This window comes from Camarhynchus parvulus, chromosome 1, assembly GCF_901933205.1.
Source record: "Camarhynchus parvulus chromosome 1, STF_HiC, whole genome shotgun sequence".
NCBI lineage: Eukaryota > Metazoa > Chordata > Aves > Passeriformes > Thraupidae > Camarhynchus > Camarhynchus parvulus.
This window is the reverse complement of record NC_044571.1, coordinates 90044426-90275655: the sequence shown is the minus strand read 5'-3', so window position 1 is coordinate 90275655 and position 231230 is coordinate 90044426. Positions and strand designations below refer to the sequence as shown.

Genomic DNA, 231230 nt, shown 5'->3' with positions numbered 1-231230 from the left:
TATAATTGAATTTCCATGCCTTTGAACGGCGTGATGCTAATGAAGGAGGCAGGGGTGACAGAGAGGAGGCTGAGCAGCAGCATGGGCCGCATGGGCAGCAGCTCCACTGCAGTGTGTGCGCTTGGCCCCGGCTGTCACAGCCACCCAGGGCTGGCCAGGCAGCAGGAGGAAACCTTGGGCTGCTCAGCCAGAGAAACGGGCAGGGATCCAGCCAGGAAATGAAGGCTGATCAAGTGCTGTTCCACGAGCATTAATGTCTGTGTACAAAAAAAGGTACATCTGGCAGGGAGGAAAAATCACATCTCATAGAGATGTGATTAAAGCCCTGACATACTGCTTGTGCTTATTTTTCACCTGGAATCTGTATTGCCAGCCTCTGCCATCCCGTTACTCACTGGAAGAAGGAGGGTGAGCAGTGGTAATTTTGCAGTGAGCTAAAATTGTGCACAAAGCTGAGAAGCCTGGCTCAGTTCCTCCTGGTAAAGAGATCCTCCTAGTCTTAAGCATTTATTTTCTGCACTTCTGACAATGGAAGTCTGCCTGAGCCAATTTCAAATTTGCCATGCTCCGATAGCACAGTTCCTGCTTTTGCTATTTTCTCATGACATGCATTGTGGGGGAGCAAGTCTGTCAGACACCAGTAATGTTTGTGACTGGCTGACCTGGGTGTGCTTTAGGTTGTAGTGTCTGAACCAGCCCTAGCCCACATGAGGCAACGATTCCTCGGGTCATTTTGGTTGGATTATCAATACCTGCCCTTTACAAAGGTGCTGGTTGTTGTTCTCCCATCAGTCAGTGCTGATGGGCTGTCATAAATTCAATCTGTCTGCAGTCACACACAGATGTCAATTTAAAGTTAAGCTTCAAGCCCTTTACAACCACCTCCACCAAGCAGCTCATGCCATGTCCACTCCTGGGACATGTGGCTCTCATTCCAGGTGCACCATGCAGGTCCTGGCCATGTCTGCCTCAGCCTGTACCACACCCAGCAGAGAGGTTAATGAATGGCAGGTTTATGTTTTCTCCAGAAGTGAGCTCTGGCTGAGCTCAGGCCCCTGAAATTCCTGCAGTGTATAGGAAACAGGCATCAGCCCCAGGCTGGTCACACATTCTTTGCTGCTTGAACTAGATGTGATTTGGTAGGAGTGGGTTTGATTTTTTTTTTTAACCCTTTTTGTTCCTTGGGAATATTTTGAGTTTCTGAATTTCTCATGTTTCCCTGCTGCTTCTAACAAGAAAAAAATTTTAAAGTAAATGAGGCTGTAAAATCTTGGTAGAGAGACATATCTGCTCTCCCCACCCTGTCACCACAATTATTCTTCCCTTGCCACACAGTCTTTTCTTCCCAGAAGATGTATGCTTTCAGCATCTCTCAGCCCTTCTGGTGATATCAGGAGATGAAAACTATTCCCAGTACAACACAGAAGAGTAGAGGGAAATGGAGTTAGAGGGAAATTGGGCCTTAAGAAAATGGTGCATCATGAGAGAAATTTCACTCTGGCATACTCTCCCAGGCCACATGGGTGCTGTATCCAAGCATAGAAAAATACAATGTGATGAAGAAGGACTTGGCTTATGGTGCATTTACCCTGGTGTATTCCCTTGCCTCTGAGCCCATTAGGAAGGGTAATATTTTCCAAGTGTGCCAACCTCTTGGAAGTTATATAAAGGCATCAGGAAGGTCCCAAGCTAGCAACCAACTTCAGCAGGAGCTTGCAGGTCTGTTTGAATGATCTGACTCCTTTTGCCATGCTGAAAGGTTTGGTGCAAAAATACCTCACAGCAATTAGTTGTGAAACTGAGCTCAGTTGTGATATTAGAAAATATCTTTTTCCTCAAATATTTCACCAGAATTTGTGTTCTTATGTCTCTGTGTGAGAAACAAACATAAAGGCCTGTAGGGGGCTGCCCAGCCCTCCTCAGACATGTCCCCCTTTGGGAATGTTAACAGATAAGGACTTCTGTGTGGTTTAGGTAGAAGCTACTGCCAAGAGCAGCAAATGACAACTGGAGTTTTTGTTAACTAGACAGTCACATCATTGCAGCTGTCTGAAGTGTGCACTGAAAGTGCTGATGTCCACAGACAGCAGACATGGGTTCTTACAGCTGAACATATGTCAAAATGCCAGATTTTCAGCTCTTCCAGTGTTGGGTTTGTTTTTCTTTAATTCTTTGCAGTTCTTGCTTCTCATGCAGCAGGCTTGAGCACCTTTTTGGTGCATGCAGGTGCTGCCACAAACTAAAGACCTCCTTGAGGCATTGCTAATGCACATGCTGATGGTATCTGCCCCAGGAAAGGTGTGAGTCAAGCCATTGGAAACATGGAAGACAAGGCAGATGAATATTGTGGGCAGCAGTGCATTTGTTCAGGTGGTCAAAGCCAGTGAGCAGGAGTTGAACGGCTCCCTATTTGCAGAAAGTGTGTAGGGCACTCCAAGTCTGCAGTGAACATAAAAACTGCTTTATGCCTAAGTCAGTAATAAAAAGAGCATCAAGACTGGAAGCCTGTGTTGGGAAGGAAATAAAATGTGCATTACTGAGGGATTATTTATCTTTGTTGAGTAGAAAGGGGCAGTAAACCAGAACCTTTCTCTGTCCCATATGCAAGACCCTTTGGCACCTGGGGATGTACCAGTGAAGCAGAAATGGGAACCATTCTGACCTCACAGCTGCCAATGGATTGATCTGCACAGGAAATCCAGCACTTTTTAGCACTAGAAGAAGCCAAGTGTGCAGTGAGACCAGTGACAGCTGCAGAAGCACAGAGAGAGCTGCTGTGATTCAATACTCATCCTTGTCCTCTCTGGTTTCTACAGGAGTCATGGCCATGCTGCAGGATTCATGGAGCATATTACCAGAAAGAACTCAACGTAGAACGTGGTCTACTGGAGATGGTTACTCTCCTTCCTTCCTGGCCTGGTCACTTCCTGCTGCCTTCCTCTTCTATTTTGAAAAGGAAAAATATGAACAATAATGAATTTTCCCTTTAAACTGAGATAACAAAACAAATGATACTCAAGCTTGCAGCTTAATGGCAAGGAGTCAAGGAGAAAAAGTGGTTGCAGATGACTCTCAGTCCATTTTGCTGATAACTTTTGCTCACACCAAGGGCTGTAACTCCATAAAATCACAGAATCTCAGAGGGCCTCACAGGAGAGCAGGAGCTGTATTGCTGGAGTGTGGGTGAACTCTCCCAACCCATCCCAAGGGGACAGAGCAGAGGGTTCCCATGCACATTTCCAAGGCACTGCATGACTGTAGGATGAAAACTGTGAAAGTGTAGAGGAAAGTGAAGAAGTATCAGGAGAGCAATAAACAGGGCACTTATCTCCTCCTTAATCACAGCCCAGCCTTCAGGAGGTCTGCAGGGAGAACTAATGGATTAAATACAGGTATTAAATGAAATCTTGGAAACATTTCCCTCACCTGGCAGGACTGAGAAGCTGATGGTTATGAGGGAGTGCTCCCAGTGCATTTGAGCTGTGAGAGGTGACCAGAGGAGCTGGGGCCATGGCTGACACTGTACAGCCACAGGACTGAATAACCTGGGCTTTTGTTGTTGCCAGGGACAATCTTGAAATTTCCTGAATACATCCTTCAGCAATTCCCAGGTGGACTAAATGAGGTGCTCCTTCTCAAATTGCTTTCTGCCTGAGGAGGTCAGTCTGTGTTTTATTTCACTTGCTGCAGTGCTTGACTATCTCCAGATTATGGGGCATGCAAGCAAAGAGCTGCAGCTCTCCTGCGGCCAAAGACTTACAGCAGCATCCCGAGAGATGCCTTGATCACTCACTGATACAACCTGCACAAAATCTTGCATGGGTGTCCTCAAAATGCTTGTTTGGGTCCCCAGGTCAGAAGGAAGGCTCCAGAATGTGTGGCTGAAGATGAGGGGGGATTTCTGTCCCTGTGCCATGGAAGGCTGAGTGCAGAGAGGAGCTCACCAGGAAGGTTTCAGTGAGTACAAGCGCTGCTCACCACTGGGAAGTGGAGGTGGAACAATGTATTGTTAATTATATACCTTGGTGTAGTGGGGTTTAATGATGGCTGCATTCCCAGGCCATAAGATCTCACCTTGCTTTCAGGAAGGATTCAGTAATCTTTCCTTCTCCTTCCTCTCCTAGGAGCTCCTTTGCCTTAATAATATTAGAAAAAGCAGTGCTTTTCATAACTCCAGGGGTTTATCTGGAATGTGTGAAATAGAGCAGTGTGAACTGTCCCTCAGGTGACTGTAGCTCAGCAGGGTATGAGGGGTTATCTGCTGTAACCTCTACTAAGTGGATGGGATGACCGGAGTCCCTGCATGACCAGGTGGTTTGTGAGCAAGTGCTCACAGGGAGGGCAGCTCTGCCCACAGCTGGAACCAGCACTGTGAACTCCACTCCAAAAATTAAGCTTCTAGTGCTGGGCAAAGCTAACACATCTGTTGGGAGAAAGAAAATCAACTTTAATAAATGGTATCATAATTCAAAGTAATTTTTTTATACAAGGCTAAATTAAAGTAATAAATTTCTTAGGGACAAATCAACACTAATCAGGCTAATCAAACTGTCATCTAAAACAATCCAACACAAGTAGAAAATCTTCTTTTGCTCAGTGATGATGCTAGTCATTTTATTCAGTCACTTTCAGAGTATAAAGAGAATCATTCATCTTTGAAATCAGCGACATTGGTTTCTCCAGCTCCTCCTCTCCTAGCACACTTCCCTTTGCTTTTGGAGGGTCACTGGCTGGGATGCCACATGTCCCAGTGTCTCCCACAGTCCTCATGCCAGCACTGCCTGAGTAAAACCTCAGCAGAAGTGATGTTTCACCAACACACACCATTCAGGTGCTGAATTGTCATTAGGGGTTGCTACTGGCAGTAGAGATTGCCCTTTACATTTTAGACAAAGCTTGCTGCTGGCACTGTATTGGCAGTGGAAAAAGGGCAGGTCAGTGAGGTGTAGCCAAGATCAGGGTCAAGGAGCTGGGCTGGGTGGCTGTTGTGGGACCATGGCTGACAGTGACAACACAGCAGTGACCCTGCCACTCAGAGCTAATGTCATAATTCAAGCAACAGTAATTAAAACAAAGCAGAGGGTATTATTTGCATAATAAGCCCCACCTTTAAATGAGTGTCTGTCCTCAGACCCCTGAGTTAACTCAGCCCACTGGTCCCGCTGACAAAGCTGTATCAGAGCCATGACTCCCTGAGAGGCAGCCCCAGGTGAAAACAGGATGGGAGGAGATGGGCATTAAGAATTAACAGCTAGTTCGTTCATCAGGTACACACAGACTCTGCCATCTCCTCACCAGCCTGTAACACACACACAGTCCCACCATTGAACTCACTCACTGTGCAATTTTACATCCTTGGCTTCTTTTGAATGCAAGTAACTTTTAAGTCTCTATTTATTTCCCTCCTTTCATAATTTTATTTCTGAAGTAAAGAATTGATGTTTCCTCTATTTGTGCTCCTGAGAGGCAGTTACACCTTTGTACAGCTATGATCTACCTGCTATGACTTCTGGAACCATTTTCTTTCTACCCAGGAATCTCCAGACTCCAGAAGTGGTTTTAAACCATTTCTCCTGCTCCAACACCTCCATTCCCCTGATGTCAAGGAGAAGTCCATACACAGGAAGCTTCTTCAGAAACTCTCCAATGACCTGAGTTGCTTTTCTCCAGCTCTGGAGAGCAATGACAATGATGTCCCTCATCTGTTATGTGATCTGTCATCTGGAGAGACTGTCCCTCACACAGAGGGGAGTTAACATGAGCTGAGGGATTTCAGCACATCTCAAAACTTTTATCATAAGTCAACCTTCGAAAAGGATTAGATGCAGAAAATATCACTGTGCCTTTCCAGCATCAGAGGCACTGGAGATGTAAATTTAAGGATGCAGTCAATATAACTACCTGAGATATGGCTTCCCAGGGGCACCATGTCTTCTCTCCTTTCCACAGTCTGGACACTGAAAGTTCATCCAAGGGCTCAGCTATTCAGGTAAGCAGAAAAATCTCAGTAACATGGAACATAACAGAGAACAGAGAGCAGAGCTGCTGCAGGGGCTCTGCAGAGTGAGAGCATGGACCTGGAAACGTTCTTCCCTGTTTCTCTTGTTGCCACCAGCTCCTGTACAGCCCAGTTCCCAGTTAGCAGAGGCCTGTTCCAGTGCCACCACACAGCACTGCTCCCAGGCCTGAGGCAGGGTGGCACAGAGGTACATGGGTTACATGGAGTAGCAGGAGTGCCATCAAACCAGATGCCTTTGGACTTCATCTGGCTCTACACAGGGAATTGTTCCCAAAGCACCCTCATGTGCAACCTGCACAGAGCTCACTGGCCCCATGGTTTAATTGCTGTGGCTCTGTGCTGTCCCAAAGCTGCCAAAGTGCTTCTGGAGCACAGCTGGCAACAGCAGGGATGGCTGAGCTTGCAGCATAGGGCATCCAAGCCATAACCAGTCTGGATGTGAAGTGGCACTACAGGAGCCAGCTCCCATGTCTCCATCTGCAGAGCAGCACACTCACAGCCTGGAAAAACAACTTGTGAGAAGCTGCAATTTTATTATGTATTCAAGTAAGTGTGTCTTTGTGACACCTGCTGTCCCACTTGGGTGACAGGCTTGGTCACCATCAGGGTGGCACTGTCAGGCCCAGACAGGGTTGCTGCAGGCTGCTCCGTGGGGACATCAATCCTGTGAGCTCAGGGGAGGAGCAGTTCTTAGGGAAATACGGGAAATCACCACTCAGAGGTGTGACCTCTGGAGCCACGCGCTCAAGCACGACAAAAACCCTTCTTGCATGGCCGACTTTCTTCTTCATGCAGCTGCCAAGAAGTCTGAGCTGTGATTTTTTTTCCATCTGTGCTGGTGGCAGATGCCTATGGGTGGATTTTGAACTGGAGGGTTTAGCTGCACCAGTAAAAAAATCCCTGCTGTAAACAAGGCTGACATCTGTATCTGCCTTTCATTCCTGCAGCAGCCCTTTCCTCTCTCCCCCTTCTCCTCTCTAATAAAGACATCCTGGCAAGCTTCCTGTTTTTCAAGAAGGCTCAGAGCTGCCAGTTGCCCTGGCTTTGGCTTCATGCAGGCCTCTTCCTCTGCCCCTATTAATTCCCCTGTAAATCGGATCATGATGAAAGGGAAACGGCAGTGTAATTTAATTGTCCTCCGAGCACAGTGAGCTGCAGAGGGATGCTGCTGAGGATAAGTCCTACTCATGAGATGCCTTTTTTATCCCTATATTTTACTTTGCAGGGGAAGGGGGACACTCAGCATTAGCTTCTTCTCACCATGTGCCCTCTCATAATGCCCAGGAATGAATTGTGGAAGTTTGCTGTGCTGCAGCTTCCCCTCATTGGGAGAATAAGAAAATTGAGATGTCCCCACTTTTACTGGATGTTGGAGTGGGGGACGGGAATTAATTAGGCAGTTGTTGGACAGAGCTCTAAAATATAATGTACTCCCTCATTGTGGCTGTCAGGCAGCCCCATAACTTGGCAGAGCACCATTGGATCCCATCCTGTCTCCAGCAAGTCAGAACTGGGGCTGGAAAAGGGATGGGGAGCAGAGAGATCAGTGTCAGAGATGTTTCTGCAGAGAGACAGTCTCAGAATCTCTGCTGGTCAGAGTGACCCTGAGATACGTACAAGCCTCTTTTTCCCAGCCTGATAGCTGAATATGGAGTCAGGATTTTTCTGTTCTTGTTCTCAAGGTAGTTTATTGTTTCTTATCTATTACATTCTTTCTCCAACTCACCGAGGTCTGTCTGGCAGGTCAGGTTGAGGCACTCTGCCTGCTCCCGGGGTGGTGTTGTCTTTTTACACTAAAAACTACATGTACACTATTTACAATAACTTCCCAGTACCTATCCCCTATGTTAGACAGTGAGTTTCTACCTTAAACCAATCTAAAAGTGCCAGCATCACCCAGAACATGGAAGCTAGGAAGAAGAAGAAGGACAGGGTATGCCCAAATTCCTCCATCTTGGGACCCCAAGCCCCCATTCTAAAAACTTCAAAAATCTATTTTTCGCCCCATGAAAAACTAACTTATTCTACTTAAACTGTCTTGACTTGTAATTCTTCATATAAAGGTGGTAATTTGCTCCATGGGTCAAAAATCAAAGGCACAGGGGTCTTGGGCTCTGTGCCAAGGTCTCTGAGCCCCCCTGGCAGGGGGGCTTGAGCCATCCAAGACAGCCAGAGAGATGTCTTGGCTTCCAACAAGACAAGTCCCTTAACACAGAGAGCAGGGGCAGCAGCAGGAGTCCCACAGCTGCTGTGGGTTGTGAAATGGCTCTGGAACTTAATTTAAAAGCAGCAAAGGCTCAGACACACAAACAAACCACGCTGGGCCGGAAGGCACAGCACATGAACCGAGCCCCAATGCTTCTGTGTCACTGAGCTCTTTCCCCCAAGCAACATGGTAACACATGAATTGGTAACACAGATTATGGTATAGTTTTTCCATCAGGGCTTGCTGGGATGCCTGCTTTCCTAGGCAGGGTGCTAGCAGGGAGATGGACAGCTCCTTGCTCTGGCTGAGGCACAGTGACATGTTGGCAATCTCGTCTTTTCTTGAGCTTTTCCTTGGGGACAGTGTTGGCTCTTTTCTTCCTCTTAGCTTCTTAGCATTCCACTAAAACTTTCACCAGTTTCTAGTCTTTTAGGGAACAATCTCTAGCAATTAGGAAGCTGCATTAAAGTGATGTTTTACTGGGGATCTGAGAGCTGATGTAGTGGGAAAGCGCAAGAAAGGTGTTGAGCTGGAGTCAAGGGGCACTGGGGCTTTGCTCTGAGATTAATTTATTCCCAGAGACTCTGGTACTCTGACATGTGAGCTCATGTATGATGGAAAGATCAGCAGCAGGTGCCTCCTGCATGGAGGTGGAGGACCCTACGCATCTTTCCTTGCCCAAATGGCAGGAAAAAAAAAGGGGAAGGAGAGTGGGGCAACCTTGAGCCTCTTCACAGGAGCTGAAAACAGTCACCTGTACAATGTGCAGCACCAGTGCAACCTCTCAGCAGCTCAACTGCTGCTGGACACCAGAGACCACCAGCTGCATGAGGTGGTAGCTGCTGTTACAAGCACTTAAATTTTCATGATTTGGGTTCTTCTGCCTTTCTGCCCTGAAATTCCCAAGCTGGTCTTCAGTTCCTCCCCATCATCAAAACCAAAAGGACTTGCTGGTAAAATATTCCTTTTTCCACTCTTTAAAATGTCTGGTGTAGAAAATGTACATGCTTCTGACTTGCCCTCCAGGTGTCTTGAGATTTAATTAATCCCAAGTCACATTTGAATATCTTCTGAGACAGAGGCATAATACGAATCCACTTGCATAGGAAAAGGCCTGCAGATAATTGCTTCTATGTCTCTTAGTATGGGGAGGATGTCTGTCAGATGGAGAGTCACTTCCTCACATATTTCTGATTAATTACTGTTTTCATTTAAATCCCATAAAAAATTATGTAAGTGGGTGTGCTCTTGAGAATGCTGGCCCCAGAGTTATTGCTGGATCAGATACTTATTGCTGAACAGTGTTCAGCCTTCACAGGCTGCCTGTCTCTGCAGCTGAAAGAGGCCAGGTTTTGATCAGATATTAGGAAGAGATTCTTCACTGTCATGGTGGTGAGGTACTGGCACAGGTTGCCCAGAGAAGCTCTGGAGCAGCCTGGTGTAGTGGAAGGTGTCCCTGCCCATGGCAGGGGGGTTGGAACCAGATGACCCAAACCATTTTGTTAACATCAGGGTGAGATGGACTGGTAAAGATCTCCCATGTGAAGACTGATCCTCACCTGCCTGGATTTGGTTCTTCTGACCAAAAGTGATAGGAAATGCTTTGCTGGACACAGCCCATTCTGAAATCCAGAATCAGATATGGAGCAAGGATGGACCAGGTTCATCCATCAAGAGACTTCACCTGCTCTGAGACTGAGCCTCTGTTCCCTGTGACTTCTCAACAGCTGTGTGCTCATGGCCACCACTTCCCTGGCTCTTCACCAGACCTTCTGGAGTAACTTTTTCTCATTTGGAGTTGAATGTCCACCTGCCAGGCAGCTCTAACAGGTTAAACCCAAACCTGTGTCTAAATCAGACTGCAGGTTCAAACATAGTCATCACCAAGGACACAGCTGCTGAACAGGCAGAGTAAGAAAGAGATACGAACCAGAATGGTAGGCAGATGCACTCAGACATTGACACCTGAGATGTTTATAACCCAGACTATTTTCAGTGAGATGTCAAACATAATTTGAAGATTAACAAGTAGTCTCGCAACGAAACAAGCAGGAGAAAAAAACAGCAGCAAACCCAGGTGTGAGATGCCTCTGAGCCCATTCACCTGAAGGATCGTTTAGAAAGGATGACACATGGAACTGCAACATCAGACAAACTAAAAATACAATTTGGTTTCTGGTGCCTGTAAGATTAAATCCATTGGTCTGCCCCATTTTAAATCCATTTGGCTTGCAGGATGTTTCAGTCTGCCACAGCTTCTGTTTTTCTTGTAAGTAAACCGTGTAGAGAACTTGCCCCACAGAAGTCCCTGCTGGGAAATCCAAGATACTGACAGCAAGCACCACAACCTTGAAAGCTTAATGAGTAACTCTTTCTGTATATCATACACAAAGAGGATATATTTGAGTAGGCCAAATTGAAAATACCATATCTCATTTTGTTTGAGCTCACAGCACTATTCTGTAGTGCTGTGTGAATGACAAATCCCTGGAAAAACACCCTCAAGGTGAGGATGTAATACATGTTCCTGTGTTTGCATGAATACACATTTATTTAGAGAGACTATTGAAGTACCAGAAAGAAATATGTGACTTCTCTCTAAGATGTTCTCCTCTGCACAAGAGGCAAGGTGTGGAATACAGTGCCCTTAGGTGAGGTTGTCTTATCTCATGTATTTGTGTACAATTAAGTTAACTCAAGGCTTATCTGATTTTAGATCTTGCACAAAGCTGTTTGGCCCAGTGTTCCAGCTTTGTGCCTGTGCCTTGATGGCGCTGGAATCTGTGTGACATCTTGAGTATAAGTGATTTTACTGGGATTTGGTGATACAGTGCATGGGGTTTCTTGTACTTGCTGGCCAAAGGGGTTCACTTATTCTGCATAGAAATATACACATTTTAATTTCTTGTCCTCATTGCTTGATGAATAGGCATCTTCAGAAGGCAGTCAGAGCATCTCTGTTTGTGCCACTCCTGGCCTGCAAAGTCTGGAGTTGGAGTAGGGAGCAGAAGTGAGCCTGTGATCATGCTCTTGGCAGTATAGCACAGACTCACTGCCCAGGTACCAGAGCAGCAGCAGGAAACAAGTGTGTCCAATTTCTGTACAGGATGTGATTTCCATGCTCATCAGATAGTGGGAACTGGAATAAATAGAATTAATGAATCTCTTGGGAGCATTGCAGACAGTGTGAGTGGAAGTTCTTCAGCAGAGAGCTGCACTTTCCCCACTCTAAGTGCCCTGAAATGCCCTCACCAGATATACAAAGAAGGAAAATCCTCCTGTTATCCCACACTTTCTCCAACCATCTTCCACATCAAATGCTCACAAATGAATGAAGGATGAGATTGGAAGCAAAGGTGGGAAGAAAAGTTCAGCACTCCCACTGGAGAGAGAATGCTCCAGAGGAATCACTGCTGAGCCTGGTGCTGCTCCTGAAGACTGATCAATATTCAGAGCAGTAAAGGAGTCCAGAAATCTGCCAATTACCTAGAGAGGAGCAAGGTGCACAGCAGAACCCTGTAATAGCTTGAAATGACCAATTCTTGGAATACATGCTGCTGTGCTCCAAGTTACAGCATCCTTGAAGGGATATATTAGCACGATAGGGTGACAAACTCCACAAGAGTCCTGTCACTTCAGTGTCCTGTTTCCCCGATTGTCCATTTTTAGTCTCCAAACTCAGGGCAGTCTGGGGCAGTAGTATGTGCTGAGGTCATCCCTCTCCCTTGCTGAGGAGCAGTGATTGGAGTTGGGAGGACTCGGACCTGGGAGCCCAGCAGCACTGCCAGGTCCTGGAATTAGGGAGATATGGAACAGTCCCTCTAGGAGGACAGACTAAATACATTAAGGCTCTGTCCTTTTCAGTCTTGCCTTCCTGGGAGCTGGGCAGATCCTTTGAGAGGTGGCTTTGAGTGCTGGAGTGCTCCTGCGACTATGGATCATGACTTACAGCAAGGTCTGGTTTTCTTTGCTGATTGCAGAGCCTTTGTAATTCTGACACCACCATGCCCCTCTCCTCAAGATCCCACATGTGTATCTCCTCCACAAATTCCAGCCCTGATTCTGAAAGGACCCACTGCTGAGGTGGCAGCTACTTATTAAAGGTCCAGTGTTCACAGTAGAAAAGGAACTGGAAAAGAAATGAAAATTTTAATTAATGCTACTGATGGTTTATAGAAGAAAAGCAGTAAGAAACACCTCTGGTGTGAGACTGATATTAAACTATTTTTTAAATTACTTTTCCTCCTTTGAAAGCAAAAAATAATTAACTGTGAAGTGCTGGCAATGTAATACCAGCTCTGAATGGTGGTGCATATATTTAGTACTTTAGTTGTCCAGTTCAGAGAGATCCCAGGGGACAGAGTTTATAACAAGTATAATATCTTCTCATCAAAGAGGTGTTTTTTCATTTTAGAGGAAAAGCATAGCTCAATAAACAATGTTCACCAAATCCCAAACTAATTGAAGTCAGGAAGGTGCTCCAGAGGCCATCCAGCCAAAGGCCCCTCTACAGCAGGCCCAATTAAAGCAGGTTATTTATGGCTTTGTCCAGCAGAGTCATGAATAGCTCCAAGAAGAGAAATTTCCTAATTTTTCTGGACTCTATTTCAATCTTTGACAACCCTTATAAGGATAAAGGAGCTTTTCCCATAGCACAAATTTCCAAATTGCTCCCATCCCACCTCACGCCTGTTATCTCTGCTACAGTGCATCTCCAAGAAGAATCTGGCTCAGTCTTCTCTGTGCCTTCCCATTGCAGACAGCATTAAGATCTCTCTATACCATCTTTTCCATCTGAACAAACCCAGTTCACCCAGCTTCTCCCTGCACATCACACACTGCCCTTCCCTAACCATCTTGGAGACCTGCTGCTGAACTCTATGTTAATGTGTTTCCTCACCGGGGAACCCCAAAATGGAGAAGATTCTCCAGGTACATTGTTAGGTTGGGTGAAACAAATTGATTCTGCAGCTGGAAGTCCCAAATTTAATGTTAGCAATAAGCCCCTGGCCTCAGGATAAGAAGTTTCCATCTCTTCTGTTGGCAATACATGCCCATAACCAGACTGGGGATTTTGCAGTGTGGCAGAAATGCTTTATGAAAAAAAAATAGAGTTTCAGCAGATAATTAAAAATAAAAATAGGTGTAGGTGTCAGATCAGCCATGAGTCCAAACTGTCACAGGTCCAAGCTCTAAATACCCTTTGAAATGCACACCCCAGCAAAGGAGGCAGCTGGACACACAGTTTGGATGCATCCTGATGCGAGCAGTGCTGGCAGTGTGGGAGCACAGCCCTCTCCCATTCTGCAGGGTGAGCAAGGCAGCAGCAGCTCATGGGGCGAGAGGAGCAGCAGGTCTGGGGGATGTCGAGGTAAGGATGCTGTGGAAATCACATCAGTAAGAGCTGCAGGACTACAGGTGCACAGCCCCTGTGTTCCACACCTCTTGCAGGTAGAAGAGAAAGCCATGGGGATGGATGCACCCAGGCTGCTGGGAGCCATTGGGGATCCTTCTTCTCCAGGCTGGCCTTTTTCCCAGCACTGATGAGAGTTCAGCAGATCCTTCTCTGGCACCGAGTGTGGGGACAGGGAGGCAGTAACAGAGCCAGCACAGGGGGTTTTAAGGAGCATCTGAGCACATTGACTTGGAGGTAGAAAGAAGTGCCAAAGGAAAATGAGGGATAGTGGAGTGCTCCCTCCCTGCCACCATGCTGTTGTGCTGCTGCTGCTGGCTGGTAGCAGGGTTAAGTCTTTGTGTGGCTTGAGACAGCTTGTAAAATATTGTTAAATGGCTTGAGATTCTCAAGGTGATTTGGATCAAAGTGCAGACTTCCAGTACTTTTATTATTTATATTTGTGAGTTGATGGGGTTTTTTTCCCTTCTTTTAATCAGGCTGTGATTTCCCATGTATTTCTGTGATAAATCACTCAGTTTAATTATTGTGTCATTTAGAAATAATCAAAGGGTTGGCAGCAAGAGAAGATTTTGCTATATTATGCATGTATATATACATATTCCATTTTATTCTAATGGACAAGAAAGGCCCAGGACACTGAGAGGCAGATGCCAACATAGAGAATGTGTTTTTACAGCAAAACCTGTTGTTAAAACCATGTTGCCATGTTCAGAAGACTAAATTATCAGGAGCAATTTCCATCCCATTGCTCATGTGCATGGAGGATGCTGCTCTTCATAGCCATCTCTCATCCTCCAGTATTCACTCACTCAGAGTTATAGCTCTGCCATTTTACAACATCAGAAATCCTCCTGAGAAGCTATTTGCAATGCATATGAGTGGTTTTTAATTTACCATTTGTTTTCAGGAGCAAATAGGCGATTGCCTTGAAAGAGGAGAACTAACAAACCCCACAAAACTCACATTGGCCTCACATAACTCATCAATGTAAGAAGACGCCCCGCATGGTGCTGACAATATTGTTAAAATGTCACCTGTTATTTATGCCACTGCAGCCAAACGTGACATTTATGGCTGTAAATGAGCAGCAGGTTTAACAAACAAGTGCAGGGGCTGAGTCCCCCGTGCCTGTCGCTGCCCTTGGGCTGCACTGCCGGCTGCAGCCCGGCCCAGGGACGCCCGGCACCTTCCACGCTGCTGCCGCAGTCTCACGTCTCATAAAGTTGGTGGCTGATTGAAAAGTGCTTACTCCTCTTCCACTCCAGCACTTAGTGCTGCCTCTGTGGTTTTCTGGAGGGAGGAGCAGCCAACGACCCTGCTGCTAATGAAGTGTTGAAGTTGGAACATAAAGAGGCAATTCACCGTAGGTCATGTATGGAAAATGCCTCTGCTTGCTGGAGCTGTTGTGTTTCTTCAGTGCACAGGGCTTTTTTTTCCGGCACTCCTGAAGCTAAGCTGCCAGCAAGGTATAAACTGAAAGGGATTCAATTACAGCCTGTGTACTCTTCATCAGGGGTGCCCAGGTTTCCTTGCCCTGCAAGCCACACATGAACCCCCCAAACAGGCCTGTGCTGCTCTGCACAGAACTGCTGACATCCCTGGGTGCTGTCCCCAGGTGAGAAATGACCCATCTACATGCCCTGCCTCATCTCCCAGCCCTTCACCGGCAACTCCAGACTTGGAAGTGGATGTTGGGTCCCCAGCTCCTCAGGACTGCCAGACCTGGCAGCCCGCCCTGGTAGCTGGGGCTTGGCTGAACACCCAAGTCCCAGCAAAGGAGTTGGATCCTACAGGTTTGGAGCCAGCACTATGGAAACAATCTTATACTTACAGGGAATAATGGATATATTTTCTTTCAGGATGGGTAAAAACAAGTCCCTCAGAGAGCTGGTTCCCTCTATGGAAGCACCTGACAAACTCCTCTAGGTGCAGACAGACCACTTCTGAGCCTGCAGGAGTCTATTGGGTTCTTTCCAAGGACAATTTCTAGAGGTCAACTGCAGTCAAATAATTGTTTCCAGGAAAAATTTTAGCATAGAAATAAGAACATTGTGTTTGAAAAATACAATTAGGTTCCTCCCAAACCTACAACCTGTCATTTTGTGAGAGGCTTTCTGGTCTCAAATCCATCTTAGTAAAGACAAGCAGTGAAAGTGACAAGCAACAGTGATTATTGCACACCTTATTATATGTAATGAATGAGAACAACAGAAAGTCTGGTGGCTGTGCAAACAAGTCACCAGCTAGGAAAGAGACAGCTGATGGAAGAAGATAAAACATTAATGAAAAAATCCTGGGTTTAAAGATTAAGGGCAAGAAGGCATTATTTAAGTATACTAAGACCTAACAAAATCCTTGCAATCATACAGGAGGATAGGATTCATAGGGACCTTTTGGACCATCAAATCCTCATGCTATCTGTATTGCCATATCAAACAATCTTCTGCATGGAAATAGTAGTATTAAAGTAGTTCTTTTTGTCCCCAGATCCCAAGGGATGGAGGAGAGTGTGGAAAGCATTTTAGAACCTGGTATTTTGATTGATTATAACCTTCTTGTGATTTCATACTTTAACTTTTTTGTCAGCATTTCACACCCATTCTCTCTCTGACAAAAATGCCACTCATCAGGTTCAGTAACATCTCTTCCCTTTGTTAGCCCCTTTAGCTACAATGTTAAAGGTGGCAGAATTGCCAATTGTGATAATACAAAAAGAAGAAACATGCATTGAATATTTATGTTGTGTATTTGGAAAGAAATGGGATGTGCTTATTTCACAGGAAGGAAGAAATACTTTCTATCTCAGCATCAATGGACAGATTGTTGCAGCCATCACAGCACAGAAGTACTACCAGAAAACTGTGACCAAGAATGTGGGGGGATAGAATGTAAGAAAATATAGTGCAGAAGGTAATCTGGCCCCTGAGGATTTGCAGCTGTACTACTTACCAAAGAATAGGAACAGGCCTGCCCTTAACAGGCCACAGCTGTGTCCAATGAGGATGAGTGCTATAAAAGAGTGGGTTAGGTGGTAGAAAAGAGAGCTGGTGTTTGTTGGGTGGGCTGTGAAGAAGAAGGAGTCAGTGCTGTGAGGAGATGCCCATGAGAAATCACCAAGAAGGTGTGGAACTTTTGCAATAAGACAATAACACAAGAATATTGAAAGAAGTGTCTGAGGAGCTTCCTGAAACACTGAGTATTTGTAGAATATATTGAAAGACAGGAGAAGCTACAAAAGGCCAGAGAAGTGACTGTTAGTTAAACAGCAGGACCCAAAGTTGTTCCCAGAAATGGGGGGGATATACTGGGCAGTGCTCCCCTGCATGTGTGCAAGATTTGTTTGCAAACCTGTCTGGTCCCCCTGCAGGCAGCGTGGGCACCTGTGCAGTGGTACTGCATGCCTGGTGTCATGCTGATCATGTGCCAGCCCCATCAAGCTGTGAGTCCATACCTGGATTTTCCAAGTCCAATCAGTCTGTCACTAGTCCCAGGCAAAATTATTGCTAAGCACATATGGGAGGTGAATAAAGCATTAATGAATGGGAGCATACTCAATGCCAGCAAATGCTGAAACCTATTTTCTTAAAAGCAATCAATGAAACCTATTATAAAAATGAGATTTTTTTATTTCTCTGATTAAAGTTATTTTTATAGATTGCTGGAAGTAAGAGACATCTATTTGACAGTTGCATGTGTCCTTCTCATTAAAAAAAGACAATTAAAAAATCAGTGTAGCCAGTACTGCATTGGTGAAATTAAAGACTGGCTCATAGATGTCCAAGTAATTGTCAAAAAAAAGAGCTCAGTCAGTATTTTTCATGACATCTTCAAGTTTGTTCTGGCCAAAGAACTGACTTTGGTTGTGATCTATAAATACTCACAAGGGCAGCACTTTCTGGCAGTAAGTAGATAGATCTGTCATCATCTAGCTAAGCTAGATTTGTAAAATAGCGCAGCTAAGAACTATCATACACAAGTTCCAGGTGTGAAGACGAAAATATTTGAACAGGGAACAGTTATTAGCCCAGCTTATTAGGCAAGTAGTGGATTTATACCTGTTTGAAACCTTGTATTTGCCCAGACAAACTGTGCAGGCAGCCCTGGTAAGTGCTGGTGGCCACCAGGTCTCATTCAGGGCAGCTCCCTGTCTCTTGCCATGTTGGATGGCAGTGTTGGAGAGTGCCTGGCACTGCATCAAGCTTTGTCTCTCTCTTCTTGGGGGGGTGCAGGGGAGCCACCAAACCCAGAGTTGAGACAGCAGCAGCCATGGGTGACACCTCTTGCCAGAGCAGCCATCTGATTGTTTCCAAACAGCCTCCTGGGCTGCTTCAGGCAGCTGCTTGCACACACTGCAGACAGACACTTGAATTTCATTATCCCCTGTTGCACAGGAATCACTCAGCTAGATATCTGAGGTCATATCACATTACTTCTGGCACTGCAATGGCTGGGAAGTTACCTTGGGAAGATACTGCATAATCACCTCCCTAAGCATCAGATCTTAGTAAAAAAAGCACTACTGAGGCAACTTGAAAAGCACAAAGCGATGGGTCAGGGATTAATTAACTAAGACAGACTTGCCTGACCAGTAATGCCCATAGGACTCCCAAATGAGAACAAATTCTTTCCTGGTAGGAAGATCATCTTTGCCCTGGTGGAGAAGTCAATGCCATGTGGGACCTTGCTGTGCCTCATGGTTGCTGCTCAGTGGATAAGCAGATCTCTGCTGTTAAAACAGAAAGATGAACAAAGGGCTAACTAACTTGGAATAGTTGTGGTAATAGTATCTCAGGCATTTTCATAAGCAAGAGGTGAAGGTGCATTGGAGCAGACCTGTGCAGTGAGACCACTTGAGGTGTGGGGCTGGTTCAGAACAGCTCTGGTTTGGACCTGTGCACTGAATCACCATTAGCAGCTTTAAAGCTGCTCCACTCTGCAAGCCAAAGCAGGAGATGGGGCTCAACCAGGAAAGTCTCATCAAAAGCACTCAGGTAATCCAAATTAAAATGCTGAGTCTGACATACCAGGTGCTCACAGTGCAATATGCAGGGGAATAATGGAGATGGATATTGGCACATCTTTTACTTACGAAGAAGTTGCTTAACAGGGAAAGCTTTTTTTCCCTTCAAGCCATCACAGAGGGTCATCCAGCTCTGTGAGGGTGCCAGACTCTCATGTCTGCTGTTCAAGTAATGGCACTTCTGTTCCTAATCACACCATGGCTGATAATGACATGGGAAGGACAATTTTGTTTATTCTCTTTTTTCCCCTCCTTTAAGCAGGTAGCTTGAACAAAATGCATATAGGTACTACACAGCATCTTCATGTCATTGGAAGGAAATCTAAATGCCAGGAGTATCTTTCTTGTATAGCTGACCCTCTCTGAAAAGATGAATCTCAGCATATAGAAGTGATAGCTTTTTGCAAAATCAGTGTTGAGCATATTCTGCAGAATCTGATCCAGAAAAGCCTGAGGAAGTCTATGGAACCTTTTTTTTATCTATGACAGGGCTCTGAACAGACTCACAGAGCAATTTCCCACAGTGTCAAGCAGACTGGCTTAGAGGTACCATGATTGTAGGCTCCTCTACAATGTCCATGAAATGAAGGCATTCGGAGTGAGTCACACAGCCTGTAGGAGAGATCTGCCTACTTGTCCTAAAGATCTCAGCAAAACAAATCAAAACATCTTGTGTTACAACACAAGATTGAGTCTACAGAGCTCTAAACACTCTTTGAGGTGATGTTCTTGCCATTGAGCTTTTGGAGAATGAAGAAAAGTGTCAAATCCCAACGTTTAGTGAGGCAGGAAGTCCTTTTCTCTACTTTTTTCCTCTGGACATCACTGGCTTTCTTGTGCTTCCCCCTATTCTCACTTCCTGAGCAGGCAGGGAAGCCAAATGACCAAAGAATGTATGCCCAGACATTTTCAGTTGGTTTATGACATGGCATGAATTTGCTGTAATGACAGGAGTTTGTATTCATCATCAGAGTTTCATTTCTATTCTTGTTCTTTATCTGCCTCTCTTTCTTGATACTCACAAGATACAGGGAAATGGCATTGCCATAGCCAATTATATTTTAGGTTGGGGATAGCTACTGATGATCAAAGGCTAACACACTTCTCTTCACATGTATGGAAAAACATTTTAGTTATTCAGAAGCAGCACTGAAGAATCTACATCCCAATTAAGGTGTAAACTGTGCTTGCAAGGGACAGAGAAATGGTTGCAAGTCCCCTCTGTGGAGATTGCTTGAGAAATTGCAGGAATGGGCATTGTAAGAGCAAAAGAGGGAGAAAACATCACAAGCAGGAATGGAATGGGACTAAGTGATACCTCTCCACCCGTCTGTGGCTGTAGGGGTGACAGTAGTTAACCCCCCTAGAATTTTGCTGCCTGTGAGCAGGGATTACTGCTAACCACCCAGTGCTGGTGGTGTAGGTACCTCAGGAAGCATGACTATGGCCCCTTGCTGTAGCTAGCTCCCCACATGTTGGGGGGTACAAGAAATTATCCCTTCTTGTCCAGTGGTCAGTCCCAAGTGCCCATCTGCCCCTCCATCTTTTTCTAATGTCAGCTGAAAACATCACTGGTGTTCCTTTCCTGCAGTCTCTCAACACCTTCGTTTGTACACTACTATTTATTATTTAAAGCAGTGCCTGTATTATTTAACCCACTGAGCATTTCCGGGATATGGTTTCCATGAAAGAGGCTGTGCAGCACCATTCTGTTGAACGGTGAAGTAGCAACAGCCTTCTCTGCTGGAACAAACACTACCCATAGTTATTCTCAGGTGGTTTTGAAGTCCATAAACATACACAAACATGAATAGCATGCACACATTTGTGTCTATGCACATACTTCCATGTGTGTATGGTATGTGTCAGAAGAATGTGATAACCTGCCAGATATTCTGGAAAGCCTTTGCTCAGCTGCAGCCTTCTGCACTCTGTGCTGTTTATCCTGCATCTTTGGCTACTCCATCACCACACCAGACTGTTTTCCAAAGAGCTTTTGTTTGTGGTTGTGTGTCTCAGATCCCAGCCATGGATTTTCTCCCCTCCGCATCCAAACTGGCCACTTTCTCCTAAGCTGCAGGTTTTTGATAGCAGACATGCCCAAAGGATGAAACAAACTGGCCAACCAATTCACAAACACAGTTTCTCTTCTTCAGCCCCAAAGACATTTGGTTTTCATTGTATTATTTTTATATACAAAAATACCAATACTTCTAGTTTGGGCTAAGACTGAGTCTGTTTTTTGCCTACTATTCTTTCTGCTGATCCACCCCAAGACACATTCCAGCTGAATCTTCAGTCTCAGGGATCACAGGCTACTGTGTGGTTTATTTATTTTTTGGCTGTGATTTGTCAGTCTCTCTCTGACTTCTCCCCACACCACTCCTCTTCCTCTCATTGAGCCATAGGCTTGCAGAGCCCTGGGCTATGCATGCTGTGTGGATCTGTTTTAGTTCCCTGTCAATTATCCCTCCCTGTTTATGGCAACAGCTCAGATCACATTTTATTACTGTGGCTCATGTGCCTTTCACATCATTGCTTTTGAAACACTGAATTTATTCTGAAATGTGTCTGGTTTTCAGTCTAGCTCCTCACTGTTTCCTAATCCCAGGAGGATTTTGTTGTTGGTTTTGCATCTTTTTTGCCAGCTGCAGCTGCATCCATGTTCCAGGATTATTGCTCAGGTTGCTCTGAGAAACATGGAAATGTTTTTCCTTCTCTTCTCTGACCTTCCAAGCCCTTTAGCTACTGCTGCCCCTATCTGCTCTCCTTTCTGAGCCTTAAGTGCTGTGCTCCCTTCCCAGCCATTGTGTCAGACACAAAGATGAAATGGCCAGGGCGTGTGAAAGCGCTTGACAACGCTTCAATATTATCTTCTCCTGCAGGATATCACAGTTAACCCTGGGTCTCCACTTCTCTTTACAACTGCCTTATTTTCATTTTGAGGGAACTCAGGCTCGCCGCAGCATGGAATTAATATCTCAGCTGCTGCCATGCTCAGGCAGAGAGCCAGCTTCCTCTCCCAGCGTGTCACCCAAGTGTCTCGCACTTGAGCACCTGCATCCCTGCATGAGTAAGGGCAGCCTGGAGCTGTTCATCCCTCTTGCTGTTCCTCCACGTCACTGTGCCCTTCTGTCAGGGCCTCATTCCACCTGTGAAGCTGAATTTTCTAGAGGGCAAACACGATCACTTTAGAGAAGATCTTGCTACCCCCAAAGGAGGGGAGCTGATGTTTCTGATAGGCACTTTTTAAAAACTGAGTATAGCTGATCTGGAGTGGGGAATGGGAGCAATGTACTCTGTTTATAATGTAAACAGGTTTTAAAACTTCCCCAGACACTTGTACTTTTGCCAGCTCCAAATGATAAAAAAGCACACGTCAGGTCTCAAAACACAAGATTGTCGTTAAAATTCATTACATTTAAGAATATAAATTTTGAATGTTTATTCACTCTTCCCCCTCCAGGCCTGGAATTGTATTTGATAGAACATTCCTTCTTTGAGAAAGGAAGCTTTTACCTCAGATACTGGAGCATGGAAAATGGGAAATGCACAGAGAGGTTATAGCTCAGGAACAGTTCAATGCTTCCGTGACTTTGGCAAAACTTAATTTTACTACTCCAGGGTTTAGGGTTTTGGGAAAGGAGGGAGAAAAAAAGATAGGCCTGGATGGAAGAAGTAGGAGAAACCCCTGGAGAGCGTGATGCTGAGAAAAGAGGTTAGCTACTTCTACCTCCAAGACTTGCTGTCCCCATCAATTCCAAAAACTCAGGCTTCCTCTTTCATTAGCACAATGTAACTTGTCTTGCCACAGCTTGCAAAGTAGGCTGAAAAAGTATCATTTTTCTACCCCTAAGAGCATAATGTCCTGGTTGACAAGATCTTCCATACCTCTAGAACCCCCTCCTCCTTATATCCTGGCAGAAGTCTCTCGAGGAAAGGATTTTAGGGTGATCAGGATACAAGCTGCATCCAGAAGGTGGGGGACCAGACCCACATGTTTTTTCCTGTGGGTGGTGAAAACAACCAGGAGAAATTTGGAGAGCATTTCACCCAAAGTGTGCATCTGGCTATTGCAGGAAGAGAGAGCATGCAGGAAAGTGCGGGCTCCATGAATTTATCAGTCTTACAGAGCTGAGGAAGCTGGTTCTGAGCAGCTTTTGTACTACACTTGCTGCAGTGTAGCTATTCCAGGCAGGCGTTAGAGATTTCAATCACAGCTTGTGATTGAAATGAACTTGGAGCAATCCACACCTTTTCTGAACCCCAGTTTGCCTTTTCTAAGAGATAGCAAGAGTGATATCTTTCTACCTCAGAGGAGCCATTGAGAACATATTAGTTCATGTTAATAAAGCAGATGGATATCAATCAGTTACTACAGGAAAGACATGCAGACCATTTTGGTTTATTGTGGTTGTATGAAGACTGAAACTCTTGCCTATTTTCTACCAAAAAGCATAATAGCTTAGTCAGCCTTTTCTGATAGCAGGAAGGAAGCAACAAGCCAAATCACAAAACAAATCTATGAAGTTCAACATGAAGACACAGAAAACTTAAATACAGGCTATTACTCAGTGTAGCACCACTAAATGTAAACTGGGTAACTAGCTATATAGCTGTATAATCACTACTGCTGATGGTTACTTATGAGCACTCCTGAAAGCAAAGTGTGACCCTAAATGTTATCTGCTGGGAAAGAATATAAGCCAAATTTTCCTTCCAAGAAATGAGACAGCTTCCAATCTGTATAGGTAGTAGAAGACAGGGAACTAGAACACAAAGAACACTACATCAATTGCTAAAGAATAGGCAAGGAATTAATAACATAGTTGTTGTGTGAGCAGCTATAGCAAAATAAGGTGATAAATAGCAGACAACTGGGGCTTGTAGTGCATCTGAGAAGCCAATTAATTATATTCTTTGACAGGATAACAAGCCTAGTGGACAAAAAATACTCCACACTAGCTATGTCTATTGTTCCCTGAGATGAGCTTGTATGTGGATTACTGAAATCTGAATGGTTCTTCTCAAAGCCCAGCTCTTCCAGCGTGTGCCAAATGCAGGGAAGCGTGTCCCACCACGCAGTGTCTTGCAGCCAACACACTCATTTTAAACTCCATGGCTGTTCTAAGCGTGTTTTCTCACCCTCCACATCTATGAAAGCCACTGAATGAAAAGTGGATTACATCACATCATTTTTTTAATGAAGGATCTGAATCCTCAACTTCAAACTACAAGAGGAGCTCAGGAGCACAGCTATGCAGATGTTTTGCTGTCAGAGCAAGCAGCAGAGGCAATGCACACAATTTAGGTTTATTTTGCCATCAGATGGTAGTCAGCAGTTTGCTGGAGGTGGAAAAATCATTGGAGCTGTGAACAAACACCCTCATCCAAATACATCCCAAAGGCTGCTGCTCAAAGGTGCATTCTTCCCTCCTCCTTGTCACCCACTCTCCTGCCTGGTCTCCCATGCTGGGAGGTGGCATTGTTCAAGCATCCTGACTTGTTTCAGCCAGCATGGGAGGAGCTCATTCCTTGGCTCTCTGTCAGGCAACTAGAAAGGGCTCCAGGAGAGGGATAGAAGGGTGTCAATTTAAGAGAGATGCTCTCTGAAGAGGAGCTCCATTTGGAACACCAGCCATGGTCAGTTTATTGGCATTACTGCAATGAAAGGTGTTTGTTCCCTGGGTCCTGGGTTTGGACCTACAAACACCATGGGCTCCAGTGGTTAAGAACAGCATAGTTAGCACAAGGACTTTGTTAGTATCAATGCTAGGAGCCTAAAACATGATCCAAGTGTGGAAGGGGTGACATGGATCAAATCTGCTAACAGGCAGGTATTAGAAAATTCCTGAACCTCACTGTGGTCTTGCTACTGGAGGAGGACAGAAGTCCATCTTCTTGGGAGAGGTCACACAAGAACACAGTTTGGTCCATTTCTCCTGAGATCTGGAGCAAGTATTTGACTTCTCTATCCCCTCCTGGTTTTTGCTGTCAGTTGCATTCTACATGACTTTGTGCTCTGTCAGCCAGGCGGGTGGCATCTGTGCTCTGGGGGGGGTGATAATGGGCGCCCTGGAAAATGTTAAAAATAGACTCTGAAAATGTTAGGCTTTGTGTTTTGCCAGATCATTGCACCTGCGTAAGCAGTACGATAAATGATATAATTGTTAGATGTGATGATTGTTTAATAATTCAATATAATTATTGTATAACCATAAGAAGAATCATGAGAAACTATGTTAGAAATTTAAGGGGAACCACGAGAGGCCATGCTTGATTGAAATCTATGTATACAATAGAACAATATAAGTTTAATAATTAACATGAGAGTTATATAACGATAGAATATAAAAGCATGTTAATCTCAAATGTATGGCAGAGTCAGATTTGGGTTCATACATATCCCTGACACCCAGAGCTCTTAATAAAAGCACCGACATGTAATCCATTTCGTGGTTATATGTGTCCAAACGCTAACAGGGGAGCTGGAACTAGATGACCTTCAAGGTCCCTTCCAACCAAAACCATTCTGTGATTCTATGATGAGTCCTCTCTTATCTTTGTGTTGAATGACAAGGAAACAAGAGAAGCTATTTCTTTGCAGAATTGCAAACAAGTCTCTGCTGCAGGAGTGTCAACTGATGATGCATACCTCTGCCTTGTACAAAAAAGCCTGATGAAAAAAAGTCAAATACCCAGGATAAGTGTTAGTGGTGGAGAGTTAATCAAGGAGGTCTCCTATCATGCCCAAGCAACTCCTCTCAGCTTGAGAGCCTGCTCACACCTGCAGAATAGAAAGAGGGAAGCATGTACGTAGTTCTGGAAGGTGAGAATAGACAAAGTGCAAGCTAGAAGAATGAGCTGAAATCAATTAATTGAAGTTCAAGCCCAACAAATAAAGGAAAGGATGAATAAACATGAGTACAGAGAAATGAACAGATCACAGAAAAGAGTCCTAGGGTTAATGAGAACATAGTCAAGGGGGAATTGCTAGATGAGGCTGGCACAAATGCAAAAATGTATTATCAGATGGATATTGGGATTAATAGGTGTCATGACTTTAAACAAGCAATGTAGCTGGAGAGTATTGAAGCATGTTTTGATCAGCACAATTCAAAACATACATAAGCCAAATGGATCGAAATGAGATGAAAGAATGAAAGAATCAGCAACTCTGGGCCTATTTTGTTTGTTTAAAAAACACCAAGACTCAGTGTACAGCTTTCTTAATGCTGATACGAGTAAGTCTCCTGACTATAGAGCTTAGAAGAACAGGACTTTGGTTCCCCCTTTCATGAGGGAAAATGGAATTGGCCATTTCTAATTAGCCACATTTTCAGGAATTACAGTTTTGTTCACTCGTGCTGGGGTTTCATGTGCTGTGTTTTTCTGCTCTATCCCCAAGCAGAAGAACTCCTATCTAATGACATGTTACTGCTGTGGCAGTGCCCATTGCAGGGCACAGGGAACACACACAGGCTTTAGAGGGGGTGAAGCTCAGCTATGCAGAAACTTTTTGGACTGGGGACAGGGATGCAAAAGTATTAAAAAAGAGAAGAGAGCTCTGCTTACCAGCCTCTAAATCACTGTCAGGAAGCCCCCATTCCCTAGACTCAGACCAGGCCCTGGATGATCCTTGTGCCTCCCAGGGCTGGCCTGGTGACTGTAAGGTGACTTCACTGCAAAGAGCAAGTCAGACCCTTTGCAAAGGGGCACAGGTGATGTGTGATACCTGACTGAAGCAACACCAGTGATGCCAGATTTTAGACAGGTGTTGCCAAACTCAGAAGGAGGACAAAGCCAAAAGTGATGAGCCACACCAGAAGGCACAGATTTAATTGAATTGGAGAAGCAAAGTCTGTGTCCCCCTGATACCTGTGAGTAAGTGGCAACAACTGTTTGTTCTTTCACTTACATGGTAGCAGCTGCTACACAATCTCAAGATGTCCACTTCAGTTTCAGTTTAGGATGGAGGTGAGCATGGACTACCACCCTGCAAAGGAACAGAGTGCAATGGAAGAGGGAAAAAATATCCAAAGGGAAAAATGACTTAAATAAATTTAAAGATAAAACACAACCAGGATATCTTACAGGTCAGGATAGGCACTGTAAACATGACTGAAAATTTTTCATCTTTATTTTAAAATTAGCTTGTTACATTGGTCACTGCAGAAAAAGTGAACACAAACCACCAGTTTCTCATTTTCAATCAAATATAACAGCAACAGCCCAAAGCAAAGTTGACTGTGGAAACAAATTACTGCTGGGCTTTGGTACCTCAGCTCTTGGGAACTTGTTAACTCTTTTATTGATGATGCTTAGTGGAAAATACCCAGTTACCACAGCTACACCTACACTGCTAAAGGCCATCCACTTTAAGAGATGCTTACTCTCTTTTCCAAGCCAAGTCTTGTGGTGGAGCAGTCCCCTGGTTGGTGCTAGGTCCCCCTAGAGAATGTCTACATGCTCACCCTGGGCATCCTCTCAACTCCCCATGGAGCTCCCAGGGCCTAGGGACAAAACCCTTTCCTTCTTTCCTTTTCTTTCCTTCTTTCTCAGTTCTGTGTGTGTTAAAACAAAAGCCCTGCGCTGCAGACCCAGCTGTTTTTAAGTTGCCACATGCCATGAAGGCTGGTGGAGGCATTAAATTCTCCAGTCCCAGCTCTGTTTGCCTAGATAGTGACTCACCTCACATGTTTCAGATCAGCTCCTTTTGAGGAGAGGAGGTGTGATACAGGTCCCACAGCCATGCAGAAGATGAGATTCTGTTATACTTGCAAGACAGGTCTTAATTACAAAGTGAAAATTGTTATTTCATGTTGAAGTGGTGGGAGAAGATATATGAAAGCAGAGGAAATATTCAGTAACTGCTGAAAAGGACACACAATACCCAGACACAAGGAGATGTCTCATTAATTACTTGCTTTAGTCCCCTTTGGGCTCAGAACACAGCAGCAATAGAATTACTTTTGTTAGCAGCTGTGGGCTTTGTTTTGACTAAGATATGTGTTTTCTATTTATACGTTAATGGTTTTTGACATGTTTCCTTTTGGTGTGGGAATTAATTACCTACAATTTATCTAGAGACTGTACTTAATCCACATGTCAATCATTCATGTTTCCTGGTGTTTCACAGACAGCAGAAATAAGGACTACTGAGAATGGAACAATCCTGCCAGCATATGTGGAGTCATTCAGGGCTACACTGTTAGTTACCAGCCCAAGTAGGTTTGTGATATTCAACAACTGAATTTCACACCAAAAAGAAAGGACAATGAAGCAGTAGCTGGCACTTTTCCAGAGAAAACCTCTCTTCCTAGAGACCAGCTTTGTAATTTTATTTTACTTGTCCAGTATTTTCTATTGCAAGTCTTGAAGAAATCTCAGAGAAAAATAATAGGAGTTAGTGAGGGACTAAGTAACTAAGAAAACTTGGGAACTGATGTCTTTCCCACAGATAAAGCATAGCTCACAGCATAACTTCAGATTGGTAAGAGGCCTTAAGTTGTGGTGTCCTAACCTCCTAACCCCAGTCAAAATGTATGACCAGAGCTGTCAAGTGCTGCCTTATGAGCAGGAAAGCACTGAAGTTTGAACTGAGGTCTGAGTTTCCTGGAATTTAAAAGCTACTGTGGTCCAAGGGACTTGTTTCAGAACTGCTCCTTGTTAAATGGAGTTTGTCACTCTCCTGAAAACAGCTTAGCCCTAAGAATCAGGGAGGGAGGGTCAGGAGGGAGCATCAGTAATTGCAGCTGCTCTGGAGCTATAGGCTAGAATGCAGGTCTGCCTGTGTTATCCACTTGCTCCTTCCCACCTCATTCCCAAAAATAATGGAACACGAGACAGAGTAATTTGGTCACCTCTCCATCGTGCTCTGTCAGCGCTACCCATGATCTTGGCAGTTTATATTTATCCAGGGAGAGAGGAGGCGAAACAAAAAAAACAAAGGAAAGATGGAGGAGTGGATGAGAAACTAACAACTTCTAAGACTGTAAAACCTGGCAGGCTTTGGTTTTATGGCATCGTGGTGGATGGCTGCACAATGAAGAGCCGGCTTCTGTTGATAGCAACACTATCAGCAATTTCCCATCCAGCTGGGAAAGTTTTTTTTCTTAATACACATCATGATTTTAATAGCATGTGTGTAGGTGGTGAAGAATTGGATTTTTTTTAACTTTATAATCAAGGTGAGAGGAGGCAAGCACAGTATGTGAAAGAGAAACATGCAGTGTCAAAATACTCTTATCCATTATCCCCCAGGTCACAGGGTAGATCTGACCCACCTCCCACCTACTGACTGGTCTTAAATTTGAGAAATGTACCCTGCTCAGAGCACTTGGATTTTTTTATTTATTGTAAAAACTCAGCTAAAGGTGGTGACAAAATACCACTGAGTATATCTGTTCATCTCAGAGGTTAAAAAGGATTGCTCACACTTTGTATCCAAAAGAGTGTCTACATGCAGACCTCAATGTAAAGCCTGCCTATGGAAAGGAATCAGAGCAGTGTTTGTTTAGTACAAGATGAAGAGGAACATGCAAAAAGCCAAAACCCAGCAAGACAAGGCAATTAGTAGTTTTACTGTTAATACATATAAATGCAATAGAAAACTTGAGCTTTGCATTCTGGTGACTCTGGGTTTAGAGCACATCCTGCTTCATTTTCACAAGGACATTTTCTCTCTACCCTAATGACAGGGACACCAGCTTCAGTGATGCTTTTTGGTGTGCCTTGCCCAGGGCCTGCAGAAAGGGGGTGCCTTCCTGGCCCCAGCCATGCAACTCCCCTGCATTAGTTTTAAGCTGTAGAAGTTCTGCAACAGCAGGGTGGGTGGAGTGAACAAGCTGATCTGGCAGAAAACTGACATTGCCGAAAAGCAAATAGTTTCAGCACGTTGATCTGACCTACACATGTGGTCTCACAAGTTTTGGTACAAGGGGTGGAGCACAAGGCAAGGGAGAGATGGCTGGTGTAAGGGCAGAGGAAGTCAGGCCAAGACTGAGCTGTCATCACCAACACAGAGCCCAACTGAGTGGTCACCCATGACAGCTCTGAGACACTCAGAGCAGGAGTCTGGTTGTTTGGGGTTCTTTTCCTCTTTATAAAGAAACGGGAAGATTGATTGAAAGGCTGTGTAGTGGGCCTGGTGCCACTCCCATAAATAATGTCAAACCAGCCCTATACTAAGCTTGCTGCCCCACAGAGATGGACATAGATGTGCTAAGGCCTCCTCTGCACTCACCCCTGGGAAGGACAGAGAGCCTTATCCTGCTGACAATCCACTGTACACCTCCAAGTACATTTCAGTGTGTGCTGTCTCCAAGGGTGGCACAATATCATGGTTTCTGTGCCACATTTGGCAGGATCAGCCACATTTGGTTAGCATGCCATAAACTTTCCGACCCTTCAAAATGGCTTTCATGTCTGAAATGTTTTGTGGTGATTCCATATCCTCGGCCCTAAAACTCTTTTTCCCTCTGCACTTTTCCCTGAGGGTAATTTCATCCACACAGATTCAACAAGCATCACAATCCTGACAAACACAGTAGTGACTGGTGTCACTCTCCTGTCCAAACTAACATCTCAGCTTTCATCTGACATAATTTTAGGGCTAAATAGCTGTCAACTTCAATTCAGTATGACCAAAACAGAAAGCTGATTTTGATTTTTCCCATTCTTCCCCACCTTATGTTTTTTTCCCCTCCTTCTCTGTTAGTCCCTTTTCCCAAAACTGTTGAAAACCTATGGCCTTGTCCTAACACCAATGTCTAGTCCAAATCAGCTTGTTCCCATTTCTCTCATCCTGTATTTTTTAAGTCTTGCTGCCTTACATTGCTTATTCTAAAATCCACCCTGTCCTTTTCATTGACTCAACTACATCTGTCAAATGCAATCAGTTTGTCAGCTTCTGTCTCTACTACGCCAGTGAGAGCAGAGATTTTACTACATTATTACCTTTCTACTTACAAGCCAGAGCAGGTTGTGTGGCAGAAGAAAACATGGCCCAAACAAGACATTTCCAAAAACATTTGTGATGCAGCCAGAAAAAAAAGCACAAGAGTTTCTTGCTTAATGAATTCTGTATCTGTGAGGTTACACCAGGCAAAAACTGAGATTCAGTACGTTTTTATACTTGACATTGTCAAAGCTTACTTAAAATTAATGCAAGTCTTCATCTCAGCATGATAGCAAGGGGTTGAAAATATGGTGTTTCGTATTCAGAGGTGATTTTAATGTACTACTAGAAAGATGGTTTTAGAGGGCCTTCCCTACCTCCAGGTGTAATTGTGTAATTCCTAGAAGCTGGAAAAACTTCAAAATCAAGTTGAGGTCAGCTAAATTTGGCTACCTTTCCTGAGGTAAAAGAGCATCTAAATAAAATATAATGACCCCTTTCTTCTAGGAATGATTTTGTGAAGTAGGATTCTCCCAGAGTTCAAGGAAGAGCCTTTGGGGATTTCCTTGCTGGATAACTCTAGTGTGGAGGCTGTGTGAGCAAATGCCTTAGAGAAAGTGAGAACAGAATAGCTGTTAAGAAGATTAATGAGTGGATTCCTTAAGCTACTTATGGGAAAGGTGATCTCTTATGTGTGAGCCAAAGACAATTAATTAAAATAGGTCAATTAGCCTGTCAAATACAACATGTATCCAGAGTTCAAGCTTTTATGTATTCACACCAGAACCAAAATCAAGGCAGAGGGAAGACCTTCTGAAACTCTACAGGGCAGAAGATGAATATGAGTTGGTGAAGAGAGAGAATACTTCCTGCAGCATTTACCTGCTCACAAGTCTCAGAAGCTCGAGACTTGTGGGCAGGTAAATGCTGATGTGCTAAATCCTATCCGTGGTGTACAGGACAGTGTCTGCATCTGCAGCGTCCTCCAGTGTAACAGAGCCAGAACAAACTACAGAGACAGAAAAATGTGCAATTTAACATTTGTGGTGTTTTGACCCTGACTAGATGCCAGTGCCCACAAAAGCTGCTCCCCTCCCCAACTGGAGAGAGCAGGGGAGAGCAAATATAATGAAAGCTCATGAGTTAAGGATGAGGAGAAATCACTCACTGATTACTGTCATGGGCAAAACAGGCTCAATTTGGAGAAAATAACTGAATTTATTACAAATCAATCCAGAGCAGGATAATGAGAAGTAAAACAAACCTTAAAAACACTTTCTCCCCACCCCTTCCTCCTTCCTAGGCTTAACTTTATTCCCAAATCTCTACCTCCTTCCTCCCTAGCAGCACAGGGAGAAGGGAAAGGGTTATTTTTGCTGCTGCTTTCTCCTTAGGGAGAGGAGTGCTTCCCCTTCTCCAGCACTGGGCCCCTCCCACAGGAGATAATTCTCCATAAATTTCTCCAGCAGGACTCCTTCCCATGGATTACTGTTCTTCACAAACTGCTCCAGTGTGAGTCCCCTGCAGGGTCACAACTTCCACCAGCAAACGAGTTGCAGTGTGGGCTCCTCTTCCCACAGGGCCACAGGTCCTGCCAGGACTCTGCCCCAGTGTGGGCTTCCCATGGGGTCACAGCCTCCATCAGGCATCCACCTGCTTCAGTGTGAGGTTCTCCATGGGCTGCAGGTGCATCTCTGCTCCCCCGTGGACCTCCATGGGCTGCAGGAGAGTGTCCTGCCTCACCATGGTCTGCACCAGGGGGCTGTAGGGGAATCTGTGCTCTGGCACCTGGAGCACCTCCTGCCCTTCCTCCTGCACTAACCTTAGCATCTGCAGAATTGTTCCTCTCACATATTCTCATGCTCACTTGTCTCTCCTCTGCCCACAATTACTTCTGCCCAATAATTTTTTTCCCTTCTTAAATAAGTTATGTGGCCTCAGCCTTGGTCAGTGGCAGGTTCATCTTGAAGCCAGCTGGCTTTGGCTCTGTCAGATATGGGGGAAGTTTCTCACAGCTTCTCAAAGAAGCTGCACCTGTAGTTCCCACCCTGTTACCAAAATCTTGTCACAGAAACCCCAATGCAACACTAAAACAAAACAATTTCTTACGTGGAGGAGTCAAATCCCAGCTGTGTGAGCAAAGAGGATGTGAGGAACTATACGCCTTTTTAATTCCTTTGTAAAAAACTAAAGTCTTTTTTCCTTCTAAAAACACAGTGGCATCAGTAGAATCAAAATAGAAAAACCTTATAACATTGAGAATGCAGAATGGATTAGATTTTAGCACAAATCTTTGGAAAAACAAACCCACCTTGACAGAATGAGTTTTGGTGAGCCTAAACTAAATGCAGTGATCAAAATACTAAGTCAGTGATATATTTTAAAGAGTAGTCTGATGAGAAGTAGAAACATTCTCTGTTCATCAATCACTCAAAACATATTTCATTCCAAATGTGTTTAGAATCTGTCCAAGCATCAGTGTATGTAAATTCAGAGATGAAAGCAGTAATTCATAGTGGTAGGAAAGCACAGGGCATTTCTAGTATGAAAGCCAGTCATCCTCCATAGGCTATGTTGCTGAGTGAGGAACAGGATGTGAACGTGCACCTGATCAAAACTGAGCATTTCAGAAGGCCCACAATCCATAAAATGTCTGGGGATCTTAATACTCAAAATGAGTGAGAAGTTTGGTTTTACAGCTTGTCTGTAAGCAAAGCAAGGCCTGGGATGTTGTGTTCATGTTAACCAAGAATGGAAAGCTTAGACACTCCTCCTGGTTTTTCAAAAAATGCTGGGCTTGTAATGAAACAGAGTCTGTGCTGTCTGGAGGACAAGAGCCTTTGATGAATCACCCAAACTCCTACAGCCCAGGCACCACTAAGCAAACTTAAATACCAAATAAATTACTGTTTGTATCCGTTATACCTACTCACCTTCAAACCTGCCATCAGGTGAAACAAATGACTTAAATATGTGACAGATGAGTTAGAGGTACAATACTTCGTTTTGGCTGCTTGTTATTTAATAACTGCCAGATTCCCGGTGTTATCCTTTAGACCAGGATTTATAGTCTTATTTATTTTACAGAGATGAGAAAATAATTCTCAAAAATAGAGAAAACTGAATTCTATTAGGAAGAAACTATCAAAATGTTCCATAAGATTTATCACTCTGAACACTTCCCTCATGCTGGAGTCAAAGATTAAAAGTGATTTTCCTTGTGGATAGAGATGAGCATGATGTGACGTACATGAGTGGGCTATGCAATTATTTGCTAATCACTTAGTAGAACAATAGAGGGAATGTTTTTTTAAATTCTTTGCCTGGATTTGGGTAATAAAACATGGCTTGATGACACAGATGGGATAAGCAAGCCCATCAGTCTGGTGTATTCCACCTAGGAGATGGTGGGTCTGCCTGAGAGAGATCTGAATTTGCAATGGGGACCATGGTCTCTACCAAGTATTTCAGAAAACTGCTCCTGCATTTTTTTGGGAAATTGCTTTGATTCAATGGTCATCACACAGAACTTGAGATGTAGGACAGCTGTGCCTAATTCTCCACTGACAAATGCATCAAACCTCTATAAAGGATAGAAGTGGAAGTCAGTAACAGCTATTTTGGACTAGGTTGAGTCAATAGGAAGACTGAATGAGTATGTCAGGTTTAGAAGATGATTCTAGTAGACATAAAATGCAAGCAAGATTTGGAAAAAATAATTCTGACCTTTTCAAAACAAACATTTCCTTTTTAAATTTACATTTGGATATTTACTTCAATATATTTTAAATATATAAACATCATTTTGAGGTTCTGAATTGGAAAACAAACAATTCCTGTCATTTTAAATACTGATTATACACTGAAGAATTAAACTCAGATCTGTCCTGAGGTGGATTCTTATTTCCTCCAAGTTTGAAGAAATGGCCATTAATAGGATTGCACACAGACAGAGGGACAGACTTTGTGTTCAGCATTGTGTTGCAGATCAGCACTGCACTAAACTTCTTAGGTGGAAAAGCCCTCTGCTAATATCCTCTACCTGAAGGATACAGATGGGATAGCAAGGATGCCAAGCCCCTGAGACAACTCAATCCAATCCAATCCAATCCAGGCACTACACACCAAATTCCTATTTGATATATCACACTGGCACAAAGAAAATCCCTGACTGTGAGAGAGAACAAGAGCTGAGGAATAATACAGCTGTCATTTCTGGCATGAAGAAACATTTTTTAAACTTTTAGGACTGATTGGATTTTCACTGCTAACATTTCTGCCAGACTTCCTTTCAACAAAGTATCAGGACTAGGATGGAGTATTTCATAGAATACTTGCATAGGAGATAGAATGGTCAAATCTGCCTTCACTTTGCTCTTAAATTAAGATTAAAGGGGGGGAAAGGAAGGCATAAGAGCCATTTCAGTGATTAGATTCACCCATGGAATAGCTCAACATGACATTAATTCTTAGACAGCTGATTAGGTGGTTTGCAGTCCTGTGCTGAAGGACCTGGCTTGTGGTCAGGATGTGGTCCAGGTTTGGGGGATGGTTTGGGACACGGGGGTGATTCTATAGAGTTGCAGCAAGGATTTTTTTCATAAACTTCAAAAGAAGGTTGGAAGTCAGACTGCAGGTAGCATTTGTTCCCTGGAGTCTTCCGCTCAGGCTGTTTATTATGAAGAATTGTTTAGTCAAAAAGAGACAAGGGTGTTGGTCTTGCAGGTCAACAGCAATTTGCAGAGTATAGCAATTGTTAAAAATGAAAGGTGCAGACATAAAACGGAGAGCTCTTAATAACAAAAGATTGAAATGCTGGAATGTGGGCTCCATTTTACCTCTGTTTTTCTTTTCTCTCTCTACTTTGATCTTTCCAACTATTTTTTTTAATGCAAATATCTACACTATTAAGGACCATCCCTACGAAATGCAGTCACTGGCTCTTGGAAGATTTTTCTATAAAGGTTTTTCACAAATAGACCAGAAATGTGATAACTGATGTTTTGTGAACTGACACATTATATTTTTGGTTCCTATGATTCATCAAACTAGTTTGAGTGAATGGACATTTTTACCCTACAATTTAAACTGAAGGATATTGAAAGGCAGCTGAAATTTTCCCCAACTAATAAGAGATCTCTTTTCAGTGAACATTGGAAGAAACCTGCCCAAAAAATGCAAACTGTGCTGGTGGCTTTTCTATAGAGCAAGTGCAGACTCATTAAACATATTTTTTTCTTTTCAAACTCCTTATGCTTTTAAATGAATTCAAAGATTATGTTTCAAACTTGCAAGACTGTGTGGGTTTGAAAGCAACCAAGACAAGTAGCCCAGTCCTAACTGAGACCTTTGTTAGGGCAGAATCTAGTAAAGTGAGCTAACAATTTGCAATACATTGGCTGTCACTTCAAATGTCAGTGATAATTTGCAAAACACTCAGAGCAATAATGGAAAAAGGCATAAAATGTCAAATTTGTAGCAAAGCTGACAACAAAAAGAATATTCACTGTGAATTACAGTCTTCCTGACTTGCTAAAGCTCTTACTGATTTTGCTTTAATAAAGGATATTCTCCTCTCTAGGGATTTAAATACAGTAGATTATCTAACATGCTTAACTGATGCTTGAAGTTCCCTATCTGAAAGATTATCCTTGATGACTGGGAAATCTGTTATCTCTTGCAAACATTTTTGGGAGGGTGACTGGTCAGTTTGGTGGATCCATTACCTAGATAGGTACACATTTGGTCAAGGACCCTAACATTCCCTTGTATTGAAAAGCTAGTGGCTATTCCATTTTTGTAGATGTCTTTTTTTGGAAAGCTGTTCAGTGAACTATTAACAACTGACTTTGAAAAGGCATCAGCTCCTGCTGTTTTGCAGCTCCTAGAGAAGATGAAATTGTACAGAATGGAAAACATCCACCAAAAAAACTCAGATATATATATATATTGATCAAAAGTTAGACATATGCTTGATGGAAATGAAAACTTCAGAGTATGAAAATAACAACTCTGTTTTCCAAAAACCTGCTCCAGTTACTAAAAATATTTTAATGAACCAGTATGCCTTCAGATACATGGGATGTGCACAGGCTGGATTGCAAGCCCAGGTCATTAGGGGTTCAAATAGCCTGGCTCACAGCAGGACCTGGGAAAGCCAGACCATTTTATCTAATACTTATTGAAGGGGTAAGAGGGGAAACAGGGAGCTAAACTACGTGACAGACAGGGATCTACAAAATGAAGTGTTAGGCAAAAGGATTAAGAGGAAGCACTAGAAAACTGTGCATGGAATACAATGCAAGGTGGATGCAGAGAGAATACCAAAAAGTGAGTCTGAGAGCTACAATAAAGGTGGATACTGGCAACATGGTACATGGCATATATTAACTACCCTAGAATTTATCAAGCCTCTCAGACCAGTTGTGTCTCCCAGGCAAGGTCCACATTGTCTTGACTAGAACTCAAGTTATCTCAATTTGACATCCCAGATATTTGCAGACTTGCTATAGTAAAAAAAGCAAGTTACGGCTGTGCAGTCACGGAGGCTTCAGCTCTTCTGTGGCTTCTGTAACACCTTGGACCCCACAACCTGTTAGTAAAGGGCCCCTGCTTCAGAGCAACCACATCTAGGTTGAGTCCCAGAGCCTCAGGAGAGCCCTCTGCAAAAAGCCCCATTGCTCTGTCACAACAGGGCAGTTTCTTTGCCCCCAGCTGCTGTTCAGGTGGCTTGGGACAGCTCTTCACCGAGATATGCAGCCCTTCCTGAGCAGGGCAGGTATTTGGAATGCAGCTCAATAGGCCATCATCACAATGAATTTTTAGTGTACATCAGAGCTGAACTACATGTAACAAAAGTGGGGCTACCCTCATCTTTCTGTCCAGGTCTGTGGCTCTGCTTTCCTTTGCACTGGCTCTAGGGCTTGTCTGACTCTGTGCACAGCTAATCCAGCTCATTAACCCAAAATAAAACTATTGACTTTCCTAGCAAACGAATGAATTGCTGAAGGGACAAAACCCTCCCAAGAGTTCAAATGGATGCAGGACCTTCCTTTTCAACAGCAATGAGAACAGATCACCTCAAGCTGAGGTGATTTATCCATGGGGAACTTTACCCAGGGGCTAATTTACACCTGTACTTTGCCTACTGCACAAAATGGAGTCCTTATTACAAAATTACATTGTCAGTTTTGTACAGACACATTCCACAGCTTCTTCATTAAGAAATCTGGTTTCAGAGCATGCATAAAAGATCTCATTTTTATGGTAAATATTTCCATCCTGTTCTTGTGAAAAGAAAGAAAAATGATAATGTATTAATATTACATGAGGATGATGAATTATCTTTCTATCCATTGACACCTCTGTAGGATGAGAATGGCACTGCTGTTTTTCAATCAGCAGTCTCTATGGCACCTGAGTATCCAAAGATCCTTAAAGAGTAGGAGACTTCCAGCCTTCTTATGTTAATTTTTAACAGCTCTCTTTACAGCTAATATTCAAAGAGCAAAAGGAAAGCTCATGTTATTCCAAGAATCAAGCAGAATGACCAAGGTAATAACAGACCTGGCATCCTTGGTAATCCTAGACAAAACAGTGATGTTATGTGAATTAAAGCAGTCATGCTATGTGTGATTCAATCAATAAAGAGTTAAAGGTAGGAATGTAATGAAACAAGTCCACATGGCTTTATGGAAACAAGACTTGACAAGCAGGCCTGACTTCAATTTTTGATGCGATTACAGGTTTGTTTGATCAAGGTAACCACATGGATGTGATAGACTTGGACCTTCCTAATGAATCTGATTTAGTACTGCTTGACATTTTGATTAAAACATTAGCATTATATAGCCTTAATAAAACACATTAAATAGATTAAGATCTGGCTAATTGATAGAGTTCAGCAAGCTGTTCTAACCAGATATTCAGCACTGACTGGGATATTTTTAGTGGAGCTCTGCAGGCAGGAACACTATGCTTGCTGCCATTCGATGTTCTGGAATTGCACGGAAACATGGATAACACTGGCAAATGTCCCACAGTGCAATGAGGAATAGGTAGCTGTGCAAAGTCACAGCTTTGCCTGCTTTAGCACAGATGTGTTTGTGGTATTTGATGACATCTTTTTCCTTAGTTTCTCTAGAGGCACAGAAGTTCTTTGTCAGGGTAGTTGCAAGGCTGTTGTCCAGTCTGCTGCTGGTGGGCATACAGTGATTTCTCTCAGGGGTCATTGCTTTTAGCTGCTGACACATGGATTATCAAAGGGACTCACATGAATCACTTAAAAAGTGTCAACTGGGAAACCAACACTTATTGCACACTTCTGCCTGTGTTTTTTTTTTTAACTACCAAAAATATAACCTGAGATTAAAATATGTTTGCAGCTTTGAAGTCAGGAAACTCTAGTCCACAGTCTAAAGCAGGATTTGCTATTAAAATAATTAATCAAGAAATCCAGAGAACTGGCCAGAACATTAATGATCAGTTATACACAAAACATATCCAATCTCTAATATTATCACTTTCTGGTCAGCTGATCTAGCACATCTTTCTTGATTCTTCATTTTCTTGGTCAGTTCTTGAATCAGATAGAGAGAACACGGAATTAATATCACTCTCCTTTGCCAGGTTTTATTCTGACCAATCTTTTTATATTACTGCACATAATCACAAGCTTCCTTAAGCAAAAATCAGAATGGAAGTTCATATGAATTTTGATGGTGTGGACTGTTAACAATCCTCTTTCTCAGCAAAATCTTTGTAGTAAACTGTTATCCTTTTAACATTTGGTTTCTGTTTGACCTTGCAGAACAAGATGACTACTACATGTAAAAGATACTATTCAGAAAAAAGACACTGAAAAGAATATGCTTTCATTACTATCTAAAATACAGATTCAGATACCTATTTTCCCCAATGCGTTGGCATGTATTATTTAACTTCATTTATGTATCAATTTAATATCTAAAATCTTGCCATATTTTTCTAATTTTATCAACTTTTATTAAAACTCATGGTGGCAATCTCACAAGTATCCTATGAAACACCAATACCATCTAAACCACAACAAGCCAGCAACAGAATGCCTCGTGTCTACTTCTTGTTTCTCCACTGAAAAAAAAAGAAGCAATAGGTTTTTACTGTGTCAAAACCAAATTGTTCCCCTTTTTTTTGTTGTTGTTGTTATACAACAAAACTTCTCAGCAATGGTCATTCAATGGAGCTCCTTTCTGTTCCTGTCAAAACTGTTACTGAGTTTGCCTATGTCCTGCACTGTCCTCTCTCCCTCTGCACCAGCCCACAACTCTCATTTCCATCACTCCCTCTCTGCTTCTGGATTTGTGTCCAGCTTAGAGAAAAACTTTCAAAACGGACATACATGCCTTACATGCGCCAGTAGTGAGACCAAGTTTTTTTCTCGGTTGGTGTTTATAAACAGGACTGATTGTATTTTATTGGTCTGTTTGTTTTGGTTTGGTTTTTTTTTCCTACAAGTCAGTTTTCCTAACAGCACACTGGCAGTGTAAGCATCCTTGCTTGCCCTTTTGGATACTCTGAGGTAGTATCTAATCATCAATACCCAGCTCTCCATAGCTATTCTCTGGAATAGAAATGTTGTTGATATTCAAAAAATGTCTGCACCTTATCCCAACTCCAAAGTTATCATTCATTCTTCTAATTTTCACCCTTTTCTTGACTTAAAACAAACTGTCTTATCTCTGTCCTCCCTAGAACTGTAAAACTATTATGTTATCAGATTTTCTTCCTCTAGTACCCTCTGACTCCCAGACAGACTTTTTGCAAGTCTCTCTGATATTTTCTTCATCTTAATTATTTCATTTTTAACCTTATCTTTCCCTTTCCTATTTACAATTCATGTAGTTATCTTTCTTTTCGGTTTTGTTAGCCTTTCTTTGTTTTTAAACTTGCATTGCCTCTGGTGAACATAGTATTAGTAGGACATGACATTCTTCAAATAGCTTCAGCTGGGTTTTGACTTTTCCTCATTCTTCAAAACTCTGTACTTTTATCTTTACAGATTTGCTTACTCAGTTCCATTCCCTTTTTCATTTCTGTCTCCTTGCCATGGTCCTCATATATTTTGTTTCCCATACAAAGTTTTGTCCCTTTTTCCTGGCTACAGAAACCTACCAACCTTTCCCGTTTCATCAGCAATGTACCCTTTATTTTTCATGAGGGCATTAAGTGAAACTACACTTATTCTTTGAACTTTACTGCAATCTTTTTATCATGCAGATGGGGAGTACCTGTGAACACAAAGGGATGAGCTAAAGTGATAAAACAAAAAAGCATAAATCTCAGTGTAAGATGCTGAAATAAAAACTAGGATTCATAGAACCGTAGGATTCATAAAAACCAAATTTGGGGTTAGAGTGCGTATCAGAACTACACTAAGCACCCCTAAAACATGTGAAAAATGAGGTGACCAGTATGCATTCACTGGTCACCTCAAGTGTGAGGAAAGAGCAACACTTTGCTGAGGTGTTACAGATTAATTCCTGTACAAGAGAGGTGCTATGTGCTTATTCCTTACACCATTTTATTCAGTTCTCAGCTTCCAACCACGTTGACAGCGCTGTGCCATGAGTCACTTTTAATCGCTGCCTCATTTGTTCCTGACCTGAATAACCTTTTTATAGAGGCTTGTGTGCAGTGTAACACCTCCTGTGCCGGATCGCGCTTCAGAGGCCACAGAGCTGTCCCCACCGATTTGCACGGCTTCGGAGCGAGCCTCAGGAAGGGCAGCCCTGGGTCCTTTGTATTCCCCCTGGGAAGGAAAAGGGGATTTGCCCCCGAGGAGGCAATGTCAGTGTGCAGGCTGAGCACCGACCGGCACAGACCCCTCCGTGCCAGGAGAGAAATGGGAGCTCCTCACTCAGGGCCTCTCCTGCCACCGCCGAGAGCGTCACCTCCCGTGGCATTCGCACAGAACCACAGAATATCCTGGGCTGGCAGCGACCCGCAAGGATCACTGAGTCCATCTCTTGTCCTGCACAGGACCATCCCCAAGAGTCACCCCATGTGCCTAAGGGAATTGTCCAGACACTTCTTGAACTCTGTCAGGCTGGGTGCTGTAATCACTTCCCTGGGGAGCCCGTTCCAGCGCCCAACCACCCTCTGGGTGAAAGAACTAATATCCAATTTTCCTAATATCCAACCCAAATCTCCCCTGACACAACTTTATAGCGAATTTTGGATCTATTCGACGTCCCGCACACAGCTAAGGCTGCGACACCACCTTTCAGTCCCCCCCATCACCATAAACCCCGTTCCCTTCCAGCCCCACTGCCCCGGGGCTGCTCCCCCTCAGCAGCTCCGCGGCCGCTGCCGCTCTCGCCGCAGTGGGGCGGGGGCTCCCCTAGCCCCGCCCATCCCACCGGGCTGGGGGCGGGGCGTCGCGGAACTGCGTTCCTATTGGTGAGAGCGGGTGCCCATCCACGCAGCACTCCAATCAGAGGCTGCGGATCGGGGGCCCGTCAGACATCGCTTGTTCCCTATCTGGATCCGCCCCTTCTGCCCTGTCCGCCAGTCACGTCCCCGCGGCCGGCCCGCAGCAAGGGATACGAACGCGCGCGTGCCTGTCAATCGCTAACGTCTCCCCGCCCTCCCCCCCGCCCACAGCCGAGCCGGCACCGGGGGCGGGGCGCGGGCTGCGCGCTGCTGCGGCAGGCGGGGCCTGGCCGGCGGGGGCGGGAGGCGGGGAAAGAGAGGAGGAGGAGGAAGGCGAGGAGGAGGAGCTGCGGCTGACGCCGGCGGAGCTTTCAGTACCTCGGAGAACGGCTGCGAGCGCGCCGGGCGGGCAGGAGCCGCCGCCGCCACCCTCCTCTGCCCGTTCGCCTGCCCCGCTCCGCTCCTCACCCGCCCCTCCCCGCCCCGCGTCCCCTCGGCGCCGGAGGGAGCCCGGTCCTGCCGGAGCGGTTCTGGGGGGAGAGCACGGCAGCGGCACAGGCTCGGTGATCGGGACGGGCTGGGGTCCCTCAGCGCAGGGACGGGACGGGTGGTCAGCCCGGGACGGCCGGACCCGCTTAGGGGGTCGCTCGCTGCCGTCGCTCCTCACGGAGCGGCGGCCGGGGCGGCGAGGAGAGCGAGGGGGCTCGCAGCCCGCACCTCGCAGCCCGCCGTGGAGCCCGAGGGGCGAGACAGGAGCACCGAGTGCGGCAGCGGCTGCCGGCATTTGCTGGGGTGGGCAGGGAACCAGGGACAGGAGTCGCGCCCGCGGCTGGGAGCGGGCAGTTCGCTCCGCGGAAACCTCGGGGGCAGAGATACCCCTGGCTCCAAGAGGTTCTGAGGGGAAGGGGAAATTGAATGTAGACGCATTTTGGTAGTTTTGCCGAAATAATCAAGTGCCGAAGGCAGACCTTAGGCAGATAAGGTAGAGGGATGGATCCCACTGTTTTGGATGCCGGCTTGAATTTTTTATTTACTTTTCTGTTTTGACCACTGCTAAATGTGGATTTTGCGAGCGAACCCGATGGCGGTTGTTCCATTGTTCCTTGTTTGAACGTAAATCTTAGTCCTGCTGCTTGTGGATTTTTATTTATTTATTTATTTATTTATTTATTTATTTTTGGAAAAGACCATTCCAGGTAGCTTTTGCGTCTGACAAAATGAAGCCTTTGTATTTTTCGATCAATTATACCTAATATTGACATTCTGTTTGGTACAAGAGACTTAAAGTGCTGCCTCACTCAGAGGACCATTAAAGACTTTCTCGGTCGCTACATGTAGCTGAATGTGTTACGACACATCCTTGCTCCCCCCTCAAATCTTCCTAAAGATTTTTCCAAAATGAAGAAATTTAATTTTCGCAAAGTTTTGGATGGTTTAACTGCCGCATCCCCTGTTGGAAGCAGTGGCGGTGGCAGTGGAAGTGGGGCTGGTGGCTCCGTGCACCCAGGAGGGACTGCGGGAGCTGCAGGGACACCCAGAGAGGAGATCCAGGAGACGCTCACTTCAGATTATTTTCAGATCTGTAAGGTAAAGGCTGTATTTTTATTTTCTATGGAAATAATAAAATCTACCCTGGGTGGGGGGTGTGTGTGTGGGGTGGGGTAGTAATATGATACCAATAAGCGTTTACTTGAGAACTGCAGTGGTTGTATAAGGACTTTGGAATGAAAAGACAGAGATCCAGTGGATGCTTTTTTCTTCCTGCTGCAGAGTTGGGGTGGTCAGTAAATTCGTAGAAATCTTGATTTCAGCACTCAGGGCTGAATTCCAAGTTCACACTTGGACCCCAAACGGCTGATAGGATTGTGGACAGGAAAGCAAATCAATTGGTGCTAGTACGGATAACATTTACAAGTCATTAGAAATTGAGGATTGTATGCATCTACTTCCCCTCCTCTCTCTTCTCATCCTCCCTGCTTTTCCTTCTCTATTTTAAGAAAAAGGCACAAGCTAGAAATAAAATCAGCGCAGTGACTACTGAATCCAGGACTTCAGTTATTTGTGAGGAGCTGGATGTAGATTCAGGGTGGCTGTTTACCATTAGTACTGAAGTTTCTGATTGCATGATAGCAAACTTAGTGGGACAGCATAAATACCAAAAGTTGCCAAATCTGTTCTGGTTTTTAATGTGTTGATCACTTCCCTAACTGTGAATTTTCTGTGAGTAGAAAGTACAAGATATCCCTGTATGTATTTTGGTTTGTATCTGTTTTCTGCAACAAAGCTTTTAGTGGTGGTTTTAAATACTTGCACCTGTAAAACAGAACAAACTATTTGGTACTTCGGATCAGCTCTGGAATATGAAAATCCTACTTTTTTTGTAATGAAGACTAAATATGAAAAGAAATTATGGTCTTCTACTATTACCTGTCAGTTTTATGTGAATTCTGGTGGCTTTGCTAGAAATTTTGTTTGCTTATTTGTTTTGATTAGAAGCTTCAAAACCAGAATTTTTAATTAGTGCAATTTGCATTACTAGGAGTAAATGGACTTCACCTATTAAGTATACTTTGCTTTTATTAATCAGATACAAATTGATCTGAAATTTAGATGGCAGTCAACTCCAGCACATCATTATTTCTTTTTTGTGTTTGGAAAGAGAAAAGAAATATAAATAACCAAGATAAACCTATGAGACATTTTGTGTGCAGACCTGGTCCTTGTGAAACATACGGCTTCCCTGATCTCAGATACCATGTTTCTAATTCTGTTTGGCTTGCAGCTGCAGCTGGTGTCAAAACTCTTGCAGAGTTCAAGGGGGACGGAATGAGCCCCTATGCCTTAAAGACTCAGAGACCCTTAGATAGGTTCTACAAAATCCTATTTCTTTTTTTCTTATAGTTCTTTGTCATCCTGAACCACAACAGGTTCCAGCCTTTTGACTCAAATGATTCTGTAGTTTAATAGAGTGTCAGTGATGAGTGCATTAGAATCATACCTGCTTGCTAGGCTTGGATTTCACTACTTCTGCTTAGGTACACAGTAATTTAGCATTTTGTGAAGCTCCAGGTATTCAGTACAGTGATTTTCCTTTTTTGCCACGTCAGTAAAAAGATAACACAAACAATCAAGGTACGTTATTCAGAGATTTCTAGGTAAGGCTAAAGCTCAGCATGGTTTTTTTCATGTTTAAGTCATGTGATAAGGACAAAGATCTGTATTTAGTGAGATATATATTCTTATTTTGTATGGCATATTTGTGAAAGTAAGCAATATAAGATGAAATATTTTTTTTCCTATTCTCCATTATTTCTCTTGTTTGCTTTGATATTACTTGAAGACAGTTAGTGTTATGTCCTGACAGATCTAGTTGGAATATGTGTAAAGGAATATGTCATTTGAAGAAGATTTCAGTAGCTAATATTTGCCTGTCTTAGCTCTCAGGTTAAAATGTTCTCAACAAAGTAAATATTTGTGTAGGAAACCTTTTGGTTGCTCGCAGCAGCACTTGCTTCTGAACGTATGTCACTGCAGAACTCTGTGGTACACAAAATACCAGATTGCTTTTTCCAAGATACAAAGGTATGCTGAAAGCAAACTTCCAAACCACTCGGTGCTCATGTGCTCCTGCCACTCCGCAGTGTTTATTCCATGGGCTCCACCTCAGCAGCTCTGCTGCACTTCAGGAGCACCTGGAGCGTGGTTGAAGGAAGCCCCAGGAGCTGGGAGGGCCCTGTGCTGCTGCAAGGGAACCGGGGCAGCGGGGCCTGGCGCAGGCACAGCTTCCCCCTGCCTGCTCCAGGGGCCAGAGCCCTGCCAGAATTTGTGCCTTGGTCAGTCTGCATCGGATTAAAAGTACACCACACACACATAACCCAAATTCCATCCTCCCTGAGCTTTTGTTGTGCAGCACTTCTGGTATTTCGGTTGGGTATTTGCATGTTCAGTTACATAAGTTACACGGGCTGCATATTCAAGGATCTGTGATCCTGCTGCACGCAGAACTGGGTAAAGCTAATGGCAGTTTTGGTTTGTTACCTGCAGGGTCGAGGCATCTGGGCTAACAGCCTAAGTAGCACTTCAGACTGGTTTTCCTTTCTTTGCTGGTTATAAAAATCCTCATTTAGAAGGGAAACATAAAAGCTGACTCATACTTAAGAATTAAAGGGCCTTTCCCTGCAGTTTTTTATGTAAATAAGTTGCCTTTCTGAAGTTAGTGGGAGGTCTGCTTGACTGAAAACACAGATCCAATCCTCTAGCAGAACGCTGTTTTGGACGGCAACACTCCTGATTTCATTTGTAACGCACCTGAAAGCCAGCTCTCCATTTTGTGGCATTTTTAGATTGGTTATGACCACAGTGTCTTTTTGAGATACAGATTAGGGTTTAACAGAAGTAAGCTGAATATTTTACACCGAGATGCTCTCAATGAGTTACTTTTGGCCTTTATATTTAAATCATTAATGTGATCTTCCGTATTGAAAGAATGAAATATTCTTGAAACTATTATGTATGAAATGGCTATGTCCTATTTTAAGCATGATAAATTTATGTGGTGGTGGCTGTAATAATGAATCAGTGGCACCATTTTCAAAGTACTCAAGCAATGTGAGATATTGTCTTACCTGTTTTGTGATAGCAGGAAGCTGAGGTACAGTTTAGGCTGCATCTAGGGGCTGCTCTTGGGATTTGGTATCCAAGTGCAAATCATGAAAATATTGATTATATTTCACATTAGTTGAATTGAATGTGTGAGATAGCAGCATCATCCTAAAACTAGGCATGATCCAGTAGAATATGCTACTAAAGTCTGTGTTAATTTTAATTAGGATAGACTTAATTTCCTTGGATTTGCTTCTTTTTATTTTCCCTCTGTATATGTGTTGTTTCTTTTTTCTGGCAAGCATTTTTAGGCTCACCTGTGTTTGTCCAGACCATCCAGAAACTAAAATATGGCACTGGGGAAAGATCTGCTATTAATAAAGAAAGCGAGAAACACACAGTTAGGAGGTTTTAAATCATTTAAGTAGAACTTTGAGCAGATGGAACATAAAAGGAGAAAGCAGTGGTTTTATTACTTTTTCAGAAGGTTGCTTATTAGGGGATGACACAGTTGGGGAGAACTGAATAAGAATGAAGATGTACATTTTTTTGGTATGTGAAGTACTTGTTCCTCATGAAAATAGGTCTCCCATGTAGAACTACTCAGGGTTTTCTTGGAGAACAATCATAGAGTTGAATTGAATGTGTAGAGCATGAGGTTAATAACTTGGAAATCAAGACCTCAGTTAAGAGCACAGTAACAGTTGTACTTTACCAGGTATACAATTAATCTACTCTAACACATTTTCTTTTGCTGTGGGCAGCAACTGAATACCCTTGAAAAGGTCCAAGAACTGGCAATTTAATCTTCTCAAAGAATTGCTTCCTAGATGGTTATGGACTACTTTTAAACCCCAAAGCATGAGATTTCTGTTCTTTTCCAAACTGGTCTTCAGTGTTATTACTGGGTAGTCTTGCAACACAATAAACATCCTTCAACCCTTGCTGTATTTATATTGATAGTACAGTCATAGTTTCAGTAGGTTCATTGCCCAGTCTTTATGCAAAACCCATGGAGGCCAGACCAGTTTTAGGCTTTTGTTAAAACTGATATGGAATCCCATGGCCAATTGCAATTGTGCCTTCCTAATCCTGCTTATGTTTGGCAAAAACAGGCCTTCAAGATACAGTCAATGAGTTAAATACCGTAATTATCTGGATTTCCTATCAGGTGGTCTTAAATTTTAACTCTGATAGTGTATAGATTATAATACTTTATTTTGTCAACCTATGAAGACAAACATGTAATCCTTCTGACAACAGCCAAGTAGGTATTTTAGCTGCAAATGAAAGAGAGAAGATGAATTTTGGAATGGCAATTTAAGCACAATGCTGCAGGAGCACATTTTTGGTTATGAAGTATTAAAAACAAAAAAATCCTTGTTATAAGCTATTTACAGTGTTTTAGTCAGTTTGAGCTGTTTGGTTAATCTGTCTTGTTTCCGTGCTAAGGTCATACAGAGAGCGAAAAATAAAATGTTTGTAAAGTGGTACATTTTAGTGAAAACCCATTTTAAAATTAGTATGAGCTTTTACTTGTAAGTTCTCAGAGTTCATTTAGTACTTAAGTGGTAAATAAAATAATGTGGGGAATTATTTTTTTTCCTCTATACCAGAGTTTGGATCTAAAGTTAGGTGCAGAACCCTATTCTGTTTAAAACTACAGAGTCATAAATGACACTTCTAAATTAGATTATGGTAATTTCATGAAATTTGTAATGAGCATAATCTATTCTTCTTTTTTAAGTGTTTGTATTAATTAGAAATAGGACTTACCCATGGGAAAGAGCATAGCACATAAAAAACTTCTTTTGAAAGAATTTTGAAGATTTTAAGGTACCTGTAGTAGTATAACTGGATTTACTTGTTTGGGGTTTTTTGTGCAAATATCTGTATTTTTGTATTATTAATCCTAAATAAAGTAATGCACACCCTTCATGGCCAACACATGCAATTACATCTTCAAAATTATTTCCAGACCTTTAAGGTTGCTGAATAAAACACTCAAAAAGTTCCACATTTCTTAAATACCTTTGTTTGCACAGACAACTTTTAATTACATGATCCCATATTTCTTCTATAAGTTTAATTTAGCAGAACAAATAGTGTTTGCTCATAGGAAAGTACTTCAATATTTCTTTGCATACTTAAAACTCAGAGCATGCCTGAATATTAAGTTCCCCATGGACTTTTCCAACAGACGTGCTCACCACTGTAGTTCTGAAAGCTTTATAAACATTAATGAATTGACCTTCATAATATTTCTGTGAGATGGAAATGATATTGTCCCTGCAGTATAGATGCCACAGAAAATCCAAAATGTTCAGGATCCCCTGTTTTGTGTGTCCAGCTTGACCTGCTTTGCATCTGTTTTTCTTTTTAGCATATTTAACTTATCTCACGTCTTCCCATTGGACCTCCCATTGTTTTCACATTCTCTATTGCATATTCTGCCCAGTTAGAGTCATCTTTAGGTTAGTTGCTCTATTTATATGCTCACCTTAGATAGCCAGAATGACTCTGAATTTCCTTTCTGTCTCGAATGACTGCAGATGGATTTCTGTCTCCACTGTACAATGGCAGAAGAATATAATTTAATTAATCCCTACAAGAGGAGAACAAATTCATACTGCATAGGTTAACTTATTTCATGTATTTATTTGTTTTGCTTTTTATTGTTGACCTTGCATTTTTAACAATATAAGAATCAAAGAATTACCTGAGTTGCAAGGGATCCTTGAGGATCACTGAGTTCAACTCTTGATTTCACAAAGAGAAACCTAAAGGTTAAGGTATTTGCTCTAATTTTGTGTCCCATTTCAAGTGGGGTTTTTTTGTTTGGTTGTTGGTTTGGTAGGTTTTTTAGGGTTTTTTTTTTTCTTAATCCATGGGATCATAGATGTTGGAAGATCATCCAGTCCCAACCCCACTGCCATGGGCACAGACACTTTCCACCAGACCAGGCTGCTCAAGGCACCATCCAACCTGTCCTTGAACACTGTTAAAAATGGGGCATTCACAGTTTCTCTGGGCAACCTGAGCCAGTGCCTCACCACCCTCACAGTAAAGAATTTTTTTCCCAATATCTAATCTGAATCTACTCTCTTTTAGGACCATGGGACAAGGGGAAACAAATTGAAGTTGTTTCCCCTTGTCCTATCACTACATGCCTTGGTAAAAAGTTCCTCTCCAGCTTTATTTTAGCCCCGTTTAGGTACTGGAAGGTGCTCTAAGGTGTCCCTGTACTCTTTTCCAGGCTGAACAACTCCAACTCTAGTGGGTACACTGGCTATATTATTCCTCACCTGAGGGTCACCAGGTAGTTAATGAGAATTTTTCTCACTATTGCAGTGGGAAAAGCAATTTTTAATCTCTTGTAGGAGGGATGGAGGAAATTCAGACTGGTTGGCTCACAGTGTTCTGATTGAGGAGCTGTCACATAAAAACCTGGTTGCATAAGCCACTTTGCCCCCAACTTACTTCTGGAAGAAAAACACACTTAATTTTTAAAAGAAATTACCAAGAAATTACTTAGAGGGTTTTGGCTAAAAATATAAAGATTTTTTTTTCCAGATAGAAATGCATATTCTGTGTAAAACATGCAGCTGTTCTCAGTGGAGCTGGACTAAATCCAATGCAGACCCCATTCTCACTTTGTTTAGATGAATATCCACTCATATCTGCTTCCTATTCTGAGACATCTGATACTCCCTGGTGTATGATTTATGCCCAAAACACTTTTTGAAGTCTCTGTGAAAATACTATGAAAAGTTAGTGCATTCACTTTATAAACTGAGAAAAGGAAGCAGTAGAGAGTAAATTAATACACCTTCCTAAACTACATGAATATATGGTCTGTTGGCTATTCTAAGAAAAAGTGCTTATGAAAGTAGCTTGTGGAGTATATTAATTTGTCACAATGTGTGTTAGAGTCATTATAGGGGAAAATTAGAGGACTGTAGGATTTGAAATACAACTAATGTGCATCTGTGGAGAGGAGAGAAAGCAATATTATTAGGTACAGATGGCTGGCAAGTGTGCTCAAATGTAATAAGATGTTATCTTTGTGCAGTGCTGTGTCCATTCCTAACAGATCACCAGCAAAGACTAAGAATAATAAAGAGTACTAGACACAATCTGTCACCTGTAGCTAGGGTCAAAGTCTGAGGAGGTGCACTCTTTATGGCTCCTTTGAAGTTAAGTTGTATATAGTACTGAAAAAAACCCCAACCTCAATATTCAAGGCTTTGAGTTGGTGAATGCATGGACTCAGAAGAAGCCTTACTGAATTCTGTGGTGTGTATAAGTAAATGCATGTGTGTATGGTAGCATGTCTTTTTGCAGAATTTGAATCCAACAAATTAAAAATTGCTTCTGTTTCATTTAAAAGTCTGTTATGTAAGAATGCTGTGAGGTCAGACACTCAGAAGTCAGGTCCCTTATTCAGCTAGTATCCAGTTATCTCTATATGTGAGGCAATCTAGTCTTTATTGCATATTTTTATTTTCTTGAAGTGTTTGCTTATATTTTGTTCCTGTCCTCCCTCACATTTGTTTTGAACAGTATACAACATGTGAGGAGGATGAATGCTATTCTGTTTGTGTTGTTTACAACAATTCCTGTGAGAAGGTCTCTGTGTTATCCACTGGACATCACAAAAATAGTAAATAATAAATTAATGAATGCTCATCTCTGCCTCGTTCATCCTGTTCCATCTATTGTATCCCTTCAGGGTGGAGATGTGCTCTCAGTTACAGCTGCCCATCATCACTTGTGTTACAGATACATTCCATGCAGCTGTGGATGAAACTTGATTTTACTGAGTCCATAGATCCCTGCTTTATTCGTGTTTGTCCCTACATCTATTTTGAAATGCTCCCTGAATGAGGCAAGGGCAGGAGAAGTGGCCTGTGGTTATGTAAACAGAGATCTGCTTCTTACGATCCTTATTGGTGTCTGAGCTGTGTCCTTGGTAGCTCCATAGGCAATGCAGAGGGGGACACTGATGTGCAGGATCTGCTGGATTTCACTGCTGTGAGAGGGTACAAACCTGATACAAAATACCTGAATTTCATTTGGAATATACCTTCACCCTGTGTGAGGTGAGATGCTGGCTGTGATTTTTAGATTAAGTTCTCAATTCAACATCAGAAAAAAAATAATTTCAAATTGCATACAGCATGTATAAGGAAGAAGGTGGGAGAAGATTAATTATGAATTAGTATTAAATAGTAAACAACATTGTAAATGCTAGTAATGAAATCTGGTAATAGCATTTGTATATAAGAATGCCAAATTACATTGCAAAACAGATTTTCACAGGAATAGACCAATAATACAGATTATCTTTGTATCAAAGTGGTTTTAACACACTGTTTCTCCAGCTTCCTTCCCTGCCATTCCCCAGACCAAACCCCCCACCCCTCAAGAACTTTATCACAGCAGCAACATTTTTTCAATCCCCCAGTATGGCTGTTTTTTTTTTTAAACAAAAATATTTTGAAAGCAGCAACCGAAGCATTTGTTTCAGAGCAGAAACCACAATCAGCCATAACAGAACATAATTAGTCTAAAGTAGTGAAGTTTCAGAAAATCCAAAAATGGGAAGTCATGCAAAATTAATTAGCGTTATTGTTATATTGGTCTGATGTAAACTTAATAAAAACAGTTTTCTTTTTGTTTAATATCTCATTAATGTTATGGAATTATCTTAGGGCATCCACAATCACAGTGAAAACAAAATATTTTCCTTTCTGGGCCATCAGATAAGTTGAATGATTTTGCAATTGTTGTACACTCCCCTGAAGCAGATCTCCATCAGGCAGATGATATTCTGAACCAGCCTGTCTCAGGTTCTAGAGTAATACAGTTTAATGATGCAATGACAAAATCAATGGAGCTGCTGCAAAGTTTGAATTACTTTGACTATAAAGGTTTTCCATTTGGTGGACTGAAGTCTTGCTTAAGTAGGTAGGCTAAAATGAACTTTGCAATCAGTAGTTTAGGGTTGGGGTTTTTTTACAATTCTCCATTAAAGACAAAGGTAGATATAGTTTTATGAGCAATCAAGACATTTCTCCATATGCTGATGCCCTGTTTCTTCTTGCCAGTTTACATGGCAGTAGTGGGAAGTACATGATACCATATTTACTGTACAGTGGGTGCAATTCCTTCATTGTGGTTCCATTTTTTCTTCCCTTTTTGTATATTTGCCTGGGGTTTATTGTAGGTTTTTTTTTGTTTTTGTTTGTTTGTTTGTTTGATTGTTTGTTTGATTTTTGGACTTGGGAGAGTTCTTTTAGAAAGAATAAGGGAAGAGGTGAAAGAATTTTGCATACATCATTCTCCTTGGACTTGGGATTTCTCCAAAGGGCATAATGCCTCTCTTGGGATGGTTATATTCATGTATTACCCTGTAACTTATTATGCTGTAACTCAGTGCTGTGGTGGATGTAGCAGGATGGTGCAGCTGCCAAGCAGTTTCTTGACCATAGCTGCACTGATTTAAATAGATCCAGAAAGTGATATTAAAATTCAACCCCTTTAGCTTTGGGCAGGAGGGGTTGGACCAGACAGTCTACAGAGTTCCCTTTCAACCTCACCTGAGCTGGGAATGATGAAGCTTATGGATCGATGTCATTTTCTTTTTTGTGGATTTTCCTGTCTAAATTTTATTAATTTTGTGTTTTTGATGCACTACAGTGTATTTCAAAGGACGAGCATGAGGAGAATGCTTTTTGAAATTCAGAAGGCCTTATTTTTCCCCTGCGGTTTGCTTAGCTTGGCTGTTTGTATCTATATGAATCACATCTAAATAGGACCATCCTTATTTAATAGTCTAATATCTAGCTTGCAGAACTGAAAATGGCAGTGGAAAAACACATCTCTGAAGTATCTGCAGAGATCCTTTTTACAGAAAAAAATTTTGTACATTCATTGTACAAAAAATATATAATATTTAAGTCAGTTAATTTCAAATACTCTAAAATCTCTCTTAGTTTTCATATAATTATCAGTGTGTAATATTTGTGAAACTAAACTTTTAAAATTCAAGCTGTATTTGAAGTCTGCTTTATGTCCAGGACAGCTACTTTCTCAAAATTCTACCATAGCTAGTTAAGTGATATTTTATAACAAAGTAAGTTCCATATTTTAAAAATTAAGCAACAAACCAAATTTGCCTATTACTAAAAGTATTATTCTTCTATACCAGAAGTTTTTGTAGGGGAATATTATGAAATTCTGCTTGTTTCTTAAACATATCTTTTCTTCCTGCCCCAGTATTCCTATTTCAGTAACACTTCTCTTTTGTGCCTGCATTTTCCATGTTTTTTTCTTTACTGTATTTTTCTCCAGCAATACTGATCTCCTTTTTCTATCTCTCTGTTTCATTGCTACTGGTGAGGATAATAAGCTCATAAGAAATGGCCTGCTGAGACAAACCCATGGTCCATATCTCCCAGCAGTCAGTCTCTGACAGTGGCAGCGGAATTGTCACTTAGGGAGGGTAATAAATGACATCACTTTGTGCAGTCCATTCCCTTTCCAATCTCCCATCATTCACCATCACTGGATTTGATATGTTGGAGGGAGTATCTTGAGCTAGTCCTTTTAAAATCCATTTATCAATCATGTCAATGAATTTGTCCCATTTTCCCCCCCATTTTAAACTAATCTTTAATTTCTTTTGAATGCCTCCATGGCTTTGCCAAATATGTTTAGCTTACCCCCTCGCTTGTTCATGAAAGTCTTAGTACAAACACAAACAGCTCTCAAGCAATGGGCTCACACAGATTTTCTGTAGCAGCAGAATGATGCCCTCTGTGTTATTGCTTATGCTCTTCCTCATGATATCCAATATTACTTGGCTTTTTGGGGTTGCTGTTGAACATTAAACCAAATATTTCAGAGGAATGAAAACCATGCCCAAAAATTACTTTGCTGAGTTGTAAATTCTAGTTCCAATTTCAGCATTGTGCAGATCTAGTTAAGATTTTTTTGTTCTTCTAGATATCTTACATCTATCCACACTGAAGCTCATTTATCAACTTCTTGCCCACTTAAGTCACTCTAATGAAGTCTTTCAGGAGCTGGTCACTGGTGGTTCTGAATTTCACTATCCAAGGGAGCTTACTATTCACTATGATCTCGGAGACTTCAGGGTTCATTACCTTTTATAGGTCATTAAAGACAATTAATAAAATTGGTCCAAGCACGGAGAACTCTACTTGTGAATTTTCTTCATGGTAAGAATCCATAAAACTCTGTCCTTTGTTTTCTGTGTTCTAACCAGCTTTCAGTCCACAAAGAAATTTCTTCAGTCTCATGACACTTCTGTTTCTCTAATAACATTGCAGTGGAATATTATTGGAAGTCCTTTGGAAAACTTATGTATATTCATATTCCCTTTATTTACTTGCATGCTGACAGCTTCACAGAATTAGAGAGAACTAGTCAGACATGATTTCCTATTGAAGAAACTCTGCTGACTTCTGCAACAATCTTTATCTGTGTGCTCTGTTAGTCTTTATTTTATCATCTTGTCAGGGACAGCAATCAGCTTTCCCAGTCTACAGGTCCAGAGTCCCTTTTGTAAATGGCTTTTTCCAGATGACTGTTTCTAGCTTTACACCAAGGAAAAGAAATATCTGTGGGTATATTTATCTAAGAAAAAAAAAAAACCAAACCTGTAGTTTTTTAGAATATTCAGTGAATATTCTCAGAAGCTCTGGTTCCTATTAGAGGTTGAGAGCTAGATGGAATCAATAACTTGGGTTTGAAAATTGTACCTAAGCTGTGATTTTTACAAAAAGCATTACTTCAAAAAATGAAAATTTAACTAATAAAAAATTTATCTCTCCTGTGTTGTTTACTTTGGTTGGAAGCCTGCTGATACCTTGTCCTCTTTCCATTTTTAATGAGAAGTGATCAGTCTTACCAATCAGAGATTACAGACACAGTGATCCATAAATGGGGGATGTCATGGTCTGTTATAATACATGGCAGCTCATTTGTGTAAGCACTCATTTTTATCACTACAGTCTTGGAGCACCACAGTACTAAAAATAGTATTGAAGTGGGGAAAATGCTGTAATCATTGTCATTTTTAAATTTCCGACATAGAGGCTGGAGAGATTTCAGTCAACACTTCATCCTCTATTCTATAAACCAAGCAATTATTCTGCAATGACACTTTTATATGTGGCATGTTGGTGACAATTTGGAAGTAGACTCTACATAGTGAGGCACACGTTTAGACTATGTAGTTAAATTTTAGCAAATGTACATATTCTCAAAAATTATTTACCTAAGTAAATCACTTTTGCTGTCAGATGTTAAATGAAACAGAGTATCTATAAAATATTAGTAGAAAAGTTACAAATTTTAAGTTTGTGCAAAGGTTCAGAAACACTTTTGGCTATAAACTCTATTAGTTGATACAGTTGAAAATTTTATCTAGTTCTGTGTTTTCTGGAGCAAGAGAATGTTATAATTACTTTTATTAGAAAGGTGTCTTTGAAATCTGTTATAAACTACCATAGAGTAAACATTAAGAAAACTCTTATATTGAAGAATTGCGTTTTGCACCCTGTGAACAATTACACTGGATATTGCATATTAGTACTAGTGCAATTTTTTTTCAGCTAATGAAATCTATCATGGTATTTTAGACTGAAAAAGACCATTATGTTCTGTACAGGATATGAAAATGTTCATTAGTAGATTACTAGCAAGCCCAAATAATCAATTTCCTATATTAATTTAGGTAAATTGTTTGTGTAAAGATTATTTTAATGATATATACATGCAATTCACTGCTTAAAATTATTTAGAAGAGAATTTAGGAGAAAATAACTAAGCAGAACAGAGATTTATGCTGAAATTGTATCTGCATTTGTAATTGTTCTGTTTCAAGTAAATTGTTCTGCGTATTGCACGGAAACTGTATGTCCTAGGGAGCACAGACTACCTCTAGAGACAGCATGCCCAAAAAGGAGACATCAAAGAAAGCTGGATAACATGGAGAAAAGCAGTCCTGGCTCCATCTGCTGTCTGGTTTTTCTCTCCCTTTTATTTTCTTGGCAGCTTCTTTCTTGGGGTATTTGGGGTAGTTAGGCCCCCCTATATTTCTTTGATCACAGACTGATTTTTAACCATACTTCTGCTTTTGCCTGCTATTGACCCCAACTACTTCATTTTGTGTTTCTGAGCACCATTGATAGTTTTGTTCTCTGTTTTTCCTACTGGACATAACATAAAGTAGGAATATACTTTTTTTTTTTTTTTGTCACCCTAGGATCAAGTTAATTTTGTGGCCTTCTCTTCTTTTTCATATGTATTAGTAAATGCTGTAAGGAAGCTCAGCCACAGTTCTGGAAGTGTTACTCATCCTTACACTCAGTTTCACTCGAGCTGTATCAAAGCACAGCTGAAAAGTCTACTCCAAGTGCTGGCTTTTCATGTCAATCTTTCTCACAGTCCTTTGAAAAAGAAAGGACCAAAAAGCTTTTGTTGGACCAAAGCTGAGGACCAGTACCTGGGAGTTTGGGGTGTTAAAGATTTTCCATGTTCTTTTGTAATAGGTTTAATCTTCAGAATAATTTCTGAGGCTGCACAAATTTGGGCCAAACCCTCAGTTATAGAGACATCTTTTTCTGCCCTAACTCTGTACTGTATAACTTGGCTTTCCTTCCAAAATGGTTTTGTTCTTTTGGAATCTTAATAAATATAAATATTTTACTTGAAAGGTGTAATTTACCTGGATGTTCAGTGGATTTCAACAAATTTTTTAAAATATTTTACAAATGGCAGAATTTTGCAGTCACAAAAACCTCCTAATTTGGATTAGTCTAAATACTCAAAATTGGCAAATGGCTGCAAAATAGAAAGAGCACTTTTGAGTCAATCCTAGAGTTCAAAAATTGTACTATGATCCTGAAAAGATGTACATCACTGTTCTTTTAAAACATAGTTCTATCTCAAATACAGGACCCAATCAAATTTTCCAAATGGGAAACCTGACTCTAGATTGCAGAAATACTGAAAATACAATGCAGATCCTAAATATGTAGGCAAGGATGCAAATAGTTCTTTAAAAATATTTTTCTTTGCATTCTTAGATCTTAAAAATAGTACTGAAAACTCCAGTCATGGCTAAACATCAGAGAAGCTTACTGTGACTGGAACTGATAGGAATTCCAACTTTATTATAGAGAGCCTTTCTAAAATCAATAACTGAAAAAGGATAATTGGTGCAAATAAGGGTTTTTCAGATAAGGAAGAACATTTATTCACCAGAATAAAGAAATTTCAAATATAACAGCAGATTAGTAATGCTACATGTTCAACACTCTAGAAAATACTACAATCCATGATTGCATCTATTTTTATGACATGAGAGGTAAAACCACTTCTAGGGGTCTAAGTCTGGTCCCAGCTTAGATATCAGAATAAAAAAACCCGTTATATTTGAGTAATCCTGATACTTAAGAAGATAAGAAAGTTAAAAAACTCCAAAACACAAAGCAAAGCAAACCAGATACAGAATTGAGGTCTTTGATAAATGCCTGCTTTAACATAAAAAGTGAGTTACTTTTCTACAGCTTACTGAAGTAGCATATGCTTCTGGGTTTTTTCAGCCTGGAAACTAATAATTAGACATTCTTTAAACAACTTCCCTTATCAGCAGTAATTAATATACGAGACAAGTAAGATCTCTTTTAAGGAAGTGGTTCTTTGCTGAAAAACATACATTTGGTTGTTCCCAAACTGCTTGTGAATATCAGTTCAAGTGTTTCCAGCTGTAATGGGGGAGCTGGAGTGATACAGCTGTGGAATCATCAGCTGCCTTTTACTCAACAGGTCTGCAATTAAGGAGTCCCTTTTGTTGACATTGTTCCCTAGGGACTGCTGAATGCTCGAGCAGACATAGTTCTTGAACTAGAAAATTTCAAGGAAGAGGAAGACAGCTTAAAAAGTTAAAATTCATTCAGTTCAAAGTACTTCCTCTCCAATCCCAACCACTTACTAAAAAAAGAGTCGGTCCTAGAGTTCAAGGTTTTAATTTGTTAAATAATATAAACCATTATTATTATACTGAAAAATAGCATTGTGTCCATTTTTAGGAAAGCAACCCCCCACAAAAATTTAATTACTGTTCATTTTATGTGTATTTTGTAATGTGTCTTGGGGTTTTTTATGTGTCTTATTATTTTCACTTTTGTTCTTATGTTAGTGTTCTTCCTCATAAGAATTGGGCAAGTCATGTTTATCATAACCTCCAGGTTAAGGTAACTTAAAATACTGAGACAGTGTTCAAGGATGTGTTGTATCATGCGCAGTTTATTTATTCCCCAAAGTATCTCTGCAGAAATTAGAATTAAAAGCACGGTATTGTAAATAAAGATTAAGAAAGGGTGAGTGGTTCAGCTGCTCATTTTGAGAACATCTTCTCTGGCGTCTTTGTTTTTCAAATTGATATTAAGGGTTTTTACCTCATAGACTCGATTCAGTTTATTGGTTTATTGGATCTTTTCCCCTGGACATATTCCATTTCTTTCTGCTGGAGCTGTTCTGTTGAGGCTGAGTGTTTTGAAAGCATATTATGTGTCTTTTTTTTCGGTTTACAGTTCAGCTGCCCTGCATATTAAGGTTATCTTTCAGTATACCGCTTCAGCAATATATACCAGTTGTATAATAGCATACACTTTGCAATCTACTTTGTTGCAATAAAACTATTTAAAATATTCCTGAGTGAAAAGCATAACTAGAAATTCATATGAACAAAATTCACCTCTGTATTTGAAATACTGTATCTTTTTAAATACTTCTCTTGAAAGGTATTGAAAATGCTAGAACATACAGAAAAACATAAGCATGAAGCATTCATGCTGTTCTCAGTGGTTGCAGTTCAATCACTTTGCTCCTTTGCTCTGTTTCAGACGGTTCGCCATGGCTTTCCTTACCTACCCACTGCCTTAGCGTTTGACCCAGTTCAGAAAATTCTGGCCATTGGAACAAGAACAGGAGCCATACGAATGTATCCTTTCTCATCCAGAATTTGCAGCATTTCTGTGTGTTTGTAATACAGGGATGGGAATTACCTTCCTCAAGCACTCAGGTAAGGCTACAGTTGTTATGTTCTACTTCATTTTGCTTTATGAGACAGACTGGAAAGATGTGCTGTTGAGGAATCAGCTAGGTCCCTAAGGGGTTCAAAGAACAATTTCTGATTGCATTTTTAGCATATGGTTTTGGCATATATTGGTTAAGATAAAACAGAATTGATCTTTTTCAGCATGAAAATAAAAATGGATAGCAAAGTGGTAATGAGCAAGTTGTGAATGTTGTGCTAGCAATAAATAAATTCATTGCTGCAATGCAGTTAGCCAATGTTAGATTGCAGTTAGATGGCTGTGTATGAAATTATTTAGACACTTTCGAGTAAATGGTGGGAAATAAGTGATTTTAGGACAGAATTCATATCTTCCCAGAGGAGAAGGTGAAGCACTATAAAAGTGCTTATTTCCTTTTGTTAATTATAAAGGTACTTCAGTGTCAGCAATTTATATCTTGTTTTTAATACAGTAGGATTACTATATAACTATATAACTAATGCAGTTAGAAGCCTATACAGAATAAATTTAATTACAAAGTAATTAAAATTTGAAGACTTAAATTAAAGAAAAAATTAAGAATATTTAAATGTGATGTATTTCAAAATGTTTCTTTACATAATTTTCTTAGTTTGGCATAGTTCCAATGTTTTCCACTTCAGTGAAAATACATATAAAGCAAGGAAAAAAGGAGAAAGACAAGAAGGTTTAAAAGTTACAGAATACAGAACTAATAAACCAATGTTTTTTATAGACTTTTTGTAGCCAAATAAATTATGGGTTTCAAGTGGCGGACAATGCTGTATGAAACAGCAATATAATATTTTCTGATTCTTTTGCTATCCCTGTTCCCAAGGTAACTGTAAATGTAATGAACCCAAGGGGGTTACAAAGTAAAGAAAAATCTTGTGGAAAACAAGCCTATGCCTCATGTAACATTACTGAAACTTTGGTTCTTCCATTTTTGGGTACTCTTGGTCTGAACAGTTGCATTTTCATAAACCTTAATTTCTGTCTGATCCAGAATTTCTCACCAGACTCAACTAAACCTTAAGTTATGTGACAAGCTTTGCTTTGATAGTTCTACTCTTTATTTCTTACCTATGTGAAGTAGATTGAATATATTATGTTCAAATGCAAAGAAGAAAGTGTCCATGAATTTGTGTACTTCTGGGAAGTGCAAATCTAGTAGTCATGGTTTCTTATTCTTTTTAGAGATATGCAGGGTTAAAAATCTGGGCTTTTGTCCCTGGAAGCTTCACTGATATCTTCAGAGTGAGGGTATTGGGAATTTCATGGTAGAAGTAGGAAGAAGACCTTGCAGAAGATTGGCTCCTGAGCCCACCTCTTCTTTCCATCTCAGCAATGTGGCTTTTCTAGGAGCAGTGCTGTCACTGGCTAGGCATCCTTTATCTCTACAAATACCTCCTTTGAGGAAAATTCAGGTACAGAGCCTGAATTAATACAGGTTCAGGTAGAATTAATTTAAACCTGCATGTCTCCTGACACAGGAAATGGAACATGAAGTGGAAAAATAGCTATATCCCTAAGCTTACATAAAATTCTCTATATCTTTTCTATAAAAGTAGATTATAAAGAGTTAGCAGAAGGGAAAAGAATGTTTTTCAAAGTGTCCTTCCTTTTAACATTTCTTCTCCTGTTTGCTAGCGAACTCCTACCTCATTCATGGAAAAATTTCTACCAGTTCTAGTATCTTAATCAAGCAAGAGCAGCAGGATTACCAGGGAATTTGATTTTTTTTTTTTGGAAGATATGTCATAACATAAATGCTTCTCAGCTTAGTCACATACAGCCTGGTTTGCTTAATTGAGCCCTGAGTTAATGGAAACTGTGCTTTGAAGACAGAGGGTGCCATAAAAAGAATTACTTATTTATTCATTTTAACTGAGGTTTCTTCACTTGGCTGTAAGTTCTGCAGAGCATATTACATAAAAAACCTACTTGTGGACTAATAAATTTGCAGAGAAACAGGCCCTAAGACTACCCCCAGAACACCACTCATTTAAGCCAGTCTTGTTGCAGATGTTTGTAGTTGTTGAAATCGGGTAATAAAATTCAAGCCAAGATGTAACTGATTAAGTATTACATCTGAAAATACAATTCATAATGTGGGGGTTTTTTAGCAAACTAAGGAAAATACAGGTTTTAGTGGCTCTGAGTTTTCCACGGTATGCTGTAAAATACTATTTAACAGAACTGCACAATTTCATTCTGCTATGAGTATATCATGTAAGAAAAAGGGAATTCTTTCGATACATACATTGTGTTTGACTGGTGTTTCTAAACAGTACTGTTGATGGAGTGAAAGGACATACTACTTGGCTGCCATTCAAAGAAATTCACCCAATTATTTATTTGTTTGTTTACTGGTGGTGCCAAAGGTCGGAGTCTCTCCTTTAGGGAACACAAAAGGATGGGAAGACTGAATTTATGTTTAATATTCATGCAATGATGTAGAACAAGTTTTCTTGTGATGAGTCCAAGTCACATGATGATATTGTTCCTTCCTTGACTTTCTAAAAGGTTCACAAGGTATTGTTCACAAGGTATATATTTCTACTGGTCACAAGATAACAGGTCTCAATATTAATGTCTAACATCAGGCCTTCAGGTGATTATTCTGAGTGATCCAGCAGCAGTACTGAAGTTGACTGTGTTAAATTGTCCTGAAATAGAGCATGTTATTCATAAGCTGCCATTAGAATGCGGAGATGGAAGTCCATTTTGGTATGGCAGTCAATTTTTTTTCTCCTAGATTTCTTTTCAAGGTGCTTAGAGATGCAACTGCTCTCTCTAGCTTCCATAGCACTGGGAATTGTTGTTGCTATGCTCTACTGATCCTCACAGTCTCTGTGGGTTTCCCAAGGAAGTTCAAACAACTGCAGGCTACCTCCAGCACTGCAAACCATCGATGGAGGAGTATCCCTACTACCAACACAAGCTAACAAAGTCTGCAAAAAAAGGGCCAAAACCCTGTTCCTGAAACAGTTGCTCTGGCATCTGGTCATTCTTTACCTTTGTCCTAAAGATAGCAAATTTCATTTTTCCTTTGAGGTCTTTTCTTGCTCTCAGAAGCCTGTTCCCAGCTCCCATACTTGTGATCATTGTTCACATCATTGCTTGATACCACTCTAACTGGAATATCCTTGCTTCAGGAAAATACATTCTGTTGAAGAGGGGCTATGAAATTGAATTCCTTTTCTTATTGTCTCCATATCCATCTTCTCTAGTCCCAGTGTGAAGAACTTTCTGACACAATAAAACCAACTGTGCAGTCTCTGGTTGCTGTCAGAGAAGGTTCTGTATCACCATGTAAGGAGGTGAGAAATTAAGATACTTGGTCAGACTTAAGTCTCTTCTTGATTTCAGAGGAAAAGGAGAAGTCTGGGGGTTTTTCACATTCTCAGTCTGAATAAATAGATTAAAATCAGTATTGTTGACAGTGATTATTCCAGTAACAGATCTGAAGAAGTGGCATGCTGTGCTCAGATTTTATGATGCATGTTTCTATATTGTCATTTATTCAGCTGACAAATGCTTGTTAAAATTCATTCTAAGTATTTCCTGGAGTCACTGAGTCCTTTCCTTTGGAGTTCTTTTATTGCATCAGAGCTGTGCTTATCCATTACAGCTCTCTACTTCAAACATACAGAATACAGCATCTACTCATTTTTTTTTTAATCAAACTGCTGCTTATTCAGTGGTCAATTGCAGTGAGAAATTCTTCTCTAGCTATTACCATTTTTGCTTATCATGAAATGAGAGGAAGTTTGTCTTGAATCCAGTGCAAAGAAAACAACCTACTGGGTCCAGAGTGGCCTCTAGACCATTGAAAAATTCACTGTCAAACAGGCTTACATTAGTAAAATGGTTTTGTATGTGTTTTAGTGTGATCTGGTGCTGTTATTAATACATATTCTTTAGACTTTCAGGCTCCATATTATCATGGAAGCAGATTGTGGGGCATGCAGATCTTCACTTTCACTGTTAGTTGCTTGAGCAAAGCTGTAAGGCATCTGCAACCCATGCAAGGCTTTTCCAGTAGGCATAGCTCTTTGTTATCCATGTTATCAGAAAATACAGTGGCCATCTTATACCTAGGCAAACAAAACATTATTCTGACTTGCTAACACATGCCAGCGGAAGCATTGCTCTATCCCCACCTTTAGCTTAGCTGCCCAGTCTGACCCTTCCTTTGCTCCAATTCTGTTGCTTGTCAGATCTATTACTGTGAGCCGTCCAATGCACTAACCTGGCAAAATACCAGTTCTTCTGCTCTGCTACTTTTTTTGCCAGATTAACAAACTGATTTATCTGGTGCTTACCTCCAATGGTAGTCAGAATAATGCATAAAGAAAGTGGAAGGAGTGCAGTTGGGACTGTATAGAGAAGGAAATGGGGGAGTAAGAAAATTTTGGCACTAAGGAGCAGGTCATTAAATTGACATGTCTTAGTGTATGAAATTGCATCTGATAAATTCAGGGATGGGAGATTGCAGCTATCTATGAAAATTGCTACAAAATATAGAAATAGTCTTTCGATTTTGAGTAATATAGAAGATACCATCTCTTTTACTTATGTTTAAAAAATCTTCGTGTAAAGCCATTTGTAAATCACAAAAATTCTACAGGTTTTGCTCAAGGGAGATTCTGCTTTAGAATCATATTTGGAATAACTTTTTCTGGCCTGTTTTATGTACTTCTTCCAATGCTTTAATAGGAAGAGTGATTTTTGAATGTCAAATAAGGTGCAGCAACACTTATTTTAACAGGTGTGTTTTCTGAAGAAACAAACATGCCTTCAAAAAGGCCAGTGGCATCCTGGTCTGTGTCAGCAATAGTGTGGCCAGCAGGACCAGGGCACTGATTGTCCCCTGGTACTCAGCACTGGTGAGGCCAGACCTCAAATCCTGTGTCCAATTCTAGGCCCCTTTCTAAAAGAAAGATATTGAGGTGCTGTTGTGTGTCCAGAGGAGGGAAACAGAGCTGGGGAAGGGTCTGGAGCACAAGTCCTACAAGGAACAGCTGAGGGAGCTGGGGGTGTTTAGCCTTGTGAAAAGGAGGCTGCGGGGGGGACGACACCTTATCACTCTCTCAAGTACTTGAAAGGGCAAAAGAAAATGGCCTTAGATTGTGCGGGGGAAGTTTAGATTGGATCTTAGGAAAAATTACTTCACTGAAAGGGTTGTCAAACCCTAGAACAGGCTGCTCTGGGAAGTCACCAGCCCTGGCAGTGTTCAAAAGTCATGCAAAGGTGGCACTGAGGGACATGGTTTAGTCGTGGACTTTTTAGTGCTGGGTTAGTGGTTAGACTTGATGGTCTTGGAATTCTTTTCCAAGCTGAGTGATTTTATAAAATCATCTTCTTGCTGTGAAACAGCCAGTAATCATATCTTCATTCCAGAGTAACTGTGCCAAGAAATGGGGAAGGTGAAATCTAAACCCAAGATAGCTCTGTTGAACGTCATGGATCCTCAGCAGCTGATATACACAGAGAGAATGTATTCCTGGGAGGTAGAACTGAGGCTGTTTGTGCACTCTAGAAAAAAGAAAATCTGGCAAAGAAGATAAATAGCGCTAATTAAATCATTGCTGGCAGAGTTCTGAGTAGGCATGGAATTTTACAGTAGCTGAAGGAAATGTGGTAAAGAATGTCTGACATCAGGTTGGATGTACTTTAAAAGAAAAGGGGAGAATGTAACTTGGGGTTTTGGTCTGTGAGAAGGGTGGCATAAAAGCTAAATATAAATTGTGACAGATTTACTCTCCCTGGAACTGATGCCTTTTAATCTAAACAAGGTTTCAGTAGTTCTTTATCCTTAAAATAAGCCAACTGTGTTCTCTGTGTTTACTCTGTGTGATTTATTGGGCAGATGGAATGGGGGTAGCACAGACAAGATCATAAACCCAAAGTTCTGTTGTTTGACTTGGAGGAATCATTGATACATTTCATCTTTTATCTCACTGTACAATGTATTTGAGATTTTTCTAGAGAACTTGAGCTATTCAGGAATGCAAACTTCACTGAGAGTCAGTACTCCTAATATAAGTTCTTTTAAAAATTCCCCTGGAAATCAACATACAAATGTCTTTTTTTTGTGTGTATAGATAGCTAAATAGGTTATTACAGAAATTAATTTATTGTCAATCTACAAGAATAAAAAAATATTGTAAAAAAACCCAAAATTATCAAATTTACCTTTATTACTAAATCTAACAGAACCAGAGTTTGGAGATTTTTTTCTATGCTAAGACTACTATGCATCTGGTTATGTGTGCATTCACATATGTATACACACATAAACATATACAGATAGATACATATAGATCTAGATATTTATTAGGTTTCTGCACACATGCATAAATTTGGGTCCATTTGTTTCCCAAGCCTCTTCCATGCTTTTTAAGTAAGGAGACTGAATATGTTACAGTTAAATGTACTGGACTTCCCTCACTTTCAGTTGCTGTTTATCTAAGAGATAAAAATGGAATCTGACATCTGCAAACAAATCTACTGAGAAAATGTAGATTTTAATATATTTGGAGATGCATGTAAAACTGGCATACAGGTGGATGACTCTGGCAGCATTTAAAGTGGAGCTGATGACTGCATTTATGAACAGTGTCTGAAAAAAATGCTTTCTGGATGTCTGTTACAAAGTGGTTTTTTGAGTATAATAACAAACCCCCTCAGCTTACTCTGATAGTGAAATTATGACTACTGGTGATAGTCAACTATTTCAAATAAGTGATGTGTCTTAATTAGACCTTGTGTCAGCTTTAGAGCTTTCCCTACCTTCTTTGTTCCAAACTTTGTCATCAACAGAAATGTTGATGTGCATAGGAAATAAAGTACATCAATTTGCCCTCTTTTCCAGTCTGCTAATTATCTTTTTTAGACAAATATCCATGACCTAAATTTGGCAGACATCCTTAAACCACAGAAATTTGTAGTCATACTACACACTTCGTTATTTTGACTTTTTTCTTCTTTTGCTTTTATCTGGCAGATACTCTTGATGGTAGAGGGAATTGATACTTCTCCAAATAACTTAGGAAAGCTAATATCTAGTGAAAGACAAACCAAAGTACACAGACACATACAGTGGCAGCATTTTAGTGTTGTGAAAGGAGACCTATTGTTTTCTAGCTACAGGCACTCATTCAATTTTAATTCTTGATGACTTCTTGAAGTTAGGTGCCTTTCTTGCACATGTGTTGCTAATGGAGGGAGACCAGGGATGAAAGGGTGCTGTGGAGGATTGAATGCCCATTATGAGGTAGAAAGGCTGCAGTGACTCTGAATAATTGTCTCTGCATTGGGAATACCTAAGGAGAAGTTTCTGAAACCAGAGTTCCCCCATGAGTATCTTGCACAGCAAGGAACATGAACTATGTGATGAGTGGTTCAGTAGGAAGTGGGACAGACACTGTCGCACACTATTTCAGCCTAAACCTCAGGGAAAGGTGTAGGATAAAAGCACAGTTTTTCCTGAGGTTCAAGAAATGGGAAGATGAGCAAAACAGAGACTATGATCTCATTCAGGAGAGGGGGAGGGAAAGATTTTCTTGAAGAAGTTCTCTTCCCTCATCCAACCCAAGAGGGTCAGCCCTCTTTCCCTAAGTGACCTAGTTTCACTCCAGTTCTTACAGTTCTTAGATTTCTATTCTTCACCCCGATCTGTCTTTTCTCAGTGGCATTAAGCAAGCAATATTCTTTCAATCTCCATCTTGCACCTGACCTGTGCAAAGCAGTCTCTGAATTACATCTTTTTCTAAGGAAACTGTTCAAGTCAAGAACCAAGATGTTTCCCAGGTGCTTCAGATACCACATTCAAAGCCGCACTTGAGTACAAAAAGAAGAATTAAAAAAGACCATCATGGGAGAAGCCAAGTTTGTCCAAAAGAGATAATGGATCAAGAGCCATCAGAAAATGAATAACTGAAGTAGCCAAGTCTTAGAGGACGTTAAAGAATATAAGTGTGGCATCAATGTCTTTGTCCAGAGAGAGCACAGGGAGGGGAAGTGACCCAGAAATTTTGTGAGTCTGCTCCTCTTTAGTGCTTTTATGGAGATATTCTGGTGTTTTATCAACACTGTTTTAGTCTTGTACTCAAAACACACCGCCCTGCAGGCCTCCATGAAGAAAATCAGCTCCATTTCAGCCAGACAAAGCACACTTCTCAAAGACTCTGCAGTACTGATTGTTTGAACAGTTGTTGTTTACAGACAATGGTGAGTGGAAATTCAGCACTCTTAACATGCTTTAATTGTAAAACTGATAATTTGAGCAGAAAAAGGATAGATCTTCTCTCTAATTACTGGCAATAACTATGCTTTCCAGTAATCAGATTTTGGGGTTTTCTCATTTTATGAATAAATAGTAGCATATATTTATATGGTATAAAATAGATATGCCATATATAGTATATTTATATGTTGATATTCGACATTAACCCTAAAAAAATGCTCACAGATCGCATAAGAAAGAAATATTGGAATATGTACTATTCTTTAGTACTATAGTTGATTTCTGGTTGGGTTTTTTCTGTGGCCGCTCCAAAAAAGCCCCAGTCACTAAATACACTACCTTTTAAACAGCTACAAGAAGTGCATTTTAAATGCTGTGACTTTTAGAGGAGTTTGACTTTCTGTTTTGTTATTTGGCTGTATTTTCTGCAATGCAGAATTGATAGCTCTGTGACATATTTATGTATTTCAGTTGCTTCAGTAAATAAATAAGGATTGACTGAATTATGTGGTCTGATCTGACACACACTGATTTCAAAAGCACCATGTTTTTATTATGAGATGAATCAATATAAGATGTGTGGTAGAAGAATACATTTGAGTACATTCATGTAGTAGGCAAGCGAGTGGCTTTAGTCAATATTCTCTTGGAAAACTATGATCAGAACATACCAACTTAGGCTTTTAAAATATTTATCTTAGTATTTTTTCCCTAATTACTTGCAATACATAAGTTCACATTTGCAAATAATTTCTCCATTTCAGGTGTGGATAGATGTGTGCCCCAGTTCCCATTAGATTATAACAACAGGTCTTCCTTTTTCACAGCAGTTTTATTAATCTTAATTTTGAGGAATTCCACTTTAAGTTAAACACTTAGAACTAAGGCGAGGCTAATATAATGCATCAATATTTTATCTGTTGAAGAACTCGATTTAAAATTTGTGATTTTGTTAGAGAAGTGTTTTGTATTCCTTCTGCAAACATCCTACATTCTATTTAGTAGATTATTTGCATAGTTTTTTATACCAATATATTTTATCTAACGGGCAAAATTCATGAGAGTGGCATAATTTTGAAACCCAAGAATACAGTCTCTTATATATAAAAATGAAGTTAAAAGTTATTTTTGTCTTAGAACACTAAAATGATTATCAGTCTTCTCCAGCAACCTCTGTTACAGGATTAGGATCTGGCCGACCATCTCAGAGCAAGTGTAGCAGGTCAGACCAAATGTAAAATGCAGTAGTGGGTGCTTCTTCTAAGGGTTTGTGCTCATCCACTGACTTGTATTGTGGATGTACAGAGTCGAGATGGGGGACTGTCAGTTCAATTTTCATAGCAGAATGTTTAAACCTACACATCCTGTTGGACACAACATTTTTCCTACCAGACCATATATACCTCTGAGGTATTTTTCGCCTTAAAGTGTTGCACTTTCCAGGAAAAGCAAGTGCAACCCAGTGTTTATAGAATAAAAATTTAGTCACATAATTTAAAGGGGGAATCTTGCATTCCAGTCTGTGCTCAAGGACAGATTATAAATTTTACTTGTAACAGTGACTAGATGCAATAATTATAACATGTGAAGTTCTTCTCGTTTTTGTAGATCATGTTATCTTAGCAAGACAGATGGAATATCTATTTCATAATGGCTTCATATGTTTGTTTTACAGAAGTTGTTCATAAAATATTGGTTTGTAGTAGAAGATCAAATGGTACCCAGTAGATTTGGTGATTTCAAAGTAGCACTTAAATTCAGAAGTGCCTGTCTGTACCCATTGCTCTTGTCTTTGGTAAATTCATTTATTTTATATAAACAGATCATTGGATAGCATACACAGGTTATAATAGGGGTGGAACCTAAGACCTCCCCATCCTAGGTGAAAACCTGCTAGCCATGATTTCTTGTTCCATCTCTTAATTGAGTATTCCCTCCTGTCTCAAACTCCCACATTATGCCCTCCTGAGCTGAGCAAGTCAAGACTTGCTGTAGTTCCAGGTAGGGTGTGGTCAGGACACGGTGCTTATAGCACTTTTATTTTAAGCAGAATAACTGTTCCTTTTATGTTCCTCATTATTTTGAGACACAAAAAATGTTGCACTATTAATGGGGAAACCTTTTCATCCTTTATCAGGACACCTTTTCATTCATACAAGAAGGTGTCTGGTAGATAGAGACACCTGCAAATTTAGAACTGGTCACATGGGTTTTTTGAGAGAAAAGTTCTAATCTTCAGCAAGAGCCAAGACTTGCCTTTTCAAGTCCTTTGGCCTTTAATAAAAAGAGCTTTCAACTTGATTCTTGCTGTTTGTAGCTGTAAAATAGTGAAATATCAACCAGTGTCAAGAAGTCATTACATTTAATAAATGTAATGCATGGTTTTAAAAGGCTTTTAAGATGAAAAATACCACATTTATGTTTTCCAGAACAACAGACAGAGGAAATCCATAAATACATTGACATCAGAGTGATGAGTTCTGTTAAAAGCATCTGTGAGTTACCAGGTGTGCTTTAATTATGCCTCCACAGTGTGTACTTTGAATAATGTGAATGAATAACCATTCTTGAGTGTGTATTTCTCAATAAAAATAAAAATTTTCTATAAAATGGACCTTAAATTAAAGATAACTTACCCAAATTAACATAATCATCATCCAGACCATAAGCTTTTCAAGCTGTCACCTTCCTCAAGTAGGATGTCCCAGCTAATAAGAAAACAATATGAGAAATCCCAGTCTTTTCTGAAACAAGAGTAGAAGCAAACTCTCCTGTGAAAATCACCCCTAAGGATGTCTTATCCTATGCTCCTGAGTTTTGTACCTTAGGATCTCTCTAGCATTGCAACTCTCAAATCAAAGGAAATACTAATTAAAAACTGGCTCATTTTATAGGTTCCCTCAGTTTTAATTGATAGATCACTATTTTGGACTTGAAGTTACATGAATCGCTTCATTAGGCTGGCAGTTTTGCTACAGCAAAGAAGCTTTCCATTTTTAAAGCGTAAATTAAATCACTGGGAGATCAATAAATGCAATAAGAAAACAGTGTTGTTTTCATGGCTTCTGAGCAACTTAAAGACAAGATATTTTCCAGTTGTTAAAGAAAAAAAGAAAGTTTAACTCTTTTTAAAGAAATTTATATAGTGCTGCCTGCTACATTTTCCTAAAGTAGAAGAAATCGTCTGCTGTAAGAGATGACAGAAGAACACTGAGTCCTTACTTTTTTCTTTAGAGGAATGATTCTTTTCTGACTTGAAATTCGTTAATTAGTGTAATTCTGAACAAGCAGGTAGAATGTTGTACCTTACTTGTCTATTTTAGCTAACCACTGCCAGGGCTTCCCTATTCTAGCTAGCCATAACCCTTTTTAGGGCTTCACAGAAAAACCCTAAAGAGAGATTATATTAAGAGTGAATTCTTTTACTTCTGCATTCATACCCTAACCAAAGGAACTCAAACATAGAGTCCTTAGAAATATGGTACAATTAGGTCTGCATGTTCAGTTCATTTTTCTTTAGTCCTTCATCACTTCTGTCCTCACACTTCTTCAGCTTTGCTAATGTCAGGATTCTTCACCAACCTTTTGCTTTGGGGCCTGACAAGGAAGAGCTGTGTCAGGGTCCTTGTCTGCTTTGCCATACTGTGAGCTGTAGAGAAAGGAAGAAGCACAGACATTACACTTAGAGGAAATGAGGATGAAAGAATGAAATACTGCTTTTTTGAACTACTGCATTTCTCTGTTGTTGCTTTCCTGTCTCATCTCCTGTGAGACTGATGTTATGTCATGAGGAGAAAAATGAGAAAATTTTGGTGGTTTCATGAAACAGTCTGGTTGGTTGACTGCTCCCAAAGTTCAGCAATCAAAGTGTCTGCTCTGTTTTCCCTGGCATGTTTCAAATTGGCTACAGGGACTGAAAGTTCTTCTGTTCTCCCAAGAGGGGCATCAGGAACAGCTAAATTTATTCACCTGGGCAAAAGCCACCAAAACTGCTGCCACTGAATAGTTAAAGAAATCTACTTCCCTAGAAGAAATCTACTTCCCTAGTTTAGAACAGGATCCTGAATGTTGGCAACCAAAAAATCCAACAATTTCTGCTAACGTGGTGCAGTTTCTCATAGAACAGGTGGAACTTGTGAATGGTGGAGATGATCAGAAAGAATGTTCACAATCTGTGTGCTCAGTGTTATCTTTGCTATCCAGAAACAAAACTTCCACTGGGGCCTAATGGTTGTCTGGCTACTGATTTGTCTCTAAGCACCACTAGATGAGGCTCCTGCTATCAACCTGTATAAACAGATCTCTGAGTTTGCAAAGACAAGGAACCAGTAGTTAAGTAGGGTTATGTTATTTGCCCTTGCTTCTGATATTTCCCATATTTAGAACATCAGCTGTGTGATCATCAGCTCCTAGTTTTACAAGGTCTGTGCATCGACAAAAAAACAGTCAATGGCAGATTGTTACCTTTTGTTCTGGGGCTTCATCTCAGGATAAATATGTTGCACTTCTGGTCTCTGATGTGATGTTGGCGTCAGGATTTTAATTAAGACAGAATGGAATACAAATCAAGGATTCACATGCAACTTTAACCCGTACAGGTGATCATATTTCTGAATTATTGGCTTTAATTTACATTCTTTAGCATTCTTTTATCACTTCATTGTGATCATATAGTAAGCAATTATTCAAGATTTGGGTCAGTTTTGCGCTAGTGTTGGAATCACAACTTATTTTCTTGTAAATGTATTGAAATGTATTTTGAAACATCAATGCTAATACTGAGTTTATAATTACATAAATCAGTTGAATCTGAGAAAAAAAACCCCAGATTTTATAAACTATTTCAAAATCTGAATTAGAAATAGCTAAATATATTAAAACCATCAGTTTATTTGCCTTTTAATAAGCATCTTTATGTTCCTAATTAAAACTATCATCCTGCTTGCTAGACTTACCTTTAGAATCCAAGTTTCAATTCAGTATTTCTCATTTTTGCTTTGTCTTCTTCCTTAGCAGAGATTGAAAAGAACTAATACTGTCTATAGTTCCAACAATGACTATAGGGGAAGTCTGTCAGTATTCTGTGAGGCTGTGAGTGGCTTTTATGAATGAAGTTAAGCCTTCAGAGACATAGAAGGTATGAGAGACATAGAAATCAAGTTAAATCTGTCTGTATTGCTGCTTATGACATGGTTAAGCATCTTGGACGAGAGCAAAAGAAGCTCCCCCAGACTAGATAGTTTGAGAATTTCATAGGAAGTATTTTCAAACTGCCTGAGAAATCAGCATAAGCTTTTGGGAGGAGCAGACTTGTGCAAGCATTTAGAAAAAGGAAAACCAATTTCTCATCAACTTTCTTAAATGCATATTTAGCTTCTTGTTTATCAACCAACTACAAGACCAATGACAAAATTAGGAAATGTTATTTAAGTGAGAATTTTATACTGTCCATGAAACAGTGCCTTTTTTTTTTTTTTTAGTCCGTTTATGGTTATATAATCATAGTATGTCTGCCCTGGAGCCTTGTTGTCACTGCTCATTGCAGTCATTCTTTAGACATGATTCTGGAAATTTAGGAGGGTATTTTTATCAACAGAATCTTGTAAAGTTATCTTTTAAAGAGAAATTGAGCTGTGGATCTTCCATGTCAGCTTGAAGCTTGTAATCATATAGGATCTTTCATGGGGCTTTTTTTATTGCAACAATTCTATTCATCAACACTGCATAAGAGCTGGTTGTAGAGAATCACACATCTCTTCCAAGAATCCCTGCTGTAAGTTTAGATTCTCCTGATGTGCATAAGCAACTAAACTGATTTTTTCTTCTAGTGGAAATTATACTGAATTTGTCAATTTTGCACATAGCCATCATTTTGCTCTTTCATCATGTTATTTTTGCTCTTTCATCAAGTTATTTTGGTCTGTTTAAAGATTCTTGCTAAACCCAATGGATTTCTCATAAGTTTAACTCTTTAGATCTTTAACTGATTAAAAAATATAGCAAGCTTTATCACATGTATACTGTGATACTGTGGCTTTACCAAAATGCCATTGCTTTTGGTGACTATCTTCAGAATGTCAAAATCACTACTGAAAGTGGACTGTGCTCCCTCATCTCCCATTCATTTTTTAAATGCTCTTCAATTACTGGAAGATCCTACTGGAAATTTTTGAAGCCCATTAGAATTCAGGTTTTTATTGGCAGTAAGTCATACCCTTTTTTTCTACCATTACTTTTAATCAATGGAGTTATTTTGTCTTGTTTTTTGTCTTCAGTAAGTTTATTTTCTGTTTAAGGAGACTTTCTGCAGCCTTTTGATAATGGAGTAAGTTTTTTTCCAATTTCATGACTTTTCAGAGGGCCAAGATGTATCAAGAGATCGGTATCATATTTTGGGAGGAATTGTTGTTAGTTTTTAGAAAATAATGTTTAGATTAAATTTTTTTATTTTTATATTCCTATTTTTATTTAAAGGTGTTTGCAATATTCCAGTCTAAGATTTACTCTCTTGTAATTTTCTGGATAATCTCAAGTCTCTTTTAGAAGTATTATCTATGCAGTTTGGGAGTGGGCATTCCTAGCATCCATTCTGCCTCATTCCTATGCTCCTTTCAGAGCATAACATAAATATTATTAAGACTTACTAGTAGTTTACTTGGGACTTCAGCTGCTGGTTTCTGAACCTACATTTCTGATACTTGCATCTTTCATGATCTTACTTAACTGACACACAAACACATACACAAATAAGGAGTGTGCAGCAGCATAAAGGAACCTTTGCCAATATTCTTTGTTAAAAGCTGAATCAAACAAATTATTAATTTTTTTTGAAATATTTTTGTTTGATTGCTTCCTGTAGTCCTGGGGAACCCAAGGGATTCATCAGGTTTTGTTGTAGTTATTATTGTTTTCTAAGTTTCCCATTTCCAATGTGATCCAAACATATCACATTTGAGGTTCTTTTACCTTTATCTCTCTTAATACTCTGTACAACAGTGTAAATCTAGAGCAACCCTTCTGAGCTGAATGTGGTTATTCCAGATGGATGTTGTACTTTCCACCTCCACATAGCCTGGCAGCACTTTCCCTCAGGTTTTAGTCTCCTTATTAAAATAAAATAAAATAAAATAAAATGTATGAGCAAGAACATATATTTGCTCATTATGATAATGGGCAAGGAGTTGTACTAAAAACTGGTTTTACATAAAGAAGTTTGAACTGTTAGCCCAGCTACTGTTCTTACAAAATTTCCATTGTAAAAACTTTCTTCTGCCTTTCTCAGGAAAAATTACATCCATTTTGGTTCCATCATATTTAATAAGTAACATAGTCTTTACTTGAAGTGCATTTAGGCTTTGGGGTTTAGTTTCTTAGTTTTTCAAGAAAATCCCTCTTATCAGCCAATGCCTATGGGTGTAACACCAAGCAAACTGCAGGGAATGATATAGTTCTGATGAATCTCAATCAGTTTCTTAAAAAAGGAAGTTTAAACACTCTTGAGAAACATTTAATATGAAGGAAGATAGAATTCATTCAGTTTTAATACTTCCATTTTACATTTGCATGTTTGAACTGATCTGCAAATAGAACAGTTCTAGATCAGTATTTTAAAAGCTATACCCATATGAATTAAAACTACAAAAAGCAACACTATAGAATGGGGGAAAAGCAGTATTTCTTAGGGAGAACTTTAACCACCAAGTATCAAAATTATTAAAATGGATATTGACAGAGCTGTCCCAGTTTTACTGATGTGAGGAAACTGAAGCACTAAAATGGTTTAACCCAGTCTTTAATATGAGATGCTTGAAGAGCATAGGCCCTTTGATTTTCAGGCTGGCACGTCAACCACAAGCTGTTCAATTCAATGGCATTTAGCCTGAACGTTTGAGTGCATGTTTCTGATGGTGCTCTTATTTGTTGTCTTTTAGGTCATAAGGAATTAGAATTTGATTCCCTTACCCTTTTGCATTGTGGTGCTGTAATAGCAACCAAATAATGTAATGTATTAAGGATAAGTTAACTATATCCTTTATCTTATTTTCCCCATTTACTTTACTGTTGCTGTTTATCAATAGGTTTTAGATTGCCTTTTACAATCATTGAATTGCATATATATCATACATGGAAATTGTTCTCACAGTCAGGTTTTGAGCACTGTGATGTATACACAGGCATTTGTTTAATGTATTGCCACATACAGAAATGCCACGTAGAATCATGGAATAAATAGATTCAGTGTACACGTTCCTCAAATGTAAAAAGAAGTAAAAATTTCATCACCCAAATGTGTGTGTCCATGTGTTATTTTAGTCCCTATCTGAAGTAAGGAAAAATGAAACAGTATACACAAAAAAGAAGAGAAAAGAAGATGCTTTTGGCAACTGCGTACTTCCAGATTGCATTTGTATTTTATGGGAGGGAGCTGGGAAAATGCTGTGTAGTGCAGCCACCTGTCAGGAAAATTACCACCTGTCTCCAATCATGATTTTAGTTGTTCATAAAATTAGCAGAACAGATAAATAGTGATACCCCTATAAGTGAAAACAGTTGATGGATTGATCTATTTAACAGGGTTACAAACTATTTATTACCCAGATAATAAAAGGCCAAATAAATTCTTTGTACTGTGTATCAGAGTATCAAAGTCTCAGGCAGACTCTTGAAATCTATGTATGTGTTAGTTTTTAGGTTCTGTAAGGCTGCATATTAAAAGTCTCTGTTTACATTTCTCTTCCATCTCACTAACACTGCTTTAATTTCAGTTACAGTGGCAAAATGATAATCAGTCTTGCTTAGGAATTCAAACAACCACCAGCTATATCATCCATATATATATATGTTATATATGAATATAAATTCATATAGAATTCTGTTGTTGGTTTCTCTTACCACCTTTCTCACAAAGAGGGGTTGGGAAACTTCCAGATCCTCCTTTGTCCCTTCTTCCCTGTCTTTTCTCTCTGAATGATGAGGCAGGGTTAACTATTGAACTGAAACTATGAGTGCATACATGAAGATTTCACATTGCCTCTATTACCATAGCCAGTCCTCAAGCTACTTGATCTGAGTCACATCTTAAAGGAAAAACTTCAACAGGAAAGTACTATTCCTTTCCTTGTCTCCAACTGTGTTTTGTTACTAATTTCAATCACTTGGGCAGCCTCCCTTGCCACTAAATTATAAAGCTACAAGGTACTCCACGTCTTGCACCCAGAAATACTTTTGTTCTGCTGCAGTCCTGTGTTCTGGAAAACTTTGGGGAGCCTGGTCTTCACCTGTGTTTGTCATAGATCCTGAACTGGAAGCCTAGTGTCATCCATCTGACTGTTTCACTGAGATAGTAACAGAGATGATGAACAGGAGAGAGGGAAACGGAAATCATATCTCAGGGAGAGGACACAGTCTTTTCAAAATCATCTGCTGTAGAATACTGTCCTGCTATTGCAGAAAACTCCAGTATTCAGTTCCAGCATCTTCAGACTACTTAGTCTTCATATAATATGGTATTTCTGCTGTTTCAGAAATCTGCAGCCACCTTTCTGCATTCTCTCAGTATCAGCAGATGCCCACATTAAAGCTGTCTTAGCAAACCCAGGAGTCCTTCACTCCAGCCTGCCTAGCACTCCTCTGCATGTTTCTCAGGTCTGGCACTTGCCCTTCACTCTACAGTGTCTCACAGCCTCTCAGCACACCCAGCATGTCTTACCCCTTTTGTTCATCTGTAAGAGCCTCCAGGTTTTGCAGAGCTCTGGTCTTCTGTTGCTGTTGTTTGCTGCAGGATATATTGACCATATATACTAATATTTGTAGCTGAACAGAAAGAACTTACAAGTATCTTCTCCTGCTTGCAGTTCAAGACTGTTCTAGTGACAGCTAAAGCAATTGCTAAAAATGTAACATACAAAAAAAACCCCAAAACCCAAAAAAACTTAAAAAACCACCAAAGAAACAACCAAAGAAACAAAAACCAAACCAAACCAGTACTGTTTTTAACTTCTTTCAATGCAATTGGGTCAGTTGAAAGGAGAAGGAGAATAAATATCATCTAACTTGAACAGTTCTCTGAATTCATCAGCAAGTCTCCAGAGATTGTTCAAATATTCTTGCATTTTGAAGAATGGTTTTTTCCAATCTTTAATAAAGCTTAAAGGTTCTAGGGGTGTCGCACCATTGCAGGCTTTGCCAGCTGTGGGCATGCCTAAACTGAGTGACTGGATTACACTTGTGGTAGGAAAGAACTCAGCTGCTGAGCTCACATTGTGCCTGGGAATGTGCATAAATGCTGGGAGGTCAGCCTACAATGACTTTTTTGCTGCTGCACATTATTACAATACTGGGGCTTTGTGAGCTCATTGGGAATTACCTTCCTGAACTGTAGTCACATCTTTGCTGGCTGTATGGTTGTCTTTTTGTAACTAGAGGCTGTACTCTTTTCATATTTTACAGTAACTCATAAATGTTTAAGACAGCTTTTGAGCAATTAGTGATGTTTCTGCTCTAGAAGTTATGAATTTGTTATGTGCAATGATTTTCATAATGTGTCACCTTAATTTATTTCAGTCAGTTTGGCAAAGAAAAGCAGTAAAACTGAAAACATGTAAGATTGCAGTTTTCTAGTTGCATGAATAATGTGCAATATGAATTCCAATCTATTTTCATGAAAAAAATAACGAATGACTTATTCTACTCTATTCTTAGTCTGGAAATATGCTGACACATCTAATGCATCATAAAAAGTACTTTACACGTGAGTTACCTTGGTTAGCGGCTCACTGGGTCCCCACACTAGTGCTTCCTATTTATGAAGAGACTTTACACTTGAATGCCATTTGTTTTGTAATGCTTAAAGACAAATTCCTCTCTACAGCTATAAAAATGTGAAAAAATCTGGTGGACTAAAAACCTCTTTTTTAAAAAGCAGTTTAGGGGCTTTTCCCTCTCAGAGATGTGGCCATTGTGTGTTTCTTATTCTTCTTTTGTGTCTGACCTATCAGATTGAAGTGGTTTGTGGAGAGGAAAAGCATTCCCAAGATAAAATACTAGGAGCAACACTAGAAGGATTTTGATGCAGTTTTATTTTTAGAAATCCACATCAGAAAGCCATTTAAGGCAATGATTTTTTGGCTTGTGATCATGGACAAATGTCACATTTTTTCAAATCAAGCTGGAAAATACATCTACGTTTATGTGTGATCATTCCCCTCTCAGAATGGGATCATATGGGCTTGATATACTTCCTAGAAATCTTGAGGGTTCATGCCTTTATGAATTCTTGGGTTGCAGCTGAGGCTGATTATTTGACTTTTCTTGAGGATGTCTCCTGCCCAGGCTAGGAACAACCTGGGTATCTGGAAGTGGTGGATCCATGGTGTGCCCTTGAACTGGTTAAGGAAGAGCAGTGCTGCAACTCCTGGAACTTTTCACTGCCACTTTATCTCATTAGTTTTCTCCATTTGCTTCTTCTTATCCCTTTTTTTTTACCCCTTTGTTTTGAGGGGATGGTTAGAAATGGTGTCTTTCTAGCAGCTCTACAGGGAAGGCCAGAAAAAAGTATAAAAATCATGAAATTGTTTCACTTTAGTAGGTTCCTAAGTAGGCAGAACCACTTCTTTTGTCCTGTAATTGGATCCCCCTTACAATGCCTATTCTGTAATCCAGGATCAAAATAACTTGAGCAATTTTGGAATGTAATCCAGCACATGCTATGCTACAGAGGGTTATTAAAATTCTAAAATATTCTTCTAGATATTTATTTGATAAACCTGATACAAATTTGGAATTCCGGTTGTTTGTGTTTACTTAAATTGAAGCTTGTGGAAGAAACCAAAACCTTGCAGCAAAAAAATGTGTTCTCTTTGCTGTTTTAATGTGTTCAGAGCCAACTGGCATATTAAATAAAATTGGGTTTGAACTAAACACTTCAAGATATGTTTTACTTTTAAGGTTATTCAGCCATTAAAACTTGTACAAGTGGGTATATATTTTCCTAGAGCTTCAGATTTCTCCCCATCTTCCGTTGAGTGCAGTGAAAGTTTTGCTTAAACTTTTATTTTGTTAGTGGGGTGAATGACTAGAAGCCTCTTTGTTGAAATACCAAAAACCCTTTCTTTCTGTGCTGATGCAAACAGTGCAATAAATAAGAAAAAAATAAAAGGCTATTTTTCCTGCCTGCATACACTTCATTTAGACAAGGTATTAATTTACAATATTTTCCTTTGTAAAATGCCACTAGAAATAGAAAATAAGATAGAATAATTTTCTGGTTGCTTTTACTTGCTGACATTTTGGTTTTAGTATGCACTGATATTTGCATGGCAGTTTCACTTCCCATTGTCAGAAGGTAATTTAATCTTACTGTAGTTTCAAGATCTCCAGAAACAAAGTTAAATTAGAAACACAAGTGCCAAAGGGATGTTAAATATACAAAAGAAAGTAGTGGGGTAAACCACTGAAATATTGTAGACTCTAGCAATATTTTAGAGGCTGGATACTTTGTTAAGTTTCTGATCTATTTAGGCAGATAAGAACGGGTTGGTATGTTTTTCTGAATTAACAAACTCAAGGTAATCTCACTTTTTTTTTTTTAATAATGAACACCCAGAGAAAATTAGCCATTTTCTCTTTCTCTCTTTTCTCTTAAATCCATTCCTCTATTTGAGGAGTTAAGGACTAAAAATTGTAAACAGTTGGAATATTTATTTAAGGTTGTCTCAAGAGGTGCAGGTGCTCAGCTGATTTAAACTAATCTGTGTGGTCCTGCTCTGAGGACTGCTTCCATTCAGTACTATCCACCACCAGCCAGCACTGCCATCGCTCCCTCTTCCTGCCTGGTGAGCCAGAGCTGGGAGCTGGGAAATTCAGCCTAGGGCGAAGGAGTTGTTTTTTCTTTTGCTGTGTAGCTGCTCTTCAGCACAAATGCCTCCCTGTTGTGCTTGTGTGGCAGTGGAATGACCCACGCTGTCAGCACAAGGAAGATCAGACTGCTCAGCCAAAGGCAGCAGTGAGAAAGGCCAGAGATCACTTTGGTCAGTGCCATGGGCTTAAATTTGTTTAGACCAATCATGGAACCACACCACAGCATTTCCCCCTTTGCTGTTTAACAGTTGATGTTATGGGTGATCTGCAGGTGTTAACTAGATTGATTTTCAATTTGTCAGTCCTCTTTGCAAACATCAAAAAGATGAGGCAGAGCAGAAAGATCAGACAAACAAACTGGTCTGAGTCAGGTCACAGAGCTCCAGGTACAATAAGATGTTTCAAAAGTTATTATATAGTGCAATTACATAACTAACAGTCTAGATTTTATCAACGTTTGTTCATCACTGAAAACTGCAGATTTCAATGAGGAGTGTCTCTGTTTTCAGCAGCTTCTCCTTCGATGTAGAATCACTATTTTTAATCAAAATTTCCACATATAGGGCTTTGTCTCAACAATTTTTTTTTCTTGTTTCAGAAGGCTATCTATACAAGTAGCACAGAATTCCAAATGGCTTTTTGCCATCATCGTCAAAAGGGCTATGTCTGCACAAGTTAATGAGTTGATTAGTTTTAAATGATACTGTAGTTGTAAGATTTCACTTCCCCATTCACATGTTATGGGAAAATGTGACTGTGCATTTCCTAACTTTGAAAGTTATTTATATATATACTTATAATCCTATTTTTACTTTATAATACTGTCAGGCAATACAGGTAGTCCAAAAATTCCCAAATAACTTTTAATCCATAATTTTATTATTTGCCCAATCTTCTGATTTGCATTCTTTACCTCTTTACCCCTTCATTTCCCAGTTCTTTGAGGAGTTGGTGTTGAACATCAAAGTTTTGCAGTCTGCTAGCAGAAGTGGTGTTGACATCATTTCTGAATCCATTAAAAGCAGGTTCCCACAGGGCAAATATTGCATGTGTACAAATTGTTTACAGCTTCTGTGTGGTCAGTGATGATAATAATCATAGGAAAAAATGGTCCTGGGAATTAAGCCATGCAGAGATTTGCTGTTTAATTTTGACAGTGCATTGGTTTTTGGCTGCTGCGTGATCTTTATGCTTGCTGGAAATATAAAGGGCAGATATTCTAAAAAATGGCCATGAGTGGCTGAGACAGATGCTCTTTAGAATGAAATATAATGATATATAGCATTCAAGCAGTCAAACTGTTTTTTCACATGTCAACCTTTTCCTTATTCTGTTTAGCTAATTTTGTCAGATCTTACTGTATTACTGATAGCTTGTCATGGAAGAGCTCAGTTTTATGACTCTGGCTTTACTCTGTTTCCCTTTTCTTTCACTCTACTCCATCTCTAAGTGAACTCCTTCCTTTTCCTTCTCTGAGCATTCGTAACAGTTGCTGAGTGGATGAGTTTAGAAATGTTTTAGAACATGTCCTTTGATTGTGTGTTCCTTTCTTTTCCATGTTGCAGTCATTATTGGTGATGGAAATATTTTACATATATATATGTCTATATTTCAAAGTGCTTTTTTGAATTTATATAAAAGCATGTTTGATCAATCAGACCTAATTTTAGTTTAACAAGGATTAGAAATAAATTTACATCTAACAGCTGTACAATATACAGGTACATTAAGCAAAATAATATAAATGGGAAAATAGACATGGAATGGAGCAAGTTCTATGAGACTTCAGAATTGGCCTAAATTCAAAAATGCTGTAGGTTGAAGCTATGGTCAAGTCTTGTTTCATAAGCACTAAAAGATTCCTGAACTCAAATAGTCAAAAGGGATTAAATTACCTAAGTTATGCATATGTTTTATGCTTCAAGTGACAGTGCCAGGGAACTCACTGAGTACATGCCCTTGTATCCTCAGAATATGGGATATTTGTTGCTAAGGGAGCACTTTTATGTTGCACAAGCAGGAAGGACCTCAGCCCATTTGTTTGCTGTATGTGCCCTCTGGTCTGTAAAGATAAAAGAGATATATGAGGATGAATCAGGACTTGTTCAGGATGGACATCTGTCATACTTCAGAATTTTCCTGGAGCCAGTGCAAATTTTGACAGTCTGTACTTCTCTTTAAAAGCTTGAGCAAGCTACATAGTTCCCCCACTAACCTTTTGCAGACAGAAGAGTATTCCACATCCTCAGGTTTTTAAACAATTCTTTTTAACATTCATAGAAGCAAATCCTTCAGATTTTTTTTCTAACCTCTAGAGGCAGAGCATTCTTATCTTGCCATTTTTTACTATAGTTCATCTTGCTTTTCATCATTCTACAGGACTTAAGTAAAGCAAAGATTTTAGTTAGCTGAACTAACTAAAAATCGAATTAAATTCTGGCTTAGGATTTTATGAACAAGATCGTATTTTGCACCTGATTATTTCTTGTTTTTTTTTTTCCCCTGATTGCTACTTATTACAGAGTCTCTTCACCTGTTTAAATTTTCCTTAACTAATTTTTTTCACCTTTAAGTGTGAGTAGAGTAACTCAGAGGATGTATGGGCAAATGAAAATGGTGTCTCTGAGGAAATGCTTGTTGAACTCCCTGGGATGGCATATCTTGCTTCAAAAGTACTCATGTCTCTGTTTTCTGAGATCTCACCCAGCATAGCACTTGATTGGGGTCCACTAAGGGACTCTGATCTTTTTCTTTCCTTTTCTCTTTTTGCTTCAAAACCTCTTAAATATGTAAGATCTGTGTCTCAGCCCTACAGCACAGTATTTTTGTAACACATGACAAAGGATTTGTCTTTCAAGCTCCAGTGTGTGGTAGGGATGTGTGCAGTGATATTTGAGGATGAAAAAACTTCAGGGATAGAGCTGGAAGACTGTATAGGGAAGAAGAACCCAAACCAGGCACAACATTTTCACATTGTATGTGGAGAGTGCTGCATGGAATATTCTTCCTTCTGCACAGCTCCCTGGTTAGGTCTCAGAGTGAGCTAAATGCATCTCTTCAAAACAGCCTGGAAGCTGAGTAACAATTACATCATATGGATAATCATGGAATCTGCTCCTTGCTTTGCTCCTGGGGATTATTTTACTTAGCAAAGTAGATGCAGTAGTCTGCCTTCCAACTGCTCCTTACAGTCTGGACTAGTTCCACATTCATCTATTGCATTTCTATTCCCTTGGATTTAAACACCAGACAGAAATGTATTTGATGACAGTTGTCAAATCAGGCAGTCTGGCTACTTAAAAGTACCTACTGAATTAACCAGGAGCTGTGGCAACTGTGGCAAAGCCACTGAGGTCTTTTTCTGGAGCCAGGCACCTTAGTTAAAAACTGTGTTCATGGCTTTTCAGCTGGCTGCTGTTGTCCAGAATGAATGTTTTATTTTTCAAGCATTAAATCACTAAAGACACCAATACAGTAACATGAAATATTATGCAAGATATCTGTTATGCATATATTTAATGATCTTTGCTACTCTTCCTGTCTTCCCATATTGTCAGCGAAGTATCATAGTAATAAATGAATATGTGATATTTATTAATTTCTTATTACCTTGTAAGTAAGACATAAATATTTATGTAGAGACATAGGATGCACAATTCACCCTTTTTCACTTACTTCTTAAATCTGTAAAAAAAATTGCTTATTTTTTTGAGTTCAACTTTTAGGAATTGCCTATTATTATGGCTTTCTCAGATTACAGAGCTTTTTGGTAGGCTTTTTTGTTTGTTTGGGCTCTTTTTTATTTGGTCTTGGGTTGTTTTGTTGTTGTTGTTGTTGTTTGTTTTTGTTTTTGTTTTTTTTAAGTTTTATAGACAATAGGCAAATCATGCCCTCCATGTCAGTGTTTTGTGTGACCATGGAATCTGTGGTTTGGGGACTGGAATGAAGCAGTGGGAAGCCTCATAGGAATGTTTTTCTCTGAACCAAGGAAGGGCATCCATCATCATGGTTCCATCACCATGCAAGGCTCTTGTGTGAATGTAGCATCATAAGCGTTCTGTGGCTCAGTGGATGAAGGGAGGATGTACAGTCTGCACTGTTGAACAGTGCTTAGTGTTGACATCTTTAAAGCAGCATTCATCCCTTTCTAACTTACAAATGCCTGTTGGAACAGAAACACAATAATGCAAGAACCACATAACAAAAACCTGTGACCTGCGTTATGTGAAACATAAAATTATCCCCTTTTGCCTTAATAGCTTGATATGGATCAGTTTCTTCTTAATGTAATCATTAACAAATCATCACACACAAAATTAGGAAGGCTATTGCATTTTCCAGTAATTTGTTCATATGGCTTTTGAAGATGCTCCAGCGGTCCAACTAGCAAGTAATTTAATTAGGTGAAACTATTTCCTTTGCTGTTTCCGAGCAAGATATTATCAAATTTCATAGCACCAAAAATATGCTCCATAACTTGATATATAAAAATTACCATGCTTCAAACTGAAGCTGAATTTTTTTTGCTCCTGGTTTCAGAATGCCTTCTGTTTAGACCTTTTGTTTTTCTGTAGCTCAGTTTAAAACTAGTATCATTCTTTCAGGTTCTTAAATTCTAAGAGTGAAAGCTATCACACAATTGCTGAGTGCAAGCTTGTAGGCAAGCTGCAAAAAATCAGGGCATTGCTTAGAATTATCCTGACTCAAGGGAACATTTAAAGGTTCTCTGAATGAGTTTATGCACTATGAATTGACCATTGTTCATATACCTGTTTACCTAATGGCAATATTATATCCAGTAAAGGATTTAAGTTAGAGAGACTGGCAGGATAGTTTTTATTCTTATAGGAAGAACAGAACATAATTCAGGAAGCAATGTATTTAAAATAAAACATTGTCATGCTTGTCTCTGCCCCTGTAATTTTAACTCTTTCATTTGGAAATACTCTAGAGGTGGCCTTTAATTGCCTGAATGCACAGTATTTTTTCTGCAGGATCCTTAATGCCATTAAACTTAGCTAATGGATTTGTTTGGGATAAGCTATCCATTCAGTGGTTCTACAAACATCATTTGTGTTCTTGCCTCAATAATAGTTACTGTCCTGTGTTCAGTTGTGAAGAATACACTCGTAGGGGTTTTTTTTACATTTCTTTTTAAACAATTTGTTGCTGTCAGAACAAGCTTACTGCTACTGTAGTGCTGCCAAATGGATTCCAAGGTATGGATCCAGCATGCATATTGTCCTGTAGCCCAAAATATCTTGGAGGAGTTACTGCTGTTTTCTGTTTGAATAGTCTTAACTAACAATAGGTTCTGGAGGAGCTTTGAACATATTAAAAGAGGAGATAAGAGGGGCATTGCTGATATCTGTTGAAGAATAAAGAGTGCAGCAATCAGCTGTGTTCAAACCAGTGTGTTCTGGCCAGTAGCCTCCTACCCACCAAGGAGCAAGGGAAGCTTCTAACTTCACTTGCATACCATTCATGACCCAGTTTGATCTCCCAAGCAATTATACTCCACGGTGCCAGCAGAGGGAATGAGGAGAGGGTTTATGCAGGGAAGCACAGCAGCAGTAATTTAGACTGGTAGCCAAGCACAGCTATAAAAGAAACCCTGTCCCAGGCTTTTGAGAGCATTATTTTGGGAGAGTGGTAATCTTAATTACTCAGGTATCCCTGAGTTCTTGTCCTGTTCTATTTGTCTTTTTTAATTCAATAGATTTTGTTTGCTTAAATATCTTGATTTTGTTTGCTTAAATATCTTTGATTGCCACTTCCCCACCCTTGCACCTTCAGTGAGTGGTGAACATTGCTCCCATTCATAAGAAGTTTCTGGCCAGGACATTACACTAATGTTCTAATGTAAAAAGATAGAAGGGAAAAAAAAAAGTCAATCACTGTGTATTTGTTTGAGGCATATTCTTAGAAGCACTGGTAGCATAGCTTCTGCATCACTGCCTTGTCCAGGAGCTAAGAGGAAGGCACTATCAAGATTTGTACATTAATGAACATTCTTGACTCAAGCATCCTCAAAGATCAGTGTTTGTAAGGACATGTGGCATCATGTGCTGTATATCCTCCAATCTGTTCCATGCAGAAACACCATAAATTCAAACTTCTGCAATTTGAATTTCAAAGTGTACAGTTACATGGGCAACCTGGTATAATATTGTGTAAGGGTGACATTAACATTTAGATACTCATTTATTGAAAGTGATATCCTAAAAGAATGAGAAGGAAAAAAAACTTATTAACGTGGAAAGAGTGGCAGAATAGGACTAGCAAAGCTATTTAGAAATATTTTCACCTTGCTGGAATGTGAGGATAAATCATCATTTTGGAAAGGTATATGGATGAAATTTAAAATGGATATTTACAATTATAGCATTTCATGTTTCTTTTCAAACCAGGAAATTGTTATCTCTGATCCTTCTCCTCAAAGAACTGAAATAAGAAAGGACAATGATGGTTCCAAAGATAAGCAGCATGATTAAAACCCACTGACTTATGCTTCATATAAATGCAGAAATGGCAAATGGGCATTTTTTGACTGCAATAAACTGCCTGAATTATTAAATAGATGAGGAATGAAAATGAGCAGAATTTTGGCAGGCATCTTAAAAATCTCATGCAGAGTTTGCCTTTTCCTGAATTGCTGCTCTTTCTGAGGAAAAAAATGCATAGATTGTAATAATTTTTTTCATCTTTTTAGGTTATGTCATTGTTATTATTAAAATGAGCTCTCAAAACACAACATTCCAAAAATCCAAAAATCTGTAGATTGGTCTGCCCTTTTCTGCTTTCATAAATAAACTAGAAATCAAGGAGGCACAAATTCTCATCTCTCTTCTTCCTTTGATTTGTTATTACCATTTTCTTACACTCTACAGTCAGTCCTAGGCTTTGCTGATCATATTTAATTACCCTCTCTCAAAGGTAGAATTGTTGTGGCTTAAAATGTCCGCCTACAGTTGTGTTGGAATGTTGAATCCTTTGCATACCAGCAACAGAGATGGGTTCACAAATGATGTTTCACCTTATGTTCACCTCACCATGGTGAGTAGAAAGCAGTACACAGGAGTGCACATCTCCCCAACACAAGTGGGATGCGGCAGTGACAGTAGGACAGAACAGGTATTTGGTAATGTTGGAGAAAAACATGGAAAAGGAGCTTTGAAAGTCTAGAAAATTAAGATGCCACTTTTGAATAGTTTTATTTCTTTACTGCTTCAAAATGAGAGAAAATGAAATGTGAACAGATCTTCTCTCCTATGTGCATGGCATATGCAATTAGACATTATAGATTTATGTCTAGCATCAGTATAGTCAGCTTTGTTCATGATATCTTTGCTTTCCAACTTAAAACAAACCCAACAACATTCTATTTGCTAACCTGTGGACATTTTACCTTAATAAGAATTTTATGCACTTTTTCTGTGTACATCAGTAAACTTACCAATAAGAAATATGGATTAGTGTTGAATTCAGGGAACTTGGATTCCTCTTACCATACATACTTTTTGCAAACTGAGTTATATCAGTATGTCATTTAGAGGTATTTGGTCTGTAAACCATTATTGCTGCAAAAACTGAGTTCACACTGTTTCTGACTACAGAAATTCTTAGATCAGTATACAAAGAAAACTGAACTTGCTTAACTCTAAAAAATCAGCTTGCTTTTTAAATTGTCTAGGAACATAACCATTTTAGGCTTATAATCTGAGAGTTGGGCCAATTCTTGCTCCTTCTGGTTTAACAAAGGACAAAAAAAGAAATAAATGCTTCCACAAGGATTAGTTTGTGCTGTTGCTATTGATCTGGTTCCTCTTGTGACCAAAGGTCATGCTGACTGCTAAAAAGAGAAAGTGGCTGAGCAAAAGACCACTGACTTAGAGGGAGGTTGTTGGTAAAGGTGGTTCAGTAAATATTGTCCTTTTAGCTGCAAGCTGAGCTGCCATTTTTGCAGAAATTGTTGTTTCTGTTTTATTTCACTGAGTTCAAAAGGCCAATTCTGGGTGCTGAACCAAACATGGGAATAATGTAAGGTTTAGGAGAAGCCCAGATTTCCAGTATAGAAAGCATATTCTGTCATTTGTAGGGGTACCATCCCAGAGGCCCTGGGCAAGCTTGAGAAGTGGGCCCATGAGAACCCTGTGAAGTTCTAAAAGGTCCAAGTGGAACGTGCTGCACCTCAGTGAGGGCAAGCCTAGACCTGAGCACAGACTGGGACATGAACTCATTGAGAGCAGCACAGCTGAGAAGTGCCTGGGGGCTCTGATGGATGTTAAAATGGGTACAGAGGAGGCCACAAAGATGATCAGGTGACTGGAGTATCTCTCATATCTGGAGAGGCTGAGACAGCTGGGGTTGTTCAACCTAGAGGAGAGAAGGCTCTGGGAGCCTTCCTTATAGCAACCTTCCAGTACCTAAAGGGGGCTTATAAAATAGAGGGAGAGTGAGTTTGTACACAGACAGACTGTGGTAGAATAAGGAAGAATATTTTTAAACTAAACCAGAGGAGATTTAGATTAGATATTAGGAAGAAATCATTTACTGTGAGGCAATGGAACAGGTTGCCCAGAGAAGTTGTGGATGCCCCATTCCTGGAAGTGTTCAAGGCTAGGTTGGACATGGCTTTGAGCAACTTTTCTAGTGAAAGGTGTCCCTACCCATGTCAGGGGGCTTGAAACTAGGTAACTTTCAAGGTCTCTTCCAACCCAAGGCATTCTAGGATTGACTCTGTGGTTTATGTAAGTGTAAGTGCAAGTGTGTAGATATAGGTGTATATATATCTACATACACATGTATATATATGTAATCCAAAGGCTGGCTTTTAATTCTAAGTATTTGGCAGCATTTGAAAAGGAATTAAGAAGGTATAAAGTGAGATAAGCTTCATTCAAACCTTGTTAGTTTATGGGGTGGGATCTGAAAACCAGAACAAGGACAGTAGAACTGACTTTGTCAGTTTTCTTGAGGCTATCTACACAGTTCAGTTTTTCATTATTTTCTACATCCATATGTTGCAAGAGGAAAAAAAAAGGACTGGACAATTCTTGCTATCTTTTGATAAATAAATTACTGTGCATTCCTGGATTTCTTAGAAGTCTTTTAACTTTCTTTGTCATCCTTTAGGATTTTCTGATGTCTTGTCTTTATAACTCCATGTTGTTTCTAAGGTCTCAAGCATGTAAATGGAAGGGTTTTCACTGTAAAATTTTTCTTTATGCTAGCAACGTATATGCAAATATCAGTCTGACATAGAGAGTCAGTAGTTCAGAAACAGAATTTCATAACCAGGTATTGTTTATTCCTTACTGTTTTTTTTTTTTTTTTTTGATCAGCATTCTGGTCACTGTGCTTTTAACTGGTTCAGGAGAACACACATCACTGACTATATAGTTATTTACTTTCATGTTACCCCCATCCTTTCAGATTTTTGGCTTGCCTTTTTTTTTAAAAAAGTTTCTTGTATTCTTTCAGTATTTTCTGAGGTCCAGCTTTTACCAGAATTTGTATTATTGATTTCCCCATACATTTATGAGATCTTTCTTTGTAGTGGGTGGGAGGTGACCATACGAGCACTGTAGAGCTGGTTTCATAGTATCAGTTCTGGTAAAAGCTGAGTCTCCAGAGCTGTGAAAGTGGTCTCTGAAAAATCCAATGACTGCTGCATCTGCAGAGAAGCAGCACTGAAAACTTACTGCAGGGTGAGTCAGATGAAACACAATGAAAGAACATTTTAGCAATTTCCAGAGTTTTGCAATTATTGAGAGTGACATTGACATTTTTTGAAGTAAGCATCGTGTCTCTGGAGATTGCCTATACAAGCATTATGCATTGTGCAGCCTCACTTAAGCTATCTGGAAGCTTTAAGTGTTCCATGGTCTTCATTTGTCCTCTGTAAAAGAATAAATGTGACTGAGGCTGTGTCTTCACTCGCTGAACAGACATTGACTGTGTGCCAAATGCCACAGTGAACAAGTTTGCTTACCTGGAGACTTTTTTCCAAGCTGCGTGGCATTTAATTTTATTTTCTAGAACTTTATAGGAAACATCTTCCTAACAGCAATCCATAAGAAACTGAAATGAGGAGATGGAGGGTCTAGGGTTCGCTACCTGTTTTGGAGGAGCAAGTTCTGTGAGATCTCAGCAGCTCTGCTTACACTTGACTCCTAGAGAGAGTCACAGTGCATGACTGACAAAAGAGGATGAGAAAGCGGGGAGTGTGCAGGAAGGACTCTGATTCTGGCAGAAGTGCATGAGCTTATGGCTGAAGGATGGAGCATGCAGGTGCTGAGGCTCATAAATTGGCTTGGAAAAAGGAAGGCCTGTCAGCATGGGATACCTTTCACCGTTAAATGGAGAATTTTGGTATGTGCCTCATAAAGAATAGATGAATTGCATATTTATGTTATCAATGCAGCATTCTTCAGATTGGAGACAGGTGTACAGACCCTAATGGACATGAATGGCCTTAAATATGGTAAAGTGAAAGACATTTTTCATTAACAGCTCAGAGATGTGTGTAGTTTGTTGACTTAAATATATTCAAAAATCAGTTTATGTTTATATAAATAGTACTGTTCTAGCACTACTGAAAAGATAACTCCCCTCACAAACATTAGTACATGACTTTTAGATCTGGGTTAGGTAAGGATCACGATCAGCAATATTCCCTAAGACTTCAGACTAGAGCTGCAGAAAAATGCTACAGGTTGACATTTGCATAGTTAGTCAGGCTTATGTTTTTAGGGAGGCCAGGCCTAAAGTGAAAATAGTCTATTTTCTGTAGCTTCTCAGTATGTTACCTTGCTTTGCCCTACAGAGCGCAAATGTCAGAATATTCTTGTTTTCCTCTTCTCTCTCCTCCATTATTCCCACTTGCCTTTTAGGAATCCATGGAAGTTTTCACATAGTGTCAGAATAGCTTCTTTTTAATGATCTCTTTTTCATTCTGAAGAAGTAAGCACAGTGAGCCGTTTTACCAAAACTGAAATAAAGAGAAACTTCCTGTTGATAGTGAAAGATAAATTGCACCCTTTGCTATTTTAATAAGTATTTATTCAGTTACAGAACACATTAAGATTTTCTGATTATATAAATTACAACATATTCCACATTTTAAAGTACAAATAGCAATAGTAGCAACTATTTAAAATTTACAACTAATTAACTAATAAATTATTACTGTAGACCGAACTATAAAAGATCACAGCTCTTATGCAGCAATAAACAATCACTGTATTTTCCTTTTACAGATTTACATATCTTTTATTAAAATGGTCTTGAATTTTCAAAATATTGCTGGTTTTACTGCCTTATTTATGTAGCATATTGTGTATGCTAGGTATATTGTGTATGATTTTCATATGTCAGACATTGTTCTTCTGGTGTGGGTACCTCCCAGATACCTCAAAGAGAATATGCCTTTCATAGGAATCTGGCCACAAAACAATTGTCCCTGAAAGCTGGAGTTTCTAACATATATATTTGGTACATATACATAAGTGTGTAATTGTATTTTGTTTATATGCGTGCATTTATATTTGTGTATGTAGATATATATATAGATATATATATATATATATACATACATATACACACACACACATGTATGTAAGCTGTAATGACCAAGAGTGTTCTGCATATTGAGTAAGGCAGATGGCTTGATAGATTGCAAGCTATATGTATATAAGGACAATTCAAAATATTAGTTATCTGTAGAATCTGATGAAATCTCTTGGTTTACCTCCAGATAAATAATCTGTGAAGAATGGAAGATAATTTTCTGTAAAAAAATCAGCCAGTTGAAAAAAAACCTTAAAGCATGGAGGTCAGGAAGAAAATTCCTAGTTTTTAGTAATATAAAATAAGTATCTAAGGTGCTTTTTGAGGATAAGTATATTTAGTTAAACTGAGTCTTTCTGAGTCTAGGAAATAAAGATATCAAAATAGTATAGTAATTATGTGTAGCATGCTTTAAAGCATATTTATGCATGCCAGATATGGTAGTTTTATAATTATATCAAGCTGTCTGCAGAGCTTTACTTCATCACTTTTTGTTAAAGCCAAGGAAAATAATAAATCACTATATATCAGTACATTTTTAAAAACAGCTTATTAATCATGGGAATAATGCCATAAAAGTATCATGTGACAACAAAAATAACTGTTGGAAAGACTTATTGCATGACATAAGTGAAAATATAAAAAATATCCCATATGCTTCCCCAAGTTCTTTTCAGATGCCAAAATTATGAATTATCTGGGTCAGTTGAAAGAGAGGTCTTCCATTTGCCTTATGGTGGCTCCATCTACACTCCTTACTGGCTGGCTGCATCTCTAGGGCAAAGCTGATGTCCCTAGTTTGCTGTCATATCCTCTCAGCCATGGGAAATTTCCACTTGTGGAGGAGGGAAGAGTAAGGAGTAGAAAACAACATTCCTGGGAGCTTGGTGTGCAGGCAACTCTGGTGGAAGACAAAACTGAGACCTTTTGTAGGTGCCCAAGAGGAGCCATCCAGGGGTGATGTGCCCCTTTGCAGGTGTGCAGTGTGGAGGTTTCTTCTTGTTAAGTCGTTTTTGGAGCAACCTCACTCCCAGCGTGCCTGAGTTTTTATCCTTCCCCATGTTTTATGCCCTGATAAGAGCTCATGTCAGTGATCCTGAGCCCTCGGGGAACTCTGGAGGTTGCCCACTTGGGGGTAAAGAAGGAGATAGCTCTTCTGAAATGTGTGATCATGGCGGGGCCAAGGGGCAATGTTTCTTCTGTGATCAGGATGGGAAATGTGCGGGAAGCTCGGGGGCAAGGCTGTGTTGTGTTCTCTCCCTCCACTCTGGGGAAATGTCTGAAGCAGTGCTTTGTGCTTTCCACAAATGTGAGCCTCTCTTTACTGCTGTCTTAGGGTAGCTTTGCATAATTCAATAGATCTTCTCTTCCCACTCAGTGGCCACCTCCTTTTGCTCCCTTATCTTTTTGCTTTAGGCAAATGTGGCCCAAAGGGTTGGAAGAACTCCTGCTCTTCCTTATCTTTTATGATTACAGAGTTCTCTGCAGGCTTGGCCTGAGTTGCCTACAGTTTCAGGCTTTTAAACAAATTAGTCTTAGTCTCACAGTCTTTGTCACCAAGCAGAGTCTTCACAGATTGTGTCAATTTTTGCTTCAGTGACCTTTTTATTATGCTCTTGTGGAACAGATTCTGGATCAGACTCTGTATCAGACATCAGAACTTGGGAGACTAATTTAAGTATGAGATGACAAGCTTTCCTATCTGTGTCATTTCAGATGTACTTTTTCATAAGTTATTTAAAAGGCTAGTTATTGGGTTAAGAGTGTTTTAGTCTGAAAAGGTGATTTTTCCTCATTACACAGTCTTTTCTGCTTAAAAAAACAAACACAACAGCCAATGTTGTGGAATGTATGCTCTGAAAAATGTTATTCAGTCTCTTCTGACTTCTGTATTTGTGTTGGTCAGCAACCAAATGACATTAACCTGCAGAATACTAGTATCCTTTCATGCTGTATGAGAGGTGATGATAATTCAGATTTAAAAAAATACCAGGAAATCTTGCATGCTGTTGCCTACCTGACATGGTCTGTGTGGGGTTTTGTCCTTTTGTCCACCTGAAATCTTCCTCCTTTTTTTTTTTTTAGTGCAGTTTATGTAGTTAGAGTTCTAGTTTAGATATAGTTTGTATAGTTAGATTTTTATGTAGTTAGAGAATCAAAAGCATTTTGTCTAAAGCACAAGAAATTATTTCTCTATTATTTTATAAGTTATCTTAAATTGTTAGTGAAAGCCAGGGAATTAGCAGCACTATGTGAAAACTCCATATTGAATGAAAAATTGATTACAGTTGTTACTGGTAACTAATGCTTCACTTCTTGAAAAATTACACTGTTGTGCTTGGGTGATTTTTTTTTTTTAGTGTATAGTCAAAATGTTTATTTTTAAAATTTTTAGCTGCTTTATTTGAAAAAAAAAAATTAGACAATTTTGTAATGATAAAATAATAGTTGTGTGTTTCATCGATTTATTTCTCAGTAATCAGGAAAAATAAAGGAATTACTAAACTACAATCACATTCTTATTTCCATTCAGTTAAATCCTCCAAATAAGAAGTTCTATTAGAGTTGAGAAAAACATTCCTCAACTTCTTAATGCTTGACCTTATATCAATGTTAAACATGTTGTTTTAGAAACCAGGGCTGGGGAGAGGTGGAGGAGACTGCAAAATAATTAACATTGAAAAATCCATTGCTTGGACAGATTTTTGTCCCCAAAATCTCCTAAAATATTATCTGTCAGTCTCTCTCTCCCTGCTGCACAATAACAAAGACTTTGACCATACCAACTGGCTACAGATCCCTGTTGTTCTGGCAGCCTTCCTAGTTAGGAAGTGCGCAAGTGTGGAGGTAGGTGGCAGCCCAAATCATCCCAGAAGCTCCATTATTTCTGTGAGTAGCATCAGCTAGACTTCATTGCTGCCATACAGCTCCATGGCTCAGACTAATCTTTACCAGGAAAGAAGGTGCAAAGAATATTTACTTTTGTGTTTACTTTTTCCTATGTGAGGCACATTCCCTGCCCCAGGACTTAATGGTGTTAATATTTGGGAGACAGGGAAACTGCTTTGTCTTCAGAGACAAAGTATCTTCTCATGAAGCAGGTAGCAGTTTAGATAAAGAGAAAATTAATGAAATTATCTCCAATGAAGAATCAGAATGCATTTTACAGTCTCATTTTCTGGAGGGGTGATTACATGTTATGCTTCTCTATTTATGATTCTGTACCTTAATGTGAGGATTGTTAAGAGAATTGGTTAATTGCCTTACAAACGGGAGTGTGTGTTAATGGTACTGAAGTTTAACAGTTGACTGCTACATTACTAGTTTAATTCTGCACTGGTGGTTGAGTTATTTTATAGCAGAGATATAAATTACCAGTGTGTGAAATTTAGATAAGGGCTGAATAACCAGAATGCAGTGCTTTTTAGGGAAGCTTTCACTTTTTTCTCTCTTTTTTGCTTGCCTTGTCTTTTTGTTTTTGTGAATGTAAAAGACAACTGTAGAAATCTTGATAGATTTACAGGAGAAAAACAAAAATTACTTGGCTGGAAGAAGTGTGTTATAGTGAGAGACTTGAGGATCTCAGTCTGACTTAGTTTATGAAAAAGGAGAGGGAATGATGATTTAGCTGCTTTCTACGTGCCCTTCCACAGGAATAAAATGCCTATTGAAAAGATTTTCTAAGGTAACAGAGAAATACATTAGTGGCTTGAAATTAAAGTCTGACAAATTGCCTTAATATTTTTAGCAATATATGTTTTAGTCTTTGAAATTAATTACCAAGGAAAGTCATAGGGTCTTCATTTCTTGACATTTTAAACTTTATTGTCTTTCTGGAAGACAGGCTTTTATTAAAGAGTATTGTGTTCATTGAGGTAATACAAGAGGTTGGGGTAGACATTTTCATGCTCAACAACCAAGAAAATTTGCTTTTTTCCATTAACTATCATAGAATTGTAATTCTAAAAATTTAATGTCAGACAGAGGAATCTTCTTTTATAGGATTTTTATTCTTATTATTTGTTTTAATGCTAATCCAGCAATTCTGGCATATTTGTAAAATTGGAGCTGGTAATAGAAGAGGACTAATTCTGAAAGGATGTTCTAGTAAGAGTTTTGGTTAGACCATCAATAATTGACTTCTTGTACATTGAGGATACCATGATATGCTACACAGTGATCTGAAATAGATTCAGCATCAGAAAAAATGAGAGAGTCTTGGAAAATTAAGAATGAATCTGGTTCAGGTTTCATAATCTGTCATGCAAAGATGTCAAAACATACTTAAATTAATGCAGGACACTTTGATATGCAAAGTGCCTTAGTGCAGAGCTTGGAATTTGTGGTATTTGACTCAAATAAGGCTTAAAACAAAGAAGGAGCTGCCCTAATTTATGCTTTTCCTCTTGCTTTTCTACCAGGCCTTTGCTAAGTAAACAATTGCAGTCACTTTGCTCTTCACTATTTCCTTCATTTGAAGAATTTCCACTCTTCAGCAGAACATTAAAACCAGGATTCAGCTGTGGCATTGGCATTGTTCTCAAGGAACAGTATTCCTGGGGATATCACTGGAAAAGTAATATGGCCAGAATCTGAGTATTCTGTATCAAAAGATTGTGTTTGTCACAGGAATGAGGGTTTTAAAAACATTGGAATAGAGTGCATTAAAGCTGTTGTCATTGGTCTGAATTCTGTTAGGTAAAGCAGGATGCATAATGCTATGGTGATCCACAAGTATGAATGGCTTGAAGTTCAAAGAAATTTAGGGTATTACTTGTATTACTTAAAAACAATCTCGTCCCAAACCCACAAAACATACCAACAACAAAAAAACCCGCTTTCCCCTGAATCTCTATGTATCAAAAAAGCTATTTTGCTCTTTCAGCCAGAGACTATGGTAATATTGGGGCAGAGTAGCCAGAACAGAGGAAATATGAAATTTAGAATTTTAAATTAATTTCTTATCACATTTTATTTCTGGATTAACAAATACAGCAGGGAAATGTTGTGTAATGTGTATATTCAGTGAACAAAAGAAGATCTTGTACTTTCCAGATGAAATAAAATCAGTGCAGTAGCTGGAGCAACAGATAGATAGTCTGTACCCTCGTTGCAGAGATGTAATTCAGAAGAAATGATGGAAAATAACAAGAATTTACTGTCATGAGGTAGTAAAGGAAAAGAATATTTTCCCTTGTAACCCTTGATTTTAATACGGTGTGGGATCATCAGTGCAAAAGTTAATCTTCCTTATACTGGGACTCAACCTTTTTTTATTGTTTTTAATGTATTGACTTAGATGTGTTACTGATTTTTAAAGCAAAAATGTATGAAATCTAAAGTATATCCTTGAGTTATTAGGTAGATAAAAAATTCAGATACTTTAATTGCTTTTTGATAAATATGATTGAATCTATTCTTTTTTTAATGTCAGGGGGACCACTTAAATTTGACACTATCACTATCATTTTATAGTACCATTAATAATAAATCTGACCAATGATTAGTGTGCAATGAATATGAATGCTAAATATTCGACTAGGCTGTGGGAAATATAAATGCCTGGGTGATTTGGATTTAAAATTGCTTAATTTAAAAAAAGCCAACAAAAAAATTTGTTATGGGATCATAGAAATCATACTGAGCAACCAATGCCATCTTAGTAGTCAGGAAAATAGAGGTCTTAGTTCCTGAAAAAGCTTAGGTGTGTTGAATTTGCAGTTCTCTTATTTGTGGCAAGATCAGTATGGGAAATGTTTGTTGATAAGGTAGAGCTAGAGCTCCCTCTCAAAAGTGAATGCTTGAAACCAGACAAAACTGAAAGTAAGCCACAAGAAAAAGGGGACACCAAATTGGGTAGCAAAAGTCAGTTTAGGAATTAACCTCTTGATTATATAGAGCTGAACTTCTTGGCAAAGCCAAACCTGGCAAGAAAGCTTCGCTGTGGGCTGCAACAGCAGAGGACTTCTAGTGAGATTTTCATGTTCTTGTGGAAAAATATGTATAGATATTCAATATCATGTTCTACATAATGTTAGCTTAGGTTGCACACAAGCAGCTGTTGTAGGTACCTATCAGTTTCAAGTTCTGATGTCTGTCTTTGGCAGAGAGGAGCTGGACACTCAGCAAGAATAAATATTTGCCTCTAAACATGATTAATTTGACATCATCCCTTTCACAGGCATTTCTTCTCTTTCAATTTACTTACTAATCAGTTCAGTTTTCAAGTTACAAATGAGTGCTAAGATGTAAAACATGTAAACTGTGTAACTTTACCCAAGCTATGGCCTTACATTTTTATCACATATTAGGATGCAAGTATATCTCATATTTAAGAGAAATCCATCAGCAAATTTGGACAAGAAAGCCTCTAAGCATTGTGAGTAGCTGTGAGTATATCTTGTCAATGCTTGTTCTAATAAATCAGTATTCTCAAAAGACCTTGTACAGCTCCTGCTTTATCTGTATAGATACTGGCATTTCCTTGGGCAAACCTAAATTCTAAATCTGTTTACCTACTCTTTGAAAATTCTGAATCCTTCCAAAGTATTAAAATTACAACATCAGAAGTCTCTGTTGAGGAAAACTGGGAGGTTGTTTAAGGTTTTTTGGTGTCCCCCCTCCCCCTCACTTTGTCTGGAGAATGTCAGAAAGTAAACTTTCTGTTTCTCTGCCATTCCTTATGACTTTCTGATAGGAATGATCTCATTTTTCTGCTTTTTGCAAGCACTAATCAATTACATCCTTCTTGCCTTTTTATCTTCACATTTCCCCCTTCTTTTAGACATATCTCTCCATCCCAGTGTTTTTGTGTGTGTGCATGCACTTGTCTTTTCCACTCTGATTTTTTTGGGCTTATTTAGCAAATAGATTGTGGTAGCACAAAGCATCCCTTAATAAATATATATTCTTTTGGAAAGTTGATAGACTCTTGACCCTTCAAGCTTGGAAAACTCCCACTCGTTCTGGTAAATTAAGTCAAAAGGAAATCTGCAACAACAGAAAATAGGCAGTCCAGTTTCCAAATTCAGAATGACTCTACTTTTTTCCTAGACAGACATCCCAAGAAATGTGATGTTTATGTGCACTGAAGTCAAATGGAGATAAATTACACTCTTCTCCAGTTGCTCCATATCAAACTTTTGTGTTTATATTCTTTTACTATCTTAAAATAATTCTGGGTGATAGTTTCTATGCTGAACTTGGAAGAACAGTGCTTGGAAAAAGAAAACTTTTTTCCCCTCCATTTAGATTAGTAAATTTTCTTCAGTAAAAAGGCAAATCAGGAATATAGAAGTGCAGGAACAGTGACCATGCAAAGGCGATCTTTATATATCAAGTCTTGCAGACAACATAAGATAACTGAAATGTGACTTTTGTCATTATTGTTTGTGGAATGAAAATAGTAGATAAAGCTTTTATGTTACAGAATAGTCAGTAATGTTTGTTAGAGTTTCACAAAATCAAAGCTAACTACATCTCCATGTTTAGCTTCCCAAATATTTCTGGTTTTACCTTCACATTAGCGAGAGTCAAAGGCTTTAACTTATTGGTGGTCTCCCTTTCTTATCCCACCTACAGTTTAAATACTTAAACTTCAATATGGCCATATGAGTAATATCTCCAACTGCTGGAAATCAATGTGGGGAGAAGCTCATGCAATTGATGTGTGTGTATACTGTGAAGCTGGATTTCTCTCTGTTTTGCTGCAGGTTTCTCCTCTCTTTTGCTCATCCTACATGTATGATAGGTTGCTCTGCAAGAGCTGTCTGTCCCTAGATGAAGCCTATCTTAATAATTAAAATTATAATGGGGACTTCTCCAGGAGGCAGAATGGATTGCCTATGCTGTATCTTGCTTCCTCTGCCCAGTTTGTTTCCCTGCAGGCTTCCTGCCTCACATCACACTGCAGAAACACAAATTAGATGGAGCTTAAGGCATTTTTCTCATTGTCTTGAGCAGAGAGCAGGGCCCTGGTGGTGTGTCCTGTCGTGCTGGGCTGGATCTGCAGCTGTTACTGCAGGCTTGCTTCCTGACGGGAGATAACAAACCCAGAGGATCTTGCCAAAGATCATGGCAGTGGGAAAACTGAGCTGAGAACCATCCAGCCTCTACAGTCTCTGCCAGATCTCCTTATTCTGTAGAGAGGGATTTGGGTTTTTTGGGAGCCAGCATCCCCAGCAGCACCATCATGCTGTCAGTTACCTGGGGGAGCCAGATCTGCTTCAGCTGCAGCAGTGCTTCAGTTCTCTCCAAATCTGCAAAGAATAATCCCTCCAAGGGAGGCAGAGCTTTCAGTCTTTTTAATTAGAATTGCCAATGAAATGTGGAAGTAGTTTTGATCCTTCTTGATTCTTGTCCAACAAGAATTGGGTTATTCTGAAATAATGCCGTATTAGTATGGTAAGTTCTGAAACAGTGTCCTGCTTCACTGAAACATGCAGATTTTCCGTAATTGGCATGAAAAAACTGGGATCCTGGGAGATTTGTGGTATGTCCTTTTTTATTCCCAGAACTAGTCAGTCTATTCTTAAAATGCAAATGCTCTTTGGAACTTATTCAGTATTCACTATGTTTTTAAGCCTTTACTCATGTGTTAACCCATATCAACTAATGTGATTATAAATTTTAATTCAAATAAAACATAAATGCTTTGTACAGCTATGTTCATCAAACATGAACATAGTTTGTATAACACAATCTGCAAGTGTCTGTTTAAAGTGGAAAAATGGTCGTTCATACTCATTTACACCAAAAAGACTTCCTGAAATACATTTTAGCCAGCTGCTGGTTACTTGTTTCATGTCTATTGAATGGAAAGGCTGATTAACTATGGTCTATATTGTACTTTATTTCAAAATCAGATGGAATCATTATGTGGCTCAGGAGGGTTATAAAAGTGATTGAATGTAGATATCATTTAACCTGTATCTTGGACTAGAAAAAAGAGCACCTCTTCCATGTAGCTCATTGCTGAAATATTTTCTTTAAAATTACATGAGTTTTATGATAGTAGAAAATAAAACTATTTAAGGTTGACTGATACTTGAAATGCCTTTCAACATAGGCATATTTATAGTGTCAATTATATGGAGCTAAACCTAAGAATAAAACTTGCCAGATGATTCATTGAAATTTTGTCAAATGCTAAATTTACTTCAATTAAATTCTTACATTTTTCTAATTTTAGTAATTCAAATTTGAATAGCTTCATTGTCAGTTTTGGCTTTTATTGATAGCACGTGTTCCTGTGTGCTTTACATGACCATTCTTGCTTAACAAATGAAGTTCTAGATTAACATCTTCCTTTATTAAGAGCCAAAATAAATATATTGAGTGTCAAAAGAGCTGAATGTTAATATAGCCTAAATGAAATTTATAGCAATATCATTTGTCTGTTTTTCTGGGACAGGAATGAAATTATTGCCTAGTAACATATTGAACTTCCTTTTAATAAGTTTTTGAATCTGAAGTACTTATCTGTGTTGTACCAGAGACCTCCTGGAATCATCCAATACTAAACAGATGATAATAGAGCTGAAGCAGTGGATGAATTTAAGGAATTGCTCATCAGCTGACTAACAAGCTGTGAGCAGTTTCCTGTGGAGTAATGGAATTATTTAATATTTTAGGCAGCACTGCTCTGCCTAAAAAGAACATGGTGTATGACCTCAGCATCTGTATTATCTTGTGGTTGGATAAACACTGAAATTAAATTATTTCTATAGGCATATTGATGTTAAAGGGCACATTCCTTGGAAGAGTGGAAATGTTCAAACACTCAAACAAATCTCTCTACCACTTACCACTTCCAAAGCCTGAGTCACGATCAGGTGCTGTCTTTCCCAATGTCTTTCCCAATTAGTACATGTGTGTTGGTGCACTTTTTTTTTGACCGAAATTCCCTTGCATAATATATCTCTCTAAGTATACTTAGATCTCTCAGTTTACAAAAGTGATCTGTGATGTTATGCATGGAAATTTTCTGACATATTACTGAATAAGACAAAAAAATGTATCCTCAAACCATGCACTTTTACTTTAGAGCCTCAGATTTATATTTGCACAGTATTCCTTACTGCATATTCCAGTATAATCAGAAAATTTAACAGAATGGTTATTTAATTTTATTTGAAAAGTTGAGTTCAGACAAGAAATATGTCAATCAGTATACAAGCTCTGCTCATCATCTATTATTGGACAATCAGGTCACTTTCATAACCCATTTACTGTCTTGATAGCTAGTAGTCTGGAGATTTTCAGGGAATAAATTTCTTAAAAGTAATTCTGGGATTATTTTGTTGTTATTTTAGCAGATAATTGTAAATTTAACTTTGAAGAAAGTAAGTTGCCTATAGAAAGCATTTATTTTGTTTTGACTTTTTTTAATACCTTTTAAAGATGCTTTAAAGTAATTTTTCAGCGAAGTATGGAATTCTCTCACCTTTTCAGTAGAAACTTTTCACTATTTCAGTTCAGTGTTGATTGGTTGATAAAAGCAGTTTTGGCAGGGTCTTAGCACCTGATAAGAGTAAACTGTCGGACATTCTTATTGCAAGACAGAGTACAAAATTTCCCATGAAAACCAGTCATACATGTGCTCCTGATTGCTTCTGCTTTGCCTTTGCAGCAACACAACAGGGTGCAAGGCAGTGTGAGTCTTAAAATTCCTTAATTGCTCATGAAGCACAGAACTAGAGTTGTGTGGGACTCATTGCTGTGATGTACCTGGCACGGAGAATTAGCCAGAAGTAATTGCAACAACTGTTAATTATTCCATCACCTTTGAACAATGAAGTTCTTCTTTCCTCTGTGTGTACCAGCCAAAACAGTGGAACAATTTCATGTAAGAGGGAACATTATCTCATCATTTGCTCCCATCTCCTGTAGACTACATAATTTGCCATAGGACCTTCATCACCTTGTTCCTAGTCTGGTTGTTGGGGCTGGAAGTAGCATTTGGGAAAACAAGCAGTCTTGCTTTTAAGGTTTCCAGTAATGGCTAAGTGCTGTCTCTGTTTAACAGAGAAAGTATAATGTGTATCTCAAACTCTGTCATTATATGGATGAAGGCTGAATGTATTCTTTTACTTGTCTAACTTTTCCATAGCAACTCTGAGAGGAATTAATATTTGGGAAAATGTATTTTTATTTTCAGTTACATTTACTTCAACGGATCTTTTGACCTTTTTACCAAAGACTGGTTTGAGATCACTTTTCATTCTATCCTCTGTTGTCACAAGTTGTTCTTCATAACTGGCAGCTATGAAGAAAATCTGTGCCTTGTAATCACTGTTACTAATCACTGAAAGTTCAACAAACATTAGGAAAAAATCTGTGTTGAAGAACAATATGAAAAATACTAAGTTTTGACCTTATGTAGAGTTTATATAGTCTTTCATTTCTGCTTGAAGAGCACATAAAAAAAATCCTTAAACTTTCTCTAAATCTGTTATCAGCAAATCCAGTGTCAGAGTGTACAAAACCAGAGAAAACAAATACACGGCATTGGTGCTTAAGTTTTAAAAGCAGCTGGGTTTAGTATGAAACCATTGTAGATGGATGCATTTGTCATCAGTGACTGCACATGTGATAACCTGCATCTGTAATGTGTGTTCTGGGTGTGAGACCCACACGGAGCAAATACTGTGTTAAATATTAATGCCTGAAGGCTGAGAAGGAAAGCAAATCAAAATGGCTGAGTTAAGGCTACCTGCTTGGTGTCTTTGGTAAGACAGAGTGTGTTAGACTACCATCTGTGCCCACTGCAAACAGATGGGCAGCAAATGGTATGATTTGCATAGTCCTCTTAAAAGGCAGTAAATTGAATCAAATGCTGTGATCTTATCAATTTTTTTTTTGTCTATATCTCTGCAGGTTGTTGCTCAGGATCTTGGTTATGTTCAAGTAACTTTCTGGCTTTGGAACACACAGCCCTCTCATTTATGTCTGTTTAGTTTTCCATAACCTCCAGCGTGCATTAGGGCAAGAGTGTTATTCTGTCCCAGCTTATTCTCTCTGCAGCTTTTTACCAGATGGGTTTGTAAACAGATACATTCCTGCTATCCCCATATTTGTCATGCTTTTGACTGAACTGGTCTCTGCACTGGCTCTGAAACACTGGCACCTGTGAATATAATTAATTATACTCTTCAGTTACTTCCATGGATTCCAGTTTTCATTCATTTTTGCCTTTATTGGTGTTATCTGTATGTGTCAGTTAACTTGCTGGGGTTTATGACTACCTGGGAAAAAAGAGGAAGCCCACTGTGAATGCAACCTTTTAATTTATTTTTTTTTACTACTGCATGAATTACAGCCCCAAATACAGATCCTTCAGTGTAGATGTCTGGCAATGTGGAGCTTTTACAGATTAATAACTAAATTGCTTCTTTTTGGAGGTGAATTTAATGCTAGGTAGTTTCTGTTAATCACTCGTGTGTGTGTGTGTGTGTGTGTGTATGCATAGGCAAAAGAACATTTAAAATTATTCATATTTCACAAATTAAATATAAAATTCTTCCCCTACATGTGAACTAGATAATCTTGAAGGTCCCATCCAACCCAAGCCATTCTATGATTTTGTGTTATTTGTGAAACGCTGCTAGAGTCAGTGCTTCTGAGTAACTGCTTTTCACAAGGTACTGCTTCAGGTTTAGGGTTAGTTGAGTTCAGTCACATGTTGACTGTATTTGTATTCTGTTTCTGGAACAGATAATTCTCAAAATGACAAAGACCTTGAAAGGCAGTCTTATCCAGTAGAGATCAAAATATGTAACCTTATGAGTTTTGCTTATTCTCATGGTGTCTGCATATACTTTGGGAAATAAAATGGCTTCTAGTCTATAGAGTTGCCATTAAATACAAACTATCTATAAGCTTTAACATGGAAGAAATCAAAGATTTGCCAAAAGCAAAATTTTCAGCCAGTAAAGATAATAATGAATATTTAACTGTTCCTTAGATTAACTCTTACATAATTTGTATGCATGAACAGAGAAATCTATGTCAAGAAAAATAAACAAGGTAAAGGTCATTGTAGACCAAAATCTCATGTATATTGGTGCCAAAAACGTTGGCATTTATGAAAGATTGCACATGTAGCATCCTAAGATAGCAGCCAAGTGCAGCAGAATTTCACTTTTTCATAGTGGAGAAGAAAAAAAAAGAGCTATTTATTTAACCAGCTGAATGAACTCCAGACATAATGAAGCTCATTGTAAAACTGAATCCTTCTGTGTTCAAAACAAAACCCAGAAAGATATTGTTTAATGAAGCAGTGCCCAGTGAATCTACAGCAAATAGAAGGCCGTGAAGGTAGGAAGGGGTTGTGTGTCCTTTGTAAGGAATTCAGTGAGCTCAGCTACAAGCAGTTGACAGAATGGAACTTCATAGGGAGTGCTTATTTTTTGAAGAGCAATGGAGAAGTCTCAAAAACCAAAACCAATATGATTTCTCAATTTGTTATTGTAATAAATAGGTGGTACACACATGCATTAAAAATTATATTGAATATAAGAAATTACAAAATGCAGTCTATGTTTTTACATTATATTAAAGAAACCATTACCAAGATGATGTGTGTGGCTTTGGTTTTGAGACTTGGAAGAGGTTGAGTGCACATTCTAGACTATGTATGAAAACAGACAGGAACTATTCAAAGCTAAGAAAATTGCTGGTGACATGAAAGTAAAGGAGCTCAGAGTTTTTTCTTTTCTTTATGAAGAAGATAGATAAGATAAAGCTTTCAAAGCAGGAAATTCCTGCTAATATGAAGGTATTTAATTTAGCATAAAAAGATGTAATGATATGCAAAAGCTTGAAACTAAAGCTAAATGTATTGATTCCACATATAGCGTGGCATTCTTAATAGTGAGGATGACAAAACACTGGGGCAATACACTTCAGAAATCAAAATATAGAATGTTTCATGTAAAGAGAAAAAATCAGTTTGAACCGCAGTTTTTTACTCAGGACTTAGGCATTTATTTAGGACTTAGGAATGTGGCATTTATTTGTACCAGAATATACACTGTCCTTAGTAGAAAATTAATGTGTATGAGACATGGAGAAACTTCATGAGGGAACTGTAAAAATATGTATTCCAAGAACTGCAAGTAGCTATGTTCAGAACTGCAAATCTAGGTGCTAAAGGTGCTGTTTCCATAATTATCTTTTTACAAGATCTGCCCCACGACACAAATACAACTGAGAAACCTTCTGGTTGGTTTCGGTGGTCAGAGATGTGGTTGAATTCTTTGATCATTCTTGTACTTGACTATTTAGATAAATCCATTGGTGCTTTTTAAACTGATAAATCACTCAATTCAGTGGGATAAGTCTTCTGCAAGAAAAAGATGTCCTATATTCAAGTTACACCCCAAGTCAGTTCTGCAGTTGGTTTATGTAATGGAGTAACACCAGCCCACAAGCATCTGCTCTTAGGGTGCTGCATAGTCCTACTCAAACATGTACCAGTCAGTGCAGATCAGATGACTGAGGACTCAGAGCAGCAACACTACTTTTGCAGCACCCCACAATTCCCAAATGTTTTAAGGAGAAGCTTTAAATGGAGATTTCCCATTTCTGTATGCATCATTTAAATAAAATAGTGGATGTGGGATCATGGTTTCTGCTCTAATGTTCATTTCTGTACATAGATTGTTCTTAGTCATGGAAAAAGTTGGTTAAGTACCCAAAAAAAAAGTTAGAGCTGCTTATTTACATAGCTTGGTGTCATTTTCTTCTGTGAAAGACTTTTGGTTTTGAAAAAGGTGCCGTATGTGATTTAGGAGTTTTTACTTGAGATATCCGCTATCTGCCTTGGAAGGAGGTTCTTTATGACACCGTATTTTCACTTCCTTGCCCCTGCAAAGAGGAATGAATCATACTGCAGGCCTTGTTATTGCTAAAAGATTTAATCTCATACTACTGAAGAGTCACTGTCTTAATGAAGGAAAACACGTCCTACCTCATCCCCTTCTGATCCTAAGTTAAATACCTGCTACAAGTAACACTGGCCTCAACTTCATGAGTCAGTTCTGAGGTATCTGCACTTTTGGTTCTCAGTGAACACCAAGGACTTGCAAGTCCTTGGATTCCATTAGTACTAACCTCTGAGAAGAATGAGACACATCAGATCTGTGTGTATCACATAGTAAAAATGAGTCATGGAATAAAAAAGCTGTGGGGTACTGTGGAAAGTGGTCATAGATCATGCTATGAAAAGATTTGGTCATTGTTACCTCTCATCATGAATGTAATCATTCACTGACAACTTTAATTTCCAGGATGTGAGAGTGTAAATTCTTGGTTACTAATGCATTATGCTGTCATGGAAGTCTGCATATTGGAAGATGAATCCAAGTATTTAAAATTAGTCATCTTAGCAACTGATTTTTTTCCCAAGTAATTATAAGTTTTGGAATATCGGGATGTTGAAATACTCAGTGAAAAAGTGTTGCATACAAGTGAATGAAGAGCAAAAAATCCTGTTTCACTCTCACAGATATTAAAGCCAGGATTAAGTGTAGTTTTCAGAAAGAACACTTTTCTTTTAGAATGTTATTGCTGTCACACTTTCACTGCTTGATGCACATAATTCTAATTCTACTTGTTTCGCTCTAGATCCCAGAAGACATCCAGACTTAGTTTTCATCTTTTTCCGTTTTATGTATAAATTAGGATAATCTGGCATGGCTTTGAAAGCCCCTGGGAGATCCAACATACTGATAAGAGAGAAGATAGTGACTAGCTTTTTTTCTTGAAACCCATGGTGTCTACTTTGCAGTATTTAGATGTATTGGTCCCCCCTTTTAATATCCTCAGAGATACTCCATTCTCCCTGATAGCAGAGTCATCATTTAATGAAAAGGCAAAAGTAAAAAGAATAAAGTCAGTCCAAAGCCTGAACTATAGGTACTTCTGCTGTATGTCCTGTTGTAATACGCTGCTATGAAAAGATTTGATGAGGTAAGGTTGTACTTGTCCATGCTTGGCAGCAAAACTCACAATTTGCAGAAGATGGCCTCAAGTGCCAAGAACATGTGCCAAGTCATCATATCTCTTCAGCTCCTTCTGCTGGAAGGACCTCACTGCAGCTCCCAGAATGTTTGAAAACCACCAGCAGTCAGTGCTAATGCTGCTATTTAAGCATCAGTTCTCACTTCAGGGCAACTGGCCAAAATGAAGCAGACAGCACAATTTCTCTCTTATTTTAGTAATTTGTGAGTACTTTAGTAATTTGTTTTTCAGGGTGAACACTGATGCATATAAATGTGAATTTTTGGAGAGTGCTTTGTTTGTTTGGGATATGCTGAGTGAAATCATCTACTTTGTTAGGATGTTTCCTAGAAAACTGACCTAGCATGATACTGAACTGATGCTGAAGGGTGACAGATGCTTAATCAGGGCAATGCAAGCTGTAATTTTCATTAAGGACAATCATTAAGTAGTGCCATGTATTTGTACTGAGTATTAAACTCAGGTTAAAAGTAAACCACTTATCTCTTAAAAGTTCCAGTTAGCTTGAAATCCCAGGTGGGTTGGTGACTTGTTTGGTTGGTTTTGGTGCTTTCTCTCATGTTACAAGAAGTGGTTTTTAAATGTTAAAAAAGTGTGCCACAGAAGAGTCATTCAGAATGGACCAGAAGATTCCCATCAAGACTTAGAAAGTGCCTTAGACTACATTACATCTTTGTTGTCCGTTTTGAATAGGTTGTTTAAAAGATGCAGGTTTTTATTATTTTATCAGTTATGATTGTATCCATGACTACAGCTTGGGAGCAAGCAGCAAACAGAGTTACTTCTTTTTCTCTGCCTTGGTGTTCTGTAATGTAGTTATGGTGTTTTATACACAGCTTTTCATCTATAAACACCAGTTTTGTAAAACTCTATCTCCATCTTACAAAAAGAGAAATGAAGGCTCAGGTAAGAAAAAATCCTTCTTTCCCCCAAAGGTTATCCACTAGACCAGGTGACAAAATCAAGAGTAGATTTCAGGTCACAAGGTAAGCGATATCCATTAAGCTGCTTGTTTAACAGCTGGAAGAGCAATTACTTCATACTTGGAGCATCTAAACCTCAAATTTGCTAATTAATGGATTGTACTTTCTGGAGGCCAGTATTAGAATGGTTTACTGTACATCTTTCTCCTATGAAAAGGGAAGTAAAGATTCTGACATTTACCTGCAGCTAAAATAAGTGGACAGTTGGCTTTTTTTGGTCAGGGTTTTACAATATGCTAATATGATTGTATATTACAAGTGGATCAAGCTCTGTGTTGTAAAATATTGTTTCTAATCATAATCCTGATATTTTTAAAATGTGGTATTTCATATGTTTCGCACAATATGGTTGCTAATAATGTTTCATATTTCTCCTTTTGCCTTACTTTTGATCTTCAGTAATTTTCAGGAGCAACAGTTTCTTGCTGAAGTCTCTGACTCAGATGAGAAAGACCATCATCCTCTAAGTTAGGGAGATGACAATTTAGCATGCGCAGAAAAAAACCTGAAGAGAACAGATAAAAACCTACATTCATTATAATTCTAGTCTTGATAAGTACAAAAATCTGGTACATTCATGTGCTATATAGACCAATAATGTATAAAAATAAATTTAAGATGCATCCTGCTGAATTTATCTGTTAATTCATGTACTTTGTCTCACAGGAAAAAAAATAAGCTAGAACAGATCACTCACAATTGCACATGTTTCAGGCTGCTGATGTTGGTACTTTAATTAGAATAGTGGAATGTCATCATGAATTCTTTTGTTTTACAGAAAACAAGAAGAATTGAGGTTAATTAAAGGTTAATTAGAGTTTGATTGGTAGTTCTTTCTTTCTTTCCCTCTTTACTTCTGGTGATAACAGGAATGTTAGAATCCTTGACTTTGATGACAACAGATTGGGCAGGCCTGGTGTTGATTGCTACTGCCAACATGAAAGTGGTGCTGCAGTTCTGCAGCTCCAGTTCCTAATCAATGAGGTAAGGACATATTTACTCAGATTCTTCTGTATAAATTTAGTTGAATAAATTAATGTTATTGTAATTGACTGATATAACTTCTTCCATTGACAAATTGTGCCAACAAATAAGTGGTGTACATCCAGGGAACATTCAACATACAGCCTTTTAGAAGAATATTTATGGGACTGCACTCAGGGAAAAGTATTGCCTTCCTACACATCAGTTTAAAGTACTGAACAAAAGGCAGTCAATATGTGAATGTGTGTAAAATGATGTAAAATCCATTAAGTTACTAAATTTGCTGCACAGTTCTGGTTCAAATAGAAATTAATAAATGAGGTAAATCTTTCTATCAAAATATATTGATGGTTATTGGCTGAAAACTCAATAGTTGGGCATATGCTATTACGTGAAGCAATGAAAAGCAATTGCAGGGATCATCAATTAAACCATCATGCTTAGTCTTTGTAAATGGTTTGTCAAAATCAAATTTAGACAACATGAAGAAACGGTGCCACATTATAGCTTGCTCTTTGCCGAAGGTTCTGAAGATGGAAATAGGCAAGAAGACTTTCTAGTGAATACAAATCAGAGGGGTTTTTTTTGAGGACCTTAGAAGTTGGCCAAATCTTAGTTCAGTTTTGATTAATTTTCTCCCATGACATAAGGAAACACTTTGACACTTGCAAGTCCTCTTTGTAAATTGGGAGATCTTAGAACTTCTCAGGGGAAGAGTTTTAGTTTTATGGGTTTTTTAAACCTGAAAAATATTTAATTTTTTCCTACATCTATTTGGAGAAAGTAACTGAACCATGGACACTGAGGAGGGAATCCGGTGAAACACTCCAGTGAAATTCTTAAGAGTAATGCAGGTATGAGAACAGGAAAGACAAAGTTTGAATTAATATTCTTTCTTTTCAATGGGTGACCAGCAAACCCCCTAATACATAGGATTATTTTGATTTCAGTGGTGGACAGTCTTTCTCACTCTTTGGGAGATGAGAATTAAAGCATGGATTACACTGTATTAGGGAGATCTCACCTCCATATATTTTATTTTCATAGGTCAACATTGAAAAGAACAATTGCTAGGAATAGAGAAGTTTATCAGCCAGTTATAGATTGTAGGAACTGATCTTTCCAGTTACATGCTTGCCCTTCCTCAGTATAAAGAATCACCTTGTTTTTGGGCAGTCTGTTCCCCTCTGTGATGGTAATACACAAGGGTAGATCTGTGCCTGATGAGAGGTGTAAGTGCTGCAAACCACTGCAGGAGCAGTAGGGAGCTTCCCCTGCAGGTAAGTTTCACATGCAGTCAATATTCTGTGGTGAGGAGAAAGGCAGTTAAAAACAGGTAGAACAAGTTCACTCCAAGTTTCTCAGTCAGATAGAGGCCTGGGCTTTGAAAGATGGCCATTTTTGGGACACCACAAGCAGAACCAGTCTTCATAGTATTTCTGATCTGTGATAAAGACTTTGTCCTTCTGTCTACATCTCTTAGTTCTTCCTACATCCTGTCCTCTTGCTACCTGTCCCTACTTTCTTATCTGCATCCTCTTTTCACAGTTCCAGTTTCGAATTTTCATCTTACCTTGATATGACTCCTAAGCTGTGCTTGGCACTGTCATATGTGTGCCCATGCATGCACTAATCCCTTTATTCTTCAGTTATATTTTTCACACACCTTTTTAAGTAAATGTTGTCTCTTTTCCATTTTGTTAGTCTTTCTGCTTATGTGGAAACAGGTGAGAGTTGGCTTGTGTAACCTTGGTACAAAGCTTTGAGTTTTAAATTGATGGAGTTTTAATTTAATTTTGGCTGATCTTGTACTAATTTAAAATGTTTACATTTACCAGATCGATTTAATTGTGTATTATTTGTGGTAGAGTATTTTTGTTCTAGAAGAAAGGAATAATTTTTCATAAACTGTAGTTTGGCAGGTAGATCTTTAGCATTGAGGATCATGTAAGAATACAAAGCCTGCAGAAAAAATAATATGTTGCTGTATTTTGTGTCTGCTCTAGGGTGCTTTGGTCAGTGCATGTGCAGATGATGCACTTCATTTGTGGAACCTCCGGCAGAAACGACCAGCTATTCTACATTCTCTGAAATTCAACAGAGAAAGGTAAGGCTATATGACACAAAATAGAGATCTCATTACAAAAAAAACCACTTCCTGAATTTCTTGTAATATATTTTGCCTTTCTACAGATGGATATAGTTTTGCCTTGAATATTTTTCTTTCAGGCTTGTATCTATGGAACAAAAATTTCACTTTCTCTTTCTGCAGCTTTCTCAGAACTAGAAAAACTTGGTCTTCTTTATGCCAAAATATTCTTCATTTTACTTCTATTTGCATGAACTGCTGTGAACAGTAATTCCTTTTTTCTTCAGACTGGACACAAGCACTCACTTTTGGCTGAACGGTTGTTCAGTAATAGACAGAGTACTTCAGCTGGCTGTAGGAGGGTAATAATTATTTTCTTTACCTTGAAATAATTTTTTTTTTTAAATACTGGAAGTTTAGTAGAAATAGATTGTGAATTTGGGAAACTCTGGTAAGTGTAAAGTGAATCAGAGTGTTTTTCTTAATTTTACTTTATCAGTACCTAATTGTAGGAAACCCTACTGAAAATAGATTAAATGAGTGGTTGTAATTTTCAAACTCAAACAGGAGCCGAGCACTTCAATCTGTATTTAGTCACCCAAGTAAAACCTGATAAGATGTTAGGGAACTTCAGTGCTGCACATCTATTAAGAATGAGAAAAAGTTCCAAGTTTTTCTTAAGGAATTAAGGCAGTAGACAAGAAACCAAGATGCAGTGCATAAATGCAGCAGCTGTTTTTAACTGGAAATTTAACTCGTATTTTCATTCTCTTAGTACGTGCATTCAGTGTTTAGTAAGGTGCAACAACTTTTTTTGATAGTTAAATATTTGCTTGTGCAGTGGGAAGAGATCCCAGTACTTCACCAGAGCAACAGACTCATCAAATCTTTAGCTGCAGCAAGTCTGAAAATTATTATGGAAATACATTTTTCTTTGTTGTTTATTATCCAGATACAAATCATATTTGCACTAAAATGTCACTGAGGTGCATGATTTGTAGTGGGATGTACTGTGTAATAATTTAGGAAATATACAGCCTGATTCCAACAAGTTTATAACCTATAGCAGAAGTGTGTCAAGTGGTTTGGGACTGCATGAGAGAAGATGAAAATGAAAAATTAGGTGTGCATTTCTAGCTGCTTCTGGGCAGTAAGTTATCATTTTACACATGGTGAAATGTTTGAATCTTGGTATTCTCATCAGGTAGGTGCATTATTCACAATTTGTCATTGATAAATCTAAATATCAGAGAAGTTATTCCAGTACATCTTGGTTGAGCTCTCCCAGCCAGCAATCTGACACACAACCTAACCAACCACTGCTTATAAGAATGCAGCCTCTGTTTATCTCTGCCTTCTCTTTAGAGATATTAACCTGTTATCTCGGTCAATATTTTATCAGCATTTCTTGCTAAGAGAAACTCACACACACATTTGTGCTTTGCTAAGAGCAAAACATTTGTCATCACACTTGCCTAATTTTCTTTTTTGTCTGACACCCTAAAACATTGAGCAAAATATTTGCAAGCAAGTTCTTTAGAATACTGGAAAATTTGCTTAAAAGCAAATTTTCTCTAGTGACATTTTTAATTGAGGTGCAAGTAGGATCTGAGAATGTAAGTTATTTGTAACAAATGCATAGCTAACTGTATTGCCTTGCATAGCTAACTGTACGGCCTTCTATCAAAATCTAGTAAGTTGTGAACAAAAAAATACTCTTAGTTCTTTTATATATATTTTTGTAACAATTGTAACAATTTGTAACAATTTTGTTCAATTGATGCCATTTAAATAATTTTTATTAGGACATCAGAGACTGTGTGGCAAATATCCTGCAATATAATATTGTCAAAGAAGTAAGTCCAGTCTTAAATTTAAAAAGAGCTTTCCATAAATATGAAGAAATAACATTTTAGGCAGTTCATTCCTTCTCAGGGTTCTCTAGCACTGCTCTAAGCTTCTGGTTGTTTGGTTTTTTTTTTAATTATTCAAGCACTTGCCTTCAGAATGAAATATCTTAATTTTTATTATGTTTTCTTTTTACATGCATATAAATTTCTTTTAAATCATCTAACTTTCAATTTTCTAAGCTCAATTACATATTTAGTATGTAAAATTAAACATAATGCTGTGGGCAAGTAGCAAAAAAGTCAGACCAAAGCTCTAATTAACCCTCTCAGTTTGGAACATTTATGTGCCTAATAGAGCTAAGTCTAAAAGAGAACTTTCTTTTTTTTTTCTGAATATATTTTTGGCATTAGAGAACAGAAGCTCTAAATTATGGGATGGTCAGAGAAATAGTGAATGAAATAATGGTTGCTGTAGCTATGTGAAATCTATGACTAAATGGATGTAAGGGGAACTTGAGAAGCTGATAAAGTCATAAGATCAGAGTTGTTTTTCTTCAAGAAATTCAAAGGTCTGTCTTTCAAAAAGTAATGTTTTCCTCACTGTAGGAACAGTTAAAAATACTTTATTTTTATCCTCCCCTCTCCTCTTGTGGGAGGGGGGTTAAGAGAAAGCAAGATTCATATTGAATAGAGATTCTTTTGTCTTAAGTTTGTGAACCAGTGAACAAGCTGGTTTTTAAATGCTTCTTAAATGGGGAGAAATGGTTGTTGATAGAAAATAGGTTTAAAATATTGATGCATGTCTTCAAAAATATTAAGGTATTGAAAAGTGTCATATAGGGAAGTGTTTAGGAAGTCAAAGGCTAGCTCTTGTAAGATTATTTATAACTTAATTTTAGATTTAGGTAGCTTTCACAGAGCCAAACACATAATTGTTCAGGTGCATTTTATCTATCAAAATGGAATATGTGAATCCTTCAAATTTTTCCATTTGCATGTCTCTCTTCAGGATTTAAAAATATTAATTTTATTTATTCAACATGTTTCTCTCCTTGTTACATTGTTTGGTTTAGTTGGTTTTTTGGTTTTTTTTTTAACTAATGGGAGATTTACTTCATTAAGTGATGCAATATAATGCATTTAAATGCTAATATTTTATCTGCTTGTGATAATGAAGATGATTTTACTATTCCAAATGCTTGTTTTATTTGACTTTGATTAATTAACTTTCTTGTAGAATCAGTTTTTTCTGAGGTTTTATGGTATGTGGTGCATGAACCATAGAGCTGGTAGTTTCTGTTAGACAGATGAATGTTACTTAAGGCTTTGGCTATTACTCACAATCCACTAGTCATCATGTAGTTGAATTGTTTAATTTGCAGTTTGCTTCTGCTTCTTGACATTTAAGATTTCATGGTAATGGACTAAAAGCTGCTCTTTAGCAGTGTTTGTGTATAGGTTTCTGTAATTACTTGAGTCAAGTTTCCCCAAGTGCATACATACATATATCCCCTCTCTCTCTCCCACAAAAGTAAAAATGTTCTTTTCTTTGGATGTTGGTAAAAACATAGTTGTAAAGAGCAAAGAACACTGAAAAGCCGTAGTCTTTGACTTAATAGGTAAGATTCAGTATTAAGACACTGAATGGTTTATAAATAATAATTCACTAACAAAATGCACCTTTTTAGCCGTTAAATCAGAGTTTGCAGCTTCTCCAGATTTAGTTTTTTCTTCTTCTGACCTACTGTTAAACTAATGATGATGCAGCACTAGCAATAATAATTCATAATTCACTGTTCTCTTTGGAGCAAGTGTCTCTTTGGAGCAAGTGTAGAAGGAGCACTAAAGAGACTTAATGGCAAACATATTTTCTGGTTTATGGTGTAATGCTCTGGACTTTTTTGGATTTAAGAAAATTATACATTTTTGCCAAAAAGTATATATTTATTTTATATGAAGTAATCATCTCAGGTTTCTATTGCTGTAATTGGAATGTAATACAGTGCATTAAGAACTTTCAAGAAAATACAACTGTAAGCAATGTGTCTCAGTGCTTGGCTCCATACCAAGAGCTGTACTGATAAGACAGTTACTCAAAGACATGTTTGACAGTAGCATATGGTTGGTAATACATGATTTATGGTTTCTTTTACAAATAGGGTAGACAGGTAAAACATTTTAAACTCTGTAAACATTCTATAAGAATTGCCTCGGTGTTTTTGAAGGTCAAAATTGTGGACACCTCCCATATGTTAGTACCTCTTTTTCCTTCCTTGATGTCATAGGAGATGCCAGATTGATCTTCAGTAGGCATTTTAGGCAAAGTAAATAACTCAGCTGATTCCTCAGGTTTTAGCTTTTATATTTTTCAAGTTCTAATCTGCTTTATTGTGTAAGTCTAGGCTTCATCTTAGGGGATAGTAAGCTCTCTCCACAGATTAGGTAGACAAAACAATTCCTTGTCTAGCTGGGGGCCAAGGACAGGTGATCCAGATCTCAGGCCCAAGAGCTAAAGCTGCAATTGGACAATTGGTTCCAGTATGCTAATGGACCAAAACTTATAAAAGTGTGAGACCCTGGGACCTGTCATCCATTTTTTGGCCATCCATTTTTTGGCCATTTTGGCCATTTTGGTTGTGCTGCCCAAGGTGGATCTATTGAGGCCTCTTAATAAATACCTACTTTATTCTTTAGCTCTGTCTAGTCTCTGTTCTAGGTCAGCCTTCACAAGGCATCAGTTTTTGGCATCAAACTACTGGGACTAGACACTGTCTCTATCTGCTGCAAAGAATATTAGGATTAAGCAAAACCACTGGAAACTATTATAGGTCTTCATTATTTTTAATATAATCAAAGCAGACTTTAGCAAGTACAGCTTTAAATATACAACAGCTTACAGATTCTCATTTAATATAAGAGCAGCTGGGATAGGAAAACCAGCAAGGATTGCAGGGTGAAATCCAGGTCCTATAAGCCAGCAGGCGCTTGTTTCACTTATGAACACAATTCATCTCCTGTCATTCCAAAGCTGAACTGGTTCAGTTGTGTTGGCTGACACAGGGGACAGCCCTCCTCTCTTTCTTCTTTCAGCCATTGCTGACTGGTATGTGACAAAGGAGCCAACTGTGCTGCAACAGCTTAGTCAGTGACTTAGAGCAGCACACCTGAGCACAGTGTGACACAGTGTTGGGTTTTTAAATCCACCTGCATGCACTCCATACCAAGGCCCTTCTGAGGGGGAGCCACCAGGTGACACAATCTCTCTAACTGGCTTTGAGACTCTTAGCACTTTCTTCAGTGTTAAGGTATGCTGGCACAAAGCAAGAGGAGCCTCTTAAGTGGGCGACTTTTAGAGCAGTTCTGTTAACTGTAACTCGCTATTAATTAGAAATTTGACTCCTGCTGTTGAGATCTTACAGTATTTGAACAAGATGATTGAGAGTATTACTCCAAATGCTTGGAACAAATTAAAACAAACCAAACTCAAAACAAACAAACAAAAAAAAGGGTGTTTTAAAATAACTTCTTGAGTCTATATTCTTTCCTGACAGTAGGAATCTTATTTGCCGTACTGTATCTTTGCAGGGTTTTGTGTCCTGTGTTAAGAGCATTTTAAATACTTTCTCTCTCCTTTTCAGATAAACCTCATCAAAATGACAGCAAGAGGCTATTGAGTGAATACTGGTGACTGGCTGTGCAATCACAGCAGTACCTGTGTCTGTTCATTTGTATTAGGGAACTTGTGGGCTAGTTAAAGTAGATTCTCTGTCTCACTGCCTGTTCAAGGAACTGGATTCCTGTGATAGCTTGCCTGCTCATAAATGAACCTCCTGGTTAATAGTGTGTAGCTGTGAACTCTATTTATGTACTTTCAAATTAGTCAGAGGCTGTCATCAAGCAAGGTTCTGTACAGTTGCATGGTCATGCTATACAACAAAACAGATTCTGATTACATGGTGTGGTCTAGCATTCAGCTATTGGAAAGAACCATAGAACCCAAATATAAAGCAATATTTCACCAAAAAACATGCCAATTTCTGGAAAGGATGTAAATTTTCTCAGACTGATGATGGAAAAAAGTGAGGAAACCAAAAGAAGCCATGCAATTGGCATTTGCTTCCACATCTTGATGAAGATTTTACAAAACATTCTTCTGGGGGTTTTTGTTTGGGTTTTTTTTGTTGTTGTGGTAGGTTTTGGTAGCGGGTGGGTGGTTGGTTGGTTGGTTGGTTTGATACGTGTAGTGTGGTTTTGCATCAGCATTTGTCACTTTTGAAAGAATAGTGCTCAAGGGTTTAAAACCCAATGTTTTCATGCAATTCTTGAGCTTGAAAAGATTCCTGAAAGACAAAAGATTCTTCAGTGAGACTGACCCAAATCTTGTTAATGCATTTATTTACCACATGCCTCTGCTCCTCTGTTAAAAAAAACCAAACCACCAAACAAACAAATGAAAAAACCAAAACAAACAAAAAACCAACCAACCAACCAAAAAAAAAACCCAAAAAAAGAAAAAACCCCAGCAATAACAACAAAAAACAACAAATTGAACAAAAAAAATTCTTTTTTCACATCTTATATCATGTTATAGAAAATTTCATAGTGCACTTGACCTGTAGAATCAATGAGAGCCATAAGCTCGTCCTGGAAAGTGTCATGCAACCCAGATGAAAAGGAGACTGTCTTGGTTATAAAAAGAAATCAAGCAAAAGCATTTTGGAATTTTTTGTCTTCAACACAGGTTAGCTAAACAACCAGCAAAGGGCAAAAATGCAAAAATTAGATTTGCTCATTGATACCAGGAATCAACAGGTTTGAGTTGATAGATTTTTGAGACTGTGCAATCTACTGAAATAGAATGAAAATTCAGTTGATCCTTAAAATTTTCTTTTTGATAGACATGTGAGCCTTCTAATGGAATGGAGCTGAAGGGACCTCCTCAGTCTGGTTTTCTCAGTTGCACACCAGAGAACTCATATACCTCCCTTTCTTGAATGAGCAAGCTGATGATGTTTTACATTAATGTTTTGCTGGTCCCTTATCATCCCAGGAAGAAAGGCACTCAAGGCCCTAGAAGTTAGCATTCAAAATGCTATTTATTAGAACTAGCACTACAAAGAATGGCAGAAGAGCGCAGGGAATCTTGCATCCCTGTAGATGCTGGGAGTCCTGAGTTAGACATCATCATACAGGCCTTCAGTCAGCAGGTATCCTGTCCATAGGAAGGGTCACCCCATTTTTGTCATACAAGTTATTGCAGGATTTTCTTGTAAGGAGGCAGCTGTGTGCATTATTCCTACTATCAAACAGAAAGGACACTAACACTAAAACTTCCTTCTGCACTGTTGGTGCAACACCGAGTGGGAGCTGCCTGCAGGCTTCTCAGTGACAGCAAGCTGGCTGTGTCTGTGCAGCTTGGAGGGGTGTGTGCAGCCCCACACAGGCTGGACACCGCGCTGCTCATGCGGCCCCTGGCGCCTTCCTGGGGTCACTCATGTGTGCATCACCAGCTCCTCCACATGCAACAGTCTCCCAACCAGGGCCTTGCACTGTTATGTAACTACTCAAGCTGAAATCCACTGTTTGCTCTGCAGGAAAATTGTTCCATGTCGGTTTGGTTTTGGGGGGATTTTTTTCACTACAAAAATCAAGATTCTGTGTTTTCCTTTATAATTTTTTTGTCTTCATTACCTTTTCTTTTCTTTGGGCCTTTTTCCTTATGTCAATTCTCTCTGAGCTGATGATTCATCAAGGAAGCACATTCTAGATAGGGTCCCATCTGTGCTGTGGCCATTGACAATACCATTTTCATTTGTAATCTCTGCAGGAATATGTTTACTGATGCATGCAAAAATGGCATCTTCCTTTCACGTGGCTTCATCTTACCAGTGTTTGTGGTCTTGCTGTGATTGACTAATACACCCATTACACTTCTTCCCTGATGTATATCTAGCTGGCAGGGAATGTGCTGCTTTTCAATGCAAGTCTTTAATAGTGGAAGCAAAGCAAGACAAGCAAAATTGAAATTATCTTTTTCCATCAATTCCGTATCATGAGCTCTAACCCTAAAGTGGAAGTTCTTTGAAGTTTGAGGCTGTGCCCTTTACATTTCAAATTTAATTCAATTTCTTGTACTTTGCTCATGCAGATTGTCCTTCCTCTCTAATATGGTGTCCCTCAGAGGTTTCATTAGTATTAGTACCAAGATCACTTGTGAAATTACAACAGCTGTAAAACTAATTCTTGAGAATCTCTCAAATATCCAATAAAAAAATTTCCTTTTGCAGTAAAACCAAGTGTAAATTAGACATTAAAAATAGAATTTTATAGTGATTTTTTTACAAGTGCTATATTGAAATTTTTCCTTTTGAAGGGTAAACATTTTGAAGGACTCCAAACCTTGGTTAGTGTGTATTTTTAAGTATAGGTGAGCAAGTAGGAATAACATTATGGTCAGAACATCAGAGATAACGTCATGGCTTAATTTTATCAGGTTTAGTTTTTTATGCTTACCATATTGGGTGGGATATGTAATGCAATCTGAATGTTGGTGCCACTGCAGAAAAAGTGCTGCAAGAGCTTAAGATGGCTATTCTAGAACCACTTTGGTTTCTTTATGCTTAAATTACACAAGGGTAAATGTTACTGTAAATGAAGATCATGGAAGTCCTGGTCATATTTTTCATTCTAGAATATTAGAAGGGTCTCTGTTTATATCAAAATCCAAAATTGATTTTAAGAATCTCTTTTCTTTCTAAATGGTGGCTTTTACAATCTTTCCCCAAAGTAACTTTTAGTCCATCAGGATTCTGCCAATATTATTATAGTCAGTTTCATTTCAATTTAAAAAGTCCTTAAATGCATTATGCCACAGTATCTGCTTTTATATGTGTTTATTAAAGAACTTCTCTGAGGGCAAAATGCCTAATATGCTACATCTGAATAACTCTTAGAGCTAGCAGCTGTCTTTGGTAGCAGAAGGGCAGAAAAACCCTGAAAGATGACTTACAACCAATCATTTAACACGTGCGCACATGAAACCATCATGGCCCATTAAGCTGCTGGAGAGAAATGTGTAGCTGGCACAATTACCTGAGGACTTAACAACAGCACAGGGCCCTCTGACCTGAAAAACCCCACTCTTCCAATCTGCATCTTTCTTTGGGTCTCTCTGGCTGTAGTTCCTTCGGTTATTTCTCTGACAAAAAAACCAATCTCTTCAAAATTCCATTAAAAAAAATCTTTGTGAAGTTTTACTTTTCCTTCAATAGGGAAGAAAAACATGTCCTGGTTTATTTAAATTTTATGTCACCTGGCCATGTGTGATTGTTTGCCTGGGTTTCTTCCTTCTGGAAAAGATTTCTTAGCAGGAGACATAATGTTGCTATATGATGTCAAACCTTACATCATATGCTGTGGAGCATGCTAGTTGTTTCTAATGCTTTGTAAAAAATAAAGCATTTTTGTCAGTGGATTTATGCTTTTTTGTGAAAACATAGAGTAACATGTTCTGTTGTTTTCACATAGCAGCTATGTTGCCAAATTGCTCTGAGGCCAGGTTTGGATAGCAAACTTTAAAATATATACTCACAGCTATGCATTGAACAGCTGTTTCATGGTTTCAGTCATAACAAATGAGAGGCCCAGTACTGTAATACAAAAATGCATCATATTAGACAACAGGAAAAAAAAGTCTTTTAAAATGTATGCAAGTTCAGTCAGCATAAACAGTCTACACTATCAATTGGAATTTTCTTGTTACAGTTATAATGTAGATCTGGGAATTACATGGTTTTCTCTTTTAAGTTTCCAAATTAGAGTTTTGAGACATCTTTCAGAGTTCTGTTCAGATCTTTCCTTTGACCTTTGTTATATTAGATTTCCAGTCATTTCTTAGAGCAGTGAAGAGCAGTCACCCATTCAGTTGCAGTAAGTAATTTGGTTCTTGGAAACCACACCACCTCTTTCCTGCCCAGACACGTCAGCTTCGAGCAAGAACCCAATGCAATGATTTAGGATACTTTTCCTTCTGTCACAATAAACTCTGGGCATTATTCCAGTAAATCAGAAATAGAGCTAGTAATGTCAGTGTTGAGATTATATCATTAAACAGTACATGAGCAGGAAGAGAAGAGAGACTGCAGATTGCAGAAAAACAAGGACCATTAATCACAGAGTCCCTGTCTACTGAAGCGCAACAAATGAGAACAGCTGGTCTCCAATAAGTCTACATGATTTTAATTGATGGAAGCTGTTAAGGAAAAAAGCATGCATACAAAGAAAAAGCATACACATGTAAAATTATTTTCTCTTTGAAGTCAATTTCAGTATTTCAGTCTTATCCTGATTTTAGCATGTCATTCAAAATAACTTGATTGATATTGATATAAAATTGGGTTTAAACTTATTTTAGTAAGAATGTATGATAAACACAGATTTGTGTATGCTGCAACTAGCAGAGGGCGAAATACTAACACATCTTTAGTTTACTTTTCTAACAGCTCTGTGAAAGTCAAGCTGTTGAACAAAAGACAAGTTTCAACCTTTCATGTTTAAGATAGGTCCCAGTTTACTTTTTTGAACTATGAGATTAGAAACCAAAAACTGCATTTTTGATTTATGTATTCAATTTGGATGAAGGGATGAGAGAAACTCTACCCTTAGGTGTTTGGGGTTTTTTAATGCAGATGCTACAAAATCAATGAAATAAATACATCAAAAACTTTCTCTTTTGAGAACATCATCCTCCTGTTCCAGCCTTTGTTATTTGGCTTTTTTTCATTGCTAAGAAACTTAGTGGCGCTTGCTGTGCTCTGTATTGCCCATCACTGTCACCATGTTTGGTATTACAGCCCCATTTTTACTTAACCTTCAAAGAAATTTATGAAGGACAAGTGAAGTATTACAAATATGAAATAGTGATTTCACAAGCCAATAGACAAGAGAAAAATAATGTACATTGTCTTTCCCCTGAAGATGAGAGCAAGAGTCTGTTTTTCAACCTTGTTTCATTAATTTGCTCACCTCACTGATTTCGTGGAACTTTTATTCTCATTTTTGTTGTGTGATGACCTTGAGTCAGCATCAGAAACAAATTAGAAGTCAATGAAAAGTATGCTGGTTTCTTCCAGCCTCTTTTTCTATTTAAGGAAGTGTGTTTCTATGTAATTTCCTTATCTCTTTCTCTTGGGACCAAGTGTTCATGTTTCACCTGTTTGATCCACGGCATTACTGTTGTGTAATACTAAAGATCTAGGCAGGGAGAAAGTGTCACTGTCAGTGATCCTGCTCCTACAGGTAAGACCCTCCAATAAATTTGCAGTCAAAACCGTAAAAGGGAGTTGACAAAAGAGCATGTCTCTTTGCTGTGCATTTGCCCAAGAGGAAGGAAGGTAATTTTCTGTCATTCTGAAAATGAAACCAATTATCCATAGCACAGGCTACCAAAGCTGTACATCCCCTTGTACACCGGGATTTCAAGAGTGACTTCTGAGTTGTTCTTGAGCTCCAAAAATGCCCATAACTTGCTGCAGTGCTACTGCAGATAGCCTTGGAGTTAGAGGGTGGGAATTTCAGTGCCTGTATCCCATAGGAAGTTATAGTGCAGCTGTCTTTCTGTATGTGTTACGGCATGCTGGACAGGCCAGGGTGACATTCTGTGGAGTTGTAAATAAAAGAAAGAAATAAAAGAAATAAAACTGGGAAAAACCAAAGGTCCTGAGGCATGCTGTAGACTTTGACTGTCCTTGTAAAGAGTTCATAATAACCTGATAAGATTTGATCTAAATACATAAATTGACTCTTCATTCAGGGGAAATCTCTGGGTTTACTAATTTAATCAAATGGAATGCATCTAATGTATTTCTGAACATGCTTTTTCTGATTTGTTCGAGGTTCTTTTGAGTTAACTGCTTGTAAATAATTTATGTTGACACCCATTGCAAATGTTCATATAGTTGTTACACTGATGTCCTTTGTGGTTGACATAAGCATTTCTTAAAACAAGTATTTTTAAATGCTGTAAGCTATTAACTGCAGTTGTGGTTGCAAAGTCATTTTAAATACTAAGCTCACAAGTCAAGAATGTGCCTAACTTCAAGCTTTTAGGGTTATTTCTCCTGTCCAGAAAGTTTACACAGAAAGTTCTGGCTTTTGAAGAAACACAGGAACAGCTTACTTTTATTCTCAATTTTTTAACAGAAAAGAAGGGGAAAAAAGAAACAGAATGTACTATTAATAGTGCTTTACCTTGAACTTTGTATTTTCGTTTTTAACACTTTAAAGGATTAATGATCAGTCCCAATTTCTAAAAAACAGAATGCTTCAGAATGTGCCAATAGATCCAATGGAAAAAAGGGACAAAAACTAAATATGTGCTTCTTGTATTCCTGTTTCTTATTTTGTAAGTTTCTTATGTATAATATTTCAGGTAAGAAACACAATGAAAAAAGCTTGTATCTTAAACACATTGAAAGCAGCAGTGGACCACCAGCCATATGACATATCTAAATAATTTAATGGAAAATAGCTGCATAAGCTTTTATGCTTTGTCAAAATAAATAACTGTGTTAGAAATCTCGGCACCATTTAAGCCTATTGGCCTTAAATGAAACTCTAAAGTGAAAATGTTTTCTTAACATTTCTTCTGCATACAATTTGCAGCAATTGAAATGGGGGCGGAGGAGAGGAGGATGTCTTAATTATATGTAGGATGTTCACAAATAGCTAGAAGTATACTTTGCTTAGGATAATTTATATTGAAATTATAGTTTAGAGGTGGAATCCTGATTTGTTGTACCTCAGCATTTGTAGAGAATCTCCCATCATTGAAATTCTTTAAATCAAGAGGTATCTTACAGTAATTTGTTCTAGCTCAAGTGGTAGTTAATTTGAAGAAATCAGATTAAATCAGTATTAAACAGAAGAGAGGAATCTCAGAGGTTCATTTCTTACATTCCAATCCACAAATTAAAATTTTGCTGTTGTACAGGCAGCAGTGACTGTGATGAATACTTGTATCTAAACCAGTATAAAACAAAGACAAATAAAACTGCTCTCTGGACCGATTGGGTAAGAGGAATAGTCTGAGATACCAAACTTGAAAGGAACATTGGGAAGCAGAAGTCTAGAAAGTAACTGTTACCACTGCCTTGACTCCATTTTTCATTCATGTTTCTTTGTAAGGAACATGTATTAGATTGCCTCATGTAAAGCAATTCTTTTTACTGTCTTACTTTAAAACATTGATTTCTACAGATATGAGGTGTAAGCTCAAGTAATGTCTTCAGGTGATCCTACTGTCTGCATGTATTGGTTGTTCGGTCAGGAAATAGGCACAGTGGTATGTGAGCTAAATGATGACTTGTTTCACAGTTTTTAATTGTAATAGTGTGTGACTTTCATTATTAACTTAGAATTTATTGGTAGAGATAATTCACAGAGTATTTATAAACAGAATAGTCACATTCAGCTCTGAATTTGGTGGAAAAATACAATAAAGTTTTAGTTCTTACATTTCTCATTAGATAGATACTCTCCATCTATCCCGTCCTGTCATCACCTTTATTTGCAGTGGATGCACTATTGCCTTAAAACAACAAATATTTGAGCAGTCTGTATAACATTCTGGAAAAAATCCAGAAACAGAATTGTTAATGCAGTGTTTTGAGAATATAATTTACCTTAATATTCCTCTTGTGTCCAGATATTCCTAAATAACAATGGGGTTTATCCCAAGTTATGCTGTCACCAGGATGCAATGCATTTTATGTTTAGGGTGTTTTTATCTCTACTTCACGTTCTTCTATGTAAGTAATTAAAACATAAAATAAGACAGATCAACTTATTTTAATTCAAAATAAAAGTTGACTGTTGCTAGCAGAAAATATATGTGAAAGAGAAGATTTTTCTTATTTTAAATTAAAACTAAACCACATTATTAAAAAAACAGGTTGACTACAAGTATCAATCTCAAAGGCATGTTTGGTTCATTCCCTTTCCACTAGGATCTGTGTGTGCAGGGTTGCTAGAAATTTTTGAAATTATCTTATATGGTATTTGGGGAATCTAGTGTGAATAGGAGAAATGCTCATGTTGTGATTAGTATCACCAAGACCCTGAAAGGAAGGAACTCTCCAGATGTGTTGAACTGCTCTCTATTTCATTTGGCTCTTAGTCAGCCATTTAGTAATTTAAAGTATTTCCTCTGCTCTTACACTGGCCCTACAGACTTTGCATACTCTGCAAGTAAGTTAAAATGAGAGTTGAAGTTAAGCATTGGAACTCATAAAAATGGAATTCATCTTGGGTTTTGGCCTTCCTAGGGCTTCCTGGTATATAACACCCCCTTGTAGCAGAGGAAATGTTATTACTATGCACAGACCCAGCTCACATCTATCTGGGGAACTGCACAGCCATCTGCTGAAAACACATCACATCATGTGGATGGCAGACTGCATGAATTGCTGCTATTGTTTATTGTTACACGTCTTACAGTGCTGACGAGCTCCAAATTTATATATAGACCAGGAAAAAGATTAAATACCTCCAGAGGCCAAATAGCTCATCATTTACTTTCTTTGCTAGATCTGCTGGAAACGACTCCTTTCTTTCATTATCAGCAGCTTTAACCTGTGCCTCTGTTTAGGCACTTTAGGTCAGCTACAAATTACTTTGCCTGAATATCTGTCCAAATCTTCCTGTGTCCATTTTGTGACTTAAAGCAATAATCTCAGCTTGAATATCCACTACTAAACTGATGGAAAAGTAACCTTACACTTTCTGAGTGTAGGGGGTAGCCAGAAGCTACCTCAGTCCACTTTCAACCACTGGAGCAGGAGGAGGCACTAGATGAGTCTGGTGTGCTTTGTTTTGTATTACTTTTGTTAAAAATTACCAAAAGATTAAGGGAGTATGAGGGAAGAAAATAAATCATGTGGAAATAATTTGTGCTTGCTGCTGGAGGGAGAAGAGAACTGATACAAAGTCATGGAGTCCCTTCAGCAGCTTTAGTTTTTTTGTTGGAGTGAAGAAATCCTGCAGAAGTTAATAAGGAAGGGAAGGGCTTATGCAGTAGTTTTCCCCTGTTGTGAATATCCATTGAAGGCTACACAGGCCACAGATTCCTCTCTAGAGGAATCCTTTCAAAGAGCTGCTTTGAAAGAAGACCTGACATAACATTGGCAAGTACCAGGGATGCTGCCCAGTCTATCAGGTGGCAGTGCCAAGAGAACAGCTCTTGAGAATGACCAGGTGAAGGAAATAGCATAAATCAGTGGAAAGTACTGAAAGCACCAGAGGATGCTGCAGAAAATCCCCAGAGTCAGGAAAAAACCCATAATCACTGCAGCGAAAAGGTAGACTTCTGATAGCCATAACCTTCTTAAGAAGGTGATCAACTTTCTCAGCAGCTGAATTTGTCCATGCTGGGGCAATTCACTGTAAATTGGGTGTAAGACAGTGGCAGTCCCTTAGGAGTCACTGAGAGCAGAAGGCAGGGCCAGGACTGTGACTGGCGTGTCCTGCAGCTACTGGACTTGCTTCCCGTCAGCTACTCATGTTCCTAAGTTAATGCTCCTTCATGTTTTATCTCCCTCTTTTCCTGTAAATTTGTGACATTTCCATATTTCCTGAGAACCTGGACTCTGTAGATTATTTTGGTAGGATTCTGAAAGGGAGCTCAAGCTAATGAGTTTCTGTAGGAACTTCTAGAAACAGAACTCTGACAGTCAGTGCTGGGCATAAGGAATACACAGTTTCTATGCTTGTTCTTATTCAAGATTATCTGTATAAAGGGAAAAGCCATAGTGTAAATTTAATTGCAGTTTTGATGTCTATGAATGCACAACTAAATAATTAAATTGGAATAACTGTTTCTCATTTTGACAAAAATGCAATTTACTTTCCACCCTTCTGCAGGTCTTCCCACTCACCACCAGCAATAGTGTTCCAGGAAACTTTTCATGCTAAAAACAGAAAAAACAAAAATAACAAAGCAGAGGCAGAAAAAGTGTTCTCAAAATTATATTTTATTTTTCCTAGAGGAATACAATTAACATAATAAATATGATTTTAAGTAATCTTAGAGTTTTTACTAATACTTTAGAGGTTATAGCATTCTAAATTATTTTAACATTGTAGTGTTCTACTAATATGCAGTGAGGTTTTGGCCATGGTTATTAGACTTTAGAGTGCTGGGATTTTCTGAAAAATATACCTTTTCAGATTTGCTAGTCAGAATATATTCCTTTCTAAAATAAAGTTCAATGTTTTGACAATGCCTCTTTCAGTTATTCTATTATATCTTTTTTTTACCTACATAATTTATGTAAATAATATGGGTTTTTTAGGACCTTAGCAAAATAGTTTTCCTTACAAAATTCTCATTTAACCATTTTAGTTAGTACCTCTGATTTTTTTAAAATTACTATATCCTACAGAATATTCTATATCCTGGTTTGTCATTTGGAACAAATTATAAAATGTTTCAGACTGTTCTGGCAGAGCAGAAACACCTTTTTTTGTATCAATTCATCAATTTTTTTGCTATTTCTTATAATGATCAATAAGATTTATGTTGTGGTTTGCTGCTAAGAAAGTACAATATCCACATTTCTGGCTGACTTTCTGTTAAGTGATCAACAATGAGAAAATCCTCAAGTTTTCATTTAATTTGGTTGCATGTTATCTGAATCAGATTGACAATCTGATTAAACTTTGTCAGAAGCACTTCATACTGACATAACTCAGTACAACCATAACTTCTTAAAAAGAAAACTAGCGTTTCTTTCTTTCTGGCTTATTGACTCGTTTTTGTAATGGCATCAAAAGACATCTTAATTTGCTTGTGGGATATATGACTAATAGAGTCATATAATGGAATACCTTTCATCCCCAATGAAAACTACAGTATGAGACTTCATTGTTTTCTCTTGAAGAAATCGTTATGTAATTTCAGTACTTACTGAGATGGAAGATGTTCATTAAAAATCTGAGTCTTGCTTCAAAGCTTCCAAGCCTCAAAGTCAAGTTAATATTTTCTGTAGAAGTGAAAAGACTATAATATATAAAGCAGTTTGAATTTAATTTACATAATGTAAAATAAAACTACTTCAGAGAAGTGCAGAGTTTTAGGAGAATATGAAAATTATATGGCTTTGTTTGGTGAAGCCTAACAATATATTGTATTAAAATGCCTAGTAATCCCCGTGCTCTAATAGGTTTGTTACATACCTGGGTTGTCTTTAAGGGAGTGCTATTTTCTTGTAAGATCACATATTGTAAAAGGTTTCATAATGACATTTATGCATTTCCTAATGTTTAATAACAGTTTGGGTAAACAATAAAGATTCGTAGAGTAGTTTTCAATGTGAAAGAAAGAACATGCAGGATACTTTCTTACCTGGCTGTCCCATAAATTTGGCAGAACAAAATGAAATTATTTAAGAGGAAGTAGCTGGGCTTAAGAAAACAGGCATGGCTGTGGTGGGTTTTCTTTATCCTTTAGCAATACATAATTCTCTTTTGGTCCTTCATATTGTGCATCCAGGCTTAGTAGTGGCTGCTGTCTGGGATTTCAGATAGGCCAGCAAGATACTAAGTCTAGTAGCTTTTGGCCTAACTACTTATTAGTAGTTACTACATTGGTCTGATTTTTCTCTTGCTGTAGGATCTTGTTTTTAAAGCATTAAGTTCTTGAAATTTTAAACCTAAGGCGGGCAAATGGAGGGCATGCAATATCTGGGAATGCAGACACCTACTTTTTCTGTTGGTTGTTGTGGCAGTGTGTCCTAGAGATTATGACATGGAAGCAAATCTCAAAAAGGATGAAAAGCAGCCCAAAGCAGCCTCAAGCAGTGTGTGAGGTGATGTTGAAACTTTATTCATAATCAAGACGTAGAATTCATTCTTGCACATGGGAGATCAAGTTTTCTGCAGTACCCTGTAGTGGGTTGTGCTTGGGTTTAACAGAGGACTGAAAAATAGCTTTGTCCTAGGTGGACTGAACCTGCTTAGTCTGATGACACTACTGCAAGAATTTGGAGTAGCAGCATTCAAGTCAAGTAGGGCTCACTTTGGAACTTAGGACTTTTTGTCAGTGACTAGACAGCCATGTTTTCAACACTTTCAAGTCAAAATTATCTACTCTTCCTGTAATTTAACAGTTTACTGCAAACAGGTGTTGGGTGATCTTCAACATGAAGTGATTAAGAGGGTTTATTAGCTAGAGAAGTTTTTTTATGGGCTGGGACCTAACAAAACACCCATATGCTTTGCAGTGCAAGAAAGAAGAGTAGAGGAAGTACAGAAATGCAAGAAATGAAACAACAATCAAAAAAAAAAGAGACTAAATATGAATTTAACCAAAAGTGAAGGAAATGGTGCACCAGAAGAAAAAGCAAAATTAATAGAGTTGTTTAGTTTAAAGGAAAAAGATCAGAAAATATGGGAAAAAAACTTCCCATTTGAAACTATAAAGCCAAAAGGGCAAATGGTGCCTTGCACCTGTTTTGAGCAGAAGAATAAAGCTCATAGCTTGAGCTCCATCAAGGATTATGTCGGTGGCATATACTTTCTGCAGTTGTTTCTGTTGGATCTTTGTTGGTCTAACTGCACCCACAATATCAGTATTATGTTGCTGCTTAAAGGCATTTTCATTTATGCCTTCTAAAATACAGCTCCCATTCTCAAAGCAATTCTCTTGAAAAAGCTAGTTCTCTTTCCACTGAAAGCTCTGGAATTATTGCCAAAATTAGATAACTAATGGTAAAATTTAGCCCTGTACAGCAAAGGCTGTCTCACATTTAGGTCTCACTTTAATCAACAAAACAAGATTTCTTTGAAGGGTAAGCCTTATTCCATGATTCCACAATAAATTACAAATGTGAAGACTCCATATTTCAACTGTATTCAATCCAGTGTGATGCATTAAGTACAAAAAAAGTAATTTTCCTCACTTGAAGAAATCTAGCATTCAATGTACTGACAGTTTATTAGATACTTGGAAAACTCCAGAACTATGCAAATACTGAGTATAATCTGGTTGGAACCTTTTTGTTTGCTGAGAGTACTTTAGAGGGAATCATTACATAAAGTATATTTAATTTGTATAATTATTGATCAATTCCTTAAAGAGTGATAAATACTCTACTCAGGGGTCTTTACTTGACTGGAGAGCCAAATTACTGAAAGATTGCCAACATCCCTCTCAATCCTTTATAATAAATTCAGAAAAATTGCTGTACCATAAGAATGAAATTTTTTAATATGCATGGTTTTAAATACTGTATGTACTTTTGTGGTGGTTGAAGATGCTAAAGAAAAAAAATCGAGTTTGTATATAAAAGCCAGAAATAGCCTGTTTGTGGAACTGAGTGATAAATATAATAACATGTGACATACCAAGCAAAATACCTGGGTTTTTGTCAACATTTACAATTGTGTACCATAAGGTTGGATTAAGTTTCAATCTCTGTAGGTAGCATGCATTCACTTACATTTTAATAGCAAATGTTTTCTCATCTCATAGATTTAATTTTGTTTTAGTGTATGTAATATCTATATAATATAAAAGTAACCTGAACCTACTCATTTGTCATCTGTGAAAACTTTTATGTATTATCATGAGAAATTGTCATGGCATCTTTCCAAGCTAATGTAGCACTTTTTCATCACCTTGTAATGAGTGTAGGGTTCAGTGTGTCTGTAGTAGTTCAGTTTTGATAAATGCTGTTATCTAAGGCCCTGCTCTTCCAGATGGCAAATAAATGAATGTTTTCTTGTGTGAATTATGGTATTATTCTTCTGTTGTGCAAAGCATGAATCCCACTGATGTCCACAAAATTCTGTTTGACTGGATAATCTGCTTATTCTGAGAAAGGATATAAGAAAGCCTTCCTTGAGAGTCTTGAATACTATTAAAGTGCAATTTACATACTCATGGAGATAGATAGACTTAATTCAGTGCTCAGGTGATGCTTTTCTTCTGTCCTGGCCTTAATGTCCGCAGGCAGGATGGCCTTGTTTTGTTTCATGTTCTCTTTTATCATGTTCCTGGAGATGACCCCCAGAGCCTGCACATTCTTCAGAATGCCTTCTGGGTAGGTTTTTCTCAAGTTATAAAATGGAAAGAATAATTCTTTCAGCTGCAAAAGTGTTAAAAAAATATTGTTAATGTGGTATTCAGTCACTTTTATTTTGTTGTTTTGTGGTTTTTTTTCTTTTCCAGGATTACTTACTGCCATCTACCTTTCCAGAGTAAATGGCTTTATGTTGGAACAGAGAGAGGAAATACACACATTGTAAATATTGAGTCCTTCATTCTTTCTGGATATGTTATCATGTGGAACAAGGCAATAGAACTGTAAGTGCAGATTTTTTTTTTCATTTGTATGTGTGGCCACTTTCATAGCTGTTTTAAATTTAATCTTTAAGAATTATTTGGTTTTTCAAATATGACCAGATCTTTTGAAGCCTTTAATTTCAGTGAATGCATTTGCAGTATTAAGTGGTTTTTTACAGGACATTAGGAATCAGATTTATGTTGGAGACCATAATTATATTTCATATAAAAGAAAAGAAATAATGGTGTACTGTTTAACTATGACGTTCCATGAAATATAGGAAGTCTTTAATCGCTAAAATTCAGATTTTCCTATTTTTATGAGGAAAGCTTGATCACCATGTCCTCCATCCTGTGAAGAGAATAATGGAGGATATTTGCCCTAAGATTGTACAGAGAACTTTTCTTCATTGAACTGTGGAATCATTTAGATGAGAAGGGACAGGAGGAGGTCTCTAGACCAAGCCTCCTGCTCAACACAGTGAGAATTTGAAGGTTAATTCGAACAGATCAAAACCTGATTAAGTGATAGGAAATATAATGAGTGCCTTTTAAATGATAGTTCTCTAACAAGCTAAGCAAGGTGCCTGTGTTGTGGGTATGAAATGGAAAGAGACATACAAAAATCTGGGATACATCTATGCTTCCTGCAAAGTAAAAGCCTTGACAGAAATGAAAAACTCTTTCTCTGCTGGTCCCTCTGTGAAGTTCCAGCAAGAGGAATTTCTATGGGAAAGCTCAAAGTACTTCTTGCAGTTTCTGAGACATTTGCTTCATGTTGTGAGGGACCTGTAACCTCTGGTAGTAAACTGAAATACACTGATCTCAGTGAACCAAGAGAACAGTAACTAAGAACAGGGTTACAGGCCTGCAGTGTAACCCCAGTTCTCAAAAATCCCTTCCTTTCTTTCTTTTCCCTCTATTATTATCATTATACTAATCACTCTGTCCCCCAGGTTGAACTGATGCCTCATTTTCTTTCTCCCTCTCTGCCCTCACCAAACTTCATAGGCACAGTTGTAAAAATCTAGGTTTACCTTCAAAGGACATAAAACCAAGGATTCAAATAGTAATCAGGATTCAAACTCCTGGTAAATCTTTCATCCAGTTCTCAATTTTGGAATGTTTGGTTGCTCTGCGCCTGTGGGACTGCTTGGCTCTATTTAGTAGTTTTGGCTGCAAAAAAGTACTGCTGGAAAATATGTTTTCCACCAGAGTATGATAATTTTGATGAGTTATTCAGGTGGAAAGTGTCCTAATTGTTTTCTGTTGCTCACTTTATTTTGGTGACATTGACATATTGGAGGGCTTTTTAAATCCTCTATTTTAGGACGTCTATATTTACTACATTGAATAGATAATGTCTTTAAGTTTTTGGGAACAACGTGTTTTCATTTTGTGTGCACTTGTAATTTTCTTTCCTCCAGAAATTAGGATATTTCTTTTCTGTAGGGAAATAGATGCAAAGGTTTTTATGGACTCGTAGCCTTCCACCAAGTTTCCCTTTCTAATTACTTCAAAATTCTTCTGGATAAATATTTTAAAATTATTTTAGTGGCCTCAACAAACATTTTTCATGGAAGTAGAGTAGAATGATGCCCCTCTTTCTATGTGGAAAATAAGGGCTGCTTTCTAACGTGCTTCACAACTAATTTGTTGAGATAGGCTAGATGCTGTGCAATATGCTCCCTCTCTAGAACCTTCAAGGAAGCAAGCAGCCCCTCCTAACTATCTTCTTTGTATTTTCTATGCAGGAAAATATCTAGATTTTCCAAATTGTCTCTTTCCATAAGTTGTAAAAGGTAATGACAACATAATAAAGATAGACTGTGTCACCTCAAGTACTTGGAGGTGCTGCATGGTTACCAAAATGGGTTCTTCTTCAAAACAGCAAGTTTGCCATATACTGTTTTGTTAACAGGTGAGCACAGAGGTATTGAATGAGGTATTCATTCATTACTGCTTTTAGTTCTGCCAGTCTTACAAGGATAAAATGATTCATGTAAGCACTCTAAAGCTCCATCCTTTCCATCCAATCTTACCATGTACTCCTTGATATGGAGTGGAGAAGTTGTCCTTGTAAAAGTTTTGCAGGTGGACAGGGGATCCTATGTGTCTCCAGATTAGTTTCTCTGTATTAGAGGAAGAGGTTGGTGGGAATAATTGTGATGTTTGCCACAGCAGCCACTTTTATAAATGCTGCAGTCTCCCTCTGAAGTTGAAATTGGGTGACTCACTAAAGTAATTTGAATGCTCTCTGGTAATAAACTCTGATATCTGTTCCAGTACTGTTGCTTTCCTGCATGTAAAATGGAATGTAGATTAGCTTTTAGAGGAAATGTTATTACCTTTAAATGTACTTCATGAGGATGAACTTATGATTGTAGACTTTCCTTTAGAATAGTACTGAGAAATATGTTTGAAAGAACAGTTTTATTTTGGGCCATGGGTATGTTCTGATTTGATTATATTTTTAATCTCCACATTGTTTTCACATAATTTTTCCATATTTTTCACATTTTAGTATTATAGAATCATAAAATAATTCATGTTGTAAGGCTTCTCTAGAATGTTCAAGACCAACTTCCTGCTTACAGTAACATCAGGTTGTTCTGGGCTATGTAAGTTCACAGGGTCTGTTGATGTTAGATGCTTTCAAAGACAAAAGAAAATAGGAAAAGATATGTATGTAAAATTCGGGAAAATCTTCAGCTTTACCATGAACAATGTAAGGGGCAATGGTGCTCATAACATTATGTTAAATTCTGAGTTAATGATAACATTTCAGAGTCTGAGGTTAGCTTGAAGATGTTAGAGTTCTCTATAAAGCTTGGAAGGAAAGGGATTACCTTTGGTGCAATCATATGTCTTTCAAGCTTATTGGCAAGAAAAGACCAGTAAAAGCCATTGCTCTGCTGCTGTATTCAAGTCCTCAGCTTAGACTGAGGCTTTATAAATAAAATTTTAAGTGTATCAAGCATGTGTATCATCTGCTCTAACAAGCCTGAAGGAGTTCATCCCTCTTCCTTCAATTCTCATCCAGTTTCTAAAACGGAAGGTCTACCAACATAACTTCTGTTTCTTTTAATTGCCCACTCTTACTTTTCACTCATTTGTATCTACTTCTAATGAAATCTCCAGGTAACCCTCATCCTCAGAAACAACCAAATATTTTGAGTCAGTGAGGCCTATCAAATGCCTGCAATAATTTTTTTGTAACAATGATTCTGCTGCAGTGAAAGACTGAGGTGAAAAGGCTTGGTAGTTTGAAGACTTGAAGGGGAAACAGGTTTAGATGCAACATTTTTAGTGTTTGCATATGATGCAAGGAATCTGATCATCTTGTCCTGCACAGCCACTTTTACTTACAAAGTTGACATTTGGTGCAGAGGGCTTTTTGTGATTTTCTTGTATACTTTTGTATCTGAAAGATCTCTAGAGCACTATTTTTTTTTGAGTGAGAGTGGTTTTATGCCATAATCAGAAGCATCTAGTGGAGATACATGTCAAAAAGATTATTGCAACATATATTTCATCATAAATGACTATCGTCTTCTCTTAGGAGAGAACATTCAGAGAGCTTAAACAGAATCTAGTGTTAGTTAGAAATTAAGGCCTGAACAGATAATAATGCAAAGAAAACAGATTTTTAAATTTTTTTTCTTTTCTTTTTTCTTTCTTTTCTTTTTAAGATTATTTTCAGAACTGAGCCATAACCAATTCTGGAAGTTACAGGAAAAATTTCGTTCTTAAATTATCTGCACTGTCTGTGTCTCAGTGGACTTGTGTCCTTGAACAGAGCTGAGAAAAAAACAAGCATATGGGTACCAATTCTTGTCTCAGCCATTTCTATCATCTCATGCATCATCAATACTTCAGGCCACAATAAAGCAATCTTCTCAGCTAAGAATGAATAAATCAAAACTTTTTCACTTGTCATTTCTCTGTCATATAGCAGAGCTAGTCCTTTGCCAGAGGGGTTTGAGGCTCATGATACTGTTTGGTTTTCTACTCTCTAATAAGCAAACAGTTTATCTCTTTTCCTTCCAAATGTTTGGAAACAGCTTTGGAAGAGACAAATAGTCAATGAGCTCAGCATGTCTCCATTTACTCCAACTACAATGAGATCAATTTTCACAGCATGATCATACATTTGGGAAAGTCATCTAGTGTTGGAAAGGAGAAGAAGATCTTTATGTGTCCTCTGAACTCCAAAAATGAAAAATCTGCATTATAAGCCCCCAGTAAGATTCCAGTGTTTTAACACCCCACTATCTAATGAATGAATAACTGAAACTTTCCAAAATTTATGGGATTTGAGGGGTCAAAGAATTGGGCAGACTGGAACTCAACTATGACAGAGCCATAATTTGGTATCTCCTTTCTTAGCCCTTTGTTTGCCCATCCCCATTTCCTAAAATGGAAATTCAGAGTCAGTAGATCCACAGCAGTGAGGGAAAGCAGTACAAGGAGGAGAAGTAACAGCCTAGAAGAATCTGCTACCCTCTCTGTGTGCAGACCCATTAGGAGAAAGTTATTAATATAAAGAAAGCACAATTTTCAAGCTTCCTTTTTCTGGACATTTCAGAAAGCATGTCTAAGACTCAGAGTTATATCTTGAGGTTGAACTGATTCTTGCTTACTCCAGCTCCCAGCTTTGGTCCACATCATATGAAAAGTGTGTCTAACTTATTGATTCTCTTAAATTTCTCTATGGCTCTACCAATGAAAAGAAGGTCTTAAATTTCCTGGAGCACTGCACCTTTATGGAAGGCAGAACTGTGGTTGATGTCCGACTACTGACACTGAAGAAGTATTTGTCTATGCACTTTTTTTTCAGCACAGTCAACTTCAACTTCATAACAATGACTAATATGGATGTTTTCTTTCTTTTCCCTCTCTCCTAACTGCTTCTATCACTTTGTAACACCAGATTTTTATCCTTCTCAGAAATCATTACAGTACTTCTCCAATTGTACAGGCTATTTTTTCTTTCAAAAGGAAAATGGTTTTGATTTGATTCTATTTTGTCATAGCATACTTTTACCTGCTTTAAAGATTGTCTTGCTATTTGAAGTTCTTATGACAGTATTTAAGTCACTTAATTTCTTAGAGTGCATAAAACATTCCAGGATGATTGAGGAATACATCATCTGTGTATTTTCCACATTTTTCTGGGTTCAGATTCTACCATTGCTGAAGTCTTCTTTTTGAGCTTTCTAATTCTAGGATAAAATAATCAAATAAAAGCTTCCATCCTTACAAGTCTTTTGAAAACTGTTTTACGGTGACTGCTGTCTTAATTTCAGTGGAGTTCTGAGTAAGAGTCATGTCTAACATCATAACCACTCTTTCATTTCCCCAAATGAATATACACCAAGTAAATTAATACCGGCTGCTGTCAGGAGCAACTTCTGATGAAGTGCAAAACAACTCAAAAGTGTCAGTATCTTCTTAGCAAATGCCTAGTTTTAGTTCTGTACAGCTGTCATGGGAATCTTTGGTTCCATTTTTCAATTCTGCAATCTGCTTTTTTGTGCTTAAAGGTCAACGAAGACTATGAAACGTTGAAAGTTTTGTATCATTAGCTCATACTTTTTTCTTGCTCTGTTGAAGTTAGCTTTCATTTCAGAAATTTTTTACTGCAAATCATTGCTGATAGTTTTCAGACATGACCTTCTTTTTTTTGTTTTTCTTTTCTTCTGAGTATTGACTTGGATTTGTGTTTTATCCTATTTGTGTCTTTTATTTTCTCAGTCATTCTCAGCTGTACCCTGACTACTATTTGGAAATGAAAAATGCCCTGCTCAACTACTTCACTTATGCCTTATTTTCACCCGCTGATTCTTTATTTTTCCTTTTCTCAAGGAATAGGATCTAGTTAGTTTTTATGCAGCTCCCCAAGACCAGCTTGAAGGAATGGCTATAGAGAAGTATCTGTCATCAGCAGTAGAGTGCTTTATTCAAAATAGCTTCAAATCTGGTTGGTTTTCCAGCACCTCTTCGTCCTTTCCAGGAGCTGTCAGATCTCTGCTTTTGCATTTAATATAATTCAATAGCAGGGTTTTTTTCTTTGTAAGCAGCTCCACAATGGCAGTGTCCAACTCTCCAACTTTATTGGCAACTTTACTGTAATAGCAATGAAGGGAAACAGGACATTTTATGTATATGAAAACAACTTGAGGCAAAATGGAGTTTGTGTGTAGACATTTCCCCATGCAGTATAATTTACTGCATGAAAGCAGTAATTACTGTTATCTGTAGCTCTGATTGTGTTCCATGGGTTCCATAAAATAATGTTATTGATATAATATAGTTAACTAAATAATTGCTTTGTTTAATCCTGCATGTAGTGCAGTCATGATGTCTATCCTCAAGAGAAATTGACTGTACAGCCTAATGCCTTGCTCTCCTTTTACAAGCAGCAGTTCCCTAGGGCTCCAAAAGATATTGTTGTTCTTTCTATTTATACATACCTTTTTTGTGGAGACAAGGAGATGCAAGAAGTGAGGCACTGATCTGCCTTTCGCAGACAGTTCCTGGTCTTAGTGTGGCACAAAGGACAAGGTTTGGGTTCCCTGCCACAGTCCTGTACCCAGAGGGAGATAACATCAGGAGAAGCAGACCAGAGAATATTTACCATGTCACTCCTTTTGTATCCAGCCATCAGGCAGGCTCAGATCACCAAGCAAAAGGTCTTGCAGAACTGAGGAAGTTGCAATGCTTTCACATACAGCAATGCTTTTTTCCTTGCTCCACCTGAACTGGGATTATTTTGTATCACTTTTTTGTCCCACAAACATCTCCCCCGATATGGGACTGTGCATGTTCATCCAAAACCGAACACCAAACTTTATGCTTGCTGCATCTTGTGAATATTCCTCCTTATGTAGTCCTAAGAGGCATCAGTTTTGATACAAATACTTTACTTGCTGTGTACAAAAAAAAATCAATGTTTCTTGGAGCCCTGGAAGGGCGGTGCAGGAGGACTGCCAGAGAATAGGCTGTACACTTCCAAAAAGCTTCAGGAACATCTGTTGTTACCTGTGTGTGATCTTATCTGTGATGGCACGTTAGATACATACAACTATTTGAAAAAGATCCTTTCTGCTTTCCTGACAGAAGCCATGCTATGACTGCCAGACTTAATAGATTCTCTACTTACTCTTACCTATGTATAAACAAAGCTGGCCTCTGTTAAGGAGGAAATTGTGGAGGTTGGATCCTGGCTGGTTAGGAAACCTCCACCCAGCTGCTCTCTCACTCCCTGTCCTCAACAGGACAGGGAAAGAAAATAAGATGGAAAAGTTCATGAATAAAGGGAAAATGAGGAATATCACTTACCAGCTACTGTCAATGGAGAAACCAGACTTGACTTGGAAAAAATGAATTTAATTTATTGTCAGTTAAAATAGAGTAGAATGGTGAGAAACAATGACAAAAACTAAAGCCCCTTCCCCTGAATCCTTATTTTTCCTAAACCAATGATGTATGTATGAAAACTAAAGAATGGTTTGTTGAGTCTTTTGATGGAGTGACATACCTGACAGTCTTAAATGTAATAGAAGTGAAGGAAAAAGGAAGAAGCCAGAGCAAGCCAGGTGTTATACAAAACAACTAAATTATTAAAATAACAAAAAGTAAGGTAATATGAATACTAAGAGCATACTTGTATCAAATATAGAGGAAAAACAATGGGGAAAAATAAAGTCTCATACATTTAGTGCACAGACTGGTGTGTTTGGTATCAACTTTGCTGATAGTGTATATAAAACTGTTATTCAACAAACTAAAGAAGTAACTAGGTGCATGATTATTAAAATTACAATATTCCTAAAAGAAACAAAAAGTGCCTAAGAAAATATACCCAAACCCTACAATATTAATACAGTGCAGTAAATTGCAGGATCCCCCAACTACAATGAATTCGAGAGGGAAATGGAGGAGATTGGAAAATGTATTGTATTTAGTGAAGGTTTCCCCTTTCAGCTGAGCTTTTAGTATGGAAATTTGAGGCTACACCCTCCTGGAATATAAGATAAAAATAAGACTGTTAGTAAAAGACAGGGGGTTTTATACCATTTACAGAGGAACAACAAGCTTTCATATACTATGAAAGTATACTTAGCCTAAAGAGTTGAGGACAACTCATGTAAGAGCTTGCTTCTACCCAAAGAGAAAGTGATGCATTCTTTGGTAAGCAATGTCATATGTATCCTTCAAAGAAACTGGTTGCACAGATTTATCTTAACTGTTCCTGACTTTTAAAATTAGAAGGTACAAAGAGCTGACTAAATGGAATCAATCTTTACCTTAGAAAGACACTATGCTTTTTTCCTTTTTCCCTCCATTTGTCATGATTTTGCCAATATTCCTGGTCATGTACCAAGAGTGGAATGGCCAAGCATCCAACCATGCATCCTGGTTGGCTCAGTGGCCTGGGAGAGCTGCCCAACCCATTGTGCTTTGTCAGCCTCCATGTGCTTCTGCTACCATTCTGTTTGTCCCCAGCTTTCTGGGGAAACATATCTGATGTTTGCTTGCCTCTGCTCTCTCTTATGTCATCTGTCTGTGATCTGTCTAAAAAGTGAATATTCTTATACAATGTCTTCTCGTTTTTTCCTCTTGTTCTCACCCTTCCTCCTTTGCCCATCACTGCATAGGCAGCATATACTCCAAACAGACCTAGTTCTTTCCATCAAAATACTCTGACCAGTTCAGACAGGTGAATCTATGTCAGAAACGGCACTTGAAACTGTCCCAAACTGTCACATGTACTCCCTCAGGACAGATGTACAAGATATGTGTAGGTCTAAGCACTGCTTGGCAACAGCCTCATCTCGCCCCCCAGTTCCGTGTCACTGCCTACCTACCCTGCCTGCTCCAAGGCCTGGTGTTGTGCAGATGATATTTTTATTTCAGTGCAGGTTACTCAGAAACAGAACCTCAGCCAGAGGGGTCCCCTCTGGTAAGTTGACTTGTATAGGAATGACAGCCAAATCTCCTGCTAACTGTGTCTCTGTAAAAATGGTTTTGCTCCATGTCTCAGGAGAAATGGGTCTCAGGGTGCTTGTTGCTGGCACCATCAAAGACAGTCTGTATAGAATGTCACTGTGTAAACTGTCTGTCCACTGCTTTCCTTCTGATCTCATTTCTGTGATGGGATATGCTGCAAAACGCTCATGCAGAATCCTTGCTGGTGGAGACCTCATGTAGGAGAATAACATGCTGCATGTTCAGGATGTCTGGAGTAATTTTTCATTGTCCTTAGCTCAGATCTTTGCCTCTCTGCTTTGACCCCGCTGTGGTTCATGACAAAATAGTTTAAATATTTAAAACATAATGTGGGAAAAGTATAGAGGCCAGAGAAGAGTGTGCATGCTTTTAAGAGTGTTGGAGCATACTCTTCTGGGAAGGAGAAGCCTATGAGACTATGGATCAGTCCACAGTGTTTTAATACTTGAGTTGTCTGAGAATTTTTGTGGCAGCACTCAGTCTTGATTTGGAGTCTGACCTGTGGAAGAGAGGCCAATTTTGCTATAGTGTAGTATTCAGCCAAGGAGGAGACCATTATTTTAGAAAAATCCTTTGAGTAGTTTGGCTGGAGAAGCTTGTTTTGGTTTGTTTCTGTAATTCTGTTGCAGATTGTTTTAAAACTTGGAGCCTAGGTCATTTTACAGATGGTTTCCAGATAAACTCTTCACTTTATGGGCTCTGCCATTCTCTGCCATATTTTTGTTTTCCTGATGACTTTTGGTGAACCAAGACCAGTCATGCAAGTTCAGATTCTAAGCTGAACTCCAAGGGACATGTACTCTGACCCCAGAATGTAGATGGAAGAAAGGTCCTCCTCTGTGCAGGCATTCAGTGTGGATTAGTGCTTGTCTTCTTGCTTTTTATAGCTGCCAGGGCCTGCAGGTCAGGTTAGAAAAGAAGAAAAATCTCCATCTCTCCAATCAGTTTTCTATGATTTGCATTTTCTGTCAGGTGCTGGACATCAACAACTCAATACTAAGTTGTATATGATGTGGCTGATACATGTTGCAAAAAGGGAGGGGATGCCAAGGATAGTAATTAATTTCTATATAGGTTTACAAAGACTCATAGGATGGGTGTTGTGGCTGAGGAGCCCCACTGAACATGCACTGTAGGTGTAGCTGTGTTAGTTGGTCTGAAGATGAGATAAGGTTTTACAGATCAGAGAGAGGCAAGTTGCTCCATTTCTGAAACCTCACTGAAGTAATGCTAAAACACCTCCTGACAGGGCAGTGTAGGTGAGGTTACTGAAACCCTTTTTTTAGTGACCTTGGAACTTGGTGAGTCATGCTATCGGTATCTGAAATTAATCCAGTGAAGACTTTGTAAATCCTTGGCAAATTAGCCTTCAAATGGAGCAAGTAAGGAGAGAGGGTCAGAAAGAGATGGAATAGAGAATAGAAAAGGCAAAAAAGCTGTAAGAATGAGAGAGGGGGGAAATTACTGTAATAGGAAGAATAGTGAGATTTTTAAAAAATGAAGGAAGGATTCATTAAGAAAGAAAGATTCATTTAATGGCAAAAAGGAAATGGAGGAGAATGTTAAAAGATACCTATAACTTTACCTTACCCTGTTAGGCTTTTTACAATTATTTTTAAACCATTGGAGGTACGTGTTAGCACACCTAGAAGCTGAGGTATCTAGCTCTTCTTACAACAAAAAACATTCCCGGATTTTAATTGATTTTTGTATTGCAGATCCACCAAGACTCACCCTGGCCCAGTTGTACATTTAAGCGACAGCCCAAGAGACGAGGGAAAAGTGAGTACAACCAATGGTATAAAATTTTGCAGCATTTCATAGCCTTTATTTGCCTTGCTACTCTTTTCTTTTGCTTACTCACTGATTTTATCATCTGCTTTCTTTGCATGTTTGCAAGTCATTTTAACTATTTTACTGTTCTTAAGAAAAAAAAATTATCTTTGTACAAATTAAACGAGTAAAGATTTGTGATGCAGACAACATGCTGTACTTTGAAATGTATGCCAAAGACAATGTACCTTGAAATGTATAGCCATCTAAATGGTTCCTGTTTACAAAAGCTTGACTTTGTATAAGTAAGGTTTGACTAAAAGTTGGATCATGACTTCGGTACTTGGATAAACACGGGGTTATAAAGGCATTATAATAAGTTTTTATAAGATAGGAAATCTTTTCTTATAGAAGAATTATCATGATAATAACCCAAGTTTGGAACTTGCTGCTGTTTGCAATTCTCAACTCTGTTCACTGTGCACAAGTGGAAACCAAACATATAGTCAAAGCATTAGGGTTGTTACTGATACCACCAGGAGGCACAATCGGAGCTGGCTTTCTTTGTATGGCAACTTTTCAAAGATTAAATATGATTGACAGAATTCTGGTTCTATTACAGCTTTTTTTTTTATGTGTTGCTACTGATATTTGAGCATTTTGCCTGTGTGGAAAGAGTATTCAACTCTCTCATTGGTTTTGATCATTTTTAGTAATTGCATTTCAGTGTGTATTTATAAAGTACTGCATCTTCCAAATGGTGTATCTGTTTGACAGCATGCCCCACATAACAGCTAATAGTTGTTAAAACCTGGCAGCAGTTTGAATTTCTGATACTGATATGGGGGATATTATGCTGAAATTATGGGTACCTAGAAAAGCACTGATGACTGCATCTGATTTTCATTTGCATCGCTTGTCCTTGGACTTACCCATATTGCAAGGGGAACTACACACAAACAGTGCACTTGTGAACCAACCCTCCAACAGCTTCCATGGCACCTCTGAGCCTTTCTGGAAGAATCACAATAGGTCAAGCAATTTAGAATACTATCAAATAAAGTAATTAAGCATATTGAAGTGTAGTGTTGCAGCCTCAAATGAGAAGCCATCAGGAAATGCAGTTTAATTATCTCTGGCAAAATACCTGGTGAGAATAAAGGTTTATTGATGAGGCATCATTCTTGTTTGCTGGCCACAACAGAACCTGCTGATGAGCTACCTAAGGCACATAATGTAGGAAAAAAGGATACTAAAAAAAAATGGTCTTGTCACTGAAGATTTTTTACAGGAATGCCATGCACTGTGTCCAAACAGAAACATAAAAATATTTTTCAGCAGAAAGGGAGAAGATGAAAAGGACCCAGGCAAGAGAGTTAAAAGAGAACTGGCTTGGGGATACAAATGCTTCTTGCTCAGAGGGCACATGGGAGCCATCTGGGCACTGATGAAGTACTAGCATTCAAAGAACAACAGCAAATGCAGACAAATGCCTATGAAAAGCAACCATTGAAAATTATGGAGAGAAGTAGTTGAAAATGTAAGGTATACTAAAACCATCTCAATGCAGCTCTTTATATCCTTGATAGGTTGAGAATGGTGTAAAGAATTAATTGATACTAACACAATACTTGCAGTTTTACAGAATGTAGAATTGGTAGTGTTTACAGGAAGATATCAGTAAAAGGTACACAGGTGTAAGAGAAAATCCAAGCATTAAATCAATAGACAATTCTAAGTTAAAAAAAATAACAGTGGAGAAATAAATTAAACTACATTTTTCAACTTAGTCTCATTAAACTGTAGTTAAAGAATGCAGAATAAATCAATCATTATTTAGAATGAGGAAAAAATAGGGAAAAAAGCAGCTCCTGGGACTTTTTCTGTTCAACATGGTCATAAATAGCCTAGAAAATAGATTAAGCAGTGATGTCACCTGCTGGACTTTAGGAAGCTGAGAAACTCAGCAGTAAAATGGCAGGTTAAATACTGTCTTTTTAAGTATGTGCAGTGTAAATTATGACAAGTGGTACATGTAGGACAAAATATTTCTCACTTTTCATATGAAACAATGGGTGTGAGCTGATGATTCCTGTTTGGTATCAAGAGCTTTGAGTGATGATTGATAGTTCAATGGAAATGTCAGTCAGCTCAGTGCTCAGTAGTGAACAATGAAGCAAATCAAAATTAGGCATTATGCAGAGAAGAATAGAGAACAAAACAAAGCTATTAAAGAAATGCATTGTTCACCTGCCCGCTGATTACTGAGTATAATATTTGTCCTTCTGTGTCTAAAATGAACTTAATGCTTACAGAAATTCAGAGAAGGGACTGGGTTTTCTATATGAGAGACAACTTAGTGAGACAGGAAAATTCACTATGGAAAACACCTGATTGTGATTCCAAGTTTGAAAAAATCACAGTTGATATTAAGAGGATGGAAACAGCTCATAGTGTCTTTCAATGCAAAAACTAAAAGGATGCCAAATGAAGCTGACAGATCAGGCTCCAAACAAGACAATTAAGTACTTCTTCAAATGTGCAATGGGTAGAACCTATGAAACTTTTTCCAAATGCTATTGTGTGTGCTGAAAATGCACTGATCATAAGGAAGACTAGAAAAGTTAGCACAAAAGAAATGTATGTGAGGGTAACTGATGAGATTTGCTGAATTCTCCTAAAATTTCTTTCAGTTCTTAAAGATGAGGTTAAACAAGGCCAGGTGTAGTTGAGGAGAAGGCTATACTTGAATGAGAGAATTACTTAGACTGAGACAATATGTGAGAATATTGCAAACACTTGTCTTCTTTCCATATTATTTAGTATTTGCTCTTGGCCATTTCAATACAAGATACCATCATAGGTAGATTTTTTCTTTAATTTAGCAGAGTTATTCTTAGATAAAAGAGCTGTTTGATGATAGTTCCACCTACTTTGCTAATCTCCACAGCTCCAAGCTAACCACAGACCACCAAAATGTATTGGAGGCAGGAGTCAGACTCCACACATCACGTCATGATAGGCAGCAGATAGAAGTGTTCTTTGCATATGTTTCAGGAACTAAATGATTCAGTCATAATCATTACTGAAAATGCAGATGTTCTTGTACTCTACAAGAGTATTACTCTACAAGTACTTTGCCAAGAGTCCAGTGGTATAGCCTTCTCTGGGGTATTACGAAGTTGGTTACAGACCTGGGACTGTTTCGCTGAAGTAAATAAGTATTTCTCCTATGAACACTGAGTGGTTTAGAGTCCTAAAACATAGTCAGACCTTTCAAAATCTAGGACAATCATAAGAGCTCTGTTTGAAAGCCAGGGAGGTTTGTTCTGTGCCTGTATCTTCACCTTTTTCATTAAGATCCTTTGAATTCCTAAAAGTTCCAATTTATTTCATTGACTGGTGATGGGGTTCCTTGTGCCAAAAGAGTGAATGCAGTTCAAGATGACTTCTGCCATTCAAAACTTCTCCAGAGTGGCTTCCAGGCAAGCTATCTAGGTAAGCTTTGGAGACAAGTCTCTTTTATGAATCTAACAAGCTATGGCTGGAAGACAAACATTAAAGAGAATTTAGGCATTTAATGTGTCACTGAAGAACAATTTGGGGACCAAGTGATTAAGTTCATGAAATATAACTGTGTCTGCCAAATCAATTAATAAGTGTACATTAGGGACAGACTGGAGTGCACAGACATTTATAAGTGGCAGATCTGTAGCAAACATGATTTTTCTTGCTGACAAAGGAAAATACATTAACTGCAACAATCTGCAGTTTCCCAGCAAACGGAGAAAGCTTAATAGGAAAAGGTTTAATGTTATTTACAATTAGCTGGTGGGCTAAACTTCCTATCTCTGAGTTCTGAGATCTAATAATGCCTAAAACAACAAGCCTGTTTGGCAGGCTTGTTTGTTTGTGATTTTTTCTTCAGCTGTTTTGTGTTACCAGGACAAGGAAGGGGCTTGCTGTCATGTACCAGAATGTAATTAGTCAACTGTAAAAAAGAAATTTCCTCCCATCATCAAAAGCATTTGATGAAGAACGATTTAAGTCAAAATGTGAAACAACTCCACTAAACAAGGAAGATCTTGCCAGGACTTCTCTCTCCAAGTCCTGTCCCATGCTCTGGGGTTTTTTTTGTAACTTGATTAAGCATGAGTAATTAAATGAGGTGCCATGAAAGGCAAGATAAATCTTGGGAGTTTTTTCCATCCTTGACTCTTTTTACAGATACTGTTTTTATTTGTCTAGGTTTTCCTCTTCGTTTATGGATGTTTTGCATTTTTACTTCTATTACAGAAATAGAGCTTGCCTTATAAATCTCCCAGATCACTATGACTGAGAGGAGTGGGAATGTTTGATTTTCCTATGGTTCAGACAGGTCAGAATCCAGAGCATCACAAATATCCTGGTAATTAGACTAATCCCATTCACGCAAGCTGGAGTTGTGGCTTTAGTGCTGTACCACAGTGTTAGTACTAAAGCAGCGTGATTACTGTCTGAACAAAAAGAGACATTCCTGACTATGCAGCAAATCTCTTTGCCTTTCATTTTCTTCCCTGAAATTATACTTTGTAACTTGCAATTCTTTATTGCAGTTGCACATTAAGCATTTTAGCAATAGTTCAGGTGAAATGCAGCCTCTGATAAAAGGTATTTAACCTTTTAGTAATTACCTGGAGCATGATATTTTTGCAAAAGAGAGGGATAAAAATCAAAAGGCGAGCCTGCTTCCCCAGGGAAGAAAGGCTTATTAAGAAACAGGGCCACATACTAAATGCTTTTCAATTCCTTCCCTTTTCTGAATATATTTGTACAAAAGCTGAGGTGAAAAGAATATTAGTAGATACAAACTGAGTGTGACTGGTTTGGTACCCAGCTGTAATGCACAGGTGCAAGTGCTTGTTGTGATGACAGTAAGGAGGGCACTCAGACTCCATAACTTATTAAAATACTATTTATTGGAGTGAATACAAAAAGGAGGGTGGGAAGCCCAAGCTGTGTAGCATGGGATGAACCTCCAATAAGGGCATGGCACCAACCTCTCTGAAGAGGCTCTTGCCAGCATTTTGGTCCTTGGAGATCTCCAAAGATTTTTTTTATAAAGCACCATATCCATTTCTGCTGTCAAGCAAAAGGATGTTCACATGAGACATACTGCCTCACAGTAAGATAAAGGCACCTTACCTTCATCAAGTGGGAGAGGCCTACAAAGGTCCTTTAGAAACAGCAGTTAAGTTTTTACCCTGTGGCCAAGAAATATGTGCAGGCCTGAAAGCCAAGTGCTGTGTGCAGCACAACACAGCACAGACCTGCACCTACTCAAGTGAACTGCTATGAGCATCACTAACTCCTGGATATACAAATAGCTTCCATTTGGGATTGCTATACCAACAGTGCAAGCAGCTGCAGTAAGACCCTCCTTGTTCACTCTCTCAATGGCAGCCTATTATCCCAGAATACCATATGGCATCCCGACACAAGAGCTATCCAGTTAGCTGCATACTTTCTGACTCTTGACACAAAACCCCATATGGAGCCATCCAGAGCAAAAATGCTAAATATTCTGGAATTTTTCCAGGGCAGTTTGAATTTTTTTCAGGAGAACAATTTTTCAGGAGCATAAGTAGTTATTGTTCATATTCAGGTATTAAATATATTAGCTGTAAATAATTTCCATATTACCTAGGAGATTCCACAAAAGGAATACTCTCCTGTCAATGAAAATAACCATATCCAGTAGAACTAGAGTATTCCCAGGCTCTTTTGTAGCAGTATCAGTTATACTTGGGAAGAAGGTGATGTTTTGTTTAGCAGCCCAGCCAAATTAGGACTCATGCAAGCTAAAGTGAGTGATAGCAAAGGTGCTGTTGAGGTTTCTCCAGCTAAGAGATTGTCTTGTCATTATTCTTCACAGATTCTTTATATAGAAACTATAAATCCTTGCCTGCATTCTCTGATATATCTGTTTACAGATGATGAATAACTGAGCTATCACAGAAATGTGAGTCTGCCAGTTTAGCCATTTCTAGTCTTCATGTCCAGAACAGGTTCTTAAGACAGATTCTATGGGAAACACTTTCCAGGACACCTAAATAAGCTAGACATCATCTTGTCCATTAGATCTGAAATTAATTGTGTTCAAATGAAGAGTAACTCTACAGTACCAGATCAATATTTCACTTCTTCTCTGTGGAGACAAGGAGATATGATTGTGTTCATTCTTATTTTTCTCCTGACTATTGTTTTCCTTCTCTTTCATCTTTTCAGAAATCTTTGCTGGTATTTCTCTGGTGTGCATGATGATATGAACTCCCAATTCTATAAGAAGTAAAAATTGACATATAAGTTAATTTCTTTTTAATTATTAGGAAAGGAAGCAATTTATTCTCTGCTGGAGGAGGTCTTCAGAATGTTTTGAAGCAATAGCATACATAAATAAAAGGAATATAAGTAGCTGAATGAGAGTTTAATCTGGTGACTCCCTTAGTTTCAAGTTATTTAGGTGGTATCTTAAGTATCAAAGTTTTTTTCTTCAACAAGGGCCAGGGAAGCTAAGACCTTGTAGGAACATGCTACCATCTTTGGTTTTCAGCAGATATGCAATTGAGAAGACTGTCCAGGTGCATAATCATCCAGGGGAATAAAAGGTGTATAAAGGCCTTTTTTTTTTTCCATGTCAGATCTTAAATTGTCGGCAATCTGTAGTAATTTATACTGAAAGATAATTTGAAAGCAAGGTATTATGTGTAGGGCAAATTACAATCTTGGCCATCACTTTGTTATTTCTTTTTATGTTTCTCAATATTTATATGTACCTTTAGAATCAGAAAATGTAAGTGTGTTTTTTTTTCCCTCCTGCAGCTGTTGATAGGCTATGAAAATGGGACCATCGTGTTCTGGGACTTAAGATCTAAAAGAGCCGATCTGAGAGCTTATTACGATGAGGTAAGCAATTTCCATTAATTCAGCAAAGCCATTATTCAGCAGTTTGCCATATGTCTTACCAAGCAGATGGATGTTTATCTAAAGGCATTGCTGGTTCTGGAAATACTGTGTGTGCTATGCTTTTTGGGCAAATTACTGACAATAGAAATCAAAGTCTGAAATCTCTAGTTCTGATGCTTTAGGCTCTCATGAGAGTATGTGACACAGAATGTCCTCCCCTTGATCCTGACAAGTTCATCAACTTCTCTGTGGTGATCCTCAGTTGAACAGAGTTCAATGAGCTGACCTGAGATATAGCTACAATAGGAATTACATAATAATCTCTACTGGGTATGTCTGGAACATTCATTATATTGGAAGATGAATTGCCTTGTGCAGCTATTGATATTGCCTAGTATTTAAGATCTTATGAAACAGTTTTCAAAATTATATTGTCATAGTTATCACACAATTGTCTCTTGTCATTTGTAAGCAGCCTGTGTTAACCACAGATGCAGTTTTTGTATCAATAAGCAAGCTGCTTGAGAAATAGATATATTCCTAGTTATTATGATTTTAGCACTAGCCCTAGGAAAGAATATTCTTTGTTCGGCCAGTCCTCTAAAGTTCCCCATGGATGAATGTGAATGCAACTACAGCTGAAGGTAGAAAAGGACATTTTCTTTAAAGTGATCCAGGCACTAATTGGTTTCCTGTAGCTATGTTTCCATCTTCATCTTGCTATGTATAAGGAGTGTATGCACATTTATTTCCCCTCTAAAAAGCAATCTGTATACATATGGATTTTGTATTCTTTCAGACCTGCTGTCAGAGACACATTAAAGCTACTCTGGGCTTCAAGGTTATGTTTCTGAGCATCAACATAGCAAATGCTCCAAAGGACAAGTTTGAACAGGCCAGCACTTAAGCCTCAAGACATGCCCACTGAATTGTCTCTCAGTGACAGTCTGCTTGTGCAAATACTTGTGAAATTGCACCCCTTCTTTACTTAAGGCTGAACAACTTCTTCCTTTTACAGATCTCCTCAGGAAGGGGAGGGTGGGGATGCCTGTTTGCTCGCTGTCCTCTCTTGTACTCAGAATGAGACTACATGAAGCAGGATCTTCTTATTGCTGATTCCCCTTTTTTTTTTCATTTTGAGACAGAGTGGGTGGATGTTGAAAATTCCTCATACAATTTAGAATTTAGTTGTTCCACTTTTTCAATACTGTTCTCAGGAACTTTTTTTTGCCTTTTAATCAGTCCCATGCTTTCTTCCTCAGTGGTTATTTGCTATGTCATTACTCCACTTTGTGCAACTTGTTCTAGTTTCTTACATACTGAAATAATTGCAAGATTCTTATTTTGTTTTTAAAAGGATTGTGTGACTAGCAATTTTACTTTATTCCAGACTTTCAGGCTCCATGTTCATAATGTTCCAGACCTGCTAGAATTCCCTCAGGGAAGCCACTACCCTTAGGGAGCCACTAAAAAGGGATCTTTTTAAAATCCTGGATTACATGTGCCACTTGGTATTTAGCAGCAACCCAAATTGTCAAGCCTAAGGCTCATCTTATGGGTTGGCCACCAAAGATCACAGTCCAGAAGTCATTATTCCTGCTCCCCTTCACCATGCTCTCTGGACTGATGGAAGGCCTCTGTGCCCCATGATGTCTGACCAATCTCTCTGGCACTGAGCCAGAACAGTTCCAGTTGCAGGCTATCTGTTAAGTCTCAGATAAATTCCTGTAAGTTCTGTGTCTTCATTGAGTACCAAAGTGCCTCTTTGCATGAGTTCTGAATTAAATTAATTCACCCTCACTTTTCTTGCTATCATTATGATTTTCATCTTCTCAGTGGTGATACGCGTGAGATATTGAGGCCCTTCCAATCAATGCTCCTACACAATGCCTTCTATAAAAGGCTTTCCTTCCAAGCTCTTCTATAATTTCCTGCAAAAATTTATTTCCATCAAGTGGTATAAAAAGACAGTACATAAACAAGATAGATCTTTCAAATGGTTCTCAAGTTGTTACTGATAGTTGGCAAACCCAAAATCCAGCCATTTTCCTGTGCAAACTTTAGAAGTTTGCATTAACCCCCATTCAGAGCTGACTGAAGCAGTTGTCATCTTTCACTGGAACTCATCCCAAAATGAAGATGCAGAGTTCTCAGAGGCATTTGCCAATGACAACTCCCTACCTTTGTCTAGCACTGTGCCACTATGGAAGTATCAAATTGGATGTGGCCCTTGCTGTAATGGCCCTGCAGTAAGTATTATGAACACAAAGGATTTTTAGCATTCAAACAGTAAGATGAGACAAGCATTGCTCATTCCAAAATATGGTTTAAAGGGGTACTAAAGACCCTCAGTGGTGAAGGTTTGTGGTTGGGAAGGAACTGAAATGGTGTTAGGCATGCTTAATTTTAGTACATGCTGAATATGAGAGAAGATGGAATGTGTAAACAATTCACAACCGCTGTGGGTATTGCAGAAGGAGAAACATACCTGATCTGGAGTGAGACGCTTTGTGTGCTTACACTGGGTGAACATTCACATGAGCCACCCACCATGAGGAACTCCTGTTCAAAGCAAATAACTGCTCCTTTTGTGTGTGGATGCTAAAGAAGTGGATCTGAATGCTAGACATAATCTAGCAGAGAGAAAATTCAGGATTTGTTCAGGACCATCTTTCAGAATTACTCGTGACTTGCAGCTGAGACCTCCAAAAGCATTTCTGTTTTTCTTGCCCATTTTGTGGCAAAGTGTAACAGGTCAGTTTGAGTTGCTGCTATGACATCTGGCTGTGCCAGGATCATCCCACCTCAACTCCCCTCCATGGGAGTTTTTTGCTGGCAGGTGGCATCTGGTCACAGAGAGGCAGTTTAACAAGCAGCTCAGTACAGTTTTTAGCTAGTTGCTAGCTCCTGCTCAGACACAGTCAGTGACTGTAACTATGTGAAATGTTTCTAAGTGTGACAACACATCAAAACCAGATTCAAATTTGGCATGATAGCAAGCATGAATGAGCTCATGTCAGAATTAATTTGCATGAGGATAGACATGCCTTCAGTGTAAGTGAAGCAGTGCTCCCCACAGAACTAAGGTTATTCTACCTGAGGGCAGCAACACTGGACTCTGCATGAACCATCTTTCTGAGTTGTCTTTTGTTACTGCAGTTATAGTTCAGTTTCTTCTGGTTATTTAGGAGGAATCATGTACCAACTCCCTTTCTGGAAGATAGAAGTTTGGGTGATACCCATTATGTTACCAAAAAATAAATACCTAGAGATCCGTTTTTTTCAGCTCTATTCTTTGCATCCTTTTTGACATTACTATTTTAGTAGTTTAGTGTTAATCAAGCATTGATATACAAGGCATGTTGGATTCCTGTTAAAACATCTGGATCATCTTAATGCAATCTCATTTATGGCTCTGCTGTCCAGACCCAGGAGCTGAGTAAAGCTTTGGTAAAGGGTCATGGCCCTTTGGTTGATTTCTTCTGATACTCTCTCCAGACCATGAGCTGTAACCAACCATAACAATCAATATAATGATTAAAAGAGGAAAACCAACAGGGAGTTTTAAATACTGACCAGTAGCACTTAAGCAAAATTAATATGAACAGCTGCAATGCTGACTTATGAATACCCAGTCATGATGTTAAGTCATTTGAATTAATCAGGTAAATGTCTCTATGCAATTTTAAGTGCATGCAAGGCCTTAGCATTTCCTATGTAGAAAAAAACCCTGGAAATTTATTAAGTTGCATTCAAAAATAGATCTCTGTTTTTTACATTTACATAAAAGTATATTGTGTTTTTTGGTATTTAGCAGTGAACATTTCTAGAAAGCAGAATTCTGTGAGTTTGTGCTTTTGTGAGGAGTGTGTGAGGAACTGTGGTACAGAGTGAATGTTTTGTCAGAATATGGCTTTTGTTAGTTTCCAGCACATATCAGGGAAATTGAAGGACTTACCCCATTATCCTTTCCAATAGTTTGATGTAACTATGGATATTTTCAGTTCCACTAATTATGCACAAAATACTAAGAACGGTGTACATAACATTCATCATGTAGTTCTTGTAGCATACACAAAGGAGTGTGATATTCCTCTCCTCTGACTCACTATCTCTTCCGAAACTATCTTGCATCATTGTTTTGGTAATTTTCTATATCAGTGAAACAGCCCTGGATTTTTTAGTGTTTTGGTTTTGACATTAAATATCCCAGATTTCTGTGGACTTGTTCTGCATCTGAAGTATGTGAGAATGCATGTGGAAATTATCCAAGAACAACGTTTTACTTCCTCTGGGGAAGACTCTGTGTGTGATACCTGTAAAGATTTTTTTCACAGAATTACCCGTAAATTTAGCAGATTAAATACTTCTAAGGAGAGCTATCAGACATATTACAACTGCATTGTATGACCCTTGTTCTTACATTTTTACCTTAATACCCTTTTCCTTCAATTTTGGCCTGATTCAGTACAGGGTTTCTTACATTACTGTGTTACATTAGCCTTTATGATGAAATGTGTATTACAGCTATCTCTTGCTAAAAAGGGATGGTAATGGACTTCAGACAAACAGGAACCGTCCAACTCTTGATATACCATTAGAACAATATAATCTGAAGTCATACCTGAAAATACCATTGGTGTAAACACTACATTCCATTTCAGTCTCAAGTTCTTCTTTCATTTCTGTAGGCTATTCATTCTGTTGCTTGGCATCATGAAGGGAAGCAGTTCATGTGTAGTCACTCTGATGGCAGCTTGACCCTGTGGAATCTGAAAAGCCCTAACAGACCATTCCAGACCACAATTCCACACGGTAATTCTGATAGTTAAAATGTGTAACTAAGAAGCAAAACAGTGTTCTCAATGCTGCTTGCAAATATGTATGTTTATTTAATTTTTCCTTGTAGCCCAGATGTTGCTTTTTGCATAAATATTTTGATCCACAAAGTAGCTGCAAATTATTGTAAAATCAGTAACTTAGATCCAACTTTTTCTTGTAATTGGTGTCATAAATACCTATTTCTTATTTAGTTTACTCTAATGTCTTATCCAATTCCTTTTAAGAGTCTACTGCTGGTCTGTGAGGCCCTCGGACTCTTTCTTTCTTTTATAGTTTGTACTTTTATGTGTAATTTTCAACAAATTAATGTGTTTTGTAGAAGATATTGTGGTGTTTGTTGTGGGGATGGTACAAGGCTTCCCAAAGAACTGCAATGAAGAATTTAAAGGAGCCATAGTAAAAGATGTCTTTATGTGTAAGGCTTTATAAAAAATTGCTTCCTACAAATTAGGTTTTTTTAAAAGTTCTGACACCATTGTAAATGTATACATATACATTTACTTTACTGAGAAATTGGAATGGGTAGAGAGGGAGGAAGGAGAATAAGTGAAGATCTAAGTAGGCCCAAAAGGATTTAGCATTTTCTTAATTTACTTCTGTTTTATCATTTTTAGTCATATAATTCTATAATGCCAGAAGGGAACTCTCAGCCAGTCAGATGACCAGATCAAAACAGGCCTGATTTGATGAGTTAACTCAGGACATTGGGCACTTGAACACTTCCAGCAAAAAATTGCACAACCTCTTTTGGCAGTATCTTTTGGTATTTAATGACCCGTATGGCACAATTTTTTTGTTAATATCTAACCAGAATTTTCCATGACACAGCTTATGTTCTTTATCTCCTATGATAGCACCTCTGAGAAAAGTCTGGATCTACACTATATCCTCCAGTCAGGCTGTTGTCAAAAGCAAGCACAGACTTACCAAAGCAACAAACTCAAAATGGCTTTTTTTTAGTTTGCAAGTGACTTTTCTCTGATTGGAAGAAAGTACTGAGCCATAATTAACTAAGAGCTAATGAATTTCAGTTGTATGCTTCATTTAATTTTATCACTCAACTAGGTACACTCCAAAGCATGTAATGTTTTGTCAACAACAGGAATTAAGTCAATCTAAAAATGTCTTAGGAAAAAATGAAGCTGTTTATGGTCATTATGTGTTCAGAAAAAAAGGCATATATTAAGTCTGATTCATTCATTATTAGTTAAGTTTCATACTCAGAATTCCGCATGGTTTATAGATGTCTTTGAAGTGTGTTCTGTGGTTCTTTAGATGTAGCAGTAAAAACACAAAGACATAATAAATGTAATTAAGTTAGACAAATGCGTGTTTTATGGAAATAGGAGCTAATACTTCTAATCTTTTGTAGCTTTAAAGTTCCTTTTTTTTTGTTTCTTATACAGTTGTTTCAATATATATGTTTTAGTTTGATCATTCAATTTCATGTGTTAATAGTTTCCATGTTCTTTCTTTCCTTAGGAAAAGTTCAAAGAGATGGGAAAAAACCTGAGTCTTGTAAACCAATTCTTAAAGTAGAATACAAGACCTGTAAAAACAGGTTTGTTTTTAATTCTGTAATTAACTCAATGTTACATTCTGGAGTTTAAGTACTTTTAGAATCTTTTCCTGCTTTCTTTTAACAAACCTATTTATTAATATTTGCAGATACTAAACCTATAATGTAAACTTGTATGTACTATGTAGACTTATACTTGGTTTTTTTTAATACAGTGAACCATTTGTGGTATTTTCTGGTGGATTGTCATACGATAAGCCTTGTCGAAGACCAAGCTTAACAATCATGCATGGGAAAGCAATTACAGTTCTTGAAATGGATCATCCTATAGTTGATTTTTTAACTCTTTGTGAAACGCCTTATCCAAATGGTGAGTTTATTGGGAAAAATACAGTTATGGAAAATATAAACAAAGGGATCTTTCCTCATACATTAATCCCATCCCAGGGACTTCCATCCTAATATTTGTTTTCATCTCAAGAAAACGACATAACTGAAAGTACCTGGAAGTTGTTTGCATTCTCAGTGTAGGAAGTGAGTAGTGAATGGACAATAAAGCATGCATAAATCTCCAATTATAGGATTGAAACCCATGGGCTACTGTGAGAAAACACTGCTATTAATCAAAGATAGGTGCTTATATTTGTGAGATTTTTCATCATTTACAGCTCGTTAAATTATGAAAAATTAACTATCACTTACCTGCAAAAAAGTTCTTACACTTCAGCATGAACTTAACTGTTAAAAAGTGTTATGTTTGTTGCATATTGTGGGGCTGCCAAATTCTGAAATATGTTGTCAGAAAGTTCTAGAAAATAAATTATGAAAAGCTGTAAGTCAAAAAGGAACTAACTTTAGCATTTTAAGCCCTCACCTCAAGCAGAAAAGTAAATAAATCTTGTATACATAGCTAAACCAAATACAGATCAAAAACATTTAGTAAAGTGTATATGTCCTTCAATATAATGCAAAAATGTAATTTTCCATAATCAGAGTTGCTTTGGGCCTTCATTTAACTGTGTCAAATACTTCCCTGTACTTAGGTCTTGTAGCATCTTCCCCTGCTCACAGACCAATATTTAAACATTTTGGTTTAACTTGTGTTATTCATAGCCAAGTATAAAAACAGGCAAAAAATAATGTGCATTCATAGCAGGACTGAAAGGAAGATGAATCAGTTGCTCTCATTTACTCGTCCTTTTGGCATCACCCATCTGAACAGTTTATTCTGAGCTTGCATGTGCTGGAATGATTTGCTGCTGTTGAAAAGAAAGTCGTAATTTCACATTTATATTTTTTATAAAAAATGTATATTATAAAAAGTATGTAAATGAATATACACTATGCATCAAGGGAAGCATCATCTTAATTCTTTAGTTTTGATAAATAAAAAGAGAATTGTATAAAAAACCCAAACCATATAATCCCCTAAAGAGTGTGCAGGAGGAAGGGCCATGTTATTACCTGAATTGAAAACAGCAGACTAACAGGATTCCTAGGGAATATTCTCCTTGAGTCACCTCAGAAATGGGGGCATTGTGTATCATGAAGTGTCCTGCACAATCTGCTTCTGAAGAGCAGCTGTACACAGTAGAAATATTACTTTTGGACAGCAAAAATACTTTTTCTGTGTAACAATTGGATTCAATAATGCAATGATACACACAACTTATTCATATTCTACTTCTTTACTTTCAACATAGCATCATGCTGGCAGGCTATAATACTCCAATTCTTCTGCTGCTTTGTATGTTTGCCAGCAGTACTATCCAAATGTAATTTCCTACTTCCTCTCTGGCCCTAGTTTCCAGCAATGGCTGGTTTGTGCATATGTCAAGGGTTTATACCTCAAAGCTTCTAATATACTGTGAAAGTTTAAAGAATATAAATATTGCTTGCTTGCTTGCTTAAAATGGCTGATAGGAGAACTCCATGTCTTTTATACTTGATTCCTTGCTTACAGAATTTCAAGAACCTTATGCTGTAGCTGTTCTTTTGGAAAAAGATCTCATTGTCGTTGACCTGACACAAACCAAGTAAGTATAAAGGTTTAGATGAAGTTATTTGTGTATTTAACTGTCCAGTAAATTACCATAAAATTCAAAATCATTTAACTATCCAAAATCATTCAGTCTTGGAAATAACTCTTGCTAAATATTTACTTCCAATTTAAGAGCTAAGTTCATCTAATGAACAGGAACTTATAACAATATTTGTTCTTAAACTTTGGAATAAATCTAAGTCTGCAGTCCCTTCAGCACGGCCCTCAAATATTCATTCAACACTAAAGTTAAATAATAGTTGAACACATATGTGATTTGGAAATAAGATTCAACAACTACTTTTATGCATGTCTAGCCTCAATATCTTAATAAATAATGTCATTGTTTTATATGGATCCACAGAATTACTTCGTGATCCAGTTGCTGGTTTAAATGACAAATAGTTCTTTCATATCAGAATCAATGTTCCTATCAAAGAGGAACTCTACATCATATAAAGCATAATCCAATTCTTTTTTTTGTTCTGCCTCCAACACTACCAGTAAAGGACATCCACATTCACACTGGTGTAACAAGGAACAGATTTTGCTGTCAATGTATTGAAAAATGTTAAGTGAATCATATTCAGATCTCACTTCCTTTGAAGAATAATTCAGATCATCTCATCAGTGTAAAATGGACATAACTGAAATCAGAACCCAATTTCCTATGTTTTACAATTGTGAATAGCATTGTATAATGTGTGAAAAGTGAGATTTTCCTCCTTATCAGGCTGTTCAAACTGATGGAAGTGAGAAATAAACTGAGATCTACTCATCTGTTACTGCAAATTTTCATTATATAATCAGAAGTCTACCAACCCAATAAGCTAAGATGTTCAATATAAAATCCACACTTGTAAAAGTAGTCTGTAGTTCATTGTATATATCATATCCATGAACCTGAAACTTCTGGAAAATATGTCACTTCTGTACAATAAGATTTTGAGATGTCAGAAAAAAATTAGTTCTTGTTCATTCATAAAGGTAGCCCTTTTAGCTTTAGGGACTATTTATGTAGGATTCTTGTCTTGTTGAATTTTTATGTCTTTATTTGAGTAACTCCATATTATTACCGATATTAAAAACAATACATAAATTTGAATAAATAAGGGAATATATATTTAATTAGTAGTGATTTTACTTAGATTCTGTTATATACTTTAATATAAGAATATGTTATATTTTATGGCTCAGTGTGTCACAGTGCTTCTAATAAATTGTCTTCCTTAACTAGTTTTCCAATCTTTGAAAATCCATATCCTATTGACATTCATGAGTCACCTGTTACCTGCACAGAATATTTTGCGGACTGTCCTCCAGATTTGATCCCTGTACTCTATTCTGTAGGAGCAAAACATAAAAAGCAAGGATACAGCAATAAGGTAAACAAAACCAATATTCTTGTTTTTAAGCAAAGGAAGTAGATGTGTAACCTATGTTTTTATAATCTCTTACCATATTATTTTTGTTTTACTCCTTTAATAATCACTTTAAAGTTAGTCCAACCAGCAGCTTAGCAGCCTGATTACAGTCCAGTATTTGTCCCTCAGAAACATGGCCACTTAAGCAGAATCATTAATTATCATTAGATAGGACTTAATCATTACGATGCTGGATGGAGTTATTCCAGATTAGATTGTGTTAAAGGCGTGCCAGCAGTGTACAATTCAAATTTGTATGGATAGGTTCTCTCTATCAAAGAAAAAAGTGAAAGCATTATAACTGAAAGACTTAAGCAGATGTTCAGTAAGAGCTGACAATGTCTGTGAGATTTGTTATTAAATAGGGATGATGATAATAATAATAATAATACTTTTACTGAGCTACCAAAGTCTTACCATAATGCTGTAGAAATAGGACAAGCTTCAGGAAGTAAAAGAGGAAATGCAATTAATTTTGGCTAGAACTAATGCATTTTAATAAATAAACTAAAAAAATACTGGGTAAACAAGTCAGACATTAGCAATTTTCTATTCAAATCAATGAAAGTGTTCTCCTTGGAGCTGGGTTGTTTTCCATTAATTCAAAGAGTGAGCCCTCTCTACTTCTTTTGCATCTTGGTTCACAAAAGTACTTCAGAAAATATTTTTGTTTCTCTTGTTTGGATCTACCCTTACCTCATTCACTCTGTACACCTGCCTGTATTCTCTGCATCCTCTCTTGCCTCCTTGCTTTATTTGTGCATGTAGAAATGCACTCTGAAGGCAGGTGGTCACTCGTGCCAGACACTCATTTCTGTAGCCACAAGCATCCATTCCATGTATCCACACAAACAGTTTTCTCCACCCACTCATACTCTGCACATGTCCTGACCCACTCTGCACGTGTCACCCTCTGCATCCTGGATCCATACATGTCAGGGCTTTAGGCACAGGGCAGCATTCTAGACCATTAGTAAACAAAAGGCAAGGAAGAGATGATGATCTCATGTGTTCTGTAAAAGTTGTATTCTCTTATCTCATGGCATCATGCTCTGATACTTGTTTCTGGCTCAGCTTCTTTAGTGGTCTTTGTATTCAAAATAAATTCTCTGTCCATTCAGTGTTCTATAAATCTCCAAGAGAAAAGCCATTCTCAAAAGATCAGCAGAATTGTTTGTTACTCCTCCTTCTCATTCCTGCTTTAGGTTGTTGAATGTTAGCTGTGTGGAAATATTTTTAAAGCGTAGAACATTAGTTGATGATATATAAGTTTCCAAAGCCTGAACTGATGACACAAAAATGTTAATAAACTGTAAAAGCCTTGAATTATACATATTTTTGTTCTTTTACAAGTTATATTGCTTTTTTGGGGGGAAGATATTGTCTACTCCTGAATTTAAAAAGTAGCCAAGCAAGGTTCATCAGAGTAAGTTGTGATCTCTGCACTTTTGTTTGTTTAGGAGTGGCCTATCAGTGGTGGAGCATGGAACCTTGGAGCTCAGACATATCCTGAAATCATTATTACAGGGTGAGAATGAAGCTGGGGATTGGTACTTTTAAACTATTTGTGTCTACTCCTTTTGATTGTGGGTTACCTATATGTAAGAGTTGAGACTTCACCACTTTTGCATTTCCTGGCTCTTCACTTGAGTAGTGTCACCACAGAAATTCTCTTTTGCTCTAGAAAGCAGAGCTTAGTACCCAGCATTGAGCTACAATTAAGAATGACCATTCAAGGTCGCAGTGTTAGATAGCAATGCTTGTGAAGGTGAGGTCTTTGGAAAAAAAATCTATTGCAAGAGAGTATTTTGGCCTTGAAGGTCACAGAGAATAGCTTCAAAAAGGAGAGCAGCTGTTGTCCCCTGGCCCTCAGGACTCTCTGTCTGGGGATAGTTTGGGAATTCATTTTAATACTCAGCATTAGTGAGGGTATGGTGCACTGGGATGAATTTCACCTTGGGGGCAGAGAAGCAGAGCAAAAAGGCCTAGAAAGGCTCAGATTGTAATAGGAGCTCCATGAGCAGTGCCCGGTGGATTCCCAAGGGATCACACTGTAAAACAGACACTATTCATTGAGCTAAGATGCACAATGAGTTTTCCTCTAGTCTCAATCATGTATTTGATGAATTGTTATTATCAATGATACTAAAGATCTAATTTTAAACATAAAGTTATGATGTATGCAGTAGTATGAGAAGGTGATGAAGGGATCATTCTCATTGTAAACAGAAGTGTCTCCTTTTTCCAGCTTTGCTTCAGTGATTTTATGTTAATAAAAGGAGCACAGTTGTGAAGTATCAAGCAGAATGAAAGTACCTTCTGTCCTTTCAAAGTTCACTGTATATGGCAATTTTGAGTGCATAGGTTTGATGCTAGCCCACTACAAGGCCAAAAGTGCTGTGACTTAAACTTTTTATTAGTATGGGAATTAATTTCTTCTTGTTGCCATCTTAAAATTTACTGGGGGCTTAGTTCTCTGCAGGAAATGCATAAAAATATGTTGTTAACCAAATGAAACCAAATAACAAAATATTTTCTTCTAGTTTGTACTTATGTCTTTAATATATTGTCAGTAAGTTACAGAGAGTTACATAAACAATTTTTTTTTTCTGATTGTATTTATTAGTCACTGAAAGTAGATAATGTTTTAGAATTGCATCTTGTTTTAACACATTTAATTTTTATATTTTTTTAAGCCATGCAGATGGATCAGTAAAATTTTGGGATGCTTCTGCCAGTAAGTTTCTAAAGTTCACTTTTACATAATGCTGATAAATTCCACAAACACACATTTATATATAAAACAGGATATTTAACAGGTTGAGTAGTGATAGCTGGGCTGATATAATTAGGTCAAAGGGGTGAAATTCAGAAAATGTTTAATAAGTTAAGAGAAAAAATGCTGCTAATGAGATATATTAGGCAGAAAAGAGTGAGGAATAATAACTCAAGGTCCAGCATACCAAAATCTATGAAGGATGAAGTGTTGGTAAAAAATCCCTAGGGCACATTCTTCTTGTCTGTATAGAGGAGAAGGCTCAGTTAGATCTAACATTCAGTTCCAGTGGTCATGTCACTTCTATACTGAGTACAGCAAAGTCTTCTTTATAGCTAAGTAAAAATAAAACGTTAAAATACATTCATGTATTTCAAAACATTTAATCTGGTGAGGATGGAAAATACCATAACCTTTTCTTGTCCAGTCTCAAATCCCAGGACATTTCCATTCATCCTAGCAGGAAAAACCTTCAGACAATACTTGTTCCATATAATCTAGCTATAACTGCATATATCAGCAACCAGTATTTTCCCCTACAGAAAATACATATAGTATTCATTAGTAAAATGCATTTATTAAGATACATATGCATTTTGATGGAAATTGAAAATATTTTGCCTCAAATAATTGACGGTACTTCACCAATGTTCCTGTAGAGTTGTCTTGTATTCTTGTCTCTTTGATGGTACAGGGATGTCTGGGTAATATCTCTCTTTTATGAGGTATTAGTGTGTTAAAGAAGAAACAGTATGAGAGAAAATTCTGGATGAAATGTTAGGCATAGAGAAATTTAATATGACCCTAATAACCAGTCTGTAATGGGTGCAAAGATCATGGAGTATGGGGTACTTAAAATACCTGCTAGTTCCATGTGGTGCCACAGAATTGAAATTATTAATTTTGCTACCATTACCAGCCAAGCATGGGGAATGCTGACAAGTTTTTAATGTCAGCTAAACCTGATGACTTTGTCAGGTACTTGCCTTTGTGCTTAATACCAAATATTTTCACTCAGGATGGACAAGGAGAAAATGAGGATTTCCAAAGCTGCATTTCACAAAATACATTTCATTTATTAAATAGGCACAGGAACTGAACATGGCCATGGGTTGGTTTTTTATTATTTAATTTGTCTGTTTGGAAATGGTGGGAGAACAGAAACATTGTGCCCAGAATTTACATCTTCCACTGTCTTCGAGTTATGGTGAACACCAATCATCAAATAAGATCAACAGTTTATCTGCTGAAACAGAAGTTTTTGAGAGCTTTATTATGAACAAAAGTAGGATAATTAGTTTTATTTAGAGAAGTATGGTGAGACATTAGACTTTGTCTTGTGAATATTTCAGTTTTAAGAAGAATGTGCTCTAATACAGGCTCTAAAGTTAGGGTGAAACAATACAGAGTGTTGGAAGACCCCAAGGCATTTAGTGTGCATTCTGCGCAGGAAGCAGTGTGCTAGTTATTCCTTCTAGAGCTCTGGCAGAAATGGGGAAAGAAGAAAACCCCTCATAGGGAATATAAGCATAACCTAATCAATATATACATGCTGCAGTAGGAATTTTTCTTAACATTAAAAGCTTAGATGATGATGAATATTCACAATCAAAAATACCAACAGTGCTGGTATTTTCAGTGCATCTCTGATGTCCTGGTCCTAGTCCTGATTTTCAAGGCATGCATTATGGTACTCCTACCATACTTGGTACTCTTTATTTACAAGGTTTTGATTATTACAAAATTTTGTTATTTATTTTATTTACAAGGTGTTAAGCTTTTTAATGGAGTTCAGTGTTCATTTGAGATTCTCTAGCAAACATAATATCCTACCGGTATTTGGAGGCACAAAATACTTTGCTTTTAGACATATTGTAATTGTGTAGTCTTGTGTCTGAAAGCACAAATCTGTGAGACAGGGACTTGCTAAGCCACTGGAGCTGTTTCCAAAATGCATCTTTATCCAAAAGATATTGCTGGTTTTTTATTTACTTGTGCAGATGGTACCCAGTAATAGAGCATAGAGAATCTTGTCTTGTACTCTGTACCCTATGATTCTGTAATTCTTCCAGTCATAATGTGCATGGACCCATGATGCCTGATTTGAAGTGCCATTCTAGATTTGCTACTGGCACTAACTGCAACCTGAATCCTCTTTATTTGCCACTGAGGGCAGGAAAAATTATATATTTATTACAGAAGCACTTACTGTAATTTGTGAAATTCAGAAGTGCTTTATGTGCTAAAACTCTTTAAAACATTAAAAAAACCTGTATATGCTAAATGTCCTGGAATATATCTGCACTACCAAACAAAAATGTAATTTTGCTGTGTTCATCATCTGGTTGCATAACTAAAACACTGTCCTTTCATCTTCCTGTTTCTCTTGTTACACAAGCTGGCCAGGCTGAGCTACCACAATTACACTGACAGACAGCAGCTTTGCCTGTGTGGATGTGCACACCTTTATAGGTGCTGAGCCTAACTGGCTTTTTCTGATATTATGCAGTTACTGATTAATGCCACTGAGAAACCAATGTAAAAGTAGTAAAAACAAGGAAGAATGTAAAACATAATGGGGTGAATTGTCACCCCTCATTTACTTCTGGAATTTCCTGCAGTGGAGTTCTAATCTTGATAAAAGCTTCTGGATACTAGGATTTTATATACAGGTATAAATATAGATCTACATATTAGTCAAGAAATTAAAACAATTTTTGAACTCCCATGAATTCAGAAGAATTTTGTGTTGGCCAGGTCACCAGCATGCTTTCCTAATGTTTTTTCTTGAATTGCCATACGCTCTTTACATTCTATCAAGACCATAACCTCAGACAAATGAAATCTTAGTTTCACATCTCTTAGAAAGTATCAATATGATCAGAGCCTCTCTATAGCACTGATTATAAGCCTAATTATGGACACAATGATTTACACCTTTGACACCCTTCCCCAGAAAGTACTAAGAAGTATTTCACAGACAAATACCCTTCTGAGAAGTATTAAATACATATCCTGCCAGTAATGTGTACCAGAACAGTATCTGTATCGTTGTCCTGGTTTGGACGAATGTATAATACACATCTTCTCCTCTTAGGCTTTCCTAAGAGTCCTTGTTATGCCACAACTGAGAAGAAAGTGAGAACTGAGGAATTTTATAACTGATTTGCCTAATGTTAGTATTTTTATATGTTTTAATATATTCCAGTTACTCTACAGATGTTGTACAAACTAAAAACATCAAAGGTCTTTGAAAAACAGAAAGTGGGAGAAGGAAAAGCAACAGCTGAAATTGTGGAAGAAGATCCTTTTGCTGTTCAGATGATGTACTGGTGCCCTGAAAGCCGAATTTTCTGTGTGGCAGGAGTTTCTGCCTATGTGATTGTTTACAGGTTCAGCAAACATGAAGTAAATACTGAAATTGCAGTAAGTACTCATTTCACTCTCTAATAAGAGAACAATTTCTAAATCAATTTGCCTTGCTTCATCTGTGCTCAATCCTTAAATAAAAATAGCAATCAGTATAAATACAGGTTTAGGGACATTCCATTTTAAACCTTTCCAGGGAAATCTTGATTCCACTTCAGTTACTGACAAAAAGCTGATGGTTTGGGAACCTACTCTCCACTTTCTTTTTTGCTTTAGTAAAATACATACTGTACATACAGTGCAGCTTTCAGACATGGTTTGCTTTTAAGACTTCATGATACAGTAATCTCTATTGTATTTACCTGGTCTAAAATTACTGTCTGCTGTATGTTTTTATCAGTTAATGTACATTGGGTATGTGCACCATGTGGTTTTTAACTCAAGTATTTAATCTCTTTAATTTCTGTTCATAAGGATACTTAAAATTATCAGTGGGTTTAACAAAACAGAGTTGATCTTTTTCTGGCTTATGCTGACGTTGTTTCCCTAAAGATGGAAACTATATGAAATGCCAGATTATTTGTCACCTTCCCTGATTATAGTTCTTTTCCTTTTCACACTATTTTAATGCTCTTTAGAAAGTTCTACTGTGGCAAAAAACCTGTTACTGTGTTATTTTTGGCCTCTAGCCATGTGCCATTCTGTATGGCATATTCATAACTGTAGTTATGATATTCATTAACTGTAGTTCTTCTGTTGTTTTCCACTCTTTTCTCCTCCCCCAAGGCAATTATTAAGCTGCCTGAATGTATCCTTTCAGGAAAGGTTTAAAACTGATGAACAGTAATTTCACATTACTGACCAGCTCATGTATAATGCTGCTAAAATTACTCCATTTCAGTATTTTTACATTGTTCTACAGAAAATGCACCTTATCTTTTATTATCTATAATTTAACGTCTTTTTTCCCTGTTCTTCACTTCTTTGGCTGAATTGCATCATTACTGGTATTTTCCAAAGTGTTATAATAGGTGCAATTTAACAGTTTCTTAGATTTCTTCTGTAATTAATAAGCATTTTTCTCTGAATATTAAATTATGCAGTCTTGGTGGCATACTCACAGAATTCCCCTGGGTTTTGTGCATCTCTGAAATGGCCTTCTCTTTACTTTCTGCATTTTTACTGCTTGCATTCAAATCTTCACTCTAAATGATGGGAGGGATTTTTAATCAAAAGTATGGAATTCTTTGTTGGAATCTGTACCTGACTTTAGGCTGTGTGTTTTTGTCTGTATTGAGACTGAGCTGGCCAATCTCAGGATTTCTTTGCTGCCTGAGGCACAAAGCACTTTGTGTCCTCCCTTCTTTATCAGCAAGGCTGAACTTACCTTGAGTTCAATCTCCAAATCCCAGCATTTTAAGGCCCCCACACTGGTTTGACTGCCCTGATGTCAGTGTTGTGATGTTTTTGCTGTGGCAAATGGGAAGTGTGGAGGTTGCTCCATGTAGCAGGGAAGTCTGCAGCTGAATATGCCTCAGGGGCATAGGCTGTGCCTGGAATTTCCTCAACAGAAGTATTATTTGCATCATTTCATATCAGATTCTGGAGGCAAGGAGTATGCATGTGACAAATTCTGCTTCATATCCAACCTTGGAGTCATTGCCATGCAGTTATATAAAAAGCGATTACTGCTGTTATTTTTGTTTTCTTATCTGAATCCACTCCATCCTGTCTCAAAATAATCTATTAATTAAACATGTTCACTTGGTCAGTGAACAGTCTTTCCTCAGTGAAGCTTCTCTTCAAATCTCTTGAGAAGAAACATAGGAAAAAAGTTTACACTCATTTGAATGTGGAAAGGGGAATCAATAAGCCCAGTGATGAGATCCCCCAAAAATATCTTTATGTCAAAATAAATCAGTTCAACATTTCTATAACCCTCCTAAGGTCCAGCCAAAGTAGGGACAAAAACAGAAGACAAATCCACAATCATGTTTTTGGCCTGAATTTTTCCTTCTCTCTTCAAATGAACAACAGCTAGAACTTAACAAAATTAACTTTAGTAGAAAAAGGAATACATGCAGAAAAACATTCAAAGAAGAGTGATGCACTTCTGACATGGTAAGCAGAAGAACATACTCTTGAAGAGTTACTCCAGTCCTGCATAAAGATTAAACAGCATTATAAATTGTTTCAGTCAGCTGCAATTACTTCCAGATTAGATTTTCCTGAACTCAATATTTCACTCATTAGTCTTTGAAGGCAAATGTTGTTTGTAGGTTTCTTTAACTGATTCAGGCACAAAATATCCATGGATTTTGAAAGGAGAAAACAAAAGGGAAATTTTGAGAAAGGATTCTCTCTCCTGGTTGAACAGAATATCTTCTTTCTGAAATTGTGTGTGTTTTAGCACAATGGTTGAGAAACATGTGACCTTTCAGTACTACTCACCTTTATCTCCCAGTTCTCATGAAATTTAGCTATTTTGTTCATCTTCATTCTGGTACAGATGATGTCTCAGTGAAAGATCACTAAGATTGAGCTTGCAGTGTCTACCTCTGCAATTACTTCTATTCCTTTGAAGGTAGCAGCACTGAAATTACTGTTCAGCAAGTAACCCTCAGACCTTGTCTCTTTGAGAGCTGTACCTTGGTTTTTATTCTTTCAAAATGCAGATTTCCTTGGACAACTCATGAGATAGAAAGAATTGTTCAGTATTTACTTACCTAGATTTGAACTTCCTGTCCAGTTCCTCCCTGGAGTCCTCAGTTAATATTTCCTGAATTAGTGGAGAGAATTGTAGGGTGGTTTGGCCTCTTTTTCCCTTTCTAGAGAGGCCAGAAGGAAAGCAAAAAGTAACTGGTTTGAATTTTGCTTTCTAAAACCCACCAAACTCATGTTCATTCTAAGGAACACAGAGGTGTCTGTGCTGTAATCTCTGATTTCCTGGCCCCACCTATGGATAAATGAAGTTTATGTGCTATTCACACTGTCAGGCTTATCCATCCTGGATAAAACTTGTCTCTTAGAGACTCTGCTGTACAAGTAATCAGGAGGCAGAGTTGGTGATCCTTCTAGTTCCTATCTGATGCTTTTACTCTGTAAAAAATAACAAATGACAGTATTCTTTGCCTGCAAATTATAATGATAAATGGGGGTTATTTAAAAAAAAAAGCATACTGATATTGATTTGAATGTAACAGAACTTTCAGCAGCTTTCCTTATAAAATGACAACTTAGCTTTTTATTTATTTAAGTCATTAGAGGTACGACTTCAGTGCGAAGTAGAAGACATCATTACTCCTGAACCAGAAACAAATCCTCCATTCCCAGATGCCTCCTCCCAGCTCCCTCCTGTAAAGAGCCTTTCAGGCAGTACCAACACTGTAGCAGGTGAAGGAACAATGAAGGACAGTATCCCATGTCTTAGGTAAGCTTATGCCATTGTTTAAATATTGATCTTTCTAAAAAGCATTCTTATCTGTTAGTCAATCCATCAACTCCCAAGAAAAACAGATTAATTGTATGTATGTGACACAAAATGGGAAGAAACCAGGATGTGGAACAAACAAAATAATTAAGGCAAAATGATCAACAAGGGATTTTAAAAGGATAGAAGTAATTGTGAAGAATATAAACTGTTATAGCGAAGGTTTGACTGTCATTTTCCAGTGATCTAGGAGTACATCTTCAAGAAATTTCTGAGGTTAGTTCATGAAGAAACTTCTGTAAAAGTCTGCATATGCAAAGCTTTCTCTCCTTGATTAATTAATATACTACTAGATTTTTTTTAGATAAGGAACTGTATGCATTTTGTGGTGTGTAAGACATGAAAATTGTGTTCATACTTATGAAACATTCTTTAAAAAGTATAATCATTAAACAATCATGTTGTATGGAAGTGTATATTTGTTTAATATTTAGAAAAAAAGCAAATTGTTTTCTGCTAGAATTCATTGTCACTGTTTTGGAGAAGATTAATATTTTCTTATTATTAAGGCAGATAATTATGGATTTGAATAGCTTAAAACAGTAATTCTGTACAAAACTCTATAAAAACTGTAATTTTCCAGCAATTAGAGTGCATTGCTGACAAGAATTGCTCTCATTTTGGTGAATTCATTATTATTTTGGTCTAATTATTATTAAATCTTTTAAATGCCTCAATTATTTCAAAAGCAGCTAAAACAAACATTTCCTGATTTGTTACTTTGGGCTGCTTGGCTCCTGAAAACGGCATTAGCATTTAAAAGTAATATTGTAATATTGTCCTTGTAAAATTAACAGTATTTTTTGGCATTCTCTTCATTTGTCCACCTCAGTCAGGCAGTTGAACTTCAGACCTCAGTTTAATCATTAATTTGAACTATGAAAATCAACAGAAGAGGCAGAGATCAGTTATTTAAAAAATCCAAATGTGAAATCTATTTATGACATTGATATCAGGAAGAATGCAGTCATTTAATCATTTCACTGGCTAAGAGTTTTGCTTAAGAGATTCTTACTTGATTTTGTCTGTGAAAGAGAGGAATTGTTGATGTTGGAGGCAGAAAAGTTGTAATGAACCCGCAGAAGTTCAGCTTGTTACTTTTTAGAAGTTTTCTTATCTCAAATAATCTCAGATTAAGCTAGCCAATAGATTCTTATCAAATTTTAGACAAGGTAACTGTAATCTTATTTTGACTAAGTGACTTTTCAAAATCAGAGTAATTATACCACTAGAACTGCTGGCACACTCCTACATTTAGATAAAAATATACTTATGAATACTCTCAGGAAAGACATACAAATATCTGCACTTTCCTCCCAAACCTTAGCTGGGTCCACAGGCCTCATCTGTCTAAGAACTTCTGATCTAAACAGAATTATGGTGGTAGAATGAAAGTAGTGCTGAAAACACTGGAAAAAAAGCAGTAAAGACCAGGGTGTTGCTGTTGACTCTATATGCAAGTCATTCAGGTGGGCAGCAGGATAAAATCTAAAATAGAACAACATTAATGTAAAGCTGCAACCAGCTACACATGGAGGGTGAGTGCACAGCTTGAACTATATTGATAATGCACATAAAATTTTGTACACGTACATAACTGGCTCCATTATGTTTATTTTCATATCTGCTTCTCAACATTTTTACAGCAAATGAATGGCCCTCCACACTACACAATTTTTTCTAGCCAGAAGTCAGAATGACTGAATGTGTTTGTGTCTGTGAATAGCTGCTAGGAAGAAAGTAATTGAAGGGACTGGAGTAATGAAAATTTGACGCTTTTCTGAAATCAAAAGTAACTGTTACCAAGAGAGGCAGGCAGCAGTATGGAGTAAATATTGTTCTTGCTTCTTTCAGAAGATTTTGCAGTGAAATAGACAGCTGTAATAACCTAACAAACCAATGGATTTGTGATTTTGCAGCTAAATACTTTTGATGTAAATGCTGTCATCATAAAGCTGAACCCAGAATGTCAGTCTTTTTCCCAGACTTCTAGTATCATCCCAAAATTAGGTCAATCAAGGGTTTTGACAGTAGCTGCAAATAACTCCAAAGTGATAAGGAACTGTGAATATCTTGTGAAAAAAACTAAAAACCAAAACTTTGCAACAATGAAATTCAGTGTAGCATAACAAGAAGGTGTCATGGAAATCACTGGAATGTCTACATTCCTTCTGGTCATACTACTGCAGTCTGTTTAGGCTTTTATTATAAACACTTCAGATAAAAAGCCATCCAAAACAAGGTGCAGAACTGAATATCTGCATTACTGTTTAAGCAGTATGGTTAGGGAAACAAGAGAAACAGCTCAAAGATTTTTAAGCAGGAAGATGTCACAGAAACATGGGAATGACAACCTGAATCATTAAATCTGAAATTATTTTACTCCATTATTATAGTCTTTCTCCACCTACAGTTTATTATATGCTTAGAGAAAATCCCTGTGAAATAATATCCATTTGTATCAAAGCAGATCCTCAAATTTATTGTGAAAAATATTTAGAGGGAAATATGTTTGCTTTTTTCCCCTCAAGTGACAGCAATCCAAAAGAAAACTTAGAAGGTACTTGAAGTTCTCTAATTTTTTCAGGATGTCATTAAAAACACATTGGAAAAGTAATGCCACATTAAAAAATTAGAAGATCAGAATCACTTCTGCAGCCATTGTCAGTCTCATGGTAGCATTTTTAGAGGAAGAAAACAGATTCTTGCTTTGACAGATGCTTGTTGGAGCAGCATGCTTGCCTCTTGTGTTCTGCCACACCATCAGTTATCCATTAGAAAATATGGATGGAAAGCTCAGCTGAAAGGGTATTAGACTAAATCCTCGTTCTTGGATTTTATTTACCTGTTCTATATTTGTCTAACATTTTTAAGGGCAGGAGCTGAAAGCTGAAAATGGGGTACAAGATGGAAAGACCACCACTGTTATGCCTCTTAAAGGCTTATCCACAGACATTAGAAATTGAAGGGCTCCATCACAAAGATACTCTGAAAGACTGTTTGTAAAATATTCAGCTTCTGCTTGCTGTGAAGTTTCTTTGAAAATAATACATCTTTACTGGATACAGCTCTTGTCTGTAGTTTCAGCTTATCCTGGTCTCAAAGGACCCTTCTCCCTTGGCAGCTTGAGTTCACAGTGTTCACACCTTTGTTCTCAGCACAAATACTCCTGGGTAATCCAGGGCTTGCTTCTTTAAGGTTATGAATAGCATCACTTCAAAAATGCTCGTGGCTATGTATCATATGAACAAAGAAAAGGGCAAAGCTTTAGTGCCAGCAGAACAGGTCAGAAATTGCAAAACTCTGAGCAGAGGTTTGCTGTTTATACAAAACAACAATACAAGGCTATTGCCAACTGTAGTGGGTTCAGCACTTGCTGAACTGCACTGTCACGTCTTTCCTACGACAATATCCAAGCCAAGTGCCTGATTACTGCTCCAGACAAATACACATGTAAGGTCTGAAGAGTACTATAGGGAAAAGAAATAGAACAGTGAGTGTGCCAAGCTGCTGTTAAGGAAATGCATTTAAGAGGATAGATGAGGAAGGACTTTCTCATAAAGTATACTGCCCTATTTTATGCCTGTGTGCAAAGGGGTGCAATACAAGCACTCTCACCAGTAACAGGTACAGTGAAAATGCACTGACTACTGGGTTTTACCCGTAAATTACTACTACAGCATGAATGTACTAATGACTAACATGAACACCTCAAAGTATTGCTATTATTGCATGATGTTTTCTTCCAGCATACCCCACGTTGTTCTACCGCTCACAAAAGCAGATAAAGCAGTCAAACAGAGGTGTTCAGCTCTTACACTTCCCCTTAAAACCTTCCCTGCCTGCTTTGCAAGTCACTGAACTTGCCATAACGCAGTAGGAACAGGTGTTAATAGTTATATAAGATTTGGTGCAGGAACCATTCATTCACATAATAGGTGATTGTGCTCCTAGAAGTAAAACAGGACTTGTTTGCACTACATGGACAAATAGGTTTGTTAAGTCCATATGTTTTTAATATGCTCTTGTGGGGACCACTGCAGAAAGGTGTATCTTCTCATCTTCCCTTGCCTCCTTACATTTTTCTGTCATGCTTTGCTTCATAAGACAAAAGTTCCAAATACACAAAAATGTCCTTTTTCAAAATCTCAAAGTATTTTAGGTTTTCTGTTCAAGTTGACAATTTATTATGATGCAAATCAGGTTTTTTTCATGGCCGAGTGTTTATTTGTTCTTATTTTGTACCTCTTCTTCTTAGCGTTAAGGCTCGACCTGTGCGGATGCCTCCTGGCTACCAGGCAGATCTGGTTATCCAGCTGGTGTGGGTGGATGGTGAGCCTCCACAACAGATTACCAGTCTTGCTGTAAACTCTGCTTATGGACTGTAAGTAACTCAGAATTAAGGTTGCATTGATTTATTGTTTATTGCCCTAAATCATATGTTTTCTAACTATACGTTGAAATTTCCCACAGACAATTAAGGTCAAAGCAAAGTATTCAAAAGATGCTGTAAATCAGATTCTTGGGGGAAAGTTATTTGAACTGACACAGAGATTGTAATATGGGATGTTAAACTGCCATTCTTGCCAATATTTTTACTAATCCTATTTAAAAGACTGAATCTTTTCACATAATTCTTTCCATCCTTTCAAATAAGATCTAACTGCATTTCAAATCTGTAATTTTCAAAGTTATTTTGAAAGGTTCACCAAGGTGAAATGCATTTAATGGAAAATGGTGAAGTGATTAACTGTTAAATACCATTTTTCATTACATCATATTTTAGTTGGAAATTGTCTTCTGAGAGCAGCATTTTTATGTCTGTGCTAATGTCTGCTTGCATAAGAATCGGTGACCTGAAATTGAGAATTGAATAAGGAGCATTTAAATTCTCTATTCTGGCTGGCAATGCAAATGAGTGTGTGTAATTGTTTCCTCAGGTTCAGTTTATTTGCAAATTTTTAATGTTTTCTCTTACTGAGAGTCACCCTGATACATTAAAATGGTTTTCCCTGTAGGTGTTACTCCAATAAAACTGTGGGCTGTAATTGGTGTTAGGTGCTGACTCCTGCTGATTTTCAGTAAGTCACTGGACTCTTTTCAGAGACTTAGGCCATTTAATGCAGAGTTTTTACATTTCTGCAAAAATACTGTCTTCTGGGGCCTGTTTTTTCAAGTTTTCAGCCTGAATTTCTAGACCATTTCCTATTAATGAATTCTAGGAGTTTCTTTTCTTTGCTATACCTTGATACATTTGTCACTTGTGCAAATTGTTAGGTTTTGCTCCTTTGCAGGTCTCAGACCTCAAGGCAGCATCTGAATAATCACACCATTCTGTCACTTGTAAACTCTTCTGATAGGTTGTGGTTCTCCTAATGGTCACAGTGGTTTCCTAAACCACTGATTGATTCAATCAAGTGTTTTAAATAGTTTCATTTGCTAGGAGCAATAATAGATTATGGGACAGCCTCCTTTAAAATGCCATAAGCCCAGTGCAAGAGTGTTTCAGAAATAAATGCGTGTATGAATAAAGTAGGCTGATAACCTGAATTTAACTTTCCTACAAAATCTACCCAAGAAAGGTCTTTTTCCTTACATTTTTTCTGCAGACTCTCTTCTCTCTTCCTTTCTCTTATCACTCTTAACTTTTTCCTCAGGCCTATGAGAAGGCACAGTCCTTTCTTTTATCAGAATTTTTGTTTACTACTTTGTTACCTGTTATCTATCTTCACCATGTGGAGAAACCTATTCCACTTCAGCATGAAGCCTGAGAGCATGTAGTTTTTGCCATGCTAATTGTAGAGTTATTTGGGTCATTTTTTGCCTAATTTTTCTTCATATACCAATCAGTTTAACTAGGTCAAAGACATAAAATGGTGTGTGTTCTGGAGAGTCTGTTTCCATTATTCTTTTAATTAAATTACTATGATTTCTGGAACTGTTATACTGCAGCCATGAAACAGGAATAAAGTATGATGCAAAAAACCCTTTATTCCCGGTAAAGATGAAAGATTTCAGACACTGCAAAATTTTATTTAATGTAATTGGTTTACTTATAACAGTACCAAGGCTACAAACCAAAAGTATTAACACCTGTTTTATTTATGTTGAAATGAATCATCAAAAACTTCATGTTATCTTGGAAAATGCTTCAATTACAACTGAAGAATTAGGTTAACCTTGAGCAACAAGGTTAAATACAAATAATAAATTTGTTTTGAAGTAGGTTCTGTTGGATTGAAAGCAGTGACTGAAAATTTATTACTGGCTCATGGGGTAACAGTTTGCAGCTAATCTGCATATTAATTGTCCAGAAATGTCTGATGAGGGTTTTATGACATTTCTGTGAAAAATACCAACAGAATAGGAGATCACCTAGCAACTAATTCTGTTCATTGCTCAAAACTGAGAAATTCATTTTGGTTTTGATTTCATAAGGACTTGGTTGTTAGTAATTTATCTTAAGCCTTCCTAATAGTAATGGCTGTCTAGATTTTTTTATTCATCCTCAGAACTGTTATTAATGAGCAACTTCAGAGTCTTTTTTAGACTCATTTGTTTGGGTATAAGAAATGTTAGATTCATGCTTGTGTGTGAAATTAGAGGAGTTTAGAAAAATACAGACCAGGAAATTATATATTTTGTTAATTTGCTGACCAGGGGTGTGAATGATTGCTAGCTCTTCTTATGACTCATGTTTTTGAAAATTAATTAATCTCAGATTAATAATTTTCAAAGTGCAAATGGCCTTTTTTCCCCTAAACTATTAGTAGATGAGATTGACACTTGTCATTTTTATGCTTTTTTTTTTCTCCACACAGAGTGCAGGAACTTAAGAACACATCCAATCAATCCTCTCTTAGTCTAAAACCATTACCCCCATTCACACGAGCCATTTTCTCAAGCTTGTCCAGGTCCTTCTGGATGGTTCTTGTCCCTCAAGCACATCTCAGCTTGGTGCTGTCTGCAAATTTACTGAGAGTGCCCTCCATTCCATTGTCTCTGTCACTGGTAAAGACATAAGCTGTACTGGTCCCAGTATGGGCCCCTGAGGGACACCAGTCAGGGCAAAAACGCCAGTGGGGAAAAGTCAAAGTGCATCCATAGTATTTCCATAGATGCTGTACTGCAGTCAGGATTGAGACTAAACCCAGTGTGCTAAACAGTAGAATTCAAGCCACTGTTGCAGACGGTGCCTTAATTTGCTAGTTTGACAATTGAGGAAAAATAATTTCATTTTTCTTTACATATTACTTTTTTATTTGCTATATGGAACCCTCTTTTTTATAATATAAGCAGTGTAAGAAAAGGTAGGACAGAAGAAAATTTTCCAGCTACCCTGCTTTCCCTCCACCTCATTACTTTCCTTTTGCGTTGTTGTTTTTCCACACACAAATTCCTTTCAGATATTTTGGAGATACATTAAGAAGAGTCAGGTGGAGGTGAGTGCGCAGCTCACTTTTAGTGTGAATTAAGTGCTTTTATGCTTCTGTGCAGAAAATTACAGAACCTGATAGCAAGTGATTCTGAATATGATTGAACATAGTTTGGGTTTTTGAGTTTCTTTGTGGTTGTGCCTGCAATCCTTTCTGTCTGGAATTTAAAATTGCAGTCTGATGCAGAAGGAAAGAGATCTTGCCCATAAATCAAACCACCATCAAAATGCATTTGCAGAAGTATTTCAGAGGGGTAGAGAGAAATCTCTGCTGTAGATAAGCTGACAGAGTTGGAAGGAAATTTTATAAATGCTTTTCAGATTTGGGTATCTACACAATACAGCCTAATATATTTCATTTGTCAGTAACATGTAGCTTTAAAAGAATTTTTTTACATGTATTTGTATTTACATTTTGATTTATATTTGTATTTTATATAAATGCATAACCACTTTTTAATACGTCCCAATTTTTAGTCCTAATTGATATAATTATTATTAGAATTATATTGTTTAATGAAGCAACATTTAGGCATTACTGCAATGTGTTTGATACAGAAAGTTGGTAGAAGTTGTAACTGCTTTCTGGAAAGTTAATTCAGAGAACAGTTTTTAAAATTCAGGATTACAAATCTGTAAGAAATAAAAAACGTGAGCTTGAGTAGTTCCTGAAGAAAAGGTTTGTGCACTATTCATAATAATAATTGTTATTGCTTTCAGAATTTATATTGCTAACACTTTTGAGGGACATTTCTCTTTGCAGAGTGGCTTTTGGGAACTGCAATGGTTTGGCAGTTGTGGATTTCATGCAGAAGACAGTCCTGCTGAGCATGGGCACCCTCGACCTCTATGGCTCCAGTGATCCGTACCAGCGGCAGCCCCGCTCACCCCGCAAGAGCAGGCAGTTTGCTGCAGGTAGGAAATAAATTATTGTGCTTATGAGCCTGATATGTTTCTTTGGTTTTTTTGCCTGTGGCTTTTTCTAGTGCTTTTGGAATGCATGACTATTTGCCGGCCAATGGAGTTTCTATAACTTGGCAAAAGAAACTTGACATGCTCTAGGTGCAGGCATTTTCTCAGAAATAAAATGTTTTGTGAGGTGTTTTTTTTTTTCCTTTTGGGATGGAGGTCAGCAAGTAATTCCCTTAGCTGAGTCTGTAAAAATCAAAATGAGCAGAGCAATAAATTGTTTCTCTGGCAGTCACTTGATGTGTAGTTTGTATGCTATTTTCTTTCTGGTTTCAGTAAGTTCATACCAATAAGTAAGACTTCAATTTAAGCTTAAATGTATTTTCTGCCAGGAGCTATTTATTTGAATAGTCAGCTGTGTTTAGAGATGTGTAACACCTGGGAGGCATGTTATGTAGGTAACACAAGGAGCTCAAATTAAGCACTTCATTAGTGCAGTTCTTGATATAAACCTACAAACCCATTTTAAAATTTGATGCTAAGACGATCGAGTAAGTCATAACTGTTGTTATGTGTTGTGTATTAGAAATATTAATACTTCAGTAGAGCTAAATTTTACCATACTTTGTTGGTTATCTAAACATTTCCTTGTATAAACATTTATTTGTATGAGAAAAAGTCAGATCATCTGTTTCAAGTCTTTCCACTTGACATATTCCATAGTAACATGCAAGAGTTAGACACAATTATGAAATGTGTTTTTCATAGCTGTGAAGTTTTAGAATTTGATTTTAAAATATCTTTGAAAATGTGGAGTTTTAAATCTAATGCTAAAATTATAAAAGCAACAGATTATAGTGGGTTTATGCCATCAGCATTTTCATCAGCAGACCCTGCGCTGAATCAAGTCCTACTTCTCCATAGAATTACGGGAAATATTTTTTTTTTAATTGGGAATGTGTTTACACTCCAAACAGAAAATAAAATCTAGAGGAAAATTTATAGAATAAAATACAAGTCTTCAGGCCTACTTCTGCTCCTGAAAAACCATTTATCTCACTTTCTATGCATGTAATCATGGCAAGCTTAGTTCCCATCTGTGCCAAGTGTTAAATATGTAAATTTGGCGCAGCTGAGGAGAGAAGAGACGAGCAGCTTCAAGTTACCTTCAGCTTCTCTGTCTGGTTTCAGCCAGCCTCACAGCAGCTCCCTAAGAAATGTGAGCAGCTAGCCACAAACAACATGCTGCAGAACTCTGTACAAAAGGTGGAGGATTGCTCATGCAGAAAAAGCTGTTAAAAGCACTGTATCACAGAGGGTTTTTCTCTGTCAGTGGCAGTCTGGGCCAATCCTTTAAGGCATCATTCCAGCTATCCAGTGCTGCCAGAATGGAGCCCACTGCGGATAAATGACCGCTGAGAAGGATTGCAACTTCTAGATTGCTCATAGAAACTGTGCATCTAAAAAAAGCCTCAGCTGCTTTCTCACCATCCATCCCACATCCTTTACTTTTTTGATTATTTTTCTTGTTATATCTCCCAATTGGAAGGTAAGCATCTGCTGAAATTTCTTCACCTTGGCTGTTCTAGATGCTGGTTATGATATCACTTCCTTTCACTTTAGACTGTTTTTTCTCTCTTTCCTCTGCCTGCTGCTGATGCTGGTGTACTGGCATGTTCCAAAGACAACTTTTGCATGCGTGGCCTGTCTAACTTTTATCCAGATTTAACGAAACGGATCCGTACTTCCTATCAGAGTAAGTTCTATAAAGGTTAGGCAAAAAGCTTTATCATGATTGGACTATGCCTGACTTAAACCCATGTGTTTGTGCTTTGTAATGTGTTTTTTTAAACACATTCAGCATGCATGCAAACTTATTACATTTTGTGATGTCAATCATGCTTATTTTTGACAATTACCTTTATTATACAGAAATTCTTTTCTTTAGAAAGGAAGTCAAAGAGAAAACTGCAGTGTTATATGGGACAGATTGGGCCTTAGAAAACAATGTTATGTTCTTGGTGACAGTATCTTTCTTTGGTTTTATATTCGTTTCCATGTACATTTACTAATATGAAGCATTTCTTGTTTTGCAATGGCACTATCTGTAGTTACCAATTAATTCTTCCCTCTTTTCAGAAGAACAATGTGGCTTAAAAGAGTACCCATTGAATTGGATGCTATGAAATTTAAAATTTCAATCTTGGTTTGGTACTTAAATATTTGGCTTTCAGGAACCATCTCATGCCTCTGTTCTTTGATGGGGAATGTAAAGTGGGCATAAAAATACATACATCAAAGAGGGCTATGAAAATTCATGTTTTTAATATCTTTAAATTTTGAGTTATACTGATATGAAATTTAAATATTAGTATTCATCACTGCAGAATACAGTGAACAAAGCTATAATTAATTTTGCAAAAATGACTGTTCAACAGATGAGCCATACGTATCTTAATTAACTGCAGTGCTTATATGTAATTAGGTCTCTAGGATGCCTCTTTTTAAAGTACTTTTCACAGAACAACAGGATAGGCAATTTTATATTAAATATTCAGTATAGACAGGATAAAAGAGTGGCAGTTGTTTGATCATCTCTCATAAATATAAAGTTATGTAGCTATTGAAATACATTAGTACACTTGCATGACACATTCTGTTCCATTCCTCTAGGCTGATTTCTATGACTTTATTTCATAATAGTTCATAAAAGGTGGTCTGTTTAGTCAAAAGACTAGTCCAGTTACCAATTCAGCAGTCCATAAAAAGGTTTGGTGTATGATATCTTAAAGTCTATTAGTCTGATCTTGCTAATTTCAAGTCTGTAACAGAGAACCTGAGTGACAGACAGCAGCCAAATGTTTGGGGGATTTTTTGCCCCCTCTAAAATTAATAAATTCTAAGGGCAAAAATTACCAGTGATCTCATTCAGAATTACAAACATAGACCAAAGAATCTTTCATAGCTGAAAATGTATTATCTTGTTTCTGTCTTGGTCCCCATAGTCAGAAAAGTCTGCAAAATCTTCCTGTGAAGTGTTAGTCTGAGTTCTAGGCAAGATCATTGTTTAATTTCTTTCCTCAAAAATGGTTTGGTTCTTGCTTTTGTCATTTGATACTTATACAGGAGCATATATTGTATGATCTGAAAGGTGCAGTAAGATCAAGAACAGGACTAGAATCTGTCACAGACTGAAATATCTTGCAAAGTCACTCTCAAGTTGTGCTTTGTTATATTGCTTATCTGAGAGATTAATTTTAAGAGGGGTTTTAAGAGGGAATTTTGGATTTTGCCTCCAAGTTTATCTTCTCTCATAAGGGATGATGATGGGAAAAGTAAATTATTTTTGGGGATCATGCAGTCGAAGCCAATATTATTATGACAAAAGCAGGAGCAGTCATGTGATAACAGAAACATTAGGTCTAAACTTTTAAGGGTTATATCAGGGAAATGGAAGTTAATGGGAAGATATATGAGTAGTTGATTCAATTAAGTAATGAAGCAGGAAGATAATTTCATGTGGATCTGTATGAGAAATAAGACTTGCAGGTATTGAAGCCAAAGAAGAGATTATTGATGAGCGAGATACTTGCATTTTTGTTGGTCATTTTAGAGGTGATTTGCAAGAAAAGACAATGTAATTTAGTGTCCAGCCTAATTATGAGGTTAAAGTGTGACATTCAAAGATGTAACCAATATTATGTATTAGAGTATAAGAGAAGACAGTGATGCTGATAACTCTATTCGTGTAGTAAAGAGGAGATTTCCGCACAAAAATACGTTGGGTTGATCTTGGCAATGTTAAGTTCCTATTTGGAACTATTTCCTCTTTGGAAAAGCCTGAATAGATTTTAGAAAGACAGGATTACTACTCTAACTTGGATGGAAGAAATCCAAGTTGAAGATGTGTATTTATGAATCACTAGGGATATATATATATAAAAAATTATTGCCATGTTTATACAAAATAATCTCTTCAAATACTGGGTCAGAGAAAGAAAGTGTTGATATTTCAGTCTGAGATGTCCTGCAACTGAACAGGGAAAGGGAAAAAAAGAATGAACATGTAAGAGGAAAGAAGCAATATGTTGGAGAAGAGGAAAGAGATAATCGACAATGTCAAGGATATCCAATATGGAAAGCTGTGGTGGAATAAATGTTCTGAATTTTAGCCAATAATCTATAGATAGCTTGATACTGGTTACATATGTAAAGTAGACTCAAATGCACCCAGAGTGGACTTAGAGCATTAAGGTAGCACAATCTCTGGTTTGGGAGGTCAAAATGGGAAAGGGAAGCAAGGAGGGGAGGAATGTCACCCGTTCTAGGAATACACAGTGGAAGAGACTGGAACGTAATTGTCCGATCAGGGAAGTAATTTGAGGAAAAGAAGAAGCTAAGATGAGCATAAGTGCAGAGCTGGGCATAACTTTCAGGTGTTGATGACTGGTTCCATTTGCTGTAACATCTACAGCCACCTCCCTTTGCAGCAAGATTATATGACAAGCTAAATAAAATAAACTCTCTGTGCCATATTGCAGAATTATGAGATTGCTTGGTTGTTGTTTGGTTGGTTTTCTTCTTCAGTTGAAATCAAGTTGTACATGTTATTACCTGATTTTGGCTAATATGCATTCAAGTATTAAAACAAATACATTTATTGCATCTAGGGGGATAATGTCTGCAGCAGAATATAAAAATACCAAAATGATGCAAAAGGAATTTGCATCTCCTACTAGAAATTCATACCATCTGTTGGTGGAACAAGAAAATAGTCTTTATGAAGCATCCAAAGTGTTGTCAAATCCAAGGGATGTTGATACATTGCAAAATAATTTTCATCATGAAGACTTTTCAGTGAGAAGTTCTTCTTCCTCCCTCAGGCCAGTCCCTTGAGAGGGAGTGAGCACAAGTATGGTTGGTCTGACAGGAGGATGCAGAAAACTGTGGCTATGAGTCCTTGTATATCAGTAATTGGCACTTTAATTCACACCTAAGAAGCTAATATAAGTTGAGCTTAAGTCAATAGCTATATTCTGAGCTAACTAATTTCCAAAGAATGCATGCATAGATATATATAGGTATATAAACATAAAGAAAACATGGTATGATAATTCAGTGTGAAGATGAGGGATTGAGATAACACTGAGCTTACTTATTTTATTGGCTTGTGAATATTTATGACAATTTATTTATAATCCATTTATTTATAAGCAAAGATGTGATGGCTTTGGGGCTTTAGAGTAAATTATCAGTCTGAATCATTTGAACATGCAGATAGAAATTTCAAATTTCAAACTTAATTTTAAATTATGGGTTCATTAAAGTTGTTACCTCATACTAGTTTTGATCCTTGAATAAAAAGGCAATGAAAATTGCACTAAACTTAGAAAAGTATCCATAGGAGAAGTCTTTAAAAGTGTTTTAATGCCTTATGTGATATATATACCTCTTGCACTATTTACACATTTATGATTTGCTCAAACCAAAGCCAATTTCTTTATAATGTCAATGGGTATATCTTCTCTCAGGGGATTGTTCACATTGCCAGTCTTGGGTTTTTGCCTTTTTTTTACTGCTATATTCCTCTTGCTCTAGGTGGGCTTAAAATTTGCTGGGGTGGTGGTTTTGGGGGCCTAAATATAGCTAAAATATCTTGGGGAACAAATTGCCTATAGAATTCAAAATGGAAAGTGAAAATAGTTTTTAATCAAATTTCAGTAGCTGTTGTAGTCTCTCAGACATTTGGGGGAAGCTGAGGTTCATGGAAATATTTATACATGGTTAATTATTGAAAATACTTAGTTTAGTTTCCTTTAAAAGGAAATAAGAGTAAAAAATTAGCAGTAGTACAAGGAAAAACTTGAGAGCTCACTTTCTTATCTCAAAGGGAAACATTTAGTAGAATTAAAGGAAACACAAAAAAATTGACGAATATGTGTTTATCCTTTTCAGTGAATGATGATTGAGCAATTCATTGCCTTACAACATCTTCAGAATTTAGAATTTAGCAAGATTAAAAGAGACTTTGAATAAACGGAAGTGTAATGAGCAGAACTCATCATAATATTTCAAAGAAATAAAGATTTATGGCAGGAGAAAATATGCAAGTGGAAGTGCTTAAGCAAATCTAAGTGAGATTAAGCCAATGCCCTTGTGCAGGGCACATGGTACCACTTCCATTTCACATGGGAATATATTGCACTTCTTTAAAGGCATCTGTAGGTGGTCATTGCTAGGGGTGACCATGGCTTGACAGCAATTCAAGGTTTGTAGAGAAGTTCAGGTGTTCAACATTCTTAAATACCACAACATGAAATGTATCTTTAATGTTTCATGTTGCAATTTGTGCCAAACATGAAGTCATGGCTTTCTTACTGTGGTTGCTCTTGGGTGGTGCAGTTTGGTGATTTTCTTGTTTAAGTCTATAGCACCATAATTTATATTGAGATGGAATATTGTTTTTATGAACTCCATAGTATAAAGAAAACCCAAACTATTTAGAAGCAAATCTGACCTGGGATTTGGTATTGTATCCAACACCAGTGCTAATTATACAATGCTTAGAACATCTTAGGCAAGATGTTAAAACTTACCCATCTGAAATAATACATTTACAAAAGAAACAGTATAAGTTTTATTTATTCAAGGCCTCTATGCTATGTAAAATTGCTCCCTCTGCACCTTGCAGACAGTTCTGCAGCAAAAAATCAATTCTGTCCCAAACCTCTAGGTACATACAGAAATCTTGGGTTCAAGTGGAAGTAAGATCTGCTGTGCTTGAGAGGCTTCCCAAATTATTACAGTTTCTGAATATTCTCATAACATCAAAAGTGACTGAACTTGCAATTGATTGAAATACAATTTTTTTCTCACAGATTCTAAGTGAAATGAAAGAAAGACTCAAGTACATTTTTCAAAATAGAAAATCTTTGGTTTTCAACAAAAGTGTCTAGTTTGGCAGATCTTGTTTCTTAAGTCAGGAGCAAGTATGTTGTTAATACTGACTTAACTGAGTAAATCAATACTGCTGGTTTTCCAAAGGGCTCTCACCATTATTCTTGCACTCCTGCAGCTTCATTAATGGTAGGAGGGCTTTTTTTGTTCTGCTGGCTGGGGCTCTGGATCCTCTTCAGTTCTTATAGCAGTTCAAAAATACATTGTAATAAAGTTGTCACTACCTACATTAAGATGCCACTGGATTTAATACTAAGAAAGCAGGACTAGTGACTGAGTGGCAGAATTTTCCAAAACAAGAGTGTATATGAATTTTAGTGGTGAGGGTCTCAGGGCCTCACCTCTGAGGGTCCAGAAGCAATAAAAATTCTAACATGTTCTCTTACAGAAGCCATGGTGCCCATTTAAAGCATACTGAAAAGTTCTTGTAGGATGTTTGATTCTCAGGATGCAGCACAAGCAGAGTGTGTGTAAATCCAATATCAGGATGACAGTAATGTACCCCTGACTCTGGGCTCTGACCTGAGGGCTGTGGGTCCACCTAGCTGGCATGGGAATGCCTGAGCAGGGCTGCGTTCAGTCCCAGGTAGCCAATGGTATGGAGTGCCAGAGCCCCTGTAACAAGGGTGAGCCACAGGGCATTGCAGATACATACAAAGGGTGCATTTGAATAGGTGTGGCCATGCCCAGTTAGCCCATGGTAAAAGACAGAGTGAACTCAGACTTTCCCTCCCCACCATGCCAAAGGCATATTTGTACTTGGAACATTCAACCTGTGCCAAAGGTGGATCTTAGTTTGCTCACAGAAACAAGCTCGAGTTTTTGCAGTACAGACTAGGATTGCTTTCCTTGGTGCTGTCTTCCATGTAGGTGGAGTTCCTGACAAATATATATATATATATATATATATATATGCCATATAGAAAGTATTTTGTCAGAAAATTCAGTGTCACAGCCAGCATTATCAATGCCTCTGTGTCCTTTAAAATGACCCGTCTTGTGTGAATTCATGAAAATTCTAATATTGCACAGTAGCGGTAATCTTACTTTTTTTCTTCCCCTCTTTTAAGATTTCCTCCCTGCATTATGCAGCAGTTGAAAGCACAGAGTTGATTCCACATCAGATTGACAGGGATGAATGAGTTTGAGTCATATCACAGACTTTTAAATTTTAAACTATACTTACTTGTTTTCTTTTGTTAGGTACAGTCACTCTTTTCTATCCCAAGGCACTCGGAAAACAAATCTGAGTTAACAAGAGGTGTGATTTTTTTTTTTCTTTTTTTTAAACCAAGCCTAAATTGCTGCAGTGACAGCCTGATAACTGCACTTATCTGAAATAGATTATTTCCCTCTCATTTCACACCATTCCTTTCTCCAAATTGACTTTAAAGTGCAGAATATCATCAACCAAGAAAGTTGAAGCATGCCCTGTTAGATTGTAACTTAACTCTTTAACTCCATTTTTTCAGGCCTGACTGAACTCAGTGACAGTCCAGTTTCCCTGGAGCTTGAGCGTTGCAAGTCTCCCACTTCAGGTAAAGGTGATTGGCTTCTCTTCCTGCAGTCTGTATAAGCCATTCATGTCATGCATCACTGTGTTTCATTAATCCCTAAGAAGTGAAGTGCATAGTTCCAAAGAGAAGAAATTACCAGAGAAGCGCTTCTTAGGTAGCACAGTAAAATCCTAAGTCTGCTTCCTTAAGGAAAACTTAAATGTACGTGGTGCATCTTGAGGTGAACAGTGTGAAAACATTTGAAGTAACAGGATCATGCAGGTATATTCCAATAACCTCCTTTAAGAAGCTTGTTTCTCTGTTTTCTTAAAAGGCTTTCTAAGTTTTTTTACAGTAGGGAGTCCTTGTAATTCTATATGTATATATTATGCATATGTGTACATGATGAAATTATTTAAAATCAGCAATATGGAGATGGTAAATTTTAGCCATTAGAACACCAGTGCCTGATTTATTTAATTTGAAATGAAAGCAGAACCTCAGATAAAAACATTTGCTTATGAGCCAGGGCAGGGAAATCTTGGCCACACAAAAATTCATAAATGTTTCCCATTTTGCCCATAGTCCTTCAGAAGGTGGAATTCGTCCATTCCTAGAGACCTTTTTCAGCAAGTGCCTAGTCTACATTGATCTCTTTAATGTGAGTTCACTGTCTTAAAGATGGTTGCTAAGAACTGTTTTCTAGTAGCTGGCTTTTAAATGTGGTGGAAAATAAGGAGGTGTAGCTGTGATACATTCATTTTGCTTGTGGTATGCATATCACAATTCTTTTCCTTGTAGTTTGGTAAGTATTGACAGATATTTTTCCCCCCTTAGTTATGGTAACAAATACCCATAGCATGAATAGTATGCTAGTCAAATTCTCTGTTATTGTTTCACATATGTTATGTCATAATAACAGGATACATAATTCTTGAATGAAAGCCACTAATTAGTAATTATAAAAAGCTGAAACTAATAAAAATGTTTCCCTGACATAGTAAGAGCTGAAACAAAACAGCTGCTTTGAAATATGTATTTCCTTGTACTATTTGCAACCCAAAATCTGTAGATATGGAGATATCCAAGTGAAATGGGCTATAATAATATTGGTATAAAACTAGGAGCTCAAACTCTTGAGCAGGGTCTCAGAAGCTCATGATATAGGCTTTAAAATAAAACATTTGATAGCTCAGTTATAATTAGATTATTTATTGTGTGGCTCACTGGGATTCAACTTTTCACTTTTCTCTTCAGAAATGAGCTAAAACCTTTTCTTTTCACTGAAATGTAAGAGATGACTGACTTGGTAACCATATGTGCATATTCTTAGATTTATAATGATGAGTGTCTCCTATAACACTTTACTTTTTCTGTGGTTAACTTCAATTTTTCATTCTGCTAGTGCTCAAAAATAGCTTTCTTAGATAAATCTGAGATAATTTGTTCCAAAATTTATTCTGCTTTTTTTCTGTTTTGGAGATATTCAGCAGGGAAAACATGGCATATTTATGGATGTTTCCTATTTTAGCACTTTCATGTTGTTTTCCAAGCTATATTTATATTTTTAAAATGTGAAATCAGGTGCAGTTTTGTAGGAAGTAACTATTATTAGAACTACTTTTTAAAACAAGATGTTTCTTTTACTGTGACTGATATTAATTATTTTTATTTAATTATTGCAAAATTTAATTAATATTGCTTCTGCATACCTGCTGTAAAATGAGGCAGAATCCAACCTAGTCACTTGGAATAAGTGACCTCAAAAACTTGGGAGAGGAACTAATCCTGTGCTTAACCAGCACAGCCTCACACCCACACCAGCCTTCTCACTGACTAATGTTTCTTGCTCATAGAGCGCAGCTACATATTTATGGATCTGTCAGGCAGGATCCTTCCACTTCCAGCCTTGCCTTTATCTGTTTGAAGTCCATGGCACACGAGCTCTGCAGTGGAAGTGTGCTGTGTTCTGTAAGAGCCCCGTGATCTTTGTGTTTGTAAAACCCCTGACCACTTTCCTCTACTGAAAACAGACCAAGACTTGCTCCTTCCGAAATTTAGCAAAACCAGAAAGAACACTTGAAGTGCTCTGTGAAGTGGTTCAAGTTGCTGCCCAGTGGAGGAGGGCCTGCTGGGTATGACTTTATGAGGTTGCAAAGACAGACGAAACTGTGTTTGATTTGTAGCTGTTCATTCTGGTTGCCAGAGCACATCAACATCAGTTCTTCACCCAGCAGGGAAGCTCATCCCAGGTGCTGGCCCTGAGTGTGCTCAATACATACACAAAGTGCAAACTGCTGGAAGGCACAAGTCTACATGGCAAACACTGCCCACGTGATGGATGGCACAGTGATGAACATCGTCCTTAGCTCCATCAGAAGGCCAATGATTTGAGGAACAGCATTGCTGTGCTCACTTGTGTACTTTGAGACTCCCAAGGCAATGCCTAGGAAGAATCCCCAGGGCACACTAATTGCCAGTGTAGACATGAGTGGTTCTACATCTGAGAGCCATTAGGAGCTTAGTCAGATTTCCGTTCCAGTCAGGCCATAAGAACAGTGATGGTAAAGGCTTCTTGGAGAACTTGAAAAATCTCCTGCCTCCTCATCTCTTGGTCTGATGTTGAACATTGCTTAGACTGCCTGAACTGTATGTTTCCATGAAAAATTGATTATGCCTGTAACATTCTAGTGCTTGGCAATGTTTTAACCTATGACTAAATTTCTGCAGAGACAGCCTAGGTCAACTCAGTAATTTGGCTGTGTTGTTTTTCTTCTCCCTGCCTCAAAGCAGAATTAGGCATTCGTGAGTTCTATCATTGATACGAGTGACAGAGCACTGAGCAAGAGACTCAGGGCTGAAGAGTACTCCTTATTTCACTCCTTATGCAGGGCTAGTACATAATTCAGTACAAATCCTACTTCTTCATTAAGTAATATTTAACTTGGTTCACAAGACTGTCTTCTCAGATGTTCCTCCTGTGCTACTTACTAAAACATGACTTTGCAGATGATATAATTGAAAAATCAAATTCCCGTTCTGAACACTGTTCAGAATAGAACATAGAATTAAACCATTTGATTAAAAGTTTTCTGAAATGCACAGTACCACACAGAAGTTAGCAGCAAGTGAAGAAATAGCAACGTTGCTTTTTAAGAGTGCTAGGCAGAGGAGAGGAAGAATCTTCCTTAACCACTGGTATCTTGTTTAATTAAACTAGTATTTAAATGCTATAGTGATGCATTTACAACACTATAAAGGAAAAGAAGAAGTTAGTAAAACCATTTGAAAGACTCTGCTTATTTTTGAATGTCTGAGAGGTGGCAATTTCCACTGTAAAAGTGTTCTGGATGTAGTAGTATGTATGGAATAACACCTGGTAAAAATTGTGAAACAAAAGAACTTTAAAACCCCCAAACTCTTACCTATCTAAAGCATGTTTCATGAATGTAAAAATGCAACAAGGCATGCCATATCATGGTATCTGGTGGCTTAAAACCAAAAGCCTCAGAACATCCTATTCTTACTCCTGCATGCCTTGTTCTTTCAAACTGAATTTTCATTTTTGTTTGTGATTTGGGGGTCAGAAGGGCTCTGTACTACTTTCATTCTGCAGTGGCACACAAGAGCTCAGTGTGCCTTGTCATGTAAGTGGTGCTGTATCAAATGCTTGAGTTAATTACTGTGTAATGTATCACAGAGCAGCACCCATTCCAGTAAATTTTGTCTTTATTTTTATCATCTCATTAGGTAAACTTATTCAGGGGCTCTTAGGAATATAATGTACAATATATAATTATGTATGTCCATTACTGTTTTAAACATTGATATGGAGCTTCATATTGAAGTGTATTAATGGGAATACACTGTGAGCACAGGAAAATGCAACTTTGGATAGGTCATTTGTTGTGTGAGATGCAATTGGACACTTTAGACTTCTTTCAAAGACCAGAAGGAAAGAATTTCTTCATTCTGTGTACAGGAGAGTGGCTTATCAAATGTTCTAAAATGAAAAAGGATTTGTGTTTTTTCTTAAAAAGCACCTTCACATTCGGGGCTTGCATTCAAAATACTTTTAATATTTTGAAGCTTAGAGAAGGCTGTGTAAAGATCCCCACAACTAACTCCCATGAGCTTTGAGACAGGTCCCTAATGGCAAGACCACAAACTTTTATACATACTATGATTTCCAGGTGCTGCTATCCTTCTTCATATCACTGATTAAATCTGCTGGGATTAGGCCTTTGCCATACCAAACTCCCAGTTTCCTATGTGAATTGTTTTTAAAATAGCTTTCTTCAAGAAGAATATTATTAAGTTTCTTCACAATCATTCTCTTTCGTAACATGTGGGTGACTTCAGAGTAGCTGAAGAGATTTGACTCCATTTGAAAATTGTATTCTCCTAGAAAACAACATGTGTCTGTAAAACATGGAATGTAATTTATTTTGAAATTTAGTTACTGATAACACTGCAAAACCATTTCTACTTATCCATGTTAAATTAAAAAGAATGTTAACTAGTCAGAGGACAGTAATTAGAGATTAGCTTCAGCAGTGTGGATACAAGGTGCATTTTATCACTATTTCCCATAAACAAGGGAGTTTCTGAACAGGTGAATTCATGCTTAAATTCTTGAGAATAGACTTGTGTGTAGGGATTAGCAAGGAACAGGGAGCAGTGTGAGCTGGGGACCTGGATTTGGGCCCTTGTGCAGCCCCTGGTGCGTGGCTCAGGGTTCAGGGGGCTTTAGCAGTAACTGGGACTGATATTTCCAAGTGTTAGCCAGGCAGAAGCTCCTTAGTAGAAAAAATCCTGTATGAGGTCACCTTTATTTTGAATAATATTAAAATCTGTGACCACAGTGCTGCTGTAATAGCTGAGGGAAACTCAGCATTGAGTGCCAGAGCTGCAAGCACACGTTTGTTTGTTGGTTGTGCCTTGGTGTTTTCCTTGAAAGACTGAGAGGAGCCACATGGCTGCAGAGCAGGATGTTGTCAGGTCAGGAGACCTGCATGCTCAACTTAGCTGGCTGCTAGACTGTACCTAGGAACTCTTCCTCATCCCACAGTTGAATAATTTGACTCTAAACACTTGAAGCTCTTTTGGGTAGAGGCTGTCTTGCCTTATGCTGTAGCATCACAATTTCTGCTAGCTGCCTCCAGCATGAATATAAACAAGTGATGATAGCAGACAACTCTGCTGGCCTCTCAAGCCTTTATACTCCATTCTCAAATAAAACTGGATTTCAAAAGCTTTCTGTCAGCAAGATAGGCTCATGTGCATGATCCTTCTTTATAATAATTGTAAAGATAGTAAAACATGCATGATTTAGGTACTAAAACCAGATTACATAAACGGATCAGAATGAGGATATTATTAATAGTTAAAAGTTAGTTAAAAAAATTAATATGAACAGCTTTAATCACAGTAAAGCATGAAAACAACTAGCTTCTTCTCTTGTTTTTACCCTCAAATATGGGGTCTATAATCAGTGATCCATGCTGTGTCCCAGTGCATCAATGTCCAGCTGTGTGATTGCCATGTGAAGGGTGTGCAATTGTCACGTGGCAGCTCCCAAACCAAGCCTGTGTGGACTCCTTCAGGGGAATCAGAAAGTCCAAACTTTGCATGTGCTGTATGAGCCTGCACACAAACAGCTGGGAGCTGTTGGGTTCAGGCATGTGTCACCATTTGGGACGCAGCTGTGGCATGCAACACAAGACACATAATTCCTGCTGTACACAAACATCTGTAGCCTAGAAATAGAAGAGGTTAGACTACCAATTTTCAAAGCTCAAAACTGCATGATGACAGCACTAATTTAGCTACTCTAAGTCCTAATCTTTTAGTGAAGAGTCGTACAGTTTTTCTTATGAATTGCTTATCTTTTTTCAGAGGGCTGGTTAGGCCAGATGTTGTCCTTCCCCTAAAAGGAGATTATATCACAAGTGATGCTTCTTTACAGCAGAGCACAGATTTTCTGGAGCAGTAGCCACCCATTCACAGTCTGAAAGAGTATTTGACAGCTGCTCAGATAAATGGAATGGTTTTTAAAGGCTGTTTGAAAATCAAACTACCCTTTGTGTGAGTGTCTAAAATGGGCATTGGTGCCTAACACTTGGTATCCAAATTAGAGAATTTTTATGTAGTAGTGTTAGGGGTGTGTATTTTTGATGCCAGGCTGATGTGGAGAGACCTCTTCATCATGTCCTGATTTAAAGTTATGGCTACAGATGGGTTACTGGAAGGGCTGTGCTGGTTCTACTGATAACAAAATATTGCTCAAGAGCCTCATGGGTTCCCCTACTCATCCCTGAAGAGAAAAAGAAAACCACCTAACATAGGTGCTGGCTGATATTTAATTCTGACACGTTGCAGGCTTTGCAAACTAATACAACAGAAATTTTTTATTTCAGGGATTTTGTGACTTAAAAGACAGAGTGTCTTTTCTGGGCATCCTTCGGACCTAAAAGCTTACTAAATACAAATTACAAAGAGTTTGTTCCTTATATGTTCCTGTCACTGTGGTACTTACCATGTGGGACTTTCTTTAGAAGTAAAATAATAGTAATATAATAATTAGTTGACAAATATTTGATTGTTCCCTTCTAGTAACAGACAGCATGGGTAAGGGGTAGAAGCCAAAAAACCATGTGAAAAAAAAATGAATACAAAATGAAATAACCAAATTGGAAATCAAGTCTTCTGAATAATTAATAAAAGATTTCTTAAGGCATTCTTCTGATAAATTTAATGCCATTTTGACTGCTACAAGACATGCTTTATTTCAGTTCTCTGGTGTTCATTGTTTGAAAATGTGCTCGTGTGTGAGGAAATGAAAACATTTTTGAACAGAAGCAAAATTACCAGTTTCTTCCATAATTGGAACACAACAAATAATTAAACCTTCACTAAATTGAGTGCAAATTTTGATGACTAGATAACACCACATTATGTCCTGAAGCTGCTGTATTTCGTTTCTGTGCAATCTGTCTTCCTTTCCATAATATTACAACAGTATGTTCTGTCCCCATAACCTCTACAATATGCCCTCTCTTTTTCAAATGCTATCTTGAGGTATGATTTCATCAGATCTCATAATTTCATTGCACCTTCTTATTGAATTGGTTTGCAGGTGTTTAAATATTTGTATGGTGCATAGCCAGCCTTTGCAATATTTGCCTTAATCTCATTTGTGGTTTCTTTTTTTATCATTCCTGTCACCACAAGGTAAGATATTGCAGCCCACAGCCAAAGCTGTGTAAAACATCATTCACTCCTTGACAGCTGGAGTAATTTTTTTTCCCAGTGCTTCTTTGTTCAATTGCATTTATTTTGCTGAATTGTGTAAATGAAAATATTTAAACCATTATTCTGCCTTTATATGCTGATTAAAAGAAAAGTGCTACAAATTTGCAACATGGTTTTAACCAGAAGACGGCATGTTGTGTTCCCTCGCTTCTTTTTCTTTCTTACTTATTAACAACTGCCTTTCTCCTTTTTCTGTTGTTTCAGTTAAAGGATCAAGAAAGTTAAGTCTGCCAACAGATCTTAAGACTGATCTTGGTACGGTAGGCGAAAGCCAACAGCTTTAAACTTCCTTACATTCATTGGCAAAACATTTTATCAACTGATTCATGAGATAACACAATAACCTCAGAGGCTTTGTCTGAAAAGGCTTTCTAAAAACCACCTATTAACCCATACAGTTCTGTTGGCAGCTCTCAGCATTTTGCTTGTTTAATATTCGTTTATTTCATTGTAGACATATATTGCCAATCATTACACACTGTGTGTGTAATACTTTATTCTGAAAACCTCCAGAAGTTTTTCCAAGCTGGTTGTTGGTGAACTCTGCCTATAATACCCAATGCATGCGCTGGTCTATTTTCTTTATTTGGTGTACGAGTTGTGCCACCACAGTGATAAGACAATTGAACATCTGTATTTTATGGTGTCTTTGAATGTTTGAGAAGTCAGATCAGAAATCAGTCATTTGTCTCAGTCCTCTCCTTGAGACTTACCTCAGCCGGCTGTTAAATACATAGTTTGGTGTAATCTTTTTTCTCAATTCTGCTTTAATATTTCAGTGGAAGAGCATAATGAGAGTACAAAAAAGCTCACCTCAAAAAAGCTAAAATGAAAATTTCTATATCTTTAATAACCTAAAACTGCTAGGAGCAGATCATGCAACACTGTATCCACATAAAGGGATATCCACAAGTATTGCTCCTGGTATTTGGATTGGAATGTGTGGTTCACACAAGAAATTCTTATAAGTGTTCTTTAAATATTCTCAGTCTCAAGGAATTTCTAGTTTTGCTCTCTTGGGAAGTTTCCCTTATAAGATGACTGAAAAAGCCAAGTAGCCATGCCTCATTACTTAGTGTCCTTTCAGAGATAAAAATTAAAGTTGGATCATGTCCTTGGATAAGACAGCTGAATTTCATTTCTGTCACTGGGAATCATGTGCACCTGTTAACCAAGGTAGCACTTGTTCCACAAGGCAAAAGCCAGGCATATAAATATGTCTTTCACCTTGTGAATGACTGAGAAACTTGGAAAACTGTCAATTGCTCCTGGTAAAGATTAAGTAAGTAAATGTTGAAAAATTGCTGGAAAATTCAATCAAAATTGTGCAGGCTTCAGAGTACAAAATTATTCAGTTAAAATAAGTTTGAGAAAGTGGGAATGGAGGAATACACCCAAACAAAATTTGGAGTGGAAAATTGCTATGTTCCTAATACTCAAAAAAGGTGAAAGAAGTAGGCACTTATAAACCTGTAAAATTAATATTTATCACTAAAATAATGGGTAGCTATTAAGAGGGAAGGTGAATACTTAGAATATCAAAATAGCCATAGGACAGGACTTAAGACTAAGCCATACTCTACAGATCAACTTCTTTTTGTTAGTATTATTAAAAGTACGTTGTCTTGAAGGACACATAGCATTAAATAAATTTAAATCTTGTAGCATAAGACAAGCAGAAGATAACTTAATGGACAAAAGACTGTATTTAGAGGATTTTGAAAATGAAAGAAGCATGCCATTGTAATTAGAATTGGTGACAGCTTTATTGTGTAATATATAAAATGTTGCATATCAGAGAAAAAGCAACCTTATCATCAGCTTTCCTGTAATCATGTTGGGAGTGGGACAATATTGTAAGCTTTTCCTAGAATATATTGACAAATTGCAGGCAGATTTATATTTTAGTTACCCCAAACAAATACAAAAAAAAATCCCCAGAAAACCCCAAGGACAGGGGAGCAGGGTAAAAAGCTCCAGAAGTTAAACAAAGTTAACTTGAAAGGGTTGGAAGCATAATGATCCATTTAAAATGTATGATATATGTAAGGAACTTGGAAAATTAATGGAATGCAGAATCTTGCCTGTAGTTTTGATTTCAGAGTAGTCGTGTTTCTACCATTCCTTTATTTGCTTGTATTCATTATTTTTAATAGTATAGAACAAGATAAGTATAAACTAGAATAAGCCTGAGAAGGTCTGGTTCAATGTCTTGCAGAAAACAGTGGAGTGCCATTGGTTTTGAAATCTTCATAAGCACTGAAAGGAGCAATCAAATTGTCACTAAAGCGTCCTGTTTGTTGTTAGTGCTACAGCAATCAGATATCCTGTGCTTAGATTACCCAGAAGCTAAGGATGAGGCACGTGGAAGAAACATTCAATGTGTAAACTGGCAGATCCTCATGGATAATCAACAGCAGAGAGAGGTTTAGAAAAGGAAAAGAAAATGGACTGAAAACCCCCCAGACCTTCAGCTCTCATTCATGACTGTCTTAGAAGGTCAAAATATTCCTGTTAATTATTCTAGCCATTAAAACTGTCCTGAATTATAGATTGCTCAGTTTACAACAGGCTGGGAAGAGCCTCTCTCAATATAAGGAGCTACATTTAAATGAGAGTTCCTGGAAAAGGTGATGACCGCATTTCAGTTACTTCTGCTCCAAAGCATCCTGGCCACACTGTCAGAGCTCTTGGAGATTATTTATCCACCCTTTGGCTGTTGCCTGAGATTGTCCCCATAGTCTGAATATTCAGGGGCTAACAATAGTTTTTAGCCCACAATTCTTGTAAAGATATTCAGGTCACCACTTTGAGATGATAAAATATTGTCCATGCGTCCCATTGGCTCTGGCTTGCAGCTCTTTAGAGAGTGCTGATGCATCGCCCACTCTCAGCTGCGGCTGCAGCTAATTGGGACATACATTAGCATTTGGCAACTTACAGTTCTGCTCCCTTCTTGTGATCTGCCTCGTGGAATGTCCTTGCTTTCACTTTGCTTTGAATTGTAAATAGTAGAGGTTAAGTAGTAGTTAAATCTATTTCAGGTGGAGGTGTTGCCTGTACTGGAAATAGTCTGGGGAGTAGTTTGCTATCATTTAGGGGAATAATGTGTGATCTGATGACTCAGGGGTTCTTGTTAAACTTCAATAGGATTTTCATGACCTAAAGGTACTTTGGGACTCCACTTTGACCTTTATATAACTGATGAAGTTGATCTCAGCTTCTTTTTATTTTCATGTGGTGATTATTTTCTCTCCTTGCTGAAGCACTTGTCCCCTGTGGATGTTGTATCTCCACATGGAAAAGAGTGATGTGGCACATGAAGGGATACATTGAAACTTCTTGATAGTTTTAGCTACTGCAGGTCACAGCAACCCAATGTTTATTTGAGTTGACCAGAAAGGAGACGTGGCAATGCTGCTGCATAGACTGTACAGCTTCTCTATTACCCTTCAGAGGCAGCTCTGAATGATAGGATCTTTATTTTTAAACCTAATAATGTTTCCCAAAGTCTTCTGAGCATATCATCTTCATTTCCTTGCAGTGTTTCACAGAGATGAATTATGGGGATAATCCTAATTTTATTGAATCAAGTGGAGAGTCTGAGATATATCCAGACATATAGAACTGCTTTGGTATGAAAGCTTTCTAACGTTGCTTCACTGGCCACTTCAAGCATCACCTTGTATTTTCCTTTTAGAAAATATTGCTGCTCATTTCACTAAAAGCTTTTAAAGGTTCCAGCTGATCACAGGGAGCTAGACACAAGCCATAGCTAAAGATGGGGGGGAGTCAGTAACTGCTGACTTTTCTAGAATTACTATGAACAGATGGTTTGACTGTAAGGATGATGCCATCACCTAGACTTTATTAGTGAAAGAACAAAAGGAAATGCAAATATAAATAGGCGTCTTTTTTTTCTTCTTGCTCAGCTGTGATCTTCAAAATTGTAATATATTTTCCTATGCTTTCTACAGATACTTACAAGCAGTAAGACCACAGCCCAAAAACTTTAATTCTGAAAATTGAGTTCATAAAACATAATTGTAAGGATGCAAGTAAGGACCTGGGTTTATGGGTTTGTACTATTTTGTCCATTTTGGATGAGGTTTGTGGAATCTGTTTGATTTATGTATATGGTAATAGAGTTATAGTATGAAAATATCCACCATTTGATGCGTTTGCATTTAATTGACAGGGAAGTAGCACTTCCTGGATGCTCCCAAGCCTATGAAACAGTACCTGAATAAATGAAACCTCATTTCCATTTTAAGAATGAGCAACAGGGTTATAGCAGTTCTTGCTTCAATTTTTCAAAGTATTTACAGCAGACACTAGGCACTCACACAATTTTGAAGCTTTTAAACTGTTTTTGTTTACTACTGCATTGGACAAACTGGTAGATTTTAGATGGAGCATTCTGTATTGATTTACCTGGATCTATAGTTCTGTTTACAAGGCTAAAGAACATTTCAGAATTTTTGAAACTTTGAGTTGCTTTCCTCCTTCGTATGACTTTGTAGAAAAGGCAGCCCAGACATCCAGCTGTACCAATGATTTTCTTTAAATGCTTGGCAGTGTATACATTGGAAATTATTTGTATTTTTGCTTGATAAGGATTTTAGGGACTGTCCAGCGTATGTCTCCTTCCAGAAGGGTAGAGGAACTTTCTGTCCCCTTCTCAGTCTGAAAGTACCACCTGAATTGAGGAATCATCTCAACTCCGCTTCTAGGCAGAATCACAGCATAATCAAGTTTGGAGGGGACCTCTAGACCCCACAGGTCTAGGTTGTCTAGACCCTCATCCTTCTCACAGCAGGTCAGGCTCCACCAGGTAGGTCAGAACAGTGCCCAGTCAGGTCTCACAGCACTTGATCTGCACTCTGGCAAATGCCAAATACAGGGGAAGGATTTCAGCCCTCAAACAGCTGCTTATGCTCTTGCTGAGTCTGTGGAGGATGAGCTTTGCATTTTCTACTTCAAGATTGATCACTATGAAGGTGCAAAACATCATGAAGGGGACTAAAGTCTTTCACTTTTACAGAAATGGTTTTAAAACTTTAGTCTTTTGGCTATTTCACATCTTGAGGCTTGGATTTTGATATTCTGTATTGAGCACCTTACTAGACAAAAGTATCTTAATCTTCTGAAGGTCAAGTGTATGACAGCACCAGTTTTTTCCTTCCTTAAGTAGGAGAATGTTTATAGTCAAACATTTTTAAAAGAGAACCTATATATCTAATGGATATATTAGCACTCTACCAGTCCGAATTACCAGAATTTTGAAAAAGCAACAAGATAGTTCAGTTACTATAGCAGAATATACATGTAGTCTGTGGCTATATTTCACAGCAGAAACGGGCTGTGTTCTAACTTCTAATGTTTCCAGATGAGAAAAAAAAATACAACAAGCTGATCTACTTGGGAATTTTACAAGCAAGTAGTTAAAAGGAAAGGTAAGTGCCTTAAACTATACAAAAATACCCTAATTTAAAATGATTATAAGTTATACAGTTAAATTTCATCACAAAGGAAAGGCAATGAAATTTGGTAGCTGGAAAAACAAAACAAGCAGTGAAGATCATCATACATTTAGGAGTTGGTAATAACAAAATGACATGCAACTGGCTAGGCTCCAGTGTCACAGGTACTCACTGTTCCCAAGTTCTTTGGTTTTACATAAAGAAGAGTTCCTTATGGAGGACTTCAAAGGTAAGTCATTTTCCACTCCTCTCAAGCACTGCAAACACATATAGGGTGTGGTACTGGCTGGTCTGAATTCTTTCATTCTGAGGTCTCTGTTCACCTCTCAGGTTGTAACATTTTTCATTTTTAAAACCAGAGAATGAATGCCAGTTTTTTTCCATGGTGAAAATGCAGGTGCAATGCTATACTAAGGGGTGCTCAGGACAAGTTGTTGATATCCAGGTGATCTTGTGGTCCATCCACTCTGCTTCCATGTTCCAGTGTTGTCTTCTGTGCAGCCCAGGATTTATTATGTTTCCTGCTTATGTTTCAGAATTCAATCAAGTTTTCTGTCTTATGTTTCCCTGTTTATTGCACAAAGAATAGCAACCATTTATGTTGGATTATTCTGTGGGGGCACACTGAGTGCTGTGTACTTTTTGAGACAGTCCAGCACTGTGGTGTGATCACTAGAAATTCAGCAGATGAATCTGAGGAGCAGACTTAGATCCAAGTAGTCCAAAATTTTTCCACAATTCTGTGGGAGGAAAGGTAGATTTGTTTTTATATTTGCACTGCAAAGTTTCAATTTTTCAGACATGATAACATAGAGGTGATGTTATGACAAATGTTAATGTATTCTCAACGTTTTTCATTTGGAGAGTGTTTATTTTTTATTTTTATTTCATTTTTTTTCATAATTTCAGGCAAAAAATAGTCGTTTTAAAAGAGAATCTGTCAGTGATCTGACAATGCACTCAATGTTTTCAGCCACTTCCCAGTAATTTGGTTCTCTGAGAAATACATCTGTTCACCTGCTTTCAAAAAGCATAGTGGATTTAGAACCAAGTGTATGATAGGATTTTGTTACCACAGGCAGAATACCATTACATTATACAGGCAGACTGTTACAATGACAGCATATTGTAGTGTTAGAGTGGACCTAGATGTTCTACCAGCATGTCATTAGGGCAACTCTTCCTTCCTGTTCAAACTGATGAAGACATGATGTTAAATGCACATTTTTGTTGGCAGTGCATCTGCAGTAACCTCTTCTGCCAGGGCTTTCACCTTCTCTCCTGCCTGGCTGACAGAACTGCACCAAGGGAAATTTGTGTTTCTGACTTTTGAAGGAAATTTCTTTTTAACAAATTCCTTAAAATTCTTATATGTTATGGTATCAGCCTGTGTTCTCACTAATGAATATTCACACAATTACACTAATTTTGATTATTGTCACAGACATTTCTTTATGAAAAATCCTCTCTCAGGATTTTTTCCTGCTGAAGCTGAGAAGTTCAGTAACCAGACATAAACAATAGGTTATCTGCTGCTGTGGAATGTAACAGGTCTGTCTGGATTGGCCCAGTTTTGGATGTTTGGAGTTGGTGGCCAATCCAGGACTGAGCTCTCTTGGAGACAGTCCGGGAGAGCGAGGTTTGTTATTCATTCTTTACTTTTCTGATCTTAGATTAGGTAGCTAGCAGCTTCTGGAAACTCTCTTTGCCTTTTCTTTTAGTATAGTTATAATAGATGTATATGTCATAAAATAATAAATCAAGCCTTCTATAATGGAGTCAAGGATCACGTCTCTTCCTTCATCCCAAACACCCTTGTGACCACCGTAACAGATTATTTACAGACAAAGCTGAGACAGCTCTTGGGGCCATTTGAATGATTTTAAGATTCTATTTTTTTCTTAATTCAAATGTGTATCTCTTTGCTGTGTAAAAATAAAGGTTAGTCACCATCATAATCATTACTCAAAATCTAATTTATTGGTAATACACAGAAAATCCCCCAGTGGAAACAGATGGATTTTTCTTCACTTTAACAGTAAAGATTGTATTCTTCAACAGTTGTTGAGAAGGTTCTCTAAGACTTATTTCTCAGGTTCTTTCTGCTCCATATTAAAGCATTTCTCTGGTTCTCTTCTGGTTCTCATCTTCTCTTTTATTGATTACTTCCTTACAACTTAAAATGATATTATAATGATTCTAATTATGGATGTTTATATTTTTTTTTGTCTCAGCCTCCCTCAAATCATTAGTAAGAAGGTTTTCAGCTAGGTTTTTGGTTTGAATTTATCCCTTTGTTAGAACTGAAAGAATCGGTTGCTCATATTCTTTCCTGATTTTTTGTGTCAAGTATAAAAAATTGCTAGGCACTAACTGCAAATGAGTGCTTCTTTCATACTGACATTTTCATTACATTTAACTTTAACAAGTACTCATATTTTTACTGGTAAATTGTTGGTCTCTTTTGCTTTTTTGCAGGGGTCACCAAGTTGTTTAGAAGTTCTCTGTTTGTAATCAGGCAGGTTGTGTAGGATATACATGTTACTGTGTGTAAACTAAAATCCACATGTGTATATAGAATATTCTCCCTGCACAACATACCTCAAAAAATTGGCTTAATTTGAGGCTGCCTGCAGGTTTGCTGCTGTCATGTTGCACATCGCATCTCTCAGTAGTTTCATCAGGTTCACAGAAACTGTTGTTACTTCTTCAGTTCCTCTTGATCTCATCATCCTGCTGGTATTTTGTCTGACACTCTTGCCTCACATCTAGCGCAGTTCTTTCTTTTTTCAAGCAGTTTGTGGGGTGCACAGGGCACTGAATGGTGCTAGTGTTTGGTAGCTGCAACAGATAAAGCATTTTTAATTCATATGGGTAAGCAGTTTTAATTCCATGGGCCCAGACAAAGGCATAGAAACATGAACTGCACTGTAGAAGCAGCACATGGAGAATGTTACAGAATTTTGTCATGACCTGTTACATATTTTAATACATCATATATACATACCACGATTTACTGCTTTGTTAAACCAATACAGTTAAATTAGTATAAATGGTCTGAAGGGGTAATTGCCTATGATTACTTCCAATGGCTTGCATGAGCCCTATATTTTTAAATTAATGATTAGAATAGCTATAAACTGAGCCCTGGCCGTTTAGTTCACTACCCACAGAGTGTAGACAAGGCTATTCCCCTGGCATAGTGGGATGGTTCTTACACAATTTGGAGACTGCTTCAAGGATAAGCCCCACTAAACCCTGGTGCCCAAATGTATTACATTAGTGTGGGACTGGCTGAAGGGATCCAGGAGCATTGGAGAGGGTAATTCTAATTCCCTTCACCTCACGGGCAGCAGCACCCATGGGTGTTGGAGGTGTAGTTCCACCCAAGGGGTAGGAGGTGATGGAAAATGCAGTGGTGGAAAAGGGATCTTTTGTGCAGTGTTTTCTTCAGCAACAACTCTTTGCCTCCTGCAGAAGAAGAGAGAGTGAGGAGCTGCTGCACTACTGTGTCAATAGCACAGAGCAATCTGTGCATTGCTGTTTAAGTCCAACATTAATGTCCCTGATGTCAACCAATGCTCCATGTCAATTAATATTTCTGAGCTGAGAAGAGCCCCAGTGGCCATATGAGAAAAGCAGTAATCCAGCAAGGACAAAAGTGAAAATGTTGCTTTTCCTTACAAATCAAACAAAGCTGGAAAAAAGCTGTGTTTTTACAAGCCTCCTGTACGTGTTCTTTGGGGTGGTTGGGAGACATCTGTCACGGCAAAGGAGAATCAGGTGACTCAGGCCTCAGAGGGGTAGTAAATCATTGCAGTCATTCTGAAAGGCTTGAACATTCTCATTCTCCCTTAGAAAGTACACTGTAGAAAGTAGTACTTATTTTTTTTCTTGTCACTTTTCTTGGACACTTCATCTTTCTTCAGACAGTGCAGCAAGGAACCTTTTTCTTAAACAGTACATAACCTTTCTTTAGAATTGTTTTGTATCACAGGCTTTAGAACATTAAAAAATGTGAGAATTTTTAAATGCACACATAGAATTTTCTCATAGATTTGAGTGGTCTTTATCTGCTGGATTCTTTTCAGTTTCTCCACAAAAAAAAATTGCAGTCATGTTTCCTATAATTATCTTACTCATTGTTCAATGCCTGTGTTTCTACTAAGGCTTGAAGACCTGCATTTCTTCTTGGATATGTTTTTAAAAGTTGTATCTAATCAGAGGAACAGAACAGTCTTAAAATAAAGACAAGTTTGTAGCTGATCACTAAAATCCCTCTTCTGCTCGTTGTTATAGCACCCACTAATATTTCATCAATTTCAGTACTTGAAGGGATATCCCTACAGCTGAGACGAGACGTGATTTTTGTTTTTCTTCCCAGGAACTGGCTTTGCTTATTCAAAAAAGCATTGTCAAAACAGCTAAAGGGATTTAGGTGCCCAGATCCTAATGATGATTTCATGTGGGCCTCTGAAGGTAACTGAGACAAGCCAGCATACTTAGAGAAACATAGCAGCATTTCTCTTATGCTGAGGCATAGTGAGCAGGGCTTTGGATGTGTTGTGGCCATTCTGTACAATGCTCAGGGGAGAGGACTCACAAGTGTTGCTCAAGTTTCTATAGAATATGATTTTTTTTCACTCTGTTATGTTCCTCACCACTTCCTAGGATTTTCCCTGGAGATAATTAGATATCATGCTGAAACTCCTTCCCACAAACTGAATTTTGAAGAAAGGAAGCAGCTGGATGAGGATGTGTCTGTTGCTGAGGTTGAACACTCAGCCTGTGTCCTTGAACGAAGCCCCTGATCTCCAAGGACTTTCTGCTGAAATATACAAACAGTTCCAGCAAATTTTGGAAAATTTCCTAACTAAAAATTGAATGAGTCATCCACATCGGTTTTATATCTGCTGTTAGCTCAGTTAATAGCCATGTATTAAGGAAAAATGACAAGAACCATGGAAGTTGTGTCACCTACAGAGCTATTTTGTTACGCAGTACAGATACTAAATTGCTTTCCTATCTATAATTCTGTACATTTTTTCCACTTCTGTTCATTAAGAGTGAACGTTTTTCACATGGAAAGGATGTGGCTTGCACATTCAAAGGCTACATGTACCACTCTGTACACTGTATTCAGTATAGGACTGGAATATTGAGGGAATATAGAAATAGCTTTTCATAATGTGCACTGGTGCTATTGTGGCATGGTAACCAAGAAATAAATTTATCTTGGTACGTGAACATTCCTCTTTCCTTGGATACAATACAAATCAAACAGAGTTGACTGAATATGATACTTAAATGCAGACTCTTGAAGACTAAGATAATTCTCAGATATAAATAACCCAACATTTAAAATTAAGGCAGAAACCCCAAGATTGTCCCTACCTACAGTGTTGAGGTTTTACAGTTTTGAACAAAATCCTCAGTGTGCTTGCATGAACCTGAACTTTTGTTTTGCTTATTACCTGCTGTTTACTTAAAATAACCTGCTGACCAAAAATAATTCACTTATACCTGGGTGTGTATCCTTTCACATGTTGAAGGGGAAATTATGTTCAGTAATTCTCCTTATGTTGTCTTGCCTGGCATGAGAGGAAGAAAAATACCACATGAATATTTTACTGTCCAGTCCAATTCTGAACTCTGATCCAAATCCTGATCGTGGTTTAAAGACCTGTTAACCAAGAACAGATGAATGCAGTAAGAGTTTGAGGCAGGCATGTTTTGTTTCCCACCCCATGAGACAGCAACATGCGTTGTGCTGATTGACCATGGCCTCATTTCTATAGAGCTGTTGCAGACAAATCAATTGTTCAGCAGTCAGTTTCCTTAGAAGTAAAATAAATCTATGTGATATATAAAGAATAAAATACTTAGCAATATTATGGCTATTTTTGTAATTCTCTCAAATTACAGTGGCCTGTTTCCTGCAGCTTTGAGTCTGGCAGGGAAGATGTCTAGCTCTGAATTCTACCCTGAAGTAAATTATACTTGCAGTTCTTATGAGAACAAAAAGGAAAGAAAATACTCAAATTGACTTGGTATCTCTTAGGAGACACAACAGCAGGTGCCAGTGTTACCTGCAGTACCTTGGTACATGCCTGTGTGCATAGGTCAGCAAAATGCTGTGGGATCTGCAGCTCTAAGAACACATACCAGTTCTGTGGCCCTTGGGTTTTTTCAAATTATACCTTAAAGATGTGGTGAGTTATTTTCTACATACATGCGATGGGTTGATAAAACAAATCAGCAGTTATTCACAGAAGATTTGATTTAACCCATTCTCAAGTATCAGAACACACATCTCTCCTCCATTCTGAATCTTGGGAGCTGCCACTTTACCTAGCATTTGTTGCATTCGCTTTCCAGATCACGTGAATGGTCACTGTACCAGCCCAACCTCCCAGAGCTGCAGTTCAGGCAAACGCCTTTCCAGTGCAGATGTGTCGAGAGCAAACCGCCGAGGGCCTGGCAGGCCCCCCTTCAGGAAAGCCCAGTCTGCAGCCTGCATGGAGATTTCTCTCCCAGTCACCACAGAAGGTGGGTGGCAATGACTCTTTTGCCAGGTATTTGTGAATTTCTCACCAGGTGTGGAAGGGAATAAGTTCAGCAGGATTCTTGTCTGGGTTATTGCCTTGAGCTAACTAACACTTTAAACTGTGATAGGCTGTCAGCAACACCATGGTCCTAATCCTCTTCTTGTGAGGAGCATTGGTATCCTAAGCCACCCACCTGCAGGGGTATCTGCACCACAGTTACAGCTGGAACCAGTGCTCCCTGATTTCCACACCTGTTAATGAAGATAGAGCAAGGGGAATTCTATCACTCAGATTGTCTACCTTTGTATTTTTAAACACAAATTGTTTCAAATACCTTTGTTATTAGTGGCATATGGCTAGAAGATTTGATTTTTTAAATTTTATTGTAACATAAAATAGCAATTTTTTCCCTCCACATTAATGACTGATTATCAACATAACATAACCCTTTCATGTAGTTCTCTTTATTTGCCACACAAACATGATAAATTACACTGTCATATAACAGCTCCTGATGGAAAATACACCACTGCCACAGTAGTTTCTATTGCTGAGTGTTTTTCTTCATCCTACTGGTATGTAGTACCAAACTCTTCCGGAATTCTTGTGTGCTGATATTGCTGCAATATCAGCACTACTTGTATCTGCCAAGGCCACAGTATTATCTAATCCTTTTATGCTTCTTTTTTTCTTCCATGCTCACTGGCAGGCAGAACCCACAGCCCCCTAAGGTCCCACTGGCTCTTGGGTACAAAACATTTAGCAATACAGTGATACTTTCAATAGCATCATGTTGCTTTCTGAATACCTGTGTCATGAAAGATTCACTTTATGCCATTCATCACTATAATACCTATCAAGTTTAATATAAAAGTGTATCTCTTTTAGAGATAATAATCTAATTTGCTTTCAGGCTTCAGAAGTAAATTGCATTAATTGACATTAAAAATTCCTATTTGAAGGTATCACTTCAATAATATTAAACTTTCAGTAAAGTCAGTGAAACAACTGTTGCAGGAGAAAGCCAGACAATCTCCAGAATCATTGATATCAGCATGTAATGTGATGGGGCATGGTGGCAGTTTGTCCTTGGCTGTGTGGATTTGTGTACAAGTCACCTTTTGTTGACTAAAATAGTTTTCTGATTATTTCTAGTCTCTCAGTAAATCAAAGCCTTCTGTCCAGCTTGTCCAAACTGATTTTTTATTGGTGGTATTACTTTTTTGAGTTCTAGCTCTACTGCCTGGAATGACTGACATTCCACTGTTCTTCATGTATCTTGAATTTCTAGACACACTGTTTTGTCAAGTGGTTTGATGTGTTTCTAAAGGTTTTTCTACTAAATAATATGGTGGAAGATGGTATGATGCTTGAAAGATTCTTAGTCTGGGTGAGGGAAAAGGAAGAAGAAAAGTTAAAGGGTTTGAGAAAGAACATGCTAAGAATAAGAATTCTCTCTCCAATGTGAAAGTGGTTTTGATCAAAACCTTCTGGTTGAGCTGTTCCAAAATAAAATGAAAAAATTCCCTTCTTTGCTAAGAATTTATTGGCTATTTAGGAGCATATGGTGCAACAAAAAATAGATGTATTCCCAAGAAATTATTTCCTTTATTTTTATATTCTCATGAGGCGAGTCAAGATACATGTTTTATATCCTTTCTAGAGAGGTAGTATTTCAGGTTAGAATTTGGTAGGATTTTATTATTCTACCAGAGTAGAATTTTGATTAGTTTGCTATCTCAAAAGGACTACTTAGACATTTAAAAAAAAGCCTTTGTGTGTGGGTAAATGGTTCCTACCTTTTTTAAGCTTGTCTCCAAGGCACTGATAATACTTGGAGATTATTTTTTTTTAATAATGCTTCCAGTTCCTGTGCTTTACAACCTCTTCTATATGATTTGATTAAAAAGATAATACATTTTGGTAAGTAATCATAAGACATATATTAGAATAATAGATTAATCTTCTCCCCTTGCATTGGATTTCAAACTCTACTTACTTAAATCTGACCTCCTGGTACAATAGGAACTGTATTTCCAGCATTTTCATCAAGTCTCTTTTCAACAAACTTTCACACAATAAATTCTTCTGACTTTGTTCCAGTGAGCTGATTGTCAAGATTTTGCTGACTCTCACCTCTTTACTTCTGCACAAGGATTCCTAATATAGACAAACATTTTTGAAGAGTGTCTTTGCAATGATGAATCACAGGAAGGAAATGGAGGGGGGAGGGAAGGGCAGGGTAGTTGTCTTGTTGTCTGCTGGTTGAAATATTGCAAACTGCTCAGATTCATACAGTGCTGATATTTCTCCCACTTTAATAGCAGAATAATTCAAAAGCCAAGTAGCAGTGGCAGAGGAGTGGTGCATCATTACTGTTACTACCTAAACCTATGTTTTTCCCAGTCTCTTCATCATCCTCTTTTATGCTTTTTGAAATGTTGCTTGTTGTCTCAGTATCTTCTGCTTTCAGAAATGCGCCACTCTCGTGGCTGTAGTAAAAAAATCTGTAGTTCCTCAGTATTCTATATCTAATCTTAGCAAAAAATTAGAACCTTGTAAATTCTCAATAGCATATTATTATTTATAAGGAAGAGATTTTTTTATGTGAAACACTGGAACAGGTTGCCCATAGAGGTGATCCCTGGCAACATGAAACATTCAAGGTCAGATTGTTCAGGGCTCAGAGCAACTTGACCTAGTGGAAGCTGTCCCTGTTTGTTGCAGGTGGGTTGGAACCGCATGACCTCTAAAAGTTTATTCCAGCCCAGACTACTCTATGATCCCATGATCACTGATTCTAAACAATTTTGTTTTCACATACTTTTGATTAGGCAGTATATTTCTTGAGATAATATAAGAATTTATAGGCATTGTAAACAAATCCACAAAAACAGAAAATTCCACTGCTGAGGTTCAAGTCCCTTTTGAAAAGAAGTTTTTGAGATTTCAGGAATTAGTGATTATATTTCTTTGATAAGGCTTTCTTGCACAGAGTATAAACTGCATTTTTTTATTATCAGTTTAACATTGTGCTCTTAAACAGTAATAAAAAATACACATGAATGCAAATTATTCTTAGCCAATAAAATCCTTACAGGGATTCTGACCCATGATAACATTCTGTAGAATGGGAATGTGTTTTGTCTCCAAGCTTAGTGGATTTCTTTGAGGGCTGTAGCCATTTGCACTGCTCATGTTTCAGTCTGTTCCAGCTCTGGGTTCTGACTAGCACCCATTTTTTTTCTGCAGGTCTTCAGAGAAACACTGAAATAGGGATTAAATTTTTATTTAGCTTCCTGGGGAAAACGTGTGGCTTGACTGGTTTGCCTTCTGTACTGTGGCACAGACCCAAAATAGTCCATCTCGGCCTAAAAGCTAACATCATAGTTTTTAAACCTGCAGAAATCCCAACCTGATAAAGAATTGCAGTGTAGATGAATAGATCCCAAACATCTACTTCTTTTCTGCACAGGAAAACAAAAAAAATGTATTTTGTTTGAATTTTTGATTGCAATTTTAGATTAAAGAAAGCCCTGAATTAAAGAAAACAGTAGCATTAAAGAATAAGAATAAAATTGCTGTGGGAAGGAGCTCAGTGTGGTTGTGCTTGTGTAGCTGGTGGGTACATGGATGTGTGCACAGATCCACGTGCTGGCACACATTTCTCTTTTGTGTGTTATGAGAAGCCTTTCAGATTTGATACTTCTTGGTTATTGGTTGTTTTGGTTTTTTCAAACACTGCTTTTAGAGGTATTTTGCATTCTCCAAATGTTTCTCTCTGGCTTGTGCTGGCCGAGTCTGCAATTTTTTTCCTCCTTGTCTGCATCCATGCAGAAATCTGGGCATTCTGCATACACATGTCCACCTGTGGTTCCATCATACATCATGGGAAGAAAGTAAAGACAGAGTGGAGTTTTTCCTTTGAAGTGTTTTGTTCGGAAATTCATTTATTTCCAGCAGCAGTGATAGAAAACTGTCTGCCTTTTTTTACTATTATTTGTATTCCCCATTATGTAGTTTTTAATTAGTCCAGCCTAATCACCTTGTTCTGTAAAGGCCAGTTACATATTGGTGTTACAAAATTGCCCTGAATAAGGAATCCCAGCAAGGTTTTGCTGTGCATTGTAATTTTCTAGGAATGCTATGAAGAAAGACTTGGAATTTGCTTTAGCTTTCCTTTAAAACAATTCAGTTTCAGCACTTAGCTTTTGGATTAACTCTTTTGATTATATGTAGTTACAATTTGGTACAGAGCACTTGAATTGAAATGTCACTGTGAGCTGGCAAAACAAACCATTCAAGTAGTTATTATTATTTTTAATAACCTTATCAAAATTCTATGGCAAGTACAACACAATTTCCATTTTAACTGATCCAGGATACTTTTCTACCTGAAGTTTTTCTTTTGTGTCTGAATACACATAGGATAACTACAGTTATTCAGGGATAAGTTGTTCTCTCATCTACATGATTTTGCCCAATTTGTTTTGGAAAATACACAGTATTTGGTATATACTATATAATTTAAACTTTTTTATTCATCAGAAGTATTTGTGAAAATTACCATTAAAAAAAGGCTTTTAGGTAGCCTGATGGAAACTTCCAAGTAAGTCCACTGTGCTGGAGTTGGAGTCTTGAACCATGATATTGAGCAGTTATCTTAGAAAAAAGGCCACTGCCTGAGGAAGCAGACTCAACTGGTATCATGCTGAGCATTGCAGTGTTTGCTATGTAATTTTATATAAAATTTATATCAATTTTTCTCCTGACAGTTATGGCTGTGCTCCGGCAGTGCTGGATCCATAACACATTGGATTTTTTTGCACTGGATGAGTAAATGTGGCCATGAGGTTTCCTTCCCATGTGGCAAGGTGGGGGTAGAAGAGGGAGGTTTCTGTTTTTATCACTGGCTCTTCTTTCTGTTGAGTCTCTTGAGTCTCTGAAGCCCACATGTGGATGTGAGGTAGGTAATGATGGATGGTTGGTGTAGTTTTTAAGGCACTGCTTCCTAGGCCTGCAAGGAAACAGAAAAAGAGCCTGGTTGCTTGATGTAGAAAAATATTGGGGAAAAAAGCACAAAATTATTCAAATGCATGGCTGGGTACTGCAGAGAGGAAGGGAACAGTCAGCTGTCTGTGTCTCTTGAGAAAAGGACAGGACATAAATTACCAAGGCAGAAGCCTGACTTAAGGAAGACAGTTGGGGATTCATTTTGATCACAAGGGTAGTTAACTGCAGAAATTAATTCTCTGAGGAGGTTATTGCTTCTCTGACAGGTTTTCAGAACAGCTCATGTTCTCCAGCACATACCCTTTGCCAATACTCTGTGTTGCAGAGTGGATTATTGCTGGTAAACTTCCTTGCCCAAGCAGCCAAGCCAGACTGACACTTACCTGATCCCCTGGCACAGCAGTCCTGGGGCCACGCTTCACTAGGCCCCTGAGTGCCATGGCTTCTCACAGCTGGACTTTCATAGCATATGGAAAAGCCCTTAGCTTGATTAATTAATTAATTAATTTCTCAGGGAGGGGCTGATGGTGTTGATTCCTCCTATAAATCATTTGAATTTTGCTAGTGTTTGAAATTACTTTGCCATCAGTGTAATTGGTAAGACTTGTGTAACAGGAAAAAACTTAGAGGCACTATGTCATAAACCACAGTCCCCACTGTGGGGACATTTCTGTTTGTCACCATATTTCTTGTCTGTGCAGAGGAGCAGATGAAAATGTTGCAGAGAAGACCTGTTCTAGATCTAGAAAGTGTGTTTCTTACTTTCCTTGGAATATGTTTTCTGTTAGGTTCTACTAGGATCTACTTGATTTCTTATGAGAATCTGCAATTTTTTTCTTGTTTTTAAAACAACCAACTCAATGAAAATATTGTTGTTCTTACAGTCACTGAATGTCTAGTCAGTTTAGTCAGTTTTAATTTAAGTAATGATTTGATTCCAGGTGAAGCTAATTGCACACTGTACTCTAGGCATGTTGAATTTGAGGGTGGGTTATGCCCTGAGTACTCAAATTTAGGTTTTTTTCCTTGCTAGCCATCACTTCAGATCAACACAAAGTGTTTTGCTATATCCATGGTCACTTCTCTTGGCCTGCCTCTTCCAGTGCCCCTGGAAGTTCAGGTTTTTTGGATCTCTGAACTTTCACCCCAGTGGCAGCCTGGGGATGAGGCTGAGGTCCCCAGCACCATGGGTGGCCCAGGTGAGAAAGGTGTGGAGGCAGGGATGTTGCCATGCCATGGCTTCATCACCTTCCATGATGCCTTTGGTCTCCACCTTATCTTTGGGTACTTCCATGTATAAAAGATGTACAAGTTACTTATCCCTGAACCATCAGTGTTATGAAAGATGCTTCAGCAGAATGGATAGTTCAGGTTGGGGTTTCAGTTCTAGAGAATTGGGATGTCTTTAATTAAAGAACATATATCCAAGCTCATAAAATAAGTCCAAATTGAGCTTTTAGTGATGTTCATGTAAAGACAGTTTGCTTGTGTAAGTCAAGGGAAGTGATTCATACAGTGAAATATGGAAGTTTGATAGATTCTTACAGCAAAGATCTTTTGCATTTTTGTAGAAATTATTTCTACTTTTTCAACATGAAGAATAATTCTGCCCTGACAGTTCCCTTCTGTTTTTAAAACTTGCTGAACTAAAACATAAGCCCCAGTTTACTATATTCTGGAAATACCAAAGATCCAGGTCTACTGTCTTGAATCTATTTTCTGTTTCAAGCCTTTATTTGCCATCCATTCTGTCAGTGTTGTGTCAGTAGGAATTCCATGAAACCTTGCAGGTTACACTGCCTTAACTGTAAAAACTTCAGGGCAATACATTTCAGAACTTTCTCCAGGGAGGGTCAAGCATCCCACAGCTGTGAACTCCATGAGAGCCACAGCCATTCCAGTGGTTGGAATGCTCTGCAAGCTGCATATCCGCAGCATAGTTTTAGGGTAACTTATATAAATTGATCTGGTAGGAAATCATTTGCAGTAAAATTCCAGTACATTATTTGTGCTTAGGACAACTTCTGCTGCTTTCTAGTGAGTTGTGTTATGTGGAATGCAGCTTTAGAGTGTTGCTGTTAAAATGTTGGTTTTATAGCTAATCAAATGTGCCGTGTTCCTTAACATGTGTTCTGTCCTGCCCCTTTCTCCTTGGTGTTGCTGAAGCATTGCCATCAGTACCATGTTTGGTCTCTGTGATGTTACTGTGCACAAATTCATGCTGGAAGTATAATTCCTTTACTGTGTATTTCCCCTTGACATTCAGAGCTTTGAATGCTTTCCTGACTACATAATTTTGAAAGTGACAGATTTCTCTTAAAATGTAAGATGATGGGCTTAAACTGGCAATGTTTTAAATAGTTCCATTGGCCTCTGTTAGGTTTGGTGTTTGGGATTAAAACTTTTAGAATTCTCCAAGTGAGAATATAAACCATTCCACTTTCTTTTTTTCCAGAATATATTGATTTCCATGTTTAAAAGGCCAACTTTTGTATATATTTCATAAGCAGATCAATTACTCATTACTTTAAAACCAGGAAAGGACCTATAAGTAGCATCCAAGACACTGACAATCAATTGCAAAACTCTTCAGTAATGAATGTAAATATTTGCTATGAAAATGTTGGTCTTTTTACTGGTAGGTAGAGTTTTTTTCATTCCTCTTAACAAGTGATGCTTCTATTTTCCTGATTCCTAACTTCATAAAGAAAATCACTGCTCAGGGCTGCTTTTCTATAAATGTCATGGTGATGTTTGGCTCAGTCATTCCTGTCCTTTTGCAATGCATGTGCCTTTGTGGCAGTGGGTGGCATTCCCAGAGCTCCAGCACTTCCATGGAATCAGGACATCCTCACACAGCGAGTGGCACTGCACTGCTCACACATGGATGAACAGAGGACTCGAAAGCACCAGCTTCCTTTTTAACCTGCCTGTGCATTGAAGTGTCCTGTGTGTTTTTCCATGAGGTGGGAAGCAACTTAAAGAGGTTTTAGTTGCTTTTAAGTCATAAAGGTTCTGTTTGTATGCTGCTGGCTCATCACCCAAATTTAACAACCAGTCCAGTGTCACAAAGGAAGTTGGTTCCTGAGTTTCCATCTGCAGCTCATTAACCCAAACCGTGCACAGGATGGGGCTGAATGAAAACATTTTGAAGTAAGCAAGACTACTCTTAGGACAGCAGTGGTGTTTATTCTGTGTGGCCTTGATCCATGGAATGCACTGACTGCACGTAGTAATGCTTTAGCTCAGAGCTGTTCATCATCCAACAGCAGCATCTCCCAAATTCCAGTCACTGCTTAGCACTCAGGGGCCACTGGGTCCCTCTGATGGTGCTCTCTGGAGCCTGGAGACCTATATAGGAGAAAAGAAAAGCCAAGAAATCTGGGCGTGCAAGAGGAAGAGGAGCAAGGATGTGGTGATCTGATGGGCTGTGTGGGACCTAATGGATTCTGGGAGCTGGATATGTGCCTTTCAGAGAAAAGGGAATACTGGGCTTCCTCAAAGCAGGAAGTAATATAGTGATAGGAGCACATTTATGAGACAGTGCTATGTAGCAGGATGTTCTCCAGAAGAGGAGAAAACAGAAACTTCTGAGGAGCTTTTCACAGGTGAATGTCCTGTCCCCTCACTGAAACACAGAATCCAAATCAACTTTGACCTCTGTCACAAGGAAGTGGTCCTAGCTCAGACTCCTGCAGAAAAATGTAGCTGACATTCTGGCTGCACCCATCATGCAGAGCAAGAAAAGGGAAATAGAACAGAAAACCTGGAATATGGTGGTTGGGTTAAGGATTGCTACAGACTGGCAAGTCAACTTTGAGAAGACGGGATGTCATTTTAAGACATAGAAATCATACTAGCCAATAATTTGGCAAATTTTTAAAACTTCCCAAGGAAAGTGCTTTCTCCAGGATACAATTGCATGCTTTCTAGATTAAGAATTTGGGGTAGAATCTCTCTGAGAAAAGAGTCACAGGGAACAAGACTTAACTAAATTTTATCCTGAAATCGAGAAAGAGCAGAGATTTCTACCTTGCTTTAGAGCCAGCCAATAAAGTCACATAGCAGTTGCAGACTTTGCTGTTCAGATATGTTTAATGACATCAAATTTTGGCATATGTCTTGCTGATCTTTAGAATTTCAGTTTGAGTAGTGTATTTAATAGAAAATGGCACAGTATGTTCCCAAAAGTGTCCTAAAGATGATATCTGTTAGTGTCAGTTTTGCAGAGATGTATTAGTTAACTGTACTGCACCGGAGTGAGGAACATTTCTTGTTAATTTAGGGAGGGAGAAAGCTTGATGACACATGCAAATGGCACATCATATATTTAAAGTAATGTGTATGTCGCCTACACTAACTGCATTTGTCCTTTCAACATCTTTCTTAGCTTGAGCACCACCGGTTTTGAATTTTATGTGACTGTGATATTAATACACCTGTTAAAGAGAAGATTAATTACATAATAGCATTTTTATTAAAGACTAGGTACCCTTTGGGAGAAAATATATATATATACATTCATATATATATATATATATATATATAAATATATATAGCCCTGATGATTTCTGCCATGAAATTACTGTCTTCCTTTCTTTACCTGACAGCTGTCAGTGCTCAGGAAGGAGCTGGGCCAACTCGTTCCCCGCAGGAGGAGTACAAAGTTCTTGGGGTTATGGGAGACACTAATTCTCAAGGTATTAGCAGCTGTGTCTGTAGATGTGCCAAAAATCCCAGTTTATGCAGCTGCATGGAGCAGTGCTGAGACACAGCTAGAGAGCTACAACAGTGCCTACATGAATGTGGAAATGGGGTGAGGGCAGTGCTTGGAAGTTCAAGTAGACAGAAGCTTCTCTTCCATGAGAGTGGAACTGAAATGCCAGGAACAGCTGTCCTGTGAATCTCCCCTTTGACATGCTAGAAATGCCCTCAAAGGACAGAAGGTGGCCCAAATGTGAAGGAGTAGCAGGAGAATCTGTCCCAAGCCTGTGTGCCAGCACTTAAGGCAGAAGCACATGCAGAAATACTTGGTGTGGTTCCAGCAGTGCTTCACCCTGGTTCTCTCCAGCCTTCCCCAGGGAGCTGCAGTGTAGGGATGACTTTGCACTGAGGTATCTGGGCAGGGGAACACAATGCTGCAGTTTGTTGTCTGAGGAGGAGATTCACTGGCAAAGCTGCTGCTCTGGTGGAGCACAGGAACCATGTATACAGTATGGGGATTAGCTCAGTTTTAAGCTGGAGTATGTGAGAAAGTAATTTTCTAATTTTATTCTTCAACCATGGCAGAAATTATTCCTCTTTTTAGACACTTCTCTTGGCTCTGAAGAGGTGACTCTTCTGAGCTATAAAAAGGACAGTTTTGTACCAGATACAGAGCTGCTTCACAATAGGTTCAGGAGCAAGACCTTTATCTCGAATTCACTACCTTCAACTATTTCTCCATCTCCAGTTATTATTGTTGCAAAAGAGCATGTGGGATCTCCAGGGATCTGATCCCATGTTTAACTACAGGTTGGTAAACACCAGCACTGGCAGCACTGGACTGTGCGGCAGCCAGCCCTATTCCCATCTTCCCTCTGACTCCTTGACTCTTCAGGAACTTTTTAGATCTCTGTGCTTTATAGCCTCTGATGTTCCTGCTAATGCCAGGAGCCCCCTCTCACAGCTTTGTGCTTCCTGCCTGGCACTAGACAAAACAAAGCAGAGCTCCTCAGCCTGTTCATGGTTACCTCTCTCTGAAAAGCTCAGAGGGAGTCTCTGTACCTGGGCACTTGCAGTGGGGAGAGCACAGCTCTGTCTCCAGCTGGCTCTCGATGCTGCCTGCTAAAGCTCAGGCAGTGCCAGCTCGCTCTGCAGTTGCTGCCAAGGGCACAGAGCAGGTTTCTCACTTCACTCCCTGGGAAGCCAGAGTGGATGTGTACCCTGAGATGTTTTGGAGACTGGGCTCAGTTCAGCAATGGGTATCTTTTCCCCAGGGAGCAGTTATTAATGCCTTCACAATAAATGATGGCTGTGAATGCAGTGCTAGAATGTCCTGGTTGTGGCAACAAGATCAGAGCAGGGGACACATGCTCTGAAGCTGGTAATGGCATCTCTCTTCATGTCCTGCAGCAATGGGATACACGGATTAATTCTAAATGCATTGGTAACATATGGGTCTAAAATTATTTTGTGCTATTTAGAACAAGTCCTTTGAGCTAGGCTGTTGTAAATTCTAATTAGTCCATGCTAATCTGCATAATAGGCAGCTATTTCTAATGCAGATCTAACTGATGATGTCTGACAGCATTTTCCACACTTATTTATACACTGGCAGCAAGCTGGTATCATGCTAGGGTCACAATGTTTGCTCAGGTTAAGAAAAGTTTATTTTCTGTACTCTGCAGGGAGTTTCTATTTGCTGCAGGCTTGTGCCTGTTCCAGGAGCACTGATTTATGCCTGTTTGCTTGTATCTATTTGTGCAGAAAATAGGGAAAACTCCTTCAGCCGTTCCCGAAGCTCCAGCGTGTCCAGCATCGACAGGGACTCCAAGGAGGCAATCACAGCTTTGTTCTTCATGGAGTCCTTTGCCCGAAAGAACGACTCTGCTGTTTCCTCCTGCCTCTGGGTTGGGACAGGCCTTGGAATGGTCATAATCCTGTCCCTCAATCTGCCTGCAAGTGACGACTTACGGCAGTCAGAGCCAGTCATGGTGTCTCCAAGTGGTGAGAGTGCAGCTCTTTTCCTGCTTTTTATCTGTCTTGGTACAGTGGGGCAATAACTGCATGATTTTGTATGGCCTTTTGGGCAGAGATGTCTCAAAAGATCAAGCAGTGGTCACTCACTGAGTGGAGGGCATACAGGTAAAGATGCTCATGAGGGACCAACAGCTTCATGGACTGAGACACTTTGGTTGTGTTAGTTCCAAAGATTGCCTTGTGTAACAGGCAAAGTTACATGTTTCTTGTGAGAACCAGAGCTCCTTCATATTGTGAAATTACAGTCCTGTTTACAATTCTGTCTGGGATTCAGCAAGCAGTTTGGCTGTCTCAGTATCAGAAAGCTGCAGAGAAGCAGAAGGGAGTTCAGGAAAGGAAACAAAAATGTTGGCAGGTTGCTGTACCAGGAGAGATCCTTGGCTGAGTGAGTGACAGATGGTGTAGCAGAGAGAACAGAGGGCTGAGAGGTCAGGTCTGAGGAGAGGTAGCATGTGCTTAAAAAATGGACAAAAAATGGAGAATGCACAGAAGCAGAGGTTTTCCACCCCCAGTTTGTTTAGAAAAACAATGCTGGAAGGTCACCAGACTTGGAGCAATTTTACTGCTGGGGAATACATATTCTGCTAGTATAATGTAGAGATAAACAACAGGCCATCTTTAACAGCATGTATTCCATCCATCATTATAGATATCAGCTGCCTGAGACCTTTCCAGTACTGGCAGGCTGTTTGTTCACCTTCTCATGTGCTCAGAAAGAACTGAGCAAGCACCTCTTGTCACCTTGGCTGGATTAATGTGTGTGCTGTGTTTACCAAAGCTGGGTGTCATCTGTGCTGTGCTGACAAGCAGCCTGGCTGTGGTGCCAGTGCCAGTGAGAGGAAATTCTGTTCTGCAGGCACCGTGCTGACCCTGAAGGGAGCCGTGCTGACCTTCGCGTGCTTGGACTGCATGGGGACACTGACACACCAGCCCTATGAAGTATGGAGGGATCCACACAGTGCTGATGACGGTGACAAAACAAGGAAAAGGAAACTTGTCATGCATTCCCCTTCCTCCTCCCAGGATATGGGTGATCATCAATTTGCAGTCATTTGTTCAGAAAAACAAGCCAAAGTCTTCTCATTGCCTTCCCAAACATGTCTTTATGTCCACAACATCACCGAAACGTCCTTTTTATTGCGAGCAGATGTGGTCACCCTCTGTAACAGCGTCTGTCTGGCGTGCTTTTGTGCTAATGGGCACATCATGACACTGAGGTACTTATCTAACTAATCTTGTGGCAAAACTAAGCAAAGAGGTGGCACAGTGCTGTCATATTCCACTTGTGTTTGCTCCAGAGCGCCTGATGCTCTGATTAACTCCCTGGTGGGTGTGTTTAATTCCCTGCCTTGATACCGCCATACCTGATCCTTGGGCTGTCTCCACGTGGGGAATTAAGGCAGGCAGGTGCACAGTAAAGCAAGTTCCTGGTGTTTTCTACTAATCCCCTACCTGTGACAGTTGAGGGCTGGTGATTTTTAACTATGATAAAAGAAAGCCCTGATAATTTTGCCCAATTATGTTGGGTGAGGTATAGAGAAATATAAAACTCAGCCATGGAAAGGGTTCTGTTTATCCTTTGTGAAGTACCAAGTCCCACTCTTGGCACTTCTGTAGCTTTTCTGTTCAGAGCACTTGTTTCCCCTTCCTTGTCCCTTCCCCCAGGAGCTGATGGTGCAGTAGCCCTGTGGTTGTACCTTCACCTTGGTGCTCCCTGTTTCCCTGGCCAGGCCATTTCAATTTGGAAAAAGTACTGCCCAGAAACCACGGGAAGCTGGAGGACAGCAAAGGCAATGCTGGAGCCTTTGTCCTCAGGGTGGAAGCAGTGCCCTGCCAGACCCTTTCCTGCAGATATCCCTGCAGGCCTTGCCCTGCAAACAACCCAGCCATGTGGCACAAGCCATACCATGGCCAGACAGTAGCAGAAGCCTTAGGGCCATGGGGGCAAGGCAGCTGAAACCCCTCCATGCAAGCAAACAAAATAGGATGGGAATGCAGCATTTTTATGGCAGAATTTTTCAGCTTAGAGCTGTACTTTAACTGTTGCAGTTATGAAGAGCAGAAAGTGAAGTGTTGGTTGAAAATGCAGGCGCAGAGCAGGTGTACCCTGTGTGGCAGCTGGTGACTAACCTGGGAATGTGCTTCTCCTCAGCTTGCCCAGCCTCCGCCCGCTGCTGGACATGAACTATTTGCCTGTCACAGACATGAGGATAGCACGGACCTTTTGTTTCACTAATGAAGGGCAGGCTTTGTACCTGAGCTCTCCCACAGAGATCCAGCGCCTGACCTACAGCCAGGAGATGTGTGACAACCTGCAGGTAGGGCTCGCACCTCACCCTGTGCCTGTGTGTGGCAGGGACTGTGCCCTCACTCCTCAGGGCTAAACTGGCCCTGATAAGGCCAGTGCTGCAGGGGCAGGACAGATCTGTTCCTCTCCACTTGCCCTGAATGATGCCAAAGCAACAGAGCTTGTCAGCAGCTCTGTTGTTCCTTGGGCTTTTTCATGTACTCTCACCTGCACCTGTGCTATAAGTCTTTACAATGTTAGAGATGGGCTGGTTTGGTTATTTTACAATGAAAATGCAAATTAAAATGTCATTTACTGAGGAGAAGGAATTGTGAGAGGTTACAGGGAGAAACATGAGTAATAAAAGGAAAAAAAAAAGAGGGGGAATAAGTTCTGGGTTATATAATTAGCAGTGAACCAGAATGGAAGTATAAAAGAAATGGTCCTGCCAGCACTCATTATGCCCTAGGGAATAACATGTGCTGAGCTGCTCAACTCACATCACAGCAGTGTCTGTCTCAAGTCTGAAAAGGCACTTTGAGGAGCGAGCATTGCACACCAGCTTTTGTGCACCAGAGAGGACATTATTTTGCAAGGAACCAATTTTAAAATAATCTAAAGGTTTGACCAATGCATCTTAGACTGTGGAGCTACAGCAAGAGGCTGTTACAAGCTAAATTAGTTTTTTTACCATCCCTAACAGCACCATGCAACTACCAAGCAAAGGGAAATACAGCCATTGCTTCTCTGTACTGCTGGACTATGGCTGCTTTTATCTTGGCTTTTAGGCAAAAAAGGGTTTGCATGGTCATTATGTGTGTACAGAAAGCAGATGACCCAGTGTCACCTGCTACCTGGGAAAACAAAGCTGGGCTGCATGAGAGCTCCACTTAGGCTCCAAGGGCTGCAGTAATTTTTCTGCCCAGAGCAGGTGACAGTGCAGAGGAGCAGTGGCTGTGAATCACAGCGCTGTCCTCGCCCCCAGGATCTGCCTGCTGTGTGCAGCACAGCAGCTGGATCTGCCTGCTGAGGCTTGGCTGAGCAAACACAGAGCTCAGCAACAGGGCAGAAACTGTTCTCAGCACACACAAGCCCCCTGGTTTCAAACATTAATGGCACTGCACACTTTTCCCATCAGTTTTCCAGAGAGCCTGCTTTTCCTAATACTGCTGCAAATAAATCTGAGCCTGACATTTGTTGGGAGTGGCTGTTCCAAGATGTGGCACCAGAGCAGTGCCTTCAGCAGATGTGCTTATTTAGCAATGCTGATGGCACACTAATGGGGTGGGGGAAGGTTGTAGGAAAGTTATTAATTTTGTTTAAAAAGGAAAAAATCAACTAAACAACCAACCACCAAACTCTGAATTGCTGGCAAGCATTGAACTCGGGTGTGCTATAAAAGGAAAGCAGAGTGACTTCCCCAATCACTAAAGCAAAATACATAATACACAACAAATTGTTTATTCAATTATAGTGTCACCTCTGCTGTTTCTAAGCAAAATGTGACCTTATCACTGGTATTTTCATTCTGTATTAGCTGCAGGTTTTTTCCAAACAAACATGGGACTGAGCAGTGACAAACCAAGTCCCTTTAAAGCATGAGTGAGTCTAGTTAGCCCAAGCATTTGTCAGAATACACAAATATTACCTGCACCATACTGGTCACACAACAAACTCAGTTTTAAAACTAGTTGATTAGATCCAGTGTATGTGGCTTGTTAATGAAAATCAAGAAAACACCTAGAACCACTTTCACCTCACTAACCTTTCACATGGACTTTTTTCTGGCTTTTCTAGGACATGCTTGGGGACCTGTTTACTCCTGTGGAAACACCAGAAGCCCAAAACAGAGGCTTCCTCAAAGGACTTTTTGGAGGAAGCGGACAAGCTTTTGACAGAGAGGAGCTTTGTGAGTAATTTATTGCTCGGGGTTTTTTGGGCAGAAATTCATTTTTGAGATCTCCCGCCCTTGTCATCTAGGAATGCAGCAGTACACAAGATTTAGATGACTGATGAAAAGAGAAAGTTGACCTGGTGGAGGAAGGCAAGGGTCCTTGTCTGCCATTCCATAACTCCTTCACCGTGGCAGCTTCTTTTGATCAGCTGAGTGGGGGGCACACGACTGCCCTGCAGATGTGGTGGTGGCAGAGGAAAACCTTCCAGATGTGCCACCCACCCCTCGAATGGTGCCACTGCTGCAAGGAGGCAGCTCGAGACTGGGCAGCACCGACAGAGCCAGGCCAGGAGCTCATCCCTGTCTCTCTCTGTGTCCATTTCTCCTCTGCAGTCGGCGAGGCCACAGCAGGAAAAGCGTCCCGCAGCCTGGCCCAGCACATCCCTGGGTCGGGCGGGATCGAAGGCGTGCGAGGAGCGGCGGGCGGGGTCATTGGGGACCTGACCCGAGCGCGCATCGCCCTGGACGAGAGGGGACAGAAGCTGGGCGAGCTGGATGAAAGGACTGCCAGCATGATGGCCAGTGCAGAGGCCTTTTCCAAACATGCACACGAGGTAGGAGCCCTGGCACCCACACCCTGCAATGGGAACTGCCAACCCTGCAAACCAGCATGTGCTTCCCTTTGGGAAAGCCAAGTGCCCTTCTCTCCCTTGACCCAGTCACGGTGTTGGAGGTGTGCTCATGTCAGCATGGCATTGTTCCTGCTCCCAAACTATCAGAATGCCAAAAATAAACACAACCCTTCCTTTCACGTTTCCAGAAATGAGCATCCATTGTTAGCCTCTGAATTTAGAACATGGCACTTCTCATCTTGCCTTTCTCACTAATTCGTTATGGTTTGTTTTTTTTAAGCCACTTAATGCAGCACATCCATGCAGTAGGGCAGAAAAGAGGTAGGTGGATGAGTGCAGAGGAGCCTTTACAGATCTTACTGGGAAGAGGAGAATATTACTAGTACAGCCCTGTGGTACTGTTATGTAGAATAGGCCTTGCCAGGAATAGGAATAGCTTCTGTGCTTGGAGCTGGAAATGGAAAGCTTTTCCATCCCACGCTGTTAAGGCTGGGAAAACTAAAATGATTTTTCTTGAAGATAAAACAACATCAAAGCATACTTCCCAAAATGCACATTTTTCATTTAATGTGCATCACATCTCCGGACAAGACCTTTACATTTTTATTGCCTTTTGTTAGTGTGAGGCAGAAAGAATGTGCCCTGAATTGCAAGAAGTTTATATAGTCAGGGCATATCTACTATGCTCCATAGAGAAGTGTCTTTTTATTCCTATAGAAAGCAAGTTCCTTTAATTTTTGAAGAATAAAAGTAGTTAAAGTTCCTCAGGGAAAATCTTCTAAAACCAGCAATAGCAGGTAACGCTTTTTAAATGTAATAACTATGAAATTAAATAGAAGATCTCAGTGGACCCAAGACCTGCTGACATTGTTAGTGAAGTATTGCATTGTTCTGCATTTATTAATTCTGAAGTTTGACAGTTAATGGGCCTGGGTCATGTGTGGTCTCTCGTATGCAGGGTGGTGTTTGACTGCCACTTGTTTGGTTTTCTCCCCATCTCTGTAGGTGATGCTCAAATACAAGGACAAAAAGTGGTACCAGTTTTAGACTTTCAAAGAAGCTGCTTGTGGCTTTATTAAGAACACTGTTCAGGGAAGCAGCCTTTATTCCCAGTCACTGGCCAGAGGCAGTTTTTTCTCCTAGAAGATGTTTTCCTGTTGCTGTTATTGGATTCATCACAGTGGACGTCAAGGAGAAATTTTACAGACCATGGGATGGAAGCTGGAATCATGAGGGTCTTTCCAACAGCTGACTCTTGGGGGGGGCCAATTTTTTCCCAAAAGGAACTCAACCATCACTGTGGCATGTAGTTTTTCAGAAGCTGTAGGTATGAACTGTGGGGAGTGTGTCTGGTTAAAATATTCTGTACAAACTCGAATGTTAATGCACTTATAAAACTTTGCATGATTAATTGCCAACTTAAAAAAAAAAAAGAGAAAAAGGAAGCATGTTGTGACCGAAGAAAAATGGGATTCATTTCTATTCTGAGCAAAAAAAAAAAGAAAAAAAAAAGAGAAAAAACACCTTAAATGACAAAAATCTTTATTTTTTAAAAGTTACATTATGAAAAGCCAGGACATTTCAAGCATGTTTGCTACTCTTCTCCACATAAAAATGAGTTGAGCTGCATTTTCTTATCTGCTGTCTATTTCCCTTGAAAAGCCTTGCTCAAGGCAGTGCTCTTTAACTCCTACCAGAAAAATAAATAAATTTAAAATACTATCCCCAAAATTTAACGATTTTGCAGGTAGCTGGACAGGCACTATCTAAAAAGACCATTAAGACATGTGCATAGATGGTTTATTTGCAATTCAGAGCACATGAAACATCATCCTAATCTGTACTTTTTTTAATGTGCTCTAGATTAATCTGTTGTCCTTGAAGGGGGGCCGTGGCACTTTTCATCCCCATGGAGTCTGTATCACTTGGTTGCTGTATTTCCCAGTAACAGGAATAGAAAACCAGCTTTGGAAAGCATTTCTTCAAGTTAGGAAAGGCTAGATGGGAAACCAGTCCCATCAAACACTGCTCAGAGGCTGCTTAGCAGCTTGCAGAGCAGCTTAAGTGCTCAACTGAAATTATGAGAGGGGGGTCTGCACAGAAACCCCCCTAAAACCTGTGACAGAAAGAGAGATTACAGCAGGAACACTGCACAGTGGGCCAGGGAGGAGCATGGAAAACCATTGTCAACACATATATGGAACATAGATATAAAGTGACACCATGGGTGAGTGGCAATTTGTACTCTGCTCACACTGCTAAAAGTAATTTGCTTCTGCTTCAGAGTGGCTTGTTTGGTTTTTGCAGTGAATGCTGCAGGAAACTTTGCAACATGCAGCCACAGAGGAGAACAGTAAGCTGGATTTATTGCCTATCCTGCTGGAGTGCTCCACCATATCCTACAAGACTCACTGCCACACAGGTCAACTCTTAGGTTAGAAATTTTTCCAAGATTGACCTGGAAACGAGGCAGTGAAGGTTTGTTCTCATGTGTCTGGACATAGTTTCAAATTAGAAAAAAGAGAAAGTGAGGAAAAGCTGGAAAAACAGCCTTTAAATTTTTTCTTTTGAAGAAGTGTAACATCTTCTGCCTCTTCAAGGAATCCTGATAGGCATTGATGGAGACAGGCACCATCCCACTCCCACCTAGACCTTAATTTCACTGGTGTTTGTGTCATCACAGGGTTCAGATGATCCCTCTCAAAGACACCTTTTCCTTCTTCTTCCTTTACCTACAATAAAATACAGCCCAGGAAGCTGTACCATCCACAAGTCTGGCCTCACAACTGGCCCACTTGCACAAGTTAAAGGCTTGGAAGAGATTTGAGGTGTTAAGTTTTAAATTCCCATAGTAGCAGAACAGAATTTCATGATTTACAGGATGTTTACGTGTTGCTGTAGCCAAAACCAAAATGGTGGCCCTGACAGGTCTAGCTCAACTGGGAATGAGACTCCACAAGTTTCTCTGGCACAGGAGAAACTGCTCGATGTTGTCAGAAGTGTAGAAACTTGCAGGGGAAAAGCCTGAGCAATGCCCGGGCTTCTGCTGAGAGCTCAGGAATTGGAGTTGTCCATGACCAAGAGGATTTCTCTGTATGCATGTGTGGAAGGATAAGCCAAACTTGCCAATCTGATGCCAATAGGAACTGGGTTGGGAATTCCTTCCAGGGGCTGGGTCACAGAACTAACCACTTGTGCCTGTGAGGAAGCACTACTCTAAGCAGGCATCAAGAATGAGAAATAAAGGAGAACATCATGGCAATTTGATCTTCAGTCCAAACCTGCATTCACTGGGCCTGTGCTCTGGCCTAGAATCCGAACCCACTGTCTCTAGGCAACAAAATCATTGGGGCAGCATTCAAAATGTCCAGCAGCCAGATTATTTTCCATTCTGCCCTGCTGTGTGGCAGTCAGAAGCAGCCCCAGAGGCTGATTGGAATCATGGGATTTTTAAAGAAAATTTAAGAGCAACTTCTGACTGCTGATCACTGCAGCTCACCCAGAGAGAAAAGTGTCCTCAACAAGTCTTACACAAGGCCCAACTGACTCTGGCTGCCAACAGTCTTTAACACCAGGGTGAAAAAAAAACTTGCCAGTAGATTTCCATTTGCATTTTTATGCAACAGAGAAATGAGAATTTACCAGCCCTCAAACTTAGTTTTTAATGCTAAACTTTTAAGCAACTTTTCTTTAGTACTCCCCATCAGGTCACAGCTTTCCACTCTTACATATTTTACATCTTTCCAGACAGTTACCAATTACAATTTCTGTTAAGTTCACCACTTGTGACTATAATTATCAATTTTCTTGTAGTCTGTAGAGATCTAAAAAGTTGTATATGTTTGTATATAGAACATTCTATATATATAATATATATATGTAATGTATATGTTGTATAAGTTTGTTAGTGCACACTGTTAAATGCTTTCTATCGAGATTTACCATGTATGTGGAAAAAACCCATCACTTAAAAAGTTCAGTGAGGGAGGAAAAACTCTTGCCTGGGTGATTTATTGTGAAATGAGGGGGAGTGTGGGATTTTTGCCAGGCTTGCCCTGCACGCTGCTCAAGGCTGTCAGTGACAGGCACAAAGGAGCTGCAGCATTCCCGGCGCGGAGCACAGCATCTGACTGCAGGACTGGGACTGGCTGGAGGAAAATCAAGGACATTGGCTGTCACTGGATGTTGAAATCTTTCTGTGCTTTCACCTTTCCCACTCAGACAGCACCACCTCAAGCGAAATCCCAAGCTTAGATGTCTCTTCAGCCTCGCAATCCTCAGCAACACCAGGCCAGATTGGCTGGAAGTATTAGTTCAGTTTAAAATGCTGTTTGTTCATTTAGATACTTTGTTCTCTCACGTTCTTCTCTCCAGGAGCTCTGTCACAAACAGAGCCAAAACAAGTTACACAGAACTTCCAACAGCACACACACCTTTGGGTTTGACCAGATGTTTGTAATCTTATGTCTAGTGCTGTAGATAGACAGAAAAAAATGCATTAAATTAGATTATTTATAAGTCTGCAGAGTTGGCAAGTCTTCAATGAAGTACAAGCTACTTTATTTATTAATAAAAAAATTAAATCTATTCCTAGAGCTTTAACTTCAGTTGCAAACCTTGAATTAAAAGACATGACAATTGAAATTTTGAGAATCAGGTTTTGTTTTCTGTAATTACCTGGGGGGAGGGGGTTTAAGTTTTTTTACAGTTCTACAGTTCAACTATCTACATCAATTAGTCATTTCCCACAGCACCAGGATTGTTATGTGTAACAAAAATACTCTATTTACTACATGTATTGTATAAAATTATCACATAAATCCTTCTCTAAAACAGTGTATACTGCTTTTCCAGAATCCCTTTCACACCACAGTGTGTGCATAATGCAGGTGGGCATAGAAAGCTGGGTTTTTTCAATAGAAACCACTTCAGAGCTGCATCCAGCCTCAGCCCTCCTTCATATACAAACTGTGTGTCCTGCAGCACAGGCAAAGTCCCAGTTTTTGGTTAATTATGCCCCTCAAATAGCCCAGCCCTGCCCCATGCATCCTTTCCCATAGCCCAAAGGTGAATCCAAGCACAGCATATTTCAGTCTTTGATGTTTCTCTGCCTTGGCAGGCTCTGGTAGGAGCACACTCTCTCTCATGCAGGAACTGCTGTGGACATTCGTGGTCAACTCTTCCTCTTAGGTGTATAAGCAATAGTCACGTAAATGAGTGTTTCCATTCATGTGTTTTGTTTTGTGATTTAATCGACAAATCAAACATTGTACTTTTTTAAATAGCAGCAAATATTCAGATTCAGTGTCAAGGCAATGTGGGCTATGTGTGTGGTTTGTGGACGAGTCATTACCTGTCTCTGGAACAAAGGCTGATCTGGGGTGAACCACACACTCCTGTGCTAACCATGTCCTGTTTCCACAGGCATCCTAAACCAGTACCACAAAGCTAAGGCATCTGAAAGTGAGGCTGTCTCAAGCCTCCATTAACAACCAAAAAATAAATTAAATAAAAAACAGAGGGAAAGAAAATAAAGGAAAGAATTGATACTAGTTGGCGTAATCTCTTTTTTTCCCAACTTCTGCTCCTACATTCTTTATATTATTTCAAAGGTGCACGGTTTGTGTAAAGCCTTTGTTTGGAGTTTTCACTTCTCATTCAGGAATACAAGAATTGCAGTTGTGGTTGTTGCTAGGGTGGGGATGGTCACCACCCTTCCTCCAGCAGCTCCTGCCAGGACAGAACCCATGCCCAGCTGATGTTTCCATGCTCCATGACAGGGAGCTCACACGGATCTGACTGCCATACAGCCCCGGGAATGTCACCAGCCTTGGGCAAGGAGTAGCAGCCAACCAAGAGCCCTCCCTGTCCCTCCCACTTCAGGGTGAGCTCTGGGAAGGGCAGGGTGAGCTCAGTGTAAGGGCTCCTCCCAGCAGCGCCTCTGAATTGCTCTGCCTGGAGAAGCTCCAAGTGTCAGCCACAGGTGCTGAGCTCCCCTCTCGTCAGCCACGTACAACTCTCTCCATCAAATGCAAGCAGCACGGAGGAAAGGCAAAGGGGCCAAAGCAGATCAGATTACCAGTGCCATTATGTGCCACCTGCCTGTCACCACTTCCAGTATCCAGGGTTTTAGAAAAGGAAAGCTGCAGCAGAAAACCAAGGCAAAACAAGCTTGTGGTCTGCATGTGAGGAAAGGACCAAGAGACTGCAGCAAACATCAGAGGTGTGAGTTCCTGCTACCAAGGCTGGGCGAGTCCTGCCCTGTACCAGTAGCCAGCTGAAGGCACATTTAAGTCATTCTGAGCAGAAAGGAGATGGGAACCAACCAGCCAGGCTGCTCAGCAGCCCCAGGGCACAGGCTGTCCCTGTAAGGAGCTGGGTCCTGCAGGTTCCTATCACATGAACACAGGCACTCCCAGTGACAAGAGCTGTTTGCCAGGACCGCATCCCAACTGGATTTCTTTGGCAGGCAGGCACATCCCTGCTGGTGCAGCAGCCAGGCAAGGGCGGTAGTAGGAATTCTGTGTGCACCAAGGGACAAGGCTGTGAACAAGTTGTAACAAACACAACTCTTACCCCTTCTGCAGCATTCATCTGTCCTTGTGCCAGGCTGTGCCAGCTGACGGGAGGCTGGCATGGGCTGTGGAGGGAGAAATACACAAATAAGCTGAGGAACAAACACTACCAGATGCATCCCATCCTGACTACACATAGACTGAGACTCACCTGCACCCTGGTTATCAGGTCCTGAATTAATAAAATGCCCTCAGCCAATCAGAGGTGGGGGGAAAGGAGCCCACAGACAAAACCAGGTAAGTAATGTGAGCAGCCAGGCTCCTTCTTACCACCTTTAGAAAACAACATAAACCCTTTTCTGCAGTTCTGGACAAGACCTCTGCTTACCTGACTTTGCCCTCTTCTGCTTCCACTGCTCAGTCTTGCTAAGAGTTAAAGTCTAATCAGAATTGAGGAATGCAAATAGCAGCAATCAGAAAACAGCTCAGAGCCAGTCCCTGTAACACAACTCAAATGCCACAGTGGCTACCTCTTATCTTCTCATTTGCTCCCAATTACTGCTTAATTAAAATGAGCCCATCGAGTTTGTTAGTCAAAATAAGTTTGGGTACATGTTAATCCCCTTACTGATTAGCATCACCCCCTTCTAGAGAGCTTGCTGAGAAATCCGTGTGAGATCCATCCTTGGGAAACTCTGAAGGCAGCGTGTGGGAGGGAAATACTGCAATGTGCCAAGGAACAAGCAGCCCAAATGACAGCAGCCCCAGTGAGGCCTGGAATGCAGCACAGGTGTGTCACTGCAGGACACCCAGGACAGGAAATCATTAGGCCATGTGAATTGATAAGGAGCCCAAGGCAGCATCTTCACAGGCAGAGCACACAAATGGTCAGGCACCAGGGGGCAAGGCTTGGATCTGTTAATAACAAAAGCTTTACTAAAGTAAGAAAAAAAACAATGCCGTGGATAAAGAGCTCAGCCATCAGGTGACAGGTGTAGAAAGCCATGGCATAGAGCAGGCAGGAAGAAAACAAAAAAATCTCAATGTAAGGTGGACTAGAGAACAGCAAAAAAGGCCAGGATGGTGCTGAGGGGGGCAGTCAAGGCAGCCTCACCTGGGGCTCTGGCTCAGTGTCTGTTTTGCTGCACAAGAGGCAGGAGGTGGATCAGAGTCTGGGATGCAGCCTTTTGTGAGGAGGAGGCTCCATTAACATCTCTGAGCACTCCCTGTGTTCTCCAGCCCTCGGTGATGTCGGGAAAAGGGCCCTGCCAAAGCGCCGCGTTTGAAGTTAACGATGCCCAGCCCCTCTCAGGCTGCTGAAAGCCAAAGTGTGCATCCTCTCAGATCAGGCTGAAACAGCAGCTTCAAAAGTACACTGCTTAAAAAGGACCCAGCAGAAGTTCAGAAATGAAAGGATAATTAGGGGCTTGAAAACTTCTCACAGGAGGCAAGAATGGAAAGATGGAGATTGATTACATTAGGGAGGAACTGCTGAAAAAGACAGGATACAATAATTAGAGGCATAAGGAAGATGAGGGGAGGCACTTGTCCTCCCTTTCTTGTCAGATACAAGGGCTACACGATGAAAATTACAGAATTCAAGGTCAGGCATTGTGTGAAGTTAACAAAAGCAGCTGAACTTGTGTAACCATCACAGCTGTCTGGAAGGGAAATGAAAACTTGTGATGTGAGATTTAGCCAGACCAGAAGGTATTAGTGGGGAGAGTGATGCCAAATAGTGGCAGATTAATTCCCTGCAAGCTCCTTCCTTGCCCCTTCTTTTGAAGGATCTGATCCCAGCTCAGCTTGACAAGCCCAGACTCCCATGAAAACTTTCTGCCTCATCATAGGGTCAGAACCAAAGACACTGAGGCAAAGAGTGGGGAAATCTGAGCAGGTTTTAGTGCAGCTCCAAGAGGCAGGTGTGAGGCTTCCTTAGGAGAATGGTCTCTGAAGGAAGAGCCACAGGTCACCACCACGGTATAACAACTCCCCTCAAACACACCAGACTCAAACACCAGCAAGGCTGCCATGTCAGCTGGCCAGACTGAGATAGTTTTCTTCTTCAGAAAAATATGCATTGCCATGAAGTTTCTAACCAATTCATTGAGCTTCATTCTTTGAAATGTTTCTGCTGGTGATTTTGTATTGTC

The 231230-nt window shown here is 38.7% G+C and overlaps 1 protein-coding gene across 3 annotated transcripts; it reads left to right on the top strand.

The window, feature by feature from the left end:
- Window positions 1-42306: 42306 nt before the first annotated feature.
- Window positions 42307-227147, top strand: STXBP5L (syntaxin binding protein 5 like). Of its 3 annotated transcripts, XM_030943403.1 has the most exons (28): window positions 42307-43559; window positions 59516-59613; window positions 110299-110380; window positions 112387-112487; window positions 132546-132680; window positions 143393-143456; window positions 150309-150392; window positions 155084-155207; window positions 156717-156795; window positions 156969-157123; window positions 158717-158789; window positions 160032-160179; window positions 161679-161746; window positions 162915-162955; window positions 166203-166420; window positions 169621-169793; window positions 174112-174237; window positions 178052-178203; window positions 179882-179953; window positions 186627-186692; window positions 194169-194219; window positions 205826-205996; window positions 217477-217716; window positions 218606-218966; window positions 219902-220067; window positions 221834-221945; window positions 222324-222544; window positions 223568-227147. In XM_030943403.1, the coding sequence occupies exons 1-28, from the start codon at window positions 43371-43373 to the stop codon at window positions 223607-223609; spliced, it is 3612 nt and encodes a 1203-aa protein (XP_030799263.1). In that variant the 5' UTR covers window positions 42307-43370; the 3' UTR covers window positions 223610-227147. The 3 variants fall into 3 exon arrangements, with proteins under 3 accessions (XP_030799263.1, XP_030799272.1, XP_030799280.1); XM_030943412.1 differs by lacking the exon at window positions 194169-194219; XM_030943420.1 differs by lacking the exons at window positions 179882-179953; window positions 194169-194219.
- The last annotated feature ends 4083 nt before the right edge of the window (window positions 227148-231230 follow it).

Excerpts from the sequence above, each read along its gene's own strand:
- STXBP5L (XM_030943403.1), top strand. The coding sequence starts at position 43,371 with ATGAAGAAATTTAATTTTCGCAAAGTTTTGGATGGTTTAACTGCCGCA. Across the intron at positions 132,681-143,392 it reads TGGAACAAGGCAATAGAACT|ATCCACCAAGACTCACCCTG; the intron begins GTAAGTGCAGAT and ends TTTGTATTGCAG. Across the intron at positions 174,238-178,051 it reads GTAAACTCTGCTTATGGACT|AGTGGCTTTTGGGAACTGCA; the intron begins GTAAGTAACTCA and ends TTCTCTTTGCAG.